The sequence below is a fragment of the Homo sapiens genome, chromosome 4 (genome assembly GCF_000001405.40).
Source record: "Homo sapiens chromosome 4, GRCh38.p14 Primary Assembly".
Lineage (NCBI taxonomy): Eukaryota > Metazoa > Chordata > Mammalia > Primates > Hominidae > Homo > Homo sapiens.
Window position 1 is genome coordinate 98,246,472 of NC_000004.12, and position 213,088 is coordinate 98,459,559.

At 36.8% G+C, this 213,088-nt stretch overlaps 1 protein-coding gene and 2 pseudogenes across 12 annotated transcripts, besides 5 other annotated features; all 3 read left to right on the forward strand.

Moving 5' to 3' along the window:
• Positions 14,154-14,453: an enhancer, noted in NCBI's record as "active region_21733". NCBI's record gives its function as "activates an Ori minimal core promoter by ATAC-STARR-seq in GM12878 lymphoblastoid cells {active_cell/tissue: GM12878}" and the evidence as "EXISTENCE:reporter gene assay evidence [ECO:0000049][PMID:35858748]".
• Positions 14,154-14,767: a biological region, named in NCBI's record as "H3K27ac hESC enhancer GRCh37_chr4:99181827-99182389".
• Positions 14,205-14,767: an enhancer, noted in NCBI's record as "H3K27ac hESC enhancer chr4:99181827-99182389 (GRCh37/hg19 assembly coordinates)". NCBI's record gives its function as "activates a minimal SCP1, AML or CMV promoter by ChIP-STARR-seq in primed H9 embryonic stem cells {active_cell/tissue: H9 hESC(primed)}" and the evidence as "EXISTENCE:reporter gene assay evidence [ECO:0000049][PMID:30033119]".
• Positions 14,734-15,033: a silencer, noted in NCBI's record as "silent region_15576". NCBI's record gives its function as "represses an Ori minimal core promoter by ATAC-STARR-seq in GM12878 lymphoblastoid cells {active_cell/tissue: GM12878}" and the evidence as "EXISTENCE:reporter gene assay evidence [ECO:0000049][PMID:35858748]".
• Positions 14,913-197,387, forward strand: RAP1GDS1 (Rap1 GTPase-GDP dissociation stimulator 1). 12 transcript variants are annotated; one of them, NM_001100426.2, is made up of 15 exons: positions 14,913-15,098; positions 46,934-47,044; positions 96,668-96,790; positions 106,005-106,130; positions 132,546-132,692; positions 145,481-145,609; positions 158,006-158,131; positions 170,274-170,417; positions 170,896-171,027; positions 172,186-172,320; positions 173,548-173,673; positions 174,784-174,923; positions 187,465-187,591; positions 190,469-190,597; positions 195,519-197,387. In NM_001100426.2, the coding sequence occupies exons 1-15, from the start codon at positions 15,095-15,097 to the stop codon at positions 195,644-195,646; spliced, it is 1,827 nt and encodes a 608-aa protein (NP_001093896.1). In that variant the 5' UTR covers positions 14,913-15,094; the 3' UTR covers positions 195,647-197,387. The 12 variants fall into 12 exon arrangements, with proteins under 12 accessions (NP_001093896.1, NP_066982.3, NP_001093897.1 ...); NM_021159.5 differs by having other exon boundaries at positions 174,787-174,923; NM_001100427.2 differs by having other exon boundaries at positions 46,937-47,044.
• Positions 15,134-15,203: a silencer, noted in NCBI's record as "silent region_15577". NCBI's record gives its function as "represses an Ori minimal core promoter by ATAC-STARR-seq in GM12878 lymphoblastoid cells {active_cell/tissue: GM12878}" and the evidence as "EXISTENCE:reporter gene assay evidence [ECO:0000049][PMID:35858748]".
• LOC124900919 (uncharacterized) lies at positions 109,039-109,191 on the forward strand (annotated as a pseudogene).
• RPL21P48 (ribosomal protein L21 pseudogene 48) lies at positions 162,779-163,325 on the forward strand (annotated as a pseudogene).
• Positions 197,388-213,088: the final 15,701 nt, after the last annotated feature.

Consider the following 213,088-nt stretch of genomic DNA (forward strand, 5'->3'; position numbering starts at 1 on the left):
GACCATGTTGCTAGAGCAAAATATCCACTCTCCTCATCCTCAAAGAATGTAGTTTCTAACATGGGGTGTGCAAAACAAAACAATGGGAAGCAAGGAGAAAATGTATACTTTATAAGTATAAACTTTATTTTCTATAAATTTCACATCAAGTACAGACTTTGTACTTTATTTTGTATCTAGAAAATATGGAAGGATTTATGTTTTTCTAATACATAATGACCAACACTGTTGTTCTCATATGTTCCAGAAGTCAAATATAGTACAGAAGGTAGCCCCAGTAGGGCTTGGCAGCAAGACCATCATAAATTCATTCCTCTTCTATGTACTACACTGTACCACAGTTTATGTTTATACTGTACCACAATTTATGTGCCACATAGAACATTGTCAATGTGGTTATTTTTTATAAAGTAAGATCTTTGAAATAATAATAGAGTCATTGTGATACTTTGTAATAAGACAAGGGCTGATCATGAACATTTTTTTTACCACATAGTAACCAGTTCACCAGTTACCTTGCAGAAAGGACTATCCAACTAAAAGCTGAGTAGCAACACCTATCTTTTAAACATTTTAACAAGCGTTCCTAGTATGCTGACCTTTTCTGTGAATACAAGTGACTGTCAGATTTTTTAAAAATAATATTCTTAATCAGTTCTTTCAAGGTAAAGGTGACATTTTTAATAATGAAGGAGAAAATGGCTGCTGTTCAAAAGACATTTGTGCTATGGAGAGAGAATTTTTAAAATAGAAACTTGAAAATGTTCCAACATTATCTAATTTTATTGCTGAAAACAATTTAAATGTAGAAACTCTTAATATCTGCACATTAAAAAACTTGGAAATAATAGAGTTTTAAGAACTGTTTGTAAAAGATCTTCCAAATGAGTAGTTTCAATATGTTTTGAACCCATTTCTTAAAAATACAAAAATGCAATAACTTCTGATTAGTTTGCAAGAAAAAGTGACTGATATTGGGGATGATATATATTTTCTAGCTGAATTTCAATAAAACTCTTTGCATAATTGGGGATGGGACTGAAAAAATGAATATCATGATTTAGCAAGCACAACTAATGGTGCACTTCTTCCATCTGGCTGTACTTATTTTTGTGAGATAGCTCTTTCAGCTAAAATAGCTATTAAAACCAACATGGGAATACACTGAACTTAGAACCAGACTTCTGAGCCACAGTATCACAAGGTATAAAATCAAGATTTTTTTAATTGATGACGCATTTTTAGTCAAATTGTTCTCACCAGAAAAGGCAAAAATGTTATTAAACTATTGATAAGCAATATAAAATAATTTGAAAAATATTATTTAATATTTATCTCACCATTCTTAATTTTTGTTTTTGGTTCTTTTACAAAGTATATATTACAGTAAAATATTTGTTTGCTTGTTTCTTTGAGACAGAGTCTTGCTCTGTTGCCCAAGCTGTAGTGCAGTTGCACTATCACAGCTCACTGCAACCTCTGCCTCCTGGGTTCAAGTGATTCTCGTGCCTCAGCCTCCCGAGTGGCTGGGATTACAGGCATGCACCACCATGCCCCGGCTAACTTTTGTGTTTTTAATACAGGCGGGGTTTCACCACGTTGGCCAGGCTGGCCTTGAACTCCTGGCCTCAAGTGATCCACCCACCTTGGCCTCCCAAAGTGCTGAGATTACAGGCATGAGCCACCAAGCCTGGCCAAAATATTATTAAATATATATAATTAATAATTATGTAATTATAATATTTGAGGAGTGTTCACAAATTTTAGTAAGGGGTGCATGATCATAAAGAAATTTGGAAATCACTGCTTTAGTAGAACCACTCCCGTCATGCCTCAAATTTCTGTTTACTTCTGTTATGTTGGGAGGTGGAAGTCCCTCTGTCATCTACCACAATTTGCTCTTTCATTCCCATACTGCTTTGTAATCTTCTAAACTGAACCATCAGTTCTACCTCAGCCTTTCCAATCTACCCTCAAAAAATTCTGGATCTAGGATCAATAAACTTCCTGTTGTAGCTAATATCCACAGATGTTTCCCATTGGATCACATCTCCTGGTACTGATATCATTGTGAGTCCCTTCTCTTGAATCTGGATTGGCCTTGTGCTTCAATTTAATCAAAAGAAAAAGGCAGAAGTGCTACTGTGCCAATTCTGGGTCTAAGTCCCAAGGAGGCCTAGCAGCTTCTACCTTTGCACTTTTGCAAGCCCTGAGCTGCCATGTAAAAAGTCCAGCTATACTGCTGGAAGGTTCATGTGAAGAAAGAGAGACCTTGAGATGAGAGAGAGAGAGAGAGAGAACTAGCCATCCTACCTGAGCCCAGCTATCCCACCATCTCCACTAAAGCAGGTACCAGTTATGTGAATGAGCCATTTTGGCTGTTTCAGCCCTATCAAAGCCTCCAGTGATTTCAGCTCCATTTAACATCATGTGAATCAGAAGAATCACCCAGCTGGGCCCAGTCAACCTACAGTATCTTGAGGGATAATAAAATTGTTATTTTAAAACACTGAGTTTTCACATGGTCTATTGGGCAGCAATACATAACAAAACCCTATCTTACATACTCAATCCTCTGGGAATTTTCCCTTCAAATTTTTGACTTTAAGTAACTTCCCATTTGAGGACAAAATTTTACCCAGTAGTCCTCTCAAGTGACATCTGCTTTTTCCCTCACACCCCACCTACTACAGGCCCAATACATCACACCCATGTGATGACTCAGCTAGTAACCTTTCTCTCAGTTTCTAGACTTCTTAATTTTTTCCCTACTCCTCCTTAACCACCTGTTCCCATGGTCACACCCTAAAACTTACAAACTGAAACACCTCTGAAATATAAATTTTAAACATTTTATCCTTTCAGTTCACATGTGCTATTACTTGCACTGCAACCATTACTTGGCCACATCAGGACCTCAAATAAACAATGAAATATTGTTGAGGAAAATAACACGACCAGGCTGACATACTAAACTCTTCATCAATGATTCCAAACCTTAAATGGCCATTCAACACTGCCCAGCAAATACTACTTTATTTCTGCCTTAGGTTTGCAATCATAATTTTGGACACAACGACTTCATGCTCTCTTCTCTCCTCAAATCTTCTATCTCCCATGCCCCTTCTCTTACCTTCCATTAATGACCCCTTCTCTTGCTTCATAAATATAATCGAAGTTATTCAGTGGAGACTTTCCATCTTCTTGACATCAAATCTACCAACCCCCCTGTATATGCATGGTCTTCATTTCTGTTACAAAGGTTCACGTTGGGTGTCCTTCTCTCAGGATCCTCACCCACTCCTGCCTCTCCAAAAGTTTTGTACCTCTAGTTATTCTGTCTACCCTGTGTCACCAACAGATTATTTCCTTCAGTATAAAACAACAACAAAAAATATTTTAAGATCTCATATTTCCCCTACTATGCCATTTCTCTGCTCACCTCCACAGCATAACTTCTTTTAAAAAGTGTGTGTACACACACAATCATTTACTAGTTCTTCAAACCCTAAATCTAACTTCCCTTCCCAGTATTCACAGAAATTATTCTTGCTGACTCACCAACAATTTTCATGTTGGCAAATCCAGAGTATAATTCTGTTGCCATCTTATTTCTCTCCCAGTTTTCCTTATTTCAGTACATGACGTGGTCATTCATCCAATCACTTAAACCAGGACTTTAATATTTAACCTAAACTCCTCCTTTACATTCTCTTCTAAATCCAATTCATCAGCAAGCCCCAGATTTTCTACCTGTAGAAAAGCTTGTTTTTCTCCTTCTCCACCACAACTGCCCTGGTGCAGCCTCTGCATGTCTCACCCTGATCTCTGCAACAGCCTCCTGGAAGCTCACCTTATTTCCACTTATCTCCATAGCTGCCAGAGTGATCTTTCCAAACTGTCGGTCGGTCTATGTAGCTTTATGGGTAAAACGCTTTCAATGCTTTCTTTTAGTATTTAAAATGAAATTCTGATTCCAAATCATGGCCTAAAAGACCCATCTGATAGGAGTGTAAGGATAATATTTACCCCCACTCCACACATTTCATAGAGAGGAGAGAACTTTCTATCAACAGGAAGAAGACCATGGAAACATTCCTGGTCCCTCTCATTAACTGCCTCATCTACTCTCATCCCTTAGTACTCCTTTCTCTCCCTGAGGGGAAGAGAGAATCCTCTCATTGGTGAGAGGGGAAGAGAAATTGAGCATGTGTGTCTTATTGGGTTCTTTCCTTGAAAATGGCTTAATTCTCTGCCAGTGACTTACTAGCCTGCCCCTGGAAGGAAAGCCTGCAGTTCCGCTCTGCCTGGGACAATAGAGAGGTAAATGTATTCAGGGTGATGACAGTGGGAGGAGTATTTGGAAGCCCATTTGGCTGCAATTCTCCAATCAGCAGACTCAGTAATAAAGCTGCCATTTTGATCTTCATCTAGTAACTCTTGAGTCTCATCTCCCATCTTGGTTCCAAATTCTGGAGTAACACAGAGGACTTTTATTTACTGGCACCCACTAAAGTGCCAACTTTCACATAATTTGACTTTTCTCTGCCACCGCAACTTCATTTTTTGCCATTCTCCCCTGTTTACTAGGCTTCAATTACTCCGGCCTGCTTTAATTTCCTAAAACATAGCCACAATTTTCTTGTTGTGCTTTGCGCTTGCAGCTCCCTCTACCTAAAATGTTTCTCCTCTGGCTTTTTCATGATTGGCTCTTTCTTATCTTTGGGTCTTACATTAATTATCATGCTCAAAGGGTGGCCTTCACACACAAAATGTTACATAAAGGTGTTTCTCCACTGCCATTTTTGTCAATCACGGCTCCTTATCTGCTTTCCTCACAGTATTTATCATATCTTTATTTGTAGTTTGTTTGTTTATTTGCTTATTGATTGTCCTCCTCACTCAAATGTACTCAATGAGGGAACAGGTCTTTCTTGTTCACTATTGTATCTTCAGGACTTAAATCACAGTAGGTAGTAATAAGTAGTTGTTGAATAAATGAATGATTACATGGAACTAGCAATTTAGAATTAATACCTGGTTTTCTGACTTGATAATTACAAAGTATTTATTTCAATTCATTTCCATGTGAATTTTTCATGTTTCAGTAATTGTTTTGTTCCCACATAAGCAGAAATTGTTTCTCTTTTTGCCATAAAAACCAAGTTCCAAAAGTGCAAATGCCGTAGAGAGATGTTACTTCAAGAATGCAGGGGTCAAGTTAATGATGTTTATTGAAAATTACATCATGGAACCAGCCAGGCGCGGTGGCTCACACCTGTAATCCCAGCACTTTGAGAGGACAAGGCGGGTGGATCACGAGGTCAGGAGATGGAGACCATCCTGGCTAACACAGAGAAACCCCTTCTCTACTAAAAATACAAAAAATTAGCCAGGCGTGGTGGCGGGCGCCTGTAGTCCCAGCTACTCGGGAGGCTGAGGCAGCAGAATGGTGTGAACCCAGGAGGCAGAGCTTGCAGTGAGCCGAGATAGCACCATTACACTCCAGCCTGGGCGACAGAGCGAGACTCCACCTCAAAAAAAAAAAAAAACAAAAAATTACATCATGGAACTTTGATTAAGTTTCAGGAGGGAAAAAAGGACATAAAAAGGAAATTTATGGTACATCTGAAAAGACAAAAATGTATGTCAATGAAATGATTAAATCATACATATAAAATAAAAAGTAAGAAAAGTCTATTTTCCAGCATGATTAGAGAAAGTTAATACATTTATTAAATAAATTTACATATACATATCACATATGTATCATCTATACATATAGGTTCTTACTAATTTTAAAAAATTGGAATAAAATAAACTTGACATTAACTACTGAGACAGGCAAAAGAATGCCCTGCCCCACTCTCCTAAGATGTCCACATGCATGTCCTAATCCCCAGACCCTGTGAATATGGCACCTTATGTGGCAAAAGGGGTTTTGGAGATGTGATTAAATTAAGAAGCGTGGGATTATCCTGGATTATCCGGGCAGACTGGATATAATCACAAGGGTTTTCATTAGGGAAAGAAAGAGGCAGGAGGATGAAAGATGTGATTACAGCAGCAAAGGTTGAGTGATGTGACTGCTGGCTGGCAGGGGCCACAAACCAAGGAATGAGGGCAGCATCCAGAAGCTTGAAAGGGCAAGGAAACAGACTGTCCCCTAAAGCCTCCAGAAAGAAATACAGCCCTGCCCACACCTTGATTTTAGCCCAGTGAGATCCATTTTGGACTTCTGACCTCCAGAATTGTAAGACAATAAATTTGTATGGTTTGAAGCCACTAAATCTGGGGTAATTGATATGGCAGCCATAAGAAACTAACACAACTACATTAAGCAAACTTTATTCAGCCTTTAATATTTTAGAATCTTGCAGCCCCTCAAGATCGGCATGTGAGAATCAATTATTAGTGAACTGTAGGTAAGTAGACATGCTGGTTATTGAGGCTTTCCTATTCAGAAGGCTGAATAAGCCAGCTTTTATTATAGAACTTTTGTAAATACCAAGAATTGCTTAATCAGGACTGGTTGAGATTAAATTAGAAAATGTCTCCTAAAGGAAATGAGTCTTCAGGTGAACTTTCAAGGAGATAAAAGAGGATCCTTGAAAAGGAGATGGCAGAGACTTCAAGAGGATCTAGAAAAACCCTAAGAGAAGGGAGGATGAGTAATTACTGGCAACTCGAGCTACATAGAAGTATATGAAGGAAGCAAGATAATCTCATCAGAAACATCGTTTTGAATTACAGCTGACCCTTGAACAATTCAGGAGTTAGGAGCACTGTCCCCCAAATCCCCATCAAAAGTCTCTATATAACTTTAATTTGACTGCCTTAAAACCTAGCTACTAATAGCTTACTTGTTGACATTACTGATAACATAAGCAGTCAATTATCTCAGGTATATGTGGACCCATCCAGGTATATGTGGACCCATGACATTCAACCTTGTGTTGTTCAAGGATCAATTGTACTTTATTTTTGCCTAAAAGACCACTCATAAAACACATATACCTATTTCACAAGACTTTGGAAGAGATGGTTATAAGCCTATTGGCATAGATTACTTGACTAGCTTCCTATCACTCTGGAAAGGAAAGCACTTCTAGACAGAAACTGAACCAGACAGGTAACCATGCCAGTGTGGAGAAGTAGGTAAGTTATAGACTTCTCTTTCTCATGGAATGTCACAGTGGAGGTGAGCTTAGGGTTAAGGAACAAATTCACCCAAGGCAGGGTGATGAAATGGAAAGACCATGGACTTTGAAATCAAACAGACCTTGTTCAAATTCCAATTCTACATTGTATTGGTCAGGTGACATTAGACAAACGAATTAAAATATTTTGATTCTCCATGTCCTTATCTGTAACATAACTAACTTATGTGGTTAGTATTATATGAAATACTAATAATTATATGGAATACAAATAATTCCAAGAGCATCAAGGACAAATTTTAGTTACTTCCCAGTTTTCCCTCAGGCTAGTCCCAGAGAGAAAGAATGGAATGCTTTAAGATGTGGAGGATGTCTTCAGTGAGTCTGTGAGCATGTGTACATGTAGGTAGGTAGGGTGGAGGGTGGAGAGTGGAGATCATTTTAGGTGGTAGAACTAAATCCCTCTACTAGAACCAAACTCTATGAGAAATATATTTCTTACATTTGAAAGACAATTCATGGCTTCTCCCCTTGACATGCAGATACTATAATTCACGATTTTTACAAACAGGAAATATGGGAGCCAGAGACAAAGTCAACTGCTCAGAGAGACAAAATTAACTATCAGAGGTAGTTAGTGGTGGAATGAGACTCAGCATTCTCATTTCTTGGACTCCCTTTCTATGGTAATATTGTCAGCTATCAGGTTTCTTGATGTTCTCAAGCCACCTCTTATTTTACTTTGGCACAACTTTCTCATTATTATGAAAAGTAGAAGACATAATGATGTGAGAAAACTCAGTCAGGCTTCTTTAAAATGAGAGTTCATTCTTCTCTGAGTGGATCTCACTCTTAAGAACCATTTAAAAACTGAGGTGGGCAGAATGGCAAAGCCAATTGAAATTATTATAAAATAGGCTAAATATTATTTCAAGAATAACTGAACCTATGTCTTAAAAGTATCTTTGTTAAACATCCATTCATAAAATGATATGATATTAATGCAGAGATTCTTCTTATATCTGTAAATTTAAGAGAAGTAGGAACAAATATTAATAAATCATATTTTAAAGGCATGAACATTTTTATTGAAATAAAGGTATTTTATAACATTGTATTATTTTTTAATGTGTGGAGGTCACACAAAATATAAGGCATTTTCCCTCAACACATTTATCTGCATATTTTTTTTTGCTGTGAGGATCTGAGCCAAAGAGGCTTAGATTTTACTTCTGCTTTTTTTACTTATTAGTTATAGATCCTAAGTTAAATTATTTAACCTCTGAGCATTTTTCATTATTTGTAAAGCTGACATAATAATACCTCATACATAGCACTATTATATTATTTAATAGTAATATATGAGAATTTCTGACACATAAATAATTCCACACAACCTCTAATCAATCATCAAGCCAATACCACTTCCTTGATATTTCTCAAGATTGTCCATTATTGTCTAACCCCACTGCTTTTATTTTAGTTCAGCTCATACCTGGAATATTATGAGAGTCTCTTAATAGTCTCTCAGTCTCTGGTCTACACTCCATTCTTAGCCATTTTCTACTTTGCGACTACTAAAATATAAATTTAACAATGTCGCTTTTAAACTTAAAATCCTCTAATGGCTCCCTGATTCCCTTAGGATACTGTCCAATATCCTAAGTCAGATGTCAAGGCCCTACAAGATTTGATCCCTCTAACTTCTCCATTCTTGTCGCATGACCTTCTCTCTTTCCCTACATCTTTGCATGCTTCATGCTAGCCAGAAAACACTGCTTGCAGGTTTCTTAAAGATTCAGACTCTTGCCTCCAGGTCTGTGTACATTTAGCCCTCTGCATAGTTGACTCTATTCATTCTTCAGGTCTCTGCTCAGATAGCATCTTCTCCAGGAGGTTTTCTATGATAGAGTTAAATGTTATACCCATATTCTTCCACACTACCCCATTGTGGTAGTTGTAGCACTATATTTTAACTATTTACATGTCTGTCTCTATCACTATACTCTTTCAGGACCAAAAATTCACCCTGTATACCTAATTCCCAGACAGAATGATGCATCTCTTAATGTTACTTAAATTACAATAATTACGGCTGGGCACGGTGGCTCACACCTGTAATCCCAACACTTTGGGAGGCTGAGGCGGGCAGATCACAAGGTCAGTAGTTCGAGACCAGCCTGGCCAATATGGTGAAACTCCATCTCTACTAAAAATACAAAAATTAGCTGGGTGTGGTGGCGGGCGCCTGTAGCCCCAGCTACTCAGGAGGCTGAGGCAGAAGAATCCGTTGAACCCAGGAGGTGGAGGTTGCAGTGAGCCAAGATTGCCATTGCACTCCAGCCTGGGCAACAGAATGAAACTCCGTCTCAAAAAAAAAAAAAAAAAAAAGAAAAAAGAAAAAAAGAAAAAGAAAAAATTACAATAATTACTAAAATTATAATATTAAATAACAATAAAAATTACTTTCTTTGATGCACTATTTCTCCTCCTTCTATACTGTTTTCGCCATGCTATTCCATTTCTCAAGAAACTTTCAATGGTTTATTTCCTAACTTAACAAGTTTAAATTCCTCTGGCTGGCTTTTTCAGCCCCTCACAATCTGTTCTTCATACTAAATTTTTAATCTTATTTCTCAAGATGCCACAATAAGTATCCCTGCATCGTTTTTTTGTTTTTTGGTTTTTTTTTGTTTTTTTTTTTTTGAGACAGAGTCTCACTCCCTCACCCAGGCTGGAGTGCAGTGGTGTGATCTTGGCTCACCGCAACCTCCACCTCCTGGGTTAAAGTGATTCTCCTGCCTCAGTCTCCCAAGTAGCTGGGACCACAGGCACGCGCCACCACGCCCAGCTAATTTTTGTATTTTTAGTAGAGAAGAGGTTTCGCTATGTTGGCCAGGCTGGTCTTGAACTCCTGACTTCAAGTGATCCGCCTGCCTCGGCCTCCCAAAGTGCTGGGATTACAGGTGTGAGCAACCGCACCCGGCCAATATGTACCCTTTTTAATGGTCTTATGAATATGGCCTATAGGTGTCTTACCACATGCTGTTTCCCTGTCTTGGAGTAAATTCTTTTCTTCCCATCCTTTCTCGGAAAAATTCTATCCATTCTTCAGGTATGTTCTCCTTATACAGCTATCTTTAACTAGTAGGAAGAGACTTTTAAGAGAGATTGTTCTTACTCTCTTGTTTTGCATGATATGTACTTATAGCTATTTCTTTTTTTTTTTTTTTTTTTTTTTGAGACGAAGTCTTGCTCTGTCGCCCAGGCTGGAATGCACTGGCACGATCTCGGCTCACTGCAAGCTCTGCCTCCCGGGTTCACGCCATTCTCCTGCCTCAGCCTCCCGAGTAGCTGGGACTACAGGTGCCCGCCACCATGCCTGGTTTATTTTTGTATTTTTAGTAGAGACGGGGTTTCACCATGTTAGCCAGGATGGTCTCGATCTCCTGACCTCGTAATCCACCCGCTTCGGCCTCCCAAAGTGCTGGGATTACAGGCATGAGCCACCGCGCCTGGCCCTTATAGCTGTTCTTTTATAGCATCTAGCACAGTGCTGAGCTCAGAAGAAATGTTCAATAACTACATGACTGATTTTAAAGTGGTATATCCCATCTAAAAACTGTATGTAATCTAGGTCTGTTGTTGCTTGAAACATGTAGACATTAGTTTGAGGTGACAGCCTATGAAAATAATTTAGATTTTACAACATTTAGAAAATGGCTAAAATATTAAATAAATGGAGAGCGGGGGAGAAAGAGGTTACATTGAGGTTAAGACATTTCAGTTGTTCAACCTGGACTAACTTGATCTCACCAATGAAGTCTCTGAAAAATAAACAGTTTAGGCAGAAGGCTGTTCACTGCCAAATCATTTTCTATCACCGCAAAGTTCAATTAACTACTCCAGTGAAATTCCCTTAAATGATATTCAGAACATCATGGTGAACAGGAGGCAATCAGTTCCCTATTATACTTTTAAAGAACATTCTCTCCTCTCTTTCCACTTCTTGTTGTGTTGCCCCTCCCAATAGATTTCCTCTAAAGAATTTAAATCACCTTCTAACCTCTTTAAGCTTACATGCATCAATGAGGTAAGTTATAAGTCTTGCCAAAATGTACTGCTTCTGATCTTTTCTAAAAGACATTTTCCTTGATACTCCCCCATAACAGCTATTTAGTAATCATAAACCAATTTTCAACAGAAATTGTTATTCAAATAAATCCGTGATACTTTATAAATATGACATTTCCTAGATTGAAGTTGAAAACCTTTGCACTGGGCCAGAACTTCCTTTGTTTTGTAGCAGGCCTGATAAAATCCTGACCATTGCCTAACATACAGTATGGGTATTAGTAGATCGATTTTGGAAGAGTCTCTTGACATCAGGGATGTCAAGAGATGTAGATATAAGGTGTTGCTATCTTGTACTGGCTGCTCTCAGAATCCTGACCTCAAGTGATCCTCCCTCCTCGGCCTCCCTAAGTGCTGGAATTATAGGTGTGAGCCACCATACCTAGCAAATTTTTATTAAGCACTTGCTATGTGCTAGCACTATTTAGGCACGGGGGTTATAATGGTAAATACAGCAGACAAAAATTATTTCCCTAGGAGAACTTACATTTAAATGTGGGAGACAGTCCAAAAGCAAAATATATATTATCTTATTGATAACTGCTAAGGAAAAAAAATAAAGTATAGAAGTGGGGATATGAAATGGGAAGGAGTGTTGAAATTTTAGATAAGATAACTAGGGAAGACATCATGCAGGTAACTTTTGAATAAAGACATAAAGGAAGAAAGTAAAGATATGAGACAGAAACATTATATTCTTATAATAGAACAAGAAAGGAGAGGGGAAGGGAGGTGGCATTGTGTGTGCAAGGAGTAGGCAATATACCAGTCTGGAAGTAATTCACTTCTGCATATAACAATCAGTATTGGTTCTCACTATGGTTACAACACCGGTGCATTAGGACTCAGTATATGCACTAAGCCTGAACAATCCTTTGGTTTTAATTGGCAGGAAGGCTAAGGAGATGGCTTGTAGATTGAAGTAGAACAAAAAAGGCACTTTAACTAGTGTCAGATGGGAAATGAGAAAGCCACTTCAGCTGCTTTTGCTAATTTCAACGCTTACATCCAAATAAATGATAGAAGATACTCCATGAAATTATTATAATATGTAATTAGATAAGGAAGTAGGAAAAATAAAGCAAGTTAACTTGACAATCTGGAAGAGATTAATGAGTGTTAAGGAGAGATGAACAAAAAATGATGAGCAGCAATGCAAAGGCCCAGGCTGGTCTTCTGGAGGAGTAATAAAATTAATGTGTAACATGGCCGATGTGGGGGCAGTGAGGGGCCCTGAGGGTGGGGTCTGCATTGGTGTATTATGGGTTGAATTGTGTACCCCTCCCGGATTCTTTTTTTTTATTTTTATTTTTTTTGAGACAGGGTCTTGCTCTGTGGCCCAGGCTGGAGTGCAGTGGTGCAATCTCAGCTCACTGCAACCTCCGCCTCCCGGGTTCAAGCGATTCTCCTGCCTCAGCCTCCCAAGTAGCTGGGATTACAGACACGTGCCACCATGCCCAGCTAATTTATTTATTTTATTTATTTTTTAGTAGAAATAGGGTTTTGCCATGTTGGCCAGGCTGATCTCCAGCTCCTGACTTAAGTGATCTGCCCTCCTGAGCCTCCCAAAGTGTTAGGATTACAGGCGTGAGCCACTGTGCCTGGCCCTGGCTAATTTTTTGTATTTTTAGTTAGAGATGGGGTTTCGTCATGTTGGCCAGGCTGGCCCTATTCATATGTAGAAGTCCTAACCCTTAGTCCCTTAGAATGTGACCTGATTTGGAAATAGGGTCATTGCAGATATAATTAACGTCCATGAGGTCATACTGGAGGATGGTTCGCCCCTAATCCGTTATGACTGCTGTTCTTATTAAAAAGGGAAATTTGAACACACAAGCACACTGGGAGAACAGCCATGTTCAGATTGGAGTTACGCTACCATATGCCAAGAAACTACCAGAAGCTAGGAGAGGCATGGACGAGATCCCTCCCCAGTGCCCTCAGAGGGAGTACAGCCCTGCCTACACCTTGATTTCAAACTTCTGGCCTCCAGAATTGTGAGATAATAATTTGTTGTTTTAAGTCACCCAATTTGTGGTATGTTACGGCAGCCCTAGGGAACTAATGTAGTGCGATTATTTTAAGAGGCAAACAAGAAGAACATCCTAAGAGTGAGGTGCCTGATAGTCTCATGCATCAGAAAAGTCCCATATATTTGACTTCAGCAGTTAAATTGTATTTTCCTGTTTTACCAAACCTTTTTAATTATCGTTTCTTGCTGTAGAAAAATCACATAAAATCTGCTCTTTGCTTAACAAATTACAGGGTCGCTTCTGATTTGTGTGCTCGAAATACTAGTCACCAAGCAGAAACTGATGACTGTGAGAATAGGCGACTAATTAACAAACAAACAAAAAAAGCCCTTTCTCAACATTGGATTGACCGAGTGAAAGTTGACAGGGGAAAGACACCTCGATTCAGCCATCTTTCTCCAACAGGTTGTACTGCTGACTGCACAGTGTCCCCTGAAGGACTCCGGTCGCTGTAGCCTTGGAGAGCGACCAGATTCCTCACCCCACTCAGGAGGAGCCAGGGCAAGATTAGGGTGCAGAGAAATCGGTTTCCTCCAGCCTCCTACCCCAGGGAAGAGGACCGAAGCCAGCCCCGGCCTCACGTGCATGCCCAGTCGGGAGGACGCCCTCAGTGGGAGAGCCCTGCTCAGGTTCTCCCCGAGGCCGAGGTGGTGGTGGGAGCGGGCGGTGGCCCCGGGATCAAAGGACCTCCGCCGGGTTAGCTTTGGCAGTGCCGCAGCCAACCCAGCAGGACGCTTATTTTCAAGCCTGGGGAACGTAGTTCCTCCCGCTTTCACAGCAGGATGGAGCCCGACGGCACCCCGGTTAAAGGGCCTTTCCAGAGCCCTCCGGGGAACGGAAGGCCGCGCTCCTCCGGGAGGGAGAACGACACACTCTTCGAGGAAATCCTGGGGCGGGCGCTCTCCTCGCTGCCGGGACCTTTGTTTCTAAGCTGGCCACAGCTAGAGCAGCCTTAAGTGTCCCAATGACACGCCTGCTATCGAGCGCCCTCCCGGCGGCCCCTCCTCAGCCAGCTGCCCAGCGGGCGTCCTCAGGTGTCCCCAAGAGGCGCAGGCCTAGTCGCCTACACGTCCTTTCCAACTTCGTCAGCTCTGGCTTCCCACCACCCCTCCCGGCTCTGCGGCGGCCCAGCCTCTTCTCCGGTTAATTCCGGCCTGTGCGGCCCGGTCGTCCCGTAAAGAAGGCAAGCCCGGGTTCCGGGTGAGGGGTTGGTGGGTCAGGGTGGGAAAGCAAGGCAGCGGTGAGTCCTCTGCTAGCAGATCGGGCTCAATATCCCCATTCCCTGTTTTCTCCGGGCCCGCCCTCCGCCTCTCAGGCGGCCGCCATGAAGATCCTCTGCCGCGGCTGCAGCCGGTCTGCAAACACACGCCCACCCGCACGCTTAGCCTCGCTCGCCACAGAGGGAGGGGTGGAAAAGGCACTGAGCATGCTCGGTGGGGAGGGCGGGGCGCTCGTGGGCTGCGAGTCGGGGCCGGAGCTCTTCAGGCCGGCTCCCGCGCCTCCGCCGCCCGCCCGCTCGGAGCCGCGCCCGCCGCAGGCTGCGCCCGCCAGTCCCGCCCCGCCCCGCCCCGCCCCGCCCCCCGCCGCTCGTCCCCGCCGCGGCCGCGCCGCCTGCAGCAGCACCAGCTGCTCCTCCCCGGCGGCCGCCCCCCGCGGGTCCCTCCCTGGCTGCGGGAGAGACGGAGGTAGAGGGAGGACACAGAGCCGCGCCGCCCGCACCACAGACCTTCGCCTCGCCCCGCCGGTTCCTCACCCTCGGGGAGCAACATGGGTAAGTCATCCTTCCTCCGCCGTCATCGCCTGACATTTTTTTCTTTCTCGGCGTGCTGCAGGGTGGGAAGCATTTCTCGCGCAAAGTTGCCGGATTTCTCCAGTCCCCGGGTGTGAGACGGTGGCTGTTCCTCCGGGGAGAGTCGGCGCACGCGGAACGCACGCCGGGTGCCGGGGCTGGGAGGGTCCCGAGCGCGGGCTGGGGTGGGGTCGGCCGCGGGCCGGACCGCCGCCCGGCTCCCCGGCACCTCGCAGCCTCGCCTCCCCTCCTCCATTCTTCCTGCCGGTGCCCGGGCACCACGGAGCCTGCCTCGCGGGCTCGCATCTGCAGCTCCATCCCCGTTTCTCCAGAGGCCGCCCGCTTCCTTTTCCCCCGCGTGTACTGAGCTCGAGGCTCGGGTCCGACCACTACCACTTCGTGTAACTTCCTTCTCTGTCAGTGCGACCTTTCCCCGTCGTGGAGACTCCTCATCCCGGGCGGGGAAGTGGAAGCAAGTAGTTTGTGAGGGAGATCTTACAACCTGCACGGAAATTATTTTCCAAGGGGGAGAGCGGACAGCCTCATAGGTTGAAAGGATGACTTGTCAGAGGCCACGAGGAACGTGAGGCAGGATAGAGCCGCTAGCTGTTGAATTAGTGCTGGGTGACTACAGTGTGCAATATTCCCGTGCCCAGCCTATTTTCTGGATTCCTTCGTCCGTCTTCTGTAGCAGGAAACTGCGCCCTGTAACGTTGTTACCGAACTTACATGGTAGTTATTCTTTCCCAGCTTCCTCCTGTCTAATCTGCATAATCTGATTTTAGTTCCTTTGTATTTATAGTTAATCTGAAGAGATTGGTTTGGATGAGAGATTTAAGAGCAAATATGTTTTATAAAACGATATATACATTTGACCTAATTTTTTTACATCATCTATTGCTTAACTGTTACATTCAGTAATCACAGAAACGTCTGATGAATGCTGTCATGTAATTAAGAGCTCAAAGTTTCTTTTAATAGTAGCGACTTGTACTAAGTTCCCCAGTTTGCTTCCACTCCTGTCTGTCATAATTTCCTCTTTTTAAAATTTGCTCCCTTGGCATCTGTCAGCTGGGACTTTTCCCACCCCTTCTGTGCGAGTTATTTAAAGCTTGAGATGAATGTGGTCCTTTCATCTGTTAATACAGTGCTCAACACGTTCAGAGTTAGGTGGTGCAACTCAGAATCTTCAAGAAGTATCTAAACCTGGGAATGGTGTCCATAGAGTTTTCTGGAACAGCAAATGCTTCAGGCTTTGATCCCGACCTTTGGCCATATATCTGGAAGAGGCCAGGGTTGACGGAGGAGGTGGTATGAATCAAAAAAGGTCTAGGGCTCTGAATTTTATTTTCAGTTGTTTTTTCTTTTTAACGTGAGTACTCGATATGCTGAACAAATTTCTGTAAAAATTGGGTGGCCCATTTATGCGTGTCTGCCTTTCTCTTAAAGTAGATTTTTAAATAGGTATTATATCAGATTATTGGACAAGCTGTATATTTCCGTCGAACATACACACGTTTATGTGTGTTCCCTTTGAACATACACAGATAAAATACACTTTGAAATAAAATTCCTTTGAACATACATACACAGATAAGTGTGTGTATGTTCAAAGGAAATATACAGTATGTCCAATAACCCTATCTGATATTGGACTGTAAGTTCAAGTTTGGCTTGCAAAATATATTTTCCCATGTTTCCAGGTGAGCCTTAAACAATCCATTTAACATTTTAGCTTACATGTTAAATCCGTACTTTTTCAGTGGAAAAAATCCAATTCCGTTACAACACTGGTGAATAAAAATACCTAAAAGAAATTATCTACTTAAAAATAATCTTCAAAATCTTGAGTGCTATTGCTTGATTTTTAAAAAGGGCCAAATAGAAACCTATCTCTCATTTTGAAGCCATCTCTGATACTCTTTGGTTAATCTGTCTCTTCATAAGCACTGTTTGTACCTTGTTAGAAGCTTTTTAGCACTTACGTAATCTACCATATAATAAAGTTGTTTATGTGTGTGCTGTGCATTTAATCATGAGTCCCAGAAGATGAAAAGTGTCTTATTATTTTTTGTGTTCCCCACAGTGCTTTTCAAATAGAAATTCAGTAAATCTTTGGCAAATTGTTGAACTTAAAGCCACCTATTATTTTCAACTTTTGAACCTGAAGATATAGTCTTCATCTGAACAAACATTTGGGTTGGTACATATTATCTAGTTGGGGGATAAGCAGAAACAGAAAGGTATAATTGTACCATGCCTCCCAGTACACTGTAGGTTGGTTTTGAGTCAACCTCAGGCAATCTGTTTCCTTCTAAACTCTCTTCAATGGTAAGGCAGTTTCATGTATGATCAGTAGGTACATATGATAATTTAAAATTGAAACCTTGGGGAACAGTTTTATATCTGGGCCAAGGAAGTTAGTATAACAATTCATGTACACATAAGAAGGTAGAAGGTATACTGGTTAATGATGAGGGGAGGGAGAAGTGCTTTTTAATTTGTCTCAAGAAATAAATAAGGTTGATTTTTAAAGATAGTCTCAGCCGGGCGCGCACTTTGGGAGGCCGAGGCGGGCGGATCACCTGAGGTCAGGAGTTGGAGACCAGCCTGACTAACATGGTAAAACCCTGTCTCTACTAAAAATACAAAAAAACAATTAGCCGGGTGTGGTGGCGGGCGCCTGTAATCCCAGCTGTTTGGGAGGCTGAGGCAGGAGAATCACTTGAACCCGGGAGGCGGAGTTTGCAGTGAGCCGAGATCATGCCATTGCACTCCAGCCTGGGCAACAAGAGGGAAACTCTGTCTCAAAAAAAATATATATATATATTCTCATGGCAATAATTTCCTACACAAGAGAGTGAAAGAAAAGTCCTATATAACTTTATGGCCATAGCTACTATTTTATGTATATGTCATATTTCAGATTCAACATACATTTAGTGTTTGTTGGATATCAACTGTGCAGTGTACTGTACTACAGTGTACTGGGAGGACAAAGATAAAAAGATATTCATGTTTCACATTTATAATCTTAGCAGGAACAATATGACACATACACAAATTATAATAGAAGTAAAAGTATAAGTTATATAAAAGACCTTTACATATATTATAGATTCAGAGAATGGAGAGAACGTTTTAGAGAAATGGTGTTATTTGAACCAAAGGTGGGTTAAACTTCTTAAAGGTAGAAATGAGACTGTTAATCAGAATGGAGTTGGTCTGGGGTTGGAAGAGAAATGACATAAATGAAGATAGATAGGAAACATTTTATGAATTTCCAGGATATGATTAAACAGCATTGTTTGGCTAGAGCAAAAGGTAAGGAAATAGTGGGTAACAGACATGAAAAAGTAGTACAGTAATAGCTAATGACCAGATAATGTAGGATCTAAAATGCCAAGCTGAAGAATTTTAATCTGACTTACCTATTGAGAGACCACTAAACATTTTTATGTAGTTAAGTGATGGATCACATCTGTGGTATAGGAAAATTTGTCAGTTGAGTGCAGGATCGATTAGATGAGAAACTACAGAACACTTCAGAAGATTGTTGTTGGAGTTTGGACGAAAATGTTTAATGGCTTGAACCAGGTTATGGCAACGGGAATAGAATATTGCAAATAAAGAATAGGATTTACTTGGCAACCCATTGAGTATGGAATTGAGAGTCACAGGTTTTAGCCTGGGTGATAATGAGGATACGAGAATCTCCTGATACATATTCAGTTAACAGGAAGAGGAAACTTAGATACTCAATTTTGGACCTATTGCATTAGACTTTTTGGTCTGTCCTTTAGTCTCTGCTCCTTGATAACAAGGACGTTGTCATATTAGGATTTGAATACATTTCTAACACTAGTGTCTGGCACATAGTAGCTACATAGAAAAATTGTGTTGACTGACTGAAACTAGATAAAAAATAGTTGACAAACATTTATTTTAACTTTCGAGAGTACAATTTGAATTAGAGATCTGGAAGTTATCCACAAATATCCTGAGGTGATATTTGAAGTTAGATCAGAGGACAAGAGTCAACAAAGAAAAAGAGGAAAATTGTTCATGGTAAGAATCTTGAGGAATGGGGTTCCTTAAGTTTTCCGTAGTTAGGGAAAAAGGAATGGTATGATTTCACACTGAAAAACACAGAAGTCAGAGTGAAAGACTAGAATTGGTATATGGTTGGTTTTAAGAAAGAGTGAATAGTTAATAAGGTCTGTTTTTTCAGAACAGTCAGGAGGGTGATAGGGACTGAGAACAGGCTCTAAGTGCTTTGGTTAGGATATTACCCAGTATATTTTTCTAAAAAGCCACTTTAAGAGGTTTAGTAGATATGGAGGTCAGTTGTAAAGGCTAAGTGAATAATAAGTGGAAACAGTTCACTAGGTATAGTCATGCTGTATTTCTCACCTTGTTTAAAGATCTGTGAGAAAACATAGATTTTTAAAAATATTTTTAACTCACTCTGCATGACAGATATTACATTTTAGAAAATATTTTAAAATTTTAAATGTATTTTAATTTACAAATTAAAAAAATTATTTTAATGTTACATTTTACATGGAAGGACATGTGCTGTTTTCATGTCTAAGGATAATTTTTAATTTCACCATAGTGCCTCACATTTCTCTGACATTTCATTTTTAATGTCTTTGTGACTTAGTATAGTACAATTTTTATTTTTATAATGTCTGTCATGCAGAGTGAGTCTAGAATGATTTTATAATTTTGCATGGCATTTTGCCTAAACAATACTCTTTACTGATGAATGGTTTTATCACTTTTACTCTTAGACTTTGTGAATTTGAGACTTCTTTAGATTATAGGTATGCTTCTAATTATATTTTTAATTCCTGGAGTTGTAGTTTTCTCTGTAGATAGGTATCAAACTTATAGTCATTTTATTTTGCCTGTATTTCCAAGTCCAGGAATGGTTTTCATAGCTAAATAATAAATACTAATTTTGCCTGATCTTTGCAAGTCTAGGCAGGGTGATAAAATATTTTTGAAAGCTGGTAATTACTAAAATTTATGATTTCAAAAAAGCATAGATGCTAGCTTGGTAAATTTAAAAATTTTTCTTATGTTGGCATTATATCTGTTTTGTATATGTCTTTTTTCATATGGGAGAAAGGTTGAATTCACTATCCTTGGTAGTCATATTCTGAAGTCTGTACTACTACTATTTGAAAAATTATAATAGCCTTAACTCTTTTTAAGAACCAAAATGATTTTGCTTTCATAGTGGAATCTTGGAATTTCTAGGTGACTTTGGGGAAATAGTGTGGATGCTCTCCAGAAATTCCTGATTGAACCTGAGATTGAACATAGCAATTCTGGAGTTATTGGTGGCACTAACAACAGCCATCAGAATTACCTAAATTTTAATATCCAGTCATGAACATCAGGAGGAATGAAGGAGGAAGATTCAGTCCTTTGGGAACCTGATGTAATTTTAGATAGCCAAATGTTTGGATAACTGATAAGGAAAAAGTTTAATTTAAAATACATGTTGATGTTGAGTTCAGTTTGCCAGTATTTTGTTGAGGATTTTTCTATTTATGTTTATTAAGGATATTAGCTTGTAGTTTCTTTTCTTGTAGTATCATTGTCTGGCTTTGGTATCAGGGTAATGCTGGCCTCATTAAATGAGTTTGGAAGTATTTCCCTTCATTGTTTGGAAAGAGTTTGAGGAGGATTGGTATTAGTTCCTTTTTTAAAATAATTTCAACTTTTAGTTTAGGTTCAGAGGGTACATGTGCATGTTTTTTACATGGGCATGTTATGTGACACTTTGGAGTATGAATAATCCCATCACCCAGGGGTTTGGAGTATGAATAATCCCATCACCCAGGTAGTGTGCATGGTACCCAGTGGGTAGTTTTTCAGCCCTTGCCTCCCTCCATTTGTCCCCCTCTAGTAGTCCCCAGTATCTGTTGTTCCCATCTTTATGTCCATATGTACACCCAGTGCTTAGCTTCCGCTTATAAATGAGAACATGTGGTATTTGGATTTCTTGTTTCTATGTTAATTTGCTTAGGATAGTGGCCTCCAGCTCCATCCATGTTGCTGCAAAGGACATGATTTCATTCTTTTTTGTGGGTGCATAGTATTCCATGGTATATATGTGTCACATTTTCTTTATCCAATCCACTATTGATAGGCACCTGGGTTGTTTTCATGTCTTTGTTATTGTGAATAGTGCTGCGATGAAGATCCAAGAGCATGTGCCTTTTTGGTAGCATGATTTATTTTTCTCTGGAAATATACCCAGTAATGGGATGGCTGGGTCAAATGGTAGTTCTGTTTTAAGTTCGTCGAGAAGTCTCCAAATTGCGTTCCACAGTGTCTGAACTAATTTATATTTCCACTAACAGTGTAAAAACATTCTCTTTTCTCCACAGCCTTACAGCATCTGTTTTTTGTTTGTTTGTTTTTACTTTTTAATAATAGCCATTCTGACTGGTGTGAAATGGTGTCTCATTGTGGTTTGATTTGCAGTCTCATCACATTAAGAGGATCATACGTCATGATCAAGTGGGATTTATCCCTGGGATGCAAGAATGGTTGAACATACACAAATCAATAAATGTGATACACCACGTTAACAGAATGAAGAACAAAAATCATACGATCATCTCAGTTGATGCAGAAAAAGCATTTGACAAAATTCAACATACTTTCATTTTTAAAACTCTCAACAAATTTGGTGTAGAATGAATATGCCTAAACATAGTAAAGGTCCTATATGACAAGCCCATAGCTAACATCATACTTAATGGTGAAAATCTGAAAAGTTTATCTCAGATTGAGAAAAAAAACAAGGATGCCCACTCTTGCCACTGCTATTTAAGATAGTACTAGAAGTCCTAGCAGAGCAAATAGACAAGAAAAAGAAATTAAAAAGCATTCAAATTGGAGAGTAAAATGATCTGTTTAAAGATAGCATGGTCTTATACATAGAAAGCCTTAAAGACTCCTTGAAAAAAAAGACAAAAACTATTAGTCCTAATAAATGAATTCAGTAAAGTTTCAGGATACAAAATCAGCATAGAAAAATCAGAAGCATTTCTATACACTAACAGCAAACTTTCTGAGGATGTAATCAAGAAAACAATCCTATTTACAGTAGCTGCAAAAATATAAAATATTTAGGAATAGATTTAACCAAGAAGGTGAAAGATCTCTATGCTGAAAACTGTAAGACATTGATGAAAGAATTTGAAAAATTAACAGATATCCCATATTCATAAATTGGAAGAATTAATATTGTTACAATGTTCATAGTACTGAAAGTGATCTACAGATTCAATGTAATCCCTATCAAAATTCCAGTGAAACTTTTCACAGAAATAGCAAAACAATTCTAAAATTTGTATGGAACCACAAAAGATCTGAATAGCCAGAATAATCTTGAGCAAGAAGAACAAGGCCAGGGGCATCACACTACATGCTTCAAGTCATGTTACAAAGCTGTAGTGATCAAAACAGTATGGTACTGGCATAAAAGCAGACACATAGATCAATGGAACAGAATAGAGAGGCCAGAAATAAACCCAAGAATTTACAGTCAATTGATCTTCAAAAAAAAAAAAAAAAAAAAAAGCCAAGGAAACACAATGGGGACAGGACAATCTCTTCAATAAACACTGTTGTTAAAACTAGATACCCACATACTGAAGAATGACATTGGATCCTTATTCATCCCATATACAAAAATCAGCTCAAAATGGGTCAGAGATTTAAACAAAAGATTTGAATTTGAAAAGCATAAGATGCGCGCAAGAAAATACTGGAGAGAAGCTCCATAAGATTGGTGTTGGCAATGATTTTTTGTTTATGGCACCAAAAGCACAGGCAACAAAAGCAAAAATAAACAAATGGGACTTCATCAAATTAATAAGTTTCTCTGTAGCAAAGGAAACAACAAAATGAAAAGGCAGCTTACATAATGAGGGGAAATATTTGCAAGCCGTATATCCGATTAGGGGTTAACACGTAAAAATAATCAGGAACTCATACAACTCAGTAGCTAAAATAAAATAAAAATACAGGTTGAGGATCCCTAATTCAAAATCTGAAATGCTTCAAAATCTGAAACTTTTTGAATGCTGACATGACACTCAAAGGAAATGCACATTGCAGCATTTGGATTTTTGGTTTCAGATTTTTGGATTAGGGATGTTAAACCAGTTAGTATCATGCATGTATTCCAAAATCTGAATAATTTCAAAATCTGAAACACTTCTGGTCTAAAGCATTTTGCATAAGGGATACTCAATCTGTATTTACCTAGATGTAAATAATAAATGAATATATTAGAATAGGTTATTGTCTCAGTCCATTTTGTGCTGCTATGACAGAATACTGCAGACTGGGTAATATATAAAGAACAGAAATTTATTCTATCAGAGTTCTGGAGTCTGGTAACTACAAGATCAAAGTGCCTGCAGGTTTGGTCTTTGGTTTCAAGATGAGGCCTAGTTGCTGTGTCCTCCAAAGAGGAGAAACCTTGTGCCCTCACACAACAGAAAAGCAAAAGAGAAAATCCACTCTGGTAAGCTCTTTTTATAATGCCATTAATCTATTTATGAGGGCAGAGCCATCATAACCTAAACACCTCCCATTACCTTCCAGTACTGTTGTGTTTAAGTTTCAACATGAGTTTTGGAGGGGACAAAAACATTCAAACCATATAGTTATAAAGACTATTTCAGTTATAAAAGCCTGTGATTCCTTGAAACTGAAGTTTGAAATATACTCCATATCATTGGTATCTTAAATATAACCTCTATATAACTTGTTTTTCTTTAGTGTTCAAATGGTAATGTATACTTGAGGTAGCAACTTAAGGGTTTGAACCAACTTTAGCTTTGTCTGAATAAATGACCTAAAAAAACATTTCTCAAGCTGGCTAAGATATGGATGCTGGATTCAAATTGCAGGTGAAATAATTCTCTCAGTGCTTCTATTTATATAGCTTTTGTAACTAGAAGCATTTCAGGAGTTAAAACCAAGGACTAGGTTAGTGATAAATGGAAGTGGTTAAATTGAGCTCTTAGCTATGATTGGCTGTACAGTTGACCGTTGAATAACATGGATTTGAACAGCGCAGTTCCACTTCCATGTGGATTTTTTTTTTTCAATAAAAGCTATACCAAGTGAGTTGCCTCTCCTGCCTCCCCTTTTACCTCCTCCACCTCTGCCACACCTGAGACAGCTAGATGAACCCCTCCTCTTCTCAGCCTACTCAAGAGTGACTATAATAAGGATGAAGACCTTTATGATGACCCACTTCCCATGTAATGAACAGTAAATACATTTTCTCTTCCTTCCATTTTCTTTTCTCTAGCTTACCTTATTGTAACAATATGGTATTTGATGCATATGGTATATGATGCATATAACATACATAATATGTGTTAATTGACTGTTTATGTTATTGGTAAGGCTTCTGGTCAGCATTAGGCTATTAAGGTTTTAGGGAGTTAAAAGTTATGTGTGGATTTTTGACTGAGTGAGAGGGGGATTGGTACCCCTAGTGCCTGCATTGTTCAAGGGTCAACAGTACTTGTTAATTCCAAAGTCCTTTTTGTTCACAAAATGACTTTAGGTACTTATTGGTACTGAAATATATTTATTAATATCTGGGCTACATCTTTGTATTTAGCAGATTAGTAGACATCTCTACTAATTAAACTCATTGAGTTCAAAATAAAACTCATTTTATAATTTTTAATAATGATAATTAGAGGGGTGCTGGTAAATGTTTAACTAAACGCCTTTCTCCAAAATAGCCCTGATTTGTGATGGCTGTCAATTTCCTGTGGTGTAAATACTCCCCCCATGGCTCATTTCAAGCCGCTAAAATAGTGTCACTGAATGCAGAGTTGAGAAGAGATAAGAGGTAGCACATCATTATATACCATATCCACCATACAGACATAATCTCATTAGCACATATAATAGTAAAATGTAAAGTAAGTAGTGATGGTTTTGAGTGTTAATTCTTCTGTTTTAGTATAACTCATTTATGTATATATAATTATGTTTTAATAACTGCCTCATAAAAATCCTGAAAATTTAATAATTATATCTCATGGGGTAGTATAGGGGGCTGTATACCATTGAGTTCATAATTACCATTTATTAAGAATGATTGATGTGAGTTATGCTACACTTTACATATTTTTAAAACTGAATTTTAATCCTTTCAACAATTCTATGAAGTAGGTGACACTGTCTCCATTTTACTAAATCAAAGAATTAAATAATTTATCCAAGGGGACAACTAACACTCCAACATCCTGATTTAGAGCAATGGTTTTCAAACTTCAGCTTGCATAGAATCACTTGAAGAGCTTGTTTTTAAAAAATACTGGGCCCACCTTCAGAAGTTCTGGTTCAATAGATGTGGGGTGGGCTGAGAATTTGCATTGTCAAGACCTTCCCAGGTGATGCCACACTGGGAACAGCACCACCATCAAGCATAGGCTGACAAGCTTTTTCCATAAAGGACCAGATGATAAATATTTCAGGCTTTGTAGGCCATGAGGCGGAATCAAAGATACTACATATTGGGTTAGTGTGTAAGTAATTGTGGTTTCAGACTCTGCATTTTAAATAATTATTACTAGGCGCAAACACATCTTTATTAATCAAAATAGGAACATTAAAATCAACACATTTTTGCCAATGGGAAGTAAGTTTATTCCTGTAGCATTAAAATCCATGCTTCGGGATTTATCAAACACTTGGAAAGCATTTTCTGCATCCTGCTGGTTGTGGAAGCATTTTCCCTCCTAAAAGTTGTCGAGATGCTTGAAGAAGTGGTAGTCAGTTGGTGAGAGGTCAAGTGAATATGGCAGGTGAGGCAAAACTTCATAGCTCGGTTCGTTCAACTTTTGAAGCGTTGGTTGTGCGATCTGTGGTCGGACGTTGTCATGGAGAAGAATTGGGCCCTTTCTGTTGACCAGTGCCAGCTGCAGACAGTACAGTTTTCAGTGCATCTCATCAATTTGCTGAGCATACTTCTCAGATTTAATGGTTTCACCGGGATTCAGAAAGCTGTAGTGGATCAGCAGCAGACCACCAGACAGTGACCATGACCTTTTTTTGGTGCAAGTTTGGCTTTGGGAAGTGCTTTGGAGCTTCTTGGTCCAATCACTGAACTGGTCATCTCCAGTTGTATAAAATCCACTTTTCAGTTGCCATATAAAATCCACTTCTTGTTGCACGTCACAATCTGATCGAGAAATGGTTCATTGTTGTTGCGTAGGATGAGAGAAGACAACGCTTTAAAACAACGATTTTTTTCTGATTTTCGCTGAGCTCATAAGGCACCCACCTATCGAGCTTTTTCACCTTTCCAATTTGCTGCAAATGCTGAACTACCAGAGAATGGTCGACATTGAGTTCTTCGGCAACTTCTCGTGTAGTTGTAAGAGGATCAGCTTTGATGATTGCTCTCAATTGGTCATTGTCGACTTCTCATCTTCCACTACCCTCCTCATCTAGGCTCTCGTCTCCTTTGCAAAACTTCTTGAGCCACCACTGCACTGTATGTTCATTAGCAGTTCCTGGGCCAAGTGCATTGTTGATGTTGCTAGTTGTCTCCGCTGCTTTACGACCCATTTTGAACTCAGAAATAAGAAAATCACTCGTAAAGAGAACTGTGCATTAAAATGATGTATAACATAACCACATTTATTTAAGAATGTATTCGAGCATCTAACAGCAAATTTCAACAATGCAAAAACTGCAGTTATGTTGCGCCAGCCTAATAGAAAAGGGAAAAATATATATGAGAGAACATAAATGTCCATCATTTTTTTTACTACATTTGAAATATGATAACATTAATTGAACACAATTTATTGTGATTAAAAAATGAAAAGACTGGAGTTCTTTTTTTTTAATTTATATTTTTTATTTTAAAGTTCTTTTGGGATAACATTTCACTTATTAAGATTCAAAGTTATCCTCTTATCAGAATTTATTGTAGATGTTCATCTGTTAATGCAGACCTGTAATGCAGTTTTACAAATTTCATCTTTGAGGCATTTTTTTCCCCACACAAATAAGTACTGCCAATTGTATATGATCTTAATGAGCATATTCATTGTATGGAAGGCACTAATAGAATTCTCTCAGTACAGCTGTAATTGTTGGCAAAAAGCATTGTTTTGTTTTGTTTTTTTTCCCAAGACTTTTCTTGATATTTGCTATTTAGTATGCAATTACATTGCAGATTAACCACTTCCAATTTAAGGTTAGGTGGGAGCTCCTCAATTGCATGGTTAAATGGATTTTGAAATATAGAAATTTCCTTTGCACTTGCAGTGAGGTCTGAAAAGCACTGCAGGAACTATAGTTTGAACTTGCAAAATATATCTATTGCAAATTTGTGTATGGAGGGAGATCTTTTTATTTTAACATTTGACAACACAGGAAGTATATAAAGCCATTATTACTTGTAATTGGAACAGTGTTGTCAAAATGACTTTATTGCAGTATTTTCTCACGTAAGCACTGCTTTGCCTTGACTTTTAAGTCAGATTCATTAGGAAACTGTCAAATTTGCAGCAAATTTTAATTTCCAAAGCTATAGTAGTGGTTAAAGGCATTTCTTTTTGTTCAGAAAATTTCGTTTGTGACCTCGAGCTCAAAAAAATCACAATAAAACTCTGTAACCACTAAGCCATTAGACTTCTGTGTCATAAGGCAAGTCCAGATTTTGTTTCCATTTCTGATCAAAATTTACAGAACTTATGATGGTTAAATCTGTGAGAATAAATGAAGTTCACTGGTGACATTACTGGTTCAGTGATACATGATAAATTAATGTTTTCCCTACTGGTTCAATGATACATGATAAATTGTTTTCCCTATTGATGAATAATAGAGTGAAGTACCATAGCTTTAAATAGCTATGCTTTCACAAACTTTGTAAATTTGTTCAACTAAACCTTTTTCTGGTCTTCATTTATTTTTGTCACCATCAGTTGCAACACATCTTAACGGATTCCACTTCAGGTTATACTGAATTGGTGCTTTCTCAACTTGGGAAATATTCTTGCTTATTATTATTTTATGGAGACTCTTCATAGACTCTAACTCTTCCGTGATTTCAAGCTTGGAATTGACTTCTTGAGAAAAAACTAAGCAGTATCATTAATATCTGCCAGCTCATCAAGAGCCAAAGAAAACCTCTACAAGTCTTTTGCCTTGTTTTTTAGTTGAATGTTAGTATTGCTCCCAGTGTCCTCATCTCCAGTAGTTATTCTCACTGAAAGGTTAAACAAGTTTATTTTCTCTGGAAACATTGGTGGCTACAGCCAAATACAATTTAATTAACTCCCCATGGGTAACTGGATTTCCTTGCTTGGATAATAAATGAGATACCCGGAAGCTTAATTTGTTTGCAGCTGTGTGTGTGTGTGTGTGTGTGTGTGTGTGTGTCTGTGTGGAAATTCTGCTGTGATGAGATACTTTGTTTTATATTTTCCTGATTTCTCTGATGATAACTTCCTTTGTCTTGCGAATGTGATGAGTGCTTAGTCTGGTAGTATCGATGTATATTGTATAGTACAATGGTTTGCCATCTAACTCGATAACAAAACAATTCACATACTACTTTAAATGCCTTAAAAGTGTGACATGCTTCTCTTATTTTGACAGGAAGATCAAATGTGGTATAACAGTATACTATGGTTTTTGAAGCACTTGACAAGTCATAACTGTCACTGCAATTTGTAGTGCATCCAGCAACTGTGTAAAGTGAATCATTCTGTTACAACCCCTCAACTCTGCTATCATAATGCAAACACAGCTATAGGCAATGCACAAAGGAATGAGTTGTGTTCCAATAAAATTTTATGGGCACTGAAATTTAAATTTTATATAATTTGCATTTCATGAAATATGTTTTTCCCTTAATTTTATTCAACCATTTATAGAAGTAAAAGCCATTATTTTTGCATTACTTTTACTTTCACCATTACATAAAAGTATGTATGGGCTGTGGACTGTACAAAAATTTTACGTAGGCAATGGGCTGTAGTTTGCCAATTCTTGCTATAGAGTAGTGCTGCACTACTTCACCTTTCCACAAGACTTTTTCTCTCTATGAATTCCCTATCTAAGTGAATGATACCACCATTCATCCGTGCAACTGTTCCTAAAATCTGGAGTCATTCTTTTAATATCATTGGGTTCCCTAAGTTTTAGCAACTCTACTACTTTGAATTAAACCTCCCACCTCTTTACTGTAAACATGTAAGTTTAGGCCCTTATTACCTCTTCTTGAGACTACACTACCCTTTTAACAGATGTTCTTTCCCCTGGCATCCCTCTTCTTGACCAGTTTTTACATGCTGCTAGAGTACTGTCTGAGTTCATTTGGGCTGCTGTAACAGAATACTATATATTGGGTGGCATATAAACAACAGATTTTTTTTTCCCACAGTTCTGGTGACTGGGAAGTTCAAGATCAAGGTGCTGGCAGATTCAGTGTCTGGTCAAGGCCTGCCTCCTGGTTTATAGGTCATCTTTTCTATGTAACCTCACACGGTAGAAGGAGTGAGGAAGCTCTCTGGAGGTTGAGTTTATAAGGGCACTAATTCCATTCACAAGGGCTCCACTCTAATGACCTAATCACCTCTCAAAGGCCCTACCACCTAATATCATCCACATTGGGAGTAGGATTTCAACATATGAATTTTTAGGGGACACAAACATTCCATCTATAACAAGTACTCTTTCTAAAATGTAAATCTGATTGTTTTACTCCTTAGACATATTTTGTAACGGTTTTCCATTACCTAGAGCAGGGTTCCCAAACTCAAATGTAACTGATTAAAGGTAATTAAATGGTGATTTTTTTTTACATACCCTTTTTTTTTTTTGCATATTGAGTAAAAGAGAATATTTTTTATTTCCATGAAGATGGCTTTCTCTTATTTTTCTTAAAGTATGTCTTTCTTTTTGTCTTTCATTTTGTTACTTTGAATAAAAAAGAACAGCTTAGAAATACATTTCTCTGCTATAACAAAGACAGCAGCAAAAACATGATGAATGGCATCTAACACTGGACATCATTCTAAGGATACAGAAGGAAATGCTGGGACTATGGCAACTAGAGCATTTGCCCAACCTGGAAAGGGATTCCCTGTGCAACCTCAATGAGTTTTGCCCTAAGAATGTGGGCCCAAGGAAGTCACATTTTTGACTTTTCAAAAGAAGTCAGAAACCAGATTTTTAAGTCTGAAATCTTCAGATGGCTGGTTTTGGAAATGGAAAAATATTGTGAGATCTGGAACCTCAAATGATGATATTATGGTTCTCTCTCTACTTGGCTAGATTAGGGAACTGAGGATCAGTAAGACCTGTCAAGAGACAGGTCTGAGTTCATGCCTTTAGTTAGGGGCAGTGTCAGGCCTAGAATGTTGATCTCTCAACTCCTATACTAGTGTTCTTTTTATTATACCAGACTAGCTCCAATTTGTTACTGAAAAAAAGCAAGCGCACACATACATAACACACACACAAACATGAAGAAGCTAATACTAAGGATTCATCCAAGTAAGTGAGTTGATGGAAAACTGTTGTCCCTTTCGGACATTTCCACTAACAGAATCCAGACACTAATCACCTCATTCCTGTAGTACTGAGATACTAGACTTTCTGCTCCCCAGTCCTTTCTATATACTATGACCAGATTAACATTTTTAAAAAGACACTACATCAATTGTATTACTTTCTTATACAAGAATCTAATATTGCTTCAATTGCCTATCATATCAAGTCTAAACCATGCTGAGCTTTCAAGATCCATGGAACTTTGCTACCTCTTATTTCTCATTACTCTCTGGAACACATCTTCCTTTCACTGTCCCCTATATTCTTCGTCATAACACCAGTATATCTTTGATTCTGTTATTATATTATTTCTTCTAGAATAGCCTGTTTTCTTCTGTCTTCTTAGTCATTTTTCATAGTCTAACTCATTAAGACGGCTTCTGAGTTCTACTGACCTCTCATTTCTGTGGTACCTACTACTACTTAGATTTCAAATCTCATTCAGTGATGTAGTTCTATTCACTCAGTGTTTCATATTTCTTTTTGGCATTTGGTAAATACTTGTTTGTAGATGTTACAAAGTCACTACAGATTTAGGTCATGCTACTACTCTTAACAACAGTATCCTATAGTGATAATAGGAATTTTTATAATAGAGTTTGTCAGGCAGCAGCCTGTGGGCCAAATATACCATGTAGATGGATTTTGTTAAGGAGATTTTAGAAATTGGAATTAACTGTTAACACTTAAGAAATTTCTGATGAAAATACGCTTTCTAGCCAAGTGGTGGCTTACGCCTGTAATCTCAGCACTTTGGGAGGCCAAGGCGGATGTGTCACTTGAGGCCAGGAGTTCAAGACCAGAGTGGCCAACACGGCTACTAAAAGTACAAAAATTAGCCTTTAGTCCAACCAAGTTACTCAGGAGGCTGAGGCATGAGAATCACGTGAACCCGGGAGGTGGAGATTGTAGTGAGCCAAGATAGAGCCACCGCATTCCAACCTGGGCGACAGAGCAAGGCTCCATCTCAAAAAAATAAAAAATGTACAATACCCTAGGCTGCATTCCCATTAAACAGTCATCTGTAGTTGTCTTTTAGGCAGGGTATGAGGTCCCCCTAGTTTTCATTACTTCTTATTATCTTATATCCTTCAAATTTCACTCATTAAAACTCCTGTTTATCTGGTTCCTGGAGGTATCTGAATTGCTAAAGATTTAATTATGTTCAAAATTACTGTAAAGTTGAATTTATATTACTTTTTGAAAATTAATATTTTAAAATTAAGAAGTTAATTGTGAAAATTTAATCATAAAAGTAGTCAAGAGCACAGTTAACTACTTATGATCTATATAGTCACTAATCATGGTTAAACTGAATTTTTAATTAATCAGAATGATATAAGAAATCATAGAGATATGGAATAGATTCTCTGCTCTCCCATGAACTGTGTATAGCCTTCAGCAAGTTGCTTAAGCTCTTTTATATCCTCATTTTATATATACCCTTAAGATATTATCATTGTCATTGATTAAGAACCACAGAATAGATTCCAAATGAAGGAAATGGGGGGCCTATTTTATAAGGAAATAATACAAATTTTAATATGGAAACTTTCAAGCTCAGTTACCTCATAAGGACTTCACTAGCCTAAACCAAGATCTGTTGGATTTTTTCTTTCCTTATTTTTGGCCTTGCAGCATTAAATAAATTTTCTAGGAAAAATGGCATTCCATTTTAAAAAGTCATCATAGTATAATAATAGGGCCACTAGGCCGGGCGCGGTGGCTCACGCCTGTAATCCCAGCACTTTGGGAGGCCAAGGCGGGTGGATCATGAGGTCAGGAGATCGAGATCATCCTGGCTGACATAGTGAAACCCCGTCTCTACTAAAAATACAAAAAAAATTAGCTGGGCATGGTGGTGGGCACCTGTAGTCCCAGCTACTTGGGAGGCTGAGGCAGGAGAATGGCATGTACCCAGGAGGCAGAGCTTGCAGTGAGCCGAGATCGCACCACTGCACTCCAGCCTGGGCGACAGAGCAAGACTCTGTCTTAAAAACAAACAAACAAACAAACAAAAATAATAATAATAGGGCCACTATATTTTTTCTAAGGAACATTATTATGTCTTAGCATTTTATAATATATGAGTTCTATAACATTTAAAATAACTATATGCAAAAGAATTACATAAATGATATATAATTTTAAAATTTTAAGATAATTACATTTAAAAAATTTTTAAATGATATAAAAAAGTATATAATTTCAGATAACTAGTAAATGATTGTTGGAATTTTTTTTTCATATGGAAAAAAACAGGAATTGAACTTTTTTTTTGTGACCCAGAATAATTTTTTTTGAGATGCAAATTATTTATATATACTTACATGTATACATATATTGCATAATTTATATTTTTGACATTATAAAATATTTTCTGAACTTTAAGTTCTGTACTTTAAGTCCTGGGGTACATGTGCACAACGTACAGGTTTGTTACATAAGTATATATGTGCCATGTTGGTTTGCTGTACCCATCAACTCATCATTTACATTAGGTATTTCTCCTAATGCTATCCCTTCCCCTGTCCCCACCCCATGACAGGCCCCCGTGTGTGATGTTCCCTGCCCTGTGTCCAAGTGTTCTCATTGTTCAGTTCCCACCTATGAGTGAGAACTTGCGGTGTTTGGTTTTCTGTCCTTGTGATAGTTTGCTCAGAATGATGGTTTCCAGCTTCATCCATATCCCTGCAAAGGGCATGAACTCATCCTCTTTTATGGCTGCATAGTAATCCATGGTGTATATGTGCCACATTTTCTTAATCTAGTCTATCATTGGTGGACATTTGGGTTCGTTCCCAGTCTTTGCTATTGTGAATAGTGCCGCAATAAACATACATGTGCATGTGTCTTTATAGTAGCATAATTTATAGTCCTTTGGGTATATACCCAGTAATGGGATTGCTGGGTCAAATGATATTTCTAGTTCTAGATCCTTGAGGAATCGCCACACTGTTTTCCACAATGGTTGAACTAGTTTACAGTCCCACCAACAGTGTAAAAGCATTCTTATTTCTCCACATCCTCTCCAGCATCTGTTATTTCCTGACTTTTTAATGATCGCCATTCTAACTGGTGTGAGATGGTATCTCATTGTGGCATTGATTTGCGTTTCTCTGATGACTAGTGATGATGAGCATTTTTTCATGTGTCTGTTGGCTGCATAAATGTCTTCTTTTGAGAAGTGTCTGTTCATATCCTTTGCCCACTTTTTGATGGGGTTGTTTGTTTTTTTCTTGTAAATTTGTTTAAGTTCTTTGTAGATTCTGGATATTAGCCCTTTGTCAGATGGGTAGATTGCAAAAATTTTCTCCCATTCTGTAGGTTGCCTGTTCACTCTGATGGTAGTTTCTTTTGCTTTGCTGAAGCTCTTTAGTTTAATTAGATCCCATTTGTCAATTTTGGCTTTTGTTGCCATTGCTTTTGGTGTTTTAGTCATGAAGTCCTTGCCCATGCCTATGTCCTGAATGGTATTGTCTCGGTTTTCTTCTAGAGTTTTTATGGTTTTAGGTCTAACATTTAAGTCTTTAATCCATCTTGAATTAATTTTTGTATAAGGTGTAAGGAAGGGATCCAGTTTCAGCTTTCTACATATGGCTAGCCAGTTTTCCCAGCACCGTTTATTAAATAGGGAATCCTTTCCCCATTTCTTGTTTTTCTGAGGTTTGTCAAAGATCAGATGGTTGTAGATGTGTGGTGTTATTTCTGAGGCCTCTGTTCTGTTCCATTGGTCTATATCTCTGTTTTGGTACCAGTACCATGCTGTTTTGGTTACTGTAGCCTTGTAGTATAGTTTGAAGTCAGGTAGCATGATGCCTCCAGCTTTGTTCTTTTTGCATAGGATTGTCTTGGCAATGTGGGCTCTTTTTTGGTTTTATATGAACTTGAAAGTAGTTTTTTCCAATTCTGTGAAGAAAGTCATTGGTAGCTTGATGGGGGGATGGCATTGAATCTATAAATTACTTTGGGCAGTATGGCCATTTTCATGATATTGATTTGTCCTATCCATGAGCATAGAATGTTCTTCCATTTTTTTGTGTCCTCTTTTATTTTGTTGAGCAGCGGTTTGTAGTTCTCCTTGAAGAGGTCGTTCACATCCCTTGTAAGTTGGATTCCTAGGTATTTTATTCTCTTTGAAGCAATTGTGAATGGGAGTTCACTCATGATTTGGCTGTTTGTCTGTTATTGGTGTATAGGAATGCTTGTGATTTTTGCACATTGATTTTGTATCCTGAGACTTTGCTGAAGTTGCTTACCAGCTTAAGGAGATTTTGGGCTGAGATGATGGGGTTTTCTAAATATACAATCATGTCATCTGCAAACAGGGACAATTTGACTTCCTCTTTTCCTAATTGAATACCCTTTATTTCTTTCTCTTGCCTGACTGCCCTGGCGAGAACTTCCAACACTATGCTGAATAGGAGTGGTGAGAGAGGGCATCCCTGTCTTCTGCCATTTTTGAAAGGGAATGCTTCCAGTTTTTGCCCATTCAGTATGATATTGGCCGTGGCTTTGTCATAAATAGCTCTTATTATTTTGAGATACTTTCCATCAATACCTAGTTTATTGAGAGTTTTTAGCATGAAGGGCTGTTGAATTTTGTCAATGGCCTTTTCTGCATCTATTGAATTAATCATGTGGTTTTTGTCATTGGTTCTGTTTATGTGATGAATTACATTTATTGATTTGCGTGTGTTGAACCAGCCTTGCATCCCAGGGATGAAGCCAAGTTGATCGTGGTAGGTAAGCTTTTTGATGTGCTGCTGGATTCGGTTTGCCAGTATTTTATTGAAGATGTTTGCATCGATGTTCATCAGGGATATTAGTCTAAAATTCTCTTTTTTTGTTGTGTCTCTGTCAGGCTTTGGTATCAGGATGATGCTGGCCTCATAAAATGAGTTAGGGAGGATTCCCTCTTTTTCTATTGATTGGAATAGTTTCAGAAGGAATGGTACCAGCTCCTCTTTGTACCTCTGGTAGAATTCGGCTGTGAATCCGTCTGTCCCTGGACTTTTTTTGGTTGGTAGGCTATTAATTATTGCCTCAATTTCAGAACCTGTTATTGGTCTATTCAGAGATTCAGCTCCTTCCTTGTTTAGTCTTGGGAGGGTGTATGTGTCCAGGAATTTATCCATTTCTTCTAGATTTTCTAGTTTATTTGCGTAGAGGTGTTTATAGTATTCTCTGATGGTAGTTTATATTTCTGTGGGATCGGTGGTGATATCCTCTTTATCATTTTTTAATGTGTCTATTTGATTCTGCTCTCTTTTCTTCTTTATTAGTCTTGCTAGCGGTCTATCAATTTTGTTGATCTTTTCAAAAAACCAGCTCCTGGATTCATTGATTTTTTTTTTTTTTTTGAAGGGTTTTTTATGTCTCTATCTCCTTCGGTTCTGCTCTGATCTTAGTTATCTCTTGCCTTCTGCTAGCTTTTGAATTTGTTTGCTCTTGCTTCTCTAGTTCTTTTAATTGTGATGTTAGAATGTCTATTTTAGATCTTTCCTGCTTTCCCTTGTGGGCATTTAGTGCTATACATTTCCCTCTACACACTGCTTTAAATGTGTCCCAGAGATTCTGGTGTGTTGTGTATTTGTTCTCATTGGTTTCAAAGAACATCTTTATTTCTGCCGTCACTTTGTTATTTACCTAGTAGTCATTCAGGAGCGGGTTGTTCAGTTTCCATGTAGTTGTGTGGTTTTGAGTGAGTTTCTTAATCCTGAGTTCTAATTTGATTGCACTGTGGTCTGAGAGACAGTTTGTTATGATTTTTGTTCTAGGAATTGAACGTTAAAAAAAAATTGCCTTTAAAACGGTGAGAAACACATACCATCAAAGTTTTTTTGACAAGAAATTCATCAGATTTTAAAAACAATTTTTTAACTTTTCTGAAAATTGAAGATTCTTCAAGTAACTTCATGAAAGATGAAACTGATCATTACAAAATGCAAAACTTACATTGATGTAGTTGTGTTTCAGAGAAATAAAAATGTTGATTTGTTTTTAATATTATAAGCTACATTTGGTCTCCAAAATACAGTTAGAGCAAAGAAAAAATAGTATGAGCTGATGATTTTCCTTTAGTTGCAGAAATGCATTTCTGGGGATGGTGATGTGGTGGTAAGCTCTAATAAAAACTGTCCAGTGTGTCATATTTCTGGCTTTTATGTGTTGCATACAAAGCACCATCAGTCAAATGAGCAACACAAGACTACCATATTAGGCATTATAAACAGTGACAAAGTATAAGTAGTGCAAGTAGTCATATTTCTAGTTTTGAAATGCTTAAACTCTAGTAGATAAAGAATAATAGAAAATGAGCGATAAAAAAGGACATAATTTAGATTGTCAAGAGAAAACACAGACCCCTAAGAATTTAATTAAGAGGACAGATTATATTTACTTTTTCAGCCCCTAATACAGCTTCTTGGACATATATAAGTGTTCATTACTTAAAATGATCTGGAACTTTTTCTAGAATTTATTATTTATTCAGTTAAACACTTATTGAAAGCTAAAGTGTGTATTCAGCATTGTACTACCCTTGAGATACTGTGGCAGACTGCTTCCTGGTACATTTCATTGTGATTTTTTTTTTTTTTTTTTTGTTAGTCACTAATTCAGATACATAGACAGTTGTTACCTAGTACAACTAGCTAACGTGTTTGGATTATAAATTCATTTTGGAAGAGCTTACATCTATATAAAGGAAGGTACAGACAGTCCTTTGCACAGTTCTGATTAGCACAATATCTGTGTAACTTTCATGTAACTGAGCAAAGTTCAGCTACCTATACAGAAGGAAGAGCCTGTACTTGCAGACACACGTATATCTGGATTTACCCAACTTTGGCACTTATTCTGGGCAAGTTATTCAGCTTCTGAATTAGCTTTCTCATCTATTACAGTCAGATAATAATATCTATTTCACAAGGGAGTTGGAAATAGTACATAAAGTGATATCCATATAATTTTTAAAAATAATGTTATCTGTAGGGTTTTTTCCCCTTTTATTTTAGATTCAGGGGGCACGTAATGCAGTTTGTTACCTGGATAAATTGCATGATGCTGAGGTTTAGGGTACAAATGATCCCATCACCCAGGTACTGAACATATTAAATAGTACACAGTAGTTTTTCAACCCCAAGTAATTTTAAATTTCCATTTCCAAAGCTAAAAATATAATCGTTTTTAGAAAACTTTATCTTGTATTCAGAGCTAAAACCAATCAAAGACTATAATGCTGTTTATTGTACTATTTTAACCAAACCATGTGGTGAATATTAAGTTATGGTAGCTGATTATATTTTTAGAAGATAATCACAACAATGTCTCTTGCCCCACATATTTTTTTAGAACTTCCTACCACTCATTAAGAGTTGGGGTCTAATTCTCCTATTGAATCTGAGCACACTTATGTAACCATTAGAATGCAGCAGAAGGGATGCCATGTGACTTTCCTAGCTTAGGTCATAAAAGGCAATGCTGCTTCCGCTCTGATTGTTGGAATACCAGCCTGCTTGGAGCCCTGAGAAATCCGAGTACCTGGAGGTTGCTGTGTCAGGAAGCTAAGCCTTGTAGAAAGGTCCCAAGTCTCAGGTATCAGATTTCAGGTCAGAAATCCTAGTCTTTGAGTCCTTTCATGCCAGTCACCAGCCATGTGAGTGAATGAACTGTTAGATGATTTAGATCATGCCAGCTTCAGCCACTGAGTCACTCCCAGTCACCCCTAGCCTTTGAGACTCTGCATCAAGGCTGTAGATTTTGTGAAGTAGAGACCAGCCATCTTGAATGTGCCCTTTGTGATTCCCGATTCATAGAATCTATGAGCGTAATAAAATGGCTTTTGTTTTATGCCAGTAAATTTGGGGTGGTTTGTTATATAAAAACGTTTTTATATAAAACACTGAAAAGATACATTTCCTCAGTGAGCAATAGATTGCTATTGAAATTCATCAAAGTAGGAACTACCTGCTGAATAAATGTTAACTGAGTTTTTCTTTCATTTCAAATGAAGATAGCCTAAAAAGACATTTGCCTAGAGAAATTTGGTTTCTTTACTTGTTCTTTATTCTGACATTAATTGTCTTGAAGAGATATTAATTGACTGTTCTAGCAGCCAGGAAAGAAATGTATATGCTTAAAGAGTGCTGTGGGTTTTAACATAGCTTTATGATAAATTTTACCAGTTTGGCTAATGAAAAATGTCAATTAGTACTTTTAAATTATTAAGAATAGTTTCCACAAAAGTTTAGTATTTTTATTAACACAGGAGCCTAATAAAACCTTGTAGGAACAAAGGAATATCTGTACTGATCTCTCCAACTGAAAATTGTTATCCCTGATACTAATTTTAATGTTAATGTAAAATATTAGCATCATCACTAGTATATTTGGCAGTTGTTTGAGTCATCTTTCCTGTCACTTCTTAGAAGACAGTGGATTTTCTAGGTTGATCACCATTGAATAAAATTATAACTGTCATAAAATTATCAAGGGATTTCTGTTATGTAGTACATATTATGATTTCCTAAAATAATATAATAATTATAATAATGGGCACTTTTTATTAATATATTAATATTTATAATAAATAATTATAAATAAATTATAAATAATTTAAATAAATAATAAATTTAAATTATAAATAATAAATAATTGTAAATAAACATTATAAATTATTTATAATATTTATTTATAAATATATTCATATTTATTATAATAATGGGCACATTTTATTAAGATTATTGCCATGGCTGGGCACGGTGGGCTCATGCCTATAATTCTAGCATGTTGCGAAGCTGAGGCAGGAGGATGGCTTGAGCTCAGGAGGTCGAGACCAGCCTGGGCAACATAGAAAGACTCTGTCTGTCCAAAAAAATAAAATTAGCTGGGCGTTGTAGTCAGCACCTGTGGCCCCATATATTCAGCTTGCTGAGGTGGGAGGATTGCCTAAGCCCAGGAAGTTAAGGTTGCAGTGAGCCATTATTGTGCCACTGCACTCCAGCCTGGGTTACAGAGTGAGACCCTGTCTCAAAAAAAAAAAAAAAAATTATTGCCGTGAGTGCCAGGAGCCAAAGTATTGTAGGCCTGTCGCATCCAGACACAATGTATGTGATTAGGCTCTCTCTGTGTAGAGCCTAATCACATATACACAGACATAATTCTTGAACTTTATGAGAATAGGTCTTTAGGCATTGTGTGAAATAAAATTTTACAAATTGTATTTTGCTCTTATTTATTATAGTTTAATATTGTAGTTGTGAAGATCATCTGTCAGATTCTTCACCCTCTCATCAAACATGACAAGTAAGACTAGAGTGTTTCTATTTCAGACTAAAATAGAGTTTTAATTCCATTTAAGAATGAATGAGGCCAGGCGCGGTGGCTAACGCCTATAATCCTAGCACTTTGGGAGGCCTAGGTGGGCAGATCACCTGAGGTCAGGAGTTCAAGACCAGCCTGGTCAACATGGTGAAACCCCGTGTCTACTAAAAATACAAAAAATTAGCTGGGCGTGGTGGCAGGTGCCTGTAATCCCAGCTGTTTGGGAGGCTGAGGCAGGAGAATCCCTTGAAACCAGGAGGTGGAGGTTGTAGTGAGCCAAGATCACGTCATTGCACTTCAGCCTGGGCAACGAGAGTGAAACTCCGTCTTAAAAAAAAAAAAAAAAAAAAAAAAGAATGAATGAAAAATTACTGCTTAGAAAATTTTTATCACATTTCTAAAATAGAGAAGATGACTTAGAGTGAAATAAAGTCATTGTTTTTAGTATAGCCCATTTTAATAAAAATATTTCTTAATCAAGACAGTTTGTGTCATAATTTCTAAAAAAACATGCCAGTGCAAGTAACTCAAAAGTAATGTAGGTTTTCAGGATTTACTAAATTTTCACTATAGTGAGTAGTATGAGTATCCTAGCATAATTTCCTGTCCTAGAGGAATTTTCAATCTAATAGTAGAACTATACAAGTAGGGTTCTATGTACCTAGAACTATAAAACTAACAAAATGAAAAATACAGAAAAAATAAAACTGTATAAAATTCTACAAAAATAATCTCATAAATAGATTACAAACTTATTGATGAAGTTTAATTTTGGGATTTAACCACTTGGTGTAGAGTTCAAACTGCTTGACTCACACATAGGACAGGTTGATTACATTCATATAAGCCCTTATATTTTATGAAATCTTGTAATGAATTATAATTAACCTGGAACAAAAGAGGTGTATCTAGTGGATAGATGTGTGTGTAAGTGGTGAATAGGCACAGAGTTACAATGTCATTGCAACCTGGAGAGTCATACTGGGAGCAAAGACCATGTATATGAATAGGTATGACTACATGTTAAAGTAATAAATTCATGGATTAAGGTAGAAGTTAGGTGTGTAACATTTATGAAATATAGTTTGGAGTTTTCATTAAATAGAATAGTTTTTAGCTCTTTTGTTTCTCTTCAAATATTAGAAATATTTCTAATTATCCAAGTACTGCATGAATTGCCTTTGAAATATTGCACACATGCACCTGAACAGTTACTTTTTTGCTCAGATATTTTTTTTTTCAGATCATGTGTACATAATGTATGTTCACAAAACATATTTAGTATTTAGGTACATTCCTGTTAGATCTTGCATCTGTGGAACTTCATCGTGGAAACTAATTTATCAAAGTAGCACATTCACATTAGTTTCATATTCTTTTTAATTTTCAATTTTATTGGGACCAAGTAATAATTATGAAGGTAGTGATAAATGATTAAACTTTAAATACTTTTTCTAAGCTCTCAGTTTTCTTATTTGTTTTTCTTTTTTTTACTATAAGTTTTAGGGTACATGTGCACAACATGCAGGTTTGTTACATATGTATACATGTGCCATGTTGGTGTGCTGTACCCATTAACTCGTCATTTAACAATAGGTATATCTCCTAATGCTATCCCTCCCCGCTACCCCCATCCCACAACAGGCCCCAGTGTGTGATGTTCCCCTTCCTGTGTCCATGTGTTCTCAGTGTTCAGTTCCCACCTATGAGTGAGAACATGCGGTGTTTGGTTTTTTGTCCTTGCCATAGTTTGCTGAGAATGATGGTTTCCAGCTTCATCCATGTTCCTACAAAGGACATGAACTCATCGTTTTTTATGGCTGCATAGTATTCCATGGTGTATATGTGCCACATTTTCTTAATCCCGTCTATCATTGTTGGACATTTGGGTTGGTTCCAAGTCTTTGCTATTGTGAATAGTGCCGCAGTAAACATACGTGTGCATGTGTCTTTATAGCAGCATGATTTATAATCCTTTGGGTATATACCCAGTAATGGGATTGCTGGGTCAAGTGGTATTTCTAGTTCTAGATCCCTGAGGAATCACCACACTGACTTCCACAATGGTTGAACTGGTTTACCGTCCCACCAACAGTGTAAAAGTGTTCCTGTTTCTTCACATCCTCTCGAGCACCTGTTGTTTCCTGACTTTTTAATGATCGCCATTCTAACTGGTGTGAGATGGTATCTCATTGTGGTTTTGATTTGCATTTCTCTTAAGGCCTAGTGATGATGAGCATTTTTTCATGTGTCTGTTGGCTGCATAAATGTCTTCTTTTGAGAAGTGTCTGTTTATATCTTAACAGCAAGCATCTGTAGCCGCAGCAGCAGTGAAGAGAAGCATGATTTTTTTTCATATCATTAGAAGTCAGTGAAATGGGGAATAACTGGAGAATTTGATTATAATACAGTAGTCCCCCTTTATCCACAGGGATATGTTCCAAGATCAAGAGGCATGATTTTTGTGCTTAAACTTTTTTAGCTTGCTAAGAAGTAAGATAATTTGAATGGTGACTGAATATGTGATAATTATACAAGGTAGCCCTTTTTTTACTGTAGATATGTCACCTACCCATGAAAATGGGACAACTTATTTAATTCTCAGCAATCACAAAATTCTAAAATCTTTTGGAATAAATTTAACATTAAAGAATCTATATAAAAATAGAAACTTTCATGTTTATCAAGGTATAAACAAAATGTGGGAGCCTAGAAAAGGAAGGTTCCTCTGACTGCAGGAATACAGAAAGCTTCATGCAAGACTTGGCATATTAGTTGACTTCGCCAAGTAAGTAGCCATGCTAGATGTGGAAAATGCACAGAAAGGAATTTTAGAAAAGAATTTAATTCTCACAATTGTGAAAATGAAAGTGTGCTTGGGAAAAAGCCAATAATGTGGTGGGACTGACACACATGATGTTGTGTGAGAAAGTAATGGGAGATGGCATAATGTGAGTTGTAAAAGTTTCTGATCGGTTTAGGACCAGCTCTGGTAAACAAAAAAAAAAAAAAAAAAAAAGAAAGAAAAGTAGGAAACTGAAAATACAACATAGTAAAACTGAAAATATTATAATTTTTAAACACAGTCCTTTCCACTTGACATGCTAACAGAAACTACTATTCCTACTTCATTAGAGAAGCTTTTAAAAATAGCTTCATTCTGTCAGATACTAAACCCTTTAGATAAGTAAAACATAATATTCAAGAGAGATTGCTATTATTTCCAGCTGCTAAGCCAGGTGCCCCAAATTGACTTAATGCCATTCATTTTGAGATAAACTTGAAATTCTTCCATTCATGCATTGGCTGTATTCTAGGTACTTGAAAACCACATTAGCACAGAAATATTTTTTTTTTTGGATTTGATGTGGATAGTGATGCTTTCAAAGTAAAGCTTTGTTACTAGATAGTTATGTGAAAATAATAGATACAGAAAAAAATTGAGTGACATTTGAAGTGAGGTAAAAATGTCTTGAACTTTTACAAGCTCAGTTAGCAGTTCTTGTGTACTTGTCTCCTGTCGGTTTTATCATCAGCAATGGTATAATTGTCCAAAGATAACAAACACATATCTATCTATATACCCATGTATCTACTTACTGGCATATAGTAAAGTGATAGAATTGATTAACATTTAAAAGTATGAAGTTTTAGATCCAATAACCTTGAAAATAAAGCTACCATTTCTGAATAATATTGTGAGGAAGATAAACTGAAAAATGCCACCACAAATAACATAAAGAATTTCATGACTTCCTAGTTTAACATGACACTGTCTTGAGATTTGTTCTTTGGGACAGTCCTTTCTTCACAGTCAAGTGTATTCTTTGTTGTTGGTGATGATCTTAAGTACTTTTATGGTCAAATTATTTAAATATTAAAACAGCATCACTTTCCTCATTAGTTTTTCTTAGATTGATGTTAAGAAAGGAACTGATAGCTAAAAATTTAGGTCTTATGAAAACTCTTCCATTGCAGCAAGTACTTACAGACCAGTAAATAATTTGTTTCTGGTTTATAGAAGAGAGGTTGGAGCATAAAGAGCCTCTGGTGCCTAAGATAAAAGAAAAAAAAGGCTTGGCAAAGTTTGAAGGTTTTAGTGGGAAAGTATAGCTGTTTGTCTTTAACAGAGACTTTTGAGAAATGCGAGGAATGATAGTTAGCTGTTCACGGTTACCAGAAGTTGCATCAGGTTTTATCCAAATGTATCAAGGCCTAAAATGTGGTAATTCTTTATATTGATAGGGACATAAAGCAAGTGGTCTGTCCAGCTGAATAAAAGAAGGGAGGACAGAAGGAAAGAGCATACCATCCTAATATTCTGAAGGGCATGCATATATTATTCAGGAAGAGAAGAGGCTCTGTGCACAACTGGGGTCACACTAATATTAAAGGGGCAGATAGAGAAGGAAGATCTATTGAAGAAGACCAAAAACAAGTGTTTAGACTGATGTTTCTAAGTTAAGAGGTGTTTCAGAAATGGAAAAACTGTCTATTGCTACAGAGATATCAAACAAGAGGATTGAGAAAAATTCATTGGCTTTGTCAAGATATCATTTAAAACCTTTGACAGAGTAATTTTGATAGGCTTTTAGAGGACTTGGTTAGATCAGGTTTTAAGGAGCGATTGAGTGGGTAAGAAGTGGGAGACTCAGAATTTTAATGACCAAGTCAACTTTGCTTTAACCCTTTGAAGATGTCACATATTTCACAAGACGAACTAGACCATATGTTGATATATAGGAAAGAAATTGTTTTAAGAAAAAATTTTATTTTATTTGTTAATACTTCTCCATTTCTATCTCTACTTACTGCCTCATTACCAGCCAGAGGCTGACAAATTTTCATTAGAACAATTTCAGTGCTTTTAAGGAAATGTAAAATACAGCTCTCTGGAATTACACAAAAAGTAATTTGGATGCTAAGGATTTACTACTGAAATTTACTGTCATGGTTTGAAGGAGTACAAAAATAATATCCTCTGTTTCTTACCCAAGCTTAGAACCACTGGAGATATAAGCATATGAGTCGTCTGCTAGAATTTAAAATATCTGCTTTAAAATTAATAAAGTCTAGAGTTAAGGCCTCTATTTGTAGAGTCACAATGGGATTACTAGTAATTTACTGCTGAATTATACATATTTACTCATTTTGTCACTGTACACCTGGACAGCCACAGGTGTAGAACAGAAAATTCTTGTTGTTTCTAAAATAACAGGAATGCAGAAGGGGTTGAGCCATACATGTCCAGTAGTCCTCAGCCTTAATCAGATAAATCAGATAAATCTTTCCTCTTCTGGAAAATGGAAGCTTTCATATTGTTTCGGCTTAGCAGGGCAACTAACCTTTAAGGAACTGCCAGGTGTCCAGTTTTAGTATATCAGTGAATATCCGCAATTATCTGAAAAGGCTGTTAAAATACTCACGTGTTTTCCAACTACGTATATATTGAGACTAAATTTTCTTCATCTATTCAAACCAAAACAGCATATTAACCAAGATTGAATACAGAAGAAGATACGAGAGTCCAGTCATCTTCTGTTGAACCACATTATGGAGATTTTTTTTTTTTCCTTTTTTTTTTTTAAGAGATAGGGTCTTGCTCTGCCACCCAGGTTAGAGTGCAGTGGAGCAATCCTAGCTCCCTGTAGACTCAAACTCCTCAGGCTTAAGTGATCCTCCCACTGCAGCCTCCTGAGTAGCTGGGAATACAGGCACATGCCACCATATGCAGTTAATTTTTTTATTTTTATTTTTCTTAGAGAAGAGGACTCACTTTGTTGCCCGGGCCGGTATCAAACTCCTAGCCTCAAGTGATCCTTCCACCTTGGCCTCCCAAAGTGATGGGATTACAGGCATGAGCCACCGGGCCTGGATGAAATTTCTAAAAATGTAAAACAATGCCTTATGTAAGTGATAGGTTGATGGGTGCAGCAAACCACCATGGCACATGTTTATGTAACAAAACTGTATGTTCTGCAGATGTAAGCCAGAACTTAAAGTATAATAAAAGAAAAAAAAAAAACAATGCTATTCTTCTTGCTAAATTTTTTTGTTAGGAAATAATTTTTTTCATTAAAATGCTAATTATGTTAATGTGCAGTAGGTTTATAATTGTTACATTTAAGTAAATTACTAAATAATTTTAAAAAGTCTCAGTTTTGATTTTGTAGTATGTTAAATGTCTATAGCAATAATATAAACAAAAGCTCTTTGGGATTCTCAATAACTTTTAATAGTGTAAAGAGGTTTTGAGAATCTGTGATCTAGAGGAATTCACATATAATTTAGGAAGAAAGCATAGCTTTATAATCCAAAATATGCATGTTAGGGCTTAAAGCAGTACTTTGATGTGAAGTATTTTTGAAATGACAGTGTAAGTTTTGTAGTTATCACACTTTGTATTATTTGGAATCATATTATTTTGAAATTTTTCTAAACCTTCATTTTTTATGTCTTTAATGTACAACAGAGGAAGTGAACAATGAAATAAAATGTTTGTAAAACTATATAATTTTTTATGAACATTTAATTTTTCTAAGCCATAGATGCTTTCCTGAACAAGCTCAATAAGTTATAAGAATATGGAAAAAAGATGTTCTTTGATAATATTTGGAATATTCCTGGTATCTTACACATAGCAGAATGAATATTTCATATCTGAGTTAAGTGAACAAAGTGCATTTAAAATTTTTTTAATAGTACAGTCTAATGCCATTTTGGAATGTACGTGGAGGTTAATTTGCTATTATAGGAAGCTCTCCAGTTTAGTGGTAACTGTTTATCCTTTTGTCATGTAACATATGGTGGTCATAAGGTTGAGTTTCTGATTTTTTTTTTTCTTTAAGCAGATAATCTCAGTGATACCTTGAAGAAGCTGAAGATAACAGCTGTTGACAAGACTGAGGATAGTTTAGAAGGATGCTTGGATTGTCTGCTTCAAGCCCTGGCTCAAAATAGTAAGTTTCATTATGTTTACTCAAATTCCAAAGAAGAAAATCAAATCAGTAGTCATTCAGAAACTGGTATGTAGTTAAGCACATAACTTTGTATTCATATAACTTGAATTCTTTTGAATCATATCCCTGAATACTGAGATTGTTTTACATGTTCTACCCTCCTACTTCCCTCCACGCCCCCGCAAGATCCTCAAAGCCAAGCTGATAGGCAAAGAAAGGAGGAATTGATGGGTGGTGATGACATTAATACCAGTCCCAGAGAGAGGCCATTGTTTCATTTCTAACAGTCAAGCATCGTAGTTGTTTTTCTTAGCACCTACATCTGTGCTTTAAAAATAGATTGTTTTATATGTGGGGAGAGTGGGGAGGGAGAGAGAGGAGAAACAGAGGGGGAGCTTAAAACACTTAACATTTTTTTGGAATCTTATCATATTTTAAAATAATTGTACCTTAAAATAATATGTATGCATAGATAAATTTGGAAGGAACCATTAGAAGTCATCAAAAATCTTTTGAAATTGGGGTAGGATTTTATCTTTGATGTGATAAATAATGCTAGAGATAGAAACTGCACAGTTCTTCATTGACCATTGTGTTGCATTTTATTTATCCTATTTCTAGTCACTAATTTCTGTATTATCACCATTAATAGATCAGTATAGAGTGATTTTCATTTGTTATCTTAATTCTGCTTGGTTGTGCTGTGGTTTTTTCTGTACTTGTTTTTAATTATGCTCTTGTCCTATCCTGAAACTAATTATGTAGCTGACAAAGAATGGAGGGGAACGTATATATTGTTAAGGTTTTAATTGTAAGGTTTCAACACTTATTGATATATGTTTTTTTTATTTTTTAGTAAACCTTGATTAGAAAAATCTAAAATAATTGATTGCAGTACTTTTCATCAAAAAAGCACATTTTAGAGCTAGCTTTTAAAATTATTTTTCAGTAATTATTTTAGATTACAACTGTCATGCTGTTTAATCATAGAGATAACAGGAAGAGATTTGAAACAAGGAGTTCAATAAGAGCATCCAGATAAGGCTCAAAATGGTAAAGAAAAAGGACAGGAAAGGAGAACGTCTAAGCCTGCTATCCATTTTAGTGGACACATGTGGCTATTTAAATTTAATACAAGTAAATAAAATGTAAAAGGAAGTTCCTTAGTCTCACTTCTCAGTAGTTATATTTGGCAGATGACCACTCTCTTGGGGATCACAGATATAAAATATTCCCATGATCACAGAAAATTCTTATGGATAGCACTGGTCTAGAAACTAGGAAGAACCACACGATGACCTGATTTTTTTTTACATGTGCCTGTATAGGCAGCTTTACACAGTAACATAATTAACCTAAGTAAATTGAGTATCTCAGGTATATTTTTTTGAACAGTTGTTTTATTATAACCTTCGTCTGTTTTCAGCAACACTTTTTTTCTCTGTTAGACAGTAAACTTTTAAATAGACCATTTGCTTTAGATACTGAAGGACATGAAGGGTCATATTCTTGGTCATCTGTAGAGGTTGCCCATTTGTCTCCTAGGAAGACTGGAAGACAAAGAGATGAAGTTGAAGGGAAATGAAGAAAAAAGGGAGTAAAAAGTGTATAGCTTTTAAAAGAACAGATTTAAGAAACACTGAGAAGTTCATAATTATTAGATTAAATTAGCTTACATTAGAATAAGCCCATTGCGGACTTATTCACTGTACCTTTTGTTGAAAATGGTCTTGTGAAATTGTGTATCACAAAATGTTAAGGCCACGTAACCACAAGGTATTAAAACAATAAACTCTCACCAATTTAACTAATGATGCCCCAGGAAGGGAACAAAAGGAATGTCTTGTTAACAATCTGAAACAAAATTTATAAATGCCCTCAAGCCTAAGACTACTGACAAAGAAGAATTGGAAAAAGGAGTTCATGCAGATGTTCAGTCTTTGACACCTGTCATTGGATCACTTACTGTATGTTTAGCACTGGGCTGGGGATTATAGCCACTATCTAATCTTTCCTATAGTCCCATGAGGTAGGTATTATTATCACCATTTAAAGGATGAGGTAACAGATTAATAAGCTTATTTGCCTTGCTCTGGAAGAAGCCAGAGTTTGGATTTGAACTCTTGATTTACAAAATAAAAAATTGTAATCTGAATAAAGTGAAGCTTTTTGCTGAGTTCATGTAATGTGAAATCATTCCAAGAAGCTAGGTTTTAACATTGTGTTTTAAATTTTTGTTTTTTCTTTAATAAAAATAGCTCTAAATTTTTATTAAAGTGGATAAGCCTGTTTTTCTTGAACTATAAAGTGATATATGTATTTTATAGGCATTTATTGATACACTTTATAAAGTCAGCATATGCCTTTTTAACAAGAAAAAGTAAAATATATTAGTGAGATGTTAATTTTCTACAGTTCTTCCTTGAATAAGGTGATTGAGCCATTGCTACTTCTGTCCTCCTAAATGTAAAATTATAAAACATTTAACTTAGAAGAATCTGTACTTGCTTTTTAAACAACAACAACAACAACAACAACAACAAAAACACAGAGAGCTTCTCGTTTCATAATTCTTCCTTAGTGTCAGGTGTTTTAACTAAAAATAACAACTGTACCATAATTGCACCTGATCAGGAAAGAAAGATTTCTCCATTCTGTACAAATATAAGATGGTAATGTATGTAATGGAAATATAAACAAAATTTTATTTTACAGTCTATTACCCTGTTACTGGAAAGGTTATCTCTGAAAGGAACAAAATAATGCTTTTGAAATTTTTACACTGTGTGATTTAGTGCATTTGAATTGCATATTACAAATGACTGTAATCTGAAATTAGAATTTTTACTTTGATGTATGGCTTTAGAGTGGTTTTCTTTTTTTACCATTGGCAGTATTTCTCTCTGTAACGTTTATACTATATGTGTCTATCTTAAGAGACAAGAAGATTTGAATACTTACTAGATTTTATGAAAACATTTTGTTTAAGCAAGCATTTTGTGTAAATCTATGATCTAAATTAATATAAAGTCATTCATTCACTCATATAAATACATCAGATCTCAGTTTTAAAATGTTTTTAGTAAATGTGTGAAGGCTACCAGCCAAGAAATCAGCTTCTGTTTATTTTGGTCTCTTTTGATTCAGATTATAGTTAGAAGATTCTCAGTAAATGCTTATTTGATTGTAGTATGGTTACTCTATTTTATGGTTATTTGGAAATGTAAAACAATAGGCCACCTATTTTCATCCCCAAACATTAAGACAGGAATTGTCTTTGGAGAATGTGGCATCTAAATCACCTTGCAAGAGAAACTATTAGTTTAAATTAAAGTCCCAAAGGCAAGAAAAATTAACATTCTATTTGTAATAAAAATTCTATCCATTTTATTCCATTTTGAGGATGAAGACCATTTTGTGTTGCCGGGGGGACCATAAAGTGTGCCATACAGCTTTAAACTCTCTCCCTGAAGAAGTAAGCTGTCTTCCCCTGCCTCGTTCTCTTTTTTTTTTTTTTGTATTTAACTTAGTTTCTTGCTTGATGGCAATTCCCATTTCATACGAGAGTCACGTAATTGTTTATTTTTTATAGAACAACTCTGTGAGATACTGCGTGTTTACTTGTCTTTAAAGAAAAAAAGCATTTAATGTCTAGTTCCACATCTCTAATCTTCTATGATAATATTCACTCACATGTTGAATTCTTGCTTTATTTTCTAGCCCTAAGGTAATTTGCTAGCCCTTGTTCTTTATTTCATTTGTTGTATTGATTTTTGGCTCCCTTCTAGGCTACAATGCTAAGCATACGTAATTATAGGCAAACTTCATTTTATTGTGCTTTACTTTATTGAGCTTCACAAATACTGTATTTTTTACAAATTGAAGGTTTATGGCAACCCTAAGTTGAGCAAGTCTTTCAGTGCCATTTTTCCAACACCTTGTGCTTACTTTGTGTATCTGTGTCACATTATGGTAATTCTTGCAACATTTCAGACATTATTATTATATCTACTTTGGTAATCTGTGTCAATGATCTTTGATGTTACTATTGTGATTGTTTTGGGGTGCCGTGAACCATGCCCATGTATGATGGTAAACTTAATTGATAAATATTGTGTCTGTCTGACTGCCCCACCAACTAGCTATGCCGTACCCCCTACTCCCCATCTCTATTCCTCTCCTCAGGCCTCCCTATTGCATGAGACACAATGTTTAATTTAGACCAATTAATAATCCTACAGTGGCCTGTAAGTGTTCCAGTGAAAGGAAGAGTCACATCTCTCTCACTTTATATCACAAGCTAGAAATGATTAAGCTTATTGAGGAAAGCATGTCGAAAGCGGAGGCAGGTTGAAAGCAAAGATAGGCCAAAAGCTAGGCTTCTTGAGCCAGTTAGCCAAGTTGTGAATGCAAAGGAAAAGTTCTTGAAGGAAATTAAAAGTTCTACTCCACTGAAAACATGAATGATAAGAAGTCTAAACAGCCTTATTACTGATAGGAAGAAACTTTGAGCGCTCTGGTTAGAGGATCATACTAGCCACAACATTCCCATGTCCTAATCCAGAGCAGGGCTCTGATTGTCTTCAGTTCTGAGAAGGCCGAGAGGTGAGGAGACTGCATTAAGAAAAGTTGGACACTAGCAGAGGTTGGTTCATGAGGTTTAAGGAAAGAAGTCATCTTCACAACACTGAAAGTGAAAGATGAAGCAGCAGCTGCTGATGGAGAAGCTGAAGCAAGTTACCCACAAGATCTAGCTAAAATCATTGATGAAGGAGGAGGCTGTGCTAAACAACAGATTTTCAGTATAGATGAAACAGCTTGGTATTGGAAGAGATGCCACCTAGGACTTTTATAACTAGGGTGGAGAGGTCAATGCCTGGCTTCAAAGGACAGGCTGACTCTCTTATTAGGGGCTAATGCAGCTGGTGACTTTAAGTTGAAGCCAGCATTCATTTACCATTCTGAAAATCCTGGGGCCCTTCAGAATGATGCTAAATTTCTCTGCCTGTTCTCTGAAAATGGAAAACAAAGTCTGGATGACAGCACATCTATTTACAGCATGGTTTACTGAATGTTTTAAGCCCACTGTTGAGACATACTGCTCAGAAAAAAAAGATCCCTTTCAAAATATTACTGCTCATTGACAATGCACCTGGTCACCCAAGAGCTCTGACGTACATGGAGATAAATGTTATTTTTGTGCCTGTTAACACAACATCCGTGGATGAAGGAATAATTTCGAAGCCTTATTATACATTTCATAAGGCTATAGCTGCCATAGATAGTGATTTCTTTGGTGGATTTGGGCAAACTAAATTGAAAACCTGGAAAGGATTTACCATTCTAGATGCCATTAAGAATATTCATGATTCATGGGAGAAGGTCAAAATATCAACTTTTTTTTTATTATACTTTAAGTTCTAGGGTACATGTGCACAACATGCAGGTTTGTTACATAGGTATACATGTGCCATGTTGGTTTGCTGCACCCATTAACTTGTCATTTACATTAGGTATTTCTCCTAATGCTATCCTTTCCCCAGCCCCCTACCCTACGACAGGCCCTGGTGTGTGATGTTCCCCCCGCTGTGTCCAAGTGTTCTCATTGTTCAATTCCCACCTATGAGTGAGAACATGCAGTGTTTGGTTTTCTGTCCTTGTGATAGTTTGCTCAGAATGATGGTTTCTAGCTTCTTCTGTATCCCTGCAAAGGAGATGAACTCATCCTTTTTTATGTCTGCATAGTATTCTATGGTGTATATGTGCCACATTTTCTTTATCTAGTCTATCATTGATGGACATTCAGATTGGTTCCAAGTCTTTGCTATTGTGAACAGTGCTGCAATAAACATACGTGTGCATGTGTCTTTATAGTAGCATGAAAATATCAACATTAACAGGAATTTGGAACAAGTTAATTCCCTCTATTATGGATGACTTTGAGTAGTTCAAAACCAGTGGATGAAGTAACTGTAGATGTGGTAGAAATAGCAGGAAAACTAGAATTAGAAGTGGCACTTCAAGATGTGACCGAATTGCTATAATCTCACGATAAAACTTGGGCAGATGAGGAGTCACTTCTTATAGATGAGAAAAGAAAGTGGTTTTTTTTTTTATTTGCTTTGGTTTTTTTTTTTGAGACAGAGTCTCACTCTGTCGCCCAGGCTGGAATGCAGTGGCACGATCTCAGCTCAGTGCAACCTCCACCTCCCAGGTTCAAGTGATTCTTCTGCTTCAGCCTCCCGAGCAGCTGGGACTACAGGCACGCGCCACCATGCCTGGCTGATTTTTGTGTTTTTAGTACCATATTGGCCAGGTTGGTCTCGAACTCCTGACCTTGTGATCCACCTGCCCCTGCCTCCCAAAGTACTAAGATTACAGACATGAGCCACTGCGCCTGGCCTCGAAAGTGGTTTTTTGAGATGGAATCTACTCCTGGTGAAGATGCTGTGAACATTGAAATGACACAAAGAATTTAGAATATTACATAAACGTAGTTGATAAAACATTGACAGGGTTTGAAAGAATTGACTCCAGGTTTTAAAGAAGTTCTATAGGTGAAATGCTATCGAACAGCATTGCATGCTACGGGTATCTTTTGTGAAAGGAAGAGTCAATCAGGATGATAAACTTTGTCTTATTTTAAGAAGTTGACATAGCCACCTAACCTTCAGCAACCAGCACCCTGATTAGGTGGTGGTTAGTCAGCAACATTCAGCATTGAGGAAAGATCATCCAGCAGCAAAAAGTTATGACTTACTGAAGGCTCAGATGATCGCTAGCATCTTTTAGCAATAAAATATTTTTTAAAGCAAGCTGTGTACATTGTTTCTTTAGACATAATGCTCTTGCACACTCAGTAGACTACAGTATAGTGTAGACAGAACTTTTTTTTTTTTTTTGAGGCGGAGTCTTGCACTGTCACGCAGGCTGGAGTGCAGTGGCACGATCTTGGCTCACTGCAACCTCCTCCTCCCATGTTCAAATGATTCTCCTGCCTCAGCCTCCTGAGTAGCTGGGATTACAGATGCCCACCACCACACCCAGCTAATTTTTTGTATTTTTAGTAGAGATGGTGTTTCCCCATGTTGGCCAGGTTGGTCTTAAACTCCTGACCTCAGGTGATCCACCTTCCTTGGCCTCCCAAACTGCTAGGATTACAAGCATGAGCCACCGTGCCCAGCCTGTAGACATAACATTTATATCTATTGGGAAACCAAAAAACAAAAAACAAACAAACAAAAAAAACTGGTGTGATTTGCTTTATAGTCACTTTATTGAAGTGATTTGGAACCAAACTCACAATATCTCTGAGGTATGCCTTTATGTACAGAAGGTGTTAATCTAGATTACTCCATGAGTCTTGTCTAGCAGTAAAAACTTTTGTTGTCATTTGCTTTAGTCAGCTTTATGCATTTACTATTTTTGAACAGACTTACTTTCAGGTAGCAAAGTTACTTCCTAAGTAAGAGAGTTCTTATTATCAACTGTTTTTTTTTTCCTGTATTTGCAATCTCTGAACATACTCCTGCTGTTTTAGTAGAGATGAAAAATTATTATTTTATTCTTTCATAGTAGTATCTTGAAGAGATTTTTACCTTTTTATCTAGTGTTATCAAATGTTCCACAGAAGTGATGTATTTCTTTTGCGAACTGAATTCATTATTATTATTTTTTTTTACCTTCTTTACTTTTTTTCATATTGTATACCTCTTTTAGTGATTGTGTTCATTGTCCATGAGGGCTTAGCACTGGTGCTCCTTATGAAGTAGTGAAGATTCAGTTTTTACCAAATAAAGACAGCATTTGGAGAATATAGGAGATTCTCAACTAAAGTGTCAACTAAAAAGACATTGACAATTCCTGATGGGTTGAGACTCCTGGATTGCCATAGGATGGTGGTGGCCTCCTAAATCTGTATCTTTCCATGCATTCTCTAAAAGTCCACACAGATCCACAAAGAGATAAAACCAACTAACAATATTCTTTGTCTCCAGCATAACTAGGAGACAGACTTCAAATTATTACAGAGATAAATAAATATCCAAATCTAGCCTACTCAGCTTCAGAGACCACTGCAGGGAGAGTTAAGACTCCAGAGACCACATGGACAAGAGGAGAGGGAAATGGGGAACCAGGAGCCCAAGGGTAATAGCACACAATGAAAATTACCTTTAGAAAGAAAAAAATTCCTACCCTAGTAGGAAAATAGTGCGATCTGGTCTTAGATTAGATTCTAACATTGGCTACTTAAAAGTGCATGGACTCCAGGTGACAGGTCAGGAAAGCACCACTTTGGGGATGGAGTTGTTCACCTTTATATACTTGGTGATGAAAAGAAAGAAGCAAGAGGGAGAAATGAAGTGTTCTGTAGAAATAAGGAAACCACAAAATCAGAAGACATACTAATTACCCCACTTTGGTCTCAGTTCAGAAGAGGGAGCATTTGAACTAAAAATCCTGGATATTTATCCCAAATTGTTGCCCTTACTGCATTCAATTTTTATTACTAGTCAAGGAAAATAAAAAATTATACACTGAATAGGAAATTTCAGATAAGATACATACATAGGTGCTACAAAAAAGAAAGCAGAAAATAAGAATAAAAACATTTTAGCTATTAAAAATTTTCCATCTAAGCCATCTGTGTTGCAGTTATCATTAACAGAACACCATGACCTATATTAAATATTCTTAAATAAGCCTTTGCAGATATGAAGAGAAGAAACCTTCAAGTTATAAATTCAGAAACTTAGAACCAAAGTGAACACCAGGAAGATGTGAAACTAGAGTTGACCAGAAGAAATTGAAGAAAATGACAAAATTGCTTTAAAAATTAAGACTAAATTTCAAGGTGCCCAAGGAAGAATAGAGGTGATTGAAAATTTAAAAAGGGGCATTGAGGAAAGAGATGCAAACAGGCAACTGAGAAGACAAAGGATCAGAGAAAAGATTATAATACAGAAGATAGTCAAAAAGATCCAACATACATGCAATTGGAATTCAGAAGAAGGAAAACAAAATGGTGAAACAGAGATAGTATTTAAAAGTACAAAGTTTCTAAAAGTAAAGGAAGACCAGAATCTGTTTTTTGAAAGGGCCCACCATATACTTGTGAAAATTGACCTGAAACAGTCAACTGAAAGACATAGTGTAGGAAAACTTTTAGACTTTAAAGATAAAAACAAATACAGAGGAAAAAATCCTCAAGGCCTCCATGCAAAAATATTATTTACAAAGGAAAGAAAGGCCAGGCATGGTGACCCACACCTGTAATCCCAGCACTTTGGGAGGCCAAGGTGGGCGGATCACTTGAGGTCAGGAGTTGGAGACCAGCCTGGCCAATATGGCAAAACCTCGTCTCTACTAAAAATACAAAAATTAGCCGAGTCTGGTCATGCATGCCTGTAATCCTAGCTACCTGGGAGGCTGAGGCATGAGAATTGCTTGAGCCCGGGAGACGGAGGTTGCAGTGAGCAGAGATTGCGTGACTGCACTCTAGCCTGGGCGGTAGAGCAAGACTCAGTCTCAAATAAAAAAAAAAAAAAAGAGGAAAGAAAGTCAGATTAGCATCAGACGTCCACATAGCAATACAGAATTCAATAGTGGTGCAGTATTTTCAGGTAACTGAAGGAATAAGAATTTTATATTGAACCAAGCTGCCCAGTAAAAATCAAAGCTGTAGAAGAATCCTGTTAAAGATAGAAGAATCAAGGGAATACTGTACTCTTTGCCTTCTAGAAGAATCTTCTTAAACTTGCACTGTTTAATACAGTAGTCACTCTTCAACATGGCTGTTGAGCATTTGAAATGAAGCTAGTCTAAATTGAGATGTGTTGTACATCTAAAAAACATACAAAATTTCAAAGACTTAGTACAAATTAAAAAATGTAAAATAGTCATTAATAGTTTTAGAAATATTGATTATATATTAAATCTTATTTTAAAAATTTTGTGAAATATTTACAAATGCTTTGTTTCTGCTGAAGCTTTATAGGCCAGCATTTCTTGGATTGTGGGTAGTAGCTGATCAAAGTGCTTATAAGACTTGGGCCAGTCAGTGTGATATGATGGAAAATGCAGGTTAGAAGAAAATAATAAGTAAATTAATAATAATATAATATAATATAATATAATATAATATAATATAATTGGGGTATTCAGTATAGGAAGAGAACTTTTTAAAAAAAATTATTTTAAGTTCTGGAATACATGTGCAGGGCATGCAGGTTTGTTACATAGGTGAATGTGTGCCATGGTAGTTTGCTGCACCTATCAACCCTTCACCTAGGTATTAAGCCCCACATGCATTAGCTGTTTATCCTGATGCTCTCCCTCCCCATAACCCCCTCTACAGACCCCATTGTGTGGTGTTCCCCTTCCTGTGTCCATGTGTTTTCTTTGTTCAGCTCCCACTTATAAGTAAGAACATGCAGTGTTTGGGCTGCTGTTCCTGTGATAGTTTGTTGAGGATAATGGCTTCCAGCTCCATCCATGTCCCTACAAAGGACATGATCTAATTCCTTTTTATGGCTGCATAGTATTCCATGGTGTATATCTACCACATTTCCAGTCTATCATTGATGGGCATTTGGGTTGGTTCCATGTCTTTGCTATTGTGAACAGTGCTGCAGTGAATGTACACGTGCATGTATCTTTATAATAGAATGACTTATATTCCTTTGGGTATATACCCAGTAATGGGATTGCTGGGTCAAATGGTATTTCTGGTTCCAGATCTTTGAGGAATCAGCACCCTGTCTTCCACAATGGTTGAACTAATTCACATTCCCACCAACAGTGTAAAAGTGTTCCTATTTCTCCACAGCCTTGCCAGCATCTGTTGTTCCTTGACTTTTTAGTAATCACCATTCTGACTGGCTTGAGATGGTATCTCATTGTGGTTTTGATTTGCATTTCTCTAATGATCAGTGATGTTGAGCTTTTTTTTCCTGTTTGTTGGCCGCATAAGTGTCTTCTTTTGAGAAGTATATGTTCATGTCCTTTGCCCACTTTTAAATGGGGTTGTTTTTTTCTTGTAAATTCGTTTGTAGTTCCTTGTAAATTCTGGATATTAGACCTTTGTCAGATGGATAGATTTTGAAAATGTTTTCCCATTCTGTAGGTGGTCAGTTCACTCCGATGGTAGTTTCTTTTGCTGCGCAAAAGCTCTTTAGTTTAATTAGATCCCATTTGTCAATTTTTGCTTTTGTTGCAATTGCTTTTGATGTTTTTGTTATGAAATCTTTCCCCTTGTCTATGTTCTGAATGATGTTGCGTAGATTTTCTTCTAGGGTTTCATAGTTTGGGGTTTTACATTTTTAAGTCTTTATTCCATCTTGAGTTAATTTTTGTATAGGGTGTAAGGAAGGGGTCCAGGTTCAATTTTTTGCATATAGCTAGCCAGTTTTCCCAGCACGATTTATTAAATAGGGAATCCTTGTCGAAGAGCAGATGGTTCTAGATGTGTGGTCTTATTTCTGAGATCTCTGTTCTGTCTTATTGGTCTGTGTGTCTGTTTTTGTACCAGTACCATGCTGTTTTGGTTACTGTAGCCTTGTAGTATAGTTTGAATTTGGGTAGCATGACGCCTCTAGCTTTGTTCTTTTTGCTTAGGATTGTCTTGGCTATACAGGCTCTTTTTTGATTCCATATGAATTTTAAAGTAGTTTTTTTCTAATTCTGTGAAGAATGTCAAATGGTAGTTTAATGGGAATAGCACTGAATTTATAAATTACTTTGGGCAGTATGGCCGTTTTCATGCTAATTGATTCTTCCTATCCATGAGCATGCAATGTTTTTCCATTTGTTTATGTCTTCTCTGATTTCCTTGAGCAGTCATTTGTAGTTTGGTAGAGAACATTTTTAAAGGAACCTTAGGTTCATTATTCTAGGGTTACATTCTAAGGAGAAGGCTGTATATAGGGTCTAAAATATGTCCTATGTGCTTAATCTAAAAGCAGAGATTAAAAGGAGAGAACAGTGTGTATCCAAATATATTCTTACCTAGGAGTTTATAGAAAAGGGAGCATGGAAAGGCTTGAATCTGGGAGAGTGAGAAAGACCATCTTAAAATCAATCTCTCACAAGCCATGAGATTAGTAACAGAAACAAGATGTATAACAGTGATACTGGGTGCTGTTTGCCTTCCGATATGCTCTGAAGCACTGTACTTTATAAAAGGCAAAAAAGGACTCTCATGTTGTGCAGTTGCCAGAAGGATATAAATCTCCATTGGTATTTGTAGTTGGTGATTGAAGCCTTGGCAGAAGATCTGGGTTTGCTAACATTAGCTAATGAATGTTACCATTTTTGCTTCTTAAGTTTGCTACATTTGAAAAACTTTTTATGTTCCTAACACAGAGAAAATGTGTAAGAGAGAAATGTGATTTGAAATGATGCTGTATGCCAAATACATACTGAAGAAGATTTGCCAGTCTCAGTATTTATAGTACCAGTACTGATTTACTATAACTAAGGACTACACTTTAAATTATACTTGGGGAAAAAGAGATGAATTTGTTCTGCTGTGTCTTTCTAACATTATTTTTCATCAGGGTTCCATGTCACTGCACCTATAGCCAGCTGTGGGAGTAGTCTGTGGACATATAATTGATTGAAGTTAACTGTCTTCTCTAATCGTATAAGCAGTAACCCAATGTGTCCATCCATTTGTGCTGTTATAACAGAATACCACACACCGGCTATATTACAAATAGTAGAGATTTATATTTCTCCCTGTTATGGAGGCTGAGAAGTCCAAGATCAAGGTGCTGGTAGGTTCAGAGTCCGGTGACATGCCATACCTCATTGATGGTACCTTTTTGATGGCACCTTGTTACTGCATTCTCACATGACAGAAGGTGGAAGGGAAGGAGAGCGAGAGAGCGAGGCAGCTCTCTGAAGCCTCTTTTATAATGGCATTAATCCATTATAAAGTCCTCACCTCATACTACTGTCATATTGGGGATTAAGTTTTAATACATGACTTTTGGGTGGGACACAACATTTAAACCACAGCACCCACTATGTCCTGAATGTGTTCAAGAATATAAGACATGTAAATTGGCATTTTAATTGATACAATGAATTGGAAATGAATTAATATTAGTATCTGAATAAGAATTATGTATTCTCAACAGAAAGCTAGTTTGATACAAAGAAAATAGCTTTAAGTAATAAATAGATTAGATAAATGTGTTTTCATTATCTTTACTGTGATTGTAGATGTTTGAATTTGAAATTAAAGGCAAGGGTAGTATCATGCTACTTTTTACTTCAGTAGTGCTTGAAAGTCCAAGTGGGTTCTATTCGCTCTAGAAAGCTTTCTTACATCGTCTAAATGCTTTCATTTTTACCTCTTTTCAGATTTTCTGAATACCCACTTGGCATTGTAAAACAGAGAAGATTAAGGTTTCATCATTAGGTTTCATCATTAGGTATACATTGGAATCTATAATGAGACATTTTTTGGAAATAATAAAATTTAGTGAATCATTTTTTTCTAATGGAAGCTTCTTTGTAAAATATATGTCTTCTTATTATAATTAATTTATTTGTACTGTATTTAAAAATTTATTTTAACATATGGTACATGTGAGGACTTAATTGTATTTTTTTTTTAGATAATCAATTTTCCTAATACAATGTGTTGTTTAATCTGTTCCTTATACATATTTCTATCATGGAATAACCATTTAGTTTAATATAATTGCATCAGTGTCTGAGTTTTTTTCTGTCCCATTAATCTGTTTGTCTAATATTGTGCTGTTACCTTACCATGCTATTTTAATTATGGTAGCTTTATGGAGGAAGTTTCCTATTATAAATTTATTTTTGAAAAATTGTTATTGTTTTCATGGGTTTGTTATATCAGAAATTTTGTAAATACTTTGTCATGTTTCTGAAAAATCCTATTGGAATTGTAATAAGTCATAAATTAATTTGGGGAGAATTGAAAACTTCTCAATATTTTGTCTGCCAATCTAAGGGCATAGATTGTATCTTCTCTTATTCTAATCTTCTTTTTATGTCTCAGTAAGATTAGGTAGTTTGGTTCATATGCTTTCCATACATTACTTTTTAAAAATATTCCTTTGTATTTTGCATTTTTGTTGTTGCGTATGGATTTTTTCTGTATAACTTCTAAGTGATTATTGTTAGAGATTATTGTGAAAGATGTCTTGATTTTTATATTTTTGTATGTATTCAGCCACCTTCTGTTCTTCATTAAAATGAATTTTTAGCTAATTCTCTTAGGTTTTGCAATCAGAACATCTACAAAGTGATACTTTTGTTTCCTCTTGCCCTTATAACTAAAGCCGACTTACTGTATTGGGTTAAGCTTCCAGTGAAATAGTAAATAACAGTGATATGGTTAGCACCATATTTTAGTTTCCGATACTGATGGTATGGCCCTTCTGATGTTTCACCATTAAATATAACATCTCTTGATTTTTATGTAAAAGTTCTTTTTCAGTTTAAGAAAATAATAAGGCCGGGCACAGTGGCTCATACCTGTAATCCCTGCATTTTGGGAGGCTCACGCAGGAGGATTGCTTGAAGTGAGGAGTTTGAGACTAGCCTGGGCAGTAAATAAAGACAGCATCTCTATCAAAGAATATATATATGTGTGTATATATGTGTGTGTGTGTGTGTATGTATGTGTATGGGTGTGTGTATATGTGTGCGTGTATATAGGTATATACATATATGTGCATATATGTGTATATACATGTATATATACACACACACCCACACACATATATATACACACACACACTATATATATATATATATATATATATATATATATATGCGCCAGGCATGGTGGTGTGTCTCTCTATTCCCAGCTATGTGGAAGGCTGATGCTCAAGCATAGAAGTTTGAGGCTGCAGTGAGCCATGATTGTGCCACTGCACTCTAGCCTACGTGACAGAACAAGACCCTGTCTCAGAAAGAAAGGAAAATAAAGAACAATTTCTTTAAAAACAAAAAGATTTTAAACCACAAATTTTTTGCCGAATTAATGTGTTGAAAGTAGTCTCTACCATTTTATTGCTATAAAGCTTGTTTATAATAAAATTATTTGTTGAGAGCATTAATAATAAGGGAACCTTTTCATAAGAAGGAAAATACAACAAAGTTTTATAATCTTTGAATCAAGGTCATGCAGTATACTAGTGAAGTTCAGTATAATTTACATCCTCCTTTGTGTATTCAGGGACAAATATTTATCTAATGAGAATTAGTATGTAAAGAATGATTGGAATTAATGACATGAATGTGTATATCTTAGAAAAAATGACTATTAAAACATCTGACAAACATAGGAGATTTCTTAATCTAGTAATGTATAGTTTCAAAAGTTTTCAAAGCTACATTCAATAAAGCATTGCTTTTACCACCAGAAAATTGTTTACACTTACAAGGTCGTATTATATCAGCCTTTAAAGTATATCTGTGTGCCTTTAAATTAATAAGTATTCATTTATTTGTTTATATTATTCAGCCCTGAAAATGTGAACTTAATTGCTTATGATTTCAGTTACTTTAAAAAATGTAGTTTTACACAGATTCACATATTGAGTGCGTGATGCCAAATGAATTTTGGTGTTTCAAGATTTAATAATATATGAATAGAAATTTTTAATAAATTAGAACAAAATTTTTAAAATACTTGGCCTTAAAGACTGTTTTTGTGGCCCTAGAGGAAAAGAGAAACACATTTAACCGGAAAAAGAGGTAATTGAAGTAAATTCTTCTCCTTTGGGAAGAATTTTGTATGAATCTTAATTCACACAAATCTGTAATTTATCCATTATGTTAAATTGGAAGAGATATTACACCATGGGAATTTGTTTTATACCAAATTTATAAATCTGTTATTTCATTTTTTATTTTTACTCATTTATGTACTGTAATTTTCACTTTTTGAATTATGAATATATGTGAATATGCATGACCAAATGTAAAATTGTTGAAATAGGAAGAATAATGGAAATATTAAATACAAAATAGAGAGTAAAAGATTAGCTCTTGGCTCTAAGTAGTCAAGGTAAGGGAAGGATAGCCAAGAAATGGAAATGATCCCAAATTTAAAAAGAATTTGTAGAAGCACATTAAAAATATATAGATTCTAGTTGAAGAAATATAGTTGTCAGAAATATATCTTCTTAATTGAATATAAAATACTACGTTGTTTTCTATTTGCTATACAAGAGTATCTTGAAAATGCCATATTCTTAATTTTGTGTGGTTCATGGTCATTTTATTCTCTCTTAAATCTCTAATAATTGAAGAAATGTGAATATTTCATGTTTTTAGTAAGGTAGGGTTCAGGTATAATTTTCTAGGGTAATATATGTATATACATATATATATAATGGGTTATATAATTAAGAGTCTTTATTTGAGTTAACTTTTTAAAAAAGAAGTTCACTTACTAAATGTAGGTCGACTCATTAGAATAGTTGGTGAGTATTCAAACAGAATTGAGCTCATACTGTTGTGCTATGTCATACTGCTGTTAAATACTTAGTTTAACGTATAACATAAATGTTAAATACTTCATTTAATCATAGATTGGGAGCATTTTATACAGTTATATCATGCTTTGATGAGGTAAGATTTAGACTATACACCCCTCCATCTTCAGGTCTCATTCATTCATTTATTCCACACTTAGTATTTATTTAGTATGTGCCAAACATTGTGCTATCTCACAATAATGACAGAAGCTTATTTCTTTTGTGGAGTAGAGACTGATAGATAAATGTTAAATTATAATTTATCATAATAAGTGCTATCATAGGGGAATGTTCAGTGTCTACACTAGATCTTAGCCAGAGGGCTGAGAAGCAATGAGGTATGTTCAGTACCTAGTGGGACTACATATTTACTGACCTTAAAGTAAAAATTGCAATGTCAAATCAAAAGGGAATAATCATAAAATAATGAAGGACAAAAGGAAATGATCTGATTCCAGTACTTAATTCAGCTTATTAAAAGTTCAAATCTTTGATTTTTGATTGAATTCGTTCTTTAAAAAATTGTTTTAGAAGACACCAGAAGTACTGCATGTAAAGCAGAATGAACTAATTTATATTGTATTATACTCTGAATTACTCTGATAATATGCATGCTGATGTTCTTGGATCATGTACCAGTCTTTGAATAACAAGTTCTAGATGTATGCCATCCAGTCTAGTAGCCACCAAGCCACATATGGTTATTGAGCACTTGAACGGCAAAGTTGAAATTGAGATAAACTATAATCTCAAAGACTTATTGCTAAAAAAAAAAGATTTAATTTTTATATTGATCAAAACTTAATTTTATCTGTTTCTTTTTACCTTTTTAAATATTGCTGCTAGAAAATATAAAGTTATATGTGTGGCTCACTTTATATTTCCCTTGGACAGCCATGGCTCACACAAATGCTTCTCAAATTTTAGGCTGCATAAAATTATTTGGAAAGATTGTTAAATCGTAAATACTTAGGCCCTATCCCCAGAGACTCTGATTCAGTAGTTTTGGGGTGGGGCTCAGGAATTTGCATTTCTAATAATTTTCTAGAGGATGCCAATATGCTAATTTATGGATGGCACTTTAAACCATAAGGTTTTAATGTAGACAGTATCTTTTCAGTGGGTTGAAAAGAATGCTGCCTGGGATGAATCAAAAGCAATACCAGTTTTCACACAATTTGTTATCGGGTCTAATCTGTAAATAAGATACTGTCATACTGTCTAGAGGAATATAAATGTAAGCATTTTGCTAGGCCTCTGAAGAAAAAATGTGGAATTTTGTCAAAGACTCTTAAGTATTTTTTAAAATAAGTATGTGTTTGTTGTTTTTACTTCTTGTAAAGAGAAAAGAAAATAACTCTGTAAAATGGGAAAGTAAGACCTAGTTTGTCATTTCCAAGACAACAGAATTTACTTACATTCTAAACAAAGGAGGGGGAGAACACCGTAGGAAAAATCTTACATACCTATGAAGGTCCCATCGTGTGTGACATTGGAGAGAGATCTTTTACTTAAAGTATTTGCTTTTTCTTATTTTCTTGTCACAGATACATATGATAAGAAATATATATGTATATTTATGTGTGTGTGCACATGTATGTGTGTGTTTTGAGACAGGGTTTTGCTTTGTCACCCAGGCTGGAGTGCAGTAGTGGGATCCATGCTCACGGCAGCGTTGAACCCCCGCACTCAAGCAGTCCTCCCACCTCAGCTTCCTGAATAGCTAGGATTGCAGGCATACTTCACCATGTCCAACTAATTTATTTTTACTTTTTGTATACATGGGGTCTCACTATGTTGTCCAGGCTGGTCTCAAACTTCTGGCCTCAAGCAGTCCTTCTGCTTCAGCCTCCCAAACCGTAGGGTTAGCAGGCATGAGCCACTGCAGTTAGCTTCATTTTTATGTTCTTAAAAACAATTAGGCAGGGGACAATGAAATTGGAATGAGGAGTAAGATAAGGCAGCAAGAAATCAGAGTGACAGGAGGAAGAAGATAGAGGATGGTAAATAATGGAAAGCAGTGAGGAGATAGATGATTTTACTAAAGTTGGGGAACAAGGCTTATGGTTTCTTCTACTATGATACTTGTAGACCTGTTTAGCTCACTATTCTCAGGGCCAGGGGAAGCATTTTAATAATAGTATCATCTAATTTTGCAATTCATGAACACCTTAGTAACCCAGTCTCCAGCTAATAATTCTGTTTCATCCTTACCAAATAGCCCTTATGAAGAGGGAATCTTTCATCATTCTTTATGAGGGGATCTGTTTCATTTTTTCATAGCCCTAAGACTGGAAGACACTTTTTAATGTTGATCCCTAATCATCTTTCTGTCAGCTGCTGCTCATTGGTCCTATTTCTAGCTCCTAGATAAACATACAATGTGCTTTCTCCCTAACAAATCCTCTGTATTTGGTGATAACTGTCATATTCCTTATTTCCTGAGCTGGCCCTCATATGATGACAAGGAGACAGTAGATTGTAGGGCAGAGGTTGATACTATTTTTTTCTAATATTTGTGTGGTACGTTTGTGTTCTTACTTGGAAATCTTTGTTGGGAGGGCTAAGATGATCCTCTTTTCTAGGAGCAGTGGTATATTAGGGTTCTTCAGAGATATAGAACCAATGGAATGTGTGTGTGCATGTGTGTATGTGTATGTTTGTGTAGCTATACATAGATGTATAGATATATATATATAGAGAGAGAAATAGGTATGGGCGGGGGGAGAGAGATTTATTTAAGGGCTGGTCACGGTGGCTCACGCCTGTAATCCCAGCACTTTGGGAGGCTGAGGCGGGTGGATCGCAAGGTCAGGAGATCGAGACCATCCTGGCTAACATGGGGAAACCCCGTCTCTAGTAAAAGTACAAAAAATTAGTCGGGCGAGGTGGCAGGCGCCTGTAGTCCCAGCTGCTCTGGAGACTGAGGCAGGAGAATGGCATGAACTTGGGAGGTGGAACTTGCAGTGAGCCGAGATCACACCACTGCACTCCAGCCTGGGTGACAGAGCAAGACTCTGTCTCAAAAAAAAAAAAAAAAAAAAAAAAAAAAAGAAATTGGCTCATGCAATTATGGGGGTTGCAAGTCCAAATCTGCAATGTGGGTTGTCAGGTTGGAGACCTAGGGAAGGGCTGATGCTGCAGTTCAACTCTGAAGACTGTCTGTTAGCAGAATTTCTTCTTATTTGGGTAAGGTGTGTTGTTTATTCTGTTCAGTTCTTCAACTGATAGGGCACAATGTCCCACATAAAGAGCAAATCTGCTTTACTGAAAACCTACTGATTTAAATGTTCATCTTATCCAAAAACACCTTCACAGACAGAGACATCCAAAATAATGTTTGGCCAAATGCCTGGGCACTGTAGCCCAGCTAATTGATAGAAAATTAACCATCAGAAGTGGAATATACATTTCTAGGTATCAAGATGGATTGTATTGTACAATAGTTATATGTTGGGATAACTGCTAGTGAGGAATACCTTAGCATTAGAACTTTACACACAAGAAGCTACAGTTGGGCCTGGTGTGGTAGCTCACAGCTGTAATCCCAGCACTTTGGGAGGCTGAGGCCAGGAGGATCATTTGAGCCCAGGAGTTCAAGATCAGCCTGGGCAACATAGTGAGACCTCATCGCCACAAAAAAATTTAAAACATTGGCCAGGCATGGTGGCAGGTGCCTGTGGTCCCATCTACTTGGGAGGCCGAGGTGAGAGGATCACTTCGGCCCAGGAGGTCGAGGGTGTAGTAAGCCATGATCATGCCACTGCACTCCATCCTGAGCAACAGAGCAAGACCGTGTCTCAAGAAAAAGTAAGAATCACGATCATGTCCTACTTTTTAATATTCATTGAAATAAACCTCACAAGGAGGCTCCAAAAGGCAGAGAAATTGGGTCGTTGTTTTGTTTCTTAAAGAGACATAAGGATTCATAGTCTAGATTTTAGCACACAATGTTCTGTGAGGTGAGTCCATTTTAGATGCTTGTAATTTTCTTTTCCATGGTTAAGTGTTATACACCTTTTCATTGTACTAAAGGAGCAAGCAGAATGTTTTTATTTGGCTCGTAATAACTTAGTTATGGATTGATCATATTTTCATTCTGATGTGTGCATGTGGGAGGGATAATATAAAGGCAAGGTAATTTTCTGCAGTGATTTCTGAAAGCTTAAAGAACATTTTTGCATACATTTGCTTATGAAAAAACTATAATCCAAGACCTGATTAGCTTAATGCAAAGTGAAAAGTTTAGTCTCTGCATGAGCTAGTGACTGGTAATTATATGAAAAACTTCGTTCTTAACTTCAAAAGAAATCAAGTTTCCTTGGTGAGAGAATCTTATCAAGATTCTTAATGAGAGAATCTTAAAATATAAGACAATCTCTTTGTAAACTCAATCCTCTTTTCTCTTAGGAGTAATTATAACTACTGCAACATCAATACATGTAACTTGCTTCATCTTTAGTATTCCCATAGCAGTTTATACATCCCTCCAGTTGAACTTATGTCAGTGTGTATTCATTGTTTGTATAAGCCTCTTTCATTTATTCTGTTATAACTCTGTAAGAGGAGGGATGCAGTTCTATTCAACTAGCATTAATTGTGTACCACTATGCATTAGTTGGTAATCTTGCCCTGGAGAGTTTAGTGGTCTACATAGATAAGTAATATATAAGTTTTAATACAGTATAATATATTATATAATGGAGCTGATTACGAAGTGTTGTAGAAACAGAGATATGGATTCAACTCACATTTTTAAGTCTTTCAAAGTGTCACAGAGGGGATGACATTTTATCCGGGTCCTGATGGGTAAATAGACATTTTATAGGTATACCGTTGTTTTTTCCTTCTATCTAGCTTTTCTTCAAATCTTGGATAATACCAGTCATCTACTTTTTACAGCTTCTCAATACTGGTAGCCTTCAGCTGTTGGTCAGAAAATTACTCAGTGGTAGAGAATGTTGCTTTTAGAAATGTAGTGTCTGTAGTTTCAGCTGGTAGTGCTTTTACATATTCCTTCCTTGTAGAATGTATTTTTCTTTTTGGCTTAGAATATGCTTTATTGTCCTTAATAACTCCACTCAAATGTTACCTTATTTGCAAACTTCATGATATTTATACATCTTTGATTGTTTCTCATTATAGCTTGTACATAACCTCCATAGTGGTATCAATCACATTGAATTGTGGTAATTTATTAACCTCTCTCTGTCTCTTACTGGACAGTTAGCTCTCTGAGGATATGATTTGTGTCCTCTTTATTTTATATTCCCAAGATAGTAGCGACTCAGTAAAAATACACTTTCCTTGGATGATCTCATCCACTCCATGTCTTTGACTACCAAATATGCTCTAACAACTTGGAAACAATTACAGTGCTGTGTGTGAGTATTGAAGTAGGGGTAAGTTTGATAAGCAGAACCAAGGAATGCTGAATTTTGAAAACAAAATGTATTTTAACCAGCTAAAATGTGGGGGCCTGAGGATTATGGGAAGAACATCCTAAGCAAAGGGAGAGTATATACAAAGTCATAGTGGTGAGTAAAGAATCTAGTCCATTAAGAAACTGAAAAGCTTGGTATGGCTAGCAAAAAGGGTACATGCAAGGAAGGGTCAAGAGGTGAAAAGTGGAAAGGGCATAAGGGATCATATTATCAAAGGACTTTTATATCATGCTAAACATGATTTTTACTTGAAAAGCAAGTAAAAATCAGATTGGTGTTTTAAAAAGATCAGTGTGGAGACAGTGTGAAAGGAAAAAAATGTTGGCACACCTAATTACCAAGAAAGGTGGTGTGTTGACAGTGCTGGAGAATATGGCATATAGAGAGAGTAATAAATGTTTACATTATAGGAATATGGCATACATAGGGAATAATAAATCTTTAGAGTTCCAGGGCCTAGGAAATGTGAAAGGGAAATGACTAAGGGTGAAAGGATAACTGAACAATGTTGAAGGGTCCAGTTAAGATTATAAATTATGAATTTGTAGTGATACCAGGTAACATACTTAATAACATAATTTACTGTTTTAAAATCAGGGAACAGGCAAAGTATATGGCTAGATTCATCCAGTGCTAGGATTTAATAGCAAGGTGAGATAAATAGATAGGGTTTAGGGTACTGCAGTAATACTAGAGTTGTTGAAATCATTGGTCTTTTTTTCTTCCAGTGTAGGTAAGCATGACATGAATTATGGAAAGAGGGCTGATAGGGAAAGAAGGAGGAGTTGAAAGAATAGAGTTTTCAATGAGGTTTAAAAAATGTTTAATAAGTATAAAAGACATGGTAGAAGAGAAGACTGATCAGAAAGTGATTTCCAAATATAAGCTTTCAATCATAGGGTAGTTCTACCTATGATGATAGGCCTTGGGTGTCATATTGTGGTGGATTGTTAAAGAGCAGTGGAAATTATTAAAGTCAGGGAGTGTGAGGCCAAGTTATTAACCACTGTATGTAGATTCAGAGTTGTTCAGGATGATGGCAGGAGTTGAAGGGGAGAGGCAAACTGGGAGTAAGCTCCAGTGTACTGGAGGGTTGTTGTGGTACTAATGATGAGAATGGGGGAAATACAATGTTACCAGATGGCAGAGGCTGAAAAGAGAGAAGCTGTTTTTGAATGAAGGCAGAAGACAAAATGTCTCAGATATTTTTGAGCTAAGAAAATACAACTTTAGCTCCAAGCCTGGGTCTTGGGGTAGAAAATGAAGAAAAGAGAGTTGAGAAGTTCTGCATGAGAGTACTTCAAGGGAAGTCTCCTGAGAATAATCTAGCTAAAAGTGAAAGATAGGAGCTAGAGTTTTGTGAGTGTCTGAATTTAAGAGATTCAAAGGGTACGGTAAAAAGTGTTCAAAACTAGGTCTGAGGGGGAAATTCCAGTGTAAGGATGCCGCTATGGGATGGGAAAGTCTTTAATTGGCTGTCGTGCAGTTAATCTTTTCCCAGTTGCTTTGCTCTGTCCATATGGTTTGGGAGATTGTGATCCATTTTGTCATTATAATCTTTTCTTTTCCTCTCTGCTTGAGAGGGTGAATTCTGGTTTGACTAATATTATTTCCCTCTTTGTTCCCCTGAATTAGGTACTGTTAAGGGGCCTCCATCACACTTTTTTACCCTTATCATTTAAATAAGGCCAGCTTGTGATACCATGCATTCCCTCTTATCTTAGAACATCTTGCCTTGGCCTTTCCCCATGCCAGATTGTAGGATTTTTATAATTTCAGCATTTGTCGTAGGTATTAGGGAGATCTAAGCAATTACTCTAGTGCCATGATATTTAGTAAATCCAGAATCAATCTGAAAACCTTTCCGCACTCATGTTAGGCTGCTATGTATTACTGTATCCCCACAGTCTACAAAGAACATTATATGTTTTTAGAACACAAACATCTCCAAATTCGGGGCTAAGGTCATATTGCCAGTCTGGCTTCTACTGTCATGGGGTAATCACATGTTAAGGTGATAGGGTTGGAGGAGGAGGAAGTATGGGAATGTAGTGAAGCACGAGAACTAAATGCAGTTTTTGAAGACGAGACTGAACTGATAGATAATTGTGAAATATTGCATGTGGGAAGAGTTTTTGACATCTGAAAGATTCTGCAAGCCACACTAAGTGTCTTTATTCCCTAAGCTATCATGGAACCTTAAGTGGCCACAGGAGTCGTGCCTTAGTGTGGGGTATGGAGAGGGAGATAGTTTTTTGGTGAGCATCCTAGTGGTGTTAACAGACGCGATGCTCTATGCTGTTACCTCAGCCCTGATATTTGACTATATATATATATATTTTTTTTTCTTTTCTTCTCTTTTTTTTTTTTTGAGACAGAATCTTGCTCTGTCGCCCAGGCCGGAGTGCAGTGGTGTGATCTTGGCTTACTGCAACCCTCTGCCTCCTGGGTTCAACTGATTCTCGTGCCTCAGCTTCCTCAGTAGCTGGAATTACAAGTGCACACCACCACGCCCGGCTAATTTTTGTATTTTTAGTAGAGACGGGGTTTCACCATGTTGGTCAGGCTGATCTTGAACTCCTGATCTCAAGTGATTTGCCCGCCTTGGCCTCCTAAAGTGTTGGGATTACAGGCGTGAGCCACCGCGTCCAGTGATATCTGACTATATTCTTGAACACTGAATCTAGCCACTCTGGATAAATATCTTGCTTAGTCTAGCTTAGTCTCTTAATACCTTTCATTTTAACATGGGACCTACAAAAGGATAGAGTACAGAGATCCTCAGGGGATGCGTTCCTAGACCCACAGTAGATGCCTGAAACTGTGGGTGGTTCTGAACCCTCTGTATACAATGTTTTTTCCGGTACATACATACTTGTGATAAAGTTTAATTATTAAATTAGGCACAGTTAAAAGAGTAACAACAATAACTAATGATAAAATATTATTAGAACAATATACTGTAATAAAAGTTACGTGAATGTGTACTCGCTCTCCTCCCCATCTCAAAATACTTTATTGTACTGTACTTAACCTTCTTGTGATGTGAGATGATAAAATACCTTCTTGATGAGATGAAGTGAGATGAATAATGTAGGCATTGTGAGGTAGCAGTAGGCTGCTATTGACCTTCTGGGGATATGTCAGGACAAAGATCATTTGCTTCAGGTGATCTGAGACTGTTGAGCCATGATGATGTTGATGGTTGGAGTTCAGGAGCAGATAATGTTGATGTCTGTGTCAACAACTAATGGGCAGGTAGCATATACAGCGTGGATAAAGGACAAAGGGATGAGTCACATTCTGAATCAGATGGAAGTGTGAGATTTCATTATGCAACTCAGAACGGCATGCAATTTAAAACTTACAAATTGTTTATTTCCAGAACTTTCCATTTAATATTCTCAGACCACAGTTGACTGTGAAAATTTCCAAAACCGTGGAAATGAAATTATGGAAAGTAAAACTGCTGATAAGGGGCAACTGCTGTAGTTCTCTGGGGGGGGAAATGAGGTTCTGGAACCATGGCTGATCATCATGAAGGTTAGACTGATAGAAACCTAGAATGGATTAGGTGCCTCTGTACATTAAGTATGTTGTGGAATTTTTGTCAAAATATTAAAACTGCTTCTATACATATCTGTCTCCTTTACTAAACTATAAACTCTTTCAGAGCAGAGTCTGTGTCTTGTTAGCCATTTGCTTAGCATGTTCTAGGCACTTACCTAAGTATTTAATGATGAGTCATTGCATGAATCTAGTAACTTTCTTTTGAGTGGCTAACCTCTCAAAATTAATAGTGTAACTTAAATGTATGTGTAATGGTGATAATATCGTACTCCCTTATTAGCATATATTTCTTTGAAAAAGCAAGGAATTTTCTCAAGATATATGGTATAGGTTTCCTCATACTTTTTATGATGTAATATGTATTGGTTTACTGATATTTTTTCAGTCTCATGTGTATTTTAAGAGCCATTATAGTTGACTGTTGGAAAATTGGGTTTTGTGGCTGGGCATGGTGGCTCACACCTGTAATCCCAGCACTTTGGGAGGCCGGGGTGAGCAGATCACTTGAGGTCAGGAGTTCAAGACCAGACTGGCCAACGTGGTGAAACCCTGTCTCTACTAAAAGTACAAAAATCAGCCCAACATGGTGGTGCACACCTATAATCCCAGCTACTCGGGAGGTTGAGGCACAGGAATCGCTTGAACTCGGTAGGCGAAGGTTTCAGTGAGCCAAAATCATGCCACTGCCCTCCAGCCTGGGCAACAGAGTGAGAATGTCTCAAAAAAAAAAAAAAAAAAAAAGAGAGAAATTGGCGTTTGAACTACACAGGTCCTCTTATAAGCAGATTCTTTTCAATAAAAGTTACACCAAGTGTGCCTGCCTCTCCTTCCGTCTTCTCCACCTCTTCCATCCCTGCTACCTCTGAGGCGGCAAGACCAAACCCTCCTCTTCATCTTCCTCCACAGCCTACTCAGTGCAAAGACCGTGAGGATGAAGACTTTTATGATGATCCACTTCCACTTAATGAATAGTAAAATATTTTGTCTTCTGTATGATTTTCTTAATAACATTTGTTTTTCTGTAGCTTACTTTACTGCAAGAATATAGTATGTAATACATATAACATACTGAATATGTGTTAATTGTTATGGGTAAGGCTTCTGGTCAGCAATAGGCTATTAGTTAAGTTTTGGGGGAGTCAAAAGATATTTGCGGGTTTTCGACTTACTTTATTTATTCTTTTATCAGCAATAATTAAATCCAACACATATACTTACTCATTTTTATTGGTTGATTTGGTGGCCTAAAGTATGTTTCTCTTTTTAGATTAGTGTTGATAGGTTTTGTGTTTTTTGTAGCCAGAGTATCTGGAGAAGAGCTGTTTGAAAATGTCCCCGTTACGTGATTCTCTTTTCAGAATGATTCAGTGTAGGGGGGAGGAGCCAAGATGGCCGAATAGGAACAGCTCCGGTCTACAGCTCCCAGCGTGAGCAACGCAGAAGACGGGTGATTTCTGCATTTCCATCTGAGCTTTGAAGAGAGCAGTGGTTCTCCCAGCACGCAGCTGGAGATCTGAGAACGGGCAGACTGCCTCCTCAAGTGGGTCCCTGACCCCTGACCCCCGAGCAGCCTAACTGGGAGGCACCCCCCAGCAGGGGCACACTGACACCTCACACGGCAGGGTATTCCAACAGACCTGCAGCTGAGGGACCTGTCTGTTAGAAGGAAAACTAACAAACAGAAAGGACATCCACACCAAAAACCCATCTGTACATCACCATCATCAAAGACCAAAAGTAGATAAAACCACAAAGATGGGGAAAAAACAGAACAGAAAAACTGGAAACTCTAAAACGCAGAGCGCCTCTCCTCCTCCAAAGGAACGCAGTTCCTCACCAGCAACGGAACAAAGCTGGATGGAGAATGATTTTGACGAGCTGAGAGAAGAAGGCTTCAGACGATCAAATTACTCTGAGCTACGGGAGGACATTCAAACCAAAGGCAAAGAAGTTGAAAACTTTGAAAAAAATTTAGAAGAATATATAACTAGAATAACCAATACAGAGAAGTGCTTAAAGGAGCTGATGGAGCTGAAAACCAAGGCTCGAGAACTACGTGAAGAATGCAGAAGCCTCAGGAGCCGATGCGATCAACTGGAAGAAAGGATATCAGCAATGGAAGATGAAATGAATGAAATGAAGCGAGAAGGGAAGTTTAGAGAAAAAAGAATAAAAAGAAATGAGCAAAGCCTCCAAGAAATATGGGACTATGTGAAAAGACCAAATCTACGTCTGATTGGTGTACCTGAAAGTGAGGCGGAGAATGGAACCAAGTTGGAAAACACTCTGCAGGATATTATCCAGGAGAACTTCCCCAATCTAGCAAGGCAGGCCAACGTTCAGATTCAGGAAATACAGAGAACGCCACAAAGATACTCCTCGAGAAGAGCAACTCCAAGACACATAATTGTCAGATTCACCAAAGTTGAAATGAAGGAAAAAATGTTAAGGGCAGCCAGAGAGAAAGGTCGGGTTACCCTCAAAGGGAAGCCCATCAGACTAACAGCGGATCTCTCGGCAGAAACCCTACAAGCCAGAAGAGTGGGGGCCAATATTCAACATTCTTAAAGAAAAGAATTTTCAACCCAGAATTTCATATCCAGCCAAACTAAGCTTCATAAGTGAAGGAGAAATAAAATACTTTACAGACAAGCAAATGCTGAGAGATTTTGTCACCACCAGGCCTGCCCTAAAAGAGCTCCTGAAGGAAGCGCTAAACATGGAAAGGAACAACCGGTACCACCCGCTGCAAAATCATGCCAAAATGTAAAGACCATCGAGACTAGGAAGAAACTGCATCAACTAACGAGCAAAATCACCAGCTAACATCATAATGACAGGATCAAATTCACACATAACAATATTAACTTTAAATGTAAATGGACTAAATTCTCCAATTAAAAGACACAGACTGGCAAGTTGGATAAAGAGTCAAGACCCATCAGTGTGCTGTATTCAGGAAACCCATCTCACGTGCAGAGACACACATAGGCTCAAAATAAAAGGATGGAGGAAGATCTACCAAGCAAATGGAAAACAAAAAAAGGCAGGGATTGCAATCCTAGTCTCTGATAAAACAGACTTTAAACCAACAAAGATCAAAAGAGACAAAGAAGGCCATTACATAATGGTAAAGGGATCAATTCAACAAGAGGAGCTAACTATCCTAAATATATATGCACCCAATACAGGAGCACCCAGATTCATAAAGCAAGTCCTGAGTGACCTACAAAGAGACTTAGACTCCCACACATTAATAATGGGAGACTTTAACACCCCACTGTCAACATTAGACAGATCACCGAGACAGAAAGTCAACAAGGATACCCAGGAATTGAACTCAGCTCTGCACCAAGCAGACCTAATAGACATCTACAGAACTCTCCACCCCAAATCAGCAGAATATACATTTTTTTCAGCACCACACCACACCTATTCCAAAATTGACCACATAGTTGGAAGTAAAGCTCTCCTCAGCAAATGTAAAAGAACAGAAATTATAACAAACTATCTCTCAGACCACAGTGCAATCAAACTAGAACTCAGGATTAAGAATCTCACTCAAAGCCGCTCAACTACATGGAAACTGAACAACCTGCTCCTGAATGACTACTGGGTACATAACGAAATGAAGGCAGAAATAAAGATGTTCTTTGAAACCAACGAGAACAAAGACACAACATACCAGAATCTCTGGGACGCATTCAAAGCAGTGTGTAGAGGGAAATTTATAGCACTAAATGCCCACAAGAGAAAGGAGGAAAGATCCAAAATTGACACCCTAACATCACAATTAAAAGAACTAGAAAAGCAAGAGCAAACACATTCAAAAGCTAGCAGAAGGCAAGAAATAACTAAAATCAGAGCAGAACTGAAGTGAAATAGAGACACAAAAAACCCTTCAAAAAGTCAATGAATCCAGGAGCTGGTTTTTTGAAAGGATCAACAAAATTGATAGACCGCTAGCAAGACTAATAAGGAAAAAAAGAGAGAAGAATCAAGTAGACACAATAAAAAATGATAAAGGGGATATCACCACCGATCCCACAGAAATACAAACTACCATCAGAGAATACTACAAACACCTCTATGCAAATAAACTAGAAAATCTAGAAGAAATGGATACATTCCTTGACACATACACTCTCCCAAGACTAAACCAGGAAGAAGTTGAATCTCTGAATAGACCAATAACAGGAGCTGAAATTGTGGCAATAATCAATAGTTTACCAACCAAAAAGAGTCCAGGACCAGATGGATTCGCAGCCGAATTCTACCAGAGGTACAAGGAGGAACTGGTACCATTCCTTCTGAAACTATTCCAATCAATAGAAAAAGAGGGAATCCTCCCTAACTCATTTTATGAGGCCAGCATCATTCTGATACCAAAGCCGGGCAGAGACACAACCAAAAAAGAGAATTTTAGACCAATATCCTTGATGAACATTGATGCAAAAATCCTCAATAAAATACTGGCAAACCGAATCCAGTAGCACATCAAAAAGCTTATCCACCATGATCAAGTGGGCTTCATCCCTGGGATGCAAGGCTGGTTCAATATACGCAAATCAATAAATGTAATCCAGCATATAAACAGAGCCAAAGACAAAAACCACATGATTATCTCAATAGATGCAGAAAAAGCCTTTGACAAAATTCAACAACCCTTCATGCTAAAAACTCTCAATAAATTAGGTATTGATGGGAGGTATTTTAAAATAATAAGAGCTATCTATGACAAACCCACAGCCAATATCATACTGAATGGGCAAAAACTGGAAGCATTCCCTTTGAAAACTGGCACAAGACAGGGATGCCCTCTCTCACCACTCCTATTCAACATAGTGTTGGAAGTTCTGGCCAGGGCAATCAGGCAGGAGAAGGAAATAAAGGGTATTCAATTAGGAAAAGAGGAAGTCAAATTGTCCCTGTTTGCAGACGACATGATTGTTTATCTAGAAAACCCCATCGTCTCAGCCCAAAATCTCCTTAAGCTGATAAGCAACTTCAAAGTCTCAGGATACAAAATCAATGTACAAAAATCACAAGCATTCTTATACACCAACAACAGACAAACAGAGAGCCAAATCATGAGTGAACTCCCATTCACAATTGCTTCAAAGAGAATAAAATACCTAGGAATCCAACTTACAAGGGATGTGAAGGACCTCTTCAAGGAGAACTACAAACCACTGCTCAAGGAAATAAAAGAGGACACAAACAAATGGAAGAACATTCCATGCTCATGGGTAGGAAGAATCAATATCGTGAAAATGGCCGTACTACCCAAGGTAATTTACAGATTCAATGGCATCCCCATAAAGCTACCAATGACTTTCTTCACAGAATTGGAAAAAACTACTTTAAAGTTCATATGGAACCAAGAAAGAGCCCGCATCGCCAAGTCAATCCTAAGCCAAAAGAACAAAGCTGGAGACATCACACTACCTGACTTCAAACTATACTACAAGGCTACAGTAACCAAAACAGCATGGTACTGGTACCAAAACAGAGATATAGATCAATGGAACAGAACAGAGCCCTCAGAAATAACGCCGCATACCTACAACTATCTGATCTTTGACAAACCTGAGAAAAACAAGCAATGGGGAAAGGATTCCCTATTTAATAAATGGTGCTGGGAAAACTGGCTAGCCATATGTAGAAAGCTGAAACTGGATCCCTTCCTTACACCTTATACAAAAATCAATTCAAGATGGATTAAAGATTTAAACGTTAGACCTAAAACCATAAAAACCCTAGAAGAAAACCTAGGCATTACCATTCAGTACATAAGCGTGGGCAAGGACTTCATGTCCAAAACACCAAAAGCAATGGCAACAAAAGCCAAAATTGACAAATGGGATCTCATAAAACTAAAGAGCTTCTGCACAGCAAAAGAAACTACCATCAGAGTGAACAGGCAACCTACAAAATGGGAGAAAATTTTCGCAACCTACTCATCTGACAAAGGGCTAATATCCAGAATCTACAATGAACTCAAACAAATTTACAAGAAAAAGACAAACAACCCCATCAAAAAGTGGGCGAAGGACATGAACAGACACTTCTCAAAAGAAGACATTTATGCAGCCAAAAAACACATGAAAAAATGCTCACCATCACTGGCCATCAGAGAAATGCAAATCAAAACCACTATGAGATATCATCTCACACCAGTTAGAATGGCAATCATTAAAAAGTCAGGAAACAACAGGTGCTGGAGAGGATGTGGAGAAATAGGAACACTTTTACACTGTTGGTGGGACTGTAAACTAGGTCAACCATTGTGGAAGTCAGTGTGGCGATTCCTCAGGGATCTAGAACTAGAAATACCATTTGACCCAGCCATCCCATTACTGGGTATATACCCAAATGACTATAAATCATGCTGCTATAAAGACACATGCACATGTATGTTTATTGTGGCATTATTCACAATAGCAAAGACTTGGAACCAACCCAAATGTCCAACAGTGATAGACTGGATTAAGAAAATGTGGCACATATACACCATGGAATACTATGCAGCCATAAAAAATGATGAGTTCATGTCCTTTGTAGGGACATGGATGAAATTGGAAATCATCATTCTCAGTAAACTATCGCAAGAACAAAAAACCAAACACCGAATATTCTCACTCATAGGTGGGAATTGAACAATGAGATCACATGGACACAGGAAGGGGAATATCACACTCTGGGGACTGTGGTGGGGTGGGGGGAGGGGGGAGGGATAGCATTGGGCGATATACCTAATGCTAGATGACGAGTTAGTGGGTGCAGCGCACCAGCATGGCACATGTATACATATGTAACTAACGTGCACAATATGCACATGTACCCTAAAACTTAAAGTATTAAAAAAAAAAAGATTCAGTGTAGTTGTAGTGCTAGATATATTATATGGAATTATCAGCAGTTTACCAGTTGGTTCTTTATTAGTACTCCTGATGTCTTAAACAAAAATGAATAATTGTTTATCTTTTCTCAAAGTGTCTCATCTGTTCAGTAACAATCACAGTTTTCTCCGACAGTCTTGCATATTACTTTTTTTTAAAGTGCTTTGGTTTGATATTTCTTTCATTCATTTCTCAGAATAGAACTTAATTCTTCCCTCTTCCAAACATATGCTTTTTAAATATTGAATTTCCTCAAAATATTTCATAGTTAACGCAGCCAATATCTTAGCCATCTTCCCCAATAAATCAAAAACCTCTACCAAAAGTTACATAAAATTATTCATTGTCATTTCAGCATTAGGCCATCTTTTAACCTTTGGGTAATTAATATCAAATTTCTACTTGGTCAGCAATATCTCCCTTTTTTCTTCCCCATTCTCAACCCCTTTCTTGAACCTCATTCGATAACTGCTGAATTTCTTTTCTTTCTAGGATTATACTTGAAAGGAAATTGTGATTTATTCCCATTAAACTTTAAAAACATTTTGGCTTTATTTAAGCCAACATGATTCTATTTGGATTTGCTTTCTTTTTCACTACAGATCTTAATCACTTCTGTTTCTTTTATGCCCTGTGTTTCTACATTTATTTATTTTTTCTTTATTAATGCTTAAATTCTTTCCCTCCTCAGCTCCAGCACCCATTTCCCTTCCTTTTCTTGCTTCACAACCCTTCTCCTTTGGGGAAGTTATAAGATTAGAGTGAGATGACCCTCAGCTCCACTCACTAGGTTACAGGATTCATTATTAATCCTACAGATTAGTTTTAGTCATGTGAGCCATGGTGATTTTGGTCTCTTTTTCTTTTTTGGAAGGTAGGTGGAAGAAAAGACTTTTGTGTTGCTCTGAATTGTGTGGTGTGTGCCTGTAAGAGCTAGAATTAGTATAGTCGTTTTTCTACTCTGATACAAGCTAGTCTGATGACAGTGCCACACACAGACGAGGAGAAAGTTGAGGAGATCTCAGAGAAATGAAGCAGGAGCCTTGATTAACCTGTTTATGAAGCTCATTCTACTTCCAGACTTTACAATGATGTGATCTCTGAGCTGATAAATTCTTCTACTGGAGTACAGTACAGTAGTTTCTATTACTTCCAGTATATCCTAACTGATATATACAAATTGTAACATTTTTTTAAAAATCTAAAGTACAGTAAGCATATTGTTGGTCAGCCTAAATAACAGAGAGAGGCTCTCTTAACAGAAATGATATTTAGGAATAGGGCATTGCCATGGGAATACATGTGCCATGATAAACTATGCATGTTTCAGGGAAGTACAGGAAAACAAAGGTTTTTAATAGAAAAAAATGAGAAGGATTACATAATTGTTTTGAGATAATTATCCTTGGCTACAAGGATCACACTGGTCTGAGGTTGGACAGACAGTTGCTGGGCAGATGTCTTTCCAGAAGTATTTTTTGTGTAAGGTTGTGACAGCCTTTGTGTAAGGTTGTAGTTTTTGAAGAATGTTTTGTGATAGTTTTTGTCAGGCATTTATTCATGAGAACCCTATTTTCATAGCCTTTCCTGACTCTGTTTGTTAGGATTTTTTTGTTTTTGTTTTTAACACGAGTGACTCTTGATTTCAACAGCTTTAATTTTCTCCCTTTTGATCAAGATCTTTCTCTGAAGGCATTGATGATCAGTCTTCCTGTAATTAGGTTTTGATTGTCCCTTGGTGCTGGGATGGACTGGTTTGGTCCCACATTGGAGAGGGTGATTGGTGACCAGGAATCAGTGTTAAAATTTTTCTAGCCACATTTGAGCAACAAGGGAGATTGAAGGTGAGTGGTTCTTGGTCTAAGCCTATCTGGAGACCATCATTAAGTTTAATTTTCTCTGTTTTGTAGGTGCTTGCTGTCATCTCAAAGTGCTGAGCTAGTATTATTTTGTTAGGAGTTGTACTTCTGCAAAAATTTAACAAGTAACAGATACAAAGTTTAAGAAAGGAAAATACAAAGTAAAATTCATAATAATATGGCAATCCCAGTTTGCATAATGGTTTTGAGCCATGAAACCTAGCGTAAAGACAACTAATTAAATAATTCCAGTGGCCATAGAGAATTTGGTGAGACCTATTGTAACCATGTGGCCTGTTTTCTTATTTTATGTATATGGGGTCTCAACTTTCCCATAGGAATTTATCCAGTTACAGCATGTGGTATTAGCAATAGCACAGGCATTTTCTTATTTAACCAGTTGATACAAAAAGATCTCTTAGGTTTCATTCTTTCAAACTACCAGCAGAAGCCACTGATTGTTAAATTTCAGTTATGGCATTCTCCTATCAAGTGAAAAAAAGTAGCATTGAGGTGCGTAAGAGTCTTACTATTATATAAAAGTCTTGTTCCAACACCTTGGGAAAAACCGTCTACCATGTAAAAATGTCACCTCCTTGTCTTGGTTTGCAGTTTGAATGTCTCTAGTTAGGGCATCGGGTGGTTTGGTGAACTTTCCGTGTGATTCGTACATCAGGCCCAGGACTTGTTCCTTCAGATCCATCTAGTTTCAGTTTATAAAGCTTTAGGAAAATTTAGGATTCGTTCTAGTCTACAGGTAGATAAGAACTATTTTAAAACAATGCACAGAGCTACAATCTAATAAGGATGTGTTTTATAGTTTTTTTTAATAAACATAACTTTCTCTGTATAGTCATCGTGATTTATTTATTTAATTTTTTGAGACAGAGTCTCTCTCTGTTGCCCAGGCTGGAGTGCACTGGTGCGATCTGAGCTCACTGCAACCTCCACGTCCTGGGTTCAAGTGATTCTCCAAGTCATCCTGATTTTTATCAAAGATAATCAGAGTAAGACAAACTTGTTTGTAAAATAAGTTTTATCAATAATTGCCTGTAAGAAGTGATTTGATCACACGGTATTCCCAGATTTAAAAACTCTTAAGGCTGCAAAGCCAAACCAAGGCAGATTTTAGATTTTACCTACACTCTTAAGGTTCCTGAGCTTGTGGGAAGTGACACTTTTTACTCACTCACTGTGAGGCTGGGAACCCTTGAAACCAAGCATCGTATGCACATTCTCAAATATGATATTTCAGTCAAAGCCTTGGTAACACAACCAGTGTATTTTATTGTATCTTGATAGAAAAACAATAGATTTTTATTGAACCTTTCAGTTAACCATATTGCCATAAGAATACTCACAAATAATTTTTGAATTGGGGGGGCAGTCAAATAAGGAGAAAATGCAACTATTTCTACCTTTGTTCATAAAAGTATACTTTATTAAATTGCCTAAAGAGAAAGTTTCCTTAAATCTGGAAAACAGAACATTTAAGTAAATAACTAATAGTGTTTCATATAAAAGTCATGGAAACATTATCTTTATCATTTATTTAATCTCATCTGTTTTATTTTTGCTTCATCTTAACAGTCTTTTGAACCCATCAGTTTATTAGTGTTCTAGAAAAAAAAGATTTAGTCCATTAATCTTAAAGTTATTAGAAACCTGCATTTAAAAGGACCCATTAGGGCAAGGTGTGGTGGCTCATGCCTGTAATCCCAACACTTTGGGAGGCCAAGGCAGGCAGATCACGAGGTCAGAAGTTCGAGACCAGCCTGGCCAACATAGTGAAACCTCATCTCTACTAAAAATACAAAAAATTAGCTGGGCATGGTGGCAGACACCTGTAATCCCAGCTACTCGGGAGGCTGAGGCAGGAGAATCACTTGAACCCAGGAGGCAGAGGTTGCAGTGAGCCAAGATCATGCCATTGCATTCCAGCCCGGGTGACAGTGTGAGACTCCATCTCAAAAAAAAAAAAAAAAAAAAAAAGTGCCCATTAGGGCCTTTTCTGTTAATCTGATTGTAAATACTTGTTTTTTATTCCAGTATTTATTGTGCACAAGTGACCAGATACATATATATTTCCTTATATTCTCCTCTTTTTTTTAAATTTTTTTAGTATTTATTGATCATTCTTGGGTGTTTCTCGGAGAGGGGGATTTGGCAGGGTCATAGGACAATAGTGGAGAGAAGGTCAGCAGATAAACATGTGAACAAAGGTCTCTGGTTTTCCTAGGCAGCACATCCTGCACTGCCCTTAATCCATTTAACCCTGAGTTGACACAGCACATGTTTCAGAAAGCACAGGGTTGGGGATAAGGTTATAGATTAACAGCATCCCAAGGCAGAAGAATTTTTCTTAGTACAGAACAAAATGGAGTCTCCTATGTCTACTTCTTTCTACACAGACACAGTAACAATCTGATCTCTCTTTCTTTTCCCCACATTTCCCCCTTTTCTATTCGACAAAACCGGTATCGTCATCATGGCCCGTTCTCAATGAGCTGTTGGGTACACCTCCCAGACGGGGTGGCGGCCGGGCAGAGGGGCTCCTCACTTCTCACACGGGGCGGCCGGGCAGAGGCACTCCTCAGTTCCCAGATGGGGTCGCGGCCGGGCAGAGGCACTCCTCACTTCCCAGACGGGGTGGCGGCTGGGCAGAGGCGCTCCTCACCTCCCAGACGGGGTGGTGGCCGGGTAAAGGCGCTCCTCACCTCCCAGACGGGGCGGCCGGACAGAGGCGCTCCTCACATCCCAGACGGGGCGGCCGGGCAGAGGCGCTCCCCACATCCCAGACGATGGGCGGCCGGGCAGAGACGCTCCTCACTTCCTAGACGGGATGACGGCCGGGAAGAGGCGCTCCTCACTTCCCAGACTGGGTGGCTGGGCAGAGGGGCTCCTCACATCCCAGACGATGGGCGGCCAGGCAGAGACACTCCTCACTTCCTAGATGGGGTGGTGGCTGGGAAGAAGCGCTCCTCACTTCCCAGACTGGGTGGCCGGGCAGAGGGGCTCCTCACATCCCAGACGATGGGCGGCCAGGCAGAGATGCTCCTCACTTCCTAGATGGGCTGGCAGCTGGGCAGAGGCTGCAATCTCAGCACTTTGGGAAGCCAAGGCAGGCGGCTGGGAGGTGGAGGTTGTAGCGAGCCGAGATCACGCCACTGCACTCCAGCCTGGGCAACATTGAGCACTGAGTGAGCGAGACTCCGTCTGCAATCCCAGCACCTCGGGAGGCCAAGGCGGGCAGATACTCGAGGTCAGGAGCTGGAGACCAGCCCCGCCAACAGGGCAAAACCCCGTCTCCACCAAAAAATACAAAAACCAGTCAGGCGTGGCGGCATGTGCCTGCAATCCCAGGCACTCGGCAGGCTGAGGCAGGAGAATCAGGCAGGGAGGTTGCAGTGAGCCGAGATCACGGCAGTACAGTCCAGCCTCGGCAACAGAGGGAGACCATGGAAAGCGGGAGACGGAGACGAAGGAGAGGGGGAGACCGTGGAAAGCGGGAGACAGAGACCACGGAGAGGGAGAGGGAGAGAGAGAGGGAGAGGGAGAGAGAGAGGGAGAGGGAGAAGGTAAATACTTTTATAAAAATTCAAAACAGTAACTGTGGATGTCAGAGACTTAAGAGTGGCTATGGTTAAAAATCCAATGGAAGTTTATTATCAACAATTGACAAGAAAATTTAGTTATATTTGTGGCATATGACATATTATCTAGAATTCTGACTGATTACATTAGATTTCTGCATTTTATATAATTTTGGAACATTCATTATCTGTAACATACACATACATGTAACTGAAAGATCTAGTATCACCTACCATTTGACAATGTTTCTTATTCAATTTATCCAATAACCCTAATCACTTAATATCTCTACAAGATGAGAGATACATTCTTTGATGCTCTCTAGGAGCCCAGTGGGGAAATCCCAAAGTTAATTCTAGGTCAAAAAATCTTAATTTAGAATTTTGAGCTTGGGAAAGCCTGCCAAAGATGTCAAAAGGTTCAAAACACTTGAACAAAACAGTAGCACAGGTCACTGTGAAATCAGTCTTTTTTATTATTATTATTTATTTTAACCAGAGTAATAATCAAAAGACTTCAAAAGCAATACAGAAAGTTACATGGATTTTAAAAATCTTAACCCTTACAAAGCTCAGTTTCCCCAACCAATCAAAAATCTAATAAAGACCACATGAAGTTATCTTGATAAAATGCAAAGTCTTTGTTTCTTTGGCCAGTTACCAAAAAGGTAAAGAGAATTTTTCTGCAGTGTAATTGCTTCTTCTTATGGTAAACCCATTTAGATAGCCTGGAAGTTGAACCTGATGAAAAAGGTACTTCAGGTTAATCAGACAAAGGAGAAGTGTGTCTAAGGTTATGACTCTACACCTTATTATAGAGGAATGTAAACAATAAAATTAGTACCTTGAGCAGGGGAACACGTGGATCTTAGCAGCAGCCTGAGAAATTTCCTGGTTACATGGAATAATTGAGATACATCAGGACAAGACAAGAGTGCAGAATCAAGTTTTACTAGGAAACATTGCTTTTCTAGTCCTTCAAGACAGAACATTTCAGTTTCAGGTCACAAAAACAGAGTTAGAACTGGAGAAAAAAGGAACTGATGAAAAAGTTAAAAAGAGAGAGTCCCAGTTATTGTCCCAGCTAAACAAAAAGATGTATTTTTCAAGAGGAGAAAGGAGGAGAGCAGAAGGCAATGATGCATGACCTGCAAATCATGTGCAGTGAGACACAGCAGAATTTAAACTTCTGAGCTATGAATATGAGAAGCTTTAAGAGGAAAACTATACCTCAAGAAATGAAATTACCATTCTAAATGAAAAAGACAGCATTTCCAACTTGAAACTAGGGAAATTAGATGGAATCTGTTAGAAGATGGCTAAGAGATTTTAGAATTAAAAATCAAAATCTCAGTACTTCCAAGAAAACCTTGTTCTAACACAGGGGACCAAATTTTTAGTTTTGTATCAGTGTATTTTTAGTATCAAAGCTCAATCTTTAGAAAGACTTGTAAATAATTCCCTTCTAATTATAGCCAACTTGATCACACACAATTTCTTTCCTAAATTCATCTTTCTCAAACCTTTCGTGAGCTGCATAGACCTTTGACAACATGCTTAGACTTTTTGTTTTGTCCTATATGTCCTCTTTCTTAAATAACGCACCATCTTTAGGTTGAAAATTTACCACAAGATTCTTTCTCATACAAAATTATTCTCTTTTTCTTTTTAACCTTTCTTACCAAAAATACAATTTCATACCTGTAATTTTTTTAATATCTCTCTTTCCTACTTATTTTACTTATTGGTTCCTTTTCTTATTTCCTTCTTAAATCATATTTTGAAACAACCTTTAACCTCTGAATTAGACAAAATGATTATCTCAATAGCGAATACATTTTTATGCTTTCATCGAAAACACATTTTTGTGTACTTTGTTTACAAAATTATATATATTAGAATTTTAATTCTTAGTAACAATTTTTAGTGAAAACATAGGAAGCAAGAAATTTTGAACTGTTCATTGTATATCAGTACTTTTATAGATGAGAATCATTTTGTAATTTCAGAAAATGTTTCCCCATAATTTTTATGTTAAAAATAGACCCAAACATATTTAGGCTTTTTATAAAATTTAAGAAGCTAAGAGCAAACTTACAATTATGTTCAGCAATTTATGTTTTAATGTTTTTTAAGAATCTTAATTGGAAAGACCCAGACATTTAATGAATATCTATTACTTAATTTAACATAACAGTGGGAATTTAGATTGCCTGAAAAGTTCATGGGTAAACATTTATCCTGCCTACATTTACCTGGTTTATCTTTAACAATTATACCTAGATTACTTATGAAAGTTGAGATACTGGGTAAAACTAGTCATCATTTCAAGTTATTTTTCTTTTAACCATTTATATAGACTGAATATCAGGCATTCACCTAAGTAAGAAACTAAAATATATTGGTATTTTGCCAATAACTCAGAACACACAGCTGTTTTTATTAAACTAAACAGTGTTACATTAGTCTTACCAAAGAATTATACCAACAAAGATTATTCTGTTTTAGGTTGGGTTTATAGTGTTATGGCCTTAAAACATCTAGCAGAGACAAATATAATCCTGTCTGACCAGTAAACTTAGGCAAAAATGTATGCTGATAATTTTGAATACATTTTTATTAAGTTTTAAAACCAGCTTATTTATCAAAGTTTTTTTAAGTCACGTGAACTAAAAGACATTTGGCTTAATTACTATGTATTTCATGTAAGCGCTCATTTATTTAAGCCAATCTGAATAGAATTCCTTAAGGGATTTCTGGCCAAGTACATCAGATTTTACTATGTAGACATAACATACAACATAAAATATGTGCATGTGCATAAACACACCTAAGCATATATACATACACACAAAAATTTTGGGGTAAAACTGTTTCTATAGCAGTTTAAAAAAACAAAAAAAACCTCTTTTACCCTTCCCCCACCTTTGACTCAGTTTCACATGAGTTTAGGGTTAAATATTCAATGTTTACATTTTTAGCTAGGACTGGCTGAATTGTATGAGAAAAACAAAATTTCTAAGTGGCATTGAATTTTCGGTAACAAGTCTATCTTTTGTTTGCCAGTCTGATTTGCTTGACTAGTCAGCGTAGCAGGGAAATCGTTTAGTGTGTTTTTGGTTTTTTGTTTTTCACCCCCGCATGGCAGAAAAAGGAATTTTTATGCTAGACAGAGATACTTTATATTGTTTCTTTGAGCTCAAGACTTTCAAGTGTTTGATCTGAGATCCTAACTTTTGTGAGCACTATATAGTTCTTTTTCTTTTAGACTATGAATCCTTCAGTTAACTGTTTCTTTACCCTAAGCAATTGTTAGTCAGGCAAACCTAAATTTACATTTCCAAAAGATACTTAAGTCGTTAGTTGTCATCGAGCTGTTATACTTTGTAAAGCTATTAATTTGAAAGTCCTTTAATACTTTTTTTTTTTTAATCTTGGCTGGAATTCCATAAGCAGTGAGTTTTATATCAACACCAGTAGGAAAATCAGCAGAATCAAAGTAAGCAAAAAAAAAAAAAAAAAGAGATGGGGAAGGTAGAAGGCTTTACATGTCAGCTTAATATTTGCAGGTTTTTTGTTTTTTTAAAAAGAGAGTTTGAATAATGACTGTTTGAGCTCTGGATTTTCCTCGATATACTTGGTCCATCAGTTAAAAAATGAGAATAGGCCATAAGATGTAGCCTGCTGAAGTCCCCTAGAACCTGACATGCCTTAATGTTTGAGAATTCCATTCCTTTTCTTATTAATCTCTCAAAAGTACGGAAAATCCCATAAATTCTGTCAGGGTATGTCAGGACTGTTGTTTTAGGTGCTGGTGACTGTCCTACTGGCTTTTAATTAATCATTCTGTGTCCATCAGGCTACAAGGATCAATAATAAGAGTGAGGCCAGTCTCAGGTTGGTCATGCAGTTGCTGGGCAGATGTCCTCACTGAGGTTGTAAGTTTGTGATGGTCTTTGTGGTTTTTGCAGTCTTCTGTGATAGTTTTTGTTATCAGGGATTTATGCATGAGAACACTCTCTTCATGACCTTTTCTGGCTCTATTAGGGTTGTTTGTTTGTTTGTTTTTAAACACAGGTGACTCCATTTTGATTTGGACAACTTTCAAATTGTATAGAATGTGGAAAATATGAAAAAGTTTTTTTTTTATTTTACAAGTTTGAATTATTTCACATAAATGTAGCTTCTTTTTAAAAAAACTTATCTTTGAATGTTTATCATATTAAATATTCTTTTAAAATGATATTATTAATGACTATATAATGTTCTTTTAGAATGCTAGACCGTAGTGATAGTTGTCTTTTAAGATGATACTGTGAGCCACTTCACTCTTTCCTTTGGCCAAGATTAATGTTGATTTTAAGTGACTTCTTACCTTTTTTTTTTTTTTAACTTTTCTGTGTACCTTTCTGTTGTTTTATTTTCCTGGGAAAGTGGAGTAAATTTTATATCATACTTGTATAAAGTAGTATTTCCTTAAATAGATTCCTTGGATTACTCATTTTCTTAGATGCCCTATTAAGAAGTGACTTACTTGATAAACAGTGTATACTCCTATTGGCTCACAGTAAACATTAGCAAATTGACGACTTCAAAAAATCTTGCAGATGCTAAATCTCTTTATCTTTATTTACTTCATATTTTCCCCCAGGGTATCTGACAATAGAATGGAGATAGATCTTTTGCTGAAAATATTTTTTCACTATGTTTTATTGTGTCCTCATTCTCTTAGTCTGCAGTAAGAAATCTGTATTTCTTATAGGTAAATATTCATATCTTCAGTAATTCAACTTCTTGGTGAACAATCTAGTTATATACTCTGCTTATACCACAGTCATTAACACATTTCCTCATGGTGTTTACATTCTCAATAAATATATCTTATTTTTTAACCATGTAACTCTTAAATTTTTTAGCAACTGCTTTATGACCTACTTAGTGGTAATTTTAAAGAAAATAGTCAAACTAGCAGATCTCCCTGCTTATTCTAGTGATGATTTCCACACACATAACTTCTCCCACTCCCACATCCTACATTATCCCTGGAATTGAAATGAGTACAAGACTATCAAAATCATTTACTGTAATTTTATAAAATGAGTCTCACAACTTAGTTTTTTAGTGAGATCTGTTTCTGATGGTGAATCACGGTATAAATGGGTTTTTGTTCTGCTATCTTTCTTTTCATGACTTCATATATCCTTTTTTTAAACTCTTGCATTTCATGTTCCTTTTGTTTATTTAAGATCCTCAATCAGTTTTCTTCACTAGGGGAAGAAAGTGAAAGAATTCACTTTCTTGTCGTCAGTGAAAGAATTGCCATTTTTTTTTATTCCCATCCCTGCCACCTCCACTGCAAACACTTTCATTTTCTTTTAGAAACATTAATTTCTCATTTTTCTGGCCCTTACATTAAGCTACTTATATTCAGCATATTTCTCTTCTGTGTTTTCATTCTGGGTTTTTTTTGTTTTGTTTTGTTTTGTTTTTGTTTTTTCTTGAGGCAGAGTCTCGCTTTGTTGCCCAGGCTAGAGTGCAGTGGCATGATCTCAGCTCACTGCAAACTCTGCCTCCCAGGTTCAAGCGATTCTTATGCCTCAGCCTCCCGAGTAGCTGGGATTACAGGCATCCACCACCATGCCCAGCTAATTTTTGTATTTTTAGTAGAGATGAGGTTTCACCATGTTGGCCAGGCTTGCCTCCAACTCCTGGCCTCAACTGATCCGCCCACCTTGGCCTCCCAAAGTGCTGAGATTACAGGTGTGAGCCACTGCACCCGTCCTTCAGTCTGTTTCAGCCTGCTTCATTCTTTGTATATGCAGTTGCTTTTCTCTCATTTAATCACTGCCTCAGTTTAGCTATCCCAAAATACTATACATCTCTTTCTCACTCAGTTGTCTTACTTTAGTTCTTACTCTTGTAAAATGTGTTAAATAACAATATTTTTCACATAATGATTTGGCAAATCAGGTCAAAATATAGTCATCAACATATAACTTCTAAATGACAGTTGTAGTAGGAAGAGCTTTGGAGAAGAAATCACAAAAGCTGGTTTCTTATTCCTTTTCCAGTGTAATCTTATTATATGGCCTTATTTGTAATATGAAGAACATGACCTATCATCCCTATCTCAGATGACTTTTTAAATGAAGAGATTAATGTGTTTGAAAGAGCTTTGAAATTTTTACAAATGCTCTTAATAAAAAATTAAGACACAGTGTTTATGGAAGTCAGATAACATTAAAAAGATTGAATAGCTTTCAGTCAGGTACCTTTTAATGAGGACAGTGTGAGTCTAATGAGTAGGAATTAGCTAAAATGGTAGGGTGAGGGGGGTGGCATTTCAGAGAGGGAACATCATGTGCAGAAAGGAGTTATGAAATAAGATGATTAGTATGGATTACTATAAGTAATTTAGTATGGCTAGAGTGTAGGATGTCCATGGAGGAGTATCAAGAGATAGGATTAGGAAATATGGATGTGCTTGAATGTTTAATGAAAAGATGTGGAGGATTGCTTAAAAATTTAAAGGAATGACATAAACTTTGCATTTTCAGAAGTTTATTCTTATACTATTGTAGATGAAAGATGCGGACAGGGCAGGGGAGGCAAACCGGAGTTAGGGAGACTTGAGGAGGCTATTGCATTTAACAAGGGTCTGAACTGAGAACTTGAAGTAATATGAATGTAGAAAGGAAAAAGATAGATGCAAAAGACAATAGTGAAATGGAATCTATGGGACCTATGTTCTGATTAAATGTGGGGGTAGGAAGCTATTTACTAAAAGAGAAAATTTTATAATTATTCTAGGGCTTCTGGCTTAAATGGGTTTCCTACCATTCACTGAGTTAGAGACCAAAATGAATTTAAAGGAAAGAGGGTAAATTTGATTTTGATTTTGTTAAATTTGAGGTATTTAGCATATACCCAAGTGCAAATGCTTTGTTTTCTGTTGCATAAAAGGAGAGAGGATTGGGGACTTGTCTCTTTGGTAATTGAAGCCTTGGGTTTAGATCAGATCACCCAAAGCAGCATAGGGCTAAGTCTCTTTGTTACACCCTATTTTTAAAATCTACCCCTTGAGAAATATACAATTCCCCAGAAACCTTGATATCCATGGCCCCCCTTTGATTCATATTTGTGGTCCTTAATCCCAAGTCTGAGCCTTCAGTGAAAACCTGTCTTCTCACAATCTGCCGTAAGGATCCCTAGGCCACTATTTTACCACTTTTTTATTGTTCTCATAACTCTAAGTAAAACTTAAAATGTTTTTTATTACTCTAAAGCTATATTACCAATCTAATCCAAATACACTTTTAACCTAATAGAGTCTTAGTAATAGCAGTCATTATTTTTATTTTTTTAACTTGGAGTTTACTATAAATTGGTCAATTGCTTTTCATTAGTTTATCCTCATGAAACCTATATGATAATATAACATCATAAATTCAGTTTATTGTAGTAGCATACCTGGAAATTCCCTCTTGGTATTTAACTGTAAAGGCAATTATTTTAATATGTTTACTTGGCAGCTTTGTTTGGAACTTGAGCCTTTCTCAAGCTATAACCTTAAATTATGAGTTCCCTCCCATTCTCCTTACTCCCTCCTTTGTAATACTTTGTATTGACCTTGACGATTTGTGTGAGTTGTGCTTTAAACTCTGCTCATATGACATTATAGGCTGGCTTCTTGATTTACTCTTATTCCAAGTTTCTCTGGCCTGATTGCCCAATTTTCCTTTTCTTTCCTATATCTGGCAGTGTCATAACTAAGCTGCCTCCTTGCTACCAGGAGGTCAGGTGGAGTGAGGACATAGGGCTTCAGGGACAGAATGAGTGCTGGAAGAACTTCAGGGGCTATTGTGATGGATATGACTCCTGCCTCAGCTCACACAGATACTATTTTAAAGTAGCAATTGCCCGTCTTATATGGGTCCTCAAAATTCAAAAACTGCCAGTTGCCTATAATTTGTAGGCATTCTCAAACATTTTTGTCACTGCACCTAGATGTGAAGGAGGAGAAAGATGTTGAATTGATTCCTGCAAACATTAAAAAGGAGTGTAGTTAAAATGTCAATAGTAGTCTGGCTACAGATAGTGAAGAGTCTACCTTTTTTTTTTAAACAAGACTTCTGATCACAGTGCATCGTTTTTGATTTTTTTTTTTAACAAGTAGCCATTCATTTGGACATGGAATCATCAACCCCTGACTACTCCTTAGTGCCATTTTAAAATTGTTTCAAGGGTTTTCACAGATATCTGAGAACATCCTCAGTTCACAGGTCAATATACATTTTGAGATACAGTGTAATGCCAGTGCAAAAAGTATATATGAAATGAAGTTAAAACTTTGTAGTTTATACAAGCTGGAATAGCTATTATTAAAAAGTCAAAAAATAACAGGTGGTGGTGAGGTTGCAGAGAAAAGGGAATGCTTATACAATGCTGGTGGGAATGTAAATAGTTCAGCCATTGTGGAAATTAGCTTGGCCATTTTACAAAGAACTTAAAATAGAACTACCATTCTACCCAACAGTTGTATTATTGGGCATGTACCCAAAGGAATAGAAATCATTCTACAAGTTGGAATAGCTGTTATTAAAAAGTCAAAAAATAAAAGATGGTGGTGAGGTTGCAGAGAAAAGGGAATGCTTATACACTGCTGGTGGGAATGTAAATAGTTCAGCCATTGTGGAAATTAGCTTGGCCATTTTACAAAGAACTTAAAACAGAACTACCATTCTACCCAACAATTGTATTATTGGTCATGTACCCAAAGGAATAGAAATCATTCTACGATAAAGACACACACATCGCAGCACTATTCACAGTAACAAAGACATGGAATCAACTTAAGCCCATCGATGGTATACTGGATAAAGAAAATGTGGTATATATACACCATGGAATACTACATAGTCATAAAATGAGTGAGATTATGTCCTTTGCAGCAACATGGATGAAGCTGTAGGTCATTATCCTAAGCAAACTAACACAGAAACAAAAATCAAAGACCACACATTCTCACTTAAGTGGGAGCTGCCAGGCATGGTGGCTCACACCTGTAATCCCAGCACTTGGGGAAGCACTTAAGGTAGATCACTTGAGGCAGATCACTTGAGGCCAGTAGTTCAAGACCAGCCTGGCCAACATAGCAAAACCCCATCTCTACTAAAAAATACAAAAATTAGCTAGGCATTGGGGTGCACACCTGTAATCTCAGCTGCTTGGGAGGCTGAGGCATGAGAATCACTTGAACCCAAGAGGCAGAGTTTGCAGTGAGCTGAGATCACACCACTTCACTCCAGCCTAGTTGAAAGAGCAAGACTCCGTCTCAAAAAAGAAAAAATATATATTCACATATATGTATATATGTAAATATATATATAAAAAGTGGGAGCTAAACATTGAGTACATATGGATACAATGAAGGGAACAGCAGACACTGGGACCTACTTGAGGAGGGAGGGTGGGAGGAAGATGAGTATTGAAAAACTACCTATCGGGTACTATGCTTATTACCTAAGTGACTAAATAATCTTTACACCAAACCCCCATGACATGCAATTTACCTATATAAGAAACCTACCCATGTACCCTAAACCTAAAATAAAAGTTTAAAAAATAAAAAAATACACTTTGTAGTTATTTATTGGACAGTGGTGTTTGAGTGATAAAGTACAAATTTGTTCTTTACTTTTTTATGTCACAGAAAAATGGTAGTTCCCAGACGTTTACATTCTAAACCTATATAGAAATCTACATGCTAGCAGGTAAAAATAATTCCTGTTAGATTTTTCTAAATCGTAAATCAGATTTATGTGAAAAACCAGGTTATGTTTTTCCCTTTTATTTCTTTGACAATAGCAGTGAAAATACTATTTTCAAATTCTGGATTCCTGTTTAGTACAGCTATTCTCCCAGTTCACTGGATTTAATCTGTGGAAAGTGTCATTGGAGTGCAAGAGTTAGCATTGTTTTGTTTTGTTTTCCCCTTGCCCCTGACATTCCACTATGATATTAAGCCACTCTTTTAGTTACAGTTAAATGAGACATGCATGGGTGATTTGCAGTTAACTGCTCGCCTCCACACATAACAAATGCTTCGGCTTCATATCTAATCATGATTCATGCCTTATGCCAGACTCTTGCTGTCATCCCAGTACCAGCAGATGGTGGGGCTAGACCCCTGGGGCAGTATGACCCAGTGTTCTAAGGTTATATTTCTTCTGGTAGCAATGGTCAGAAAAGGAAAGATTTTAACATGGCAAATTAAGTTTAGTTCTTTATGGCTTTTTGCTTAAAAAAAAAAAAATCTTAGGTGTCACATTTTCACGTGGTTCCTTAAAAACTTACTTTTTAGTCCAGTAAAATAAACTGGAGTGTTATCATTCCTTAACTCCAAATCCTGGTAGTCAAGGGGTACAAGGAGCAGTGGTTTTTCACTTTCCTCAAACCCATGATTGGAAATACATTTTACATACAGTACATATATACTTACAGGCACATATGCATATGCATATACATAATTCAAACCAAAATTTCAATCATAATGTTTGACCTTACCATGTGCAATATTTTTCTCTTCTTTTTTGTTGTAGATGTTGTTAATTCTTTTATTTTAACCAGTTTCTAGTCTTCATTCCCCAAGTAGATTTTAGCGCTCATAATGGATTGGGACCCACAGTTTGAAAAACTGTATTAAACAATCAGCACTTATTATAAAGAAATATGTTACGTACTTTTTTGTGGACTTTCTCAAATTATAAAAAATGATTTTCCTCCTCTTTACTGATCACATCAGCTGCCATTTAGTTAACAAGAAATTTTTAGGGTTCTCTATTATTTGTATGTATATCCAAGAATCTAAAGGACATAGAGGAGCTACATATAGAAACAAATTTCAATTGAATGTTTTAATGAGCCTTATAACCTCTAGCTTTAAACACATGCCATTTCTCTTCATTGTTCACAAATAATAATTTTATTTCTTTGAGCTTTTCTTTATTTTTAACATATTTTAATAGGTCATTCTTTCAGTAACATACATGAAGTAGCTTGTTTTTATAGGCCCATTATTTGTATTTTAACAAGGAAAGGAAAGAAGTGGGGGCCTCTTGAATTTCTGTATCACCAAATAGAGTTCAGAATACTATGGGTTTTTGCAGTGTACTATTTCTCTTCTTCATTAATGGTGATGTGAATGAGTTGCATGAAAAACATAGGAGTCATAGGAACCATGTAATCCCTTGACTATCACTTTTCATTCCGTATAAAATGATAGGAGGTGAGTTTTTTGCCTAATTGCCATTTTTTAAAGTTGCTATGGCATTATAGGGAACCATAGAGTTTATATAAAGTGATAGCTCTTAGAATTCAGAAGAGATGTAGAAAAAAAGCATTTATATTCTGAATAGACAGGGTTAGAACTAACATTGAGAGTAAGTTTGGTATGCAAATGATATATTCAGAAAGAACTTCTTTATAGTCTGACTGTAAATAAACAAAATATTATATTATCAAGTGTTTTGTGCCGATTAAAACTCAAAATAAAAGCAGCTTGTGGAGCAGAAGGTAATTTTGTATAAAGACATATATTTGAATGTATACCGAAACTAATTTCTATTATGGGTGGGAAAAATTCTTGAAGAATTTATTGTAGATAATGGTTGTCAGTGTTAGCATTAAAGATTTTCACTGAAGCTCTTTGTATGTATCTCTTTTAGATACGGAAACAAGTGAAAAAATCCAAGCAAGTGGAATACTTCAGCTGTTTGCAAGTCTGTTGACTCCACAGTCTTCCTGCAAAGCCAAAGTAGCTAACATCATAGCAGAAGTAGCCAAAAATGGTGAGGTTTACCTCAAGAACTTTTCTGCTGGGAACGTCTTCAGTTTTACATCTTACTTGTCAGTATGCTTTATTAATTTATGTTTTAATTTTGTAGATTAGACATTTTTTATTTCTATTTATCTTTTGTTTGACTCTTCATGTAATTGTTTTAAATGGCTATAGTTACAGTCATTCATACCTGTCCCATCTGATAACCCATTCCTTCTCAGTAGAATTATGGGAAAGCTCTGCTGCCCTCAGCTATACCTGTGTTATTTATTACTTTGGGTATAAGATTCTTGAACTTGCCACTGAGTCATTCATCTTTATTGCCATAAGAGATAATATATTTTTAAATATTTATGTTTGTTTGTGTTATACCCACATAAACTCACTGTTCTTTTTTAGTTTGGCCTATTGTTCCGACATTGGCACTTCAACAGTATAGTTGGAATATACGTTCTATTTTCTACACTCACCATATATTTCTTAAGTTTCCATGTAAGAATACTCTGGAAAAACAATAATGACAACAAAGTTTAGATTGTGTACTATTTATACACTGAGAGATTCTTTGGATGAATTATATCATAGCATAAATATTTGCATGTGGTTTTAATTCAGTCCGTTTGAGAAAAACACTGAATTCCTAAAGCAATGTTTAAGCATATAAGAAGGCCGTACTATATATAATACCTTTAGTTTGCCTCAGTTTGTCAGTTTTACATTATTTTTTAGCCTTTTATTGTAGTATGTTTCATATATTATTCTTTAAAGTGAAGGAATTTGCGTAATCATCATGGCAGGTGGCTTTGTAAAGTACCAGTATATGTTGGTTTGGGCTGGTAAAACAATGTATTTTTAGATGTGTTGCCAAAAAGAAAATTGTTTGAAGCTGTGTCATTTGTGTAGAGGTTCTCAAAATGCATTTCAAGTTCCAGTTAGATTCTATATTGGTATATGATTTTTTGGTGGTTGTTAGAAAATTGGCCACTTATCACTCTTATATGTCACATCTAAGAAGCAGATCTAGTTTGAAAATGAATTCTTTCCAGACATTGCTTGTTAACCTGGACCAACCCCTATCTGAATTTTCTTAGATACCCAGCATCTTGGTTTTTAAGAACAAGTCTTTTATTTTTAACTTTGTTAGAGTCATAGTATAGATTTCCAGAAATCAAGGTAGAGACTCCACAATTTTTATCTTAAAATCTTTTTTCTTAAGCATTCTTATAGTATAAAATCTGAAATTTTGGATAACAGATTTTTGTGAAATGGATTGCCATTCCTATATTCTCTTACTTAATAATATTCCTCATAATGCTCTGTCACAATTTCATGACAACTCTGCTTTGAAGAGTTTCTTACAGTAATACTCTAGTAGATGACAGCTATGTTCGAAAGACATAATAGAATTTTTAATGTTTATACTTTTAATCAGAGGCTGATAAAGGGCATATCACTAACCTCCACTGGTTAAAATAAATAGGATACATTGGTATGGTGTTTATTACTCCATGACCACATTACTTTTTTAAGTGATTGGCTGAGAAAGTGGACCAGAGTCTTGTTGAGTGTTTTTGTTTGTTTGTTTGTTTTTGAGACAGGGTCTTACTGTGTCGCCCAGGCTGAAGTGTAGTGGCAGGATCACGGTTCACTGCAGCCTTGACCTCCCAGGGTCAAGCAATCCTCCTATCTCAGCCTCCTGAGTAGCTGGACCATAGGCATGTGCCACCATGCCTGGCTAATTTTTAAATTATTATTATTTTTTGTAAAGACAAGGTCTCCCTATGTTGCCCAGGCTTGTCTCGAACTCCTGGATTCAAGGGATCCTCCCGCCTTGGCCTCACAAAGGGCTGGGATTACAGGCATGAGCCACTGATTCTGGCCTTTGAGTGTTCTTTTCAAAAGAAATACGTAACTTCAGAAATGCAACCTGACACAACATAGTACACTGATTGGGCATATATTTCTTTTTAGAAATTGACGATGAAAAAGATTGTATGAACCAGAGAATATGAGGTTGGAAGTTAATTTGTTCATCTTTACTCTGCTGTGCACAGAGGAGAAATATTAGCATATACTTCTTCCATTCAAATAAACCCCAAATAGGTTTTTGTACGCACAAAAAGAATCTTTAAAAATTAACACACCTTTGTGCTGACATTCAAAATTTAGAGGATTTGTAAGAAGTTCCGTGGGCGAGTTTAATGTGGGAGGGTAGCTTTGACCATAAATTATAGTAAAAGATTTTTTAGACCTTTTAAATGTATTATTCCCTTATATAATAGACTTAAGACTGATATGAGGCAAAGGACAAATAAGATATGACATATCTGTGAATATTTCAGAATTGGGCTCTCAAAGTATTTAATAATAATAGTAATACTTCTTAATGCCAGCTATGATTTTGTGCTAACATAATTTAAGTGTTGTGTACATTATTTCAATCCCATATGAGATAGAGTTATTTTATACAGATAAGAAAACATAGAGGCTAAATATCTTACCTGTCATCACACTTAAGTGATGATAGTTGGATTTTATGCACTAGTTTGTTTCTCTCCTTTCATTTCTTTTCAGTAAATGAGAATTTATGATGGCAGTGGAATGTGTAGAGGTGGTCTGAGTACAGCGGTAGCAGCATGTAACCTGAAAGATTGGGCTGGTAACTGATGTGAAAATGTATAAAAACCAGCAAAAGTTGAACTGCTTTATGTCTGTTCCTCTAAAGTAGTTCCCTGCCTTTGACCTGTAGCAGCAACAGACTCACCCGGGAACTTGTTACATGCAAATTCTTGGATCCACTCACCCAGACTTACTGAATCAGGGACTCAAGAGTGGGCCCAACCATCTGTTTTAACAAGTCCTCTAGGTAATGCTGATGAGTATAAAGCTTGAGAACCACGTTTCAGTATAAAGCAGTACAGAATCAGTACTTTTGATTAACATTATGCTTTTTTTGTTCTTCTGTGTACTTTATCATATTGCAAAGTGTTTATCAAAACTTCCGCCTGAGTGCTCTTAACAACAAAAGAGTGAAAATGTACACCCAAGAGGACCTGGTGAGAGCATTAACCAGAAATACAGAAGTCTCCTGTTCTGTTTTATTTATTTTAATTTTGCCCTCTATTCCATAACAGGTACATGTAGTACATGTTTATTTTAGTATAAAATGCATGTGTGCCCTAGAAAAATCATTGAATAAAGTTGAGACTCCAGAAAAATGCACTATATTGTCAGGTAGCTTAAAGTATACCTCGAGACCTCAGTGTTGGAAGCTTAACCTCCGTCATTTTGTAAGAATGATTATTTATTTTTTTTTTTTTTGAGAGGGAGTCGCCCAGGCTGGAGTGCAATGGTGCGATCTCAGCTCACTGCAAGCTCCACCTCCCGGGTTCAAGCAATTCTCCTGCCTCAGCCCCCTGAGTAGGTGGAATTACAGGCACGTACCACCACACCCGGCTAATTTTTTGTATCTTTAGTAGAGACGGGGTTTCACCATGTTAGCCAGGCTGGTCTCGAACTCCTGACCTCGTGATCTGCCCACCTTGGTCTCCCAAAGTGCTGGGATTACAGGCGTGAGCCACTGCGCCCGGCCAGTACTTTCTTTAAAAACAAGGGCAGTACAAAGAGTGAGTGAAAAATATAAATGTCAGTTTGACAACCCACATATAAAAGTCACTCATTCTTTTATATTCATGCCTCATAGTTTTCCTTGTTTTTCAAAAGAAAAATATAAAAAGCTAAGAGTTAATACAGGGAAGTTATTAGAGAAAATTCAAACATGAATATGTTATGATTTAGTCTAATAAACACTGAGGTGGACTCTACTACTCAGTGTTTTTATTTGGCTTGAAAATTTTGGTTTAAAAGAGAGTTTTAATAAAATAGTTTCTTCAGGTAGGTAAAAGTGGAGAAAGTAGATGTTAGGTTTTTTAATATTTGAGGATATGTGAGGGGGATATAAATCTTGGTGTATATAAAAAGAAAATAATTTTCATCACAGCCTGTACTTTATGATGCTGCTGAAAGAATATGTAATTCAAGTAGGTTTGAGAAAGTAAAAGAAAGAAAGTAAAGCGTTAACACTCTAAATTTACAAAAGAATAAAAAATAATCGACAATTATTTAATGAATGTATTACTACAGTCAAAGGGAAAAACATTAGTCTTAGGTGGAAATCAACTTTTTATTTTTATTGATATTGAAATAGAGCAGTACCTATTCCTTAAACCTCTGTATTGAATTTCTACATTAACCTATACATGTTTTGCAAAGAAAAAAAAGTGAATTCTATGTTGTGTAGGCAAATACACATATACAGAAACACTTAATGGCTCCTGCTTTCTACAGCATAATGGCATCCACTAACGTTGATTTCTATTCACTGTCATTCTGCATGTATCTTGGTTTCAGCCTCTTTCCCTTGCAGTACTGCCCCTTTCCCCGAACCAAAATTTTCAGTTCTCCGAGTTCAAATTGCCTAGAGAGAGAATCTGATTTTTTGCCTGTTTCTTTTTAAGTTCATCGCCATTGTTCTTTTTAGGAAATCCTTCAAAGTAGACCATCTTTTAGGCTATTGAGTCAGAATCCAGCCAGCTGTGAAAGATAGCAGGTGTGAATGTAGAGGTATAGGTAGTAGGAACCCCTTTGAAGAAGGACGACTGTCAGCCATTCTGAAGCCTCTCCAACATAATATGTATAACATTTTAAACATATTCTTTTTTATTATTATTATTCTTTAAGTTCTAGGGTACATGTGCACAACGTGCAGGTTTGTTACATATGTACACATGTGCCATGTTGGTGTGCTGCACCCATTAACTCGTCATTTACATTAGGTATATCTCCTAATGCTATCCCTCCCCCGTACCCCCACCCCACAACAGGCCCCGGTGTGTGATGTTCCCCTTCCTATGTCCTAGTGTTCTCATTATTCAATTCCCACCTGTGAGTGAGAACATGTGGTGTTTGTTTTTTTGTCCCTGTGATAGTTTGCTGAGAATGATGGTTTCCACCTTCATCCATGTCCCTACAAAGGACATGAACTCATTCGTTTTTTATGGCTGCATAATATTCCATGGTGTATATGTGCCACATTTTCTTAATCCAGTCTATCATTGATGGGCATTTGGGTTGGTTCCAAGTTTTTGCTATTATGAATAGTGCCACAGTAAACATACGTGTGCATGTGTCTTTATAGCAGCATGATTTATAATCCTTTGGGTATATACCCAGTAATGGGATTGCTGGGTCAAATGGTATTTCTAGTTCTAGATCCTTGAGGAATCGCCACACTGTCTTCCACAATGGTTGAACCAGTTTACAGTCCCACCAACAGTGTAAAAGTGTTCCTATTTCTCCACAGCCAATCCAGCACCTGTTGTTTCCTGACTTTTTAATGATCACTGTTCTAACTGGTGTGAGATTGTATCTCATTGTGGTTTTGATTTGCATTTATCTGATGGCCAGTGATGATGAGCATTTTTTCATGTGTCTGTTGGCTGCATAAATGTTTTCTTTGGAGAAGTGTCTGTTCATATCCTTCGCTCAGTTTTTGATGGGGTTGTTTGTTTTTTTCTTGTAAATTTGTTTGAGTTCTTTGTGGATTCTGGATATTAGCCGTTTGTCAGATGAGTAGATTGCAGAAATTTTCTCCCATTCTGTACGTTGCCTGTTCACTCTGATGGTAGTTTCTTTTGCAATGCAGAAGCTCTTTAGTTTAATTAGATCCCATTTGTCAATTTTGGTTTTTGTTACCATTGCTTTTGGTGTTTTAGACATGAAGTCCTTGCCCATGCCTATGTCCTGAATGGTATTGCCTAGGTTTTCTTCTAGGGTTTTTATGGTTTTAGGTCTAACATTTAAGTCTTTAATCCATCTTGAATGAATTTTTGTATAAGGTGTAAGGAAGGGATCCAGTTTCAGCTTTCTACATATGGCTAACCAGTTTTCCCAGCACCATTTGTTAAATAGGGAATCCTTTCCTATTTCTTGTTTTTGTCAGGTTTGTCAAAGATCAGATGGTTGTAAATGTGTGGTATTATTTCTGAGGCCTCTGTTCTGTTCCATTGGTCTAGCTCTCTGTTTTGGTACCAGTACCATGCTGTTTTGGTTACTGTAGCCTTGTAGTATAGTTTGAAGTCAGGTAGTGTGATGCCTCCAGCTTTGTTCTTTTGGCTTAGGATTGACTTGGCAATGTGGGCTCTTTTTTGGTTCCATATGAACTTTAAGGTAGTTTTTTCCAATTCTGTGAAGGAAGTCATTGGTAGCTTGATGGGGATGGCATTGAATCTATAAATTACTTTGGGCAGTATGGCCATTTTCACGATACTGATTCGTCCTATCCACGAGCATAGAATGTTCTTCCATTTGTTTGTGTCCTCTTTTATTTCGTTGAGCAGTGGTTTGTAATTCTCCTTGAAGAGGTCATTCACATCCCTTGTAAGTTGGATTCCTAGGTATTTTATTCTCTTTGAAGCAATTGTGAATGGGAGTTCACTCATGATTTGGCTCTCTGTTTGTCTGTTATTGGTGTATAAGAATGCTTATGATTTTTGCACATTTTAAACAGATTCTTAAACATCCCTGTTTTTTTTTTTAATATATCTGCCTGAAGCATGATAACTTTATGTCTTTAAAATTAGCTAGCGAGGACTACCACTCTTTGTTTAAAAAAGTAAATTAGCTGAAAAGCAAATGAGTTTTAGAAGAAATTCTTTTTTACTTTATCCAGAGACTGACAGTGACTGAAAGCTGAGGAATATATTAGCTTTGTTTTATCTTTATATGTTTTTGAGTAAAAAATGGTTCCAAAGAGTTTTGATTCCACAATTTTTCTGTAATTATTTACCCTCTATTATTCCAAGAATACTTGAAGCTATTGATTGTAGAGTCCAAATTTTGAAAGATTGGTATCATATAGGCAAAACATAAAAGAAACACAGTAATTCTTCAATGTTGCCATTGCCTGAATAGCAATAACAAAACAAGCAAAATAATAAGATAAACAAGTTTTATTTATGAATGAGTACAAATCAGACCGTTCCTAAATTTCTTGTTTTAGTAGTCAATGAAATCATCTTACTGTTGGGAACCAGGCATAGTTCAGTGAAAAGGATAATGAACATCTGTGTTTAATATGAGTTAGTAGCATGTTAATTTAAGATTTGAAATCTAGTCCAGGCCTGGTGGTTCTCACCTATAATCCTAGCATTTTGGGAGGCCACAATGGGAGGATCACTTGAGCCTAGAAGTTCGACACCAGCCAGGGCAGCATAGTGAAACTCTGTCTATAAAAAAATAAAAAATTGGCCGGGCGTGGTGGCTCACGGCTGTAATCTCAGCACTTTGGGAGGCCAAGGCAGGTGGATCACGAGGTCAGGAGTTCAAGACCAGCGTGGCCAACATAGTGAATCCCCATCTCTACTAAAAATACAAAAATTAGCTGGCTGTGGTGGCACTTGCCTGTAGTCCCAGCTACTCGGGAGGCTGAGGCAGAAGAATCATTTGAACCCAGGGGGCAGAGGTTGCAGTGAGCCGAGACTGTGCCATTGCACTCCAGCCTGGGTGACAAAGCAAGGCTCCGTCTCAAAAATAAATACATAAATAAAATTATCTAGGCCTGGTGGTACACACCTGTAGCTCCAGCTATGCAGGAGGCTGAGGTCAGGGAGGATCCCTTAAGCTCAGGAGTTCGAGGCTACAGTGAGCCATTATCATGCCATTACATTCCAGTCTGGGTGATAGGGTGACACCTTGTCTCAAGAAGAAAAAGATTTGAAATCTATGAAGGGTCTAAAGTAACCATTAACTAAAGAGGTAGATAAGCAGATTGATGTGTCATCTCCTATAGATGGTCATTGAATTCATGAACATGTACAGCATAATTCATTTTCTTAACATGAGTAGTAGGATACTTAGTACTACTGAGTTTGATAACGTCAATGATAAGCTCAAAGGTTAGTTGTTGAGATAGGAAATAATCTGAGTCTTAGAAGTTTACATTACAGGGGATTTTTAGTGGTAGAGTAATAAGTAAGAAAGAGATGATAGGAATTAATTCATTTATTTCGGGACAGAGGAATACCTCTGTGATTTACAGCTATCTTAGGAGGAAAAGAAGTTGTCTCAGAGGTGACAGCTGACAGAATAACCTATATGGTATGCTCTAAGAATTTGAAAATGAAGGGAAAGAGAGGGAGGATTGCTCATGAGGGTACCTGTGGAACAAACCAAGGGGTAGACCATCTTGATAGAGTGAAAAGATAGTGATTTTTTTAGTAGGACAGGTTATAGATGGATAAATTAGTTCTTTGTTAACTAACTTTATTGACCAGAACATCCTTATGGTGAGTTGTGATGTCCAAAAAGGTAATTCAGTTATTGGTTATTGGAGAAATTTCATCAGTTACATACTTCCTTATGTTTTGTAGTGGTCCATCATGAGACACTGAAAAAAAAAAAAAGTTTATGTCCAATCATGACTGTGGTGGTATCATGGTGAGTTAATACATAAAGAATGGCATACCATAAAAATAAGGAAAAAATGGGTTTGAAATTTAAGAAATCTTAAGATTTGACTCTTTAGACCTGTAAATGTATGGGTATAGCAGCAGATATGAGTGAGCCATAAAATGGATTTTAATAAAGGACAGGAGTGAAGATAAGAAGAGGATGATTCCACCACATCTTACCAATCAAAAAGGACATATTATTTTTTAATGGTTCACTGAAACCTTTATACATATGTATATACTTATATTTATATATATATTTATATTTATAGGCTTTTTTAGAAAACAAAGTGAAAAATTAGGCAATATGATGGCTTAGTTTATAACTGTAGTACTTTAATTATCAGGCTTATAGAAATACATCGCCATTGTTTCCATCATCACACATATTGCTTCCAAAGCATATCGTTATTACGAGAAGATAGTGATAAATTAGTTGTGATGTAAGTTAATTAAAATCCCTTTGGTTTATGGTAGAGACTGTCAGCAAACAAAAATATGACCCCACTCAGTTTTGTGTATTTTATGAAGCTTTTAGTAGGGCTGTAACAGGGTACTTTTGTACAGAAATGTACTCTTCAAATATTCAGCCACCTTTTCAAGGTGGCTTTTAAATACCACATATTAAAAGTAGGTATTTATTTTATTAGGGGAGATGATTTATGTAAATTGTGAATCGTTAGATTTTTAATTAAACATGTCTCTTATTTTCAGAGTTTATGCGAATTCCATGTGTGGATGCTGGATTGATTTCACCACTGGTGCAGCTGCTAAATAGCAAAGACCAGGAAGTGCTGCTTCAAACGGGCAGGGCTCTAGGAAACATATGTTACGATAGCCGTAAGTGTTGACATCTCAATAATACACATACATTTTTAAGAATTATGATATTCAGACTAATCTGCTTTTGTGTTAGCAGTGACTTTTCTAGGCTAAAACACTAACATGGGCCGGCATGATTCAGCACTGCTTATTTAGCAGAATTTATGGAGATTCAGGTCGTTGTATTCTTATCAAAGAAATCATAGGAAATGAAATGTTTTCCTCTGTTATCACAAATGATATTTTCAGAGGAAATTAAGTCAGTTTCTAAGAAATTGGGGCTGTAAGTTTAGAAAAAATACATATGTGCATCTTCTCAATTAGGTTTCATTGAAATATTATCTCTGAATGGGAATGCTTATGGACACAGTTTTTTAAAGTTTCTGCGTCTGTCCAAATACATTTTTAATTATTTGCAGTTCGGTAAAACCAATCATAAAAACCATTCTCTTCTCAAAAGCTAGATTGGCCCATTACATTTGCATTGACTCCATTCCTGTTTGTCATTATATCATTGTCATCCTCACCACATTCTATAATATACTGTTCTACTAGGCAAAAAGAAAGCAAGAACTGGGGTATGGGTATATTGTAACAGCGTTAACAATTTCTACTTCCCCTTTCTACATATAAACAAAATACAGAAAAGAATTTTAAGTATATTTAGCTTAACTAGGCTTATTCTGATTTTCCTTAGAGTTTTATTTGCTGAGCCAAAACACGTATTTTATCATTCACCTGTAATGCCTCCTAGGAATTTAGTTTTATTTCTATAACTAGGATAACTTTTAGTGCTTATTTTCCCCATTGAGTGTTTAACTCGGATGAGTTATATTTTGTTATAACACAAAAGATATGGCCCTTTTATAATAGGCAGTCCTTCAAAAAGTGATTTATGCATATAAGCCAGAAAGAAAGGACATAAATATATTCATTTATGATAAAGAAGTAGGAAAAAAGATTGAAACTATAGTTATAACTCATATATAGCAGTAGTCGTAAAGCTAGCCTCATTTATTCTCCTTTTCTTACTTTTTCTGAAATAGGAGCTACAATAGCCATAAGTATTGAAATGTCAGTAATGAATCTGAGGACATAGATGTCTTAATATGAATTTTAACTTCAGTTTTCAGTCCCCAGTATAGCCTGTAAATCTGCTTATCTGCTCCTTCAATCCAGTTCTTTTTATCATAGGGTATTAGCTTTATTTACAAAATTCTGTTGCTTTATGTTTATAATTTTGTGTTTTCATATTTAGGATTTTTATTAAGCACCATAGTTTATAATATCAACTTTCAAGACTGAATCATTTATTATATATTTATATGATTAATTTTAGCAACATATATTAGACCTCAGCTGAGTAATAGTCAAAAGATTAGTGGCATGTACTTGGAGAGTACTGATTATTACTGTTTTTATTCTTACTTTTCTGTGTTTGTTACTGGAATTTAAGGGTACCAAAAGTATTCTTTTTTTTTTTTTTTTTTGAGACGGAGTCTCGCTCTGTCGCCCAGGCCGGACTGCGGACTGCAGTGGCGCAATCTCGGCTCACTGCAAGCTCCGCTTCCCGGGTTCACGCCATTCTCCTGCCTCAGCCTCCCGAGTAGCTGGGACTACAGGCGCCCGCCACCGCGCCCGGCTAATTTTTTGTATTTTTAGTAGAGACGGGGTTTCACCTTGTTAGCCAGGATGGTCTCGATCTCCTGACCTCATGATCCACCCGCCTCGGCCTCCCAAAGTGCTGGGATTACAGGCGTGAGCCACCGCGCCCAGCCCAAAAGTATTCTTTAAACCTTGTTCATTTTAGTTGTTCTTGAATTATACATTGTTTGAACATAGAGAATATTACCTGTTTTGAGAACTTTTGTCCTGGAGTTTTTCCTATTAATAAAATAGAAATACACACAGTGATATTTTGTCTCATATTGCCTTGGTTTTTATGGGCATAGAGTAATTTTATTTCCTGTGTATTCTAAAGAACCTTGAAGTTAGGGTAATAAATGTCTAGTTAACAAGATTATTCTTTTGATGAAACTGAAGTCCATTATTATAGTATTTATCATATCTATTTATCTTATGGGATATACAATATAAAGTTCTATGGATATCCTTTAAGTTATGAAGTTAATTTTTTTCATTTTATTATGAATATTTATAACCAACTTATCCTCATTTAGTTCAATGGAAGTCATAGCTAAATGATTAAGCATAGTAAATACAGCCCATATTTTTATACTTTTAAACTTTAGTTCAGGAAAATGAAGTTTGAAGTCTTAAAAGTGAATAAATGTAAGAAGTGATTCATTACTTAATATAAATCATGTGATGAAAATGTATTTATTGTGCCATGCTTTCATATGCATATAATTTCCATAGACTGCATGCTTTCTTACCCTTTTATTCAAAATTAAATTCTGTCAACTTCTTTGTGATTTTTCTAGAATGATTGCAGGACAATTACAGTGTTTATACTTGAATTACAAGAATAATATAAAAGCCTTGTAAATGTGATGTTGTGTGGTTGATTTGGGAATTTACTTGAAATGCATTTCTCATTTTATTTTCTGACAACTGGAAATTTTTCCTTTTTAAACAAGTTTTTAGTGGCTTCTATTTTAATTCATCAACCTTCTTCACTCTCGGGAATGTAATGCTTCATTTTTAAAAGGAGTATAGAAAACTACATGATAGCCTTGTGATCAATACAAAGAATCTTCTTCTTTCAAATAAAGTATGTTCTAAAGAGTTCATATATTTGTGTTTTATCTAACTTACCTATGGGGCTAATCAGTTGATTTCCATTTTATTAATGTACTCCAAATGAATAATTTTTTTAACATAGGTTTATTCAGGATGATAGTAGGCTTACAGTAGATAGTAAAGTTGATGTAAATAGAAAGTAGTATAAAGACTTCACTATTGGATCACTTCTCGGCCTGTTGGCTAAGATCAAGTGTAGAATTCACTATTGGAGATAAAAATTTGAGAAATTCATACATGTTCTATAGATTTTTACTTTGACACATGAAAAGTAAAGCATTTGCTAGCATATTTCAGTTAGCATAGTGTATTTGAAAGGAGGTGAGCTCCAACTGTAGAAAGAATTACCATAAAATCCGTGGAAATCTTTGGAGAAAAACTAGGTCAGATTTCAGTTTTACCAGCCTTGACAGTGCCCATTTTAGGAACTTTTCCTAATGGAAGAAAACGGCCTTATATAATCCTGACATGAGGTAACAGACTGGCATACCGCTAAATGGGACGGAGTAAAGCTTTGTTGCTGATGAACTTTTTGAATCCCAGTCTCCTTCTTGCATATAGAGATGAAAGAATCACTCACTGGCTGGGAACGTTTTTCATTTAAAATGCTTGGTCTCTTTTCTTCCAGAGAGCTGCAAGGCACTTCATTTATGTATTTCTCTTTCGAAGTATCCGAACAGACTTCTGATATAAGCAATATTTTAAAATGCTTCTGCCCTTTAACTTTGCCAAAATAACTCTTTTTATGAGAAATTTGACATCTTTCAGATCAGAGAAGAAAGGAAAGTTGTATTTCAATTTGGAAAGAAATAATCAAAATATGTGCGATTGATGGGATACACCAGGGAATGTGGTTTTAAAGCGCAGTAGTATTATATTTCAGAAATGCATGCCTTTGGCCTATTTACACTTCCTTTTCAAAGGTTTTATAAAAAAGAGGATTATGTTCTTATATAGCTGTCTTTGTGGCATTCCTCATTTTATTGATTTGTTTATATAACTGTACACATTTTAAATTGCTGATATACTTAAATGGCCTTATAGTTTTAAAAAGCTTTATGTTAAATTCCCATCCTGTATTTATAATTCCTGGGGATAAATTGGTGATTTGAGACTAGTGTTCTGTTTTGTGGATATTACTGCCTGAGGTCAGAAAATAATTGTTACTTGATCTACTGGTTAAAAGATATTAGTAGAGGCTAGAAGAAAATGATTACGTGAAATTAAATATTTGTGCCTTTTTATACACCGAGGAAGAATAATGTACAAATCAAATAAAAATGTTTTAAAATTAAACAAATATACCTCTTTATAGAAATAAAATGTATGCTTATTATATAACTGGTACTATTATTGGAAAGATATGTACACTTAAGCTTATATGATATGCTATCATACATAAGATAAAAAGTTGTATTCTTCCTTGCTGATGAGTAAATATTAAAATGAGGTAGTAATCAGTCTTGCCAAAGCCAGTGTTTATGAAGTGAAATATTGTTTATTCATTGACATCAAGTATAAATGGGAAGGATGCTGAAACATATGCATGTATCCGTTTGTATATTGGCGATTCTTGTGCTACACTATTTTAATATAAAGTCTTTATTTTTATGTAAAAATTCTTTATATAAAAATAGTGTAGAAGGAATTATAGTTCTTACTGCAAATACTGAAAAATAGTTACCAATAATTGTACAATATTTTATCATGTAAGTTGGTCAGAAAAGTATATATTAATATGATACAGACATACTTTGAAATTGCCAAAGTAATCAAAATATATTTGCAACAGTTATATTCAAAAGGGAACTATTTATATCCAGCATTTAAAATAAATGTTTATTTCAGTGATACCAATTAGGTTATTTGATGAGTTATATTAGGTATGTTATTAAAGTCTCATGCAAGTCTTTGTATTTACCCTATTTTCTGTGTTATTCAGTTTTAGAATAAAATAGAATTATCAGTCAGTAAGTAGCGTAAAAATAAGATTCTTCAGTTTTCATCAATCTGTTGTATTTTATGAGTTTATTATTAAAGTACATCATGTGTATAAGAATAAACAACAATATGTTACTGCTACTTTTAGAGATAGTAGTTATGACTATTATCACATGAAAGCATTCCACTATAAAGACATTCTAAATATAGATTGAAGTAGATGTTGTTTTGTAACACTATCATAAGCTCTAAACACAAGCATATGCCATTAAAGAGCTTTTTAAATGGTAGAGAAAATAAAATGAACAAAGGAACACAACCTGAGGACAATTACAGAGCACACACTAAATATGTTTTTTTATCAGAATGAAAATTAATAAGAATATTAACTGTAGCTGTTTTTTAAGAAATTAACCAAATAGTGCATTGCTTAGAAAAGAATTTGTTTACAAATTAATATAATTATAAATGTATAAAATTTTAATATAACCCCTAGAAAGTTGGTATTGCAAATGAATGTGATTTCCAGCTCCACCATTCACTAAGTTGTCATTTAATTTTTCTGATTTTAATTTCCTCCTTGGTAAAGTAAGCTTGTGTGGATTAAGTATGTTTATATAAAAAGTGTGTGTGACTCAGTGTAATACATACAATAACATACAAAAGGTATTTCCATAAAGATATAAAAGCCAGAAGCCATATAAAGAGAGGCAAAGATAAATCTGGTGGGAAGCAGGGATAATGTGCTTAACTGTGTATAAGCACTGATTTCACTTGAGCTTCTTGGCAGCCTATGTGAAAAAACAACTTGATATGCCTTGTAATTTTTATTTTATGATAAAAAGGAATATTTTAGTTCTTTAATCAAACAACTTTTGAGACAAAATAGTAGGAGGGACTTATCAGGATGTCATTAATTCCCTAGATGATTCTGTGCACATACCTAGTTACAATATGTAAGGATATTTACTGGCATTATAGTGTACCTAGTGACGGTTCTACAAAAGTTGCCCAGATGTTTTCCATGTGATTGTTTCTTGTACTAATCTTCAACAGAATCTGGGAAATAATACTGAGGACTTTACAGAAGGTAGTTTTATTTGGGTAGTATATCCCGAGTGTGTTGTTTTTTGGTGGTTAAACTTGCTTAAAGGATTCAGTTTAAAAATTTGAAAAAGTTTTGACTTGAATATATTTCCTAGTTTAGTTTAAAACCAGAATACAATTCTGGTTTCCATTCATTGTACTTTATCCTTTTCTCTGTGTTGTGTGATATATCCAAGTTCTATTTCTTGAGACCAAAAACCATGTTTATCTCTGATTTTTGAGCCCATTATCAGTTTGATGGAAACCTGACTAGCATGAAAGTGAGTATTTTAAAATACCACTTTAGTTGTGGTACACAAATCTGTACATATGTTAGAATTGCTTAGAACCATACATGCCCATACACATACACTAATGCATGTAAAAACTGATGAAATATGAATAAGGTCTGACATTGTACCAATGTCAGTGTCCTGGTTATGCTATTGTGTAGTAGAGTTATGCAATGTTACCATTGGAGGAGGCTGGATAAAGGGTACATGAGACCTTTCTGTGCTTTTTTTTTTTAAATAACTTCTTGTGAGCCTCTAATTACTTCTAAATAAAAAGTTTTAAAACCTCACCTATCCAGAAAGCATATATATTCTCTTCCCTATGGGAAATGACCTTGTTGTTTCAGCAGTACCTGAGGTGGGAGGTGGGGGCAGCAGGCATACACATAAAATTTTACAGCATAGCTCACAGCAGTAATTTTAATGAGTTTGTGCAATTAATGTGAAAGACAAAAATGCCTGTAATTTTTTCTCCCTCCAAATTGGACTTTTATGGAAAAAAATCAACAAAAACCTAACAGCCCTAAAATAAGATTTACGGAGTGGGAATTCGTATTTGTTGGGTTAGGACCTAGGGACAAAAGCAGAGTAAATTTCCTAGAAAGGGAATAACTGATAGGGAAATATTATAGACCAAAAAAAGTGAAATTATGAACTCAAGTAAACAGGTTGATATTAAAATGAGAAAGGACATTTCTGCCATAGAGAATAAAAGACAGAAGATAAATGAAAGTATAAAAAAACCTTTAAGTAGTAAAGAGGGCACTCAAAAGTGTATTTCTGGGTATAGTTCTGTCTTCCCAGTAAGGTAGATGTCAGGCTCATCTGTTAATAAAAGTCAACACCAAAATGATGGTAGGAAGTTTGTGGTTTTGGGGGAAAGTTCAAAATTGGGGCTGTAGGACATGTAAATCATGAAGATACGATTTTTTAAAATAGCCAAATAGTAATATAGGTATGCTATGGTAGAGATCTTGATTGTGCATCCATTAATGTATAGTGTGCTTAAAATGTCTATAGGCTAAGGAATTATTTTGACTTTGATATGTGGACAGGAAGGAGCCTCTGAAAGTAACTTGAAGAAATTGATATTTTCAGTTTTGTAGCATCATATAGTCTAATTGGAATGGACAGAGATGTGAGGCAGAGATATCAGGAAGCCATTACAGGAGGCCGGGTGTGGTGTGGTAAATAGTGACTGCGGCAGAGAGAACGAAATTATATTGTAAAGTGAGAGACAGTACTCAGATAGTTTATTATCAGTTTGGCTGGTTTTTGCGTAGCACTGCACCAGGTTTATTTAAGCAATGTAAAGTACTCTATCTCTTCAGATAGTTTACACTTTGAGAAACTATGATCTTTCCATTTTTGTACTTGGTATTAAATTTAAATCCCTCTTTTATTAAATGGTGTTTGGAAATCCAAGATTCTATAAAGTTTACCTTAAAATTGTAGGACAAAGAACACATATTACTGCTTTTTTCCCCATGCTTGATTACTTTCCAAATACTATGTTATAAAAAGCTAATGTCTTAGGGAAGACATGAAATAGTAATTTCGAGTAATTGTTCTTAATTTTATAGATACGAAAGTAGAGGCAACCTGTGAGAGAGTATTGCACGTGGCAAAAATATTAGATGATTTTTCTTGGGTTCAATAAGAAGTCATATATGGTTGCCTTCCCCCCCAACCCCACCCCCATTCTCTGAGTCAGAAGTCTGAATGGCTTTAGAACTTTCCTTTCCTCATTAAGAGGACTTAGGTAGGGTGGGAAAAGTCTAATTATAGAGGCCTACTTGGGGGTTTAAAAACATTTTTTGTCTAAATCTGTTTTTTCCCCTTACCTTTACCACTCTCATTTCACCTGTTAAAGTCAAAGTTTAGATATGTGAAACATAAGATTTCCAGTCTGCTTATTGAAACCCTGTCAACACATATTATCCTCTGCTCTTTTTAATAGGGTTTTGTTTACATTTTTAAAATTTTCTTATTTGTAACCAAGTTGAAGTACTGAGAACTTTCTCAACTTTTAATCAGCCTTTTCCTTGCTACAAGTAGGGTGCATTTTCCTTGGCGGTGAGGAAATATGAAAAATAAATGCTACGTAAAAGTGAATAATTCAGGGCCAGGCATAGTGGCTCACGCTTGTAATCCCATCATTTTGGGAGGGCGAGGCAGGTGGATCACTTGAGGTCAGGAGTTCAAGAGCAGTCTGGTCAACATGGTGAAACCCCATCTCTACTTTTTAAAAAGAAAACAAAACAAAACAAAACTAGCCAGGCATGGTGGCATATACCTGTAATTCCAGCTTTGGGAGGCTGGGGCATGAGAATTGCTTGAACCCAGGAGGCAGTGATTTAAGATCACAGCACTGTACTCCAGCCTAGGTGACGGAGTGAGACTCTGTCTCAAAAAAAAAAAAAAAAAGAGTGAATAATTTACATTTTTCCTGCTGAGTAAAATGTTTTTACCCGTTGAGAAACTATGCTGTCATCAGTTCAGATTAAATTCTAAATAACTATATATGCATTTGCTCTCACACACACACATATATATATACATATATATATAGTCTAGCATAATTTAAGTATGAAATAGTTTGGTACAAAAACACCTTTTATATTTAAAATATTTATAAAACGTTTTGATCTTGAACAATTGGAGTAATAAATTGGAACAATAAATTACATACATTATTATCTAAATGCTATGTAAAAGTAACTTTTATGGAAATAATTGAGTTAAATGACTTTATAATTTGTGTATAAAGATATTCAGTCTTTTGCTAATAAAATGATACAGAAATATAAAAATATAGGGAGTAAAGAAAGCTTTAGTAATTTCTTTAGGAAATGTATTGCCATTTATGGAGCCTTTATTAGATAAAGGGTTTTTGAAAAAGTAGAATTATTGAACAATTTTAACTAATGTGAGAAATCTGTTGGACAACAGAAATTAATACTAGTATCAGCAGGCACACCAAAAACTGTGTCCATCAAATGCTGGGCCATAACCTCATTTTATGCTGTGCCCTTGGTACTAGTGCTTTGGGAAATGAAAGATTTAATTCATTTACTTTTCCTGATCTGGCATTACAAGTGTAAATGTATATACACCTTGAAATTTTCCCACCTAAATGCAGATTTTTAAACCTGAATATAATGTCACAAAATTGCAAATTGCATGCTTCTCTTTTGATATGTGTGCACTTAACAGTCATGGTGGCTTTTTCTTCATGACTCATTTTTGTGATTTTACTTATGTAATATGTTATAGCTTTTGCTTTTATATCTAGTCTTTCAGGGATTTTGCCTGAATCTGGAAGGTGAATAAATTGCGTTTTGAGTTTTAGAAACGATATTCATGAGCTTTTTTATTTGAATGCTGAAAACATTCGATTATGTCTAAGGTACATAATAGAAATTCACTGTTGGCAAAATTATAGGGGGAAATGTAAGCATTAGAATTTAATTTTCTTTCCTAGTAGACTTCATAAATACATTTTAACTTTATCTTGAAAAACAATGTAGGGTCTGCATGTGGTGGCTCACAGCTGTGATCCTAACATTTTCAGAGGCTAAGGTGAGAGGATCACTTGAGCCCAGGAGTGCAAGATTAGCCTGGGCGTCATAGCAAGATCGCATCTCTACAAAAAATAAATTTAGCTGTGCATGATGGAGCACTTCTGTAGTCCTGCTACTCAGGAGGCTGAGGTAGGATGACACGAGCCTGGGAGTTCAAGGCTGCAGGGAGACATGATTGTGCTACCACACTCCAGCCTGGGTGACAGAGCAAGACCTTGTCTGAAAACAGACAACAACTAACACAATGTAGGTATGTCTATTACCATTTCCCTGCTCCAGGAAATTAAAATAGAACTTGGCAAAATTAAAAGCAGTATATTTAATAGGAATGGGAAAAAAAAAGCCTTCATAATCATGCAGATCAGAATGGCCAGTATTTCAGACTTAGAAAAATACGTTGCTGCTCATGATTTACATCCCTGACTTCTAATCTCTTTGAGTGTGAAAACTTCCTTTTTAACACCACAAATTATTGTTCTCTCCCTTTGAGGATATAGGTCACATATTTTTATAGTAATGATTGTACTTACAAAATGTATGTACTGAGAAGATATGAAATAATGAGTAAATGCCAGGAAATTCTCACTCTATGTCTTTGTATTCTTTGGTGTATACATACTACAATTAAATCCACACATATTGATTGAACCAACTATGTTTAGGGGACACTGCCTGTGATGGGGATTATAGGGGAAAGAATGAGCAAGAAGTCTCTATCCTTGTGAGGCTTTCACAGGAGGAGGTAGATAATAAACAAGTAAATACTACAGAAAAGATATTTATAGATTGTGATGACTGACATCAAGGGAATAAAGAAGGTGATGTATAATAATGGAGTGTATTTGAGGGTGAAGAAAGTTCTCTCTGTGGATGTTATTTAAGCTGAGGTCTGGAAAATGAGAATGAGCCAGCTAAGAGAAGAGGAAGAATATTCCTTATAGAAGTAGAGTAATTGAGCTAAGTGTGGTGGCTCACATCTGTAATCCCAGAATTTTGGGATGGCAAGGCTCAAGGGCTGCTTGAGGCCAGGAGTTTGAGACCAGCCTGGGCAACACAGCAAGACTCTGTCTCTACAAAATAAAAAATGAGCCATTATGGTGGCACGTGTCTGTAATCCCAGCTACTCTGGAGGCTGAGGTGGGAGGATCACTTGAGCCCAGGAGTTCTAGGCTGCAGTGAGCCATCACACCACAGCACTCCAGCCTAAATAACAGTGAGACCCTGTCTCAAAAAAAAAAAAAAAAAAAAAAAAAAAGTGTAGTAATTGTAAAGCCCTGAGAGGGCAAGGGATTTGGTAGAAATTCAGAAAGGAAACCAGGTTATGCAAGATACTGTGAACAGGGAGTATTGTGTGATAAAGTTCAAGAAACAAACAAAAGTGTTGATGATAGAAAGCCTCATGAATCATCTTGAAGTAGTGAGAAGTTGTTGAAGGCAAGAAGTGACATGATCTGATTTGGATTCTAAAAACATCACTCTTGGAGCTGCATGGAAAAGGAGTTGAGAAGCATGGAAATTAAGAGTTAAGAAGGGAAGCATTGAGACTAATTGAAAGACTTTTGTGATTGTCCAGTCACAACATAATGGTAACTTGGATTAAGTTATGGTAGTGTGGAAGGAGGAGGAACTTAGAAAGTATTTGGAGTGATGGATTGGATTGGGAAAGTGCGAAAGGGAGAAATCAAGAGTGATTTCTAGGACTTGAGTACCTGGACAGAAGATGGGGCAATTTGCCGATGTAGGAAAGAACAGAGGTTGTTTTTTGTTTCTGGGTTTTTCCGTCATTGCTGCTTGTTTTTATTTTGTTTTGCTGCAGGCATTATTAAGTCTGAGATTCTTCATAGAGACACAAGAAGAAATGGCACATAGGCGATTTCTATATCTTTATATTCTTTTACCTTTGGGGAATAAATATTCAAAAAGTTAAAATAATCTCCTGCATTTAGCAAAATGTTGTTAACTGTTTCTTAGATGGAATATGTAGATTCAGGGAACCAAGAGAAATTAGAAAGCTTAAGTGAATAAAACTACCTTGAAATCATAGTTTTTTACGTAGGAGGGAATTTAAAAGTCATCTCAGCCACCCCTGCCAAATTTTACAGATAAAAAAACTGAGACCTGAAAATTCAAGTGACTTATCAGAATCAACAGCTAAATTGGTGATAGTGTTGATCTGAAAACCAGATCTCAGGTTCATTGTTTCCGTAAATATATCTGAGGAAGTTATCACTGTCAAATACATAAATGCACTGTCATTAAATACATTTATGCTTCAGTGTGAATAATTCTGAGCACGCAGGTTTTGGAATATGTTTTAAGGATTTTACTAAAAGCTGTTCTTAAGCCAACATTTTGTTTAATTTGTTTAAAGAACACAAAAATAAAATTTACCTAATTGAAAGAACATAGAGTAGAACCAAGTGATGGAGGAAAAACTTTTTACATTTTTCCAAGTATAAAAGCTTTATTTAAAAAAAAAAAAGTATGATGTGAGGGCTGGGTGCAGTGGCTCACACCTGTAATCCCAGCATTTTGGGGAGGCTAAGGCTGGAGGATCACTGGAGTCCAGGAGTTCAAGACCCACCAGAGCAACATAGGGAGATCCCATCTCTACAAAAAAGTAAAAGAATTAGCCTGGCGTGGTGGCACACACCTGTAATCCCAGCTACTCCAGAGGCTGAGACTTGAGCCCAGAAAGTCAAGGCTGCAGTGAACTCTGATCAGGCCACTGCATTCCAGCCTGGGTGACAGAGCAAGAAGACCCTGTCTCAAAAAAAGAAAAAAAAAGTATGTATGTGAATAAACATTCTTTATTATATTTGATTTATTCTTGACATTTTCTCTGTAGAGAAGTGTGTGAAATACTGACTTCCCTTTTAAACTCATTGGGAATAAAGGATGTTCAGATTTGATTGGATTCTTAGTAATACCTAAGGAAACCCAATTAAAAATTTGAGAGTTTGACTCTTCCCAGTAAACCAGCTAGACAAATACAGGTATGTTCTTCAAGTTTGCAGACAAGTATCTATTGCTTTGTATTGTTTTCTTTACACACAAGGTGTATAAAGAAAAATTAAAATTGAGCCAGGCATCATGGCTCACACCTGTAATCCCAGCACTTTGGGAGGCTGAGGTGAGCAGATCCTTTGAGCTCAGGAGTTTGAAACCAGCCTGGGCAACATGGCGGAACCCCCTATCCCCTCTCTACAAAAAAGTGCAATAATTGGCCTGTTGTGGTGGCATGCACCTATAGACCCTGCTACTTGGGAGGCTGATGTGGGAGGATCGCTTGAGCCTGGGAGATCGAGGCTGCAGTGAGTGGAGATTGTGCCACTGCATTCCAGCCTGGGCAACAGAGCAAGACCCTGTCTCAAAAAAATAAAATAATACTGTCCTTCTAATTGTTCTGAATAAATTCACTTTTTCCTGCAATAATGATATAAGGAATTTATACACATCTAACTTTTTTTAAATGTTACTTTTTATCACTTTTGTTCGATTTTTACTGATTGTTAATATACCCTTTTAAATATCTCTATTGGCACAGCAAAGTAAGCTTTTCAGTTTAGTAGCTCTCTAACAAAATATTTTCTAATTCTGTGCTTTAAGTGAAATAAAACGGGGATGAAAGTGGCAAAACCATATTATCATGTCCATGAGCAGCCAAAAAGAAGTCTTTAGTGACCAGAGAAACCTTAACGTAAACAGTAAGAAGCAAGTAATAGGACAGAAACAAACAGATTCTTTACTCAGAATGTTTGTCATTTGAAGTAAATACAAGTGGTGGTTCTCTTTCTCTCACTCTCTTTTCAACATAATATGGGTGAGTTAATAAGTATTTAATATATATGTGATATGGTTTGGCTACATCCTCACCCAAATCTCATCTTGAATTCCCATGTATTGTGGGAGGGACCCAGTGGGAGGTAATTGAATCATGGGGGCAGGTCTTTCCCATGCTATTTTCGTGATAGTAAGTCTCATGAGATCTGATGGTTATTATAAGGGGGAGTTTTCGTGCACAAGCTCTCTTTGCCTGCTGCCATCCATTGAAGACATGACTTGCTTCTCCTTGCCTTTGAAGCCATGATTGTGAGGCTTTCCCAACCACGTGGAACTGTAAGTCCAATTACACCTCTTTCTTTTGTAAATTGCTCAGTCTTGGGTATGTCTTTATCAGCAGCATGAAAACAAACTAATACAGTAAATTGGTACCAGGAGTGGGGCACTGCTGAAAAGATACCCGAAAATGTGGAAGCGACTTTGGAACTGGGTAGTAGGAAGAGATTGGAGCAGTTTAGAGGGCTCAGAAGAAGACAGGAAAATGTAGGCAAGTTTAGACCCCTACAGGCTTGAATGGCTTTGCCCAAAATGCTGATAGTGATATGGACAATAAAGTGCAGGCTGAGGTGGTCTCAGATAGAAATGAAAAACTTGTTGGAAACTGGAGCAAAGGTGATTCTTGTTATGTTTTAGCAAAGAGACTGGCAGCATTTTGCCCCTGCCCTAGAGATTTGTGGAACTTTGGACTTGAGAGAGATGATTTAAGGTATCTGGCAGAAGAAATTTCTAAGCAGCAAAGCATTCAAGAGGTGACTTGGGTGCTGTTAAAAGCATTCAGTTTTAAAAGGAAAACAGAGCATAAAAGTTTGGAAATATGCAGCCTGACTATGTGACAGAAAAGAAAATTCTATTTTTCTGAGGAGAATTTCAAGCCATCTGCAGAAATCTGCGTAAGGAGGAACCGAATGTTAATCCCCAAGACAGTGGGGAAAACGTCTCCAGAGCATGTCAGAGGTCTTCACAGCAGCCCCTCCCATCACAGGCCTGGAGGCCTAGGAAGAAAAGATGGTTTTGTGGGCCGGGCCTAGGGCCTGCCTACTCTGTGCAGCCTAGGAACTTAGTACTCTGCCTTCCAGCCACTCCAGCTATGGTGAGCAGGGGCCAAGGTACAGCTCAGGCTGTGGCTTCAGAGGGTGGAAGCCCCAAGCCTTGGCAGCTTCTATGTGGTGTTGATCCTGCGAGTGCACAGAAGTCAAGAATTGAGTTTGGGAACCTCCACCTACATTGCAGGAAATGTATGGAAACACCTGGTTGGCCAGGCAGAAGTTTGCTTCAGGGGTGGGACCCTCATGGAGAACCTCTGCTAAGGCAGTGCAGAAGGGAAATGTGGGGTTGGACCCCCGCACAGAGTCCCTACTGGGGCATCACATAATGGAGCTGTGAGAAGAGGGCCACCATCCTCCAGACCCCAGGACGGTAGATCCATCAACAGCTTGCACCAGGCACCTGGAAAAGCTGCAGACACTCAACACCAGCCCATGAAAGTAACCAGGATGGGGGCTATACCCTGCAAACAAGAGGGCAGAGCTGCCCAAGACCATGGGAACCTACCTCTTGCATCAGCGTGACTTGGATGTGAGACATGGAGTCAAAAGAGATCATTTTGAAGCTTTAAGATTTGACTGCCCTGCTGGATTTCAGACTTGCATGCAGCCTGTAGCTCCTTTGTTTTGGCCAGTGCCTCCCATTTGGAATGGTTGTGTTTATCCAATGCCTATAGCCCCATTGTATCTAGGAAGTAACTAACTTGCTTTTGATTTTACAGGTTCATAGGCAGAAGGGATTTGCTTTGTCTCACATGAGACTTTGGACTGTGGACTTTTGAGTTAATGCTGAAATAAGAATTTGGGGGAATGTTGGGAAGGCATGATTGGTTTTGAAATGTGAGGACATGAGATTTGGGAGGGGCCGGGGGTGGAATGATATGATTTGGCTGTGTCCCCACCCAAATCTCATTTTTAATTCCCATGTATTGTGGGAGGGACCCAGTGGGAGATAATTGAATCATGGGGGCAGATCTTTCCTGTGCTGTTCTCATGATAGTAAGTCTCATGAGATCTGATAGTTACTGTAAGGGGGAGTTTTCCTGCACAAGCTCTGTTTGCCTGCTGCCATCCATGTAAGATGTGACTTGCTCCTCCTTGCCTTCTGCCATGATTGTGAGGCTTCCCCTGCCATGCGGAACTATAAGACCAATTAAACCTCTTCCTTTTGTAAATTGCCTAGTCTTGTGTATGTCTTTATCAGCAGCGTGAAAACAAACTAATACTGTATGTATTACCTCATCTTGGTTAACTGAGATCCATATTATGCACTGCTTTTTAATAAAAAGAGAAAGGAATGGAGATATGCCAGATTATTTGTTTTGAGTTGGTATATATTTCAGGAAGTCATAAATAAATGAGAATGATGAGCAGTTTTCTTAAAGGTGACTTTATGTTAAAATTGATTGACTAACAACCAAGCCTCCAGGTAAAATATTTAATTTTTTATGAGTGAGATCAATTGCATTATTTTTACATGAAGATCTATATTTAACAATCCTTATTTCCTTTAGCCTTGAACTTTTTTCATCATTTTATGATTTGTATGATTATGTTATTATTAAATTAATTAGAAAAGTTATACATTTAAAATTTGTTTCATAGAATAGGGCTTATTCTTTTCTGTAGCTCTGTTGATTTTGGAGAAGGAGAAGCCCTATATTTACCTATATAAATCAGCTAAAGTTCCACTTCAGTTTGATATGCATGTACTGAAGTCCTCTTATTCACTCAGGAATACATTCATTCTTTTAAGAATTTTTCATTTTTACAGTTTATTAGTCTGTTTCACATGCTAGTCAAGACATACCCAAGTCTGGGTAATTTATAAAGAAAAAGAAGTTTAATGGACTCACAGTTTCACATGACTGGGAAGGTCTCACAATCATGGTGAAAGGTGAAGGAGGAGTAAAGGCTTACATGGTGGCAGGCAAGAGAGCTTGTGCAGGGGAACTGCCCTTTATAAAACCATCTGATCTCATGAGACTCATTCACTGTCACAAGAACAGCATAGGAAAAACAATCCGCCATGATTCAGTTACCTCCAACTGAGTCCCTCCCATGACACGTGGGGATTGTGGGAGCTATAATTCAAGATGAGATTTGGGTGGGGACACAGCCAGACCATATCATACAGTATATGAAAACTTCTTAAATATAATGTTTCAGTGGCTCATCATTCTTTTAATGCTTAATAACCATATACTCACAAATACACACCTATGATATGATCTAGCTGTTTTATTCCTAGATACTTGCCCAAAGACTTATGCGTGAATGTTCAATGCAGCATTATTCACAGTAGCCTAAAACTAGAAACAACCCAATGTCAATCAGTATATTTGAGTGGATAAAAGATATAGCGGTATATCCAAACAATGGAATACTATTTAGCAATGAAAAAATACTTCTATACATGATGACATGGATGAATCTCAAAATCATTAGAGTGAAAATAGACACATAAAAGAATACTTACTGCATGAAGCCATTTCTATAAAATGCAAAGTAATCTATACTGACAGAAAACAGTGGTTACCTGGGACCAGAGGTGGAGGGAAAGATGGCTTACGAAAGGACTTGAGGATTCTTTTGGTTGTGATGAAAATGCTCAGTATGTTGATTGTGGTGATGGTTGCTAAGGTATGTAGAGCTGTCAGCACTCATCAGTTAAACACACTTTAAATCTGTGTAGTTTATTTTACCTACATTTTTCCTTAATAGAGCTAATAAGGAAGGGAATCCAATTAGAATCTAAACAAAAAGGTACACAATTTTTGTTTCTTTTTATATACATGTTAAATTGCAGTAAGGGCTTGAAAGACGTTCTGGAAAACATGGCTATGAATCTCTTTCTGACTCCTCCAGGTAAAAGTAATTTCCTTATTTGTGCTTCCATTTTACTCTGAACACTTAATTTTGTTTGCTGCTTAAATTATATGTTTTCCCTCACACTTCCCTCTTTTTCCCCTCACCCAAGTAAAACTGTGAATTATCTGTCTTTGTATTCTCAGGACCTAGTTCAATGTATGAAACATAGTGAGCATTCAGAAAAGTGATAAAGGAGGGAGAGAATGCTAATTTAGTTGCAGATTTTGAGATATATTGATGAAACTGACTGTGTAATACATTTCATTAATCAGTATTTAAAATAAGGAAATTTTACTCCTATTAAGTAGGATTTAACTTAGGTTATAAGTGAACTAGAGAAAACATGTTAATGTTACCATGTAAATCTACCTATTGTGGATTCATTATTTATAGATATTAGGTGAATGTATTCATGTTTATTATGAACATTTTATTCCTTTTTATTCCTGTGCAGTTTTATATAAACCTCCTTTCTCCTTTTTTCTCCAGTCATTCCTCCAAAAGAGGTATATTCTCTTCTCTATGCTTCTGTAACACACCATAAAAAAATTGCATTAAAGCTTTTTTTTTTTTTTTAACAGAGTCTCGCTCTGTCACCCTGGCTGGAGTGCAGTGGCGCGATCTCTGCTCCCAGCTCATTGCAACTTCCACCTCCTGGGTTCAAGCGATTCTCCTGCCTCAGCCTCCCGAGTAGCTGGGACTACAGGCGCGTGCCAACACACCTGGCTAATTTTTGTATTTTTAGTAGAGATGGGGTTTTGCCATGTTGGCCAGGCTGGTCTCGAACTCCTGACCTCAGGTAATCCACCTGCCCCAGCCTCCCAAAGTGCTGGGATTACAGGTGTGAGCCATCGCGCCCAGCTGTATTGAGGCTTTTATTCTGTTTACTACTCTGTCTTCCTCATTGGAATAGAAACTCTTTGAAAGCAAAGTCTTGTGTTGCTGTTTGTGTCTACTGTACCTGACACAAAGCCTAAGTTAAAACTTAATAAGCATCTGTTCTGTGATTGTGAATGTGTGGATTTATCCCTAGTTTTATCAGTTTTTGTTTTATATATTCTGAAGCTCTGTTTGTAGGCATTTATACATCATTTAGGATTGTTATATCTTTTTTTTTTTTTTTTTGAGACGAAGTCTCTCTGTCACACAGGCTGGAGTGCAGGAGCAGGATCTCGGCTTACTGCAGGCTTCATCTCCCGGGTTCAAGTGATTCTCCTGCCTCAGCCTCCTGAGTAGCTAGGATTACAGGCGTGTACCACCATCCCCAGCTAATTTTTTTTTGTATTTTTAGTAGAGGCAGGATTTCACCTTGTCGGGCCAGGCTGGTCTTGAACTCCTGACTTCAAATGATCCACCTCAGCCTCCCCAAATCCTGGGATTCCAGGTGTAGGATTGTTGTATCTTCTTGTTGAATTAACCCTTTTGTTGTTATGTAATGTCCCCCTTTATCCCTGATAATACTGCTTATTTTTTATGTTTTATTTTTTTAGATGGAGTCTTGCTCTGTTGCCCAGGCTGGAGTGCAGTGGTGCGATCTTGGCTCACTGCAACCTCTACCTCCCAGGTTTAAGTGATTTTCATGCCTCAGCCTCCCGAGTAGCTGGGATTATAGACACACGCCACCATGCCTGGCTAGTTTTTGTATTTTTAGTAGAGATGAGATTTCACTGTGTTGGCCAGGCTGGTCTCAAACTCCCGCCTTGGCTTCCCAAAGTGCTGGGATTACAGGTACGAGCCTCCGCCCCTGGCCAATACCGCTTTTTCTGATGTCTACTATGTCTGACAATGTAGACACACCAGTTTTCCTTTGATCAGTGTTTGCATGGTATATCTTTTACCAACCTTTTAATATTATTTAATATTCTTAAAGTGGGTTAATTATAGACAGCATGGTTGGGTCTTGCTTTTTTACCCAATCTGACCATCTCTCCCTTTTAAGTGACATTTAGATTATATGTATTTAATATGATCTTTCTGTGGTTGGCTTCAAATCTACCATCTTCCTAGTTGTTTCTTTTTTTCTCCCACAAAGGCGGGTTTATTTCCGAACCTAGTTGTTTTCTGATTGTCTGAACTGTTCTTTGTTCCTCTTTCCCTCTTTGTCCGCCTTTTTTTGGATTCTTCACATTTAGCTCCATTACTGGCTTCTTGTGTTTTTTTATTGTTTGTTTTTGAGGTGGAGTCTTGCTCTGCCACCCAGGTTAGCGTGCTGTGGCGCGATCTCGGCTCACTGCAACCTCCGCCTCCTAGGTTCAAGCAATTCTTCTGCCTCAGCATCATGAATAGCTGGGACTATAGGTGCACGCCACCATGCCCAGCTAATTTTTGTATGTTTTTTAAATAGAGATGGGGTTTCACCATGTTGGCCAGGCTGACCTCGAACTCCTGACCTGAAGTGATCTGCCTGCCTTGGCCTGCCAAAGTGCTGAGATTACAGACATGAGCCCTCGTGCCCAGCCCATTACTGGCTTCTGATGCCACTTTGTAAGTTTTTAGTGGTTGCCCTGTGGCTTGCAATATTTATTCTTAGCTTATCACAGTTTATCTTCAAATATTATGTCACATTAATTTAATCAATCACCTTACTGTACAGTTCCACTTCCTCCCTTAAATCTTTTATGCTTCTGTTTTCTATTTCATTTTTACATATGTTAGAAATCCCAAATATATTGATGTTATTTTTACTTAAAAATTTGAGACACGGTCTTGCTGTGTTGCCCAGGCTGGTGTGTAGTAGTGCAATCATGGCTCACTGTAACCTTGAACTCCTAGGCTCAGGTGATTCTCTTACCGCAGCCTCCTGAGTAGCTAGGACTACAAGTGCATGCCACAATGCCTGGCTAATTTCTTTTTTTCCTTTTGAGTAGAGACAGGTTCTCACTGTGTTGCCCAGGCTGATCTCAACCTCCTGGCCACAAGAGACCTTCCTGCCTTGGCCTCCCAAAGTGCTGAGATTATAGGCGTGAGCCACTGTACCTGGCCTGTTTTTACTTTAGACAGTCAATTATCTTTTAAAAATAGGAGAAAAACTGTCTTAACATACTTTTATCATTTTCAGTGCACTACATTCTTTGGGTAGATCCAAATTTTTGTCTAGTATACCTCTAACTGAAAAACTTTTACTAACATTTTTTGCATAACAGGTTTATTGCAATGAATTATCTCTTTTATTTGCTTGAAACAATTTTACTTAACCTTACTTACTGGAAGATATTTTCACTGGGTGTAGAATTCTAGGTTGGACTTTAAAGATGTTACTTCATTGTCTTCTAGCTTGCATAGTTTTTGATGAGAAGTCTGCTTTATTTCTTATTTTTTCTGTTTTTTTCCCCCTTCCGGCTGCCTTTAAGAGATTCTCTCTCTTTCCCTCTCTCTCCCTCCCTCCCTCTCCCTCTCTCTCCCTCCCTCCCTCTTGTTTGTTTTTCAACAGCTTGGGTATGATAGGTCTAGGTATGTTTAATTGTTTTCCTTTGCTTGGGGTTCTCTAAGCTTTAATAGATTTGTAGCATGATGGCTTTCATTTTTGGAAAATTTTTCAGTCATTAACTCTTAAAATATTTTTCTACCCTGTTCTCTAGCACTTCATTCTCTGAGATTCCAGGTACAGTAGTGCCCCCTTATCCACAAGGGATACATTCTGAGACCCTCAGTGGACACTTGAAACCAAAGGTAGTACCAAACCTGTATATATCATGTCTTTTTAAATATATTTTCACACCTGTAATAAAGTTAAACCATGAATTAGGCATGGTAAGAGATTAATACAATAACTAATAGAACAGTTATAGCCATATGTCAGCATCACTGCTCTTACACTTTGAGGCCATTAAGTAAAATAAGCATTACTTGAACACAAGCACTGCGATACCGTGACAGCTGATCTGACAGTTACTTAAGTGACTAATGGGCAGGTAGTGTATCTAGCATGAATACACCGGGCAAAGAGGGAGTTCATGATTTGAATGGGATGGTGTAAAATTTTATGTTACTCAGAACAGCGTGCAATTTAAAACTTTATTTTTTTTATTTCTGGAATTTTTTTTATTATTTTCATGCTACCATTGACCATGGGTAACAAACTGCAGAAAGTAAAACCATGGATGAAGGGGGACTACTGACTACTGTACACTTAGGTTAGACCATTTGCTATTTTCTTTCCTTCAGCTCTTGGGTGCTCTGGGTTATCCCACTCCCACTTGTTTAGTTTGTTCATGTTTTAGTTTGTGTAATTTCTATTGATCTATGAGTTCGCTGAGTCTTTTCTTGGTTTGTTGAGTCTGCTATTCAGCCTGTTGAAATAATTCTTTGTGTTGCTCCTTTCTAGCATTTCCATTTAACTCTTTCTTACAGTCTCCATTTTCTCCAAAATTTCACATCTATTCATGGATATTATTCAGTTTTTCCACTAGATCCTGTAACGTAGTCATTATCGTTAAAGTCCCTGTATGATAGTTTTAACATCTGGATCACCTGTGAGTTTTGTTGGTTTCATCTTTTGACAGTGAGTAATTTTTTTCTTAAAATGCATCTCAACTTTTTATTGCAGCTGGATATTATTGTAGGAAAACAGATTAACAGTATTTAATCTCTGGAATTGAGCGCACTTCCTTTTAATTTAGGGTGTTCGCATAGGGTAGAGGTCAAGCCAGTCTAGTCAGGAGTCGAACTAGGTTCATGTTTTGTTGTTGCTCACCTTACTTGAGTGCAGTATGTTCTTCAAATTCCTTTAGTAGTCGGCCGTTCTTACTTTATGCTTAGAGTATGGGTGCTGGAGGACTTTCCTTAGTGTTCTTGCTTTGACTTCAGGCTTGGACCCGTTCCCGCACAGCTGTGGGCTTTTTCTGTGCTCTTGCTCCTCTCCCAGTGGTAAATTGTTGTTAACAAGGAACATTCCTATTACAGTTAGCCTGTAGAGCAAAATCCCATTTCTAAACAATACTCACACACACAAAAAAGAAACTTAAATATTTCACAGTGTTGTATTATATTCTATTATATGGAGTGGTGTGTTAGTTTCCTAGGGCTGCTGTAACAAAGTACCACAAACTAGTTGGCTTAAAATAAGAGAAGTTTATTGTTTCACAGTTCCAGAGATTTTTAAGTCTGAAATCAAGGTGCTCACCAGGGCATGCCTCTCTCTGAAACCTGTAGGGGAGGAGGACATTTTTGCCTCTTTGTAGCTTCTGGTGGTCCCAGGTGTTCTTTGGCTTATGGTAGCATAATTCTAATCCCTGCCTCTGTCTTCACATGGCATTCTCCTCTGTGCATCCCCCTCCTCTTATAAGGATACAAGTCATATTGGATTAAAAATCTGCCCTACTCCAGTAGGACCTCACCTTAACTAATTATATCTACAATGACCCTGTGTCCAAATAAGGTCACATTCTGAAGTGCTAGGGATTAGAACTTAAACATAGATTGAAGGAGGGCACACAATTTAACCCATGATAAGTAGAAATGACATTTATGTCTCAAAAACATTACTCATATCAGTAACATTATCTCCTATAGAAAAAGATACTAAACCACAGAATATTAAAAGCCAGGCTAAGAATACACTAACATATTAGAAAGATTTTTGATACTTGCTTCCTTTTCAATTCAGATAAATTTAAAGATGCAAGTGACAGTTTTTAAAAATCACATTTTAATATGAAATGTACAAAGTCCAACGTATGTGTGTGTGTCACTCTCACAATCATCCATCCTCAAGGTGAATAGTAATTTATCAATATCTGTCAAAAGGCCCCATTCATTAAAAAATTCTTGAGTACCTACTATATACTAGGCATTTGCCATACACAAGGAGGAAACGTAGTAAAATCCAAAGTTAGGATGCACTGTACGACATGCCACAATAGTTAGATTCAGTGGCTGTATTTTAGGTCTTTTCCTCACCCTTAGTGTATAACTTGTACCTGATAATAGTGTTTAACTTGATAACATTTTTTTTTTCTCATTTGTGAGACATGATAACCATGACACAAATTTTATTGCTGCTTGCTTTTGATTACAGAAGGGTAATGGAAGTGCAGTAACTCTTTAGATTTAAAGCCCTGCTCTTAGCTAATGTGAAGAATGATCATACTTGTGCTGGAAACTGCTTTGTGTGAAAGATCATCATTAAAGGATTTAATAGGACTTTAAAGAGTGGGCTGCACTTTTTCCAGTGGTTGGATGCTTCATAATTAAATGAGGAAAATTGAGATGTAAATTATATTTTTAGAAGTGACAGCTCAGGATGCTTCATAGGTTAGCTGTTACTTATGAGAAGAGTGAAAGATGAGCTTACACTTAGGGATACACAAGTTTAGGATAGGGAACCTTTTGAGAATTATTTTTAAGTGAACAATAATACTCATTATGATAATGTAACATGAAGGTATAGAGTTAACTATGGAAAACCAATTTATATGGACTTGTGCAATGATAGCTGTTGTATTTAAAATGATTTGTTTTCTAAATACTACTGGAAAAATAAGTCAGTTGTAAGATACTTCTAAAGATGACTTATGTCACTGGTTTTGCTAAAGGAACACATTATTATCATTTATTCCTTTGAATCCTTAAATTCTATTAAATATTTTTAAAAAAATGCTTTTACTGTGTTTCTCAGGCTGACTTGTCCAAAGAAAGAAAAAAGCTGTATAATCAATCATTCCTATAGTGGTGGTTAATATTTTTTGAACCCAGATCACTATTATTGTAATACATGCTTTGCTTTTCTTCTCATATTTGGTAATAATGTAATTTCTAGTATACAGATTGTGTTTATGCCTTGCAAACAATTCTCAATAACACATGAGCAAAAAGCTGTGTTATAGACAATTCAGAGGAGGGGGGTGGAAGGAGAGGAGGAGAAGAAAAGCACTGTGGCTCTGAAACACAAATAGGTAATTTGCTTTTAATTGTATTGTGTTTTTATTGCATCAAATTTGTTGAATAAGTTTGTATTTTAATTTATTGAATTATGGAATTTTTGAACATTTACTAGCTTAGTGTGGATAAGAAGCCAGCTTTCATTCACAGTTCATTGCAAATAGGTGCCACATAGTTTCTAAGCCCTAGTTTCCTAGTATATGAAATTCCTAATATATGAATACAAGGCTTAGTTTAGCTATTCTCTAAGATGTCTTCTTCTAAGTAAGTCCTAAGCATACATGATTTATATTTCAAAAGCCCAGTTTACTCAGGAATTAGAATCAAATACTATTCGAGCTTTGCAATTTAGGATGGGATGTACTATACCTTCATATTATTGAAGGTCTGAACATTTAGATTTGTAATCCTAATGTTCAGTTTTCTGAGACATCATCCACATAGAAATTGCCCAGTAATTTAGATAATTTACATCTATGTTATGGAAAACAAAAATTTGGAAATTAGATTTCTAAATGAGATTTGACCAATTGTTCTTGGCTGGTTCATCTAGCTAGTTACTCTGGCAGTATAAGAATTTTCTGTGATCTGATGAGCTGATTAGCATACAGTCCTGTTTTCCATCTTTATAACAATACAGTAAAACTAAGTGGATAAAACTGTTTTGTTTCATTTTAGTGTGGATTTCCTCAAAAATTTTCAAAATTATGAACATAGTATTTCTGAGGTCTTACTATATAATTGTGTGTGTGTGTGTGTGTGTGTATACCATAAGAAATTACATATTTTAAGTTGTATCATCTAATATGATTCAGCAACAGTAATAAAGATGTGACCTTAGTTTCAGTTCTTATATTTGGAAAATGAAAATCTTTCAAATTGTAACTAACTTCGTAGCTGTAATTCCTTTGTGAGTCATTTATTTTGCTGATCTTTGTGCTATATTTCTGTAGCTGAATAGTACAGTGTGGTAGCTACTAGCCAAATTTAGCTACTGAGCAATTTAAATGTGGCTAGTCTGAGTTGAGATGTAACTGTAAGGGTATAAAACACTTGGATTTTGAAGATATATTGTGAAGATGATAATACAAAATATTTTGTTAATTTATTGATTTGCATATCAGAGTGATATATATTGAATTGAATAAAATATTACTAAAATTAATTTTCACCTGTTTTTTAATGTGTCTATTAGTAAATTTAAATTACACATGTGGTTCACATTTATGGCTCACACATTTCTCTTGGACCTCTTCTAGAGGGTGGTTATATTTTATCTAAGGTGTCAGATTTAGAATGACACGTATTCTTCTTTTAATTTATTTTCATTCTTATGTTCAAAAGTTAGAAAGTAGTCTAAAGCTGTTTGTATGTTCTGACAGTTAAGTAACATCTGTTTTATGCAATGTAGATGGACACATAATGGAAGTTATGTTTGACCATCACTTGACCACTTTTTGTAATGTTGAATTATATTGGTGTGCCCTAGAAGAGAGGGAATAAGGAAAAAAGAAACAAATCAAGAATGAAAAAAGGGAACATGCTTCTGGACTATAGGAAATGCCATTAACAAAGACCATAGTACCAATATTCAGGAATTACCTATTATGATTTAGAGTTACACCATATGGTTTTCTTTAATAAGAGCTATTATCAAAGACATAATAACGTTCCCATATGGTTTTCTTCGATAATAGCTGATTTTGAAAACCAATGACAAAAAGTTATATTTAGTGATTTTTTCAACCTGAGGGACAAAAACTTATATCAATAGAATATCACTTAGTTTCTGTTTTTTTCTCTTACACAGCATTGTCATTTGTGAAAGAGGGAGTGAAAGTTTTCATATTGTAAACTTCTAGGACACAGGGAAGTTCTGTAAGCTCCTATATGATGCCAATGAGAATAATCTTGGTTTGCTTAAAAAGTGATTGTCTCTTTTCCCCATCCCACCCCCATTTCCATGTTTATTTCTTTTGTTTTTTTCTGAAAAGACATATTTAATGTCCTGCCTAGGTTTATTTTCTATTTATTCACAAAATAAAGAATAACACTGTTATGTTTTGTATTTGAAATTGTAAGGTACATTTCTTTTTTCTTTTATTTTTAATTTAACTCTTTGTTTTACAGATGAGGGCAGAAGTGCAGTTGACCAAGCAGGTGGTGCACAGATTGTAATTGACCATTTAAGGTCACTGTGCAGTATAACAGATCCCGCCAATGAGAAGCTCTTGACTGTCTTTTGTGGCATGCTGATGAACTATAGCAATGAGAATGGTAAACAAAACTGAAAACTTGCTTTATCTCTGGGGGAAAAATTAAAAATTATCTTTACTATAGTGCAAAACAAAAATATTTGAAAAATGATGAACAAAGAATTCGTAAGTGGCATATAAAATTAATAATTAGCCAACATTAAATTTCAATGTTTCAAAAATGTAAAATGGTTAATTTACTAAATGGGACTAATTTTTGAAGGGCTGCCAGTTTTGATCAGTATCAAAAACAAAAACTCCACAGCCCTATAGTATGATTTAAGCATTCTTACTGTGAACATTTTAAAAATAAACAATATTAAAATAGTTTTATCTTCGTTATATATATACCAGGAGTAGCTTTAAAATATGAACACTGTTTGCAGAAGTAAAATTATTTTATCTAGATGCTAGGTTTACTTCGAATAATTTTTTAAAACTCTAATAAAATCTGGCTTTAGAAACAAGTTCAGAGCAACTGTAGAGATCTCATTTTAGAAATTTAATTATTGTAAACAGCAGTTTCTTTTCTCTGTAAAACATTTTTAGACCCTAGAAACAAGTGATGTATCAATAATTTTCAGATAGCCTATATGGTTAATTAAATGCATATAAATCTGTGATATTAAGGCTTCACAATACGTTTGTGTCACAAAATATCCATTTGTTTCTTTATCATCTTATGTGAATCACTGTGTGGATCAGACATTCAAATTTTGGTATGTTCCTGGTATGTAACACAAATAAGGTCTTTCTGTGGTTTGTTTCATAATGGCATTTTAAGTTGTGATATTTTGGCAGAGACATTTTATTTGCATATTAGACATGCAGTATTATTCTTTACTTTCGTGTGTTGTAGAAACACGTGGCCCTTTTGGCATACTTTTTATTTTTTTTCACATTTTATAGTTGTGGGTCCAAAGAAATATTCTCAATAATTCAAAAAAAAAAAAAAAGATAAACCTTGGCAATAAATGGCTACTGATATTTGGCCCTTGTTGTTAGTGACAACAGTGAATGGTGGGGACTGTGGTAAGTTGAAGAGCCCTTGTCCTATTGAAAGGGGAAAACCACTACTCTTCTCTAGCCAGTTGTTTCTGTATGACGGTTTGGCCAAATACTGCCCAATCTTTATATTTTGGGGATGGGAGGTGGGGGAGAAAGCTGAAATGTCTAGTTTGTTATGTGACATCTGAGTTTTAAATGTTGGATTACATATTTTTAATACTATAGAAGCTAAACAGAAAGTATCTTCAGGCCTCATCCTGTCCAAGGGCTACCAGTTTTAAGCCTTTGAATTAAGATAATAGAGTTTTTATTGATCAAATGGCTTACATATTAAACTTGAGCTAATAATAAATGGTAGTCTTCATAGGATAAGTTACATCTGTTTTTCCTTCCTTCTGGTGGAATCAATTTTGAAGAACAAATGCCCTAAATATAAATATGAGAAACAGAAAGGACAGAGCCTGAGAAATCCACAAAATAAATACATATTTCCTAAATAATTGAAATTTAACCACAATACATAGGTGTCTGAATTGCATTAAGAAATCATTGGTCAGATTTTCATATTGTTTTCTTTGCTTTTAACTGCATTTGGGCTTGGACATTTGAGGAAGTAGGAAGAACACTAAATGGGAAAAAGTTTTAGAAATATAAATGAAAGAAATTTTAAGAAGTTATTCCAGTTTTGGAAGTAGTAGAATTAGTCTTGTTATGCATCTAACCTAGCTGTTAGTTCTTTGAGGAAGCTGTTAAAAAAAAATCTGTATAGAGGTATTAATATATCAGATGGCTGGTCTTCAAAAGCATCACTATTTCCAATCCAAAGCAGTGATTGAGTCCCATAATATTATAGGGTATCCCAGTGTGTAGAGAAGTGTTCTGAGAAAGAAGATTATAATTAACAGCATGTGGAGTGCACAGTCTAACTGTATAATATATATATTTTTTGAAGAGTAGGCTTTTTTCTAGAGCTCAGGCATTCCCAAGAAATAACTTAGAGACTTTAGAAAGCTATATTAACTTTTCTCTGAATATTATTAGACAAATGGTCTTTTTCTTCCTTTATTTCAAAAGCTGCAGTTTGCAGCTTTTAAAACTTATCGAATAAAAAAGACATAATCTTGAGTATTTTTAAGAAACAAATGCGAAACTTGTAACTATCATCATCTTTCCTCTACTTCCTTTTTACATTTTGTCTGTCACGAGTGTCTTAATTTGTGAAGTGATTCTTTTTCTTCTAATGTTCACTGAAATTATATCCTTTTATGTATGTTTGGCATAATTATTAAAGCGTCTTTATTGTTTTGTCCATTATTTGCTTTCTCTTTTCCTTAAAATTTATGTTTGAAGACTTAAATATTACATCATCTTTACTGACTCAGATTGTTTGGTATTGATCATGTGTACCTAGATAAGTCCCTGAAACAAAAAATAACAGCTTTTTGAAACTCAGGAGGCACTTTCTATTAGCACTAATAAGTGAAGTTTCTTTTTATATGTATTTACTATGTAGAACATCAGTATACAAGACTCTGCTAATTTATAAGTAAAATATTGAGTGACAAATAGCTTTTTCCTGCTGTAGTAGAAAAGTTAACTGCCTTGGACCCAATAACTTAAGCCGTATCTGTAGTTAGGAAGTTATTGTTCTTTAGCTGTATGTATAAAATGTTTAAAGTATGCTTATAAAAAAAAAGTACTGAGAGTGGTCACAAAAATCCACCAACATAGTTTCCCTGAAGAGAATATTTTCAAATTATTTATTAGTCTCAAAATTGAAACTTAGAATGTCTTGATTCAGAAGCTTCCTGTTCATACAGTAAAACTCAGAGCATATCCACTTTTTAAACCCATTAAATAAGGAATAAAACAAGTTTCCTAAACACATGCAAGTCATATATGTTATGAAAATATTCAGTAAAGTCATTTTTGTACCATTTGCTAAAGCTGTATATAATTCATAATTTATCAGTTTCAAAAGTTTTAAACTAGCTCAAGACTCTATACCTCTAAGCTATGAGCTGGATATATACTTTTGTTTCCCTATTGGTGAAGCAGTTAATACTCAGGTAAGTGTAGAATAATCTGAATAGCAAAAGTTATAATTGCTTAGCCAAAGAAGTTGTATCAATAATGCATAAATAAAATAATATTTAAATAACACAAAACTTTAGTAAAAATTGTTTTAAATTTATCCATTTTGGAAAAAATATACATGTTTTTCACATGGTGAAAAAGCACTCTTTGATTCTGTGGCTCATGAAAATAGCCTGAATATTTGACAATTATGGCTGTAGAAAAGCTTGTTGACACTTTGACATTCAGTTTGAGGGAATGTGTTGAACTTGCTATTTTTTTTTCTTCATTTTGTTACAACTTTAGTTATTCTATAATCCAAGGAACTCAAACCTTTAATTGTAGGTATTTTAATCTCATTAGTTTGTTATCTGTTTCCTAGCTTTGGTTACCCAATGCCAAAACATTGCAGTGATGACTGAAAATTTTGTTCAGTCATCCAGCTGTTTTCAAATATAACACTGTTTTAGCACATAGGAGTTTGGAAAATTTTCATTGATTGACTTTTTCTGGATACTTATTATCGTCTAAAATTTTCATTAGCAAATTCAATACTTGGAAGAGAAACATGTTATTGGAATGCATTTGCTTCATTAAATAAGTTAGAACCATTACAAACTCTTTCCCACTATGTTAGTTGATGTTCCTTATCTACGTATGATACATGGTGGCAGCAGTAAGGGGCATTGAAAACACACTGGTAGTAACAAGTACCAGATCTGTAATTAAAAATTTCCCATAGGTGATCCACAAGCGTGTTGAGTCTGCATTTGTACACTTGAATTAATTGCACGTTTGAATAGAAACAAACCAGTGATCTAAAGCAAAGCACTAAAGACCAGAACACCACCTTGTTGACAAATCTATTGGTAGTCACCATTGTTGTAAGTAGATGTAATTAATCAATAAATATCTCATGGAAGGTGTAATTGAGGGTTTAACTTTTTCTCCTAGTATTGTTGTGCTAGAGACACAAATAGAGGGAAAATTCTATTATAACTCTTAAAGAAAGTGGTAAATGATAAGCATTAAACACTAAAGTTACTATTTTACGTAAGCTATGCCATAAGAGAGAAAAGTAGAGGCAATTGAAAGATGCCATCAGGAAAGGAAAAAGTATCTTCTAAAATTATTAACATATGCAGTCTAGGCTTCTTCATCTGACCTATATTTTATATATACATGTATGATATGTGTATATATGATTTCTACAAATACAGCCGATTTTTCTAATATTTTAATTACTCCTCATTATTGAAAAACTAATTTCTCTTTTTTTGTAGTTCCTGAAATCTCTCTGAGATACCTACATGATAATTCTTATATTTATTTGTCGCATGGGCTGATGATAATTAAGCTATGGTTGAAGGGAGGCCATGTATGTAATTTAGGAAGTGTAACACCTGTGGCATATTATTGAAGCATGACAACTGAGTTTAAATATTAAGCTCATTGTTTAAATTCACTTGTTTAAAAAAGGCCTATACTACTTCTCCCCATATTAAAGATTATTTAATGTGTAATTAATCTTAGCTGCTACTTTCAGTCAATAGCAACAATTTCTTAGTTCATAATTAAAAACTAAAAAGCATGTTGGCCTGAGCTGCATGTTTATCCTTATGTTTCAGTATTACAATACTTTATTACGGGTGAAAAAGAGCATTTCCTAGATGTGTTAGATGTTTAGAAAAATGATTTGCTTCACATGAGTGAAGAACTATTTTTAAACTTTACTTACTGTGGTTACAAGCTAGTTAATAATTTATATATTTCCTAAATAGTAAATTATTTTTACCTTACTCTAAGGAAAAAGAACAAAACAATATGTAAAAGGTAAAATTGTATCTTTGCAATTTATTATCTTTTTTAAAGTTTTTCTTCTTTCTCAGAGATCCTTGTTCTGATACTGTCTTTTTTAATGAAACTAATTTTCCATCATACTACCTTACATGTATTTTATTTTTCCTCTATTTATGAAGACATGGGAGATGTACATTTAAGTTAACATCTTTTGAAGCCCAGTTTGTCACTTTTTACTCCAGTGAGTTAAATGAAGTGTGTTGAAGACTTATTGGGCAGCTGAAAAGTACTTAGGCTTTTTTATTCTTTCTTTATTATACTAACTGTTGTTCTTTATTTACTGTTGTTCTCTTTTTTAAAAATTCCTGAATTTTTGCTGTTTGTCCAACAGCTTTCTAGTCAGTTTGCTGAAAAAGGTTGCTTTCATAAAGTTCTACCACAAGTGTTATTTTAAACAAATTGTTTCACTAAAGAATAGAGCAGTTAGTTAGTCTGGTGCCTCTTGCTAATTCAACCTATTAAATTTGACCAATTAGACCAGGTTAGCTTTTAGTGATAATCTTCCTAGACTATTTCTATGATAATGCTGTTACTTAATGAACAGGCTGAGAGCTTGATTTTCAGTAGAGGTGTATCAGATACACATTTTGGTCTAATTCCACATGATCAAGTATTGGCATTTATATTCAGCTTTGGCCATTAGAGAATGAACTTCTGAATGTAAGAAGCTGAAATTTTATCTTAGAAAAATAAAATTATTATAGTCTTTTTGTCAGTAATTTTAGCAGTCTAATACTTAAAATTTGGCATTATATTATTACAGGAATAATACTTTCTCAGCATTGTTAGCTTCTAGATTGCTACTGCGATTATGATAATGCATTTAATATCATAATACCACATAGATGCCCACTTAGTTGAGGGCAGTGAAAGGGCAAAATATGTTTGGAGTTGCTCATTCTTTAGTATGGTTTTCTCATTTTTATTTGCTTTATGTCTGGATTGAAGATTAATCATAGCCGTTATCAAATATTATTTTCAAGATTTTTCTCATTGTGAAAATTTGAAGTGGAAAAATTGGTTTTCTGATTTTGATTTCATCCTTACAAGATGTATATCACCATTAATTATTGGTGCATTTTAATATAATAATATGCATTTACATTTCAACTGATAGAATTTCAACATATAAAGCATATAGGCAAATTTTCTCTTTACATGAAATGCTTACCTATATTTAAAAATAAATATTCAGATAGTAACAAGTCTGAAAGACCAGGTCTTTACTGTAAGTGTTCCTATACTAGTTGAAATATGATGATATGAGGCACATAATCATTGATCATGCACAAATTTTTAGGTTCCAGAAATGATGTTGAAGTAAGCATTGAGCTGTTTGGCCTTTCAAAAGCTGAGGCTAAAATCAGAGGTAAATAATAGGTTTTAGCCAGATATCTGTATTTGCGTGTCTAATTTAGGCCATTTACAAAGTCCATTCAGAGAGGCGCTGAACCCAGAAAAGCATCATGTGTAAATTAACTTTTATGAAGATTATTAATCCTGTTTTTTTAACTATAAGTAAAATCCAGTTAATACTGTACTGCCTATATTGTTTTATTTACTAAAAAATTTTTAAGTCCTACTTGAAAAACTAGAAAGTGAAATGCTTTTGAATATGCAGATGTATCTTGTTAACAGAATTTTTGCCTTGCAAATAACTTCTGTGCAATTTTAAACTGTAAAAACTAAATTACAATAATGCCCCATGGTAACTAGAAAAGTTTTTTTTAAGCTAATATATTCTTTTGTAAAAGAAGGGATTTCTATGTTTTTAAGCATATGTTTGTAAGATACACGTTGGAATATAAATTAATTTGGCATTAGCTTAACTTGCTGTACAAAAATTCAGGCTTAAATTTATACTTACTGTAGATGTGGTCTTTATCTCAGCAGTGCTGTATGAAAGCAGAGACTGAATTGGTTTCTCTTAATAAATGCTGCTTAAGCAACAGCTGGCAGTAGTCCTCTTTAAAAAAAAAAAAGACATTTAACTTAAAAGACCAGTTTTTTTCTGAGATGAAAGCGTAGAGTTTTCTTTAATCAGAATAAACATATCTATAGAATTTTTTTGTAGCAGTATTCATTGTAACAAAAGTTGATCTGTAACAAATAATTAACCTGTAGTAAATATGGGGAAAAATTATCTACTAGATTAAGGCATAATCACTCTAGTTGTCATTATATTGAGAACAGTAAATGAATAAGTTTCTTAAGAATAATAAAATATTTTTACTATCTGTTGATTTTTGCTTTGGCATTTTTTTGTTGTTGCTTCTGTTTTACATCAATCTCACACATATAATTTTGCCATTTATATTTAAAACTTTTACAAAAGGGAAATTTTGCCATGTAGAGACAATTTTTATTTTCAGAACCCAGAAAGAACCTTAGAATTATCTTTTCTAGTTTTTTATTTGTTAGCGACTAGGAAGAAATGTATAAATGTATTGTTTTAAACCTCCAATATTGTCAATATTAATGAATGTTGGCTTTTTTTTTTTTTGAAATTTCTATGTATCATTGAAATGTATAATGGGGCTTAAAGCGACAATCTGGGTGCAAAACACATGCATGTTTGATATAAAGAAGGCTTTAAAATAATTGAATTTTAAACACATGTAAGTAATCTAGTTTTTATATCCTCAACACTAGGCTTAGAATAAAGTTCTCCACTTTATAAACATTTGAGTATATAAAGTTTTTAACCACTAATCATCCTCTTGGTAGCCATATTTAAGTCAGTTTACTTTGCAGTGTTATAATAGAGCTAAAACTTGCTTGAACTTGAAGCTCTACTTCAGTTGTATCGTTTCTAATTTTTAATTTTCATATCCTTTTTTGGAAATACAGATATGTCATTAAATCAAAGGTAGTTTTCTTCAGTCTTTATTATGCCCAAATGATTTTTAGCCAATTTGTATTAGAACTTTTCATCAAGAGTTTTATTTGCTTCTTTCACTGTTTCAACTATGCTCAACTCATTTGACTGTAGATGGGATTTTTAATGCAAGCCTGTAAATGGCAATATCATATCATTATACTGTGAATAATATATCTACGTACTAATGTACAGACTGTATTTTGAATTGTGTCTTGTCTTGTTTTTACAAGTTCATTCTTAAGTTCTATTTACCAAAAAGCTTAATCTTATAACATTGTCTATAAGGCCTTAGGAATAAGGTAAACCTGTTATAATCTTCTTAACAAACTTATTTTTAGTAACTTCAGTTGAATCACTGGAATTCTCAGCATACTTTTCTGGACCTATAATCTAGTTATACCAATGTTTTAAACATTAAACTTAAAACTCAGGGGGGAAAAGGTTCCTCAACTTGAGATCTTCTCTCCAGATCTCCATTCTTTGGAGTTTCCATGAGTGTGACCTGAAGAACTTGGAACCATTGAAATTCAAATGTAGGTAGGTAAGTGTTCACACCAGCGCATGCGTTGATTGCCTTATATCTCTTTGTATATGCATCTGTATTGCACCCCCTCAGTGCCTTTCTTCCTCTTCCTCCCCATAGATCATGTAGGGCCTGTGTCATTTTGATATTATGTAATTTCGTAAATCTGTATTTGGTCAGTGTTTGTCTGTGATGTGTGTCAGGAGCAGTTAAAACAGAGTCTTCGGACATTTATGACATTGTGCTGTCTAAAGACTGTCTTTCACACATAAGTGTTTGCTATGTATGGGCCTGGGTTACATTTTTGTGAATTGCTGTGTTTGTTGAGCTCTGATAACATTCTCCTGGAGGTGCTGATATTCACTGAGGGAGGCAGAAGTAGTAGTCTTGCAGTTGCTTCACTTAATCTGCCTAATGTATCTAGAGAACAAGAACTATTTCTAGTTCTCAGAATTTCTTCCTGTTTGTCTTTCGCTTAAAAGTCATACTCCTGATAACATTCATGATACCATGGATGTCAGCTATTATCCTTTGAAAAACATTTGCAAGTTTTCTTTGGGCAATAAAAAAGATGATCAAATGAATCATTTGTTTATGTCAATAAGAATATCAACTTATCCTACACAAACAGGACCCCTACTTAATCTTTTCAAAAAACAGCACCGCCACCTACTGAATTGTAACATCTACATAGTAACTGAAATAGGTAGACTCAATCTGGAATGATCTCTTAGGCTTAAGTAGAGTTTCTTCTCAAATAAGCATGATGAGATGTTAGGAGCTTTATTAGTGTTATTTCTCTGAAAATATCAGAGTGCCAAAATCTAGGATTCCTACCAAGCTTTTATCTAATTTTTTTCCTGTTATCACTTCTGCTAAGCACATCATTGAACTTCAGAATATTTACCATGTTTCCCACTCACCTCCCAATCTCTTATAAAAATGAGATAGCCCTGGTGGGCGCTGTAGCTCACACCTGTAATCCCAGCACTTTGGGAGGCCGAGGCGGATGGATCGCCTGAGGTCAGGAGTTCGAGACCAACCTGTCCAACATGGTGAAACCCTGTCTCTACTAAAAATACAAAAATTAGCTAGGTGTGGTGGCAGGGGCCTATAATCCCAGCTACTCGGGAGGCTGAGGCAAGAGAAGTGCTTGACCCTGGGAGGCGGAGGTTGCAGTGAACTGAGATCACACCACCGCACTCCAGCCTGAGCAACAGAGTGAGACTTCGTCTCAAAAATTTTTTTTTTTAAAATTAGGTAGTCCTTTGACACTGGTTCTTAAATTTTGGTCTTATGATTTTAGATGTCTAAAAATTATAGAAGACCTAGAAGACTTTTTTTATGTATTTGGGTTATGTCTGTCAATATTTACTGAATTAGAAATTTAAATGAAGAAAATATTTAAAATTATTTAGTATTTCATTTTAAAATAAGAAACCTATTATATGTTAACAGAAATAACATTTTTATGAAAAATATTTTCCCAAAAAAATTGCTGCAAAGAATAGCAGTTTGTTTTACTATTTGTGATGGTGAAGAAAACAATGGCTACTAATACAATTTGGTGCCATTGCTGGTGTTCATGCTAAAATGCCAGCAGTTTTACCTACCATTGCTTTCGTACCATTGGTACAAATGTCAACACAGTGGCAAGAGCAAATAAAATCTTGGGATTTTTATGAAAATAGCTTTGACTTTGTGATCCTCTGAAAGGGTTCCAGGGACACTTTTTGAGAACCATATTCTAGGAGGCCTCTTTCTTTGTCCATGAAGTGGAAATTTATATCAACCTGTTTCTGTAAAAGTGTGTTTTTTTTTTCTCTCTCTCTCCTCCTCTGGACCTTCATTATACAAGTAGAATGGCAGGCCTGCCAGTCGGTGTGAACAAATTTTAGAATTATTTGAGTATGATTATTGTTTTAGTTAGCATCATAGAAGTAGATAGATATAAAAGAGAGCACCCAGTTGGTCCACAGTGAGTTCATCCAACTGGATGGCTATATATTTTTCTCTTTTGTGTGGTATGTGTGTTGTATGTGAGTATATAATGAATTTGGCTCCTGGGTAGTTAGACACATTTTCACGAAGCAACATGATTTTCATGAATTATGGCAATACCTACAATGTGCCATTTGGCTATGCTAACTTTTTCTCCCAATCTGCCATAATTTCAAATATTACTGCTTCAATTTGTATGCCAAAGATTGTATTAAGCGCTATAACATTTCTTTACTTTTCACCCCTCTTTTACCTGGAACCAAAATTTGTAACATTGTAAAAGCAGTCCAGAAAAGTGATAGATATGCCAAGTTAGCAGAACATGAAGAGCATTATCTTCTAAGTGGTATTCTTCTGTTATCTTCTCCATAAAATGTGTTATTCCTCTGATGTCCCTGGACTGTTGGATTTTTCATAGTTTGTACCAACAGAACTGAGGGGGTGTGTGATGCTTACATATATGCAGACATATAGTGGAGTTTGACTCACATTCAATGCATGCGCTAGTGCTCACGCTTACATACCTGAAATTTAATGATTCATCAGCTCTGCAGTATTTGACAAAGTAGTGAAAATGAATACATATATAAATAAAAATACTGCTAAAGAACAAGGATCTTCAGAGGTGACCCTCTAGTAAAGAGCCCTATCTACTGGTAAGTAACCTAAATAATTTCTAACTTGGAAAGCTCCTTGGTGCATGATTATTACAAATACTATAACCATAATGCAACTATTCTGCCAATATAATATAGATATAACACTATTGTGTAAGTATTTTACCTTTAAGTGTTGTGAATTATTGCTAAATTTCATATTCAGAAAAAAATTTAACATCAAAAGTATAAATACAGATTACTTAGTTGAGTATATTTTAATTCTTATCTCCTTTTAGATTTCATAACTTCATTACAAAATTTGAAATTGTTTTATTAGAGTATTTGAACTCTAAACATAAACTTCCATTTTTCCATGTTTATTTTTTATTCTTATTTTGGTAATAGGCCCCTTTCTATTATAGATGGGCTCCCACAACCAAACCAGATAATTATCTGTAATTAGCCAGTCATCAGTTTTCAGGGACACTAAGCCTCTGTTGACTATCTCCTCATACTTCACTCTAAAAGCAGGAAGAATTAACAACAAAGACCACCAGGCAATAATGAACTGGCATGTGAGATAGCTCAACTCTGTATGTTCTTTTCTGAAAATCACCCACCTGCTTCCTTATCTATAGATTAAGAACTATAAAGAGTAATAAAAAAAATTAGCAGGCCAACCCTGCCAAGGGATTGGAACTATGAGGAACGTGTTTTTGTAAGAAAGTTTTGTCTTTAGATTGCAAAGAGAAATAAAAGAATTTGGGGAAAATTATTAGCTTGAAAATGGCATATCATTTTAAAGAGAAAAAAATTTGTTTAGTCTTTAGATTGCAAAGAGAAATAACTTAAAAGAATTTGGGGAAAATTATTAGCTTGAAAATGGCATATCATTTTAATGAGAAAAAAATTTTTGAAGAGCATTTCTGTATCATTGGATGAACCAGTTATGGACAGTTATAGTGTTTTGCATAAACATATGATTTTTTGTATGTCTTTCTTAGCTTATTCTAAGAGGCAGTACTTTTGGTGTTCATTTTTGGTTCATTTATCTTCAACTTTGCTACAGGTATTCTATTATTATTGTCCATGAAGAACCCTTGTGGAAATCCAAGGCATGTTTAGTACTTCAAAATCAATTAGTTTCTTAGAAAATGAAGGCAAGCAATGATGACAAGGCCATGTTAACCTCATTCTCTTCACCTCTCTAAGCCAGACTTTCCTCTCTCTTACTGAGATGATCTGTCACTATAATTAAATAAAACTTTAAAAAGAAAAATATTTTAGGTAACTTTTTTTTCTGGTACATCTCTTCCTAGCAGTCATCAAGAACACTCTGGTTGCAAATATTCAGAACCAATCATTTTTGTGTATTTATTAAATATTTTTAATTTTGTATTATGAAAAGTGTTTTTAAAGGATTCTAAGATTTTTTTCTTTCTTGGTCTTCATTAAACTTGCTACTTTTCTCATGCTTTTCATATTCTGTGATTTCCTGTAATGCAAATGTTACTCTAAATTTTTCACTCAAAAACTAATGGTAATGTTTGTTTATACTTATTAAAAGCCTGCTTTTTAATGGTATAAGACCCCATTTAGAAAACTAATGATTTGATATAGTCTTCAAACTATTTTTATTTCTAAATGCCTTTTGGTTATTCAAAGGATTCAAAACTAAACTCTTCTGAACTAATGTTTAAAATGTTCAACACAATCATATGAATGGACTTCATTTTCTATTACTGTAATTTAAATAACTTTGAGTTTCCAATAGGGAAAATAAGAGGTGTTTTCTTCTTATAATGTTCATTTGACATGTCAACACTTTCTTTTCTGTTGTTGTTTTTTTTTTGTTTTTACAGATTCGCTTCAAGCTCAGCTTATCAATATGGGTGTTATTCCTACCTTAGTGAAATTACTGGGCATCCACTGCCAAAATGCAGCTCTTACAGAAATGTGTCTTGTTGCATTTGGTAATTTAGCAGAACTTGGTAAGTCTTAGTCATGAACCACAAATGTAATTAACTTATTAATGTGCTTACAATAAATTTTTCTGTAGATATTAAGAAGCTAGAAATCCATTTAGATTGTATTAGTTTATTTTTTGAAGCATTTGAGATATTTCCATCAATATTTTAAAAAGTAAATCCAATTAGATCTTATGATTGCATTGTTTATGAGAGCGTTTTATTTCCCTAATAATTAATTTTACATATTAATGTTTAAAGCTCACATTGTACATTATGTAACAGAGTTGAATATTTACACTTGTCTCCACTTGACTTTAATCTTTTTACATGAGGGATGGCAATTGTATGTCCACGGGTAAAAATAAGATTGAAATGTATTGCATAGTGGCTTGTGCCTGTGGTTCCAGCACTTCGGAAGGCCGAGGTGGGTGGATTGCTTGAGCTCAGGAATTCGAGACCAGTCTGGGCCCATCTTTACAAAAAATACAAAAATTAGCTGGGTGTGGTGGCTAGTGCCAGTAGTCCTAGCTACTCAGGAGACCGAGGCAGGAGGATCACTTGAGCCCAGGAGGCAGAGGTTGCAGTGATCCGACATCATGCCACTGCACTCCAGCCTGGGTGGCAGAGCCAGACCCTGTCTCAAGAAAAAAAAAGAAATTTATTACATTTCATATAAATTGCATTTTTCTCAGGTAAAGAGGAATCTAACGTTAGACTAAGGTTCTTCATCCTCTTTTCATGAAATCTCAAAACATGGCAGAGGACTTTTTTCTATGAATATATGTGTTATAGTATTAGAAAACAAAATCTGTGGAATCCTTGAAATTCAGAAGGCAAACAAAACCAGACCAATGCTGGAAACACATCCTAGTCATAACACAGAGGAGGATGATGGCCTCAGCACCTCCACCTCTTCATTTTTCTCTTTGTTATGGATTACCCTTTCTTCTTCCCCACGCCCCCACCTTCTTGTCTTCCTTCACAACCCACAATCATGTTAATAATAAATTATTATGGGCATAGTGAAATGAAATGGTGTTTTGTCATAGCTAAATACCGTAGTTACAACAAACAAATATATCAATTCTGTTACGTACCACATTCTATAAATAAAAGCATGAAGTCACTAGTCTTGGTTTTTCTAACTGAAAGCTCATCTTGATTTTAACATTTTACTTTTATTTTGTCTTCCAAGCAAAGGGAATAGAAATTATTAAAGTTATTTTTAGTAAAAGTCATTCTTACTCAATGGGTCATATCCCAGTATTTGTGAATGTTTCTCATCTTCTCTCTTCATCTGCTTTTTCTTTTTTATACTAGCCTAATTAACACATTTTTTCTGTCATTCATTCAAGTGAGACCAAGAATAAAAGTACATTCATTTAGTATTTGACAAAGTTATTCTTTTCCGTGATTAAAATGGAATGTAGGAGTTTGTGTTCAGTATGGTTGGCAGAAATAAAACAGAAATTGTGTTATAATCCGATACTGAAAGTGTAACAGAAACATGATTGGTTCAAATCTTTCTTCACTTGCCTTCAGTTTTATGAAAATCAAAGAGTGCAGGTACTTTGCTGTTACATTTTAATGTGAGCAGTTTCTAGAACAGCACTGTCCAATACAGTAGCTACCAGCCATGTGGCTTAATGGGCATTGAAATATGAAGTCTCAATTGAGATGTGTTCAGTATAAAATACACAATCGATTTCAAACACTATATATGAAAAATATAAAATCTCATCAATATTTCATATGTTGATTGCATGTTGACATGATAATTTGAATATATTGGGTGAAATAAAATATTAAAATGTTTACTTTTTAACTTTTTTAGCACATCTTACTAGAAAATCTAAAATTATATATATGGTTCCATTTTTGCTCTCATTATATTTCTGTTGGACAGTGGTGCTCTAGAAAATGAAGTGCAACAGAATCATCCTTCACTCTGTTAAGGCCCTCCCTTTTGAAGTTTTAGGAGAGTACATAGAAGAAAGCAAAGATTAATGAAATTTATCTCATCTAACTTTAAGGAAAAGTCAGTACAAAGTAAGGAAATTACAATAATCCTTGGATAGGCTGTGCTGAATAAGAACTTATATAATTGTAGTTGTTTGCTGAGGAGTATTTCATCCCTTTATGGTTTTGTGTCTAAATCTTGTAAATGCTTCAACATTAGGAACTGTGCAGAACTCCTGCTTGACCTCATGAGAGGAGAGTTGTTTGTTACCCCAAGAAATAGTCATCATCCACTTCTCAAATGAGAGTCAAGGAAAAGTATTAGTCATTATTACCGCCTCTTATGAAAAGAGCATAACAAGAACTGTGGTAATGGAAGAGGGTGGGCTTTGAGTTTAGTCACAGGAGTTACAGGAGTCTTTTTTTTTAAACTTTAAGAAACTTATTCCATGTAGTATGTCCATATAAGGAGTCTTATGTTTTACAGTAAAAGAAGATCCTGGATCTGTATCAAACCTTACTCACCTTTACAGCACCCGTATGAAGTAAACTGGGCCTAATCCTTACAGTTAACCCAACCCTGTGATTTATTTAGTAATACTAATTTAGGATCATACATACAGTCAAGAGCTTCTGTGAGAGGAAAATTCATTTATCTAAGTTACGAACACATGAATATTGAAGTATTTTAGAGTTCTAAGACAAATAACTTACATATTTGAACCCAAATACTTCAATATGTAAATATTGGTATAACTCTTGCTGTGTGTTTAAGACATTATAATAATATAAATATATTAACATTTCTCCAAAAGTGCCTTGCATAAACCCAGATTCCAAATTGTTCACGTTAGGGCAATAGTTTTCAAACTTTTTGACTATGGCCCATAATAAGAAATACATGTTCTTATCACCACTTATTGTATTACACACCTGAAACTAAACAATACTTATTATCCTTAACATATTCAGTGTACTCTGATCCTAAACTGATCACATGACTTAGTGGATCTCTGGCTTTTGAAAAATACAGCATTATAGGATTTCTATTATTCATAAATCATTTGGAAGGCAGTCTTTTGTATTAGAGAAAAATAATTCTTGATGTACATTCTTTTTAAAAGAGAACTTGAATTCTGACACAAAGCATCTTTAAGTGATAGTTCAAATAGTTTAATTTCTGATTTTAGTATCTATAGTTATTTTTACTATATATATAATAGGCATAGCTTGTCTCACAAGTTTAATTAAAACATTTGGTTTATTCAACTTTTAAAAGTCATTAGGCAATTAAAAATTTTAATGGATATGTCAGAAATTCTCAGTGATTATGTTTGCTTTGCTGAGTATAAAAGAAGTTTTTCTTACATAATAAATATATACTTGCTAACTGATGTTTTAAAGTTTCCATAATGTATACCATGCCAGCCTGTGCTTTCTCACTAAGCAGTGTTTTTACTGAGCCCTGTGAACTCCAGAGATACCTGCAAAAGTATTGTTGGAAGAGTCAAAGGCAGGGAATGGTTTAATATTTAATCCAGTCATTTTCTCATTTGGGAAAAAAGTGAAAGGTTTTTCAAAAGCTAAAACCCCAGAAATAAGCAGAAGTATTTGCCCTATAGCTCTGTCGGTCAGCTCTGTTAACCAACCCTTTTTAAACATAGATACTCTTTAGGATAGCCAAAGTTATCAACCATCCACCTCTTATACTTTCCATTCTGTGCGTCTTTTGAGTATCTCAATGGATAGTGCTTGCCACATATTATTAAATGAATAATAATATGAATGACCCAATCAATACTGTAATATCAATGACATTTGGGAAATGGGAGTGTATGAATCCATTTGCACTACCATAAAGGAATGCCCAAGACTGGGTAATTTATAAAGAAAAGAGGTTTAATTGGCTCATGGTTCTGCAGGGTGTACAGGAAGTGTGGTGCCTGCATCTGCTTCTGGTGAGGGACTCAGGAAGCTTACAATCATGGCAGAAGGTGAAGAGGGAGCAGGCGTGTCACATGGTGAGACAGGGAGCGAGAGAGAGAGACAAAGGGGAAGTCACAGACTCTTAACCAGATCTCATATGAACTAACTCACTTATCACCAAGGGGATGGTACTAACCATTCATGAGGGACCTGCCCCCATTATCTAATTACCTCCTGCCTGGCCTCACCTCCAATATTGGAAATTACGTTTCAACATGAGATTTGGAAGGGACAAACAGCCAAACCACATCAGGGAGTTTTCATTGGACAAATAAGGAAAAATAATATGAGGACAAAAGCAGAGCACAGTATACTGAGGGAGCCCTGGCCTGGTAGGAGAGAAAAGAGGTAAGTAAAGAGTTGCAAAGACAACCTTGTCTACCTTGCTGATTTCTCTGGTATACAGGGAAAATAAGCCATTGAAAACAGTTTGATACAAGTTGCTGTGCTAAGATAGCAGATTTGTTTGAGAGGCTGCGTAGACCACCTCTATTCAGCCTAGTCTCCCCCAGTCTATGTTAAAAGATAAATATGCAGCTAATTTAGTTCAGCCCAGGTTCATACTATAATTTCAGTGGTTACTGCCCTACCCCATTTGGAGGAAGAAAGGATAAGAGAAAAATATGTGTATCTAAGACTTCTCGAGTTTATATAATGAGTCAGTTATGCCCATGTAATAGCTAGGTTGTATACATCAACACGGGAGTGGAACATGTATGCACCAGAATAATGTTTCTCCTTTCAGAGTGAGCTTTCTTGCCTGTTAACAAGTAATGTATTTTTATTGATTCGTGTAAATATCAAGTGTTTAAAATTCATGTCACATACTTCTGAATATGACATATTACTAAATGCTACAGTTACTTTTTGTCAAAATGTTTTTAATAAAAGTGTTAAATAACAAATTTGTGTATTTTTGCTGACTAGTGATGAGATGTAATAGCTTAAAGATGAAATGGAAATAATTTAACAAGTGCAATCTATTTCAGAATTGGGACAGAAAGGAAAATACAGCTCTGCTTTATTAAGTTTCATAAATTTTACAGGATTAAAGATGTTTTCATTTTTTCCCAATAATGAAAAAAAGATTGTTTTCCTCCTGATTGTTATTTATGCACAATAATATTAAAGAGAAATTGGCCTTTAACCCAACACTCTTTAATATAACCATGGAATTTTTTTTTGTTCCCTTCGAGTCCCAATGAATGTGTTTACATAATTTTTCATACTTAAAATCATAGCATGAATATGGTTTTAAAGTATGCATTCTTATTTAACATGGAATAAACAGAATGAGACTTTGCCTCTTTTAAAATTTTAGTTGGAAACTAACTAAAACCCTTCAGTAAAGAGATTTCTTCTTAAAGGCTTAAGACCTCAAGGATTGGGAGCCCAAGGCAGGAAGATTGATTGCAGCAGGAATTTCAAGACCAGCCTGCGTAACATAGTGAGACCTCCCCCCGACCCACTCTCTAAAAACAAAAAGCAAACAAATAAGAACAACCTCAAGGGAAGGGAATAAAAAAGAAAAGCAGGAGAGAGGATTGTACGAGAATATTTTGGGACCTGGGAAGAAAGGCAATAACTTACATAGCAAACCTTTGACATCTGAATCCTGGATAAGAAACCAAGAACTAACCAGTTTGCATTTCACAGTCTTCAAAAGGCTTGGGATTTGATGGCATCAAGATTTCTAGACCCTCTTTCCCCTTTCACACCTTGTGATGACTACCCCTTGCCTATCCAAGGAGAATGCTATGCTTCTTGTCAGGATGGACGAAAAAGAGGGTTTCTTGATGGAGGATATGACACTAAATTGAAGTAAAAGGTACCACAGTACCAATCCATAAACAGATTAAGTGAAATCTGAATGCCGAGAACCACAGTTTTATTGCCCCATTTGTCTCCCAGAACGTAGACTTAAAGTTATTTATATTGAGGGTTCTCTACAAAAGGCCAGCAGATGACCCTATAGGGAATCTTGCAGTCAACAAGACTACTCGTACTCATAGCTCCTAATCAGTTTATTATTATTATTATTTTTAGTTCCTAACTTCATCAATGGCAGACAGCTCAAGAGGTGAGGGCAATCTCTAACATGGAAGATAAATAGAGAAAAGCAACAGTACACTTTTCTTAAGGAGAACAGAAAAGAGCTTGAGCATTAAGAATAATTGCTAAGATGAAAGACAAAAATTGGAGAAATAGTTGTACGAGTAAAGGAAAAAAAAAAGGAGATAGAAAATAAAAGAGAAAATATAAGAAGATCAGACCAAGAGTATTAGAAAAGTTAACAGAGAGGAGGAAATTGCCAAATAAGTATCACAGAACTGAAATACAAAATTTCCTACATTGCAAATATCTGTCAAATAAATGTCCTAAGGAATGAAAATACACCCAGACCATAGCGCATCAATGTGAAATTTTACAATGCTGAGGACAAAGAACATCTTACAAGCTTCTAGAGAGGATGGGGGAAGTAAAGTTGAATACAAAAGATCATGAGTCCGTGGACATATGTCTCAAAACAACATTGGCAGCCAGAAGAAAATGCAATGTTGCCTTCAAAATTTTTAGGGAAGCCAGATCAATTAGGCAAGGAAGAAATAAAGGGTGTCAAAGTTGGAAAGGAAAAAGTCAAATTGTGCCTGCAAACATGATCTTATATCAAGAAAAACCTACAGACTCCACCAAAAACCTCTTAGAACCAAAAAATGAATTCAGTAATGTTGCAGGATACAAAATCAACATGCAAAAATCAGTAGCATTTCTACACACTAACAGTAAACTAGCTGAAAAGGAGATCAAGAAGGCAATCCTATTTACAATAGCTATAAAACATATAGGAATAAACTTAACCAAGGAGGTGAAAGACCTACAAGGAAAACTACAAAACACTGATGAGGGAAACTGAAGAGAATACCAGCAACTAGAAGGACATCCCATGCTTATGGATTGGAAGAGTTAATATTGTTAAAACGGTCATACTATTCAAAGCAATCTGCAGATTCAATGCAATCCCTGTCAAAATACCAATGACTTTTTTTTTGTGGAGATAGAAAAAAGTAGCTTAAAGTTTTCATGGAACCACATGTAAAACCCAAACTATAAAACTAGTAGGCAAAAACAAAAGAGAAATGCTTCAGGACATTGGTCTAAGAAATGTTTATGTATAAGACGTCAGAACACAGGCAACGAAAGCAAAAATAAATAGGATCATATCAAATGAAAAAGCTTTTGCAAAGCACAGAAAACAACAGAGTGAAAAGAGAGGCTACAGAATGGGAGAAAATATTTGCAAATTATTCATCCAACTGGGGATTTATTCCAGAATATCCAAGGAACTCAAACATCTCAACAGCAGGGTCTCACTCTGTCACACAGGCTAGAGTGCAGTGGCCACCTTAGCCTCCCAAGTAGCTGGGACTACAGGCGTGCACCATCATGCCCCATTTGTTTTTGTATTTTTTGTAGAGACAGGGTTTTACCATGCTTCCCAGGCTGGTCTTGAACTCCTGGGCTCAAGCAGTCCACCTGCCTTAGCTTCCCAAAATGCTGGGACTATAGGCGTGAACCACTGTGTCTGCCCCAGTCCCATTTTTAAAATGGGCAAATTATCTAAACAGATACATCTCAAAAGAAGATACAAAAATGGCTAACCAATGTATGATAAAATGTTCAGTATCACTAATCTTCAGGGAAATGCAAATCGAAACCACAATGACATATTATCTCACCCCAGTTAGGATGGCTATTATTAAAAAGACAAAAGTTAACAAATCCTGGTGAGGATGTGGAGAAAAAAGAACTCACACTGGGAGTGTCAACTAGCACAGCCACTAGGGAGGTTCCTCAAAAACCATAAATAGGCCAGATGTGGTGGCTCACACCTGTAATCCCAACACTTTGGGAGGCTGAAGCAGGAGGATCACTTGATGCCAGGAGTTTGAGACCAGCCTGGGTGACATAGGGAAACCATCTCTGCAAAAAATTTAAAAATTAGCCTGGCATGGTGGCACAGGTGTATAGTCCCAGCTACCTGGGAAGCTGGGGTGGGAGGATCGCTTCAGCACAGGATGTTGAGTCAGGTTGCAGTGAGCCATGATCACACCACTGCACTCCAGCTTGGGTGACAGAGCAAGACTCCATCTCAGTTTAAAAAAAAACACAAATAGAACTACTGTATGAGCCAGCTGTCTCCTTACTGGGTATTTATCAAAAGGAAAGGAAGTCAGTATTGAAGAAACATTACACACCCATGTTTACTGCAGCACTGTTCACAATAGATATGGGATCAACCTAGATGCCTAAATACATGAAGAGGTAAAATGTGATGTATATGTATATACACACACACACACAATGGAATACTATTCAGCCACCGAAAAGAATGAAATCCTGTTTTCTTGCAACAACATGGATGGAACTGGAAGACATTATGTTAAGTGAAATAAACCAGGAATAGAAAGTTAAACACTGTATGTTCTCACACATGTGGAAGCTTAAAGTTGATTTTATAGAAGTAAAAAAAAAAAAAAAAAAACGGATACTAGAGGTTGGGAAAGGTAGCAGGAAGAGGGATAATAGGGAAAGATTAGATACAGAAGATACAAAATTACAGCTAGATAGGAGGAGTAAGCTTTAGTGTTCTGTACCATTGTAGGATAACTATCGTTGACAATAATTATTACATAGTTTCAGATAGCTAGGGGGAGGATATTGAATGTTTCCAACACAAAGTACTTGAGATGATGAATAAGCTAATTACCCTGATCTGCTTACTATTCATTATATGTAACACCACAGTGTACCCCATATACAATTATTATTTGTCAAATAATTACACTTTTTTATTTTTTGAGGGAAAATGACTTCCAACATAGAATCCTATACTCTGTCATACTATCAGTTAAGTGTGAGATTATAATAAGGATATTGTCACACATGAACATCTCAGAAAATTTCTTAAATACTTTATCTCTGGAAGCCACTGGAAGTTGGGTTCCACCAAAACAAGGGATTTAAATGAAGAAAAACTACATAGGAGCTGAAAACGAAATCCAACAAGAATCCCAAGTATTACAGTGATGTTATCGTCCCATGTGGCATGCTTTCAAGAAGCAACCAATCCAGGTTGGGTTAGGTCAAAAAACTGGTGGGATGGTGCTTAGGAGAGTTCTTACAGGAAATGAAATTGATTAATATCTAAAGTGAATGCATTAAGATTAGAAAACTGCTGGAGTGTTTGGAGTTGCATTAATAACAAGCACATAGCTAAGCAAATGAGGAAAACATTATTCCAGGAAAAATGAATTAGTGTATTACTGAAACACAACTAGTGATATAAACAAAATTACATATAATTAGAAAGATGATGGAGAGTATGGTGAACACAGGAAAGAAAGAAAACTAGTGTTTCATCTTTCATAGTAGAAATTTGATCAGAAATGCCAAATAAACTAGCAGTACAAATATGTAGTTTAGATAATACGTAAGTAAACAGTATGAATTAGCTAAAAGAGCTTCATGTATTTGTGAGGAAGAAGAAATGGAGGAGAGGAAACTGGAGTCTGCTGATAATATTAGGCTAACTCTTTAAATTCATAGAGTTGTAATAAAAATAAAACCTTAGTAAATGAGGCTTCTTGCCAAAGGCCTGTTGAGGATCCATGGCACTTAATTGATAGATATAATGTCCAAATTATACTTCATGCTGTCTTTTCACTCTGTTCACCTGCAGGTTAAGTACAGATTTTGTTCTATAATTCCTATATTAATAATGGTGCATAATTTCCTTATACTGGCAAACAGAGCCTGAGTTACATAGCAACAGTGATTTGGTTTCCTTTTATTAAGTGTTTGGAGGAAAAGAATGTGGATTGGAAGGAATAGAGTACCAATACTATTATTTTAAAGAAGAGTAAGAACATGTAACTAGATGAATGATGATGTCTATATACTTTACCTATGATTTTATGTTTTTGAAATCCATCTCACTTGGACAATTCTCTGAAGCAGAGGGATAACCAACAAAGTTCCAGGGATAAATCATCTCTACTTACTTTTTATTTATTTTTTTTCTTTTTGGGACAGAGTCTCACTGTGTCACCCAGACTGGAGTGCAGTGGCATGATCTCTGCTCACTGCACCTCTGCCTCTCAGGTTTAAGTGATTGTTGTGCCTCAGCCTCCTGAGTAGCTGGGACTATAGGTGTATGCCATCACGCCCAGCTAATTTTTGTATTTTTAGTAGAGACAGAGTTTTGCCATGTTGGCCAGGCTGGTCTCAAACTCCTGGGCTCAAGGGATCTGCCCACCCCAGACTCCGGAAGTGTTGGGATTGCAGGGATGAGCCACCATGCCCGGCCTCATCTCTAAATGAAACCTCCTTTTTGGGTGGAGTGTGCTGACATTTGCTGAATGTGGTCTCTGAGGGTTTCAGTATCTTATTGGAAAAGACACCCTACCCTTACTTTTTTTCCCCCTTGGCATGTGAAGTAAGAGCTAAAGCCGTAGTTTTTTGTGACATTAAAGAATCATACTTAAAGTCTTGGAGTGGATTTTTGTCATTTTGGAATAGATCCGTTGACAATGTGCACCAAAGCAGTGTAATAAAATGTTGATCAAAACTGTATTTAACCATATTAATGTGTGTCTCTCCTGTTAAATTTGCAAATTTCTTACTTGATAGTAACACAAGAGATTTACCAGAGACTAGCGAGCAGAATGTAACCCTGATAATTCATTTACATGTTCATTTACTCATAAATAACTTCATTTTGGACACCTGCTTTATACCAGGGACTATTCTGTGCACTATGTTTCTGGTGGTTGAAGCAGTATGTACTGCCCCTGCCCTCAAGGAGCTTATAGTTTAGTGTGTAAGATGGACATTTATTTTAAAATAGTTTGCAAATAAACTAACATATAATTACAAGTTATTATAATTGCTAGTATGAGAAAGTAATAGAGTAAGGTAAGGGATTAATTTAAATTAGAAGCATCAACTCTAGGTGGGAAAGAGCATTTTCAGACAATCAGTATTTTCAAAATGTCTACCTCCTACATACACATTATACAGTAGCTTTCTCACGACACTGCTGGAGGATGCTGCCATCAAAACAAAACAAATGAAAGAGAAAAGGCATAGATAACAGGGTATCTAGTACAGGAAGGAGAGATAATGATAAAGATAACCCAGGAGGCCAGCTGTGCTACCAGAGAGACCAGTATATATTAGATTAGGTCAGAATTCACTGAAAGAAACTTGTAGAAAAATTAATAGGATACTTAATGCAACCAAAGACATTGAGAGGAGAATTGGAGAGAAATGGAATGGATTTGGGTTGGATTTTGGAGGTAGATTGACAGACCTTGGTGATTTATTAGATGTGGAAGTTGAGTGATAATAAATGAGCAGTGACTCCTAGATTTCTGCCTGTGCAGATAGACAGAGTGTTCATATACTGAGTTGAGGAACCCTGGAGGAGGAAGATTTCACAGTATGTCAAAAGCCCCTTTTTGGTATTGAGTTTAGAATGCTAGAGAGATACTCAAGTAGAGGTGTCAAATGGGCAGTTAAATAGCCTGATGTCCAGAAGAGGGTTATGAATATTTATGTTGTATAAATATCAACACAGAGATGCTGTTTGGTGCTATGGAAGAGCATTGGATAGCCTCAGGTGAGAATAAGGACTGAGAAGGTAAAGCAAAGGATGAATCCTAAGGAACTAGAATTTATACAGGTCTTGTGGAAAAGGAGGAACAATTATAGGAGATTGCTAAGTGTAGAGGCAGGTAGGCCAAAACTAGTAGATTTAGTAATGCATGTGAGTTGAGAGAGTAGAGGCAGTGTATGTAAGCAATGTTATCAGAAACTTATTTGTAAAAGCAAAAATGAGCTTGAATGGTAGTTGATAGAGGTGGACTAGGGGGAGGATGTTTGTTTTTAATATTGTTTTATGTGAGAAATACCAAAGTATATATAAATGCTGATCAATGGTGAGGCTCTAGGAGAGGTTGGAGATGCTGAGAGGCAGGAATGAATGAAACCCCAATTACTCATGCAGAATTAGTCTTCAATAGTAGATATGTCAGGACCAGTGTAGAAAACATTCCACTTTAATGATACTAAAGATAAGTCACCTTTAATTCATCCATATAAAATATGTTATGAGAAATTTTTCTTTGACTAAAATCCTTAAAACTATGAATTTATGACTTAGTAATTTTGTTGTTGCTGTGGTTACTAGAGAACCTTTTTTTATAGCTCAAATATAATTGGGTCAGAACATTTTCTCTAAAGCCTTAGATATTTTTCCTTTTCAGGGACATTAAAAATGGATTTGATTGTTCCCATATTTGAAGAGTATTTGTATTTATCAGTAATGGTACAAAATAACTAAGTATTGAAAGTATTAGAAAACAGTTTCTGGACTTTATTTGGTTTAAGTTTTTCTTTTTTATTTTACAGAGTCAAGTAAAGAACAGTTTGCCAGTACAAACATTGCTGAAGAGCTAGTAAAACTCTTCAAGAAACAAATAGAACATGATAAGAGAGAAATGATTTTTGAAGTTCTTGCTCCATTGGCAGAAAATGGTGAGAAACTTAAATGCACCTTTGGATTTTTGATCATGTATGCTTTAAACTTTTTTCCTAATATTATTTAATTGCCAGCCATTTGACTCAAAACCATTCTTTATTAGTGATATGTTTTATTTTGCATATCTCTAACTTTAGCTATGTTATCTACTCCATAGCTATATCTACATTGGCCAAAGCAACTTTCCAGGTTCCTTTGATTTTAAAATCTTAGAAAAGATACTTCTGTAGCTAACACATTCTTGTGCCATTCTGGAAAAGGCAGCTGAGAGGCTGAGCTCTACTTCTACACACTTGTAAGGCAAAGGGGATAAAAGTTGGAGTCTCAGGCCTGCCAACAGTGAAGATACTGGTTAATCACTCCCTTCTTTGGGCAGAAAAATCTTAAGAGATGCATCGTAGAAATAAGAATGAATCAGAAGAAACAAACTATTCCATATTAGTAATTTTTCAAATATAATGTCTAACACGTACTCAAAGAGGATCAGATATTAATACATAAGACAAAACACACTGTAAGCAAGAGTAGGCAGCAAATCTTCAGATACTGGAATTATTAGACACTGATTCAAAACAGGTGTGCTTATTGTGTTCAAAGAGGTAAAAGCTAGCTTAAATAATTTAGAAGGAAACTAAAAACTATTTTTAAAAAGTGGCATAGCAGATTTAAGAATGAAATAAATGGAAATTTCTGAATTGAAAAATACAACCAAAATTAAGAATTCAGTGGGTGGTTTAATAGCAGATTTAATAGATACTGTTGAATTAAAGAACCAGTGAACTGGAAAACGGGTTGGAAAGAAATCCAATATGAACTAAAAGGAAAGAAGAACACATTTACATAAAAGAGAATAAGAGGTCAGAGGAAAAAATGAGACATTCTCATATGCATTTTTTGGAGTCCCAAAAGGAGAGTAGAGAAGGTGGGGAGGGGAGTGTGCAGAGGCAATATTTGAAGAAATTTTGGCAGAGAATTTATCAGAAATTATGAAAAATGCAAAGATCCAAGAAGCCCTTTGAACCCAAAATATGATAAACAAAAATCCACATCTAGATGCCTCATACTGAAAATGTAGAAAACCAATGACCAAAATTATTATCTTCAAAGTAACAACAGTTTGGCTGACAGCTACCTTCTCAACAGCAACAATGAAAGCCAGATGTTATAAATGTGGTTTGTCAGAAGGAAAATGATATAGATGCAGGGGAGAATAAAGACCAAAAAAAACGGTAGATATATAGGTAAATCTTATAAACATTGAATATATCAAAAAAATAACTTATTGTGAAGTTTACAATGTACATTTATGTGATTTAAAATATACCACAAACTGAGCTTATAAATAAGAAGAAAGGTAAAAGGAGTTAGAGTCCTAAGACACTTGTGTTATCTGGAAGACTCTGGTTATTTAGTCACTTTTAACTTTTAAGGTGACTACTAAAGTAATTTTTTAAAATGATATATAGCTGCAGAACAAATGGAAGCGACTTATGGAAAGGTTTTTTAATACCCTAGTAATGCAAAACAAGAAAAAAGAGGAAAGAAAAAGGAACACGAATCATAGAGGACAAATGAAGCATAAAAATACAGTTTTAAGACACAGTATTTCAGTAATTACGTTAAATGTGGCCTAAATGCTCTAATTAAAAGACCATTTGTCACTTGTGTTTTAAAATAAATAACTATACTACTTAAGCAATACTTATTAAATATGAGATTTAAAAGATTGAGAATAATAGGGTAGAAAAAATATACCAGTGAAACCTAAGGAAGGCTGGGGTAGTTATATTAATATCAAGTAAAATAGATTTTAAGATGAAAAGACTTGCTAGAGATAAAGAGGGTGACTTTAGTAATAAAAGGTCCAATTTACCTAGAAAAAAAATAACCGTTATACATTATCCCAAAACATACGGAGCAAAAACATTCAGAACTATGAAGAGAAACAGACAAATCCACAAATATTGTGAGAAATTTTAATACCTCTTTCAATAATTTATAGAATAAGATAGAAGAATAAGGTTATAGAAAATTTGAAAATGATTAAGACAATTGATTTAATGGACCTATTTTAGAACACTTCAACTACAGAGCTCTTTCAAGTACATATGAAACATTTAAGAACATGTATACTTGTCATGAAAGAAAGAAATTTCAAAAGATTGCTATCATACAAAGTATTTCTTTGACCTAAGTGAGTTGTCTAGTAACCAATTATAAAAAGAAAACCAGGAAATCGCTGTATGTTTACATGGTAAGAAATATACTTCCAGTACCTCAGAGGTCAAAAAAGAATTGTAATGGAAATTAGAAATTTTTCTAGTAGTGAAAATGAAAATGCTATATCTCAGATCTTACGTGTTACAAGTAAAGACCTATTCAGAGGGAAATTTTTTGCTCTAAATGCTTATATTAGAAAAGGAAAAGAACTAAAATCAATGAGCCCAGTATTCATCTCAGGAATTTAGGGGAAAGAAAATATAAACCCAAAAAACCACAAGGTAATTTTTCAACCCTCACCTTCCAATTTGTGTGAATATGCTCATAGTAGTCTCTGATAATCTTTTGTATTTCTGTGGTAGCAGCTATAATGTCACCTTTATTGTTTCTGATTGTACTTATTTGAATCTTCTCTCTTTTTTTTTGTTAATCTAGCTAGTGGTCTATTAATTTTGTTAATCTGCACTTGTACTCCCTAAATCTACAAAAAAAAATTTTTTAAGTAGTTAACTGGAATAAAATACAACAATGTTAACAAAATCCAAGAGTAATATATATTCTTTTAAAAAGCAGAAGAAAAGATAGGGTATCAACCTAAGTGTCCATCAGTGGATGAGTGGATAAAGAAAATGGGGTGTGTATACACACACACACACACACACACAACATGGAATACTACTCAGCTATAAAAAAGAATGAAATAATGTCTTTTGCAGCAACTTAAATGGAACTAGAGGGCATTAATTCTAAGTGAAGTAACCAAATGCCACCTATTCTCACAAGTGGCAGCTACGCTATGTGTACACAAAGGCATAGAGAGTGGATAGAATGGACTTTGGAGACAGAGGGAGGTAGTGAGATGAGGGGGTGAGGGGTAAAAAACTACTTATTAGGTACAGTGTACACTATTCAGATGACAGATGACCTAAAATCCTAGACTTTGCCACTATACAATTCATCCATGTAACCAAAAACCACTTGTACCACTAAAGCTATTGAAATTTTAAAAAAAATAATAATAAGCAGAAGGAAGGAAATGTAAAGAGCTGAAATAAAATGGAAAACATACAGTGCAACACAAACATATAATTACTACAGTTGAGTCTGAAAAGACAGTGGAATTGGTAAACCCGTAGTGAGATTAATGATGAAAAGAGAGAGAAAGCATAATTAACCAAAATTAAGAATGCAAGAGGAGGAGACCTTACCGCAGGTCTTACAGCTATTAAGAGGATATTATGAACAATTTGATGCCCATATATTTTATATATATATATATTTTTTTTTTTCCCTCCCCCGCAAGATGGAGTCTCACTCTGTCACCCAGGCTGGAGTGCAGTGGCACCATCTCGGCTCACTGCAGCCTCCACCTGGGATGCAGCCTCCATCTCCGAGGTTCAAGCAATTCTCCTGCCTCGGCTTCTCAAGTAGGTGGGATTACAGGCGCCTCCTACCACGCCTGGCTAATTTTTTTATTTTTATTTTTAGTAGACACGGGGTTTCACCATGTTGCCCAGGCTGATCTCAAACTCCTGACCTCAGGTGATCCACCTGCCTTGGCCTCCCAAAATACTGGGATTACAGGCATGAGCCACCGTGCCTGGCCTGATGCCAATATATTTTAAAGTATGACTGATACAAGAATAGAAAAGCTGAGTAATCTTACCTTAAGAATTCTTCCAGAGAATAGGAAAAGGAAATATACTTACCAATTTATTTTAATGAGGCTAATGAAACCTTTATACCAAATCCCAACAAAGACAATACATGAATGAAAATTAAAGGCTAGTCTCACCATGAACATAGATCCAAAATTCCTCCTAAAATTTTAGCAAATTTACTCTAGTAATATATTAAAAAAATTAATCACACCAAATTGCATTTATTCTGAAAGTGTAACACAATTTAATATTTGAAATGCAACTAGTATAATTCATCACCTTAAAATATTTAAGGGGAGAAACCATGATCTTCTCAGATTTTAAAAAAAGCTTTTCATAAAATTAAGTGTTCATTCATTATTTTTAAAAACTTAGGAAAACAGGACTAGGAAGGTCTTCAATCTGAAAAAGATATCTATGAGAAGGCTGAAGAAAACATCACAATCAATGGTGAAATAAAAAAGCATTTGCTTTGAGATTGGGACAAGAAGGATCATCCCCGCTTCCATTTAACATTGTATTGTAAGAAGTATCCAGTGCATTAAAGAGAATAAAAGAAAAAAAATTAAGATAAAGCAATAAAACTCTCATTCATTTATGATGTGATTATGCATATTTAATTCAAAAGAATCTATAGATCAGTTTTATAGATCTTTTTTTAAATCAGAATTTTGTTAGGTTACTGCCAAAAAACAAACAAGAATTTCTATATACCAAAAAAGAAAAAACAGAAAATAAAATGTGAAAAATACGTTGGATAGCCCTTTTAGCTGGAACTGCCACCTTCCAGTAATTTAACAAAATAATGAACACAAAGGGAAAGAGAAGCATCTGATATGTATTCTGTAGGCCTTTTAGAAAATACGGAGTTGTTCCTTTAGCCACATACATTCAAATCTACAGGAAAGGTGATATTGTAGACATCAGAGGAATGCATCCTGTTCAAAAAGGGAATGCCCCACAAATTTTACCATGGAAAACCAAGAGTCTATGGTGTTACCCGGCATGGTACTAGTGTTGTTGTAAACAAACAAGGGCAAGATTGTTGCCAAAATAATTAATGTGTATAATGAGCATATTAAGCACTCAAGAGCCAAGATACCTCCCCGAAACACATGAAGGAAAGATAGGAAAAGAAAAAGAAGGGAGCCAAAGAGAAATGTACCTGAGTTCAACTGAAGCAACAGTCTGTTCCACCTAGAGAAGCGCACTTTGTGAGAACAAACGGAAGGGGCCTGAGCTGCTGGAACCTCTTCCCTATGAATTCATGGCATAATAGGTGTTTTCAAGATAAAAGGCTTCTAGACTATTAAAAAGTATATAAAAAATTAATTCCAGATAGATTGACCTAAATGTGAAAGTTAAAACTTCAGAGGGTTTATCTTAAAATGTAAGCTAGGAGAATATCATCATGGCCTTGAAATACTTTTCTTAGATCACAAAAAGCTCTAATCATAAAGGAAAAAATTGAGACATTGGTTACTTTAAAAGTAAAACTTCTGGCTAGCCTGGTGGCTCATGACTGCAATCCTAATGGCTTTGGGAGGGCAAGACGAGGATCACTTGAGACCAGGAGTTCGAGACCAGCCTGAGCAACATAGTGAGGCCTCATCTCTACCAAAAACAAATAAATAAAAGTTAAAACTCTTTTTTTAAAGACACCGTTAAGAGTGAAAAGCAAGACTGGATGAGAGAATATAATTATAACATATAACTGACAGAGGGCTTGTGTATACAGTGTATAAAAACTCTTAAAAATCATTAAGAAAAATGTGAAAAACATTTTAATAAGCACTTGACAAAAGATTTATATTAAGTCCAACAGACTTAATATAGATATGAAAATGTTCACTCTTAGGTAACACAAAATAAAACCACAATAAAATACCACTATACACCCACTGGAAAGTCTCATAAACCAACTGTTGATGAGGGTGTGGAACAGTGGGAGTGTAAATTGGTACAATTGGGAAGTAGTATCTATTGAAGTTGAAGCAATAGATCCAACAATTCTGCTCTTAGAAATATACCCAGAAGCTTGTGCACATGTATACCAGGAACTGTTACAGGAATGTTCAAAGCAGCATTATTTATAATGAAAAATTGGAAACAACCAAAATCCATTAACAGTAGAATGAATAAATCATAGGATATTAATATAATGGAAAAATATAGAGTTATGAAAAGGAATGAAGACAGCTGTAACCATTACTGTGGATGAATCTCATAATGTTGAAAGGAAAAAGCCAACACTGAAAAATACATATTGTATGATTCAATTTATATAAAGTTAAAAACAAAAAGTAAAACTAAACTGTAGTTTTTAGGAATGATTATTTACTTGGTAAAATGATGAAAGTATAGAAGTGATTACCATAATAACCAGGATGATTTGAGACAAATGAAGGAAGGGGTTTGTTATCAGAAACAGAAATGCAGAGATAGGCTTCCTGAGTTGTTGGCAATGAATTTCTTGATCTAGGTGATAGATACATGGTTATTTGCTTTCTAATAATATATTAAACTTAACTTGGATATTTTATGCACTTCTCTGCATTTGTGGTTTTCTTTCACTCTTTAAAAAAAGTTTTAAAATACCTATATATGATGCATACATGATACATACAAGTGTACATTCATACATATGTGTGTAAACAGTGGTGATAAAGATACTTGTCCTTGGACAGAATGGTTTTGGTAAATGTGCTGGGCTGTCTGCTTTGGCAGAATGTCTTGCTAATCCTAATTAAGGTAGTTTAAGCCTCCTATATATTTGTTTTCAGGTATTTGATTTCAGTCAAATTGTGAGAAGAGATTATCTGTAAACTTTAACATTGAGACATTTAGGCTGGGAGTGATGGCTTACGCCTGTAATTCCAGCACTTTCAGAGGCCAAGGCAGAAGGATTGCTTGAGCCAGGAGTTCAAGACCAACCTGGGCAACACAGCAAGACCCTGTCTCAAAAAAAAAAATTAATTAAAATTTTAAAACTACAATATTGACACATTTAAAATTTCTTAAATGTCTTAGGTCCTATTTCTTAGGGAGAAATTTGTTTTTTATCTCATTGGTGTTTTGGCAAAGTAAAAATTTTACTGTGACCTTCAGTCAATTTTAGGCCATAAAATAACCTATAACTTTCCTTGCAGTATTTCAAAATAACAATGTGTTGATATTTATTACTGTTTTCCCCTCTGCCTTCACATCTGTTTTATAATTGCACAATGGATAGGATGATACCATTGAAGGCTTGTTTTTGGACTAATTCTTTGCATGTATCATCCTTCATTTTCCCAGTACACGAAGGAGAGTGATTTCAGCATTAGAAGTTGGGATTTGTATAGTTCAAGGATTTTAGTATTTTTAAGGCTTTTTCATCATAGTTTTTAATTCTAGTCACCACACATCTCTAGCCCTAGCATTCTGTAACCAAGGAAACGCCCTACTTTTAGCATGGCACAGTACAAGTGTACCTTTTAAAGAAATATTCCAGGTTGAATACTCTGTGTATTCTGAGATAATATTCAAAAGAAGATCAGTGATCCTAGTGATTCAAAAAAGCCAAATTTTAACACATTAAAATTGCCTGAAAGTCTTAAGTATTTATTTTTAAAAGTCTTTATTTTTCCTAAATGATAAGCTGAAGCTGCCATTGCCATATATGGATGCATATACAGCTTAGGGAAACCAATGACTAAAATAAAATCCAACTGAAAAAATAAAGTTTAAATTTAAAAATTTCTGGCCAGGTACAGTGGCTCATGCCTGTAATCCTAGCACTTTGGGAGGCCAAGGCAGGAAGATTGCTTGAGGCCATGAGTTCAAGACCAGCCTAGGCAACATAGTGAGACCCTGTCTCTACAAAAAAAGTTTAAAAATTAGCCAGGCATGGTGGCATGCACTTTTAGTCCCAGCTACTCAGGAGGCTGAGATAGGAGGATTGCTTGAGCCCAGGAGTTCAAGGATGCAGTGAGCTATGATCATACCACTGCGCTCCAGCCTGGGCAACGGAGCGAGACACTGTCTCTTAAACAAAAAATCTGTGTTGCAAATGTATTTTTCAGGTGAGTTGACTAGCATTTATCTTAAGGAGTATCAACTACACTCAAAGCATTTAGATAGGCCAGTTTAGGTTAAGATACAAAGATGAGTAAGGTGTATCTATTGGGGGAACCAGCCCCCAATATTTCAATGTATGTTCTATTTTCCCTAAATGTCGGCCCATCTGAGAAATAGAGAAAGAGTACAAAAAGAGGAATTCTACAGCTGGGCCTCCAGGGGTGACATCACATATCGGTAGGTCCGTGATGTCCCCTGAGCCACAAAACCAGGAAGTTTTTATTAGGGATTTCAAAAGGGGAGGGAGTGTACAGGGAGTAGGTCACAAAGATCACGTGCTTTACAGGGCAATAAAGATCACAAGGCAAGGGCAAAGCAAAGATCACAAGGCAAAGGGCAAAATTAGAATTACTGATGAGGGTCTATGTTTGGCTGTGCACGTATTATCTTGATAAACACCTTAAACAACAGAAAACAGCGTTCGAGAGCAGAGAACCGGTCTGACCTCAAACTTACCAGGGCGGGATCTTTTCCGCACCCTAATAAGCCTGAGGGTACTGCAGGAGACCAGGGCGTATTTCAGTCCTTATCTCAACCGCATAAGACAGATACTCCCAGAGCGGCCATTTATAGACCTCCCCCCAGGAATGCAATTCCTTCCCCAGGGTATTACTATTTTTTTTTTTATTATACTTTAAGTTTTAGGGTACATGTACACATTGTGCAGGTTAGTTACATATGTATACATGTGCCATGCTGGTGCGCTGCACCCACTAACTCGTCATCTAGCATTAGGTATATCTCCCAATGCTATCCCTCCCCGCTCCCCCCACCCCACCACAGTCCCCAGAGTGTGATATTCCCCTTCCAGTGTCCATGTGATCTCATCGTTCAATTCCCACCTATGAGTGAGAATATGCAGTGTTTGGTTTTTGTTCTTGCGATAGTTTACTGAGAATGATGATTTCCAATTTCATCCATGTCACTACAAAGGACATGAACTCATCATTTTTTATGGCTGCATAGTATTCCATGGTGTATATGTGCCACATTTTCTTAATCCAGTCTATCATTGTTGGACATTTGGGTTGGTTCCAAGTCTTTGCTATTGTGAATAATGCCGCAATAAACATACATGTGCATGTGTCTTTATAGCAGCATGATTTATAGTCATTTGGGTATATACCCAGTAATGGGATGGCTGGGTCAAATGGAATTTCTAGTTCTAGATCCCTGAGGAATCGCCACACTGACTTCCACAATGGTGGAACTAGTTTACAGTCCCACCAACAGTGTAAAAGTGTTCCTATTTCTCCACATCCTCTCCAGCACCTGTTGTTTCCTGACTTTTTAATGATTGCCATTCTAACTGGTGTGAGATGGTATCTCATGTGGTTTTGATTTGCATTTCTCTGATGGCCAGTGATGATGAGCATTTTTTCATGTGTTTTTTGGCTGCATAAATGTCTTCTTTTGAGAAGTGTGTGTTCATGTCCTTCGCCCACTTTTTGATGGGGTTGTTTTTTTCTTGTAAATTTGTTTGAGTTCATTGTAGATTCTGGATATTAGCCCTTTGTCAGATGAGTAGGTTGCGAAAATTTTCTCCCATTTTGTAGGTTGCCTGTTCACTCTGATGGTAGTTTCTTTTGCTGTGCAGAAGCTCTTTAGTTTAATTAGATCCCATTTGTCAATTTTGTCTTTTGTTGCCATTGCTTTTGGTGTTTTGGACATGAAGTCCTTGCCCATGCCTATGTCCTGAATGGTAATGCCTAGGTTTTCTTCTAGGGTTTTTATGGTTTTAGGTCTAACATTTAAATCTTTAATCCATCTTGAATTGATTTTTGTCTAAGGTGTAAGGAAGGGATCCAGTTTCAGCTTTCTACATATGGCTAGCCAGTTTTCCCAGCACCATTTATTAAGTAGGGAATCCTTTCCCCATTGCTTGTTTTTCTCAGGTTTGTCAAAGATCAGATAGTTGTAGATATGCGGCATTATTTCTGAGGGCTCTGTTCTGTTCCAATGATCTATATCTCTGTTTTGGTACCAGTACCATGCTGTTTTGGTTACTGTAGCCTTGTAGTATAGTTTGAAGTCAGGTAGTGTGATGCCTCCAGCTTTGTTCTTTTGGCTTAGGATTGACTTGGCGATGCGGGCTCTTTCTTGGTTCCATATGAACTTTAAAGTAGTTTTTTCCAATTCTGTGAAGAAAGTCATTGGTAGCTTTATGGGGATGGCATTGAATCTGTAAATTACCTTGGGTAGTATGGCCATTTTCACGATATTGATTCTTCCTACCCATGAGCATGGAATGTTCTTCCATTTGTTTGTATCCTCTTTTATTTCCTTGAGCAGTGGTTTGTAGTTCTCCTTGAAGAGGTCCTTCACATCCCTTGTAAGTTGGATTCCTAGGTATTTTATTCTCTTTGAAGCAATTGTGAATAGGAATTCACTCATGATTTGGCTCTCTGTTTGTCTGTTGTTGGTGTATAAGAATGCTTGTGATTTTTGTACATTGATTTTGTATTCCCCAGGGTATTATTAATATTCCTTGCTGAGAAAAGAATTCAGTGATATCTCTCCTACTTGCACATCCGTTTATAGGCTCTCTGCAAGAAGAAGAATATGGCTCTATTCTGCCTGACCCTGCAGGCAGTCAGACCTTTGGTTGTCTTCTCTTGTTCTGTAAAATCACTGTTATTCTGTTTGTTTTCAAGGTGCACTGATTTCATATTGTTCAAACACCCATGTTTTACAATCAGACTTCATATTTTTCAAGCACACATGTTCTACAATCAGTTTGTACAATAGTGATCCTGAGGTGATGTACATTCTCAGCTTACAAAGATAACAGGATTAAGAGATTAAAGTAAAGACAGGCATAAGAAATTATGAGTATTATTTGGGAACTGATAAATGTCCATGAAATCTTCACAATTTATGTTTTTCTGCCACGGTGCCAGCCAGTCCCACCATTTGGGGTCCCTGACTTCCCACAACATATATCTGCTCAGGAGATAGATGGAGACAGATATGGAGGCAAATATAAGCTCTTCAGTGAAATAAGTGTTATAATGAAAGAATACTTAAAGATATTAGAAGTATAATAAAAAGTGTTGATGTGGGGGTGGAGTTTCCTATGAAGATCAGTTTTAAAAATGTAATTGGGATGTAAATTCTGTCTCTAAAATACCTTATGTTATGTTTAGCCATCAGAAAGGTTCAAGGTTATTTTTTTCTTTTAACTTTTATTATGAACATTTTGAAATGTATTCAGAAATAGCATTTAGTAAACCACCATGTACCCATCACTCAAGAAAGCTTTAAATCAATGAAAACCTGAAGCCCTTTTTAAAAACACGACTTTATTTATTTATTTATTTAATTTTTATAGACAGGGTCTCACTCTGTTGCCCAGACTGGAGTGCAGTGGCACAGTCATAGCTTACTGTAACCTTGAACTCCTGGCCTCAAGCAATCTTCCTGCCTTGGCCTCCCAAAGCACTGGGATTACAAGTGTAAGCCACCATGCCCAGCCCTATTTTATAGTATTTTATAGCTTGCCCTTTAAACATGAGCATGATATCTAGAGTAATAGTGGAGTGATACTAGTTGCTTTCAGAGCTGAGTATCAATTTGTTTAGATGCTGCAAGACATCCTGAAAAATTTGGCAATTTCAAATGGAAATATGAAATAAAGCTTTTTTGTATATTTAAATGAACTGTCAAGATAGTTTACTTTGAAGATTTGAGTTTCAAAAATGTATTATCTAAATCATGCATTTTCTTAGTTTTTTTTTTTTTTTTTTTTTTTTTTTTTTGAGACAGAGTCTCGCTCTATTGCCCAGGCTGGAGTGCAGTGTTGCAATCTTGGCTCACTGCAAGTTCCGCCTCCCAGGTTCACGCCATTCTCCTGCCTCAGCCTCCTGAGTAGCTGTGACTACAGGCGCCTGCCACTGCACCTGGCTAATTTTTTTTTGTATTTTTTAGTAGAGACGGGGTTTCATGGTGTTAGCCAGGATGGTCTCGATCTCCTGACCTTGTGATCCGCCCATCTCGGCCTCCCAAAGTGCTGGGATTACAGGCGTGAGCCACCGCACCTGGCCCTCTTAGTTTCTTATAATTCTTTATAATGGACTGCTTATACCAGAGCTCCTATTTTATCTCAAAGTTTGATTATTTTGTTCACGTTGTTCTTTAGATGCTATTAAACTACAGCTGGTTGAAGCAGGCCTAGTAGAGTGTCTACTAGAGATTGTTCAGCAAAAAGTGGATAGTGACAAAGAAGATGATATTACTGAGCTCAAAACTGGTTCAGATCTCATGGTTTTATTACTTCTTGGAGGTGAGTTGTAATTTATGCCAGCCAAAGAATGTGGTTGTCAGATGTTTTTAAAATTTATTGTCTCTTCTGTAAATACTACCCTAGACATTTTCTCATATTCCTATCTCACCTGCTATTGAGGTGATGATTTTGACATCTTAAACATGCCATTGATACAACCAGACATAATGAACCTGAAAAAGAAGTGTCTTCACTATCTTCCAGTATTTGAAGAGCTGTCACATAGAAGAGATAGCTTTGGCACCAAGGGACTAAAGAAAAGCTAGATGGCTCCCTGGGACTTGGACTAGAAAAAATGCTAGACTCTATTGTCTAGTATCTATTAAATGTTTATTATAAAAAGAATCATTACTTTTCCCATTATGAATGTAACAGTTTGTGAGGTGTGAGTTTCCAGTTGGATATTCACCTAAGAATGTGAATTTGTTACTCCTAGTTATTTTTCTCTTGCTTAACTATTCGTTTCATTTACCTCCAGATGAATCCATGCAGAAGTTATTTGAAGGAGGAAAAGGTAGTGTATTTCAAAGGGTACTCTCTTGGATCCCATCAAATAACCACCAGCTACAGCTTGCTGGAGCATTGGCAATTGCAAATTTTGCCAGAAATGGTAAGCATATTAGTTCCTCCTTTGTTAGTCAAATACTCTATATTTGTTTATTTTTGCTTTGCTACCACATATACTAAAACTGGAACAGTTTAGAAGTTGTGTAATATGTGTATATGCTGCTAACTTAATTTTTCAGAAATCTGAAATACTTAGTGACATTCCTAACAAATTACATATTTTATGCAATTCAACTAAATTCTAATAGTTTAAATATCATGAAGTGCTTCTTTTGAATACTTGGCACTTCAGAGCTTAGTAAGTTTGAATCCCATTCTAGTATACATCTGCTTTCTTTTGCCTAGTGATTTTATTTTGGATCTAATTATCTGAGTATTCATTCTAGGATTATTGTGCCTCAACTTATATACTTTTATGCCCATAAAACTTAAGTATGAATAATCCCCTGGCATCGTGTAGAATGTTTAATTTAGTTTAATAATGTTTCAGGGGGCGCCAGACTTCTATGTTTATGAAATCTGGCACTACCAAAAAACTCAAATACAGTCTAGAAACTCATTCTTACGTTCCTCATGAAATATACCGTGTCTAGGAAATACAGTTTATTTTTCTTTTTAGTTTAATCATCTTCCAGTACAAACTGTTGGTATATATTATATCATAATGGCTTACTTGCTCCATTTTTACTCCTTCTTTTTGGGAGTGACTTCCTAATTATGGAGGTAAGAGTGGCATAATATGGATAATTATTGAAACTAGATATGGGGTAAATAGTGGTTCATTATAATATTCTCTCCGCTTTGTAAGTGTTTGAAAAATAATTTAGGTATCAGCCATGATAGCAAAAGGTAGAGTACTATCACTGTAACATTGGGAGAACACAAGCATACATCACAATAAATGAAAAATATTGGACATTCTAACCATGTGTTTCTACTTCTGATATATTATCTGGCTCTAAACTAAAGATTTTTCTGGTAATTTTCTGATTTTAAAACTTTTATCTAGTTTAAGAATTTTTTTTAACACTTCTCACTCAGTAAACAGAAAAACCTATAAATCTGATGGGAGAAAGATTTGGAATTCATTTTATTGTATAGCTCCATTTTCCCTAATGTAGATAATAGCCAGACATCAGTATTATAAAGTATTTATAGATATTTTAAAGAGGAAGAAAAAGATGTGTGTTTTTTTTTTCAGATGCAAATTGTATTCATATGGTAGACAATGGGATTGTAGAAAAACTTATGGATTTACTGGACAGACATGTAGAAGATGGAAATGTAACAGTACAGCATGCAGCACTAAGTGCCCTCAGAAACCTGGCCATTCCAGGTAAGACTTAAGAATAGAAGGCAGCTGTGTACAAAATAAAATCCATCATTTGGGGAAGCTATTAACTGTATGTGATTTGTGAACCTGCTCTGATGAAGAAAATTTAAAAAAAAATAGTCTTCACATTGTTCACATTTTTTCATGCTAATAAATGGAGATCATATGTTAAATAAGTTTTGTGAGACTGTACAAGAATAATCTTTGCCTTCATTCAGATATCCTGTTACCTTTTGCGAACTGTTAGATTTTCATCATGTTTTATAGTTAAGCTTTTTTAAGTTTGAGATGGGGTCTCACTCTGTCAGCCAGGCTAGAGTGCAGTGACGCAGTCCTGGCTCACCACAGCCTCTACCTTCTGAGCTCAAGTTATCCTCCCACCTCAGCCTCCTGAGGAACAGGGACTACAGGCATGTGCCACCATGCCCAGCTGATTTTTTTTTTTTGTAGAAACAGGATCTCACTATGTTGCCTAGGCTGGTCTTGAACTCCTGGGCTCAAGCAGTCCACCCACCTTTGCCTCCTAAAGTGCTGGGATTACAGGTGAGAGCTACTGCACCAGGCCTTAGGCATCTTTAGTTGAGGTAGAATAATGACATCAATTAACAGAGTCCACTCAAGAATGACTTTCAGTTGTTGTTTTTCTATAAGCAGATGTACAATTTTTTTAAAATAGCCTTAATGTGCCTTTGGAAGTCATGAAATCACTGTATTATGGAAAATACAACAAAAGATAGTTAAAACTATTCTTTTATCCTACTTTCTAAAAATAAATTTCTGATTAGATGAAATAGTACAATTACATGATGATCCAATCCATTTGAATTCATTTGGTTTACATAGGATAGTAACATTTATTAATGTCTATAACATTTATATTAACACAGTTGGATCAAAAACGGAATTGTGCTTTTTGTTGTAAGAGGGTAACATTTTCAGATTTCCTTTACAAACTATGTAAGTAAGTGTTTTGGATTGGATCTAAAAAGCCATGATACTGTCATAAAAATTATTATATTGTCTGTTATCCGCTTATACACAAATAGGATACGGACACACACATAAACAACTGAATTCCATTCTTAAAATTGACAAAAAAGTGACAAGATTGTTTCTAAATGGAAAAATAAAACATGGATCTTAAAGATACTTAATAAACCTGTATTGAATTGAATGTTTATCAACAGGAATGCTAATACCATTTTAACCATAGTCTCTCTTTTTCTCCAGTTATAAATAAAGCAAAGATGTTATCAGCTGGGGTCACAGAGGCAGTTTTGAAATTTCTTAAATCTGAAATGCCTCCTGTTCAGTTCAAACTTCTGGGAACATTAAGAATGTTAATAGATGCACAAGGTAAAAGAAATGTTTTCCCCAACTTGCATTTTTCATATGATAGTCTTAATGTGCCTCTAGTTGAAAAAGGACTTGTTTTTAGCTTTTAGGATTATGTAATCATAAAAAATAGCAAATAAAAGATTTAAAAGTTGGTTTTGGAACTCCATTTGTTAATTTTTATGCTTGTTATAATTATTTATTTATACATATTATTTATTTATTTATTTATTTATTTATTTGTTTATTTATTTATTTTTGAGACAGAGTCTTGTTCTGTCACCCAGGCTGGAGTGCAGTGGTGCGACCTCAGCTCACCGCAACTTCCGCCTCCTGGGTTCAAGCAATTTTCCTGCCTCAGCCTCCTGAGTAGCTAGGATTACAGGCATGCTCCACAACTCCTGGCTAATTGTTTTGGAATTTCACTAGACATGGGGCTTGTTGCTCAGGCTGCTCTTGAACTCCTGGCCTCAAGCGATCCACCCACTTCAGCCTCCCAAAGTGCTGGGATTACAGGTGTGAGCCACCATGTCCAGCCTATAATTGACTTTAAATAGAAATTATACCATATCTCTCCTTATTAGTACTTATAGTCCTGGTTTTAGGTTGCTTTATTCATCAGTTTCGGCAGGGGGTGTTGTGTTTTGGCATTCTATACCCATTTTTACCTTGGCTTTGAAATCAAATTTCATTATTGTGACAGTCAAAAATTTTTTAAATTTGTCTTCCAGACAGGGAGAGCATTTTTCTGTTTGCAGAAACAGCAGTCAGAACCACTCCTAGGAATGAATTATGTTTATTTACTTATTTCTAAATTTTAAACCCTTTTCTATATTGATTGCATAGAGTCTTTCTAAGAACCCTGCATTATAGTCCGCCAGAGCACTAACAGACTAGCAGGCTTAACCAAAAGAGTATGAAGTCATTTGTTGTTGTATTTTCTATAAAATTTCACAGTGTTACAGAAGAAGGCAAATAGCCCATCACATAAGGAATATTTGCAGTTCTAGCTTTAATGAAATTGTCGTGCTGTGTTTTTTTAGACGTCCTTCACACTCTCAAATCTGTACGAATTATTTCAACTGATTGTCTGTTAGTGATTCATTCCTTGGTTTGCCTTCTTTCCTATAGCAGAAGCTGCTGAACAATTGGGAAAGAATGTTAAGTTAGTGGAGCGTTTGGTGGAATGGTGTGAAGCCAAAGATCATGCTGGTGTGATGGGGGAGTCAAACAGACTGCTGTCTGCCCTTATACGACACAGTAAATCAAAAGTAAGTTCCAGAGGAAACTGTTCACTAGAAAACTTCAGAGTGTCTTTTTCAGAAACCCAGCATTGTAGGTCCTAACAACTGGGATAATATTTACCTGAAAGTATTGTGAAGATTCAGTGAGATCATGTATATAATGTGCTTAGCTGATACATGGGATATAGGAAACACTCGGTAAATGGGGGTTGCTGTTGTTGCTGCTGCTATTGTTGTTATTACTTTTACCACCACCGTTATCAGCATCAGTGTCAAACATTCTTTGTGCCAGGCATTGACCATGCAGCCTACTGATATTTAGAAATTAAATGGTACCTAGATAGTATATGATGTCCAGAGCTCACAGAGTTAGAAAAAAATCCATTCTTGTGGCTGGCTGTGCCGCTGTCTGGCACATGGTAGATAACCAATAAATGAACAAATGAGCTATTTTAAAGATCACAATAGTGAGTACCCAGGCCAGCAGTTCAGCAGCTGATTTAGTATCTAGATTATATGATTTTTAAATTTTTTAAATACTGTTTTCTTGTTGGGCGTGGTGGCTGACACCTGTAATCCCAGCACTTTGGGAGACTGAGGTGGGCAGATCATGAGGTCAGGAGATCAAGACCATCCTGGATAACATAGTGAAACCCCGGGTCTACTAAAAATACAAAAAAAAATTAGCTGGGCGTGGTGGCGGGCACCTGTAGTCCCAGCTACTCGGGAGGCTGAGGCAGGAGAATGGCGTGAACCCGGGAGGCGGAGCTTGCAGAGAGCCGAGATTGCACCACTGCACTCCAGCCTGGGTGACAGAGCAAGACTCCGTCTCAAAATAAAATAAAATACTGTTTTCTTTTTCTTTTTTGAGACTGAGTCTTGCTCTCTCGCTCAGGCTGGAGTACAGTGGCACAATCTCAGCTCATTGCAACCTCCACCTCCTGGGTTCAAGCAATTCTCCTGCCTCAGCCTCCAGAGTAGCTGGGATTACAGGCAGGCGCCACCACACTCGGCTAATTTTTGTATTTTTAGTAGAGATGGGGTTTCACCATGTTGGCCAGGCTGGCCTCAAACTCCTGACCTCATGATCCTCCCACCTTGGCCTCCCAAAGTGCTGGGATTACAGGCATGAGCCACCATGCCCAGCCTTTAATACTGTTTTCTAAGGTGACCCTTTCAGTCATTTCTCTTGTACAACTTCAGTAGTGATTATATATGAGGAGAAAGTTTAGAACTCAAATCCACCAGCTGTTTTCATTTATTTTTAGAACAGATAAGAAGAAGATGCCAAGAGAAAAAACGTAAAACTAAAGCTGTTCTTGTATAAATCTCTTTCATATAAATAATTGGCTTCACCATAATAGCTGTCCCAGCTGGTAAGCCTCAGGAGTGTTCTTCTCCATCAGATGCTAAATCTTGAGAACTTTCCCTGGGGAAAAGCAGCTGTTAACTAGGACCTTCCTATTACCTGTCTCACCCAGACCACCCTAAAAGCTCATACATTTTTCCTGACACAGGACCAAGCAGTATGTTGGCAAGGTGGAAGTTGTCAGGAGAGAATAGCAAAATGGCTTCCTTGGTACCCCTTTGACCCCTTCTCCATCATAACTGCTCTCTCACGCCCATTTGTTCATTTAACAGTTAATATTTGAGTTCTTGCAGTGTAAATACTAAAAAATAGTGTTTCTATAAAGGAATTAACTATCCGTTGAGGGGACAGAAATAAAAACAGCTAGCTTAAGTACAGCTTTAAAGCTACGTATGCTATTCGGGTGTAACAGAGGAAAGAAAGACTAACACACTGTCTGGGTAATCTGGGATGGTGCCATAGAAGGAGTGCTATTTTAGGCGTTAACTAGGAATCTCAGGAGGAAAGGGAAAGAGAATGAAGGAAAGGGCCTTTTCAGGCAAAGACAGCAGGATGTACAAAAGCACAGAGATGTAAAACAGCATAATTTTTTAAAGAAACTGCAAATAAAGCAGTATTGCTAGAACACAGAGTGTAGAAAGAGACAGTAGCCAGAGAGGTTGAAAACTGGGAATTAAGTGAATTATATACCAAGTTAAGATATATGGACTTGATTCTGTAGAGAATTCGGGAGCACTTAAAGGGTTTTAAGCAGCAAGTTGCCATTATTTGAGGGTTTTTTTGTTTTCTTTATTTTTTGTTTTTTTGTTTTTTCGGGGTTTTTTTGAGACAGAGTTTCGCTCTTGTTGCCCGGGCTGGAATGCAATGGTGCGATCTCCACTCACTGTAACCTCCGCCTCCCGGGATCAAGTGATTCTCCTGCCTCAGCCTCCTGAGTAGCTAGGATCACAGGCGTGCACCACCATGCCCGGCTAATTTTGTATTTTTAGTAGAGACGGGGTTTCTCCATTTTGGTCAGGCTGGTCTCAAACTGCCGACCTCAGGTGATCCGCCTACCTCGGCCTCCCAAAGTGTTGGGATTACAAGCGTGAGCCACCACACCCAGCCATTTAGTTTTCATTTAGAAAGATGTCTCTAGGGTTTAATGGGGGTAGAAAGGACAGTTATTGCAAAAATATATATGAGAGTTGATAAAGGACTGAATTAAGGTTTTGAGTTGAGCAATTTGAAATTGCTGATATTCAGCCATTTTTGAAACAAATTTCATATGGGTTATTCAACTAGAAGCAGCGAGGATGGAAAAGAAGAGACAGACCTGAGAAAAATATGGGTGGTAGAATTGACAGATTCAACAGTAGAATTAAAGGAGGAGGTAGTTTTAGAGCTAATTCCAAGTTTGGGGTTTACCACCAGATTGGGTTATCATGCCATTCAACAAAATAAAACACTATAGGAAGAGGTGCAGCTAACACTCCCTAAACTTGCCCACTCGCCCATGCTCTTTGGAGTCATTACCCTTAATCTTTTTGCTCTACTCCAAGAGAATCTCCACCATTGGTTTGCAGGGGTATACAATCATTTGGATTTCCCTGGGCCATATTGGAAAACGAATTGTCTTGGGCCACACATAAAATGCACTAACACTAACAATAGCTGATGAGCTTAAAAAAACAAAAATCACAAAAAAAACTCAAACACCTGTGGCATTTGAAGAAGAAGAGAAATCTAAAAGTTTAGAAAACCAGCTGAGTGCGGTGGCTCACGCCTGTAATCCCAGTACTTTGGGAGGCCAAGGTAGGTGGATCATTGTGGTCAGGAGTTCCAGACCAGCCTGGCCAACATGGTGAAACCCCATCTCTACTAAAAATGCAAAAATTAGCCAGGCATGGTGGCGTGCGCCTGTAATCCCAGCTACTGGGGAGGCTGAGGCAGGAGAATTGCTTGAACCTGGGAAGCGGAGGTTGCAGTGAGCCAAGATCGTGCCACTGCACTCCATCCTGGGTGACAGAGCAAGACTCCCAAGACTCTGTCTCCAAAAAAAAAAAAAAAACAAAGAAAACTTTTGGAAAACATATTTGGGAGAATAATCAAGGAAGACTTCTCCAGTCTTGCTAGAGACCTAGACGTCCAAATACAAGAAGCTCAAAGAATACCTGGGAAATTCATTGCAAAAAGATCATTGCCTAGGCATATTGTCATCAGGTTATCTAAAGTTAAGACAAAGGAAAGAATCTTCAGAGCTGTGAAGCAAAAGCACGAGGTAACCTATAAAGGAAAACCTATCAACTTAACAGTGGATTTCTCAGCAGAACCCCTACAAGCTAGAAAGGATTGGGGCCCTATCTTCAGTCTCCTTAAAGAAAGCAATTATCAGCCAAGAATTCTGTATCCAGTGAAACTAAGCTTCATAAATGAAGGAAAGATACAGTGTGTTTCAGACAAACAAATACTGAGAGAATTCACCACTACCAAGCCAGCACTACAAGAGCTGCCAAAAGGAGCCCTAAATCTTAAATCCTGGAAACACATCAAAACAGAACCTCTTTAAAGAATAAATCTCACAGGACCTACAAAACAAAAATACAATTAAAAAAAAAGTGGGGGGTATACAGGCAACAGATAGCATGATGAATGGAATAGTACCTCACATCTCAATACTAAGATTGAATGTAAATGGCCTAAATGTTCCACTAAAAGATACAGAATTGCAGAATAGATAAGAATTCATTAACTATCTGCTGCCTTTAAGAGACTTACCCAACACATAAGGACTCACTTAAGGTAGAGGGGTGGAAAAAGACATTCTATGTAAATGGATACCAAAAGTCAGCAGGAATAGCTATCTTGTATCAGGCAAAACAAACTTTAAAGAAACAGCAGTTCAAAAAGACAGAGGGACATTATATAATGATAAAAGGCCTTGTCCAACAGGAAAATATCACAATCCTGAATATATATGCACCAAACACTGGAGCTTCCAAATTTATAAAACAATTGCCAATAGACCTAAGAAACAAGATAGACAGTAACACAATAGTGGGAGACTTCAATACTCCACTGACAGCATTAAAGAGGTTATCAAGACAGAAAGTCAACAAAGAAACAATGGATTTAAACTATACCCTAGAACAAATGGACTTAACAGATATTTACAGAACATTCTACCCAAAACTGCAAAATATACATTCTATTCATTAGCAAATGGAACTTTTCTCCAAGATAGACCATATAATAGACCACAAAACAAGCCTCAATAAATTTTAAGAAAATTGAAATTATGGCAAGTACTCTCTCAAACCACAGTGGAATAAAACTGGAAATCAACTCCAAAAGGAACCTTCAAAGCCATGCAAATACATGGAAATTAAATAACCTGCTCCTGAATGATCACTGGGTCAATAACAAAATCAAGATGGGAATTTAAAAATTCTTTGAACTGAACAATAAATGATACAACCTATCAATACCTCTGGGATACAACAAAGGCGTTGCTAAGAGGAAAGTTTATAGCCTGAAATAGGCATTTCAAAAAGTCTGAAAGAGCACAAAGAGACAATCTAAGGTCACATTTCAAGGAACTAGAGAAACAAGAACAAACCAAACCCATACCCAGCAGAAGAAAGGAAATAACCAAGATCAGAGCAGAACTAAATGAAATTGAAACAAAAAAGACAATACAAAAGATAAATGAAACAAAAAGCTGATTATTTGAGAAGATGAATAAGATTGATAGACCATAACCAAGAAAAGAAGAGAGAAAATTCAAATAAGCTCACTTAGAAAAGAAATGGGAAATACTACAACTGACACCACAGAAATACAAAAGGTCATTCACAGCTACTATGAACACCTTTACATGCAAAAACTAGAAAACCTAGAGGAGATGGATAAATTCCTGGAAAAATACAACCTTGCTAGCTTAAATCAGGAAGAATTATTTAGATACCCTGAACAGACCAATAACAAGCAACCAGATTGAAATGGTAATTTAAAAATTACCAACAAAAAAAAGTCCAGGACCAGACAGATTCACAGCTGAATTCCACCAGACATTCAAAGAATAATTGGTACCAATCCTATTGACACTATTCCAAAAGATAGAGAAAGAGGGAATCCTCCCCAAATCATTCTGTGAAGCCAATATCACCCTAATACCAAAACCAGGAAAGGACATAACAAAAAAAGAAAACTACAGACCAAAATCCCTGATGAACATAGATACAAAAATCCTTAACAAAATACTAGCTAACCAAATCCAACAACATATCAAGAAGATAACTCACCATGATCAAATGGGTTTCATACCAGGGATGCAGGGATGGTTTAACATACCCAAGTCAATAAATGTGACACACCACATAAACAGAATTAAAACAAAAATCACATGATCATCTCAATAGATGCAGAAAAAGCATTCCACAAAGTCCAGCATCTCTTTATAATTAAAACTCAGCAAAATTAACATACCAGTGACATACCTCAATATAATAAAAGCCGTCTATGAGAAACTCATATCCAACATAATACTGAATGGGAAAAAGTTGAAAGCATTCCCTCTGAGAACTGGAACAAGATAAGGATGCCCACTCTCACCACTTCTGTTCAACAGGACTGGAAGTCCTAGCCAGAGCAATCAGACAAGAGAAAGAAATAAAGGTCATCCACATCGGTAAAGAGGAAGTTAAACTGTTGCTATTTGCTGATGATATGACTGTATACCTAGAAAACCCTAAAGACTCCTCCAAAAAGCTCCTAGAACTGATAAAAGAATTCAGCAAAGTTTCCAGATACAAAATTAATGTACACAAATTAGCTCTCCTATCACCAAGAGCAACTAAGCTGAGAATCCAATCAAGAACTCAACCCTTTTACAATAGCTGCAAAAAATAAAATAAAATAAAATACTTAGGAATATTCCTAACCATGGAGATGTAGTTTTACAAGGAAAACTACAAAACACTGCTAAAGAAAATCATAGATGACACAAATGAAAACACATCCAATGCTCACCGATGGGTAGAATCAATATTGTGAAAATGACCATACTGCCAAAAGCAATCTACAAATTCGATGTAGGTCCCATTAAAATACCACCATCATTCTTCACAGAACTAGAAAAAACAATTCTAAAATTCATATGGAACCAAGAAAGAGCCTGCATAGCCAAGGCAAGACTAAACAAAACAAATCTGGAGGCATCACATTACCTGATTTCAAAGTATACTATAAGGCCACAGTCATCAAAACAACATGGTAGTGGTACAAAAATAGGCACACAGACCAATTGAACAGAATAGAGAACCGAGTAATAACCCCAAATACTTACAGCCAACTGATCTTTGACAAAGCAAACAAAAACAAAATGGGGAAAGGGCACCATATTCAACAAATGGTGCTGTGATTATTGGCATGGAAGAATAAAACTGTTGCCTCATTTCCAACTTAATACAAAAAAAAAATCAACTTGAGATGGATCAAGGACTTAAATCTAAGACCTGAAACTAAAAATTCTAGAAGATAATATCAGAAAAAGCCCCTTCTAGATGTTGGCTTAGGCAAGGATTTCATGATCAAGAACCCAAAGCAAATGCAATAAAAACAAAGGTAAATAGCTGGGACTTAATTAAACTAAAGAGCTTTTGCATGGCAAAAGGAACAGTCGGCAGAGTAAACAGACAACCCACAGAGTGGAAGAAAATCTTCACAATCTATACATCTGACAGAGGACTAATATCCAGAATCTACAATAAACTCAAACAAACTAGCAAGAAAAAAACTAATAATCCCATCAGAAAATAGGCTAAGCACATGAATAGACAGTAATGAAGATATACAAATGGCCAACTTATGAAAAAATGCTCAGCATCACTAATGATCAGGGAAATGCACATCAAAACCACAATGCCATAACACCTTACCCATGCAAGAATGTCCATAATCAAATAAAAAAATAATAGATGTTGGCATGGATGCAGTGAATAGGGAATACTTCTACACTGCTGGTGGGAATGTAAACTAATACAACCACTATGGAAAACAGTGTGGAGATTCCTTGAAGAACTAAAAGTAGATTTACCATTTGATCCAGCAATCCCACTACTGGGTATCTGCCCAGTAGAAAAGAAGTCATTATACAAAAAATATACTTGCACACATGTTTATAGCAGCACAATTCACAATTGGAAAAATGTGGAACCAACCCAATGCCCATCAGTTAACGAGTGAATAAAGAAACTATGGGGCCAGGCATGGTGGCTCACGCCTGTAATCCCAACACTATGGGAGGACGAGGCAGGCAGATCACCAAGTCAGGAGATCAAGACCATCCTGGCTAACATGGTGAAACCTCGTCTCTACTAAAAATACAAAAAATTAGCCAGGCATGGTGGCGGGCGCCTGTAGTCCCAGCTACGCTGGAGGCTTAGGCAGGAGGATGGCGTGAACCCGGGAGGTGGAGCTTGCAGTGAGCCGAGATGGCACCACTGCACTCCAGCCTGGGTAACAGTGCAAGACGTGTCTCAAAAAAAAAAAAAAAAAGAAAAGAAACTATGATGTGTATATATATATATGATGGAATGCTACTCAGCCATAAAAAGGAATGAATTAATGGCATTCGCAGCAACCTGGATGAGATTGGAGACTATTATTCTGACTCAGGGGTGGAAACCCAAACATCATATGTTCTTACTTATAAGTAGGAGCTAAGCTATCAGGATGCAAAGACATAAGAATGACACAACAGACTTTGGGGACTTAGGGGTAAAGGGTGGGAAGGGGGTGAGGGATAAAAGACTACAAATATGGTGCAGTGTATACTGCTCGGGTGATGGGTCCACCAAAATCTCACAAATCACCACTAAAGAACTTACTTATGTAACCAAACACCACCTGTTCCCCAGTAACCTATGGAAATAATTTTTTTTAATCACAAAAGAATTTCATAATGTTTTAAGAAAGCTACGAATTTGTGTTGGGCCACGTTCAAAATCATCCTGGGCTGCAGGTTGGACACGCTTGGTTTAGAGTTTTGGCAAACCATAATTGTATTAACTAATTTACAGACATGATCCTGGCATCTGAATTTGGAACTCTCAGATAAATTCCTGTTACATGTAGTAGTAAGGCTCGTGGAAACCTTGATTAATCTAGTATCTTCAGTATCAACTAACAGAATTACATAACCAAACCATTCATGGACACAAAAATATGTCCACAGGAAGATACATCCCAGCTTCTTAGAAACATCTGAATTTAGGAGCCAGAACTACTTAAATGCTATAATATTTAATAAATTTAAAGATTTTGAGGCTTTTCTGTGAATTTTGTTCATAGATCCCCCTTTCCCTCATCTAACCTCCCACTTCTCGCCCATCCCCGAAAAGAAGAGTTCAAATACCCATCACCACGCAGGTTCTTTGAATGATGAGAACTGTGGCATGGTACCCTTTTAGGAAAAGGTGGATGGGGGTGTGTGTAGCAGAAAACAACTTGAAATTATATAGGATTGTAACTTTATAGTTACATATTACAACTTTAGGATTACAATTCAATACCTTTACATATCTTTCCTACAATTGAGAGTATACTGCTGCTAAGCAGCCAAGGAGCCTTGATTCTCACACTTTAATGAGCAGAACTATAAAGTGTGTTAATTGCATGAGTTCTATGTCAGAGCTGTTATTTTCTAACTTAACCAGTGTTACAGTAGACATGACTGCTTTTGAGCAGCAGTTCAAGTTTGTTTCATCAAATTATAATCCCAAGAAATCTTCTACAAAGAAAGAGTTGCATAGGTAGATTAGTTATGCAAATAGTAATTATTTTTTTCTTTGCCTTTGAGATTCACAGCACACATTAATACTAAAGAAACCTCTTTAATTTTATTTGAATCCACTGATTGCCAAACTGTTTGACCATGGATCCTTTCTGCAGGTGGCATCTGTTATTACACTGGACGTACTTTGGAAAAATGCTGTTCTAGAATAAGTTTTTAAAATAATTAAACACCAGGTTCAAATGTATTACATTCCTGTAGATCCTTAGCCAGCTGTGTGAATCACAGCTCTCTCCTTGTGTTGTTCTTAAACTTTGAAGATCATACCTCACCCTGAATTCCGTCTTGGAGTTCAACCCTTCAAAAGTTTGCACTGACTCACAAGGTTTCATGCTGCTTAGTCATCTCAGCACTTTGCAGTGTATTCCTGTGCTGATGCTCTTAGGTAAAGTCACACCTTTCTTTGAAAGAGTGCCCTAGTCTAGGACTGCTGACCAACTAGCTGAATCTTCCAATTATAGACATCAAAAATGTAAAGAGAAATATAGGTTGCCTTTATACCAGGAATATAAAAACTCCCTGCTATCAAAGCCAGCACTTTTCTTTAACCTTTAAGAGTAGAGAATTCTTTATCAGTTACCAGGCTAAAAACTTGTTTAAACAAATGTATTTAGTCATTTGCTCATTCATCCAACAAACATTTATTTAAATCCCGTACTGAAAAGGCTTTGATGATACAATCTTGAAAAAGAAAATTTTTGTTAAGTGGCTCACCAACTCAATGGCTATACCAACCGGCAATCTTATAAAATTACCTCAAATCAAAGCCTATCTGAAAATATTCCGTTGTGATCAACATGATACAGTTTTCAACAGTCTTAACCTGGGTTGATTTCACTAATCAAGGGCAAATTGACTAAATGCTAAATAGATGAAATTGTTAGCATGGATAATTTGCCTTGGTTTTATATATACCAAAATTTAGCTTTCTATAAGAATAGAACTATGAAATAAAACATGTTTCAGACTGCATAAAGCATCTCCAGAATTTTTAAGAACAAAGACCCACTAATCAGCCAAACTGCCTAGGTTTTAGCCTTGGCTTTACCACTTATTTATTGTCTGAACTTGGGCAAATGACTTCATCTGAGCTTCAGTTCCTTCATCTATATGAACAGGAGATGATATCTAGCTAATGAGATTTTCTGCAGGATAAAAATTTGCTAATATCTATAAGCTACTCAGTACAATGTCCAGCTTATAGTTATTGCTCCATAAAGGGTTGCCATCAATATTATTCTGTCACATGTGACGAATACGATGTTTTATCTATTTTTTAATCCCATATTCTATAAGGCAAAATGATTTCATAGAATAGCTATTCAATAAACATTTGTTGAAGTAGTTGGTGAGAGGGCAGGAATTTTTTTTTTTAATTATACTTTAAGTTCTAGGGTACATGTGCACAACGTGCAGATTTGTTACATAGGTATACATGTGCCGTGTTGGTGTGCTGCACCCATTAACTCATCATTTACATTAGGTATTTCTCCTAATGCTATCCCTCCCCGCTCCCCCCATCCCACGACAGGCCCCAGTGTGTGATGTTCCCCAGAGGGCAGAAATTTTAAAAAGGACTCAGGTATCTGTTCCGGAAAAGTGAGATGAAAGTATACCTGGCCAAAGAGAGGACACTGTTCATTTCTGATGTACACATTTCCTTAGTTCATTCCCTACTCTTCCTTCTACTACACTGGTCTTTTAAGTGTGATTAGAAACATAGAGGACAAAATGACAGTTCAAACATCTTCCCTAAATGATTGCATATGTATCTGTTCATCTCTTATGGTCTTCTTTACTCAAGCTCTTTTGTGATTTTTATAAAATTTTTTACTAAGAATTCTGTGTCTGTTTCAAATAAACTGTTGCTGAGTAAACAGTAAATTGGGGAGGTTAGAAAAAGCTTTCTAAAACAGATTGATGGGGAAAAATGTATTAGATGCCAGAACACAGCTACCATAAAAACTTAGTTCTTGGACTCTATTTAGCAAGTTTGATCACTAAACAAGTTTGGGCTCAAAGCAAAGATACTTTCTAAAAATAGTTTTCTCAAAAAATTTTTATGAAATGGAAGCATAAAGCAAACCCTTTAAAAATATTTTAGCAAATTTGGAAAATATTTCCAACTACAATTAATTTTGAAGCTGACTCAGGCTTTTTAAAATGTCCAGACCTTCAAATTATTAAAAATATTGAAAATAGAGAAAATTATTTTTAAAATATTATTGAGACCTCCTACTAAATCAGATTTAGTTCAAGAGTTCTAAGACAACGGAACCCTTGGTGGAATGAAGACCAAAAAGGGTACTAGAAATAAAGGTGAACATTTTTTTTTTCATCTAACTTTTGCCAGATGGTCTTATATGTTTTCTGTGTAATAACTTTGTAATAACAAAAACCTATGAGATATATACTTACATCATTCCAGTGACATGGAGATAGTACTGAGGTAAGAGAGGTTCAGTAATTTGCTCAGTCAGTGGGATTTATTGAATCCAGAGCTTGATGTCTCCTCTGTCATGGAGAGAAGACAGAGCTCTAAGCACCATGAGAAATGAGGGCAGATGGAGAATTTTAAGTTCTGCTCAGTCTTTTTGCATGTAATTCAGTTTTCATATTTGTAAGATTAAATCAAGGGGTAAAAAGTACTTAAAATTTTTTCATAAAAGCTTTACCTGGAACATCTGCAGAACAACTACCTGGCACTATCATGAAAATTTAAAAGCAACTTTTTTTTTTTTAAGAGGCAGGTTCTCACTCTGTCACCCAGGCTGGAGTGCAGTGGTGTGATCATAGTTCACTGCAGCCTTGAGCTCCCTGGCTCAAGCAGTCTCCCACCTCAGCACCCTGAGTAGCTGGGACTGCAGATGTGTGCCACCATGACTGGCTAATTTTTTTATTTTTTGTAGAGATGGGGTCTCGCTATGTTGCCAGGCTGGTCTCAAGCGATCCTCCTGTTTTGGCCTGTCAGAGCACTGGGATTAACGTCCTGAGCCACCGTGCCCAGCTGAGAACTTTTTTAAATTCCAAGTTTTATTCTTGTTTGTCAATCCTAAGGTAGGTCAACATTTAAGGCAGTGACATTTTTACTTCTTTGGCTTTGGTAGCTTCTAAGCCTTCTGTTTTTTAATATGAACTGCAGTGGTCTTTTCTACTTAGGCAATTTAAGTTGTCATCTTTTGATGAATGTATTTAAAGCTAAAAGCTTTTTCCTTTTCTTCTGTGGAGAAAAAAACTATGATTAAATCAAATGATTCATACAGGACACTGTCGCAAAACCACTCAACAATGAGTTGACTGATTTTAATGCATGTTCCTTATGTTTAAAATTAAAGTCTATAATTCTCTGATATTATTTATTGTAGGATGTAATTAAAACCATTGTGCAGAGTGGTGGCATCAAGCATCTAGTTACCATGGCAACTAGTGAACATGTAATAATGCAGAATGAAGCTCTTGTTGCTTTGGCATTAATAGCAGCTTTAGAATTGGGTAAGTACCCCAGTGACAAACTTATTTTCTTCTATTTTTATCTTGGATGAAAGGAAGTATAGAAGTGGAGTTGAAGTCAGACAGAACCTTGACTGGAAGCATTTTGCTAGTGTCTGTACCGTTCTCTGAATCTATGGAAAATCATTCTATATAGATTGTTACAGCTGTCCCCTTTGGCTGTGTTTTTGGTAACATTTTTAGGGCAATGCATTAAGGTAAGTTTAACTTTTAAATAATGTCTCAAGTTACAGCCACTTAGAGAATAGAGAAAACGTTTTCAGCAGGCTTCACAGAGAAACCAAACAATATTTAGAATATGACAGCATATGAAGAGTCTGCTACTCTCCCAGTGACCCATACTTTCTCTTCCATCTCTGCTGGTTCTCTCTACTACCGATTCTTTCTTGCTGTTCTCCTTCTCCATCACCGTGACTTCTATTGCCTTACTCTAATGTCTTGTCTTCTGTGTTACCCTTCTGTGTGTTTTGCATTCAGAACTCCCCCAAAGCAGAGGCTAAATAGGCTAAATAATTTCATTAGTTTCAGTTTAACATAGCTTTTTTTTTTTTTTTTTTGAAACAGTCTTGCTTTGTCACCCAGGAGGCTAGAGTGCAGTGGCGCAATCTCAGCTCACTGCAACGTCCGCGTCCTGGGTTCAAGCAATTCTCGTGCCTCAGCCTCCTGAGTAGCTGGGATTACAGGTGCATGCCACTGTGCCTGACTAATTTTTGTATGTTTTGTAGAGACAGGGTTTCACCATGTTGGTCAGGCTGGTCTTGAACTCCTGACCTCAAGTGATCCACCCACCTCAGCCCTCCCAAAGCGCTGGGATTACAGGCGTGATCCACCATGCCCGGCCCTAATATAGCATTTCTGTTGGGCAGAATTCATCACGAGAAGCTAATCCGTAGACATCTAGTTTATGAATAGCATAAGCTGGATGGCTTTGGAGCCAACCCAAGACAGTCAGCCAGGGATGGTGTAATAGAGTCACGTGGCCTGTGGTTAAGGCCTAAGGCTGCTTAACACAAAGGAGGACTTTACACTTAGTAGGGATGTCCTATCCAATTCAAAGCCATTTGGGTAAATACTGTTAACTGATAGCCTCTTAATTCCCACTGACAACTTAGATCCATAATTCTCACACTGGGGCGAATGGACCCTCCAACCCCAGTTCCAGGAAGAGGAAACACTCATGTGAGTATTTTTTTATGTGCATAGTGTGTAATGATCAAGTCAAGGTGTATAGGATATCTGTCTCCTTGAATGGTCTGTTGGTGACTGGAAGCCTTACCAATAACAGTCAGTGAACATATATTTTGTATATGAATTATATACTATATTCTTATAATAAAGCCAGAGAAAAGAAAATGTTAAGAAAATTGTAGGGAAGAGAAAATATATTTACTATTTATTAAGTAGAAGTGGATTATCAAGAAGGTCTTGAATCCTTGTCTTCACACTGAGTAGGCTGAGGAAGGGGAAGAACAGAAGGGGCTTAGGCTTGCTCTCTCAGGGATGGCAGAAGAGAAGAAAATCCAGGTATAATTGGACCCACACAGTTCAAACTTACGTTGTTCAAGGGTCAACTGTATATTCTTTGGTGAAATGCTGATTTTTGTCTTTTAACCATTTTTTTTTTGACTGTTGAGTTTTGAGAGTTCTTTATATATTCTAAAAATTTTGTAGTTCTATATTTTACATTTAAGTCTGTAATCCATTTTGAGTTAATATCGGTATAAGTCACGCCTGTAATCCCAGCACTTTGGGAGGCCGAGGCGGGTGGATCATGAGGTCAGGAGATCGAGACCATCCTGGCTAACACAGTGAAACCCCGTCTCTACTAAAAATACAAAAAATTAGCCGGGAGCGGTGGCGGGCTCCTGTAGTCCCAGCTACTTGAGAGGCTGAGGCAGGAGAATGGCGTGAACCCAGGAGGCGGAGCTTGCAGTGAGCCGAGATCGCGCCACTGCACTCCAGCCTGGGCGACAGAGCCAGACGCTGTCTCAAAAAAAAAATATATATATATATATATATCGGTATAAGGTACGAGGTTTAGGTTAGGGTTCATTTTCTTTGTCCCATGGATGTCTAATTGTACTAGCACCTTTCGTTGAAAAGCTGTCTTTCCTCCACTGCACTGATTTTGTACCATTGTCAAAAGTCAGTTGAGCATATATGTGTGAGTCTATTTCTGGGTCTTCCATTCAGTGCCTTTGACATAAGTGCCTATGTTGCCACCAGTAATATGCTATCTTGATTACTGTAGCTATAGAGTAAGCCTTAATACTGGATGGAGGAATTCCTCACACTTTATTCTTCTTTATCAAGATGGTTTTAGCTATTTTAGGGCCTGTGGCTTTCCATGTAAGTTTTAGTATAAGCTTGTATATTTTCTACAGAAAATCTTGCTAGGATTTTGATTGAAATTCCACTGAGTCCTTATCTTTTATTTGTGGAGGGAATTATGTGATTTATAGGATTTGCTCCAAAATAATTTGAGATGGATGACAGCAGGTGAATGAGAGAGATCGGCCATAATTCTTTAAGGTGATAAGTGCATAAGGTATATTATTATACCATCTTTTCTGATTTTGCATATGTTTAACATTTTCCATAATAAAAAGTTTAATTGTCTCATATTAAAAGAAATGTGTTAGTATTAAATAGTAAGCTTAAACACCTGAAGTGTCTACTAAAATCTAATTCTATTTACTCTTTTCACATGGTCTGAATTTAATATTATTTTTCTAGGTCATTATTATTTATCAGTTCCATTTAGAAGGTTTCGTATGGTCAATTTCTTCAAAATGAAGCAGTGTTTATCCTGAGGATACTGGGTTCGTACGCAGTAGATATACTTTGTTTTATTTGTAGGCACTGCTGAGAAAGATCTAGAAAGTGCTAAACTTGTACAGATTTTACATAGACTGCTAGCAGATGAGAGAAGTGCTCCTGAAATCAAATATAATTCCATGGTCCTGATATGTGCTCTTATGGGATCTGGTAAGTATTCTTCTATCATTTGATGTCCATAAACATATGGTTCACATTAAATATTAAATATAGAGTAATAGTAAATGATGGTTTTGGGTTTTAAAGCCGTTAGAAATTAGTTTATGGAGGTTATAAGATAACTTTTTTCCCCTATTACTGTAAACACTCATTTCTTCATGGTGATGACATTGAAAATCTTCTCTTCTAGCTGTCTTGAAATATACACTACATTGGTATTTTCTAGCCATCCAACTGTATAATAGATAGAATTACTTTTCACTGAAGACATTCCCAAAAGATTCTCACTACAATAGAAAGTATCATATAGCAAATCTAGACAACATTCAGTATTGCAAAATCAGTAAGTCTCATGAACCCTAAAATGTTATTTTATAGCAGGCACAGGTTCTGATTTTGTATGCCATAATATTAACTAAGGAATTTGTTTAGGAGGCCAGGCACGGTGGCTCATGCCTGTACTCCCAGCACTTTGGGAGGCTGAGGTGGTGGATCACTTGAGGCCAGGAGTTCGAGACCAGCCTGGCGAACATGGTGAAACCCTGTCTCTACTAAAAACACAAAAATTAGCCGGGAGTGGTGGCACACGCCTGTAGTCCCAGCTACTCAGAAGGCTGAGGCAAGACAATCGCTTGAACCTGGAAGGCAGAGGTTGTAGCTGAGAGATTGTGCCACTGTACTTCCAGACTAGGCAACAGAACAAGACTCTGTCTCAAAAAAAAAAAAAAAATTTTTTTTTTCAACAAATCATTGGTATATCTTCTATGGACATTGGCATATCTTGGTATATGTTCTATGGACACCTGAAAAGAGTGTGTATTATGCAGTTATTGGGTACTGTTGTATAAATGTGAATTTGATTCTGTTGGTACTAGTGTCAAGTTTCCTTTATTCTTGCTGGTTTTGCAGTTAATTGTTCTGTCAATTGTCGAGAGGAAGGGTGTTGAAGTCTCCCACTGTAGATTTACCTATTTCTCCTTTCAGTTCTGTCAATTTTTGCTTAACATAATTTTCAGCTCTGTTGTTAGGTACCTACACCTTTAGGATTGCTGTGCTTTCTTAAGGGATTGACCCTTTTATCATTATATAGTGTACCTCTCTCTGGTATTTTTCTTTGCTCTCGTCAACTTTATCTGACTTTAACATAGCTACTTCTGCTTGTTTTTTTATTATTACTATTTTATTTTCTTTCATGTGCCACTACAAGAAGCCATCCTACTTTCTTTTGAATAACATTCACATGATCTTTTCTCACTCTTTTAGTTTCAATCTGCTGTATTTGAAGTGAGTTTCCTGTATACAGCACAAAGTTGTCATTTTCTAATCTACTCTACCAGTCCCTTTTGTGTATTTAGACCATTTACATTTAATGGATGACTGATATGGCTTAAGTGTGCAATCTTATTTTTGTTTTCTGTTTGTCACATTTCTTCTTTATTTCTGACTTCCTATGGGTTAAACATTTTTTAATCATTTACATTTATTCTTCCATATATATATATATATATATATCTTTTTTTTTTTTTTTTTTTTGAGACAGAGTCTTACTCTGTCACCCAGGCTGGAGTGCAGTGGCGTGATTTTGGCACACTGCAACTTCTTCCTCCAGGGTTCAAGTGATTCTCATGCCTCAGCCTCCCGAGTAGCTGGGATTACAGATGCCTGCCACATCACACCTGGCTAATTTTTGTATTTTTAGTACAGGCGGGGTTTCACTATGTTGCCCAGGCTGATACTGAACTCCTGACCACCCGTCAGGGTGATCCACCTGCCTTGGCCTCCCAAAGTGCTGGGATTACAGGTGTGAGCCACCACGCCCAGCCTCTCACGTATATCATTCTTAAATATTTCTTCTACATATATTTAGAATCACGTTAGACAGTGTTACAACTTTTCTTTCAACCACCAAACATATTTCAGAAAACTCTTTGAAAGAGAAGGGAAGTCTATCGTATTTACGCACATTTTTAGATTTCTTATTTTTGTTATAATCATTCCCTTTCTGTTTAGAGAACTTCCTTTAGCCATACTGCTAGCAACAGATTTTTAGCCAAAAAAAATTTTTTTCATTCATAATGAAAGGGAAATGACATTGTCAAATGACAGAAAATGGGTATAGGATTCTGGGTTCACAGTTCTTTTCTTTCTTTACTTGAAAACTATTGTGCCACTTTTTTCTAGCCTCCCTGGTTTCTGATGAGAAATCCATTGTGTTCTTATGTGTTTTATTCCCCTGTAGGTAAGGTTTCATTTTTGTCTCTCAAGACTTTCTTTGCGTTTAGTATTCAGAAGTTTAACTATGATGTGTCTTGGCATGGATTTCTTTGGGTTTATCCTGTTTGAGTTTGCTCAGCTTCTTGAATTGATAGGTTTATGTCTTTTGCTAAATTTGAGAAGTTTTGACTGTTACTTCTTCAGGTACTTTTCAGCCCCATTCTATCCACTCTTTCCAGACCTTTGTTGACACTAATGTGAGATCTTTAATTATAGTCTTGTAGGTCCCTGAGGTTTTGTTCTTTTTTACCCACAGATTATTTTCTTTCTGTTGTACAGACTGAGTAATTTCTATTGTTTTATCTTGGAAGTTCTCTGATTATTTCCCTTGTCCCCTCTATTCTGATGTTGAACCTGTTTTTATTTCAGTTATATATTTTAGTTAAAAATTTCCATTTGCTTCTTCTTTATATCTTTTATTTCCTTGCAGAGACTTTGAGTCTCTTCCATTTGTTTAAGCATTTTTAGAATTGTGGTAAAACATACAAAACATAAAATTTACTGTTTTAACCATTTTTAAGTATACAGTTTAATGGCATTAAGGACATTCACATTGCTGTGCAATCATCACCAGCATCCATCTCCAGAACCACCTTCATTTTCCCAAACTGAAACTCTGTACTCATTAACCAATAACTCCCCATTTACCCCTCCCCACAGCCTCTGGCAATCACCATTTATTTTGTGTCTCCATCATCTGACAACTCTAGTCACCACATATATGTGGAATAAGAAACTCCTGTCCTTTTTTGTCTAGCTTATTTTACTTAGGTCTTTAAGGCTTATCTGCATTGTAGGCGTGTCAGAATTTCATTTCCTTTTAAAGCTGAATAATTTTCCATCATATGTATATATCACATTTTGTTTATCCATTCATCAATCCATGGACATTTGGGCCATTTCCACCTTTTGGCTTTTGTGAATAATGCTGCTGTGAACATTGGTATGCAAATATCTCTGAGCCTCTGCTTTTAATTATTTTTGATATATACTCAGAAGTGGAATTACTAGATCATATGGTCATTCAATGTTTAATTTTTTTATTAAATACTGTTTTTACTAATTAAATACTGTCATACTCTTTTTCACAGTGGCTGGACCATTGTACATTTCTTCCAGCAGTACACATGGATTATCATTTCTCAACATCCTCACCAATATTTGCTGTGTTTTAGTAATGGCCAAACTAATGAGTGTGAGGTGGCATCTTACTGTGGTTTTTATTTGCGTTTCCCTAATGATTACTGATGGGAATCTTTTTATGTGTTTGTGGGCCATTTGTATATCTTCTTTGGAGAAATGTCTATTCAAGTCTTTGCCCATTTTTAGAATTGAAGGGTGTTGTTGTTGTTGTTGTTGAATTGTAAGAGTTTTGTTTTTTTTGAGACGGAGTTTCGCACTTGTTGCCCAGGCTGCAGTGCAATGGTGCAATCTCGGCTCACCGTAACTTCCACCTCCCAGGTTCAAGCGATTCTCCTGCCTCAGCCTCCTGAGTAGCTGGGATTATAGGCATGCACCACCTGTAGAGATGGGGTTTCTCCATGTTGGTCAGGCTGGTCTCAAACTCCCGACCTCAGGTGATCCACCCACCTTGGCCTCCCAAAGTGCTGGGATAACAGGCGTGAGCCACCACGCCTGGCCCAAGTTGTAGGATTTTGTACCAGTACCCCACTATCTTGATTATTGTAGCTTTGTAGTAAGTTTTGATATCAGTTAGTATGAGAACTCCAGCTTTGTTCATTTTCAAGATTGTTTTGGAGATTTAGGGTCCCTTGAGATTCCATATGAATTTTAGGATGGATTTTTCTATTACTACTAAAAACACTGGTTCATTGGTTTATGTCAGTCATATCAAAATAAACACATCAGTTTCAGTAGTACTGATTACATTAAGCTTATTAGACTTCACTCATCCCATATAACAGTTCTCAGAGTCCTAACAGGAATCCTATATTTTCTTGTAATTGAAGTTAAATAGAGAAAGCAAGTCAGAAAGAAGAGGACAAAAAATCTAAAAGGGAGTCCAGTGTCACAGAAATTTGTTGAAGGATATGAAGTATAAACTTTTCTTTTGCCACAAAATTAATTTGAAACATATCCTAAGCTTTTTGGTAAGTCATTGGACTTCATATTTGAACTGGTGATAGGGTTGTATGTAACCAAACCTTGAGATCATACAGTGAGCTGTGTTTAATTATAACTCATTATTGTAATTAATCTTACATTGTAGAACTTGACGTCTCGTTTTTCTTTTTAAAAATTGGGCAAGTAGCTGTGCAGTGGCTCATGACTGTCATCCCAGCTACTTGGGAGACTGAGCAGGATGAATCCCTTGAGGCTAGGAGTTTGAGGCTGCAGTAAGCTGTGACCATGCCACTGTACTCAAACCTGGGCAGCAGAGCAAGTCCCCATCTTTAAAATTTTTTCCTTTAATTTAAAAAAAAGTAAAGTTTTTATGATTTTTTTAAATTATAATACATTTCTAAGAAAGACATTGCTAGGCTACTGCTATGTCTTTTTCCAGAATTGTTTCTAGTTTTATAAGCTTAGTCTTGTCAAAATAAACATTTTGGTATATGTTTTGGATAGACTTAGAACAACCTAACAGAATCATATCTGTTATTTTTTTGTCTTCCAGAATGTCTACACAAGGAAGTACAGGATTTGGCTTTTCTAGATGTCGTATCCAAACTTCGCAGTCATGAGAACAAAAGTGTTGCCCAGCAGGCCTCTCTCACAGAGCAGAGACTTACTGTGGAAAGCTGAGAACTGCCCGATACACGGCATCATCCCATCTCTAATTTCCCCTCTGTCCTCCATCCAGCGGCTTCTTCCGCTTCATTCTCTACCATACCACTTGTGCATGCATGTGATGTTCTAATACCAATTGAAGAACCGCTGTAGGTACCTCCCTAATAAGATTTCTAAACCTATAGTTAGTGTGATCATGACTTTGTCAAAGGCAAGTCTCCACCCATAACCGTTCTCTTGTATTCCTGTTGCTTGAGCTACATTAAGTAGAATGTGCATGTTGTAGTCCTATGATGATGTAAACTTGGTACTACATAATGACTTGCTCCACACATGCAGTAAACTACATAATGATGTACTGGTAAACTAGAAACAAAGAATGCAGCAGGATCTGTCTAGCTTATTAAAGATGAAACTGAATTGGAAAAATAGCTCCATTTTTTGGTGCTTGGGAAGCACAGTGACCAAAAAAGTTGTATGGCTGCTTATTCATTAGTCTTTCCTACTGATGTCAAATCCATGGTACCTAGAGTTAAATAAAATTCCAATGCTCTTACTCTTTAACTTCTGGTTTCTCCTTTTTCCTTTTTAGACTATTGAAACTGCCACAAACTTGGCAAGACTTTCTGAGGTTTCTGATTCCATATTTAATTGACTATTATCAATAGCCTGATATTGAAAAACATTTGTAGTTTTCAGTGTGAAACTAAGGGGTTGAAGAATCACTATTACAATCCCTATTACAGAGCATTTCGGGTTTTGCTTGTATTTTAGATTCTGATACATACGCTGTTTCACTCAGGAACTACTTCTACCAGTTAATCAGCATTATCCAGCACTTGTCTTTAAAATTCATTTGGCGCTTGTTTGTTTTCAACTGAGGAAATTGAGTATAGTTCATTGAAGAATGGAATTTTTTTTTTTTTTTTTTTTTTTGCTGTTTTTCATCATTCAGCTAGAAAGTGAGAAGTTTTATCTTCCATAGTCCTTTTAAATCTTATGTTAGAACTAGCAGGACGTAGGTGGAAAGATGAAGAAATAAGCTTGTCTAGACTAAAGAAAGGAAAGCAGGTTATAAAAGCCATAGTAGCCAGTCCAGTTCATTCTGCAGATGGCCCCATACCAATCGCTGTTAGAGTTTGCCACCTCCACTTTCCCACTGAGAACTGCAGCAATTTTAAAGGATATGAGAAAGCCAAGACTCAAGAGATGAGAAGACCCCCTTGGCGAAATATAGTGTACTCTTCACTGCCACTGCCACCACCAAATGGGTTTTTAGAGCTTTGAAACACAATCTTTGTAAATTAATCAAAACCTCCCTGTGACCCACCTGCCTTCTCCCCATACCCAAATTTGACCACTACTGGCCTAAAAGGCAAGATGGGCTTCGATATAGAAGGACTGCAAGACAGTAGAAAGGGCTGCCACGGAGGTGACAGTAGCTCCTTCCTCTCCAACATGTGATGCTACACATCTCTGTGGATAATCTAAGTTGGACTTTTGACTCTAAAACAGCTATAATCCAAGAAAGTTAAATTCTAATGGAGGTAAAGAATCTTGACTGATTGTTCCCTTTGATGTCCAAATAAGGGAACTATTGTGAGTACGTATGCTACACTTACTATAAGAATGATACTGTTTGTTGTCTTTCTCCTGGGCTGGATAGTGGACTATATTTTATTACAGGCTTTGAAAGACATCTGTAATGTTGCATATCTGTTCATATTAATAACTTAATAAATAGTATATGAAGCTATAATGGCATCATTTGGTTTGTTTGTATATTTTGTCTCTATTTCCAGCTCCTAGAATAAGGCTTGCTATTGATGTTCAACAAATATTTGTTGACTGAATGAATGAATCCTGCATCCATGAAGTTTCCAGACTGCCTGAACTAATTCCAGAAAGATAGACTGACTGACTGATAGAAAGTTTGAGATTTGATAGTTTGTCTGACTTTAGGGAAAAAATTTTAACAAAAGCATCCTAAAATCGTAAATGTGAGAGAAGTTACCATCTAGGCCAGCTGCCAGCCATCAATTTGCTAATATGCTAGGAACTCCCATCTCCAGCAAAATAAAGTGCAATTCAAAGTACTCATCATTGTACGGAAAGACCAGAAGGCTGTGCCCTTATCACAGGGGCTACCAAATTAGATGGTACACTGATGTGCCATTGCAGTGGATGGGAGAGTCTACAGACTGTACTCTCGCTTATCTCCTGCTACTAAATCTTAGTCCTAGAGGCCACTATTTATTAAGTTAGTTTGCTACCCACTAAGAGTACATTCTAAGGGAGACAACAGGAGGGAAGAACAGCACAACAAAGCTTTAACTGTCAATCTTGAGCCAGTACTAGAACATAGATGAAAAGGGCAGGAATACAAGCAAAGAAGATGCCTGAGTGCAATGCACTAGAATATACCCCTTTCCCCCCAACCCCATTAGCAACTTGGAGTCATGCCAGCCCACCCACCTAGACCATAACCTCATTGTGCTCAAAGCAAACACTAGCCCATAACCCAGTGTTTTCCATGATAAAAACATGTTTTGAGCATACTGTCTGATAAGAATGGAGACATAGAAGAAAACTTTTTCATCTAAAATGATTTCTTGAATAGAATGCAGTTCTCATATGCAAGCATTAGTCTGAAGTGTTCTGAAAAATGCTACATGTGAAGAATTCAAAAAGAAATGCTCTTTGTTATAATTAGGAGGCTTATTATCTAATTCTCTTGAACATACTGGGTGAGGATATCTAGACATTAAGACATTTAGGTGAGCATTACCCTTTGTATCCAGCTGTTACTGGAATCAGTAAGCTTAAAAGCCACTTAACATTAGGACGCTATAACATTTGTATTACACAAGTGTCTATTAAAAAGCATGTAATAATATTTGGGATGAATCTTTATAGCTGTAGCCAGGAAAACTGAGGTCTTTTTTCACAGGTGTGATCTCTAACTTTGCCTATATACATATAAATAATATGCCATGTAACTTCACTCTGTCGTCCAGGCTGGAGTGCAGTGGCACGATCTTGCTCACTGCAACCTCCGCTTTCCAGGTTCAAGTGATTCTCCTGTCCCAGCCTCCCAAGTAGCTGGGATTACAGGCATGTGCTCTGACGCCTGGTTAATTTTTGTATTTTTAGTGGAGACAGGGTTTTACCATGTTGACCAGGCTGGTCTTGAACTCCTGACCTCAAGTGATCCACCCGCCTCGGCCTCCCAAAGTGTTGGGATTACAGGCGTATGTTTTATAGGTGTGTCTGACTCAAGTTATGTACTTTAAAAGGGTGATACAGTGCAAAGAGTGTGGTCTTTGGATGCTGTCTAATCTATAGTCATATCCTGGGTCTGTTACATACTAGCTGTGTGACCATAGCCAAGTTACTTAAACTCTTTGGGCCTGATTTCTCAATATGACAAGTTTAATAATCCCTACTTCCCTTAGGATTTTCATGACAATTGAACTTTTAGACGTTCAAGACAAGGTGAGATGGAATTGTGATATCTTAGGGCCTAACCTATATACTCCTCTCTCACTGCTGCAGGATTCCCAACTAAAAGGATTCAAAAAACAACCCCCAAACAGCAGACAGTATGCCTATTAATAGTTTGTAATGTAGAAACAAAATGGCTCACACCTGTAATCCCAACACTTTGGGAGGCTGAGGCGTGTAGGTCACTTGAGGTCAGGAGTTCAAGACCAGCCTGGTCAACATGGTGAAACCCTGTCTCCACTAAAAATACAAAAATTAACCAGGCATCAGGGTGCACACCTGTAATCCCAGCTACTTAGGAGGCTGGGACAGGAGAATCCCTTGAACCTGGAAAGCAGAGGTTGCAGTGAGCCGAGATCGTGCCACTGCACTCCAACCTGGATGACAGAGTGAGAGTCTGTCCCAAAATAAAAATAAAATTTTTAATGAAATTGAGCTTTTTAGCTGTAGCCACAGAGATTCTCCCTAACACTTTGAAAATGGACAATACACATCTGTCTCCTATTTATAACACTAGACAGGAACTTAATATGATGACAATTCATTTTTATATATTGGAACCAAATTATCAAACAAAACAAGCCAGGTAGGTACTGCTGCCTGCGGTTCTTCTGACCTTTGCTCTCTTGGTCTGGTGGTCTTCTCTGGTCCACTAGCAGGAGGACCAGAGAAGGTCAGCACCTCTGACCTTGACCTCCCTTCAGGGAGGTTCTGCTCAGCATCTTGGTGCTTAGTTCCTTGATGTCTAGCATAGGCATGTCAGACAGATACCTAAAACACTTAGAACTTAGGAAGGAAGGGATGATTGAATCCAATTCTAAGATGATGTGAGGAAATATTAACCAGAGGAGCTTTGACTTCAGACCCATCTTTGGAGGAACCCAAAATAGTTCCTAATTTCGGCTAAAGCCAACTATCGGTAGGTAGACAGTTCCGTTGCCCCACCCTCCCTTTTCTCAAGTTTCCAGAATGCAACCCACTCTCTACCATGCTTCTCCTACCATGACTTCCTTTTTTGTGTAGGTAAGAAAAGTAGAAGAGGTGTTAATGAATCATATTCTGCTCTTTTCACCCACACAGCCTCATCCCCTAGTACCCAGCAGAAGTTAGAGGAAGTAACACAGCAGAGTGTCCATGTAGATTCATCATATCCCAAAGTAATAACTATTAATTCCTTTGCTTCCCACTCGCCTATTTCTTGTCCTCTTGTTACCCTATCGTGATTGTGAAACACAGTGACTTCCCCTAAGCCACAACAAGTGAGAACAAGATGTTCACTGACCTGAGAAAACCATCTGACAAAAATTCATTTCCTGTTAATGAGAGAACGGCCTCGCATTTGTGTTATAATATGATCTGACAGTTAGTTCATAGAAAGCATGCTTTGTTATACCTGTGCCTAATGTCTGATGCAAAGTTTCAGAATGACCTTCTGGCATGCTTGCCCACAGCAGTTGCCCAGGGTGTATTTACATGGTTGAAGCATTGTGCCATGTGTAGCTATATCCTTTTTTCCCCCCACTTAAGAATTTCTCATGTTACTAACAACTCAAGTTTTTATAAACCTCTTTTTTAATGGCTGCCTATTTTTTGTTCTTTGTTGTGTTCTTTGTGGTTTTGAGATGAGGTCTTGCACAGGCTGGAGTGCAGTGGCGCAATCTTGACTCACCACAGCCGCAACCTGCTGGGCTCAACTGATACACCTCAGCTTCCCTAGTAGCTGGGACCACAGGCATCACTACTATGCCCGGCTATTTTTTTTTTTAAATGTTGCAGAGATGAAGTCTTGCTTTGTTGCCCAGGCTAGCCTTGAATTTCCAGACTCAAGCGATCCTCCCAAAGTGCTGGAATTATAGGCATGAGCCACCATACCCCCATGTTCTTTAATTATATGGCTGTACCAGAATCTTAACCTTTTCCTGCATCTAGACATTCAAGATATATTCTGACTTTTAAAAAACAAACCCCAAATGCTAGGTTGTGTGTGTTTTCAGATGCTAGGGTAGTTCCTCAATTAAAAACTATCTGACTTGCCAGTCCCTCTATTTTCTGCCCCTAATTCTTAAATCAAAGCCCCAATCCTTTCTTCCTCAGAGATCCTGATCAAATTTCTCAGTGAGGCAGAGCTGCCCTGCCCAGCCTCTGTGCAACCCTTCCTGATACACCCTTACTTTTCATCACCTCTTGAACACTCTGCTCCAACCAAGCCCTCCCCACTCTCCCGAGGGAACCCACAACAGCACCTCCTCCTGGGCATCCAAGCGTTACATCACTTACACCCACGCAACATCTACCACCGCCCCATTACCAAATGTATCAGAGTGCGTTCAGAGTGTATCAGAAGAGGTATAGAGCATACCTACAAGTACCTATGGAACTGATGTTTAGCTGATTGGAGTCTAATCACCTCTTAGCACTGCCATCAACTGCTAGCAACATATTTGCGCCTCTAAACAAACCTGTGAACCACCACTCTGATTTCTTCCAAGCTGATCAACACTCTCCAGGCACCACTCACATGGAGAGGGGAGGGAAGGAGTGGAGGGCCTCTTCTTCCACAAGAGTCATCATTAAACACTCTTCATGCTCTTCATGATTCTATCACCTGGCCAATCTGTTTCTTCCTCTATAGACTAGGGATGGCAAACAAACTAGGGGCCCTCACACATGTTGTTTGGGCCACATGGTTGTTGTTTTTTGTTTTGTTTTGTTTTGAGATGGAGTCTTGTTCTGTCACCCAGGCTGGAGTGCAGTGGTGCCATCTCAGCTTGCTGCAAGCTCTGCTTCCCGGGTTCACGCCATTCTCCTGCCTCAGCCTCCTGAGTAGCTGGGACTACAGGTGCCCGCCACCACGCCCAGCTAATTTTTTGTATTTTTAGTAGAGACATGGTTTCACCGTGTTAGCCAGGATGGTCTCAATCTCCTGACCTTGTGATCCGCCCGCCTCAGCCTCCCAAAGTGCTGGGATTACAGGCGTGAGTCACCGCGTCCGGCCTGGTATTTTTTAAAAAAAAAAAAAAGGAAGAAGAAAAGGAGAAAAAATGAATAGCTTTAAACATTTAAAATGTAAGTGATTTTGCATAAAAATCCATTTCTCTGGCTTTTCTTTTAAAATGAGGAGATCTGGAAACCAGGGACTCTACATTTCAGGAGAAGAGCATGTGGGTGGGGCCCCCTTTGGACAGGATATGTCTCTCTACTGGATTAGATCCCCACCTGGCCATTCACCTAAACTGCATAGCCCCTGGAAGCCTATGCATCTGTGACCCTGTGGATGGAGGCTGTCTGCTTCCAGAGCAGGAGAAAGGGAAATGGATTTTTAGGGACAGAGAACAGCACTATGGGAAAGGCCATGTTTAAGGAAGATCCAAATATTTGACCCAAGGTCATTTATATGACCTGTGCAAACTTGCACTGCCTTTAGTCCCCCAGAGAAGACTTGCCATCCTGAGAGTCAGTGACAGCTGCAGTCTGACAAGTGGCAGGAACATGAAAACAGCTGCAAGCCATGCCCAAGCCTGCACTCACCACATCCTGCTGATAGGAGGGAGCTGGTGCTGGCCCTCCTGTTCCCTCTCCTCTCACAGGGCTGGCAGCAGCTTGTGGGACTGCAGGGATTTAGAAAGTCCCTTAGCTGGATCAGGAATATAGCCCTTCTCCTCAGGCCAAAGACATCTTCATCATCATCTTTATCCCATGAGTCAGGGGATCTTATATAATATGGAAGCCTGCTCACCCAGGCTTATTGCGCTCTGCTTTTGGAGGCCTCCCTTTGGAGAATTCCTAACACAGACTCTACCTGCCAACCTCCCAGGCTAACCTGATCAACCACAATTTCCTCTTTATAGCCAACCCCACAGAAATGAGCCTCCTCATTTTAAAGGACTCATATAATTAGAAGTTCTGCTCCATTCCAGCCAAGATTCCAGTGAAAAGAAACATTCTGCTCCTAAATGTTTCAACGACAGCATGTACCGAAGAACAGCATGTTCCCTATATACCCCAGAGTGAGTAAGCCCCAGTGGGCTCAAAGAAAGACCAGATAATTCTCCTTGCCTTAAGCTAACAAGGGTTACATAGACCGGGAGCTAGAGCATGGCAATGGCAGAGGAATAGTTGCCAAACCTTGCGTTTGCTCTGGATGGCCAACCCATAGCCAAAAACATGCCAGAACTCTTACATCCCTACCATATTTGAAAAAAGAATATAGTATCAATAAGTGTTCAAAAAATGTCTTTGTGGCAAATATGAATTATTTCTTCAATATCCAGCTCTCCTTATTAACAGAACCCCGATTTTGTTCAGAGACTAGTACGTCAAGCTTCAAATAGTCCCATTTTCCAGCTTTCCAAGCTAGTGCTACAGTTCCATAGAAATCCCCAGATATGGCATCCTTTAGTAAATAGAAAGGAAAAGACCTGCTGGGCAAATGCTGTTTTGTCCCTTCACCTTTTCCTTTTTTTCCCCTCCTTCTTGCCTCAAATATGCAGCCCTTCAGCAACGATTAGGTAGAAACCTGAGGATGAAGGCCTGTACCTTAAGGACAGTGGAACAGAAAGGTACAAAGAGCCTGGGTCCACAGGAGCATCAATAAGCTGGAGTAGCGGCCCTATGCTGAGAACCCTCATGCTGATGGCAGGAGACACACACCTGACGTTGAAATCCCTCAGGCAGGGTTTTCCATTATTTCAAATGGAATGAAATCTTGATTCATGAAGCTAGTCGTTAATGTATCAAAATCTCCCCTAGGACAATTTGTTCTGCTTAAAGGCCATGGCCACAGACCTCATGACAACAGAATCCAAAGGATTTAAACAACTGGGGCTACCAGTTTTAACCCTCAAAGTTCAAAAATACACCAAAAAGCCTGACTCTCTAACTCAACAGCCTTCCTCACTACCCAAAGATTTACTAAACACTTACTATGTCAGGCACTGTGTTGGAAGAAGATAAACATGAACCTGATTATTGAGCAAACAAGTAAGGGCTTTAACCAAGGCATGAACAGAGTTATGGGGTTCTGTAGAGGTGACTCTGGGTGCTCTGGGCATCTTGGGGCAGAGGGTACATAGGAAGGAAGGGTGGGAGCAAAAGAAAAGGCTAGGAAAATAGAGCAGAAGAGATGGCAGGAGCAGGGAGTAGACATTAGCCATTTTAACTTTGTATTATATAACGGAAAAACCAAGGTTTCTACATAAAAGATGGGTATATTTGCTTTATGTTTTGTTCTAGAATCAGAATTATTGCTAATGGGGGTGGGGCAGGCTAGCAGAAAGGAAATTAATAGGTAATTGTGATGAATTCCTGATGTTGAGAGACAATTCTCGATGGGTATCTTGTATTTCCATACCTCTGTGAAAGACAGCTTCAGCTTTTTCTTTTTAACTACCTTTTCAAGGATCTTTATATGCCAAATAGCCTTGTAAGATAGAGACAGTGTCTCCCTGGGACAGGCAGATTTATTTTTACTGTACAGAAATCAAGATAAGGTCTCCCTCGGGGGCAAAGTTTGGTCAGGATCACTTGCAGGCCCCTTTATGAGACTGGGGTTTCCTAAACTCAGTTCCTTCGCTGGGGCATAAACCTGCTGTGTGTGAAGTATCCATCTGGGCCACTGTTCCCTGTCGGACTTGGGAAGCAAGAGAAACTACTGCAAACATGAGATTCATTTTACCAGGGGTGCATGCATAATAAAGTCCTTTCAGTCTGACCCAGGAGTCTCAGGCCTTCTCTCAGCATCTATGTACCTGTGGCAGGCTAACTTGTTAGCTTGCAAGGAGGGTAAAATCTCAAACACTTCACAATTGTTGATGCCTAAACTAGGATTTTTAGAGAGGAAGGGTCTGGGATACTTTTATGGAGCTAGAGATTGGAAAAGAAGATCATTCTGAAGTATCTGAGTTGGGTGACTGGGCAGAAGATGGTGGTGATGTTAACTAAAAGGAGGAACACAGAAAGGAAAGTGGGTTCCTGTAAAATGAGTTGGCTTTGACACATTTGGTTGGAGATGCCTAGAGGATCTTGAGGAGGAGATAGGCAAGTGGACACGTTCTTATTCCAGCTGAGCCATGAGTACAGGGGTTGCTCCATAAACAAACTGAGCCCCGCAGGCCTCAGTGCTCCCTTTGGCACTTCCTAAACTCACACATCATTGTGTTGCCTCAGGGTCCCCAGGAAACACCAACAATAGATCCATTTTTTTAAAAAGTTTGCTTAAATTAGTCAGACATGGTGGTGTGTGCCTGTAGTCGCAGCTATATGAAAGGTTGAGGTGGGAGGATTGTTTGAGCCTGAAAGGCAGAGGTTGCAGTGAGCCGTGGTCATGCCACTGTACTCCAGACTGGGTGACAGAGCAAGACCCTGTCTAAAAAAAAAAAAAAGTGTGCTTTTCCCAACACTTAGGGAATCAAATCCCTGGAACTGGGGCCTGGGTATCTGAATTTTTTTAAAGCTCCAAAGGTGATTCTGATCTGCAGCCAGAGTAGAAAAACGCCAGCTAGAACCAAGGGCAATGAAATGATACTTTGCTTAAAGTCCTCAGAGTGTGGCCTGGCCAACAAGAGTCCTCACCTTGTTTGGTCAAGTAGGTAGCCATTTCCTGAATTGATACCCCAGGATTTTTGTTCAACGTCCATCCTTTTTGAGGCCACTGAGTTCTGACTCAGAGACTAATAATCACTTGCCAAGTAAAGCACCATACTTAAAGAGATCAGATATCCTGAGCCACCCAGCTCCCAGATGTTGCTGTAAAGGAGACATTATATCCCAGGATGGTTCAGAGATTTTTCTGCTCCCCTAAACTTTCTGGAATCCTGCCTGACACATCCTCTGGATTAATCATCAGGATACCCTCATGCCCAGCATATGGGGCATAGCCCCGGACACAACCATCCCCTACCCCCATCATCCTTATGAAAAGCATGTTCTCTCAGACATCCAAAGTCTTTTGCTGATAGTCTGAGACTTTGAGCTCTTAGAGAAGGCAGAGGGGATGGTCGTGTGCTTGGTTAGCTCATAGCCTTTCTCCTTAGCTTTCCAAGTGCCCATGTGTACCTCATAGCCCTTCCATGTGCTGGCATGACTTCCTCCTATCTTGAAAAGGCTTTTCTCTCCATATGATCATGTCACCAGCAAACAGCAACAGTGTGGCTTCCTCTTTACCAATTTGGATGCCCTTTATTTCTTTCTCTTGCCTAATTGCTCTGGCTAGGATTTCTAGCACTATGTTGAATAGAAGTACTGGAAGTAGGCATCCTTGTCTTGTCCCAGTTCTCAGGGGGAATGCTTTCAACTTCTTCCCATTCAGTATAATGTTGACTGTGGGTTTGTCAGGATGGCTTTTATTACCTTAAGGTATTTCCCTTCTATGCCAATTTTGCTGAGGGTTTTAATCATAAAGGATGCTGGATTTTGTCAAATGCTTCTTCTGCATCTATTGAGATGATCATGTGATTTTTGTTTTTAATTCTGTTTATGTGGTGTATCACACTTTTTGACTTGCATATGTTAAGTATGCAGGGATGCAGAATACATCCCTGGTATGAAAACCACTTGATCATGTTGGATTATCTTTCTGATATGCTGTTGAATTTGGTTAGCTAGTATTTTCTTGAGGATTTTTACATCTACGTTTATCAGGGATATTGGTCTGTAGTTTCCTTTTTTGTTATGTCCTTTCCTGGTTTTGGTATTGGGGTGATACTGGCTTCACAGAATGACCTAGGGAGGATTCCCTCTTTCTCTGTGTTTTGGAATAGTGTCAATAGTATTGGTACCAAATCTTTGAATGTCTAATAGAATTCAGCTATGAACCTGTATGGTCCTGGACTTTTTTTTTTTTCTTGGTAACTTTTTATTACCATTTATCGCTGCTTGCTATTGGTCTGTTCAGAGTTTTTATTTCTTCCTGGTTTAATCTAGGTGAGTTGTATATTTCCAGGAATTTACCCATCTCCTTTAGGTTTTCTAGTTTATGTGCATAAAGGTGTTCTTAGTAGTCTTGAATTATCTTTTGTATTTCTGTGGTATGGATTATAACATCTCCCATTTCATTTCTAATTGAGCTTATTTGGATCTTCTCTCTTCATGGTTAATTTCACTAATGGGCTATCAACTTTATTCATCTTTTCAAAGAATCAGCTTTTTGTTTCATTTACCTTTTGTATTTTTTTGTTTGTTTGTTTCAATTTCATTTAGTTCCGCTCTTTGTTATTTCCTTTCTTCTGCTGAGTTGGGGTTTGGTTTGTTCTTGTTTCTGTAGCTCCTTGACATGTGACCTTAGATTTTCTATTTGTGTTCTTTCAGATTTTTTGACATAGGCATTTAATGCTATGAACTTTCCTCTTATCACCCACCACCTTTGCTGTATCCCAGAGATTTTGATAGGTTGTGTCACTGTTATCATTGAGTTCAAAGAATTTTTTTTTTTTTTTTGAGACGGAGTCTCGCTCTGTCACCCAGGCTGGAGTGCAGTGGCATGAACTTGGCTCACTGCAAGCTCTGCCTCCCAGGTTCACACCATTCTCCTGCCTCAGCCTCCCCAGTAGCTGGGACTACAGGCACCCACCACCACACCCAGCTAATATTTTGTATTTTTGGTACAGACGGGGTTTCACCATGTTAGCCAGGATGGTCTTGATCTCCTGACCTCATGATCCGCCCACCTCAGTCTCCCAAAGTGCTGGGATTACAGGCGTGAGCCACTGCACCCAGCCGAGTTCAAAGAATTTTTTAATTTCTATCTTGATTTCATTGTTGACCCAATGGTCATTCAGGAGCAGGTTATTTAAGTCCCATGTATTTGCATGGCTTTGAGGGTTCCTTTTGGCGTTGATTTCCAATTTTATTCTACTGTGGTCTGAGAGAGTACTTGTTATAATTCTGATTTTCTTAAATTTGTTGAGACTTGTTTAGTGGCCTGTCATATGGTCTATCTTAGAGAATGTTCCATGTGCTGATGAATAGAATGTATATTCTGCAGCTGTTGGGTAGAATGTTCTGTAAATATCTGTTAAGTTCGTTTCTTCTAGGGTACAGTTTAAGTCCATTGTTTCTTTGTTGACTTTCTGCCTTGATGACCTGTCCAGTGCTGTCAGTGGGGTATTGAAGCTCCCCAATATTATTGTGCTGCTGTCTATCTCATTTCTTAGGTCTAATAGAAATTGTTTTCTAAATCTGGGAGCTCCGGTTTTAGGTGAATATATATCTAGGATTGTGATATTTTCCTGTGGGACTAGTCCTTTTATCATTATATAATGTCCCTCTTTGTCTTTTTTAACTGCTGTTGCTTTAAAGTTTGTTTCGTGTGATATAAGTATAGGTATTCCTTCTCATTTTTGGTGTCTATTTGCATGGGACATCTTTTTCTGCCACTTTACCTTAAGTTTATTTGAGTCCTTATGTATCAAAGACTTCAAGAACCCAAAAGCAAATGCAACAAAAACAGAGACAAATAGATGGGACTTCATTAAACTAAAAAGCTTCTGCACAGTAAAAGAAATAATTAGTAAACAGATGACCTACAGAGTGGAAGAAAATCTTTATAATTTATATATCTGACAAAGGACTAATATCCAGAATCTACAGGGAACTCAAACAAATCAGCAAGAAAAAAAAAAACGATAAAAAAGTGAGCTAAGGACATGAATAGACAATTCTCAAAAGATGATATATAAATAGACAACAAGCATATGAAAAAATGCTCATCACCTATGATCAGGGAAATGCAAATCAAAACCACAATGCGATACCATGTTAGTCCTGCAAGAATGGCCATAATCAAAAAATAATAGATGTCGGCATGGATATGATGAAAAGGGAACACTTTTACACTGTTGGTGGGAATGTAAACTAGTGCCACTATGGAAAACAGTATGGAGATTCCTTAAAGAACTAAAAGTAGATCTACCCTTTGATCTAGCCATCTACCCAGAAGAAAAGAAGTCATTATATGAAAAAGATACTTGCATATGCATGTTTATAGCAGCACAATTCACAATTGCAAAAATATGGAACCAGCTCAAATGTGCATCAATTAGTAGATAATGTGGTGTATACACACACACACATATACACACGTATGTATACATACACACCATGAAGTACTACTCAGCCATAAAAAGGAATGAAATGGTGGCATTTGCAGCAAACTGGATAAAATTGGAGACCATTATTCTAAGTGAAGTAACTCAGGAATGGAAAACCAAACATTGTATATTCTCATTCATAAGTGGAAGCTGAGCTATGAGGATGCAAAGGCATAAGAATAATACAATGGACTTTGGGGACTCGGAGGGAAAAGGTGGGACAGGGTGAGAGATAAGACTACACATTGGGTACAGTGTACACTGCTCGGGTGATGGGTGCACCAAAATCTCAGAAATCACCACTAAATAACTTATTCATGTAACCAAACACCACCTCTTCCTTAAAAACCTACTGAAATTTTTGAAAATGAACAAAAGGTTGTTCTCTGAAAAATACATACACACTTCGTGGTGTGTATGTACCAAATACCACATGTTCTTACTTATAAGTGGGAGGTAAATGATGAGAACTCATGAATACAGAATGGAACAATAGACATTGGGGTCTACTTGAGAGTAGAGGGTGGGAGGAGGGAAAGAAGCAGAAAAATAACTATTGCATACTATGTTTAATACCTGGGTGACAAAATAATCTATACAACAAACACCCATGACACAAGTTTACCTGTATAAGAAACCTTCACATGTACCCCAAAACCTAAAATAAAAGTTTTAAAAAGAAAAGTTTGTTCTCCCTTTCCCTTGCAGGGCCCCTGATGGGTAGCCATGTAGTTCAGCACACATATTCTTACTACCATTCGAACCTAAACTAATGAGATTCATAAGAATCTCTACTGGCAATATCATAAGAGTTTTCTCAGCTTAACCTTGATCCCCCTTCTAGTAACATAGCTATTCCAAAATATGGTCATTTAAGGAATCCTTCAAGCCTGGGAGAAACTCAGAATTTATTAGCAAAATAGTTTATTCAAAGGTTGAATCTCTACACACATTTGTTTTTTCTGTTTGATGCTTAAACATAATTAGGGAGTGGAGGAATGTGGAGATGCCCTAGGAGGGTGTATTAGTCTGTCTTCACACTGCTTTAAATAACTACCTGAGACTGGGTAATTTATGAAGAAATGAGGTTTAACTGACTTGCAGTTCTACAGGCTGCACAGGAAGAATGACTGGGAGGCCTCCGGAAACTTACAATCATGACAGAAGGTGAAGGGGATGTGAGCACCTTCTTCACATGGTGGCAGGAGAGAGAAAGAGAGGTAAGGGGCAAGTGCCACACACTTTTAAACCATCATGAGAACTATCACGGGAACAGCAAGGGGGAAATCTGCCCCCATGATCCAATCAGCCCCTGCCACGTCCCTCCTCCAATTCGACATGAGGTTTGGGTGGGGACACAAATCCAAACCAGATCAGAGGGTTAATACATTTGCTGTACTCAGGATGTAGGCCTGAGCTCATGCAGTGTTGACTGACAGATGCCAGGCTCAGTTCAGCTTTAAAAAATACATCTTGGCGGCCAGGCACAGTGGCTCACCCCTGTAATCCCAGCACTTTGGGAGGCCGAGGTGATCAGGAGTTTGAGACCAGCCTGGCCAACATGGTGAAACCCCTTCTCTACTAAAAATACAAAAGTTAGCTGGGTGTGGTGGCACACGCTTGTAATCCCAGCTACTCAGGAGGCTGAGGCATGAGAATTGCTTGAACCTGGGAGGCAGAGGTTGCAGTGAGCTGAAATCATGCCACTGCACTCCAGCCTGGGTGACAGGGCAAGATTCCATCTCAAAAAAACAAACAAACAAAACAACAACAACAAAAAAAAAAGAAAAAAAAACACACACACACACATGCACACACATCTAAAACATCTTACAGGCAGGTAGAAATAGTTACTTTTTTTTTTTTTTTTTTTTGAGCCAGAGTCTCACTCTGTCAACAGGCTGGAGTGCAGTGGCGCAATCTTGGCTCACTACAACCTCCGCCTCCCGGGCTCAAGCAATTCTCCTGCCTCAGCCCCCCGAGTAGCTGGGACTACAGGCATGTGCCACCACGCCCAGCTAATTTTTGTATGTTTTACAGAGATAGGGTTTCACCATGTTGGCCAGGATGGTCTCGATCTCCTACCTCGTGATCCGCCTGCCTCGGCCTCCCAAACTGCTGGGATTGCAGGCGTGAGCCACCATGTTTGGCCAGAAATAGTTATATTTTACAAAATAGAAGTCTGTCTTTTAGGTGAGCATATGCTCGCTATCTAAAACAAAGTTATGCTCAATATCTTGTAACATGCTCAAAGAAACAGCCTAGCTGTCTTAGTTCAGGCTGCTATAACAAATTACCATAGACTGGGTGGGTTAAAGAAACATTTCTCATGGTTCTGGAGGCTGGGAAGTCCAAGATTAGGGAGCCAGCATTGTTGGGTTTTTCATGAGGCCCCTCTTCCTGGTTATGACCTCAATGGCCTCCTTGGTGGGTACATCAAGAGGAGAGAGAGAAGAGAGAGAGGAGAGAGAGAGAGGAGAGAGAGAGAGAGATCCCATCATGAGGGCTCTACCCTCATTACTTCCTCTAATCCTAATTACATCCCAAAGGTTCCACCTCCAAATACCATCACATTAGGGACTGGGGCTTCAACATATGATTTTAGGGAGGACACAAACATTCAGTCCATAGCGCTACCAAACATCTGGGTGCTAGAGACATAGAGGTTAACAATACAGGCCAATTCCATGGAGCTTGCATTTTAACAGAAAAGATGCCATTCGAGTTAGTTTAGGTGTGATGAGTTCTTCTAAAGAGAAAGTTGCAGGAACACATCTTAGTGGGGTGGAGAGGGGCCAAGTTCTGAGAGGACCTCCCTCAAAGTCATTTCAGGTGAGATCTGAGGAATAAATGAGATTTAGAGAAAAGCATTTCAACCCTTTTAATCTTAGCAACACCCCTATGATATAGATATTACTATCTCTAGCTTATAACACACTACATCTTATAAGGGAAGGCATCAAGGATGGGAAAGATAAGTTGTCTAAGGCCATGAAGTAAGCAATGGATAAGCTCTAAGTGTCACTCAGGTCTAACTGGCACACAGACTAGTCTGAGACTTTCTTACGACCCGAACTGTTTTGGATTGTTTTGAATTTTGGAATACAGCTGACCCTTGAACAACATGGGTTTGAAGTGAATGAGTCCATGGGTACATGGATTTTCTTTCTTCTCTGCCATCCCTGAAACAGCAAGATCAATTCTTCCTCTTTCTGCCCCTCCTCAGTCTTCATCCTCCTCATATTCATGTAGAGGAAGCTGAGGAAGGGAAGAAAGAGGAAGAATTGATCTTGCTGTTTCAGGGATGGCAGAGAAGAAAGAAAATCCATGTACACGTGGACTCATTCACTTCAAACCCATGTTGTTCAAGGGTCAGCTGTAATCCAAAATTCAAAACAATCCAAAACAGTTCTGGTCCTAAGAAAGTCTCAGACTAATCTGTGTGCCAGTTAGACCTGAGTGACACTTAGAGCTTGGCTGCTGCTTACTTCATGGCCTTAGACAAGTTACTTTATCTTTCCCATCCTTGGTGCCCTCCCTTGTAAGATGTAGTATGTTATAAATATATAAATATATATATCACATGAAATGTGTGTTAATTGACTGTTATAGGTAAGGCTTCTGGTCAACAGTAATTAAGTTTTGGGGAAGTCTAAAGTTATACAGGCATTTTGACTAAAAAGGAGGTTGGCATCTTTACCTTCTGCATTATTGAAGGATCAAAAACATTTGCATTATTCTTGCCATTTCGTTGAGCATTCATAATCTGAAAATCCAAAATCTGACATCTCTAATGAGCATTTCCTTTGAGCATCATTATCAGCACTCAAAAAGGTTTGGATTTTGGAGCATTTGGAGTTTTGGATTA

What these genes read in the sequence shown, in the direction of transcription:
- RAP1GDS1 (NM_001100426.2), top strand. An exon ending in TGCTCCATTGGCAGAAAATG is followed by an intron (nt 158,132 to 170,273) that starts GTGAGAAACTTA and finishes GTTGTTCTTTAG; the next exon opens with ATGCTATTAAACTACAGCTG. An exon ending in AATGTTAATAGATGCACAAG is followed by an intron (nt 173,674 to 174,783) that starts GTAAAAGAAATG and finishes TCTTTCCTATAG; the next exon opens with CAGAAGCTGCTGAACAATTG.